The following is a 288,358-nucleotide window of genomic DNA, read 5'->3' on the forward strand; positions in this document are numbered from 1 at the left end:
TCTGGCTCTGTGTAAACCTGTTCCAGGCCAACGATAACCAGAAAAAGATGTCTTTCTTGAAAAAGGCACTTCCATCTGTGGATGTATACTTACCCCAGGCCTCAGAGGAGCATAACTTCCTACACAAGCATGCCCTAGCTATCATTCACTGCCCTTGTCAAATAGCTAAAGAGTAGTATGTCCATAACTATCCCTGCTAGACCTCCCTCTGGCCACACTCCCCCATGTCCTTGTTGTACTCTGCATGCCTGCAAGGAGCTCCTCTGCTTGAGACAAATATGGTGTGGGAACACAGTGGACATTTGGGTCCCATTGGCACAGCCCTGGAGTCTTTGCACGCCCCTATAGCTCCTTAGCAGGGCTACAGAGAAGGTGAGGATCTTGCTCAGTCCTTAATCTATTAAGCTTTTCCAAAGTCTTCCTGGACAAAGAGTAAACCCAGAGGTTTTCTTACCCTATTGCTCAATGAGGAAAAGACAGGAAAGTTAAGAGCCTGAAGCCTTCAACCAAAAGCAATCCAAACTACAATTTAACTCTCACATTTTACACTTACAGTACAACCTGACCTGAATGGTGACTCCATTTCAAAGCGATAAGTATGCCATCATAGATCTCATCAACACTTCATTTTTCTTGTTTAGCCCGTATCTGAAACACCAAGGAGTGCCAACCATGAGAAAAGATTCATTAACTGTTCCAGATGAATTGCTAAGCAAAGATTTTGCTTTTATTACCCTGTCCAACAGTAACCCTCAGCCTGGCTCTGCTACCCACACGCATGTAAACACTGGGAGGGGTACCATGTAAAGTAGACTTTCAAAGCAAACACAAGAAAAGTTTGGAGAAAAAAGACAGTCAAATTCAACAAAGTAGGTAGAAGACACTCAAGAAAGGGTGCAAAAGGAATGAGAGAAACTGTATTAGGAAGATTAAGCAAATGGAGGAAGTGAGGTTATGCATAAAAAAAGAAAAAGCTATAAAATGTAAGCGCTTTAGGAGTCTTTGAAGGTAAGAAAGGCTGCAGTAAAATGTGTGTTGTACTCCTCCAACAAAGTTTGGTAGCAAACAATGAATTCATTAGCAAAATTGATATAATCAATAAAATGAATACCAGCTTTGAAAGATGAGCACAGTGACCCACTAAACCAGTGCCAATCTGATGCCTTTCACTGCTAACAGAGGACGAGGTGCGGTGACTGTTGGCCCTGTCTCAATGCTGCTGAGAATGTGAACAAACTCTGGTGTGTCTCCTCTTTTCTTGACTTCTAGAAATCCCTTAGGCAACACCGATGAGCCACACTGGTTCACATAAACAGCTGCAACCTAATGGTAATAAGTAGATTACAAGATCTTCTAAAAGGTCTCTATGTGCTATAAATAAGTTTTGCTACACACTGTTAACTCTCATGGGTTCAGCTGAATTTATATTATTTGCTTGCTGCAAAGGCAAGGTTTGCATGTACCAATCTAGGAGTAAAATGCACTTTCCAGCAAGCAGTATTATCTCAAGGCTGGGTCTTTTGGAGCGGTGGTGTCCTATCAGGGAGACCACACTGTGGAGCTGTGGAGGTGAGGTCCTTGTGATTCTACACAGGAGTAGGTAGTGTTGTAGAACTGGGGTTGTATGGGTCACTCCTTCCTCTTCTGCTGCTTTTTTTCTTTTTCCTTGGTGAATGTGGTCTATTTTAAGGCAGGATTTATTGAGAACATGCATCTCTACTTGATGGAGGCAAGAGCAGAGGTCCTTCCCTGGCCTGCAGGCTAGTTTTCTTACAGTCAGTTTGGTTTTCTGCCATTCTTTCAGGCAGTCTGAAGGCTGGAAGAAAAGGAGGGTAGTTATGTAAAACTCATTTGAAAATTATGCACTTGCGGAACTGATTTGCTTCTGTTGCCATGGCCCTTTTGTTCAAAATCTTCCCTTTCACTAGGACAAAACCCTCCCTTGATTCAGAAAGTACTTGACAGCAAAAGCTCCATATAGTCTTTGGAAACTTGTTCCTTATTTTTCATTTTTTTTCTCTTCCTATTATTTTTCCTGTTTCTGGTGGATGCAGGAGGCAGTTGATCTCATCTCTGTGATAGTACAGTGTAATTCTTCCTCTTTGGGATTCATTTGCTCTCAGCTCTGTATGTGATCAACTGATCTCATGACCTTGAGATTTCCTTCGGTATATTCCAGCATGTTATGAAGTTTTGTTGCCCCAGCAGGTAATGAATAAAGATTGCAATGTGTAGCCATTAAAGAGACGAATTTTCCAGGTAAAGATGTTGTTTATCACAATAAAGACTACAAAAAAGACCCACAAAATAAAACTTTCATCTTCAGAGCCCCTGAGTGTGTCCTAGGAGTTTCCAACTCCCATTAAATCAGTTTCGTCATTTCTGATTTCAGTGAAAAAAGCAGCGATGTCAGCTTGGTGTTAGCAATGGCTTAAAAATGACCCAAGAAATGCAAAAGTCAACGCCATGCCAGGGCTTACTGTATTTTGAGATGATGAATATTTCTAACCAGCTGGCCAGGTTACTTTCTTTTGCCTGAATTACTTTGATTAGATAAATTTGAGGTACTTTTACTATATACACAATAAATGGAAGTCAAGGGCTCTAAAACAATATTCACTAGCAAATACTGTTTCTTGACATAACTATAAGCATTTAATATGGTGTAAACAATAAATCAGCCGCCTCGAATACTGACCAGAAATGAATGCTTCAAGTGGAAAATGGAGATTGCACAGTCTATTTTTTACCTTATGTATACCAGCATTGGAAACAGGGCAGCAGGTAGTCATTACAGTGCTTAAGTACTGTAGCTGGAGATGCAAAAAAATGATGGCAACGTTGCTGGTTTTTATACACAGCTTTCCATCTGTAGATCTCAAATCTTTTGTATATTGCAATTTTGTGCAATTTCCTGACTTAACCTGCCCTAACAAAATCGACAAACTCTGAAATAATATTTTACTTTATAGAAAAGAACCTGCATATTTTTGCAATAAAATGTTTGCAGAAGAATTAATTATGTGTGATCTATTCTGCTTACTTCATCATAATAACAAAACAAATTATTTTCTTATAAGCAAGCAAGCAAGAATGCTCCTTTTAAACTGCCTGACCTCTTTCACAGCATTGAAGATATCAAATATTCTCCAAATGCAACATTCAGCTAAACTGCCTGTCAATGCAGCTCCCTTCAGAAGTCATTCAGCCTTCCTTCTACTTGTTTCTATTTGAAGAAATGGTTTCTATTGTACAACCAATGTCAACTCAACTTGACTGTGAAAGAGATGTGAGACAAGACTCTTTTGCTGTCCTCCCTAGATCACAATAGCTTGACAAGTAATAGAAACTGAGGGGTAGTTCCCTGTAGCTGATGAATAAGCTGATCATTTTTTTGAGTTAAAAGGTGCATGACTCTGAATGCCTCCTCTTCCAGGATGAGATTTTTGCATTGTAAGATGCACTAATGGTTCCAAGCTCTTCAGGAGCAGTAATTTTCAAACCTTACTTGTATTTCACTGAATATTTAATGTAACAGTTCTGCCAGAAGTCTCTGAAAATAGGGAGAGTTAAAACCCAGCAGCTGTTTCTCAGCAGAAAGGAGGTTGATGATTTTAAAAGTGTTCCTTTACCGTATTTCAAAGCATGACCTTGAGGAATGCTGTCAGATATGTCCTTGCGGTTGCTGTAGATGATGGTTTATAAGTCATGGCCAGTGATACCTCAGCAATGCTGCAATAATCTGTCAGAAATTACAGTCCTCTTTACCAACCTGAATCCTAGATGATAGTCAAAGGGCTAAGAAATTGATTATTTGTATGCATTTATGCTTTTTTAACCCCGGTTTAATAAGTTCTTTGCAAACATGAACAGAAGTTAATGAAGAAGACAAGAATATGAGGCACCATCACTTGGCAAATGTTCTCAGCTCAGCTTTGATGGAAATGTTTGTCACTCTGCTTTTGAGAAAGACTCAAGAATGCATACATTTACGCTCTAACTCCACTGATTTGAGCTGGAAGATGAAGTCATAGTGCAAAATGCAATTGGTGTTGAATTTGGGGGAAAACTGGGAATGGGAAACACCCTGTAATTCTACCCTTTGAAGAACTGTTTTGTACATACGTACAATATTTTGTAAATACGTTCTGTACATCTCCTACCTGTCCAAATCAACCCAGTAGAAATAAATTTCAATAGTTTTCACCTCCAGCAGTAACTGTTTCCAAGACTGTAGAAGTGTCAGGGTAAATATTTGCCAAAGGGATGTTTTCAGATTTGGGAAGATCTGTCAGGCTGCCCAATTGCACAGAGCTTTAAAATTCAGTAATTTAATTTTTCACGTCTCTTGTGTTTTTAAACAAACCAATGGACTATCACATTAAATTCAAATAAACCTTTGTAAGAGGTCTTTGAGATTTCAAGATGAGGTAAAAGCATGACCACGTGCCATCACACTGGAGAGTTTTGCTTTTTATCTTCAGTGCTTTTTACCTGCTTTTACACAACCCACAGCATTTTATTGCACAGTTGATTACAAAAATATTTATCCGTCCAAGAGCTCTTTCTGAAATACCATCGAAGCATTTAATATAGAGGCAAAAGTGATCAAGGCTCTTCACACATGTGGTTCATTTTCTTTTTAAGAGGAAAACACCGGCCATCAAGGGTTTTTAAATGCAGTGGGCACAAGAAATCCAGAAACCAACAACTGAAAGCTAAAGCCAAGACAAATCCAAATGAGGAGATTGTAATAGCGAGTCAGTCATGCAGAGACAAGATGATTTGCCAGCTCTTGGTATCTTTAGAGAGAGCGTGGGCCTTTCTAGAAAATGTGCCCTAGTAAAACGCAGCACAGTTTATGCAAAATTGGTTTTATTGTGCAAAGTGTAATGGTCTGTAATATAAAAGCCAGATCAGAGGATGTGCCTAATGGTCCTTTGCCTTCAGTTTAGTGAGGTTTATGTCAAATGGGTATTTCTTTTTCTTTTCATATTTTTTTTTTAGCTCTTACACAGGCTAGGTCCAAGAGTTTTAATTCCACTCCTTACAGATTTCTACCTTGGGAAATGAAGCCAATGAGTAAAGAAAAAGTACCAACACCAACTGAGAAGTGATAACTGTGTGCAGTTAGTGCTCAGCCACTGGGAACTAATGCACTCATTCACAAACTGCAAAGCTGCCGTCAGGCGAAATTTTTTTGTCACTATCAAACAGATTGAGCTTAGATCCATTGACAAAGGTGAATGGTTTGATAGTCATAATTTAATCCTCTGTTACCAATACAGTAAGACAGTTGCTGAAACACACAGTTCATTTTTTTCAAGGTTATCTTGCAGTTAAAAACAAAAGCATCGGCACAACATTTGAAAACACATGTTGCTAGACATTTGTTACAGCACATTTCCTACCTCTGTATGTTTATAGTGCATATATCCTCTCTGTTGTGTGTGTATATTAAATTATATGCATATGTACATTTGCATGCACTTATATATGGAATTAACGAAGATAAGAATAAATAGAACATGAATGTGTGCACACATCTGCATTCAGGAATATCCATGTCCAAGGAGCCACTGCCTTGTGGCTCCCCTCATGCAGACTCATCACCTTAACATATCTGCAGAAAAAAAAACATAGAAAAGCAAATAGAGCGTGCCCTGCTACTAGATGACACCTTTAGAAAGCTCATTTCCCCCATTGGTTATGAGAGGAAAAACGCAATAGCTATACAGACCTTCAGTTTACTAACTTCAGACAGTTATTCACTAAATTCAGAGCACCTGAATTTGGAAGACCTGGACATTAGTTTTCCTTTGGGTCATTACATGATCATGTATAAATTATTTCTCTGAATCCATACTTACGTACAGACTGATGCTATTGCTGACCAAGCCCAGCTTCTCCTAGCACTCACATATTCACGTCTTCACATAGGAGGAAATTTCAGAAAAGCCATGTGGGTTGATTATTACCTCTGTAAATAGAAACTAATGGATCTGTTTTGACTTATGAAAGCAGAGACAGCAATCAGAAGTTTTTCTTCATGCACATTTTAAAGTAGAGTATCGCACACATCCCTATTCAACTCCTAGTTTCTTTATTAAAGCAACCCAGATAGTACTGCATGTTCTTAACCCTCACCAGGAATGGTTAAAAAGATCCTACAACATAGGGCCATTATTTCAGGGAATGGGGTAACCTCTGCAGCATCAGAAAGTCTTCATTTTCTTCTTGCTGCTGTTGTAAATGCTGCCTTCTTAAATGTCCAGTTCCTGCCAGGAAAAGAGTTCCAAATGTATTCAATTTTGGGGGGTGGGAAAAATGAAAAGGAAAAGGAAAAAAGAGGGGAAAGGCAAAAGGAAGAGGAAAAGAAAGTAAAAAAGAAAATGGAAAAGGAAAAGGATGTAACGCTTACTGTTAAGAATATCTGAGCTGATTTCAATGTTTTCTGAGAAGCTGCAGATATGCCTATGTTCTGTCCTCCCTGCACAGCTGAGCAAAGTCAGTTCTCAGCTGATGGGGAAAGGATACAATCTGTCTAACAGTACACATCATTTCTAAACAAAAAACCTAGGGTGCACAGCCAGCTTCCTAATGCTGGAGAGGAACACCCTGCAGCCATTAATTATCTGAAGGAATATGATGTTGTGTGTGCTGATTACAGCCTGTAGTCATGGCCGTGTATCCCACAGCCAGGGTCAAGTCTCACCTGTCCATTTTATGTTCTGTGAAAGCCACGGCTTTATTCAGGCCCTGGCATTCAGCTTCTGGCAGCACAGTCTTTTTTCAAGGAGTTGGGCAGCAGCTGACAGAGCACAACACAACACAGCTTATATTGTTTCTGCCCACAAAACAGCCACTGAGCATTGATTAGGAGCCACTAGCATCCAATGTAAATTCTAGAAGAACTCATTGTTTTTACAAAGATCACATGTAATTTGTTGCCAAGCAGCCCACACAAATATTTGAAGCCTGCCTCTTTCTGCATACAATTTAAAAAAACAAAACAAAAAAAAAAAAAAAAACAACAACAAACCAAAATAACAAGAGATTTTACTTTGTGCCACTGAAGTTGGGAAGGAATTAACCCTGTCCTGTACAGAACCTAGCCACAAGGATGATGGGATCACTGTGATGCACATTTACTTCATGGGGACAGTGCTGGAGAGGATTTGATTTGGAGGATGGCTACGTATTTAGTGCCTTGGGTTAGGCAGTCTTAGACCATCACACTTTTTGCCAATGCCTTGTGGGTGTTTCAAATTCTCTCTCCTCCAGAGAAGTGGTCTTTTCTGGCTAATCCTCATGCAATTACTGGGTTTCTAATTGCCACCATCATGAGACTCTTCCAATGTTTTGGCCCATTTAGAAAGATCTTACTTTTGAATATGTTTTTCTTCCTCATTCCCTGCTATCATTCATATCTGAGAACATGCGTAGCTGCCGTGCTGAATCGTCAGACAGGAACAATGTCCAGCCTGATAAATGAGACAAGTGTGCCAGCTCTAGATTTTTTGAGTATAAAGCTGGAAACAGAGACAGTTTTAAAAATACTAGTAATCATTTTTATTCCTAGTAGATTTCAGTTTCACCGGTATGAATGATCACGCTAGGTTTTTGCGTCTCTGGAAACAGTCTCCAGGCACAGGGCTGTCCAATCATTCAAGAATTATCATCAGTATCACAGAGGATAGACCTTTGAGGAAAAATAGACTAAGCATAAATATAAACAATGGCTCAAATCCCAGCTGCATTTTTTTTCATAGAAGCAAGCCTTCATATCATGTGTACCTCTGTGTTTGCAACTGCAGTTCTCAGAAGGAGTTATTTCACAGCCAAATGATGGGCTGATGCCCTGGACCAGTGACCCCAGGGTCTGATTGCAAGGAGACATTTATGATCTGTGAGAAGTGAGGATTATGAAGGTAATGAGGATGGCCCTGAGAACTGCCTTGAAAGTTCACCATTTGTATCCTCTGCATATGTCAAGTAAATCGCTAGAAAGACTGTTTTCAGGACATTTTCTAACTGTCACTTTCATATTTGATTTCTTAGGTTCAGTTATTATTCTGCTTTTTGAAACTAAATATTCATGCTCAGAGCAGTCACATAAATATGACCAGAGTTCCCAGAGACTGTACTTTATATGATACATCTCATACTAGTTTCAAATCTGTTCCCTCAAACTTATTTCAGAACCACTTGGAACCAGACTGCAAATGCCATTTTGGGTGGCTTGAGCTACATTTGCCAAACAAATATTAAAAGCTGTTGGAAAGCATCCTCATTTTAGCAGTGAAATTGTTATTTATAACCAGGTCTTGATCCTACAGTATCTATTAGTTAATTTCCATCAAAATATCATTCATCCACACATTTATAAGGATATAATATCCTTCAGCTTGCACAGTGGAGGTAGAACTGAAATATCTTCTGTTTCTATTCAATTACCTACAGCAGATGTGCCATGATGTGATTATCATGGTGGTAATGACCAGGATCAAGATATTAGTGAGTAAAAACTATATTTATCAGCTGTGATTTTGTTGTTTAGTTTTGTTTAGTTTTGTTTTTTCCTTCTTCAGTAAGTGAAGGAAGGATGGGCTAATAGGTTCTTCTTTTGTTTGCACTGTTTCTCCTGTGGTTCTTGTGCTTATGACATCTGCGGTGCAGCAAAATGAAAGGGATTACCTAAACTCACAAAAAAGCAGCTGAAAGAAACAACAAACACTGTTTTAAGAAAGCATACATGGCAGCTTTTTTCCCTGAGGAAAATGGGAGGTTGGAGTCTTTCAGATTGGGTTCATCAAGAAGGCACATTGTCCAGCATCCTCTCCTGGAGCTCAGATCAGCACCAGGAGAATCAAAAGGCCCATGAACGTCTTGCTAAACTGATGTGCTTAAGTCTGACCCTGTGCTGGACGCCTTCCTGGCTTGTTACACAGAGTCGGTGTAGAAGCTGATGCATGATCTCGAAGCGATGCGTAGGCACAGGCGGCTCGGGGAGGTGGTGGAGTCACTGCCCCTGGTGGCGTTCAAGAAATGTGGAGATGTGGCACTGAGGGACGTGATTAGTGGGCATGGCGGTGGTGGGTTGGTGGTTGGACTGCATGATCGCAGTGGTCTTTCCAAACCTTTTGCAAATCCTCCCGCCGCCATTTGGGGCCCGGCCCGGCTGCGCCCAGCGCCGTGCGGCCGTGGCGGCGCTGCCCTCTGCTGGCGGCGCCGCGAACTGCGCTGCGGCTGCGGCCCTCGTGGGCACAACGCGGCCGAATGAAAGCGGCCCACGCGGGTACTCGGGGCTCACAGCTACCTGGGGCCCCCACCTCCTCCCTGCGGGTGCAGCCCGCACGTGCCGTGGCACCCGGAGCCTTCCTCCCCTCTCTGAGGAGCTCGCTGAATGGGAGAGCTCTGTCATTAGTCAGAACTTCTAATTTGGGGATGATGTAAAGCGTTCTCTCATTTCTGTAGTGAACCCGAAAGCCCTGAGACATGCACTGCCAGTCTCGGCAGAAAACTAATCGTGTGCTGCGCGCTGCAGTGCTCTGCTGAGACCCTGGGGAGAACGGTCAGCCCGGGAGCGAGTTGGCACACATGGGGCCTTGTTCCTGCACCGAGCAGCAGCTGTGAGGCCGTGACGCAGCACGGAGCTCTGCTGCCGTCTGTACGAGCGGTGGGGAACTTGCCGGCACTGCGCCGGACCCCTCCGCTTCAGCTTCTGAAGCCGAGTTCTGGTTTTAACCATGTCCTGCTTTCAGGGGGCTCGTGAGGATGTGGGAATGTCACATAGCCACAAAAAGCCAGACAAGTTCAGTTTTTCAGCCACGTCCATCCTCACGGCTCCTGCTCAGGGCAGCTTTACCTTCCAAAGTGGAGAATAAAACATGGAGAAAGGAAAATCATCTTCACAGCGCTCTGGGAGAAGTGGGACTGCAGGTACAGTGCATCAGGTGGGGAAAATCCCTGAGCGTGGCACGCTGCTCCGTGAGAGCAACCCGCAGCCCTGACAGATTGAATGGCGAAAAAAATGTTCACCTTTCTCTGTGTTTTTGTTCTCCTTCACGTGGCTGGAGGAGGAAAAGAAAAATAGCCTTCTTAGGTACGATTCCAGGGCTTTAATTTCTGTTTCAAAGAATCCAATTTATTAGGCAGCAATACCTGAGATTACCCTCACCGAGCGAACTCTCAAAGGAAACCTCACCATCTAGGTGTATTTTTCATTATACAATAAACTCTGAACTCCACCAAAGGTGTTTTCTCGTAACGTTAAACTCAGTGCCTGACAATTATTGTCCAGCTCCATTTGGTGCCAGAAGTGCATTCAGTGGAGAAGTAATAAATCCTTTCATGCTGTTTAATAAAACAAGAAAATGTGTTGCTCACACTTGGATGCTAGACTTTATTACACAAACACAGCTAAAAAAATAAATGGAGTATTTCCTGTTTAGAAGTGCCTACAAGTCACATGATGTTGATTTTCTCCAGGTGTTGCCATTCTAAATGAAATTTTCACTTGGGTTTTTCTGAAAGAAGTGAGTGAGTTGTTTCAAAATGCAATAATCAACATGTTGTTAAAGGTGCAAAACCATTGTAAAAAAAAAAAAAAAAGGCATTAAGCATTCAGTGTACAGCAGTGAAATTAGATGTGGAATGTAGTGTTTGCCAAAATATACAAGATATTTGTGAGACACTTTGCCACTCACTTGAGTGCTTTTCTGAGTTTCCACCCAGGAAAGAAAAAAAAAAAAAAAAAAAAAAAAAAAAAGAAAAAGTCCTACAAGGTCTTAGAAACCCTTTCAATTGATTTTATCTCTTTGTAGGGAGATGGAATTATTTTCAACTCGGGTGGCCTGGTCTTGGTTAAAGGTGTCACCCCTATTGTAAAATAAATGCCTGATAAAACTAGATGTCTTTAGTGAGGTCCTCAACACTAAGTGGAAACAGGACCTCAGGCAGGATTATCTGTTGCTCCATTTCCACTAGCTTAAATGAATGAGAAAGTCAACCAGTCATTTAGTCCCTTAATAGATAAACATTCTGGATTTGGGTCTGTCCTGCACTACTTGCGCTTGCACCATCTCTGTGAACCTCATCCACTGATGCTTCATTCCTCCTCTCATCTGCTTTTCATTGGCAGACTTGCGTGTACTGCAGCCACCCCTTTGGGGAATACGTGAGGCATTTCAAGTTGCCCAATGGTCTGTAATTCTGTGGGAGACAGCAAGGTAAAAATGTGTCCCTTACATTTGGAGCAAGAAGCATTAGGAAGGGCCTTACATCATCCTGGAGTTTCTCCCAGAGTTCCTGGATGATCACCAGTGTTGGGACTTCTGCCCAGAGCAGCACTACCTGCACACTAAAAACTCTATTTGGCTGAAATGGACGGCTCTCACCCCAAAACTACAGAGATGTCTTAGTGAGCTCTGGGCCCCAACCATCTCTTCTATCCATTGTAATTTTCAGATATACATCATATGAACTTGGTACCATCTCTTTTGGAATCAACAGCTGAAGATCAATCTCTCTTCTGTTAACTTCTTGTCTTTTTCCAGTTTGCAGTGGTTGAGCACAATTATGCTAGTGGATTTAATGGTTCCTGTTGATTTTTTTTCTTGGGAAAAGTTAGGAGATCTCTACCATCAAGTGGCTCACATCTTTTCTGCAGAGACTAACTGTAGCTTCCATAGCCATAGGGAAGCACCGATGCAGTGAATCTTGAAGAACACCATCTCCTCAAATATTCTCCAGAAATTTTCCTCTACCTGAAAGAATGACTCAAAGATCCATAATTTCATATACAATGCATCACATCAGAAATGACTGTTGGGGTAAGAAACCTTTCAAGTGAGTTGAACTTTGGAACAGGACATCAGGGCCTCCTTAGCAGCTTGACTGACTGAAAGCTGTGCGATCACTGGAAGTGAGAACACTCCTATCTCCACACCCCTCTCTGTCTTATGCATGGCTGTATATTTATACAAATCGGAGAAACACATCCTTTTGAAAACCATCAGCTTATTTTTGTAGGATTATTTTTCATCCAGATCTGTTTGCTGATTTGGTTGGTGCAACAGCGAAGTGACTGCTGTGTTGGGAAAGCATGGCAGGGGCAAGGGGTGCAAGGTGCCTTTTGAATAACGGCACAGTCATCAGATGACTGAAAGTGCTTGTGAAACCTGCTCAGAGGGTTCTGCAAGCCTAGAACTGTGTGCTTCTCCCTGCATACTTTTTTCCCCGAGGTCTCACTTCAGCATGGCATTTAAATGACTGAATTTTGAGCTCATACTTTCCAGGGTAATTCATATTTAATTTGAATTTAATTATGTTTTTTACTTCATTTAATAATAAGCATAGATTTACTTGCATGTGCAGGGTTAGGTATGTGTTCACGTTCTTTGCTGAAATGAGAATATTTCTCATGAGGAATATCATAATTGCATGTATGGAAAGGAATTGATTTTTCCTAATGGGTGAGTGGATAAGAATGCAGCTTCCAGTTATGAATTTATTTGTCTTATTAGTTGAGAGGTGATTTATTAGTCCTTTCTCATTACTGACAGTAGCAGGTTTCCTCCCACCTCGATGTAACCCCAAGACTCAGATCTCTCCAGCTAACTCAGACTGCAGATTTAGCGAAACCCTTCCTTATCAGAGTTGGTTTTACAAAGAGATTGATGTGCTTAAAATGTTTGAAATTCGGCAGACTCAGATTTAGACTCTGTCTTTGAGATCCTTTGGTCTCTTCCAACTCAAACGATTCTATGATTCTGATACATTTCAGGGATGAGATCCTCACATTACTTCCAGTGAGACAGAAAAAAGTGAAGTCACACAGCTGTGAGGTGCAGAAAGGCACAAGCACATCTCTCGACATGTCTTCCTCTCCATTCAGCATGACACAGAGAACGTGCCTCTGTCCTGGAAGGGTTTGATGAGCACAAGTGACACGGGCAATGGTGATAATAATAGAAAAAGAAAGGTGAAAAGACTTGAGATTTAAGAGGGATTTCAAAGACACTCCAGGAATACTAAATATTGGGTATTACACAATTAAGTGAAACCTTCTGCTGGTATAAAGTATATTAAAAAAAATAGGTCTGTCTTGAGTAGAAGTGTGATGCCATGCTGCTTCCATTATATATGAATAGTAATTGGAAACAGGACATCTGCAGAAATTAACCATTAACTGTTGAGCACTAAAATCTTTAATTGAGTTTGTAAGCCCTTAATGGCACAGTTAACCTTAAACATAGCTCAGTGCACGCACTACCTGGTTAACACTGGTTAATAACTCTAACAGCTGATAATATTTCACACCCATGAGAGCTCCAGATTAGCAAGAGACTCAGTGGAATGAGCTCAGCTCACCACTCTTTTGGACCACAGACATAACAGCTTAACCTTTTTGCTGTAATGGGTCTTTTCAGGTTTTCCTCTTCCCAGAACTGCATGTGATGAGAGCACCCCTACATGCCTGGCTTTGCAAACTGCAGACACCATGTCCTCAGAGCACTTTGTGGCATAGCAGCAGATGGAAACTGTGTGGGCAGTGATGGATGAATACGCATCAGCTGGTGTGACAGCTGGAAGAGGTGGCTGGAAGTTGCAGTTTCCTTGGCAAAGAGTGATGCTGTGAATAACTAGAGGAGAGCAGATCTACCCCAAGATATCAAAGGGAGTTGGAGGGATCTAGGCTACAAGGAACAGCCTGCTGGGCTAAAGAATAACTCAGAAATCTTAAAAAAAAACATTCTTGACCATTGAGCTGTATGCCAAGCAAATTCCAGGACTATTGCAGCCTAGGAAGTCTTGTTCAGGACATCAGATTTCAGGAATGTAGGCTGTTTAGACAGACTGGTGCAAGAAATAGAGGTAAGAAACAGGTGGTAGCAGAGCTGCTGAAAAAACACATCTTTGCCAGCAGTTCCAAGTAAAACATGACAAGGGGTTTCAGAGGCATCGCTCAGTGGTATCAGAGCTATGTTTCCTAGTTAAGAGACTTGTAAAACCAGCTTTGTTCATAGTGACTTCTAACATGTTTCTAAGGTAGTTAAATTAGTTTATTCCAGAAGTATAAATGATTAAAAAAAAAACTCTTTGCATAAGTAGAATGATATTTTTGATGAGACTCAAAATCTCAGTGCATTAAGAAATATTTTTCACCATCTAAATAATCAGTGTTGTGACTGACTTCAGCTAGTTCCTGGAGGCTACCGCTGTTATTCTGTGCAGGGAGTTCTCTGAGATGCTCACAGCTGTTAGGACATGCTGCTGAGATGCCAGCATGGACTTCTTCCTTTACACTCTTCCTGGCAGTACTTTGCCTTTCCCATGCACAGCGTACAGCCTGAGGATTCACCTCATGACTGTGCTTCTGTGGCCATGACCTACAGCACACAACGACAGAAAGTGAAAACCACCTTCCTTCTCAACTTGCTTGTTTTCCTTAATGCTGTACCAAAAAAAAAAAAAGAAGTGTATTTCTGTGAATTCCTACTTGTCATTTTCGTCACCAGTTCTGAACATCACAATAAATGTGACATTAAATAATTGCCCATTTTTCTGTCTGCTCTTACAGTTCACAAAATCTCATAGTATGCTGGTACAGGTCAAATCCTAGGAGCCAGCAGATGTCTCCGAAACTACTTTTCTTGTCTTCATACCCTAGGAATCCTCTAACCAATTTTGGCATCTCCTGAGATATTTTGCTGACCACAATAAATAAAGCACAGATTGCTGCTCGGTGCAAGGTGTGGGTTTGAATTTAATGCAAACCTCTCTGACGTGGAGATTGAGTCCCTCCGAGTCCTCCGTTTTGTCACCTTTTACAGATTCGTCTCCTAGGCACCCTCAATCTTTACTGCCTCTGACTTTGCTTCCTGTGGGCTTGCAGTACCTGCCAGCATCAATTGCTTTGCAGCCATTATTCCTTTCTTATTTTCCCATGTGTTTTTATGGCAATTTGTGCTGATTTTCTAGACTAGCTGGGGTATCTGGGGCTGCTTTGTGCCTTTGTTGGATGTTTTGTTTTTCTTTCTTTTTCCCTAATGGCAATGACTTTATTACATCCCAGCCTGTGTCTCCAGGCCTTATGCTCTGGGATTCCTGTTTGGTTTTCTCATGGAGCAGCCCTTTTCCCTTACCATTTCCCTGTTGCCTTGTATTGCGTTTTTATTACAGCAGAGGCTGTGCCTACAGGTCCTTCAGGCTATTTGTTCTGAGACTTTTATTGGATTCTCAATATATATGTTTGCCATTGGGGGTCCTTAGCTGGTTTCCTTACCTATTTTATTGAAGCTGTGGTTCCAGACAAAACGTTAACCAGCTATTTCAACAGCAATCTGGTTTCTCTTCTGAGCCCTTGCACGGTTTCTTACATGTTTGCATTGGCTGAGTTACACCTCCTGCTTTTTTTGATGTTTCCCTCACCTTCAGAACCTTTTGTGGAGTCAGTCTGGGTGCTTTTCTTCATCTGTCTCCATTTGGCTTGGTAGCACAACCAAACCTTTGTGGCAAGTGGCAGGCGGAATAGAAAAGGCTCAGGATCCTCTGCAAAATGAAAAAATCCATGGTTTTAGCTAGAAAGAGAAATGCAGATCATGTGCCTGTAAAAAGTTGTTTCTCAATAAATTGTTTTTTTACTTGGGATTGTCCATGCTCCACTGGGATCCACGGGGAATGAAGAGAGATGGACTCATTGTCTCACAGACTGATGAGATTGTCATCCTGGGGAGAATTAGCTGGGGAAGCCATGGTGTGATGTTACAGGTGCATCAACTGATGAACTGATGCTTCAGGTTTGCAGTTCCTTTTTCCTCCCCAAATACAATACTTGCACCTATGAACAAGTCTTCATACAACAGGGTGATGGTTGAATGCCTTGGTGCTCACTCCCACTGCTGAGCCAGCGCGCTGCCCAGCACCCTGCGGGCATGCAGAGGACAGTCAGCAAGAAGCTGATGCTTAATGCTTCAGATGAGAACAAGCCTGTCTCCAGCCTAATCCTGATCTCTTAAAGTCATTTTTGGATATTTCATTGGTTTTCTATTTTTATCTTGGATAAAAAGGCTTATGGGATCACATGTGTTTCTGTGTGCGTTTGCATGTCAGTCTACTCTTCCCTTTGGAACAAATGGACCGGTTTCAATCAAATCTGATGGAGGAATGAGAATCACAACAATCAAATCTCCTACAACTTCTGTGTTAAAGAAGCAGACAGGTAGAGGAGAGAGATGCTATTAACAGCTCAGGAAGGGAAATCACACAGCATGAGGTCAACTATGTAAGACATCAGAGAATCCACACAGGAAGGAGACACTCTAAAATCGTTGGCTACAGGAAAAGTTTAGATCATGGTTAATGCTTTATTAGACGTAAAAATCCACCCATCATTCAAATTGTCTTTCCTAAATGAAGTACATATCCTGTGTGCAATAAAAGGTAATTCCGATGGAACGTTTTCTGGGCTAAGGGCATTCATAAAGCCCTCTCTCACCTCTCAGAAATGCATACTGCAGCTTCAGTCTAACTCAGTTAAGAAAAAAAAAAAAAAAAGGCAACAAAACCAATGTCAGTACAGATACACCTGAAAGAATAAAGGAAGGATCTGCCAGGAGTTTCCGAGTGATCTGACTGAGCCTTACCCAAAAGCAAGACTCAAAGGGTCACACAGGAATCACAGCCTCTAGACAAAACTATTGGCTCCCGTGTGCCTTTTTCCCTTTAGCATGAGCTGCACATCTCCCCAGGGCAAGGCAGGTTCAAGAATGGTTTTCTGGGCCCAGGAATATCTCTCCCATCCTCACAGCTGAATTTTTCATGAAGGACCCATCATGCCATCTTAGTTATCACAAGGCTCTGAGCTGCTGGGTAATTCTAGGCAAGGCACAAGATCACTCTTTGCAACTTTGTGAGGTAGATGAACCTTGAAGGAGATCTTCTCTTATTTATTTCTTATTTCCTGCATCACAGTGAGGTAGGTATAGGTCACCTCAGTTCTTGTAAAAGAATTACCTGGTCCTATCTGCAACCAGAAGATAAAGGGACCTTGATCGTGCCAAAGCCAAGGTATTTGCTGTTGAAGTGGACAACCTTCATTTGTCTAGTCTCTTGAGCAACAGCTTGGAATTCTTTTAAAGCATGCTCAGATGCTGCCCTTATCTATGTGCCAAGAGGATGGGTGGGAGAAAAGATCCATCAACATCAGCTTGGTGACATTAGGCTTCTTTCTTAGGCCAAGAAAATCTGAAGTATCTAAAGCTAGTACACGGAGGACAGTAGAGTTTGGGAAAAACACAAAGTGACAAGGATAATGTGCCTTCCTTCAGATTGCAAAGTCCATTAATACTCCTGGTGTGAATGTGGGATACTGAATATATCAGCACAGCTGGGAAGGTTATCCTAACTGACAGGCTCTAACAAGAAACATATTTCTGAAAATATCAAAACTACTTTCCGTATTTCTGAGACTTCTTGTTGCAAACCCTTTTTCTCCTTCATTCTTTTGCTGCAAACACGCAGTTGAAAGTTGTATCACACATCGATGGTTTTTCATCTGCTAAGGGACTGAAATTTCTGAATGCTTTATAATAAGAATAACCATCACCACTACCACCCCCTGTGTTATTATCTTTGACTAAAATGTGGGACAAAATAACAATAGCAGTTTTAATTTATCTTAAATGAAAGCAGGTGGCTATATTCTTAAGGGCACAACTCCCATTTATGAGTTTTGACTAAACGAAAGGCTCGCTCTCTATGCCAGAAATAGTGGATATTTTTTTCTGCTCTTAACAAAATTATAATCCTTTCTTACTGTGGTACCTATTGTATTTCAAAGCAAAGCACTCAAATCCAGGTTTAGGTATCAGAGACCAGTGTACATACCTGGACCTGGGATTCTAAACTGTGTCTACAGCACTTCTTTCTGCATCACCCATTCCTGCTGCTTGGTTGTCCATTTGAGGAGACTGTTGGGATGGCCCACAGTCTGGGTGCTGAGTAACACAGCCCCAGGCAACTGCTAGGAACAGCTCAGGAGTGAGGGCTAGCCAGGAATGACCCCACAGGCACTGAGTTGCAGCCACCTGGTTTCACACTAGGTCATGGCATTCCTCTCAGTTCTAGGGATTTGTTTTGCAGACATTTAATTTACTTGTACAGACATAGTCAAAATGCTGAGCATGTTCAACTTTGAAATACAAGCATAAGTCCTTTTGGGAATGATGGCTTCTGGTGTTTGTTTCCATTGTTGTTTATCAAGAACTATCTTTACATGACTTAAGTCTAAACTTACTCCCTGTCAGATACCAAGGTTTTGTGATATATAGGTAATGCAGTGATACAGCCATCTATTTGACTACTTTAAAATTCTTCAGGCCCACTTTGATAAATACTTCCAACTTTTTGTTTTTCCCAAAGTCTGATTTTCTTTTAACTCCTGATTTCTTGAAAAAGACACTTCAGGTGGTGTGAATTAGCCTAGCTCTGGAGATGGTTGGTCTCAAGATGTATTATTTTGTGCCTTTGTGACCTGCATGAAATCGATGGCAAACCTCAGATGTATTTTAGTGGGAGAAGTAGCAAGTCCAACACTTCCATCCCTGGGGAACAGGAAGGCGATGCTGAAAGAACCCAAAGTATTGCTTACTGAAATACATTTGACATGAACTACTGAATAGGCAGAGTCCCATGACTAAAGGCATCCTGAAATGTGATAAAGCAGTCAGAAGAGAACTTACTGCTTTTCAAAAGAGAACACTGGAACTATACAAGCACAAAATGTATTACTTGATAATGGATATGTTTTTGGCAGCAGTATCATGTGCGTCTACAAGGTCATTTATGTCCTGCAATAGTTGCTTTATAATGAAAGGCAAAAAAACGCCCACAGTAATTAGATCCCCCTGCATCAGGAAGGCAACAGATCCCTCTTTACTTGACAGATTTCAGATTCCTTTATCCTCCTGTGAGTCTCCAAAATCCTCACATTTCTGTTATGTTAAGATTCTTCTCATCCCTTCCTCCTTTATTCCTACATGGAAAGTGCACATCAAACCTTTATGTCTTTCTATTTGAGCCAAGCATCTTGATTTCACTCTTCTGCAGCACCACAGCTGTGCATGATACTGCGTGGCTTTGGAGTGCATGGAAAATGAGGAGTCCATCCCACAGATTATCTGTGACACTCTCAAGAATTTAAGTAAATGCTGCTATTTCAAACAAGAGATGAAGTAGCAGCTGGTTTTGGCTGGCTGAATCAGCAGAGGTTTTACAGGATGTGATGGAATTTAAACACAAGTGTCACAGGCCTCGGTAAAGGAGCAGTGGAAGTGGAGCCTGTCCTGTTCTCTGGGTGAGCATGCACGACCTTGTGTGTACCCACACATGTGCCCTAAAGAGCTCCCTGTAGCAATGGTACAAGCTAGAGGTACAAAAAGGGAGCCTGTCTACATGCAAAGTCAGCATGTGGGCCCCTCCAAGGAGGTCTGACCAGCTAAAGCCTCAAAAAAATAAATAAAGCAATGGTGTCTGTGGCATTATGCTGGCTGGGACACAGCCTGACCACCCTCTGGTGAAGAATCTTTTCCTAACACCCAACCTGACCCTCCTCTAGCACAGCTCCATGCCATTCCCTCAGACTCTGTCGCTGTCAACAGAAAACAGATATAAACCATGATCTGTCATCAGAGGTTTTGCCAGCGTTGCATAATCTTGATCTAAAACTCACAATAGGCACTATGATGCTGTTGGAGGTATTTTGTCTGCTATGTGCGTGAAGGCATAAGAGAAATGCAGTCTGTAGCCACATCGTCCTTAATGGGCTGCTATGCTCGTGCTGAAGGTAGCTGTGCAGTGGTAGTAGTGGCATTAGGCAATGTCAGCCTCAGCAGCCTCTGGGCCTCTCTGTATGTTGATGGAGAGCACAGGATCCCCTCAGGAGCTGTGGACTGGGCTGCTGGACTTGTTCTTGGCATTCCCACCCCACTTCCCAGCTGATGCCCCTTGGCGCTTCATGAGCGAGATGCAGCAAGTAGGCTTACAGCCTTTGGAAGAGGAGAAAGAAGGAGGAAGTGGTTATGCTGACTCGGGAGAAAGATATTTTTTGAGAACCCCATTGCCTGGTGCAAAGCATGAAGCTTTTCAGTGGGTGCCAACAATATGGTCAATACACACAGGCAGGGTCTACTAGTTCTAATTGCCAGAACCTCTCCACGTGCAAAAGGCCCAGCTTCCCCTTCTCTTCCAGCTTATCTCCAGCAGCATTTCTTCCAAGCTAAACAAAATCAGGGGCTTTTAGGAACTTAGAAATGTCTGTTTAGCTTCAGCTTCGATAAGCTCCTGCTTCAACTCATTCTTAATGTATCAAAATTAAATGTTTAAACATATTTATCTGGTTGCTATGGTTTTGCCTGATGCGTCAGACAGTTTATCCATCAACTATGACAATTGAATAATATTTTTATTTTTAGATATGGATCGCAGATCCATCTCTACATATTGGTCCCGTCCTCCCCTCGGACTCAAGTTTTGAACTCACTGGAAAATCTGTTCCATAATACAGTCAGTAAATGAATTACAGTCACAGATGGCCCCTGGAGATTTCATACATGCTGCAATTCATTTGAAAGGAATGGAAAAAAAAAGACCCTGTCTTGTGAGGGTATTATCAGAGACAGCAGATCAGACGCCATAATGCTGCCTTGCACTCTGGATTCTCCCCATTTCCTAAGCTTTTATGACTCTGCATTTGCTATTCCTGGATTTGAAATTTTTTAAATGGAAAGTCAAACTCCAGAATGAAAATGATTGAATGCAAGGGACTGCAGCATTTATAAATTAGGATTTGTTTTTACAGGCCTGAGAGAAACTATTGTGCGCTATTGCAGAGAGATGCTCAAGAACAGCAATGTTCTGTTTGGGCAGAAGTAATTATCAGAAGGGACTTAATTCACAGAAGACTGTTGGGAATTAGTCAGACTCTCAGACCACCTCAAGTGGAAGAAAATGCTAGAAAAATAACAAAAAAAATACAGTATATAATTTTACTGCTTGTGTACCTTGTTCAGTGTAGCCATGAAGCCTCCTTGCAAGCCAGCACAGGGGTCAGTAATCACTCTGCCTCTGAATGGAGGAAGGAATGGAATGTCTGATGTATCAGGCAATGGGGAAACCTTCCTTCTGCAACCACCACAGAGCATTCAGCTCCCGAGTGAATATGACAAACCTCTTTTTGTTTATGCAGTGATATATAAATTAATACAGAGTAGAATGTAGTGTGCTTATTTAACTGTCCAGACTGACACAGTGTCACCCTCTTGCACAGCCTGATTGAGAGAAGCAATACTTCTTCTGAACAGCCTTTTCAGAGTGACTTTTCCTACCTTACATTGCATCCTACTATTTGGCCTCATGGACAGCACAGTCTGATGGACAGCTGTGGGAAATTGAGCGAAGAAGGTGTTTTTCCCAATCTCATACACAGCAGCTGATGCTGAGAAGTAGCTGAGAGGCCCCACTCCGTGATGGGGCTCATTTTGGAATCCAAAGAAAAGCACCTGAAGCCTTTAGCTCACATTTCTGTAAGTGGCTGTGACCCCAGGGAGGGTTCTGCCCCCCTGCAGACCCTGTGCCAGGGCTGAATGCGGCAGCATGGGCACACATTACTCACATGTTGCTCACAATTAGTCCTGCAGCTTGAGGTTACGATGCTCTGGTAACCCTCACATAAAGCTGAGTGAGTTAAGCCTGTGGCCGTGCAGCTCAGCGCATCACTCCGGATATGTGCATGGCGACCTGGGCAGGGTGCTGTGGAAGGGCAGGGGTGCAGATTGCTGCTGTGCTTTCAGCAGCCCCATCATTGTGCAGCTGACAGCAGTCAGCGTCTGCTCCCTGTCTCTGTTTGCACTTCATCGAGTTATCTCCTTGCAAGCGAAGAACTCCCAGCTGATTGAACAGCGCGTTCATCATCTGGATTGCCCTGGTATCTCTTTAAGCATTAATGGTGCCATAAAAAGCCCACCAAAAAAAGCAGAGGGAGATCTGCTCTATTTTCCACTAAAAGCTTTTGCAGAGCCAGATTAAGATCCAAAGTGAAAAAAAAAAAAACCCACCAACACAGAACACACCAAAATACACAGAACTCTAACTTTTTCCCCATTCAAACACTGATCAAGGAACATTAAACAAACAGATTAGTTCTGCTCTTATTTGTTTGTAAAACAAAAAGCATGAAATATTTAGCAGCATTGTAATGCAAACCAGATGGGAATAATGCGGGCTTTCAAGGCTGCCTATAGCCGCCCCTTTCATGCTGCTGCAGCGGCGGATGGTGCAGGCAGCCCATTAGGACAATTTATGAACAGGACCGCCACAGAGGGAGTTCTAGCGAGAGGTCCACAGCTCATACAGAGCAACCCCGATAACATCTGTTAGGGTTATTCACTGAAGAGGATTATATTACAATCCTTCTTAATACCACGAGTGCTACAGTAAAACCGGATGAAACTTCAGTTTCATTTGCTCCAGCAACGTGCGTTTATCCGGGAGTTCTTCTGCAGTTGGAAGCAGAGGCTGCGTTCGTGGTATGTCAGGGAATGAAACTTAGAAAGACTGAAATATTAACCTGGGAAACCCCTGCACTGCTTTTAATCTCTCATGGCCACGAAGCTTGGCTTTGGCACGCCATCAGCCCTTGTCCATGGAAAGCCACTCTCTGTTAGCTCTCCAGGGCTGAGATTGATTTTATTTAAATAGTTCTCATTCGGTAACCTTGCTCCATCCTCCTTTATTTAAGTCTTTGTTAATGATGTACTTTTTCCCTTAATTTACCTAATCTCATAATGAATGCTCACATCCAACATGACCTCATTACTCTGGCAAAGACTTTTGTGTGCGTACAATTAAGGGCACAGGCGTACAGCAGAGGAGAGCTCTCTAAATGAAGAGGTTTTAAGCATTCGCTAAGATTCTCACTGACTAAAAGCCAGATTCTTACTCCTGCATATTGATTTATTTCCAACAGTTTCAATGCAGCTGGGCTGATTTACTCCACTTTAAGGTCTTTCCTAATATTGTTATTTATTGAACTTGCCACTGTTTGCTGCTGCAACCTAAACAGATATTTCCATCCTCCGAGTAGCGTTGCTGCCTGAAACAGGTAACCCAGTAATTATGACTTACGAGATTTAAACCTGCTCAAGAGTATTTTGGTGTTCTGAAATGTTTATAGTAATTCTCATTGGCTGTACTGGTCCCACTGAGTTGTTTGCAGAGTTGTCTGCAGTCTACACTTGATCAACAAAATGCCCATCCACCAGAAAAATGTGAGCTGTCTAATCTACTTCTAGGCCTGTTTCTTTGTCTGAGACAAAACCAAGTAATCCCAAATTTCCTAGCTTGTTCCAGAGGACCTGGCCTCTGGCTGCACAAAAAAAGAAACTACAAGAGGAAAATATGTTTTTCAAAAGTAAAATAAAATAAAATAGATTTATTTCATGCACTGGCTGCAGCCCTCAGAGCAGTGCATCTGCCTCCCTTCATAGCTTTCACTTGTTTTACACTTCTGGGAGGGATTTGAGCTGCTGTTCTGATCTTGACACAGCTATGGTCAGCCAAAATATTTGCATTTGTGCTTCTGGGGCCTTAGCAGGAGACAGCTTATGGGCAGGCACAGAGCCACATCACACGCATCTTGAGAAAAGTCACAAAGGCCTGGCTAAAGATCAACGTGTTCATAAACCCAACCTATGGGTTAACCTAAAATCACAGTGGTTTCCCACTCCTCCAGAAGGAACTGCCTTTATGCCAGAGACCTTGGCAGGCTGTGTCTCATAAGAACTCAGGAAAGAAAACAGCAGTGACTTGGCTGCTAATGAGAGCTGTGCATCCCCACATGTGTGCTGTGATCATCAGTCTTTAGAGATGCCAGCAGCAGCTACAGCAGCAAACTGCTCACTTACTGCACGGGGCTGAAGGCAACCTCAGGTCTGAGGATCTGACAAAATCCGCATTTGTCTCAGTAGGTTTAGGAGTGAGGGAAGCAACAGAAAGAGGTGTGTTAGAGCCTAACCACAATAAATGATATTGAATTGTAATGTGATTTAGCAAATGCACATTTTCTTTGTGTTTCAAAGAATTCTATTCAAATAGTGGCACAGTGTTACAGAAAAGCTGGCATTTTCTTTTGAACCTCACAGGGTCAGAATGGAGCATTCTGCAAAACCGTCCTCCAGCAGCAGCAATTTTATCTTTGCTTCACTTGCTCCGGGTGTTTCCAGGTCAGCCCAAATGCTCTGATGATGAGAAATAAACACAGTGAAAATGTGAATCACCCCCCAGAACAATTTAAAAGTCTTTAAAAAGAAATACTTATGTGTTTATTTACTGCATTATAACTGCAACACCAAATACATATTTTTTTCATTACAGAAAAGGGTACATGCAGTGAAATACTCTGACTTTATAACTTGAGGCAACACAGTTCATTGGTAAGAGTGAAGCATCAGCACAGTCACAAGGCTGGGGCTAAGGGTTAGGAACTTCCAGTCTCTTTATCCTGCTTGCCAACAGCAAAGCCACATCATATTTCATTTGTCATTAAAGGATAAACTTTCAGAACAATGTGGCCTGATCACAGAACAACCCACTGCCCTTTACTCCTGGAAAAGTCATACGGAATCAGATTTTTTTACTTGAGAAAATACACTTTTGGCAATGCTGATGAACAAGCAGTAATTTTGCAGGCAGACAGTAGAATTCCTGCCATGCTCCACCATGACCACAGCACACACTGTGGGTCTCCACTACACAGGTGCCCCCACTGCTGCTCTGAAGAACGAAATCAGGCCATTTTCCACAAGATTGCACTGCAGATATCTATTGCATTGGGTGCTTAATCCACTATTTCAGCTGCAGAAGGAGCAGGTTCGCAGTGCAAAAGGGAATGAAAATGCTGTCCTGAGGCACTGAGAATATAACTTCTTCCCCAGCTAAAAAGTCTCATTCTTTATTATAAAAGGGCCCGAGTCTGGCACTGCTATTCATCTATCAGAGGCTCTTATTTGTAATCTGTCCTGTGAAATTTCACGGGACTGTGTGAAATAAGTTCCTAAACAGTGTGAATAAATTCCAGAATCAGGCCCCAAGCTGGCACCATTTCCAGCATAAACTCTCTTGATTTTCAGTCAAGACTTTTTAGTAAGTGCTACATAACACAGCCCAGACTTGCAAAAAAATGACCTGATTTCTTTCCGCACATCTTGTGTAAAATAACACTAAGGACAACTTAACTTCGGCAATTTAAATGAAAAATAAAGTCAGTCTTTCTATGCAGTTCTATTTTTACATGATTTCATAGAGACATTGTACAGAAGCTTACAGCTCCTGGAGATAATTCTAGCAAACAGGAGGACATATACGAAAACAAAGATCTTCAAAACTACATGGAAATCTGTAGAATAAAATATATATTTATATATTATTTTCCAACAGGCAATAGGCAGTTTAGAAAAATATGAGTGTTACAGTCCTTCTGAATCAATAGTCATACAAAGAAAGGTTTTAAAAAATAAGTTTATCTTTTCAAAAAGCCACTTTTATAAGAAAATAGACTGGTCCACATTTCCCTGAATAAGCCAGAAAGGTTAAGGAAAGGTCTGGGCAAGACAAGAAGTCTGCCTTGGACTTGATATCAGCTGTGATAACATGCACATGTACAGAGGCAGCTGCTTGGCTCTGGTATTGTTTACCTTAGGAATGAGCCTAATTTATCACAAACGTATTTTAAAATCATAAATAACACGACAAAAGCGGCACTGGTCCCTATAATGCAAATAATTATTCATACAAGCAAAAAGTGACATCAATCCAGTTATTGTGACACTTGAAAAGTATTTTGTACCCAGTGGTCACATTGAACAGCACATGTATAAACACTGATTATTATTACAGACTCTCCTATCAGCTACTATACACAAACAAGAAGAGATGTTCACACTGTAATTGCTCCTAACATTTCTGCTCTACTTAAGTATTAGCACTCAGGAGAAGCTGGGCTGATGGAGGGGGGGCGCTGAGCTCAAGGCAGGATTTCAACATGCAGAGGGTATGGGGTTCTGCTCCTCCCCACTGCCAGCTCTGGCCCCTCAGAGGAGCTCTAAAGAATTAAAACTGTTAACAATGTGTGCTCCTGTTGTGAACAGACCTAGGTTTACTTGGTGCCCAGAAGCAGGTGATCTAACATGGGGCACACAGGTGGAACTGAGATCCATATCAGTAAACTTCTAATTCTGGAGAGTTCTCATTTTCATTCAATGCAACTTATAAAAGAATACCTTGATATTTGCTAACTTTCATATTAAAAGTAGAGAGTGGATTGATTATAGAAAACTTTGCCTTGGTTTGTTCTTGACAACTTTTAAATACATTATTTAGAAGCTCTTATTGATTTTGTTCAAAACAGGAGTAGATTCCTTCTATTCTTTTTGTGAACCATATGGGATATCTATGCATTCTAGAAGGGAGTTTCAGCACATTTCTTTACATTTTCTTCTTGCTTAAAACTAAACAAAAGCACAAAAATAGGTGGAAGTAAGATTGATGGCGTGCTGGTGAGGGGACCCAAGGCAGTTTATAATCCAGCCTTGTTCATTAACTTGGGCCCGAGACAGCCAGCTGTTTTGAGAAGTGAGGACAAGTCCTCTGCAGAAGCACTGCAAGTCAGTTATATTGCTAGCAAGCAATAATGCAATTTCAGGGTCTCCTGCTACATTTAACATCAGTGCAGCGTTACGTATTACAACAGACAATGACAGAAGAATGCGACACCAGTGGTATTTCTCATAAAGATGTTTCACAGTGGTCCAGCATGCTGCAAGAGATGAGAAAAAGGTAAGAGGGCAGCCTGGAGGCTGAGAAGGTGGAGGACACTCTCCTGGAATCAGTGATAAACTGGGTTAACACAAATTAGAAGGAAAAAATGGAAATAATGACAGTGATCAAAAGCAATGCATTCACTGAGACAAAACCAATGAGGGTTTCAAAGAAGCATTGCTGACTTCCAGTCAACCAAATGTACGGAGCAGAAACTGCTGTTTGAGAATGGACACATGCTGAAAACATGCAGCACCCAAATACCTTCAGAAATAGCTGGTGCTCAGCCTGTGCTTCCCAGGTTAAACTCTTACAGGATCTGATCTAGGAAGGTAATGGGAAATAATCCTGGATGCTTTTCAACCTCAGAGGCCAAAGCCCTGACTCAAAGTTAAAGCTCATTAAACACATACCTCTAAACATTCTCAGCTTCCTTTTAAGACATAATTTCTTCTAAAAGCTGCACTTGAAAGTTACATTGAAGTGGAATGTCCTCTTTCTTTAAGTAGAACAATAATTACACACCCCATTACATGTACGAAGGTTGCTCCAAAAGTAATGCCTCCTATTTCTTTCCATGGAAACAATCACAGATGCAAAAGGCACAATAACAGTATTTGATGGAGCAAATTTTCAGCTACAAAATGCTATTTTTCAACATAGTCACCACCATTAGCTATGTATTTTTGCCAGCACTGAATAAGAGCCTGCGTGCTGCGCTGGTAAAAACCTACATCAGTGGAGGTGACCCACTGTTGCTGTCACCACTGCTGAAATGCACCACCCACTGCCTCACTGTGCACACATTCACCACTTGGTCTCCCAGGACATCCTCCAAGAATCAATGGATGTCAGTGGGTACCATTTTTTTCCACATGGAGGAATTCAATGACAAGATTTTGCTTCATCCGTGCTTCCATGTCAGATGTCAGTTTGTCAGAGTGCCCGTCTTCTGTCATCTGTCACAGAGCAACAAAACGGAACAGAATATTGGTGGGAAGGTTCAGCCCCTACTACCATACCACCAACATCTGCCTCTGACATCATGGGCCAACATAATAACATAGGAGGCATTAATTTCAGAGCAGTGTCCATATATAGAGACACATATATCTTTCTTAGCCATGGAAATTACCATACAGAAGTATTGATATCTGTAGTGAAACCAAGCTTGTGGTGTTCAATGCTTATTCTTGACAACAACAACAACAAAAAAAAGCAAACAAAAAAAATCTGGTTTTGAAAGCAGGGGCATTTAGGAGCAGTAACAGCTCCAGGCCCTGACTGAAGGCCTCATGCAAAGCATGGGAGTCAGCCGGCAGGCTGCAGCCTTTCTTTGGTTTTCAGCTGCCCCAAACTCCCCTTTCTTTTTAAACATATATCTTTAGATCAAATCAAACTGATAAAATAGTTTGTTAGGGAGCTTAATGAAACTACCTTGATAAAATTGATAACTTTTTTTCCTAACGAAACAGAAAATAAACAAAGAGATCCTAGCTTATGATGATGTGTAACAGGACATTCAGCCATTCCAGGCAGCTCAAGGTCACAGTGCACCGAGGAGACAGTCCAGCTCAGAGGCACATGATAGCATTTACGTAGGCAGTAACAGCCAAGGGTAGTAAGAGCTGAAACTGAAACTCTGCCCCTCCTTGCCAAATAATGGGCAATTTTTTTGTGCAAAGATTGGATTAGCAATCAAAACCTGCTTAGAGAGAAGAGAAAAAGCACCTAGGCAGGCTATGAACAATACTAATGATAGGGCTTTCATCACCAATAATGGTTTGTTAGCAGTTCTTTGGACGCCAAGGTGCAGATGTGAATATTGAGGACAGTCTCTGAGCTCAGAAGGCGGATAGGGCAGAAGGCAGATGGGGGCAAGACCTGGTCAGGAGGCACAGGAGAGATGGTGGCAGGGACCAGAGCCCCTTGGATGGCTTCAAAGACTGTTCTGGTACAGGCGGAAATGGGAAAAGGCAGAGCATCTGCAGGAGGAACTGCAAGTGGGGGAGAAGACAGGGCAGGCCACCAGACTTGGATTAGGATGTTCAGTTGGGAGAGAACACAGGACTGGGTGTGGGCAAGGAATGGGATTAGCTGGGATTTGTTTTGCAACTCTGTTGAGAAAAGGCCACAATACAAATTTAAAGGGTGGGCTAATCTGTGCTGTGTAAGAGAATGGTGACAGAAATGGTCAAGTGCATGGCTGACTTTCAACATAATAAATGGCAGAGAAGACTGGGTTCACTTTAATAAGGAAACAAAGTAGACAAGATGTGATAAAAGAAAGAGGATAAATGATCTGGAGAGGGTAACACTGGTCTTCCTGTTTCCTTGCATTCAACATTCAGGGGCCAGAAGAAGAAAGTCAAACAATTCCCACCAATGCAAAGTCAGCTCATTGGAATCCCTTTTTCACACAGCTTGTAGGGAGGACGTGGAACTCATTGCGTAGGAGCCAGAAAGCCACTAGCATAAATAAGGTACCAAATAAGCTCACCCCCCAAATCCAGGAGACTGAAGGCCACATTTAGCATTTACTTGGAAATGAATTCCTATTTCAGTTTCATAATGAACCTCTAATTCCTATCGATTGAACAGAGACCTCTATGATTATCTTTCTATCTACAATAGCATTTCCTGTACCTTTTCCTGGAGCATCAGCGCCTACCACCTACAATTAATCTGTCACTGAGCTGTTTGAATCAGCAGTTTATTCTGCATTTATTAAGAGAAAAAAATCCTTGAAGCTCAAATTTTACCTACAGTGAAACTGCCTAAGGAAACCTCTTTCGACAGTCAGCAAGGTGAACCTGGACGATGGCCATGGTGAAAATTTTGTCAGGCAGACAAGAAGGCCAAAGCTTGTTCTTGTGTCATTAGTTCTGGGTTGCTCTTGTTAAGTCAATCCTACATGTTCATCTCTGGCATCGAGATACCAGGTTGCCTTTTGATGTCTCCTGCCACTGAGATGTTGTATCTTCAGTGATGCAGTTTCATCTCCTACATAGTTTAATAGGAAGGCGGATGGCTCACTGATGCTACTACCTAACATCTGGCAATTCCTGAGGTAGGTTAAGTAACAGGTGTCATGCAGGCTACTGCTTGATTCGGTATATTTATAACATTTATTTCTTTGTTTTCCATATCTACTGATAACTCTCTGGTAGACACATTGATATTTTAAATTCCATAGATAAGAAAATATATTTTTTTAAATGCTATATTCATGCATCTTTGCTTTGTTTTACCTTTGAGCAAGTGCAAAATAAACCGTAATTCTTAGACATATTTGTGCCAGTCAAAAAGTGACAAAAACATGCCACACAGTTTCCCAACACCTATGACTAATTTGATTTTAACCCACTATAACCTATTGTATAATTATGTTTAAATATGGCAAAAATAGTACAATTGCTTTCTGAATGAATCATGATGTCTGCACCAACAATGTTATCCTTAGCATTTTAATAAACTGGCTTCTGAGAGCCAGTTTTTATTTATTTTTTTCTTAAGGAAAGAAGACAATGCACCTTCCTGTCAATACAAGTTAAAGGAATTCCCATATATGAAATCTTCAAACCTTCTTAGTGTTAATGAGATATGTATGCACACACATCAAAGTAAAACATTTCCTACTTGATACTGGAGAAGAGATCAGACAGGGCAAACTCCTGAGGCCGTGGAGTAGTTTAACAGAACATAACACTGACATGTTAGAGACTACCATATGACTGTCTTGTGATGGCATTTTTCTTGGAGACATTTGTTATTTCCGAGGCCTTTGATTATTCTAATGGAAATGGAAAGTCATTGTAAAGCTCTGCAAATTATCCAGCAATTATCAGCTGTTTCCATTAGGTTATTGTCTCAGTCCGGACAAATAAGCCAGTATTTTGGAATAAATGATTATCACTCTGGAAATCCATTCTGTGCTAACAGGGGAATATGATGTTTTTAATGCATTTGAAGAACTGAACAAGTTTTTCATAAAAAGATTTTTTGAGAGTGCATATAAAATAGTATTTAATACAATCTAAATTGCTAGTAGGAATTAGAGAAAGGGCCACGTGGCACAATAACAATTTTCTACCTCACAATATTGCAGTCATGGAAAATTCAGTTGAAAGTGTCTGGCTACAAAATCAATTACAATTTATAAAGTAGGTTTGCTTTCACTCCAAAGACTGGGTTTGAACCATGCCCTTGGGGCTGTGCAGAAGTCTTGCTTTAATGCATTGGCACCAGAGTATAGGATTTTGCCTTCAACACTGAAGAGTCATTAATGTGGTCAATCAACTACCGGATCCAATAGGGCAGACAAGAGAGCTTGGACAGAAACATGAGAAATCTGCTCTGTGAACAGGCTTGGTGTCTACACACAGTGTGGGCTATGTGGCCTGAGCCAGATGCACAAACAGTCTACAAGTTTGAACATGATCTATCTTATAGGGCTTTGGCAGCCTGACTGGCTAGATTTGTGTTAAAGTAGTGGAAACATTCAGGTATGGATGCTTATCTGTTTTGTACATCCCAGATTTTGGAAGGGGATGTTTTAAGACAGGGACCCCAATCTGAAGCTGAGTTACAAAACATCTCAGTTATGTACATATGTCAGAGATCCATGAGCTGAGGGTTTTATAGGCACAAAAGCAAGGCTATAATCCCCAAATAACCTGTGAGCAAAGATTCAGACGTTAAGAACAGTGCTCAAGATTTCAAGGATGGATTTGGAAATAATGTGAGTTAGTTTGTGCTTTTGGGAATCTGAACTTAGCTTAGTTTCCTGGAAGTTGAAGTGCCTTTTGTTTTCATAGTTTTTTCTATTGATGTGATTAATATTTATGCACACTTCCAGCTATCAGTACCTTTAACTTTTCAGAAAAAAAAAAAAGGGGAATAAAAAAGAAGACAAACTTGGATTTACATCTCAAGTTTACTTTTGTGATATCTAGAATTTCTTCTTAGAAAAACAAAGGGCCTAATTTTCATCTCACACCCACATTGGAAAGTGAGGCCAATGGCATTATAAAGATGTGAATTTATTATAAGTGCTATGAAAATCAAAGTCATGTGCTTTGATTAGCTTCCATTGCAAAGATGTAGAAAGATTCATCACTTATGTGAGATTACTCAAGTTAGTGAGAATAGATTTACTGAGATTTAAAGTAAAAATTCCAAGATTATAGACAGAGGATTTACAGAATGCAAAACCAGCAGCAACAGTGCTTTTGTCACATTTTTTTTTTCCCCAAGTGTCACAACACTGAAACATCAAGGTTCTTGTTCTGTTGTGGTCCTTTCTTCAAAATACTTTTACCCAGTGGCATACTCCTGGGGTATCAAATTCATTTGTCAACCTATAAAAGTCATCCAGATCAGAAAGGCAGGGCGAAAAGAAGTCTGATGTGAGAGTTTGTGGAAAACTTGTGCATCTCCCTGCTGATTTCCCCTGTAGCCATACTTTTCCTCATTATTTTTAATTTCTTTTTCATCACTTTTAGTTTCCTCACATGGAAAGGCAAAAAAATAAGGAAAAAAAAAAGGGAAGGCAATGTGGCTATGCCAGAGAACAGCGCACACATACACAGAACCACATAGCGCAGGTTCTGTTACTGCCCCTCTTCCCCCACACTTCTCTTTTGTCAGAGCATTTCATTTGAAATGGAGATGTGGATGATGATTAGCTCCTTGCTGTGGAGCTACAGGGTTCTTCCCCTGGGGCTGGCAGCAATATTTAGGGAAGCACTGCGGGAATGTGCATGATTCTTGAACAGCTAATGAGGGGAGAGAAGGAGGCATGACCTCCGCCTCCAGAAGGAACATTTGCAAAGAAGGAATTCATTCACTCCACTCTCTGATGACTTATAGCTCTCCATCTGGCTTCTCTGTGGCCGAAATCACAGACTCTGCCTTTCCTCACTCTCTGCTTAGATAGGAATGCATTTAGTTATTGCTCAGCATCGCTCCTCACCTCCCTGTTTCCGTCCACACTCTGCATCTCTCCTGCTGCCTCCTGACACTTGCACCAGTTCAGATCCAGTGAAGACATTCCCCTTGTGCTCTACCCAAATATCTTTCTTCCTATCTTTTCTCTTTGCTATATACTCATTTACTCTCTTGGCAGAAATTTGACATTTTTATGCAACTCTAGAAAAAGCAGTGCAGTTGGAAGCATTATGGGGAAGCAGAGAAAGAGAGCTGATGGCAGAAGAGTCTCCCCAGGACACTGAGGAAAGGCCCTGTTGAAAACTCTTACTGAAGAAAAGGTGTTTAACATGTGATAGCTTCGGTACTTGTGCAGGGAGAGGGAATAAAAAACATTCAGAAACCTTTCCTGCTTAGAGCCTTATTATTTTTCAAGAGACTTTCTAGACTTTATAAATTCCTCCTTCTCTGTCTTTATCTATTTTTCACATCTGCTTTTTCTCAACTCCCTTCTTAGCCCCCCAGCTACTAAATATTTTACCTGTTCAAGATTTAATATTATTTGGAAGCTTATTTGGAAAACACCAAATACCACCTGCTGGTACTGACAAGACAAGCTTCTCCTACAGGAAAGCCAGGGTGGGAAAAAATAAGTGTTTCTTCTGTTAAATTTTTCTCTTTTCCTTCTATTTATTTTCCTCCTGGCTCAAATGCAAGGAAATTAAGATGTAGCTCTCAGAAATGGTAAAAAAAATTCAGAAATTTAGAATTCCCTCTTCTCTCAGGAATCAATGAACCAATGAGGTAAAACACCATCAAGAATGGTTTCATCACAGTAAAGCTGAGGTTTGCTTTTCCATTAAAGCCCCATGTTAAAATGTACATTTAAAATTTTTATAAATCAGGCATGAAGCTAGAAAATAAATGGCAAATTGTCATCATCTCAAGCCTTTAGAATGTAGATAAATCTATATTTTGATACATTAAGTTTACACAGTTTAACAAACCATTATGTAAAAACACCCTAGAAATGAATCTTGTTTCCAGGATGGTGTTATTAAAGTACTTCTGACTTTTGTAATGCTGACATTGAAGCAGGCTGTATCACACTGTTCAGGCTTTATGATCCATTCCCGAATGCCTCTGCGTAAAGTAAAAAACCAAAACAAACCAAAACAAACAAAACAAAACTCTCCACTGCTTTTTGGAGACAAAATCACTGATATGAACTTCCATTCAGTGCTCAGGAATTTGTTCAGAAAATTATGGCCTTATTTTAAAGGTTCTCTGCAGAGATGTATCATAAAAAGTCATTTTTTTTCCAGCTTTCCTCCCACTGTATTCTACCTCTCCTGATTCAGGTGGGTTGGAGAACACAGTAATTGGTAAAAAACGAGAACAAGAGAAGGCCCACCCCCACTCCTGTTGAACTCAGAGGAAAAATTTCCATTACCTTCTGCAATACCTGCATCTGAATACTGAAAAAACAGATCAAGATTTTAAATAGAATTGTCCCATTTTTCCTCGGCTAAATGTCAGCCTCAGTAAATCGTTCATTCTCTTATTTGCATTCTGGTGCATGCCCAGATCTTTGCGTACATGCTGACTTTTTTGTAAATAACAAAAAGCTGATTTTAAGTAACACCCAAAATAACAACAGCAAAACCATCATTCAGTGGCCCTTGTTGAAACACAGTAAAAAGAGAAACACTGCAGGATTGCCCTCAAACAGTGGATGAGTGGATGGTGAATGTTTGTATGGCCACAGTTGTGCATTTATATATATATTTATATGTATATATATATACATATATATATATATATACACTCATACACAATCTCTATATACACATTATAAACATAATAACAAAACACTGTAAAAATATTAATTTTGCTCATATGCTTGAACAATGTGGACTGTTTTTATGATGCATTTTTGTGATATATCCCGTTGATAAAACAGCCTTGTTAGAAGCTCTAAATCTACAATACTTGCAATTACTAAAAAAATGAGTCTGTACTTTTGTGAGTCACCTCTTGCCGTGACAAGCAGTTAGGTTGGAGGTGGGCCCTCGTATCTCAGCATCAGGTTGAAGGACCGGGCAAAGTTGTTGGCCAGTGTGCAGCTGTGCGTCTTCTCTGCCAGGGGCAGGAGGAAGGCCAGGAGCAGGAGGAACAAGAGGAGCAGTTGCAACGGTAGCGATGCCCAGCATACTCGATGCAAGAAGGAGCACATGCCTCCAGAGCGCCTCTGAAAGACACAAATCAAAGAGCTACTCAGAAAAATAAAGAACTGAGGAGGTACATGTCAAGTACATCAAACTACAAGGCAGAGGGGCAGAACAACCCACACTGCCCACAGCAAAACAGATCTTAGCGTCCAGCTGACTGACACTGGTGCTTCAACCATTTCTTTTAGTGACTATGTCACTATTTTAAAGAGTTCACTGCTGAAAATTTTGTTCTAGCATGAAAACACTGCTGACTTCCTAAGAGAGGAAAATGATTGCCTCCAAGTCCTTTTCCAAATCAGAAAGTGTCAGTAAAATACAGGTGCTGGTGCCTAGAAGAGGGGACCCAGCCTTCTGCTCTCTGACAGCAGATGGAGCCTCATTTGCAGCATGTGCAGCTGGTTACCCTCTCTCCAGCTGCCATGTGCTCCTTGAATCTTGACTTGGGGTGTAAGAAGCTGGTGGCAAGAGAAATGGCCCTGTACTGCTGTCTGCCTCAGTTCCTCTTACACTTTCATCGGATGTGAAAGAATGACAGACAACAATACACTGACCCTGGGAAGGACATTAAGGTCACATTTATTGCTGAGTAGCCACCAAAGAGGCACAAAGAAGTCATGTTATTTCTCCTGATGCTAACTCAGAGCGGCTCTCTTAACCTCATGAATTCAATCTGGATGAACACAACCATGAGAGAACATATTTAGAGCTAAAAAAAAATCAGGAAAAATTAATTAAGAAGTGAGATTTTCACCAGCAGCATTCTTGCATATTTCCTGCCAACGGACTGAACTGTGCAAGCTTCATTAAATATCAGCAACCTGTAAGGGCCTCCAGAAAAACAGGGCTCAGTAATCCACTTTTAATTTCATCAAATATGGATTTATAGTCAGAAAGTAGAATTAATGTTTCATGCTGCTCCAGTAGTAGGTATCAACCTACATCATGAATATCCACTCAGAATATCCACTGAAGTGAGATCCATGTTTTTCACAGAAGGAAGTTAACTCAGATGAGCTTGGGTTGTGTTCAATCCACGGGGAATGTCAGTACTACAATAAAATGGGGACTTCTGGCTAGATATATGGTTTAATGGGCAGCTGACAGCTTCCATTTTCACTGACCATTATTTGTTTTTTAATTCTCCATTACATCCACAATATGCAGCAATATCATGTATATTTATTATAGTACGCCATCTATGAGGAAAAAGGCCTTTATCAGGTTCCAGAAGACATGGGTAGGTTTATTTATTAACTAGTGATTTATTAATCACTAGTTCTAGTGATGGAAGAGAGATGGAGTTACCTCTGCACTGGGACAATTCAAACCATGCTCCTTCTACCACTGAGATGTGATAGGATTTAATGCTGATGTTATTAAAGGCAAGGATCCTGACATGCAATTAACTGCTCAACAGTTCATTATGGCTGAGAGTCACAAGATGTTCCTTACAAATTCCAGATGGGAATTAGAAGTCCATCTGTCTTTGACACTCGGCTGTGGCAAGGACTGCCAGACTTTGTAGCACCACCTAAAACATGATTTATAGCTATTCATCTTTCAGTGTTTAATTTGAAAGCTACCTAAATCAGCTGCAACGCCCATCCTCCTGCCTGTGAGCTGGTAGGAAATAGTGGGCTTTTTCAGTTGTGCCTCATCCCTGCTCCTGTTACAACCCAGGAAGCAGGTGCCCTTTGGTCACTCAGTTTGTCTTTGATTTCCTATTATGACCCCACTGCCAACGTCAAACACACATTATTCCTACCCCAAATCAATAGTGATTCAACATTTCATTCAGAGCACATCACTGACTCCAAAGCAAAGACTATTAATGCAGCTCTAAGAAATAAGATGAAATTCAAACGCTGTTCATCAAGTGCATTGTTTTTAGATCTACGGGAAGGAGCTGTAAAAGGGTACTACCTTTTAAAGCAAATTGACCAGAAAGAATTAATTAGAAATGGCCTTATCAACAAGCTACTGTTTTTGCTTCTTGGAGCTTTCTGTAGGGTAAGATGCTGAAGCTAACCGCAGAAGTTCCTAGCATTAGAATAATCTGTTGAGGAAATTTTGCATGGGGGTAGAATTTCAGAGAAGGATAAATATTTTGTTTTTATCTGCTGCTTCTCTCCTGCTGTCTTGCTAGGGTTATAGGCATTTGTGTTTGATGAACTTCTGTCTTTGCTGCCTAGCTTTTCTGTTTTGTTTGACCACACAGCAAGGTCAGAATCTTACATTTTTGAATCCATTTGTTGCCATGGAAATGACTCTCCTCTCACAACCACAGCATTATGATATCTCTGCAGGATGGAAGATGAGGCACACAAGAGCTGTGAGAGTTTGGTGCTTTCAGCAAATTTGCAATGATAAGTCCTCATTATATGAGGGCCCCAACCTGCACACACTGAAATCCATGGGAGATTTACCAATAACTACAGTGTTTGCAGCAGGATTATGCAGAGATACAACTAAATAGAGTCTGTATAGAGAAATACTTATTCATGGAGTTCAACTGATACCCTTACAAATGAATTCATTACTTAGATGTAGTGCTGGTAGTCTTGTGTACATAAATTCTACATTAATTTTGTTGTTTTGGAACAATTTGTGACAGGATTTTGTGTGTGCATGTGCTAGCACTGCTAGAGGTGCAACAGTTTAAGGGTAGAAAATAGGTGAGTTACACAGCTGAAAAAGTGTGGAAGTCTTGGAACAAGTATGAACAAAGAAGCACGTCAGTTTTACTAAGGATACATCAAGATATTTTTTCTGTACTGCAAGAGAGATACTTTCACAGTCTGCAGTCACCTGTGAATACAGACTGACTGTAAGGGAATTCTTGAGGCCAAGGTTAAAACCTCTGCTGCGCTGGGCTAGGGGTGATCAAGGCTGTACAAGTGTACTGGGATTCAAGACCACACTCCCAACAATTTAGCACATCATTCTGGGTTAGAAAAGGACAGTCTGACGTGGTTCCACCTTTGCAAAAGACAGTTTGTACATTCCATTTCCATGTGAGATCAAAGGTGGGAACCACAAACCTCACTATACGGTGGAATTCCTTTTTTCCAATCACTGCAGCTACTGGCACCAGTACAGCTACTACCCATCACCCACAGTGTCTGCAGTGTGTGTCAGATCCAGGCTTCACAAAATACTCTGAAACCAGATCCCTCTCTGAGAAAAACTGGCAATGCTCCACCGAAGTCAACAGAACTTTAATTTCCACCATCTTAGAATAACAGTTAGAATACTTGGGTATTGAGCCAAAGTGTCAGAGACATTTTTGAAACACACACAGAAAAGGAATAGGTTGATATTTAAAATGAAAATATACATTTAAAGTTCACCATCAAGGATAAATGCCTGTTCCCTACCCTTTGTCCCTCAAAGTATCAGGAGAAGCACGGATTGTCAAGAGGTAGACAGCTGTGTTTTGTGTAATGCTAAATGCACGCTTGTTACCAAATGAATTGTATTGGCTGTGAACATTCATATTTGCACTTGATTCATGTTAGGGAGTTTGAATGACAAGCATTGGTTTAGACCTAGAAGTCCTTGGTTACTTAAATCTGTTTGCAGTTAATAACTCCTTACCCAATGCACTGTGAAAATCACTTGGACAGGGAACAGCGGAAAAGCACTTTAGAACTCACTACCTAATATTCCTGTATATTTTGTTGAAGTGCTTTCTAAAAATCACTGCACCCCCTGGTTTGCTGCTGACCACATTTCTGGATGTGTGAAAAATTGTTAATCTAACTACATGAGGAAGCAAAGGAGTACAGCATCTAATATCATTCTCATTAATGCTTTTTTTTGATGTTTTTGTATGTCACCAACATGTCTGATAGAAGTCACACCTGTACCACCGAATCAATAATTCAGTAGAGAAAAAAGATCGCATCTGGATTAATTCATTTTATCTTGGAGCATTTCACTGACAGACTATCCCAGGAAGAACACTCCTGTTCTTCCCATGCATAAGGGGAACTACTCCTTAATATTCTCAGCCTGCAGTTGCTTTCAGCTCTGAGTATGTCCTCAATCTGATGCAGCTTGTCTATCTAGTTAACACTCAATAAATCTTTCCTCTTTGTACTTATCCAGTTTCCCCTTGAATCTACGCAAACCTCAGTCTATGCATAAGCCCTCAATATCATTTAACAAGGAGTTCTACAGGTCAAGTAATGGTGGCATGAAGAAGAAAACTCCTTGTGTTAGCCTTGAACCTAACCCCCAGTTCTTGTGGAAAGTCTATCCCTAACTGTACTCTGCACTATTCATGAAAACTCTTGAGTTAAAAGCTTAGACAGGATGAATCCTGGCTTGTATCTCCTCAGTGGACAAATCATAACATAATGGGCTTAAACTACAGCAAGAGAGAGGAAAAACATTTGGAAGGGACCTTGGAAGGGATCACCTACATGGGTGTGAATTTTACTACTTCATTATTCCTCTGAGAATAAACAGAGCTGCCAAGAAGGCAGTAACAATAGTTTATCATTCTTCTAAATAGAAGTATGCCACTGTCATGTACCATAAACTTTTTTATGGTCAGACAGTTGCCTTTATCAGTAATATTTTGCCTCTGAGAGGCCCTAGATTTCTGCCACTTGAAATGCCACTAGAAACTAATTCAGCTGCTGCTTATAGAGGCCAGTACTGACAATTGACTAAGACCAGCGGAGATTGCTCTCACAAAACGAAGTGAGTTGGACTTCTATCCCTATGTGAGACTAGTTGGAACTCCTCAGTAGTTCCCAGGAAGGAGTCATGAGCATCCCTCTCAGATGCACAACATATTGCAAATCACAGTTGGCATTTTCAAGAGTGAAGGAATTTTTTACTTGCTGATGTCCTAATTGAGGAGCTGGTTGCCACTGACTCCACAGAGCTGAGCAAGCAGCATGCTCTGGGACAAAGCAGTGGCTCATTCCCATACACCACAGCAGAAACTAAGAACTGGATACCATTGACCAGAGGTTTTCTGGCCTCTGCAAAAGGAAAATGAGCCACTTGGTTCAGAACCATACTTGCCTAAATGCAAACACTGCACAGGTTAGGTAACCAGCAGTGAGGAATAAGTGAACATGGCTAAGTCCTGCACTAATCTTTCTGTATCTCACAGAGGGCTACAAGAATCTATGTGCTGAAAGGAGGTTAACTGAGGTCTCACAAGCAATTTTAGCTCTGACATTTTCTATCTTCAGATTGCTTGACTTTGTAACCTTAATGTTCTTTTAAATTTTAAAAAGAATAAATGTATATACATAAATAAGTAAGTGTATAGGCAAATTGCAAGCTTTGTTTTCTCCCTTACGGAGATCCTGGAGTACCTCAACAGAGCCAGATGATGAACTAGAATCTTTGATGAAGGGTTGATTTAAAAGAAATGGAAAACATGGAAAAGCCAGCAGTTTGCATCTGAGGTTACAGCAGCCACATATGGCGGATATTTCAGATATTCTGCTGCAAAGTCTCTTAAAACTAAGTACTGTGCCATATGCTACTGTGACACAAACAGATTTATAAAGGTTAGCTTCTGCGTGCATAAACAACATGACATGCTTTCAGGATAAGCATGCCACAGGACAAGAGCTACAGCCTGATCCTTTAAAGCAGCACTCATTTCTGTAATTTTCCAGGCAAACACAAAAAGTCCCATTTTTTCCCACCTTCTGCACATGAATTGAAGTGGAAACTGATTTCTCTTTATCCATAAAGTGCTTGATGTGGGATAAAAGTTAGAAAGCACTGTGGAACACTGGTAAGGCAGAATGTAGGATGGGTCGCTAAAACGTTCTTAATTTGATGTTATAAGAATAAGGAAGGGCAAACTGCCAGAAGGGTAATTTTGAAGGATTTCTTCACACACAACAGCAATGGAGTGAGTTACGTTTTCCCCCTTAAACATCATAAATGAAGTATTTGGAAAAGTTTCAGAACAGAGTAAGAAGTTTTTAAATCAGTACTATTCAAATACGTAATCTGGAAATCCAGTTGGTATCAAAGGATAGCAGTTCTTTGATTTCAATCCCTGATAAAAATATACTGTAGAACAATGATATTTAAAGGATATTTAAATAAAGACTTTTAGCTTGCTATTAAAAATCTCAGCTAAGGTAACTTTTTAAAATCAGCTAACAAGACACTTCAGGTACTCAATGTAAAGTTTTTCACAGAATCACAGAATTGTAGGGGTTGGAAGGGACCTCCAGAGATCATCGAGTCCAACCCCACTGCCAAAGCAGGTTCCCTACAGCAGGTCGCACAGGTAGGCATCCAGGCAGGTCTTGAACATCTCCAGAGAAGGAGACTCCACCACCTCCCTGGGCAGCCTGTTCCAGTGCTCCGTCACCTCACTGTAAAGAAGTTCTTGCACACGTTTGTGCAGAACTTCCTATGCTGCAGTTTCCAGCCGTTTCCCCTTGTCCTGTCTCCACTCACCACTGAAAACAGTCTGCCCTGCCATTCTGCCCCCCACACCTTAGATATTTATAGACCTGGATCAGGTCCCCTCTCAGTCTTCTTTTCTCAAGGCTGAATAGACCCAGTTCACTCAGCCTTTCTTCATAGGGGAGATGCTCCAGGCCCTTCACCATCTTCATGGCCCTCCGCTGGACTCTTTCCAAGAGATCCCTGTCTTTTTTGTACTGGGGAGCTCAGAACTGGACACAGTACTCCAGATGAGGTCTTACCAGGGCAGAGTAGAGGGGGAGGATCACCTCCCTCGACCTGCTGGCCACGCTCTTTTTAATGCACCCCAGTAAGCCATTGGCCCTCTTGGCCACAAGGGCACACTGGTGGCTCATGGCCAACCTGTCGTCCACCAGGACACCCAGGTCCCTCTCTGCAGGGCTCCCCTCCAGCAGGTCATCCCCCAGTCTGTACTGGTGCATGCAATTATTCCTCCCCAGATGCAAGACTCTACACTTGCTTTTGTTAAACCTCATCCGGTTTTTTTTTTGCCCAGCTCTCCAGCCTGTCCAGGTCTTGCTGAATGGCAACACAGTCTTCAGGCGTGTCAGCCAAATTTTTTTTATGGCAAGTTACTCCCATTTTGCTAAATAACACTGATTCTTAGTGATTACTTACCTATATGATAAATTTATTGGCAACGAAATGTGTCTACGTAATACTTAGATACAGTCAAAGAGTTTTAATTTTGACATATAAAGATGTATGAAAATGGTGGTTCAATAGAAGAAGTTGAATAAATGATTTGTGTCAAAGAAATAATGAAGGGAAATATGAACAAATGAAAACACAGACATCACTAGTTTTAAATATATTTTTAAGAAATATAACATATCCAAGCACACTTTGTATTTAAACTCAATGCTCTACCACTTCACTCAGAAGAGCCACTGGAAGCTAGTAAACCAGATGCCTTTAGTCAGTATATGAGATGTTAACAGCACGTAAGGACGATGTGTCCTGACAAGCAAGATATCTTCTCCATCTTGCAACAGCACTGCTTTAGAGGGAGAGCACCAGCAAAACACAGAAGTGGCAGAACCAGGTAAAAGACACATGAAGAGTCCCTGTGTGATATACCAGCAGGATTTCAGGAAAATAAATGGGCCACACATTTCAGCATAAATGCACCTCTAACACAAACATGTTGTGCATTCTGTAATACAGTTTTCTGACTTGAAGAATTCTTGCCCCCTCTGTGCTTGGACAAAGCAGAACTGCTTTCTTCCTGGCAAGCTGTGGCAACTCCTGCTCTACAGAGCTTCCTGAATGGCTGCTGTAATGTGATTGACTCCAGATCAATTATGTTTCTAAATAAGATTAAGTTACACGCTCCTTCTGTCTCCATGTTACAGGAGATTATTCTTTGCAGAATCTCAAAAGAAGCAATTAGCTGACCACTGATGTAATGAATGCTAATTATTTTGTTTGTACAAACAATAAAGCCAGAATCATTTGTATAGCAAGGAAGTGTAATTGCTCTGAGCACTTGAGAAAAGAAACCGAACAGTGCTACTCAGACTATAAATAATGACCTTCCGACTTCCTATTTATGCTAAGAATGCTCATGGAGTATTATAGTTAGCTGAGAACCAGGTTTTGAATGTAACTTTTATCATATTTATTACTGAGCTTTTGCTCAAGTGCATCCTTGCATGTGCTAGGTGTCCTGCAGAAATATCCATCAACATTGCCCCATCACTGGCACCTGCTAAAAATTCACTGTAGCCAGTGCAATTTCCTGCAACTGTTTTCTGTTAATCAACAAGAAGCTGCTCACTTCAGAATCATTAGCCCCATAATGTTCCTAACGGCACCAATGGCTTAAGGCATGTTCTCAGTGAAGGACTAATCAGAAAAAAGCATATTAATAAATGTGGAGTAGGTTCTATTCTGGCCAACACTGCGAAATGCAGACAAGTAATGGAATAATAACAGAATGCAATAGATTGAGACTGCCTGCAGCTGTGTTCTCCCATTTGCCAGGTTGATCTGCAATATATTTATGACTCAAACATGAGAGAAAGCAGAGCCACTAGGGATCTCATGTTGCAGAAGCAGAGATCAGACCAAAATGCCTAAAAATTTACCACCTCTGCAGATTCTGTGCGACCCAGAAACACGGGGGAGCTGAGAAGTTACAGGTAACCTGATCCCTAAGCAGGGATCCACAAACCTCCCAGTGCATGCAAACCACTGGATGTAGCAAGTACAGCGACGCTGCCCCAACCATGGATAGTTTCTGCAGGAATGAACTCCCAGGATCAGCCATTCTAAGTGGTATTTTTCTCCATGGTTTTGAAATGATATTCAAAACATACAAAAATATTTTGTCTAATCTTTCTTTCATTTCTAGTCACACATTGTTGAATCTGAATTTAAAATAAACTTCACAGATTCTAATTCTATAGTTGGTTTGCTTTTCCTCTCAGCCTGAATAGCAGTGCACCCAAACTGGGTCAACATTGTTTTCCATTTCAAGTGGTGCTCAATCAAATTATGCTCACATTCTGATAAAAGCCTCAGCATGAATGAAAAAAAAGACACCTCACTTATGTTACTTGAATTCCAACTATAGACATGGTATACAGAGACTGAAAATTCTGAAGTAGGCAGAATCTCACTTCAGTGAGCAAGGTTAGGTTTGGACATTTGTACTGGCTTGTGAGGAAACTACAAATAACTTGTTGGTGGAATGGAAACCATTTCCTTTCTTCATATGAAGTATTTCAGTTCTTCCCACACCAAATTGTTCTCTTTGCTTGTGTTCAGTAGCTATCAAAAACACAGAGAATGCTTTTTTGTCCTTTTGCTATGGGCCCAATTGACAAATGTTTGCTGCCCACCACTACATTATTGCAGTTTCCTCGAAGATTAACAGAAGACTTCAATCTCTTTTGGAGAAGTTGAGGAATAAATGCCACGTATCCTGAGTCATGAGAAATAGATGAATTAAAAATTGATATCTAATTGCTCAGTGAAGATGTCTCAAGGTGATGCTTCAAGATTGTATATACATATATATATACACACACACACACACACACACACATTTTTTTAATGTTTTTTTCCCCACTCTACAGAAAAAAACTCTATCTAACTGAATTCCACAGTCAGTCTTCTGAACTGCCTCCTCTAGCAGAAAGCAGCTCTGCTATACTTTTGGCTGCCACTGCACCAAGTATTAAAATGTTGGATTTTTTCCAACCAGATAAATTCTACTACTCTTTTCATCTTACCAACAATGAACAATTCATGCTGAGTCAGAAAGGCAAGAATGGAAACTCTTTGAGCCAAATGTGGCCAAAACTATGCAGGAGGTGTGTGATCTACCATGGATAGATCAGTACTTCACTGGGGAAAAATATGGGAGATGCTACACCATTTGAGCACCAGAGAAATATCTCATCCTGAAAGGGGAAGTCTTAACTTCTGACCATACTAGAAGTATGGTCACTGTATTTTACCCTTCAAATATTGGTCTCATTCTAAAGAGATATTTTTTGCAACTAAAGAAATCAAGAGCTTGGTTTATCTTAAGATGACTTATGTGATCATGTTATCATGTTCATGCAAAATGCTGCTTATCCAATTTATGTTCTGTTGAGCAAATAGAGCCTTCTTTCCTTGTGAAAATGGGAGGAAAGGGAAATAATAGTGAAAGTAGAAGCTAACTGCCTGTAAAGAAAGTAAGCCCTGACTTTATGAAAAAGGCATCATTAAAGCTTCTTGGATTAAATAAGAAGTTGGCAGTATTTTGTTTTCTTTAAGCTTGTCCTTATCTTTTAGGCTACTGCTTCTGTTTCTTATGTCATCACTTCCAGAAGAAACTCCTTCACAGGAGAAATTCTGCTTCTTATAGCAAGGATTTAGTCTAATAACATTAAGTAAATCTCTACTTTCTCTGTTTTTCTGCATTAGTAAGAGAATGGGCTGAATGATCCAAAGCAATTTTCCAGAAGTTTCAAAAGGAATCAGAAGGCATTTTTCAAGGTTATTTTAATAGGAACTTGGTCTCTAAATTCTTTTGAGAGAGACTTCAACCCTTCCTTAGTTTCCTTAGAAAAAATGAATTAAGTTCAAATAGCATAGCATATGGATATTCCTCTTTTAGGGATATAGCTCAAGAGCAAAAACTTCTAAAAATAATAAAGGAGAAAAGAAAGGATCTTAATGATAGAATGATCTCAAGAATCTTAAAAAATTCTAATTCCGAATAATTATCTGTGAAATGTTGGATAAAATATTTTTTAGCTTAATGACAGGAAAATTTCATACCTTTCTAAATCTGTCTGGTTTTTCTGAAGATCCAGTAATCTGTTAAAGAAAAAAAAAAAAAAAAGGTGAAAAAAGCATGAATTTAAGATCCCCGTGGAACCTATAAATGAGTATTCACCTCATAAGGGACGTTTCTTTAAATTCATGGTCATCTGGATAGAGTGAACTAGCAGGTGATATATTTTTAATGAGCTTTTTAACACACATCAGACAGAAATTTAAAATGTTTTCAGGCTCTCAGCTATTTGAATCAGATGAAGAATTTTAGCAATAGCCTTGATTTTACTGACACCTATCGACTACATTTATGCTTACACAAGGTTTTGATGAAACATGATTACAATCAGTGGAAAACAAAACTAAAAAATATGCTCTTTATTAGCAGAGGGTATGCTTACCTTCTGAACCCTTTGAGGAATTTGTGTTTTAAGTAAGCTTTGGTTTTGATGGCTTCCTAAAGCAGAAAATTTTCTAGGGCTTCAAACTTTAGGTGCTCAATTTCTGATTCCTTAATTCTATATCGAAAGTGCCAAATGCATAACTGAAAAGTCTAGTCCTACAGTTAACGTATCTTGAACAGTTAACATAAGTACTTGAAAATTTTTTAGTAATAATTACATAAGTTTATGCTAAGAACACAGAAATATCTTTAGCATGGCCTGGAATATTTCATACATGCAGGTGAATTCTGCCATCCTTAGTATATCATTAGACAAATTCTTTACTCATTTGGTTCACACATTAAAATACCCTGCAGAGAAATATTCTGAACATTGTTTATAAAGGGAAAAAATAGCTCATATCTTTTGTTTTAATACAAGGAGGTTTGTGCTTATATTCATAAAGCTATAGTTTCATTTGCTCTGTTTTTCATTTTGTTTACTAAGGGAGGTTTCAATTAAGCACATATAAATGTATCGCTGAATTGAGACTAGCAATTTGAAGCAACCTAAAAGAGCAGTGGCAGAGATCAGCAACTGCAAATTGAGTGCTGTCACCTACCGGTGAAATCGTGGATTCTTTCAGTTTAGATTTGTAAAGCATCCAGCGGTAACGCAGGTCTTCCAGATCTTCAGAATTTCCAATGACAGGATGAAAACGAAGAAGGTCTTCAAAGCGACGCTGACCATCAGGCACACGAGCCTGCAGCTCCTGCAGCCAAAGCAAGGTCACTAACAACTTGGAATTCAGGAGGGTTTCATTTTTTTAAAAGCTACCACTAAATGAACAGTTGTATTAAATAAAACTACTGGATATTCAGGGTTAGTTGCTCTTTTGGCCTGAAATGGTCCACTCATCTGTAGAATCCCTGTGGCTTTGGATATTTCTGTTTGCTTCATTTCTTACAGCATCCATTGTTATGGCATTCAAATGAAACCAAAGGAGTAATTCTAAATAGCAAGTAGATATTTTAATCACCTTAACAAATATATTTGATACAGTATGCTGAAACTGTCCAGTCCAGCACCTACAGGACATGCTTCTCTTTTCACTTCTACAACTTTGGCTCTGGCAGATCTTTCTAGGAGTGAAATACTTGTCTTAATTTCCTAAGCTTACTAGTTCCTCTTTAGCTCTGGAGTCTCCTAACACAGAGAATATAAGAGTTTTTTTGCCTTTGTTTTTTGATTCTGAAAGAATCTGCACTTATTGCAATCTTTGTCTCTCTCTTCACCTCTGGAAAACTAACCTCCAATTCTTTGTGGCGTGTCTTGATTTCCTCTATGGAAGACAAATTCACAGCAAGAATTTTGGAGAGTTTGGTGTTTTCTCCTTGTAACCACTCTTCAAAGTCAAGCAGGAGCTTAATGTGGTTGCTTGTCCTTTGCCCTTCTGCTGTCTTCTCCTAGATTACAGGACAACAGCAACAAATAACAAGCCGTTACTGTTAAGTCAGATATTTCTTCTGAAGGCCTGACTGTGAGATCTTTATCTTCAAGCATACAACTCATAGTATCAAATGAAGCCAATAAAATTGTTCTTGTGAAGCTGATGATAAAGGCAGACTCAAAGTTCCTCTCTCACCTGCTTATGGTTGAGATCTAAACAATGGAAGACTGGTCCAGAAATGTGTCTGCTATCTTCAAATGCTATTTTCTTCTTATCAGCCATTGGTATGTTTAACTGCCACCTTTTGAGAAGACTGTAAAACACAAAATCAGACATCAGAACGGTGAGACACCTGGTGGTGAGATGCCCACATTTTGATCAAGACTATGCGGGACACCTCTGCTGGTGAAATAGCACTATTGTCACTTATTACTATTATTATTAATTCCAATATCTTTTTAACTAAAATTAAAAAAAAAAAAAAAAGGCAGGACTTCTTCAAAGCAGCACTGTTCTCTAGTCCTAATATTTCTATTTCTAATATTTTCATTGAAGTTTTTTTGTTGTTGTTGTTTGTTTATGTTTGTTTTTTCTTTTTTTTTTCCATTACTGGGTAGAGTGAGCATAGAAAAAAGACATGTACGAACACTTACCCAGTTGCCATTTCTTTCAGTGATCTCCAAGACTCCTTCAGCTGATCCAGCTCTGCCTGAACATGGGCAGTCTCCTCTGGGGAAGAATTCTCCATGACCAGCTGGCCATGAGCTTCCACAAGGTGCAGCTGGATCTCCTTATCTGGAAACTCAGCTAGCCATCTCTGAAACGTACAGTCCTTAAAGTTACTTCTAGGTATCCTGGGTAAAGCAGAGGCTATGTCAGACTGAAGGCCATGTTCAGTCCAGGCTATGCTGCTTCTGTTGGCACTAGCTAGAAAATACCTAGCGAGAAAAAAAATATGCTGTGGATTCTTGCAAAGAGCCAACATATATCAAAGAGTAGATGGCAAATCTTAAAGGCCCTAAGCTGTCGGTGCATCTCTTCTGTGGCATTCCTTAGAGATACCTTGGTTTCCCATATGAAAGCAAAAGCTGTCAGCTGAAATGACCTACCAGAGTGAATCTAGCCTGCAAAATACTACTGCATAGGAAAAAGCCAGAAGCTCTGGTAGTGCTTACTTCAAATACAGGATAAGGCTAGCTAAAACAGGGTAATGTTCAATGTGCTTGTATGTATGCATGAATAAAGAGAGTTTATCATTTTAAAACTTGTGATAACACTTTCTCATTTCAACAGTTTTTAGCTCTTTTCTCACTGTTGTTTTTTACCTAGTTCCATATACCACAGCATGGGGCAAAGCAGGAAGGCAGCAGCAAACAAAAGTTGTCTCAGCAGGAACAAACCTTTACAGTTCTTCTCAGTCTGGAGCCCCTTGCTATAAAACCCTTTCTCTTAAGGTCTAAATGCTGCAGAATGAATAATTAACATATTGCATTAAGATGTTATTCTCACCTCAAGGTCTGCCACCCTGCTCTCATTGCTCTGCTTCACATCAACACCCTGGTAGGAGCCAATCTTCTCAGTGGTTGCAGTGATCCACTGCTGGAGGTCAGACAGTTTGTCATTAAATGCCCAGTGCTTCTGAACATGCTCTTCAGACTGCTGTATCATAATCTACAAATGATAAAAATGTCAGCAACCAAACACAGAGAAGCACTTTAATTACTGAATCTTATACTGTGACTACTGACTCAAAATCTCATGGGTAGAAAATAAAAATGAAGCTGCTAAGGAGATACAAAAAGCTTTATCTTTTAGCATCCATGGCATAGAAGACACCTAGAGACTCTTGCAGGCCTGAATTTAACCACATGAGGGGGCATTAAGCATGAGAATAGCTACCTTCTGTTTCAGCTGAAACAAAAAAAAAGGGCATGATTTTTTCACATCCCTGTAAATATTAAAGACATCCTATACTCACTGAATCAGAAGTCGGTGTGACAATTTTATTTTTTGCAAAATTCCAGTTCAGTGATGAATAAGATTACTGAGATTGAAACAAGAATTCCACAGAGTCTATTAGAGTAACATTTTATTACATGTAACCCCATGGTGACCTGCAAAACTAAGGTCATCTTATAAGCTCTTCCTGTGAGTCTGTTTTGGAAGATCATTTTATAGTTATATTTACAAGCTACGGAAAGTCTCAGGTCAAAACTAATACTTATAAAATTGCAACACTTTTCTGCTGTTAACTAGAATCACAAAGCTATACAAGAACAATCCTGTTCTTTTGATTGTTGGTTTGGTACTATTGCACAGTCCAGGAATCTGTGAACAAGTCTAAGGTACTGTGTAATCATGTAACTATGCAGTCTTTTTCTCAGAAATAACAGGTCCACTCCATAAATAATCCATACAGCTAAAAACAAACAAACAAACAAAACCACCCAATAATCTGTGTGGAGGGACACCCATCTCGAAGGGATAGCGTACTACAGATAACCAGAGAATCCTGGAAGAGCTACCAAAGTTATAAGAATCACAGAATCACAGGACTGTAGGGGTTGGAAAGACCTCTAGAGATCATGGTGTCCAACCCCTTAGTTCAGTACCTTCTTCACCTGAAATGAAAATATCTGTCATTCACAGCATATAATCTCCTATGCTCAGATAATTATTTTACCTTACTTTCAGATAGTAATAACTGGTAACTCATCAGGCAACTAAGAACTCTTATGTTACCTCCAGTGATCTCTTCAGGGCCTGAATGTCAGACAGAAGTTGGTTCATTTCATGTCTATGTGTTGCATTTGACTGAACAAGCTTCTCTACCTCTTCCATTTGAATTGCAAGCTCTGCCAAGTCATCTTGGATCATCTGCAGTGGAAATAACAGCATGCATATGGGTAGTATCAAAGACATGGCAAGGCCCTTTATAAGACTTTCACTAAAGGCATTTCCAGTTGAGAGTGTGAGGGCATTATTAAAAAAAAAAAAGAACAACCACTGTCATTAAGAATATTAATGGCTCGATGTCTAGAAAGCAATGGCAGGATGTTGATGTTCTTACGTGTCATTAGTTGATAACAAAGAAAACAAGCTGCTAGAAGGTGCTAGAGGAGACACAATACAATCAGGTAAATACTGACATCTTTGCACCAATAGTGAAATGGCTTAACATACCTGAATCACATCAACTCATCACAGCCACAAGAAAGAGTTATATCCTCTCTCTTCCTGTTTTGCTCTTCTCTCCCTTTTTCCCAGCTATCTAGGTTCACTTCATGACTTAAGCAGGCTCTAATGCATATTGAACCCTTTGCTGAAGCAATGCAATATCATGGTCAACCACTATTGTAATGTACCTGGAATCTCTGGAGTTGTGTCTTTTTACCCAAAAGGTTAGGCTGTGGTTCATTCTCCAAGTCTAATTTGGATTTGATGGCAAACAATTTCTTCTGCAAAGGTGCAAAAGCAGCATCAAAATCCTTATGCTGCAGTATCAAATTCTAGGTAGGGAAACAAGAAAAAAAGCATTCAACATATACTCCCTTGACCTTATTTTTAGTCTATCCAGTACTCAGAGCAAATACTAAGCCAACCACACAACAGGCCATAAATTTATATGCGTATTTGATCAGCCCAGGAAAACAAATTGAGCACAACTGGTTAATGCTAAATTTGATTCTATGAAACTGGCTTAGAAAAAGATTAACTGTCATCTTTGTTACAGTTTAAGTCTGCATACAGGCTTTGAAGCTCACCTGGAGTTTGCTTTTTCTTTGCAGTAGACTTTTGTGTAGAATTTCTCTCTCCTTTGAAGCTTCAGCTACTTCCTCCAGGAAGGATTTTGCTTTTTCCTCTCCAAGGATATTGTTCAGCAAATCTTTCTTCAGCTGTAATGTCATCAGCTTCTCTTTGAACTGTGAACTTTCAGCTAGAGCAGCCTAAAGGAAAAAAAATATTCTTCCTGTAAAATCATAACCAAGTAATAATAATAACCACATAACTGTATTATTCTCACACAAGTCACACGACCAAAGCAGTATGACAAACTCAGGTAAGAACAGCATGCTGGGCTGACAAGGGGTAACGAAAGGTACCTGGACAGTGCCCAGTTAAAGGAAAAGTCTTCCTGACAATGTTAGAAGCATCAGGGCTGCATCCATTTTGTGAACAGAAATAGAGGAAAGCTGTACTATGGAAAGAGTTGTCTGTGCAGAGGCCTAAACAACCAACAGAAAGGACAGCTTGAATGCTCATCCCAAGGACAAACTCCATCCCTGTTCACAGACACATTTATTCTGGAGATTAAAAGGGTGACAAACTAACAAATGCCTTCCTGGACACATGCAGAAATCACTCCACAACTATATTTCTACAGTCTTATTAACAGAATCCACAGAATTTCCATCAAAGGGAATTTGAGCCACAGATAAACAGCATTATCACCACTGTTAAATATAGCATATAGCTCATTCAGACTATTCAGTTGACAACTCCAGTTAACCAAAGGAAGGGCACAAAATAAGATGTTCTGCTACAGCTAGAGTTGAACTCTGTGCAGTGGAGTTTCATATCATATGGGAAAGGGCCTTCTAGCTGTTGCTTTTGGCAGCTGTATGCAGTCAGTCACTGGTGTTGCTTGGACAAATGCAAACCAAGTATCAGTTTCTGAGCTTAGGAACAGGTTTGCTACCTCAATCTGATCCAACGCTGGCTCTGGAGTCTCCAGGAGCATCTGGACAGTTAGCTTCCATTGTTCAAAACTTTGCAGGGGATTTTGGAAAAGTCTGCTCAGTTGAGTTTCTGTATCAGTGCTCATTTTAGATGTCTTTCCTTTAACACTGCAAGGATAAAGTGGCAGCTGAGAAAAGAATTACAAGGAAAACCAACTCCAAATATCCTATTCATCAGGCCATGAGTTAACATAATACTCGTGTGTAAACCACATCCAACACAAAAGCCTCAGTCTTTTACTGTCAGAGACTGCTCTTGCATACTCACAGCTGTTCTGTCTGTCAGAGATGTCTGACAAAAGTTTGTTTAGGCGCCCTAAGACACATTTTTCTCTTGTGCAACCATGTATCAGGAGCTTCGCTGTATTTAGCAGGAAGCCATTTCCTCTCCTGTGTCATTTTTCTTGGCTGCTGTCACCAGCATGATTTACAAATAGTATTATCAGAGCAGTCTCATTGAGTTTTAGGAAAAACAAGGCAAGGTTGTACAGAATTTAACCATGGTTATCTGTAGTATTTTATGTAAAGAAAAGAAAAAGTATATTTGATCACACTAAGTTACCTATAAAAGAAAAGGAAAAAAAATTTTTTTTCTCCTCAGATCTAGGTCTTTAAATTTTTTTGCCAAATTATATTTGCTGAATTTCTTGTATTTATATATGTTTTTATATATAATGTGTGTGTATGATTCTGAAAAACAATCATTTATATATATATAAATATAATATATATATAAATATATATAATTTTATATATATATTTATATATATAATATTATAATATAATATATATATATATTATTTTATATATTTATGCACATAACTATGTGAGTATATATCTACATAAATATAGATCAGCACACATTCATTAAGTATCCAGGCATCTCTTCTAAAGGCTTATCCAAAACACAGCTGAGAAACAAGGCCCACTAGGGACACACCCCAAGCAGCTGTCTCCTGTCTTTCTGAGCTTTCCTGACTTCCCAGTTCGCTGAATCCTATTAGATATGGCAGAGTGTAGCCCAAATTGTGTATTCGTATGGGAACAGCCTCCTGAAAATTCACAGGATAAGCAGGCAAGAGCAATGCCACAGACTTCCAAGGTAAACATGATTTGTTCTATCTTTCTATAAAAATAGCAAGAATAATCTTACCTGAGTCACTGGGGACATTACATAGCTAAGCAAAGACAAGTTTGCAGCTCCACAAATGTAAAGTACTGACGGCACATGTCCTTTGCCATTTGCTCTGCTGCCCCTGCTAGGCTCAGTGTGACACTGCCAGACTTTGCGAAGAAAGTCTGCGGAGAAGCTGGCAAAAGAGCAGCTGCCATTTTCTACTCAGAGGCAAGTTCTCCTGCTTTCTCTGCTTCTCTTACAACACCGTCTACTCACTAGTTTTTAAACTGAAATCCTTTTCCATAATGACCCATAACCCTCCCATTTCGGCAGCATACTGTGCACTGGATAGAAAAAAGTAAGCTTGGATATAATAAAAAGAACTGACCTTTCTTTTTCCTCTAAAAAATGATCCTTTCTTCTAATTTGCAAAATTTGCTGCCAGCTCCTTTACTTCCTGATTCCAGACAGCCTGGAAACGGAAACACTGAAGTCTAGGGAGAGGCTAAACTCTCAGAGTTTCCAAACTAAGGCAAGTTGAAAACAGGAATCATGCATGCATGCAGTCAGGAGAGAGGAATAAGCTCTGCCAAGTAATTGCTAAGGTTGATGAGTCATCACAGCAGACTCAATAAGGAAGGGGCATAATTCTTCCGAACCATTTACTACTTCAGCTTCTGCCCTGATTTTCTAGCTGCTGTCATGAAAAGCAAAAGGGTAGATAAATTATTATTACATAAGGCTAAGAAAATCAAATTAGCTGCCAACAATCTAATTTTCTTAAAACCATGCACAACATTAATGATGCATGATTACTGCATGAAAATGGCCAGCAACCTACAACTCCTAGCAAACAGCTAACATCAGAGGTTTATTGAATTGTGAAGGTGGAAAGAAAAAACACTTTTTTTCTACCTGCCACCTAGAATCACATGGCTTATTGCTTTCTTCTTAGGTGTCTGTCAATCCATTCAGAGTCTAAGATATTTCCACCCCACCCCAGCCCCTTTATAGACTTCCCACTACCTTTGATATTCCCGTATTGCAGAGATGACGCTGTCAGCGTGTGGCTGCACATCCTGGGAAAACCGCAGCAGTTCCTTTAGCTGAGCCTTCAGCCTCTCAACCTTTGACTCTTCTGCAGCCAGAACTGCTCTTGTTGCCTTAATCATAAAAAGAACAAACAGGTCACACCATATGTAGCGTCTGGCACATGAAATGATGTGCTAAGGCCATCTCAAGGTATTCACACTGCCAACTCCAAGTCCCCTTTCTGATGCCTTTTTTCCTGGCTAAATATGGATTTTGATAAGGTAGAATATATTCTCAGGAACTGTTCTCTTCATGCAGGTGCTCTCTGCTCTTCTCACTCTGCCTACCCTCTGCATCTGATCTGTGGGGTTTACAGTTTGAATGAATCACAGCTAGTCCCAGTTTCAGCTCAGTGGTTGCAGTGTATAATGAGATTCATGTCTTAACCACTTTTGTATGCAGGAACAAATCTTCTGAAACACCTATGTACGGAATGTTAATTCTATGCTGATGTAAGGTAACAAAACAAGCAAAAACCATTCTGATGTTATACAATTGAATCAGTCTGTATTTTGTGGATTTTTCTAATTAATCTATTTTTCTAATTAATTAATCTAAACTAGGTGGCACCTAATTTTGCCACCTAGTCTTGCTGAGTTCCAAACATACAAACAGCAATGAAAAATATTTTGAATAGCGATAATAAATGCAAAGACCACACTCGGGAGGAAATGGGTGGTAAAGACTCTTACCTACTTTATGTGTGAAAAACTTTCCAGCAGATTGATTTTACTGTAAATACTGGATTATTACAAACTTAGGAATTCTTTTGTAAGTACAAATATGTCTTTGATGGTAGCAGAAGGAGGCTGTAATGTAGATATACTCTCAAAGTATGTGTCTTTCTATGAACGCAATTGTATGTAGATGAATATATGTTTGTACATACACTAAGACATTGTTTTTCCTGCTCCACCATAAGTGCAGAAAATTATGTTGTTTGCTCTGTACTGTTCTCTTGCTGAATATGGTTCCTCTGAACCTAAGACAAACTCCAAATCATCCTCTAGCCGTCTCCTTACTGTGCAGAACAAGATAAGCTTAGAAATAGTTGACTTCGTTGTTGCTATTTACATTTCTGTTTCATATACATGACTACTACTCTTTCCTTTTCACCTTTAAACAATGGGCCAGGCATCTGCTAAATGTGGCTATGTGTGTTCAATCTGTGACTACACTTAACTTCTTTTTTTCTTTTTCTTTCTTTCTTTTTTTTTTTAGGCATATGGAGTGCAACAACTTACATTGCATTTTCTCCACTGAGCTACAAACTCATCTTCAGTCTTTTCCCTTTCTCCAGGGTCCAAATCATTTTCTAGTTTCTGTAGACCTTTTCTGAATTCCTGGATATCTGCTTCTAATTGTCTGGCTTGGGACTTGTAGGCACTTTCTGACTGCTGAATCTTGAGCAATCTCTGTTCCTCCTCATTGCTCAGCAGTTTCAACTTCTCCAAGGCTTTTCTCAGCTCATAGAGTTCATCCTTCAATCTCTCAGCTCCCAGTGGGCAGGTATTTTGAATCACATCTGCACACTGATTTTCAAGGTGCTTCAATTTCTTTGCACCGCTCCTAATATTCTTGGCAATTTCCTGCAGAAAGAAGTTACATATATTAGTTGTGGGAATGGGAAACTGGGGAAAAGGTGAAAGCAGACAGAAAAGAAGACCACCTCTCCTAGTTGTACATATATTCTTTTCCACTTTTTGAAGTTTGATATGCTTTTTTTTCAAATGACCAGAAGTCAGAGTCACTTGACAGCCATCTGTATAATACTAACTGCTATGATTTTGAAAATATTGGCTCAGAAATGGTTATCACCTGAGGTCCCTGGTGAAGAAAAAAGGAGCTTCAGGCAGTGAAAAGTACCAATAAACAGATCTATGAGATTTAAAACTGAACAGCTTAAGGCATGGTACCACAATATTATAAACTGATCAAAAACAGTTTAGGTGTTTAGATATTGTTACTGAAAGACATGGTTTAGAGGGAAATATTAGTTATAGGTGGGCAGTTGGACTGGATGATCTTAGAGATCTTTTCCAACCTTTGTGATTCTATGATTCTGTGATTTAAAACTGATATTTTGATCACTCATTCTAAGTGCTCAATGTTTGTGAGCCTGCAGGCTCTATTTGGATCATATTTACCAAATGTCATTCCTTTAGAAAGTTTAAAAGGGCAAGATGCTTAAAGAACCACGATCAGGCTTTAAGAAGGGAAAAAAGTACAAAAAAATCAATCAAAACCAAAACTCAAAGTAGGCTATCCTGCAACCCCTGGTAAAACTGAGAGAGCTTTGTATGCTACTGATTTTCAGACCTGTGATGACTCTTTATCCATAAACCCATGTTACAACAACCATCACCTTACTTTGTTTGTAATAATTCTTTTCTCAAGCACACCCTTGTGTGGTTTGAGAAACGCATACAGGCATGGAAAACACATAATCCTGCTTCTTTGCCAAAATTGTATCAATTAAGGACCTTCAGTGCCATTAGTCTGTCCTCCACTGAAGACTTGGTTGTTTCTCCAATGCAGCAGTTTAATCTTTCCGTCACACCATTCAGCCACGATTGAAACTGGTTGATGTTAGTGCTGTATTTCTTGTGCTCTTCAGTTATCTTTTCAAGCAATTTCACTCTGCTCTGTAACAGGAGAGATCAGAAGCAATGAGGACTGTGCTTATCTGGCTCTTTCTCCTTTATACCATAACCCAGAATGTACAAACAGGAATCCCTTTCCTTGAGCCCCAACAGCTCTTTGCTTACACAAGAAGCAGCACAAAAGATTGCATAAGCACTTATGCCTGTTGTGCTGCAGGGTCTCAGTGGGTAGTTTAGTTCCCAGAGAGACAAACTTCAGGGTCCTATCAGGCAAATTTCTAGCCTCTCCTCTCCAAAATTTCTCAATCTCTCATTAGAAAAGGATAAGAGACAGAAGTCCATTTCTGGTTTGGACTTCACAGGATAAACAGATCAGAAATGATCCTCGTGAGGGTTAAAAATAAAGATGAGCACACCACAGATTTACTTTACTTAGATATAACAATGAAAAAAGGAGAAACTGTGCCACAGGCACATATTGTTTCCATGGTTATTATTTAAACAGCTGGTAAAGAAAATAACTGTCATCTTCATAATGCAACTGAAAAGTTTTTCAATTTGCAGATCACAAAGCATGTTCTGGTGCTAGTTCAGAGCTTGGGAGCAAATTTAAATCTACGTGATGCATGCTTGATTTTCTCTGTGCATCCAGAAAACAATAATGCCTGTACTTATGTGGGCCTGCACTTGGTGAATTGCTCCTTGCAGATCCAGTCTGGAATCACTCGAGATGAAATCATTCTGCTCAGTCTACCCTTATTTGTCACCTGAAGTTCAGTCCTTGCTGAAGGATGTGAATCACAAGGAATTCTGTTCTGTTGTTTCATTAGTATAATACCCAACCAAATGCTATTTCCTACAAATCAGGCTGATTTTTTCTTGCCCTTCACCGGTTGGCATGGAAAGCAATTGAGTTACACTACGGTTACCTTAGGAAAAAAGCCTGCCCCTTGTGGAATGCTCTTAGTGCATGCAGCACCCTTGAAAGGCTGTGCTGTAACTAAAACAAATTGAGTTTGTTCTGTGTGAGTGAGCCTAGGATCTCCCTTGTGCTGCAGCTGGGACTTTGCCCTTCACCTTGGGACAGGTTATCCCTGTGGTGCAAAACAAACCCACCATCTTCCGGTGGCACCATGCCAGCCTTTTTCCACATTGACATTCTTATCTCTGCTCAGTTGTGCAAACCAAAAGTAGAGGTATAATTGGAGCTCTCTGTGGCCAATCAAGATTTATCCAACAAAAACCACTTAACTCATCTCCTATGCCCCCTTGCCTTGATTCTGAAATCTGCAAAGGTTAAAAATAATTTGCACTTGGACCTCAAGTTAGGTATTTGGGGAATGCAACCTTTATAGTGGTGTAAACAGTCCAAGCACTGAACTAAAACAATCAGTCCAAGTTTATTTGATTCCAGAAATTAGGCTAATTTATTGCACTTATAGAAGCTCCAAAGGGAGCAAACAAGAATAACAAAACAGAGTTATTATTAAACACGAAGGTTTTATGATAATATATAGAGCATTAAAAAGGAAGTAGAAATGATCCACCCTTGCATAGTCTATTGAGTCAAAACAAAGCATCATGCAGCTTGAATAGTCCTGCCTGATCCATTATGTCAGGGGAGAGATTAGATGTAAACAGACAGGCTGCAATAGCTGTAAAGCATAAGGCCAGCAAGAACCTGAGTGCCCCCACCAAGAGGTTAGGCAGTGAAATTTTCTTAACGTTGGGAAAAACGATATTGATTGCTTCTGCTAGGATAGCTGTTTGGGGAACAGAACATTGTTAAACTCCATCTCCACGTGCACTGGGTTAACGTGAGGAGATTCAGCAAGGTTGTGGCCCTAAAAGAAGAAGAATTGGTTCAGTATGGGCTGCAGAGGAAGAAATGTGTCTGGGCAGGATCTGCCCAGCCCTAGGTAGTCACAGAGGTAGATGGAGGCATAGCAAACACTCTCTCTTAAAGTTCACTTAGAGTCAGCAGAGGCAAATCAGCCTCATCTGGAAGGCAATTTAAAGCACATCAAGGAAGTTCCTGCTTTAAATCCTTCTGTGGCATCTCAGAGTGCAGAAAGCTCCCATAGCCTCTCCTGGTGCTTTCAGACCTGGCACAAGAGGCTTGGCTTTATGAATATCTAGGCTTGAATTGACAGAGACAACTCGGATTAAAATAAATGTGCTCAGGCATATTTGATAAATTTGATTAACTATCGACATACAATATACCGTAACTTTTCTTACCATCACCAGTCATAATTTATGCTTTAACACACAACCTTCTACATCTGCATATTGCTATTTTGCTTCTGCTATTTGCTATCAGATGAGGGAAAGCGTTTGTGAAATACCACCACATATAAAAATACCCCTGCTGATGTAATTAACAGAAATTGACATTTCTTTAAAACTTGGAAATTATAAGGGCACATGTGAATACTACAAGGAAGGAAAAAAAGTTTGTTCGTACCACAGAAGCAATGTAAAACAAACAAACAAACAAACAAAAACATTTCAGAATCTGCATCCAAAAGTTTGCCCTTCTGACAGAGATGGACAACAGCACAGTCTCTAAAAATGCTCTTCAACACAAGTGTAATCTACAAACACCAGGAACCCACCCCAGCAGGCAGCTCAGGCATTCAGCTGGCATCTGCAATTCAGATTTCGTCTAGCCTCTTATCACTCATGGGGCCAAAGCAAACCTCCTGCAACTCCTGTGTCTCTTTCATTCATTCCTCTCTGCCATTGGAAGAGGTGGAAGGGATTTTTTTTAACTACTACTGTGCCTTCCAATATGAGTCCTACAGTGCCTGTAGCCTTTGCATTACCTAATGAGTTTCACATTTACTTCAGCTGCAAAAGCCAAGGCTTCTCAATCCCCCTTCTTTATTCCATACCTCCTGAAAGAGATTTCTAAACTGGATTCTCTCACCTCATCTTTCTGTGAAATGTGGTATTTGTAGCCCGTGCCAAAGGAAAGCTTTCCTGGCACCTCAGTTGGCTGGAGATATAAAGACATATTTTACCTAAGTACTATGAGTCACTTCCTGATCTCATTTACACCAGCACATATCCAACTCAGCCAGAGAAATCACACCGCATAAAACCAGTCTCAGAGAGGTCACATTCAGACCCCAACTATTTAAATTACTTGTTTGAAAGAACTGCCTTATTAAAATGTCTAATGACTGTCTCCTGCTTCAAAACCAAAAATAAACATTGGTTAGAAGGGACTGAATGAAAATTTGAAATTGCAATCTAGATACAGAACACTTAAATTCCAAGGACTATTATTATTTATAAAACCAGTTGCTTAATCGTGAAGAGAACCTTTAAGAATAAAAAATCAATGTTGAGTTGCTGGTCTGTGGGTGGCTCTACAGCCTATCTGCTACAGTTCTGCAATTTCTGCAGCACTTCTGTTTCTGAATTTCTCTGTTTTTTGAAGATAATTATCATTAGTAGTTTTAACTTTCTTTTTACTAAAAAATATCTGAATGCCATGTTCACAAAAGCTGATAGCTGTTTTTTGTTGTTGTTTTGTGGAGTTTGTTTTGCTTCAAATTCTTTGAATAGAAAAAGAGCAAGCATAGCAGTGACACGAGTATCCCAAAGTTGCTTCCTCAGTGTGACCTGAAGTTAGCTATTGTTACAACAGTGCTCAGGGAGGGATAGCACATGTTTCAGCTCTGGACTAAGATGTAACATGGGAACAAATGTAAGGCAATATTAATAGAGAGATAGAGAGCAGAGCCGGTGTAATAAAAATTGTTTGTGTTTGTATTAGGTAATTCCAGCATACACAATTCTTGGAAGTCACTACGAGACACAGATTTTAAGAACCTCTATATGCTGTGTGTATTGACATATATCTTGAATATTTGGGTACTCTTCTTGAGTACTTTGTGTATTTCTACTGATACGGGCTAATAAGAAACTGAATTCTTCTCCCTATATGTGAATCTCTGCCCTTTAGCCATGCCACAGAGTTCAATCTTATTTTTACCTGAGTTTCTTTACCTGGGAGCAGGGAGGCTCAAAGGAAATCACTGGCACTGAAAGATAAACTAGAATGTCTTATATGAGCCGATCTAACAGCTGGCTAGACTGGAAGATTAGCAGCAAGCATGAGTTAGTATCTGTGTCCAGTGGCAATCCCTCAGATTCTGGAACCAGCCAGCTGACTTCAGTGTTGGGCTGCACCTGACTTATCTCAGTGCTTCCCAGTTCTGTAGCTCTGGATCTGAACTAATGTGACATCCTCCAACTACTGTGCAAGCTTGGCCACGTGAATAGATACTTTGCACCTGACTACACAAAGATCACTGATGCACCAAAAGGTGACAAATGATTCACACTAGATCATATCAAGTAGCCTGCAGTCACTTTACAACATGCTATAAAGTACATTATGAGAGCATCCCAATTAACAGCTTGAGACACAAAGACTTGCAAACAGTCTGCTGGCTGAAAGAACAGAGGTCTCTTGGCTCTGTTTCTTTTTGCAGTCCTACCAAGGAACCCCCATCACTCAAGAAACACGGAGAGTAAACAATACTGTGTGCTAATGAAATCTAAACACTTCCCATTATTACCTGGGCTTCTTCCCTGATGCTTTCATATTCTGCCTTCATTTTCTTCTGAGCGTCCTCATCAACGCTGGGGTCACCTATCCTGTTGAACAAGGAAGAAGCCTCCTCTAGCAGTGTTTCCAGAAGGACCGACTGATTTAAGACATCATTCAACAGAACCTGAGCGTGGCTCAGCTGCCACTGCTTCTCCTTTAAGCCAAGCTGCAACTCAATGTCAGGCTCCAAGGTCACCCTCATGTTGTGAATCCATATGTAAAACTCATCTTGAGCTTTCAGGTACTCACTCCAGTGCAGCCAGACCCACTCAATACGGCTGTGAGGGAGAGCAAGAGAGATGAGTTAGGTGAAATCATGATGGGATCAGTGCAGATTGACAAGCTCAAAAGGCATTCAAGGAAAAGGACAAAGCTCAGCATTTTTAAGTTGCACTGATTATAGAAAGTCACATTTCACATCTCAGGTCCTGCCTGCTCTGAGGAGGAAATATTCTGTAAAAGGTATTTTTGCCTAGCAAAACTCATCATTCAAGCCCATGAGATGGACTTGGTTGGACTAGATGATCTCAGTGGTCTTTTCCAGCCTTAGTGACTCTACCATTATATAGATAGGCTGGCTATGAAGGGGGAGTGAGATGAGGTCCCACCATCTTTCCCAGTTCTACTCCATTTCCCCAAGATCGCCCATACTGCCAGGCAGAAAACACTTCATGAAATCACTAAAGAGACAAATACTTCAAAGAGCAGTGTTGTGCTTGTCTTACCTGTGACAGTGAGTAATGTAAATGGCTGTCTCTTCCCACAAGGCTTTAATGTGTCTCAGCTTAGACAGTACTTCGTGTTTCTTATCCTCACTGATACAGTGAAGAGCAGCATCTGCCTTTGCGAGGATCAAGTCCATTTTCAAGGTGCCTTCTGGTTCCAGATCACGTATTTTCTGTGAAAAAAGATTAAATGAGAATGAAAACTTGAAAAAGAAGCAAGCATAACTGATGAAATTTTATCTTAGTTTTTTTCCAGGAATTCTTAAGCCCCTGCTGCAAAGCTTCACCTGAGTGGAAAATAAGAACTTTCCCTTAACCATCTAGACTTTGTTCTTTATCATTAAACATTTTAACCATTAAACTTTATTTTTAACCATCCTACAGTGTTGAATTGAACTGAAAACCATATAGCAGTTGAAAAACATTTTCTTAGCTAAAAAAAAAAAAAAAAAAAGCCATCTCCACATCTCCATTTCAAAGTCATGAAACATATTTAAAGATCTCCTATTGCAAATAAAAGTTGCCACAGAAAACAAGCCAAGAAAAACTAATTAGTGGAATTTTGTCTGCTACCACATTTTACTCTGACCCTAAATTGTTAAATTATGAATTAGAGAAAACATGTATCTTGAACTAATCAGAAAGCCAAGAACCTCAGTTAAGCTATGTTATCTGAAGCAAACTTTCTTTCTTTAGCCAAAGACAGAAAATTAGCACAATTTCTGTAAAATATTACAGAATAACTATGTCCAGATTAGGGTGTAGCTTTCAGCATCGCTTTATGCAAACTTCTGATCTAATAAGATTGGTTTTTCTTGCTGTTCTTCCACAAATTCCTGGCTTGCTGCAGCCCCTCCAGTTGCAAGAAAAGTCTTCTATAATGAAAACATGGAGAAGTTTAAAACTAGCAGCTACTTACAGAAATATCAGGCCCACAGGATGTGTGTCAATAAAATAAAATAAAACTGAAAAAGTCAAGTGGTTGTACAAGCATTCTACTTCTTCAGATCTGCTTAAATGATTGCTATCACTGGTGGACATTTTCATCAATAAATTAACAGAAAAAAAATCACAGGAAGGAAGCATGAAAAAACAAACAAACAAACAAAAAAAAAAACAACCAAAACAAAACAAAACAAAAAAACCCTGCAAGCCAGATGCAGAAAAAAGAAACTGAAAATTATGACTGGATTTAAAAACAGCCAATAGATAAGGTGGTGAGCACACCATGAGGGAAGGAGAAGTCTGACAAAGAAGTCAGGACAAGGGAACAGAAGGTGGGTAAGGTAAAACAGAAAGAGAAAACAGACACTTGTTTCTCTTTAGAATCATGAATTTCTAAAATCTAAAATGAAGATCTCTCTATCATGATTTTTGGTGTATTACAGATATCTTCCAAAGCCCACAAAATTCAACATACTTCAGTTCAGCTATATGAAATCACCACAGATCTCTAAAACTTGTACCTCTGCCATGGCTGCACTCCCTTTGCCAAACAACCACTCTCCTTATTCAAGTTCCCAGACTTTCTGACTGTCTTTGGAAACTGCATATATCAGTTCTCCAGACGAAAAGAAAAGATGAAAATTAGGTAAGCACAGAAATAAATCCATAGTCCATGAGGAAATACTCTAGGTTCAAGCCAGTCCATGAACAGACTTTATATTAGGCCAGAAGCCAGTCGCAGCTATGGAAGAAAAAAAGACATTGCTGCACCATTATGTAAAGCACCTTGCTTTCCATGTAAACCTGCAATTTTTTCTCAGAGCTGTTAAACTTTTTCAGAAGAAGCAGGCCAAACTTCAGTAGACACAAAACTACATACTGTAAATTTACTGGGTAAATTACAACAGAAAATGTACGTTTGATTGATTTAAAGAACAGATTAGTTAGAATTGATGGTAATACAAGTATAAAAAATAGTTTCAGTGTTCATCACAGAAACATAACCACTCCCTGTAATCACGAATGGTATAGGTTGGAGAAAACGAAGCGTATCATTTTCTGAGATAATAAGAGCAAGATAACATCTAATGAAACTGAAGTTAATAAATGCAACATCACAGTAAGACAGCATGATCTGCAATGGGATCTCTGCGAGAGAGTTATACAAGAGATTAAGTCAGAACAACAAAAAATGAAAATATTCACCTTTTAATTAGGTGGATTAGAAAGGGGAGCTGTAAAGCTTCTTATCACGTCTTATGAAAAAGGACAAGTGGATTACTCTAGACCAGCCATTACTAGGACACTTGAAATCTTTCTCTCTCAGTGCCAGCCCTCAAAGGGACAGAACACTGAAGTCCAACTCTCTCATGTAATATACTGGACTTTGGCAAATCAGTATCTGGTAATTACAAATTGCAACTCAGTCTCTTTCAGGTTTGAGCACGCTCATAGGAGCATGAAAACACTTTAACCTGCCAAACCTGCTGCTCATCTTCCAAATCAATGAGAATATCTTGGAAGCCAGTAGTCAAATTTTTCTCCTCTTTTTCTGCTGCACAGTTTTGCAGACAGAAAACTTAGAAATAAGAATGAGGCAATCCCATCCACACAGGACCAATATTCCAGCAGCCATGTGTAGTTGGTAGCTTCTTAACAGAAAACTCCAGAGCTCACAGCAATAAGTGCAACTGTTGGCAGTGACAGCCACTTTTGAACCATCACATCATTCTTCCCTTACCTCTGTCTCTCTCAGCCTGGCTTCTAGGGCAGATCGTGGTCCCTTGGTGTTGTCATTGATGCTCAGTCTCTCTTGGATGGCCTTCATCCAAGCTTCTGCATTCTCCACGCTGCTGTCAAATTCATCCTGTAGCTGCTGAGTCATTGCATTCAAAGAAACTGAAAGGATAAGAAGAAAGGTAAGCTTTTAGGTTAAATAGGAATGCATTCAAGGAAAGCTAAAGGAGTATGCATAGGGGGATAACGATGTTGTGGCTTTCCTTCTTAATGACAATACAAAAAGCTTCACCCATATAGCATTTAGCAGAGCACAGAGAAGATGCCTGCACTGCAGCTTTCCCAAATGAAAATCTACAAGGAAACAGAAAGAAGGTAGGGAGCAGTGGGAGGCTTCAGCACAATAAACAGATTTAATTCATAGTTTCCAGATGAGATTAATTTGGTGTCTGTTGTGTATTCCAGATTGGCTACATAAATCACAAACATATTCTGTCTCTGCCCAAAGTCTAGTCAGGACAAAACACTCCTTGTGCCCTTCCAAACTCATGTACAGAACGTGACACCAGACTTGCACAACAATTGGCATATGCTTAACTTAGAGTTCTATAAGCCCTTTAAAGCTGGTGAGATCAGCATCAGATTGCTTAGGCCCTCAGTTAACTTGTTCTGCTGAGACCATGGAGAGGTCTGAAGGCACGTGCAGTGAATCTGAGAGAAACTGATGCAGTGAGAACTGGCCAGCAGCTGCCCAGACAAAGCACTAGAAGGTATCACATAGGAATATCAGCACTTCTACATTTCTTCTTTTGATATTTCTTTTATTTCGTGCCAGGCTCTTGTGTGCTACACCAAGCTTTTTATTTTTCCCTCCCTCTGAGTGAATGTGACGGCTGTTTGCTCTGTTAATATGTTCTTGTGCCTTCTCTAGTCAGGCTGCAGACCCTCTGCTGCCCAGATGGTAACAGTGACCCTGCCATAGGGGAGAGGCATCCTCTGTCAGCCAACAGGCTGAACTTGACTAATCAGGGTTAATCATAGTGAAGCCCCTGAACATCAGCTCTACTGAAGTGAACAGAAAGCCACCAACATTAAATGGTTTTGGATCACATCCTACAGCTACTGGCAGCCAAGCAGCTAATGTTCCCTGTAAATTCAAATATTCTTACTCTTTGTTATTCATAATGGAAATATTTTCTCAGCACAAAGCGTGACGACTAATTATTGAGCCTGAGTTTGTTGCACAGAATTCCATGCTGTAGCAGAACCCTCCATTTCCATGGGACAATTCACATGGGTGAAGCTGCTCAGTGCACAAGGCAGAACATGGCTTTTAGTGAAGCTGGACTAAGGGGGTTTTGTAACCATTTTAACTGTCAGCAACTTCATCTTTATACAAGGAACAGCCATCCTGTGCCTGCCCAGCGGCAGAAAGCTTCTCGCCATCCTGACAGTGCTCTTGTCAGTGATGCACAAGGATTCATGCCATATAGGATGTTCCTCCCTCTACTCCTGGTGCATTTTGTTCCATGTCAGCTCAGGAGGAACACCACATTTGTGTACGCAATACTTGCAATAAAAACAGTCTAAGTTGTTGCTCCTCAGGCTTCAGCAGGCTTGATGCTCAACAGCCCCATTCCAGAGAGAAAACTGCATCTACAGATCAGCAGTTATCCTGCCCCCAAGAATAGGTCCACCCTCATTGTGCAGGCACAGGGAGCTGCGTTTGCACAGAGGGGAGTGGGAGATGGCAGATGAGGTAAAACTCAAAGCTCCAACTGTCAGAACAAGAGGTTAATTTTGAAGAGTGACTTCACCCTGAAGAAATTAAAGAATAGAACAGAATATAGTAGATTTAGTAAGGGTGATGTGGTATGGAGTGGCTACCAGACATACAATAGGATATATAATTAAAGCTAAAATGACTTGAATTAGAAGAATCCTGAGGATGAAGCCAGTTCAAGGAGTAAAGTTACTTTCAGGTAACTGTGTCCTTCAGTAACTGGTGCAGAACTGCCATTTCCTGGCTATAATAATCTAAGTCGTAGAGAACACACAGCTCTACAGCTGACTGATGGGCTCCATTTCACATTAACATTACAGGTAGCCATACAGTCTGTCCCCTAACTCCTTGCACACTGCATATGTACATTTCTGGGCAAATGGTATCTGAAAGCATGAGTGTAAGCCGATTCCAGTTATGCTCTTGTGAAATTAAAACTCAGGGTACATTTGCCGGATAGACTCAGATGAGGAGTGACATTCATTTCCTAGGAGAGGTTTCTATTCCTGGTAACATCCATATCATATTTAAAATTGGCTTTAGAACTCTAGTTATGAACTAGATCATAGAGACCATTGTGTTATTTCAGTCTCACTTCTTATAGAAAGCACAGGACAACCAAATAGGGCTAAGAAACACAGGAAAACCTACTTCCATCTTTCATAGAGAAACCCCACTTATGCTGCTGTCCTCTGAGAGTGAGGATTTTCTGTCTTAAAACTAGAGGCAGGGTCCCCCATGCCACACACAGGCATTCCCTGCAGGCAGCCAACAGGAAGCATGAAAATGTTATTCCAATGTTAAGATCACCAGTTTGCCAGAAAAGCTTACCAGAAGAAAAAGAAACACCTTGTTACTCCAACTGCCCGCATAACATCATTTACTGATTTTTATTAAGTAATTAATGCAATCTAGCATCATAAAGATGATTAAATGTAACATGAACTCTGACCCAGCCCCAGGCAGATTCCTGGGCTGCAAGCTGCAATAGGTGGCAGCTGGCTCTGCCTGGTGGGGCTGTCCTCCCTCTTTCCCAGCACCAGGCAATCAGATCCCAGCAAAGCTCTTAGCAATAGAGTCCTCAGATCTTCTATTTTCAAAGACCTCACAAGCCTTAAAGGCACAGTTTGGCGTTTTTATGACTTTCTGCCTGCTTGGGAAGAATAGCTGTCAAAACTACTTGAAATTTTACAGTAGATGTAATACAGTTTTTTTGTTTGTTTGTTTGCTTGTTTTTTTTTGCAAGCAATCCTAAGGCTAGGATAAATGATGACTGGATAAGCATTATGAATCAAGAGTATTTACCAAATTCCTGCTGCATCATTGGGACTAAATGATTGAGCAGTACTGGAGACGAAATGCAGGGCTCTGATCAGTACAGAAAATACAAAGCAGATATGACAGCCCCTGAAGCAGGCCAGAGCTGTTGTGTGGTGCAGAAGCAGCACTCACGGACCAACCTGCAACAGGTGCAGGCCACTGGGGCCACCTGCAACACAGTGCTCCTGTCCCAGGGCATGGGCACTAGGACCTGCTATGCCGGGGGAAGGCTTCCCCTTCAAGACAGGTGCAATCCTCTGAGCAGTTTGTACCAAATTATTTTTATCACACTCATTTTCAGATAGCACGTAGGTATTTGAAACAACATTTCTTTTTAATGCCACTTGAATGGTGTATTAGTTCATGCTGTGAAAGGCTTATTTATACTGCACGAAGCATTTAACATCTCTGTACATATGTTACTAAATGAGGGTAATAACCAACCGTAAAAAATTCTGGCATAGATAACGGGACACTCAGCATAACCCAGTGTTATTTCTCCAAGTGAAATAATGCAGTCACTTAGTGCAGATAAGGAGGAAGCATAATTCAAGGTGCTAAGCATAACTGGCCCAGGAGAACTCCTGCAGCATACATAGATGTTATAAAAAGTATGCTTACATTTCACATGCAGGAAAATACAAGGCACAAATCAGCTCCAGAACTTTTGAGCTGAACATCAACCCACAGTACTGGGCTTTCCATTATCTCTGATTCATCCCCGCTGGCCCCAAAACACTTCTGGAAGCACACTGCAGAAGGCACAATGGCTCAGCCCAGGGATCCCAAGGCAACAGCATGATGCAGATCAGCTCAGTCCCTCATGCAACTCAGCCAGCATTCCTGGGGCCGCATTTCTGAGCACTTCCCAGTTAAGTGTATCTACTCCAGCATTCTCCCTAGTGCATCTAATAGCTCTCACTAGAGTATCATGAAATGTAATATTTGTAACACAGTACTGGGAGCTTGTAAAGTTATTTTGCAAGTGTGGTGTCTTTTTGGTAGGATTATCCTATTATTTTTGCAATGTTTCCTAATGTACTTTTTTCCTCTCTGCCAAGTCACACAGCTTTTTTTTTTTTTTTTTCCTTAAACTTCTTAAGACATTTCTTGCAATCACTCCAACTTTAAACACTCTTTTCAAACTGACACCTATAAAACACAGGCTTTTACATAGTTTCAGTATGTTTTGGCTTCCTGCATTCATGTACTACTTGACTAGTTTCCAGAACCAAGTTCTTACAAAAATAAAAGGAAAGTACAAAAATACTGCAGGAAATTCAAATCACTCACAATGAGGGAGGCTGTTTTTCAATAATTGAAATACTTCAAACTTTAACCCTTTCCATTTGGTTCTGGGATTGCACATGAAAAAGATTCACAAAAACCCTACTGGAGCGTGCCAAGTTTTACACAAATGCATGAATTCGGAAGCAATTGTGATTCTGGGAATTGTTTGGTTCCTGGAATAATTTAATAACTCTTCGGTTTCCCTGGATGCCGTAAAAGAAGCCGAGCAAAGACACAGAGCTCCAAATGCTGCAGGCTGGAGAGGAGGAGCGCTCATGGAGGGAATTGTTCATGGTCAGCTCTATGAGAACCACATTTCCAGCAGCAGATGCTTTGTCATCACGGGACTGAAAGCCTCCAGCAAAGCCTCAGCTAGGCACAGCAGAATTAAACTGGCTGAGTAGGTGCAGAAGAGCTTAAGGTTGCAAATTTAAGATGTAATTATTTCCAGTATGGTTTAGAGGTTCAAAACATTAGTCCCATTACCTTGCCCATCTTCCAGCACGGCCTTTTCCTGTGTTATTTGCTGTTATTTGTTGTTCATGACAGTTAGTAATTGCTTGCCCTAATGAATGAGCTCGAGAGTAAATAAGATGCTTCTTTGTTATATCTATTTAAATAAACACATCCATAACCAAGTTACAAGCATCCCTTTCAGTTGAGGAATGCTAACATCATGAGTACTACAGCAGTCACACCATAACCACCTCCTTTCCCCTACAAAAGAATCTGTGGAAGCCTACAGCTAATGCAAGACATCCAGTTACAACATGATCACACCAGATCCTTTCTATCAATTTGATACAAAAACACCACAAAAACTGTTTATCAGCCATATTCTGTGCCAGGCTAACTTAAAAATCCTGACTTTTTCAACTGATTTTTTAAAGATTAATTTCAGACTTTATTGAAAGGCAGCACAAATGGGATACTGTTTTGTTTTATATCACTCATCTGCAAATAACAAAATTCCCAGGTCTAGGAACTCACTTCCTAAAAGGAATAGATTTTAAAAGAGATTCAAAATATTAAACTAGTTCAATTTCTGAATGGAATCATCATGTGCAAGCAAGGTGGAGACAGGTTCTGGGGTTGTTCTCTCTGTCAGAAACAAGCAGATCAAAACTAAAAGTTCAAATTAAATTTGTATTTTAGATGTTAGGCCAGTGGTGTAAACACTGCAGGGAGTGATTTTAACCTTTTATAATACATACTCCAGAAGTTCCCCAATAAACATGCAGACATCTGTCTGATGATTTCAAAGATACTAACAACAGGCTTGCTTTCCTGGTCACCTTTCATAGACTCTTTAGTCTGGGAAATCACAGGTTAAGCACTCTGCTCTAAAACCACAGCAGAGATTTTTCATATCTAGGGTGTCTGCTTCTGAAATTTCCTCTCAAGGGAACCTGCTGCCTACCAGCAATCTCCACTTGGTGAACTCCTCCCCAGCTGCTGGAATACGCTTGGTTTCAGCTTTGCTCAGCACCCAAAGAGTTTTACCATCAGTCAGCAAAAGAAAAAGCATTACAAGTCAACAGTATTAATCTCATGATCTCTGAAGGCTGGAATTTATGTTTTTAATTATTTCCCACTTGTTCTCTACAGCCTCCGTGATCCCACAGCACTGGGTGCCAGTCACACCACTGATATATTGACTAATAAACTCCTGTGCCACCTGAATCTTGGCTGGAGATCAGTGAACAATTCAGAACAAGTAATATATCTAATAAACTGCTCCACTTTTGTTGTTCATATATTGTGTACTGACAATACAGTTTCCTCAGAGGGAGAGTTATTCTTTACCATTTGCCAAACAAATTCTGCAAATTAGGTTGTTACATAAACTATAACCAAATAACTCTTGCAGGAGATTCTTCATATCCCATTTCTGGTTCCCCATCAGTACCCAATAAAGGCATTGTCTGCCTTCCCTGTCTGGCTAGCAGTGGCCCATCTCTTCTACATACAGTCTACCACATCGTAACTCTCAGGGGCAGGGCCGCTTTCATCATCGTGACCAACCCCAGCATGGTGGCCACATACAAACTATGCCCTTCCATAGCACCCTGCAGTAGCCAGAAGTGCTCCTTAGGGTAACACCTGTCCTGAGATTACAGACTGTGTGTTAGAAAAGTTTCAGCGGTGAAAATAGAGCATCAGCAATTATTTAGGGACACAGAGCATTGGACAGAAAAAGGGACAATTGGAGATTACCACTGCATTTCCCGTCCTCCATGCAAGCTCCTGTGGTGCTGCCCATGTCCTCAGCCCACCCCTTAGAGCAAGAGGCACTCAGAGATCCTCCTTCTGGCCCTGAAGGCACTAGTGAGAGGACTCAGACAGTGGCCTCACAGCAGAAAGGACTCATTGCACCAAGCCTCAGCCCATCTGTGGGACACTTAAAACCAGTGTGAGAAAGGAGCACCTCCAAGCAGGGATCCAGGCAGTGGTGGGACAACTTTCTTCTGCAGCAAGCCCCATGGCCTGATGAAGCCTTTAGTCATGATGAGGGTGCTCAGAGCAATGGGATATCAGCCTGTCTCCAAGTCTGTCTTTTTTTTCTTCTGCATCTTTCCTTCTTGCACATAACTGTCTCCACATTTGTTTCTAGGGGTTTTATGACTATAATTGCACCCCACATCCCACTTCACAAAAAAAAAACAGTCTTAAATCTTAATTGACCATCAGTCAACTACCTTCACCTCTGAGGGACCAGCTGTGTCCAACCTGGGAGCACTAAGCACACAGCCTTTAAACTAAATACTTGCTGTACAAGGTTGGTTATCAGCAATGTTTGTTATAAAGTCATTTGTAAATACTAAAATACATTCTAAGGATACAGTGCCTTTTTTTCCCTTCAGAAGAACAGACTAACTCTACAAAACTCCAAATTTTTCACATCTATCTTTCAAATCATTCTTATTAGGATAATGCTATTGGGACATAAACATGGAAAATAGGGAACTGGGTAGCCTGGAGAAGATCTTGTCACTCTCTACAGCTCCTTGAAAGGAGGCTGTGCTGAGGTGGGGGTTGGCTTCTTCTCTCAGGTAAGAGCAATAGGTTGAGAGGGAATAGCCTCAAGTTGCACAAGGGAGGTTCCGGTTAGATATTAGAAAAAAATTATTCTCAGAAGGAGAAAGCCATTGGCACAGGCTGCCCAGGAATTCAAGGAATTCAAGGAATGTGGAAATGTGGCACAGAGGGACATGATTAGTGGGCATGGCAGTGATGGATTGATGGTTGGACTAAATCATCTTATTAGTCTTTTCCAACCTCATGGTTGTTCTCTATGATTCTATGAACAAGTGAGACTCATTGGAGTTATAACAAAAAAGTAGCTTAAGTAGTTAGGACGTTCATAATTTTAAATATTGAAGTTGTTGATTAAAGTAAATGTGTGATTTCCATAGGATCAAAACCAATTACAATGGAGAAATCTGCTGAACCTGTACCAAACAGTAAGATCTGTTCAAATGAAGAAAGAGAAAAATGATCACTGCTAAAGCTAAACTATTGAAATGCTGTCAAAAGGATATATCAGGGTAAGCAAAGTCAGATCCAGCCAGCCAGCATTTGGACATAATTTAAAGTAACATTTGTACTAAGCTGATAATGCCAGGCTGTATACTGCAAAAAGGCAGTGGTTTGTGTTCAGACAAAGCTAGGCTGTGGAGCAAACAAGGACTTCTTATGTCCTAAACAATACATTTTTGGAGCTGCCAGCAACCTTATCCCCCAAAAATCTCAACTCAGAAACAAAGCAGACCGCTGCAAAATTGCAGCTCTAAATTAATTTTGAGTGGTTTGAGAACATTTCTGGAACTGACTAAAGGAGGCTGTTTTCCTGTGACTCATTTTTGCCTGAACTCTTGCAGTTTCCACATCTTCATCACCCTCCTCCCTACGCTCGTTCGTCAGGCTCTGTGGGTTAAGGACCAGGAATGCATCTCTGTCTACAGCTGCAGAGTTTGCTCCCAGCAGCACGGGAGCTTGCTCCTGCAGTGAGAGCAACAACTCAGCAACACATACAGCCCAGCACTGCACAACAGGGAGGACATATGTCTTGTGGATGAAGCAGCACTGTCTTTTTAGTCATCACTTTAGCCTGAATGTGGACTGGAGCCTCATGGTTTATAAGACTAAAGTGTAATTCAACCTCCTCCTCCTGAGGTTAATTAAAAACACAGTTGAGCATAAAGCTGTGACAGCACTCAGCTGCAAGTTGTGTTTGTCAGCAGTCCACATCTAGCAAGAGGGACCTAAGAGTTATTTAAGCCTATGATTGCAGGTAATTACCTTGCCAAGCAGCCAGAGAAAAGCTGATGCTTATCATTCTCACTCTTGCATCATCCAATCTTAATCACCTTTTTAAAAAATGAGTATTGTAAGAAAGCAAGGCTCTTCCCCCCCCCCCCCCCCCCCCCCGTGAACTGCTGAAAAGATTCGGCAGCTCTGCTCTATTTAGCTTCCATTGGGAACATAGGGCCTACTTCCTCAGAGCAACTGTAAAAATCCCACCCAAAGTATGACAAAGCACATCCCAAGGGCCACCAGCTGCCAAAGGGCTAATGCAGATACATGCCCAGGGCAAACGATCACCATCGGCAGTGGATCTGCATGCATACACTGGTGCATTTGACAAACATTTCCTGAGTGACGTGTCATTGCTCTGGTGGTTCTCAGACATTAAGATCAGGAAGAAGCAGAAAGGTAGATATTTTTATAATGCAAGTAATATGTAATTCTTCTACAAGGAGTAGCATACATCGTGGCACAAACTTAATTTTGATCTAAGAAAAATAATCTTTTCTCAGTGATCTCCACAGCCATCTTTTAAAGGTATTATATTTTAAATGCATTTCATGTCAGTTGAATCCTCCTACTGTATTTCCCCTTTGAATTCATAGTTCAGGGCTCAGTGGAAATCTTGCTAAAGGCTGATTCAGAGAACAAAGGAATCAGGTTATCACCTTTCCAAAGGAAAGAGAATCCTTGTGATGTGTGCTGCACTGCAGCCCAACCGAGCTCCAACAGCTGGACAGTTTTCACAGAAGCCACAACAGGCACATCATGCATGACAAAGCGAGATGCAAATTATGCTCCCCTCTTAAAACCTAGTATGGAATTTCTTTTATCTTGTCTTAATTTATTGCAAATACCGAAATTATGTTTCAACAGTGGTACATGGAAAGTTAAAACTACACTATTAGAGAAATTTCAGGAAAATAATTACAGTAGTCCCAGTTTGGCTTGAGGCTGTGAAAGCTGATATGCCCTCCAAACTCTAACAGACACTGTTAACCTCACTGGCTGCCCCTTATCTCCAGCCACAGCCTTGTGGTGAGTACTATGGCTAGGATAGCTTCACTACATTTTCCCATTTTACATGAAGGTGTTCTCCATTCTGGCCTTATACATTCTGCTGCTCAAAGAACAGTTTATCTGTCCTTATTTCATCACATAATGCCCTTGGCCTCTGCTCTTACCCTTCTAATGAGCAGACGATGCATGGGCTTTCCCCAGAGAGAAGCAAGCAAACTGACAGGCAGCACCCACTTGCTTGTTTATAACACACATAGGCTGCCTGCTCCACTAGCAGAGCGCTTATTTCTGTCTCCTTTCCAATGTAATCCAAATTTATGACACTTCAAGGAACTTAATGTCCTCAAGGTTTTTATCTCTCCAGTAATTTAAATGGGAAATTGGAAAAAGTTCAAGAAGTTATCAGGAGCTGAAAGAAAAACACAGGCAGCATGGTCTCGACTATCTCACTTCCTTATGAAAGAAAAGGAGTAAATCCCACAGAAACCTTACCAAAATCCTGGGAGTTCTGGAAGAATGACTGCTAAAAGCCTGCAGGGATCTGCCTGGTGTTCCCTTGGGTGTGCAGCACCACAAGGCTATGGGGATCTGGATGCTAGAGTGCAGCTCAGCGGGATTGGCATCAGCAGCATGCGGTGTGAAGAGAAACCTAGGGCTTCCTCCTCACCAGTGCCAAGGCAGTGCAGGATTTCCTCTCTGCTGCTTGCTGCATGGTAGCAGGGAGGCAGGGAGATAGAAGTGTAAAGATATGGGAGACCAGAAAAATAAAAATAACAAAGAAATCTATCAGTGTGCTGCCTCTGTTTGAAAGGAAAGATTTAAATAGAAATAATCCCCAGAAACTACCAAGAGTTCAGGTCATCAACTAACAAGCAGGTTAATTCCTAAGGATTAATGCTTGAAATTATCATGCCTGACAAATGTTTGCTGAACAGGAACGAGTCCAGAATACTCAGCATGAAAGCAAGTGAGAAGTAGTAGTGCAGACAGATACATGTCAGAGATGAGAATTTTAAAAATTGTCAGCTCAACTGCTACCATAATTATAATTTCCTCTCTACCCACTTTATCTTCTCCTTTTTCATTTCCAGATCTTCAGCGGGAGATTCCCTTTGCAGGCTGACACACTAATCTAGATTCCACCCTCACTTAAAGCTGTGCCATGCAAAGTGGAGGTCAGCTGGTATTTGCAGGCAATATAACTGTAGGCCCTGCTTGGCTGACTGGAATACATTTTGCATCCATTAACCATCTCCCACGATGGAAAGCGTGATTAACTCTATTCCTGATTCCCTGAAACTGCTGGAAAATATCAAGCAGCATTTTCCCTCAGTTAATGATAATTCCTTTGAGTACTCCTGCTGTTAGGCATTCTATGAATTAAAATCCACTGGTTTGGTCAACCCATTCATTGCCATTGGAAGCATCCAAACAGTGTAAATCCAGTTAATGTATTCCAGGGCCAAACTATATTGCACGCACACTCAAACTAGTGTACATCCCAAGTGAGTCCAAGTGGACAACAAACATTTCTAGTTTTACAGTTGGTGCGCATCAGATTTGTGCTACATGAGCAACATCCATAAGAGTACAATGAACGTAAGGAAGAAAGGTGGAGAAAACAGGGAAAAGGAAATATGGAAGAAAAAAGTTGGTTCAGATTCCACTTCCAAATTAGAAGTTAAACAGGGAGAAAACAATGTCCTCTCTTTAAATTTCAGCAAGCAGAACCAAGCAGTACACGCAAACAAGCATGGGAAAAGATGAAGAGAGGAGAAGGGATGGAAGGAAAATCTAAATGGAAGATCAACAATGGGATAGAAACTCTATATTGGGCTAACACTGTGGAGTTTCTAGTTTAACTGAAGACCAGCAGTTCAAGATCAGCTGCAAACCCTATTTGAGACAGGGACCCCAACAGAGCCAACTGAGCACGGAAATTTGTACCACCAGTAGTGAAAAATGACAACAAGCAGAAAAGGAGTTAGTCATGGTGTCAGGGCACTTCAGGGAGGGAACTGATAAACCATCTATTTTCCAACTATCTTGTTAGGCTTTTGCTAACCTGATTAATCCTCAGAAATGATGCAAAGTACATCAGCTGGCAGGCTAACAATGAAAGCAAAGGAGCCCAGCAGCTACCCCAGTGACTTCAAATAGCCACAGCCCAAAGGCAGAAAAGGATTAATCTAGCAATCAGGAACGCAGCATTCCCCATAAAACTTTCTGCCATTTAGATCAAAGCAAAACATATTTTAAAAGGAAACTGTAGTTTCAGAAAAGCATGGCAGATGTTCCTACCACAGCTAACCTGCCATCTCCTTACTTCTCTATGAAGAATACTACTGACAGTTGATCAAGGAATTCAAGTATTTTTCTCACCCCTCAGACCTTCTACTGTTTCTTTTGTGTTAGGAGACAGCATTTCAGTGGCATGTTCTTTAGCCAGACCTGTCTTAAAAAACAGATTCAATGATTCTGTAAGAAAACCAGCTGGATGACTTCAGATTCCCTGACAGTCTGTAGCAATGCAAGGTAAACACTTCTGCAAACACAGGAACCAACACCTACACCAAATATTCAAGTTGTCCCCAGTACTGGGCCTGGATGTACTGGCAGTGGTACAGCTAGGTGTCAGGCTTTTTGTCTTTCTGGTACAGCTGCACTCTGCAAACAATGAATCATTAGGTACAGCCTAATGATTTAGGTATATCAACTCCAAGCTGAGCACCTGTAAAACGAGGCTAAGGCAGGCAGTCATTATGCTCTGCCCCACTTGAGAAGAAAAAAAGTATTTTGACTTTACTTCTTGGCATTGAAACAAACAAACAAACAGAAAACAAACAAAAAAAAACCCACACAAATCCAAACAATGATAAATGTTAAATCTGGTTTGAGGGAGATATGGATTAGATTTTAGTATAGTTGCTTAACTGAAAAATCATCTTACAAATCCCCAAACTAAGATGAAGCTTGCAAGAGCTTCACAAATACCACAGTGATAGACAACATAGGAAAAGGCCACTACGAAAAATAATTACCTGTGGAGCACTGAAGCAGGTTATTAATGTTTGGGTAAATTCCAAAGTACTGACTAACTACAAATTTTCAACACTAGCAAGGCTTACATTAAAAAAAAAAAAAAAAAAATCTGTGACATCTAAAGTATTGGGATTAAGTGATTAAATGTGTCCACGTAATTACTCACAAGAATGTTTTTAAAGCACCTTCAGCTCTTTCATCAGGCAACAAGGGCTACTTTGCTTGACTGTGGAAAAAAACAAACACAAACAGCTCTCCTTCATAATTAAGTATTCTCACTACACCCCACAGGTAGACAGGTAAGCAGCTGAGGCAAGAAACAAAATACTGATGAAAGCAAGACCTTTGGGGTTGCTGATAGACCCCATCCCAGGCAGCCTTAGGTAAGTGCCACTGGATGGTTGAGGCTTACAAGCACAACCAGGGGTGCCTGTAGGGGGAATATTTGGAGAAGTACTTTGCAAAAGGACAGGTGTTTTTACTTTTTTTCTTTGGTATTGGAGTTGGTACCTGGTGCTGCAGGCAGTACGGGGACACGAGCAGCAAAGTCTGTGCTGATAGAAAGGTTGCAAAAGCTGACCACGCGAGGGCAGCCAGAGATGGCATAGCTGTGGTTGCACTACAAAATCTTGCAGGTGACCACAGCTTGCCAGGCATTGCCTGCAACATACTCCTGCTCCCGGCCCCCCTTGGAATAACTCCTCATTGTCACTTCACAGAATCACAACAGCACAGAATATTCCAAAGTAGAAGGAAACCAGGCCAATCACCAAATCCAACTCCTGGCTCCATACAGCACTACCCAAAATTCAAATCCTCTGAGAGTGTTGTCCAAACACTGCTTGAACTCCAGCAGTTGAGACCTGCACCAACTGCCCTGGGGAGCCTGTTCCTTTGCCCACCACCCTCTGGTGAAGAACCTTTTCCTAATTACCCAGCCTGACTCTGTGCTGTCACAGCTCCATGCCATTCCCTCAAGTCCAATCACCATTAACAGAGTCTACATCTCCATTATTCTCTTTATTTCTTCTTCTTTGTCTCCCTTACCACTTATTTACTGATTCTACACGAATACATTAACTTCTCCTCAGACAGTGAAACATCATCCTGGGGACCTCCAACACGGGACCATTTGTCTGACAAGGACCTGCAGTGCAGTTATCATGAGTTTGGATCCAGTGGATTTTCTCACTGAAATCCTTCAGAGGAGAAGCTGTTATGCCTGGAATCAGATTTGAAAAGCCAGATATTCTGGGTAAAAAAATTATTTCTATACTAAAAGTGTTTTAAAAAGAATAAAGCAATAACTAAGGTCCAAGGACACGAGAAGAGAGGTAAAGATTCTACAACAATTTTAAGCTTATACACATAAGGAAAAAAAAAAAGAACCAGAAAGGCTCAAACTTATTTTCCCTTCTGTTAAGTTGAAGGTATTCTCTGTGGATTTGGGTCTCACACCAATATGCACCCACTGCCAAAACAGCTAATTTAGGAATAGGTCTATAATTTGAGAATACAAGGGAAAATCCAAATCTCTGCCAAAGCCAATGGCAACAGCGTCACAGAATCATAGAATGGCTTGTGTTGGAAGGGACCTCAAGGATCATCAAGTTCCAAACCCCCCGCAACAGGCAGGGCCACCAACCACCATATCTAATACTAGACCAGGCTGCCCAGGGCCCCATCCAACCTAGCCTTGAATACCTCCAGAGACAGGACATCCACAGCTTCTCTGGGCAGCCTCTTCCAGCACCTCACCACTCTTTTGGTAAGGAACTTCCCCCTGACATCCAACCTAAATCTTCCCTCCTTCCACTTCAAACCATTTCCCCTTGTCCTGCTATTATCTACCCTTACGAAGAGTTGGCTCCTCTCCTGTTTGTAGGCTCCCTTTAGGTACTGGAAGGCTGCAATGAGGTCACCCTGCAGCTTTCTCTTATCCAGGCTGAACAAGCCCAGCTCCCTCAGCCTGTCTTCTTGTCATGCTTCAGTTTGCAAAGCTATCCCACAGGTACAACGCTACCCACCTGCCTGAAAGGAGCCCAAAGATTTGTGGGTCTGACTGCTCTTCTACTAAAGCCAGTGGCTCTTTTTAATGACTATTAACTGCAGAGGTAGAAGCATACGTGAGTCTAGGATTTACTGGTGACAGCCACTGTATCTGAACAACAGATACTAATGCTAAGTATAACAAGAAATCTCCTGGCACATGCCATTCCACATGGGCCTCTCACTCATCCTGTGCTCCCAAGTATTACTGCCATAGTTACGAGAAGGCTTTCAGCATAGCACATCAGTAAAAATGGCTATTCTATCTTTTTAATACAAATGAACAAGCACCAATTAAGAATAAAACAAGCAACCTGAAACTTGGTATCTGATTTCCAAGCAAATTACAACATCATGGATGTAATTTCTTCTTGTGATTTCCCTCACTGTCCACTAGTACATTACTTCATGCATTTGTTCCATGAGATTTCAAGGCTGAGGTGGCAACTTAATCCTCATCGTACTACAGCCAAAACATGAATTCCCATGAAATCCCTTGCTATGAAGAGCTTCCTGTCAGGCCCAAGTCTTCTGGTAGGCATAACATAGATAAGATCCTTGTATTCACACACATGACAAGTCAGTCCTGCCAAAAGGAAACTAACAGGCCCAGATCATATTAAAAATAACCCTAATCTTCCTCAGAATACAAGCACTGTATTAGAAATCAGAACAGTCTAAGCTTTCTGTTCAGACAGATAGAGACATCGAAGATTGCTTATTAACCTTATATAAAGTGTCAATGAAAATGCCCTTCTCTGTCAAACAAGTTTACTACCTTATTTTGACATTGAGGTGTGGCGATTTCAGATAGTATGAATGGCCAGAGTTCACAACTCTATGAGTTATTCAGTTGTAAGTCAGCATGCTGCTGAGTCATCAATTTTCATAGAAGGATATCACCTACTTATAACACGTGTGTATACAAATATTACTATATAATTAGCCACTGACACAGCTGCCCAGAGAAGCTATGAATGCCCCACCCCTGGAGGCATTCAGGGCCAGGTTGGATGGGGCTCTGGGTTCTTATCTGGTGGGGGGCAACTTCAACTATGGCAGGGAGTCAGAACTAGGTGGGTTTTGAGGCCCAACTCAAGCCATTCTGTGATTCTATGATTAAGTGACAACAAGCACCTTATTTGCAATAGAAGCTGTAGTAAAAGATGAAAGATAGCTATCCTTCTTGAAGCTGTGATGCAGGTGGTAGGCTTGGAGCATCTACCTATATCACACAGGTATGTATGGAAGTACAGCTGCATCCTGAGCCCAAGCATTCAGAGATGTTTTTCAGGATGATGTGAGAGCTACAAAGAACTGGAGGAAACAAAAATGGCTTACCCAAAAGGAAAGGCAAGACGTTCTTGTCAGTCAGGCCAGTGTATGAAAGTCAGAGAGGACACATGCATTGGGAATGGTTCACAGATGTGGAAAACTTGTGACCAGGATGGGAGGAAGAGAAGAAACTGAAGTACATAACAGAAGAAAAGAATCAAAACCAACACAGGAAGGGACAAACATGCAGCACCGCACCCTAAGAGGCTAAATTCTATCTTCTTTGGGAGTTCAAGGGCTCGGGATCTGTTGATTCACAAAGAACATGGGAACAACACTGCATGTAGAGAAGAACTGTTTTATAGAGAGCCCATCAGCTGTGTCAAGTTCCACTTCCTGGCAGTTAGTTTGGAGGGAACAATGCTCCCATGACTCACTACGAGTTTGCTTCTTGAAATAAAAGTTGCCAGGGGACTGCAGCGGGTTACATTTCCTTACTTTCTTTACACACTTGGCAACCACAGAGGCCATGCCAAGCCAACACACATTTCAACTGCCCACAAATTTGAGACACTTTTAGAAAATGAAGCAGAACGTTTGAAAGGCAACCAATCAGCTTGTAAAGTTTTGCTGCGTTTTTCAAATTCCTTCTTCAAAAAATTGCCACTGCGTACAGAGGCTTTCAGATGACCCACGGAGGGCTTAAAAGTGGCATCCAAAAGCAGTAGTAGTAAGGAGCTGGTCTGATCAGCACAGTGATATTATTTTTCATTAGTGATAGAAGATAGCAGACAACAGAGAAGGGAAGCAATGCACTGCTTTAACAAACTGTAGAAGCATAATCTTGCAACCCTCATTTTTACAATTAATCACTGACTTCTGCAGGTTTCACTCTATAAATGTATTTGAGGAAAGCTATTTCTAGGAATGAAGTTTCCCAGAACTAAGACTTAAGTTCACACAAGTCAAACCGATAAGCACATGGAAATAAACACAGCGGCAGAAAAGGACATGGGAGAAGCCAAAACCTTACTGCGCATCGAGTGGGGGTGTAAAGGTGAGGGCAAACCGGGACCCTCCTCGCTACTCGGGACAGTGTTGCGTTAGAAGCCGGGGGAAGAGGATAAGAACGGGAACAGAAAGCGTGGGCACAGAGCGCCGCAGGAACGTGACAGCCACGGCGAGCAGCCGGTTGGCAGCGACAGCCCGACACCTGGGTAAGAAAAGTTGCAAGCCGCTGCTCGCGCTCTTACCGAGCTGCTCCTCGTGGAGAGATGAGGTTATTTTCTTGTTTAACCGAAAGGCATTAAATAAGATCCCGCTTGCTCCACTGGGGAGAGGCGCTGCAGGGCCCGCAGCCGCACCGTCAGCCAGAAGCTGCGCCGCGGGGACACCGTTAGAGCCGCACGGCAGGTTGCCGCAGCCGCCCGGGCGCAGGGTTGTCCTTGCCGCTCTGCGCTGTCAGAGAGCCTCGTCCACCCCCGCCGGGACGGGACGGGACGCGGGGGCTCTCCCGCAAAGCCCCGCCTCACCGTTACTCCCCGCAGCGCGAGCAGGCAGGCCCGCGCCCCACTCACCGCCGCGGCACCCGCCGCCGAACGTCCCTCCGGGGCCGCGGCGCTTCTCTCTCCGCTGCTCCCGCTTCGCTCTCCTTCGCTCGCTCACCCTCGGCGGGCCGCCCGGCACCGGCCCCGCCACTCAGGGCTGCGTGGAGTGCCCGCCCTCGGCCCTCCCCGCTGCGTCGCCGCCCGGCCCGGCGGGAGGCGTTATGCAACGCGGCGGTGCGGAGCGGACGGCAGGGCCGGGCCCTGGGCTGACAGCTCTGGAAGGGACTGGGTGGGTCTGGGGGCACAGGTGAGCTGAGCGTCGGCAATTGTGAAAGAAAAAAAAAGCCGAATTTCTCACAGAATCCTATTTGGGGACTTAAAGCTCTGCGAAGCACCCAGCGCTGTTAGATTCGTGACACAAACATGAATGTTCCCCAGACGTGCAGGTGGGCGCAGAAATCCACACCGACCCACGGACAACAGCAGCATGGCAGCTTCCCACCAGCTGTACGTGAAGGAAACTGCCCCAGGGCTCTGCAGTTGTTTGTTTGGGCGCATGGAGAGTTCAAACCGAAAGTTGGAAAGCAAAACAAAACCTAGCAAGCCAAAACCGTTGTTTGAATTAGGCGGTTCTTCTACAACCAGTCCAAGCGAGAAGTCGACAATATACGTCCTAGTTATTGTGGAAAGATCAGCTAAGAAAGAAAAAGAACAGAAGAGGCAGTGAGCAGGCAGGCGCGGAGCGGGCTCTCCTGGCAGCCAGAGGCCGGAGCCACGGACGCCTGGTGCTCACCTGCAGCAAGAGAAAGTTCTCATCGCGTGGAAATGGCCCCAGGGAGGGAAGAACGAACAGTCGTATTTGAGCAATAATACAATGTAAACAAACAGTAAGTTTGTGGAGCTTTTCTGTATTTCTCAAGGCACAAAAATGTTCTTTGTGAGAGGTTGTGTTGCTGCCTTCAGCCGCTGCAAACTGCTGCTCTCATCTGCATAGCGAGCAGAAAAACCGGGCGCTTCTGATAGAAGTCTCAGCCATATATAACAGTCCTAAGGCCAAGAGCCTCAGGGCACATCATCCAGAAGTGAAAACAGAACGTGCTCTGGGACTCAGTGAGAAGCAGAGGACAAGGGCTGTCCAGTGATGCCATCTCTCAGTGCAGGCTGGCACACACCACTGATGTCTCCTGGCCACATCTGCAAGCGTGGCCTCTGAGGACTGGCTTCTGTCCACAGCTTGGATTCAAGATGGTGCTAATGCAGCTCCACCTGGAATAGCTCAGTACCTAAATTGCTTCCAGGTCATGAGGAATTGACACCTCTCACTCACAGTGGAAAAGGATAATGCGAATTTGTGAGAATTATTTAATGGTAAGACACATGCATTTTTATAGTTAGTTAGTATAGTTAGTTCTGGCCTTGAGACACCGAACACCTGAGGTGGGACCTTAATTACCCCAAAGTGTGCCACTATGATCTATTTAAATTGTCACTGAGAGGGGAACTGGACACTGTATACCTCCTATGTTTGTGGACAAGGTAGTCACCCAACTTGGGAAATCTGATTTACTCCCTAGCATGGTTTTGACTTACTTGAAGTTCATATTAACAGCACAAAATAGCACCTACACCTATGCAACTGCTTGTGCCTCACAGTAAACTCAGAGTTGGTTATCTCTTAATCTTTGGAATATTGAGAGAAACCGCAAACATTCCAGAGAAGTTGAACTCCACAAGCATGCATGTAGAAGAGGTAGATGATAAAGAATAGAAAATCTGATCTTACAAATTTTCACTGGGAAAACTGGCTCAGACATTTAGGTACTTAAACAGTCCTTACTGGCAGTGATTAATTTGTAACAAAAACATTCCCTAAGACTTTGTACAACTAGATGTTTTAAGTCCAAAATGAAAACAGCCCCTTGCATTCAGAGAGCTTGCTGGTGGTAGGCAGTGCATTGTTATTTTTAAAAATCACTTGCATTAAGTTCCCCTTCTGTATTTCCCCACATGGCAGCTTGCACGGCTCTGATTTTACTACCTCCAACAGCTTTGTACATTCTTAGTTAGAAATATACACAGGCAAACAGCAGGCATTAAGTAAATGAACATTCAGTGCATTATCTAAACAATATAAAACTGCACACACACCACACCTAAATAACAACGGAGAGGTCAGAACAACTGAAATTAGAGTGAAAGGGTGGGGAAGCCTCTGAAAATGACAGAACAGAAGCTTAACCCTCTTTCATTGGAAGAAAGGAACATATATTTAGAAGCCATTTGCTCAGCCTCTAAACCAAACCACAAGTGGTTGTCAGTGAACACGCAGCATTTTCAGACATTTCCTGTGATGCGCAGAATACCCAGTGGACTGGGTGGGAAGCACCAAATAGTGCTACTGACACGCATATGTGTTGGCAGGGTTTACTGCACAGGACTGACAACCCACCACAGGAAGAACTGCAGTAGAAAAGCACTTATAATGCTGCAGGGTAACTGCTCTCTGTTATTAGCATAACACACCCATTTACCACACTCGTAAACGATGACAAACAAGTACTACAAGATATTAAGATGTTTCCCTTTTTGCTTGCTTGGGTACAGCAATGTCAAGTTGTTATTCATAATGAGTCATTTGGCAGTCCTACGGTGGGAGGAATAGCATTTATTGGAATAGTAACATTGGTGTGCAGTGTACCACTGACATATGTCTTGTCTTTAACATAACAGGTTTTGACACTTGGACTTCTCAGGGTTTGTTGTTTCTTTTTTTTTTTTGGTTATGAGAAGTTGTTGCACATGGCTTGATAGAAAGCTGCAGCAGGCGATGGTAGCAGTTGCTATAGAACACCTCTTCCTGAGTGGGTGAGGAACGAAGTGTCATAAAAAGCTCTAAAGCAACAAACTTCAGGAACAGCAGAGGAAGGTAGCAAGGAAGGTAGCAAGGAAGGTAGCATCAATTAGACAAGCTAATTGGTTCTGCATTCATACAGAGATCATACAGTCTTGGCATTTCACATTCTCCCTACTACACATTTTGACGTTTACCTTCTGTATAGATAGTCCCCACATCCTGGGCAGACAGACCACTTGTAGAAGGAAGTGGGACCTTGTGATGGAGGATCAGATGCCTTTGCAGTGCCTTGAGAGTGTTTAATGCTGAAGGGTAATAATATAACTAAAAATGCTTGCTAAGCATACTTATCTGGAGTCAGCAGGTCAGCAGCTACATACCACAAGTTCTTCCTCACACAATTCCTGTAACACAGGAATTACTGTACAGAACATCAAAATCCCCAGGAGAAGAACCCCAAGCACTTATTCTCTTGTGGTCATCAGTAGGCTATGAATGCTGACACTATGGGATCTCTGTGCCCCCCACTCCCAGCAGTGACTGTTTTCCCTAAAAGCTGTAACATTTAGGCATCAACAAGGTTACCACCTAAGCAGGAAATAAAGTTTCTAAGATGTCTACATTTTTTTCTTCCCGAATTCAAGATTGAATACCATAGAATGGCTTGGAAAAGGACCTTAAAGCCTACCTAGCCCCAACTACTTCCATGGGCAGGTTTGCTAGGTCCAGCTGCCCAGGGCTCCATCCAAACCGGTGTTGAAGATCTCCAGGGATGGAGCCCCCGCAACTTCTCTGTGCAACCTGTACCAATGTCTCACCACTCTGAGTAAAGCACTTCATCCTAACATCTCATCTAAGTTCCTCTTTTAATTCAGCCCCTTTATTTCCTCCTGTCATATCAACTGCAGCACTCAGCTTGGTGTTGTCTGCAAATTTGCTGAAGGTGCACCGAATTCCTCAAGCCTCAAACCCCCTCAAGCCCCAAGACAGCCCCCTGGGGCGCACGACTTGTCACAGATCTCAACCTGGACACAGAGCTGCTAACCACAACCCTCTGTATGCAGTCATTCAGCCAACTCCTTGTCCACCCTTCAAATCCATCCCTCTCCAGTTTAGAGTTAAGGATATACCCATTTCATTGAGAATTTTTCACTACTTTCTTCTGCTTTGTTTGCAATATATTTTGAAGCATACATGCAGGGTTTTTTTCCTACTTCCTTCCCCTCAGTATCTTTACAGTCCTTGTTGACCTATTTAAGCTAGGGAAAGATGTTAACATGGAAACAGGAGACTGTAAACTGGAGAATTTAAAAATATTTTTGAGAAAAGGAAAAAAAAATACTGCTTCTTCACTTGAAAATAGAAATAGAGAAGCTTGCTCATCTCACATCTTTTCAGATGAGATCAGACAGTGGGAGGAAGGTAGAAATGGATGTAGCCAGAGGTTATTGCATATGAGCAAAACTGTAGGGTTGCTTAAACCTGTATAGTTTGGAGTGCTGCACTTAGGAAGCACACACCATTTGTGAGTTGCATGGAATTCTCCAAATCATGAAAAAGGTGATCTCACAAAAATGTCACACAAATGAAAGCCAGTACTTTGAAACTGAAAATCATTTCTTACCTGTAGAACTTCATGTTCTTCTTTTAAGAAAATTTAATTAACTGATTTGAGCCAGCAGTGTGCCCTGTCAGCCAAGAGGGCAAACTGCATTTTGGTGTGCATTCAACACAGCACAGCCAGCCAGTTAAGTGGTCATTCCCTGCTATACTTTGTATTGATGCAGCCTCACCTAAAGAACTGCATATAGGAGACTCGGAGTGATTTTATCAATGTGTATAAATACCTGAAGGAAAGATGGAGAGAGGATGGAGCCAGGCTCTTCCTCTTCTCAGTAGTGTCCTGTGCTGGGCTGCTAACATAGGAGGTTCTGTCTGAACATCAGGAAACTCTTCTGAGCGCTGGCATACGCTGCCAAGAGAAACCATGGAGATTCTTCCTTGGAGATGTTCAGAAGCCACCTGGGCACCCTGCACTGGGACTGACTAGCTGACTCCAGACATCCCTTTCAATCTCAGCCAATCTGTGATTTTTATATTTCTTAAGTCGCAATTTTTATACAACTATTAATTTATGCTTTTAACTCTCTGCAGACCAAAAAAAGTTTGATGACTGTATTACAGTTGTAACCAGAGGCCAACTGTAGCCAGGTGCCTAGTATGCTAAGGAGTCTGAGCACCTAGAAGCCTACATGCTCTGGAGAAGCAACAACATAACCACACAAGAAAGCAGATGAGGAAGGGGATATGTTGACCTCTGCTTGAAAATGTGGAGGAAACAAAACCAAAATGGAAGGTTATGTTTAGGGGCATGCAGTATTAACTTCTACTAGCTAACAGCAGTGCCCCTGTTGAAGTCAGTAGGAGATAAGCCAGCGGAAAGACAAGACCTGTTGCAGGTTCCACAGGACCTGAAGCCAAATATCCTCAGTCCAATTCCAGCATGTTAGATTTTTTCTCTTCTCCTCTCCACACACCTTGTATTTTTCCAAGACAAATGCCAGAAGTTAGCTTTAAAAATATTCTCTGGAGTCCACAGGCTAAAACAGCAAAGACAACTGTTGAAATACAACATTCCACAAGCATTCTACTTTTATCACAATGAATTACATTTGGCTCTCCTTGCTCCCATTCACACTACAAACACCATTTTGCTATTTTTGTCTGTGAGACTCAGTCTGCAGTTATACTTTCATCTACTCTAGTCTCTCTGCCTCTAGAAATGCCAGCTCTGTGAAGCAACTTACTTGTTTGTATCTAGTCTTTTAAGGGACAAGAAACACAACCTAGAAAAAATGTCTCTTGTATGCCAGCATTTAAAAGAGGATGCAGTTCTAGGAAAAGTCCTTAATTTTATTTTCCTCCCTCCCCAGCACGCGGACCTTAAATCATTCATCATAGTGAATTCACCACCATAGCCTAGCACAGAACTACAAAAGAATGCAGATCAACTTTCTTCAGTCAAGTGCCTCAAACTGAAGCACAGTGATAGAAACCAGCTGCACCTCTGTCTCTTAATGACTCCCTCTACTAGCATCAAAACAAATCTGTAGACAAAGATAAAAGTCTACTGCTGGGGGAGAGAGCATAAGGATGATTCCAACATATCTGCTCTACTGTACTCTACAGTGCCCCATTAACAAAAAGAGATTATTTGAAGTCTGAGCTTTTCCCCAGGCTTCTGTTCATAGGATGCAAATACTTTTATTATTATTATTTTTTTTAATAATTAAAAGAAACTGCATAAAACAGGTCTCTGTATGAGACAAGCCAGTGCTACAATTAAACCTCACATCTTTTCAATACAAGTTTTTTTTTTTCTTTCATCTTGCAATTAAGTAGCTGCTGTACAATTTCAGATGTCAGAGGAAAAAACAAATTAAAACAAAGCAAGGGAGTTAAGCTACTACAAACTTCAGAGGATGAGCATGGAACACTGCAGCACTGAAACCCATACAAAAAAAAAATGTAAGCAAGCGAGAGGAGGGTGACTTTATTCTGCACAATTCTTCATATAATAGTAGGACTATAAACATCTTTTTGTAAGGATATACTGATCGTAACTGTTAATTTCAGTTTAGCTTCTCACTTAAACCTCACTTTCTTCTTCCTGATGTCACTTTATAGTGCTTTATATATGAAGTTTATAGCTAGAAATTAGTCTCAACATTTCCACATACAGTTGAGAATGACTCTCAATATTTGTACAGAAGAACTTATTTATGCCATACCCAATATAAAAATCACATTGATAATAACTGAAGACTCTCCAGAACAACTTCAGTTGTCAACTATACACACTTCTTGGAAAGAAAAAAAAAGGCTAAACTATTTGTAATGAAAACCACAAATCTTTATTGAAACACTACAGTACCATGTTTATACTGCTAAAATAAACTTATACTTAAGGTACATCATAACAATTCTGTCTACTTCACAAATATGCTGTTGTGTGCAAAATGCTTCAATTCAAAATGCTTTACTTGGAGAAACTTTTAATACAGTTGAAATCCACATGCGATGACATGCTTGGTAGTATCTGTCTTGTTCCATGGAGCACATGATATGGCCAGTGATGTTTATTAACATTCTGGTGATGTTTTTCCAACAGGTGTGACATTTCTCAAAATGTACATTCTTAATTAAAAAAAAAACAAAAACAAAACAAAACAAAACAAAAACCAAAACACACAACAGACTTATAGAAGAAGGCCACTAAGATGATCAGAGGGCTGGAGCCCCTCTCATATGTGGAAAGGCATGAGGGAACTGGGATTGTTTAGCTTGGAGAAGAGAAGGCTCTGGGGATACCTCATAGTGGCCTTCCAATACTTGAAGTGTATAAACAGCAGGGGGAACTGCTCTTTACAAGGGTGGATAGTGATAGGACAAGGGGAATAGTTCTAAACTGAGACAGAGGAGGTTTAGGTCAGATATTGGGAGTTTTTCACTCAGAGTGATGACACACTGGAACAGGTTGTCCAAGGATCCAAGGAGGTTGTGGATGCCCCATCCCTGGAGGTGTTCAAAGCCAGGCTGGATGTGGATCTGGGCAGCCTGGTCTGGTGGTTGGCAAGCCTGCACATAGTTGGGGGGGGGGGAGGGCGGGGCTGAAACTAGATGATTTTTGAGGTTCTTTTCAACCCAGGCCATTCTATGATTCTATGATTACTTATGGAGGATTTTCCCGGTAATAGCAATTATTATCTCAAGCGATTGTTGCACTATAAGATAAGGGAATTCAAAAGATCTAACCATCCTCGATGACAGCAAGAGTTCAGTTACTGCAGCCTGCCATTTTAGTGAAGTGTCTCAGCCAGGGACCCTCAGCAGGCACCTCTGAGCTGTCAGAGCCCTCTTGTGGACACTAAATACAAGCTTTTCTTGCCTCGCTGCAACTGAACAGTTTTCAAACATACTATCTTTAGCTTTTGTTTGTTCAGTACTTGACCCAATAATAGTATACTTGTGTTTAGCAGATAAATTTTACTTTCTCAGCTTTGTGCAATGTTTTTTTTTTTTTTTTTTTTTTTTTTTTAGACCGGTGAAAAATTCTGCCATTCTTAACTCCCAGTCAAAAAGAAGCCAAGAGATGCACAAAGCATACTCAGAGGTAACACTCCTCAACTTAGTATGAAAACTAGCATATACAAAGTTATACTTCCTTTGTAATAGTGAAAGACTCAAGGATTGCTATCACCTGCAAATAAGCAACAAAGGTCTGAAAGTCTCTGCTCAGGAAACAAAGTTGCAAGAAGCTTGCTTACACTGAACAGCAATTATACTCTATTCCGAAGTACACACCGCATGGTTCTTGTCACAGGACAGCTTCACAATTCCCAAAGCAGACTTAGTACACTCATCATACTGGGACTAATTACTTGGTACTAACTTGTACTATTGTATTAATTACTTTGACATCTAAAAAGTGTCTAATTTAAAGGTCTGCTCTCTAGGTTGAACATTTTACATTCTATTCCCTCAGTACAGGACTCAAAACACTTCTACTTTTATCATTAGCATGACTTCCCCCCATTAAAGGATCCAAATCCAACAACTGGCTCAGATCACCAGTTAGGTAAAATTACTATAAAAGTTTCACAGCTTCTTCTTCAGCATTCAAAATGTATGTATGCCACACAGATTTTAGCTGTGCAGTCCAGAACTGTAGGTACACTGAGCATTCTAACTGGTCTCAAAGGACAAGTTGATGTTGCCAGATGTTGCCCTGATGATACACCTCATATTATTCACCTGGCACGCTGAACAGGAGCTTCAAAAAAGCTTCAAGAGACAATAAAACACTTAAGTAGAGCTCAACTGTTATTGCATATAATAACGTTTCATTTTCAGGCTCTGCAACAAGTACGGAAGACATATCTGACTCGGACACAAAGAGAAGTCCTGCCCTGATAAGCTGAAACAAGCCTTTTCTTCTGATCTTTTCAACCAGCTGCCTCCCCTTCACCCCTGCCACACACACCCACATTTTTTTTTTTATTTTTCCTCCAAAGGGAAAAGCCTCCGTGACAGTATCATTCTTAGACACCTTTGTTCTTGTGTACGTATAAGAAACTCAAACCATCAATTCATAACCACTAATTTTGCTCAGCTGCAGAAGGTCTGGAAATGATTGAGTTTAAACTCCACAGTTTGAATAGGCTTTTGTTACTGTTTTCAAAATTGAACTGATAACAGTTCTTCTAACAGGAAGAAGAGCAAAACATCAGAAATCCCATGGGAGTTCCATTAATACTTCTCATGAACGGGTGATTTAAATCATTGTCTGGAAAATAAAATATAAGTAGTTTCAGTTTAGTCTAAAAGTACACTGGACAAGACTGCAAATATTTTTAATTGTGTTGCTATAAAAAATTGTAGTGGGCTAGCTGTTTTAAATCTTACCAGCAGTGAAAAGAATTTATCTACTAAAAGAGTGCTGCATACTTTAAAATACAAAAACATTTGACCAAACTAATCATTTCCTTTAAAATGCTTTCTGCCAAGCTTAGAATTACCTCACAAAGCCAATCTCACAACACTGCAACAAATAACTGAATTCAGGTACTTCCTTTTAACCCATTACTCAGGCTTCGAAGAAGCTTTCCAACATTTATAGCAGTTTTTAAGTGTTCAGCAGATATTACTCTATTTGCTAAACAATATCAGACTGCAAAATTGCTCTTACTGTTGATGGATCAATAATGACATGGGATAAGTCATTATCTCCGTGGCAACAGGATTGTAACTGTTAGAGGAACATTGCGCATGTTGCTGCTGCTGCTCTAACAGGCATGCCTCGGCTTCCTCGCACTGCTGCTCTCTCTGTAAGCCTGGTATGCCCAGAGTACCACCAACCAAGGGCATCTCTTTGACTACAGAGGATTCCACTGCAGCTGAGGTTATGCTGTTCCTGAAGGAGCTTACCCCCACAAGGATTTATGACCCTTCAATGTGATGTCTCCATTTCGCTTCTCTTTTCTTATTAACCATATCCTTGTGGAAATAGCTGGAATTAGACATGGGATTCCAAATACAATCAAGTTTCCATCACAACCTAATGTGTGTCTATTAATTTTTAATTGAGAATTCTAGTTCAGCATGGTAACATCTTTGCCTTTTTAATTAAATTTCACTTAATTCCCTTCCTGAATCTCCAGAACATTAAAGCAACAGGCATCTTTCTGGTAGATCAGAAGTGCCAAACTGGGCCACTTAGCCTCTTCTACATAAGACTCAGGGAGCTTCTTCATAACACATCAGTTTGACAAAGAAACAAAAATATAAAAGACATACATTTTGCAAAGATTAAACAAGCGTTATCCACTATGAATTGTTGCACATGCAGTGAACAACCTTGCTCTTTAATCATAACGCATAAATCACAGAAAACAAGAACTCTTCTATGTCTTGATCACAAGATGGGTTGGTTTCCGAAAGTAACACAGATGGCCGTTACTACTACCAAACGTTCAGACGCCATCCCCACAAAGCAGGGAATACGCTCAGATTTGTTACTTGCGGGACGCACTGCTTTTGTTCTTTAGCCCCACACACGCTCCCTCTTACCGCACGTCCCTCGCTGCTGCCAGCTTCCGCGCTCCGCTCAGCGCTCGCCAGGAGCCCGGGGGCTGCCGAGGAGCTCCAGCGGGGCGGGCTGCGCGCACGGGGCAGCCCCTAAAGAGCCTCTGCGCCCACCCCTCCATCTTGTACTCCCGGGCTCCGCTTTTATGCTTCGGCAGAACCGCCGCAGGACTGCCCTCTCGGCGAACAAAGCCGCTCCCGACCACGCTGCGGCGCTGAGCTCAGCAGGCCCCTACCCTGCCTCCCCTTCGCGCTGTAAAATAAAGGAAGGCGGCCACCACCCGGAAGCGGAAGAAAGGAGGCACGAGTCGATGACGCGCCCACACGGCTTCCCGGGATAAAGCAGCGCACCGGGAAAAAGCCTGACCGGTAGCGGCTAGGGAGAGGGCGGGGAGGCAGCAGCACCCCTCCCCCCCCCCCCCCCCCGCCATCCGATCTGCCTGGATTGACAGGTGCTTCTTCCAATATCGCTGCAATAACGCCGTTCCCTCCGCAAATAGGAAAGAGAGTGCTGATGGGAGGGACAAATATCACAGTACTTTCATGCAATTGGCTGTCGGTGGTGATCGGCGTCTCGTTGCACCTATGCAAAGGAGAAGTTCCTCGCGACCTTTCGAGCCCTCGGCCAATAGGATTGTAGTGCAGGCTCAGGTCCGGCGGTGCGGGGTGGGAACTGGCAGTGGACGCAGTCGGGTGGCCGGGGCAGGATGAGTGGGTCTTTGCGTGCGGCCCTGCGCCTGGGTGCCTGGGCAGCGCGGGGCCGACCCGGGCGGCGACACCTGAGCGAGGCGGCTGGAGGCAGCGGTGGGGCCGATGGCGGCGGCGGCGGCGGCGGCTCGGGGTCGCGGGAAGCAGTGGAACGACTGGTGCGGGAGCACCCGGTGGTGGTGTTTATGAAGGGCAGCCCGGCGCAGCCCCTCTGCGGCTTCAGCAACGCCGTCGTGCAGATCCTGCGGCTGCACGGCGTGGAGGACTACCGTGCCCACGACGTGCTGCAGGACCCCGACCTCCGGCAAGGTCAGCGGGCCGGGGTCACCTCCAGGCGCCCCTCCGGGCTGCGCACCGCCGGCACGATGGGGCTCGCTGCTCCGTGCTGGGTGTTGTTTGTTTTGCTTCGGCTTGTGAGCGGCTTGTACCCAGAGCCTGGGGCTGTGCATCGCAAAGACGAGCTCACGGGACGGAGCCTGCGGGTCGGGGTTCCGTGCCACGTCGCTTTCCCTGGTTCATAGACACGGAGGTCTGGAGCACTTCAAAGAAAGGTTGAGGGAACTGGGGCTGTTCAGCTTGGAGAAGAGAAGGCTTCGGGGAGACCTCATTGCAGCCTTCCAGTACTCGAGGGGAGCTTATAAACAGGAGGGAGAGAGAGTTTTTACGTGATCTAATAATGATAGAACAAGGGGAATTGCTTCAAGATAAAAGAGGGGTGATGCGGGTTTGGTGTTAGGAGAAAAATCTTTGCTCAGGAGGTTGTTAGGCACTGGCACTGCTGCCCAGAGAGCTATGGATGCACCATCTCTGGTGGTGTTCCAAAGCCAAATTTGATGGGGCCCTGGGCAGCCTGAGCAGGTGAGGGGTGACCGTAACCATGGCAGGCAGGGAACTGAGTGAGCTTATGGTCCCTCCCAAGCCAAACCATTCTACAGTTATCAGATGCGTTCTTTTCACTGTGAACAGTGTTGTGAAACCTCATGAATGGTTTGGACTTGGACCACTTTGTTCTCTGCCAGTTGGGGTTCTTTGCTGCTTTTGATGAAGTAAGATGCTATGTTTTGTTATGATAATTGTTTGCACAATAAATATTTGCATACTGTGCAAACGGTAGGAGCTATTCTATATGTGTTGTGGTTGTTTGTTTTACTTGTAGAAAGCCTATACTCAGTTCTTATGGCTTCCATTTTTCCCCTTTCCCTCTGATATATGAGGTTGACTTGAGGTTTTATGTGGCTAGTATTGCAGGTGAGTATTGTTAATTCTTCTAGTCCAAACTACACCAAATTGTGATTTAAATTTGCATGCTGTTATGCATCAAGTGACCTCAAGTGATTTGGTATCAGGCTGTGTGGACAACCAGCTTGCTGTAATACCAGCACTGTTGAGTTTGCAGGCTTGCCTGGCTCATTGCACTGTGGGATGAGCCAGTGCCAGAGGTGGAGCCTTGAAGTGCAGAATTACCTGAGGACACCCTTACTTTTGAGGCCAATTGCTTCCTGAAGCAATTCCTTTTATCCTGAAAAGCCGCTGTATGTTCACTTTAGTGAATGGCAGCTTGTAGCAGAGGGGAGAGATTCTGGAAGCTGTAGCTCTGTAGCTTCCCAAATGGGATTCACCAGTGACTGAAGCTCTTTGTCCCTTTTGGTCTCAGGTGCTGAAAAGTCAGATACCCTAAACATGGCACTTTCCTAAACCCTCTTCACGAACGTATTCTTTACTGATATGTATGTATGGGGATAGTGAAAAGATGTTAAATTTTTATCAAATATCTAACTAACACTTCTGCTCAGCTTAAGCATTGACATATAAACTGGGTGCCAGCGAGGAATGTAAGTATTTGCATATTTGTATACTTGTAGCACTTGTAATAAGAGTTTGCTTTTAGCAGAGGTGATACTTCAGGCACATTTGACTAGTTTCTTCCCTGTACCTACGCCACATTTTGAGGTTGTTATTTTTCATCTGTCCTATAAACTGATGTACCGAAGCTTTACCTTTGCTGAAATAAGGCAGGCTGTAAAAACATCTCCCCGCCTCTGCTTATCATCTGAAAGCACTCTCAGGTCTACAAAACTATTTACTAGTACTTATGTTGAATGATTTATATGAACTTGAGCTGAGGAATGTGTTTCCCTGACACAAATCCTTCATTTTGAAAGAGAACTCCATGCTCTCTCTTAGGCTATGGTTCCATAACAATTTATGTTTCTTCAAGTTGACTTTGCCACAGGTGATTCTAATTTGGCAGATCAAATACTGTGAGGCTAGTTCAGATCAGTGTGGTGACAGAAGCTTGGGGTTGTGTACTGGAGAAATAGTGGTTTAAACTGGTTTGAACTGCTGCAATTCACCCTCAGATTGTTTCCATTGTTTCTTTACATTATTTAAGTACTGGATGCTGTCACAGATCTTGATATTTCTTCCCACCTTTGGGCTAGTTCTTCTACCACTACTAATGATCTTTGTGGAAAGGTGATGCTTTTGTGGAGAGTGTGGTGAGAGTGGTTGCTTGACTCAGTTCTTTGATATGCTTCAGCATTTGTTAGTGCTAATGCTGGTTGAGATTTGGTGATGGAGTTCTCCGGGCACCTGTAAGCAGGGAGGTTCTGTAGCAGTTTGCACAGATGATGGTTTTGCAGTCACTGCAGTGTACTAGTTCAACTGTCAAGCTTTAAACCTGATCTGTGGAGTGTGGTTTTACAAGACAGTGTTTCAAAGGTACAGCTTCTGAAGCACAGAAGGAAGTACTTACCTGCAGGGAGTGGGAAGAAGCTCCCTGCAGTGTCTGTCCGTACTGCTGAAAGGTTAATAGCACAAGTGCATCCTGAGTTCAGCAAGCATAGTCTGGGCTGGCTTGCTTCAGTGCTGCTAAAGTAGTGTTGGTAAATGCCATATTAAACTAGGGACTGCTGAACAGGTTGAGGAAGTGTTTTGTTTGTAATCTGGTTGAGCCTGAATACACAGGTTTTGCCCAATGCACGGAGTGTGGCATGTGATGTTCATGTTGTCATCTAAAGTTGAATAGATCTTTAAAAGACCTATCAGTGCTTGTCTGCATATGCTGTTGGGTCTTAGTAGAAAATATTTCTGTGGAAGAAAAATTGGTTTGCAGTGCTTGCTGGCATTAAATTGATATGTGGTGCCCTTGGTTTAGCATTACAGTATCTTAACAAAAACCACCCTTATTTCATATCTGACTTCTTTGAGAAGGGATATCCTTAAATTTGCCTTTGTGTATGGACTCAATTCTTCATTGCAGTTGTTATGAGTTAAAAGGATTTTAGTATAAAAAGATTTGCTTCTTAAACACTGTTCACATCACAAGTTCACATCAAAGCTTAAAATTTCAGCGAACTTCCTATAAACAGCCAAGAAAGGGTTTAATGAAATGCTAAGGAAGAAATTGCAAGCGGTGATGCTGAAGATAGGAGCTGATGTTGCACTTTATAGTTATAGTATAGTATATATACTATAGTGTGTAGTACAAAAGGTTTTTTTAGATCACAGTTATCGTAGTAGATTTTATTTTAAACACTGGTGTTTGATTTCTGAATTGATGGTTTTGTGTGGAAAGTCATTTGGCAAATTAGATTCACTGATTTTTCTGTATGGTATTTTTCCTGGTGTCTCTAAATGCATTTTGGGATGCAATTTATGCCATTTGGTCAGTCAGTATTTTTGGATGGCTTTGTTTATTTTTTTATGAAGTATAATTTTTAATTTAATGCCGTACTTCATAATTGTGACTCTAGCTTCATTTGATGCAGTCAGCTCCTCTAAGAGACTTCATTCTTTGTGCCCCTCCCTTGAGCTGTAAGGTCTGGCAGTGAAAGATAAAGCAATTTGAAATTCATAAGGCACTTAAAGGAGCAAATATATGTTGTAATTGAAATTGCAGTAGTATGTCTTTTACTGAATTCACACAGCTATAATGTATTTTAAAGTCCCTTAGGGAAATATAAATGGCAGTGGGATCCAAACTGTTCTCGGTGGTTTTCAAGATTTCCCATTTCTTAACATATTTGTTTCCAGGACAGGGAAAGGCATGCTGCATTTTTTCCAGCACATGTGAAGTTGTTGCAGCAGCTGAGCTGACTGCATATCTTTCAAACCACATCCAGAGTTGGAGCGAGAGCCAAACCTACTGGCATAATTTTTCTTTCAGTGTTCCTGTTAGATAGAAAAATTATTACCTCAGTGGGGAAGAAATGAAAATATCAGTTGACTGATTGAAGCAATTGTATCTATTTAAAGTCCTATTCTATTTGTAGAGCTGGGGAAAACATTTAACAATTTTGTTTTCCTTTTTGTAGGAATAAAAAACTACTCCAACTGGCCTACCATCCCACAAGTATACCTCAATGGTGAATTCGTTGGTGGCTGTGATATCCTCCTCCAGATGCATCAGAATGGAGATCTTGTAGAAGAGCTAAAGAAGTTAGGAATCCGCTCAGCACTTCTGGATGCAGAAAAAGACCAAGAAAAAAAGTAAAATGAGGAAAAGAAAAAGATGCCTTGATGGGAAGAAATGAAATCTTTGATAAGAACTTGTAACCAGTAAAGCCTTATGTACTTCAGTTCAAAGAAGGCATCTTTTTACACTGACATTAAGATTTATCAGTGGATGTCTGTTAGCTCATGGTAAATGTAGTGATGTCAGTATTTTGATTTATGGATATTGTGAAAATTTGATTATAACCACTGTACTATAAAGCATACACATGTGGAAATTGTTTTTAAAAAAAGTGCACTTCTAAAAGGATTCTTTTGATTGATGCAGGAGTAAACCAAAAGAACTAATAATAATGCTATTTTTATTGATTTTGAGTGTTTCTTTGTTACACAAGCTTGTGCAAACAGTGTTTGCATTCCCTTGCTCTTGAAAAAGTGCTAAGTAGTGCTTGTGCATCTGTGGGTTTTCTTGGTTTTTTTTTTTTTTTTTTTTTTTTTTTTTTTTTTTTATAACTCCTGATGATAAGAATTCCCAAGAGCCTGTAAAGTTTCTGCTATCTCACATGATATAGGGGAAAATAGCCCTCAAACAGTGCATAAGAAATCACGGTATGAGAGTGCATGAAATACACTTTTGTTCCAAAGGGTAAAAATAAACACACTAGTACAAATACATGTATAGTGGTCATTTATTACTTTGTATCTTCCCATTAGCTTTTAAAGGACTGCTATGAATTGTGCCTGAAGATTTTTATAAAACCTTTTCTACCTCTTGCAGAGTGGCTTTTCCCTGTTTATATACTTGGTGTACTGCAGTTTCTCTGTCAGTTCTAGAATGTAGGAATTGTTAAGGCTTCAGTATTCTTGTTTGCAGTAGTACAGGAGAATACTTCAGTAGTTACTGTATTATTTGCTAGTTACTAAGTTATCTGTTTAGATCTGTTGTGTTTCCAAGTATTGTCTCTGCACAGCTGTGGTTCCTGCACTATGGTCTTCAGACAGGGGTTAAACAGTTTAAAGTTTCATTGGAGACGAGATCAAAAAGTACAGCAGAAGGGCTACTGAAAATAGCCAAAGTGTTTCTTTGTTGGAAGCTCTGGGAAGTCTTCAAGCAAGTATCTAACCTTGTTTTCCTGTGTGCAAATAAATAATCTTAAAACAGTGTGGCTTCACCTGGACAGTAATACTGCTAAGGATAAAAATTAATCACACTGTTTTTTAATGCCATTTACCTTTATGAATGCAGACCAAGGAATGGTTTGCGTGTGAGCTAAGCAAGTGATTGGAAATAAAGCGTTTCATGTAGATTGTCTGCAAAAGTTCCTTTTTATTTTAAATTACTATAATGAAACTGATGTTGCTTTTAATGTGAAATCTAAAACGTAAGGAAGAAAAAAAGAAACCTCACTGGAAGAGGAGCTCAGAACTGTAACTGGTAGAATGGGGGTTTTAATGCAAGTTTCAATTTTCTCTCTTTCGTGTCCACCAGAGCAAGCTGTCTAGTAGAGAAACTATGTCTGTGCAGCTTGAACAGAATTTGCAAAATGTGTACTGGTTACACTATATTGTATAGTTTACTGTTTAGTTCAAATGCAGTCAGTATATATTTATGTTTAAATAGCATCTCAGCTTAAACAGCCACTCAGCTTCACTACCAGTAGAAGTGACTTAAGCGTGAATGCTGATTATGAATAGGCTGTGCTCAGAGGCAGTCAGTTGTGATTATTAGTAATGTAGGTATAAGCACATGATTATTATTTTTTTTTTCATACACCATATCACATGAAATGCAAAGCTCTAGTTCAGTTTAACTTCTTGAAATTCTGATTAAATGAGTTTTCTTACAGCTAATCTTTGAGTGGTTCTTGCCATTCTAAATGTATGATGAGGTTTGGAAAAATAAATAAATTTCAAAGTTTTTGGTTATTTGTGTCAAAAGACCAACTGAGATGGTTGTATACTGTAAACAAAGATAAGGTAACTTGAAGAGAAGCTAATCATTTTCTACTTCAGTGTTTAATTCTTAGTCTGGCTACTACATCTACTTAAACAGCTGTTTCATGGTGCTTTATTCTTTTGTGAATGTTGAATATATTTCAATATTATTATCTGCTGCTGCTTTAACATAAAGGTGACTTTAGCATTGTCAGATCCTCTTTCTCTGAGCAACGTTTTTTTCTCCCTGCACAAACTCCTGCTGTTACTAGAACTATGAACAGTTTTTCTACTTTCTCTGTCTCTCTTAAAAAAGCAAAAGTTAAAATTTTGTACAGTATGTAGTGCTGTTTATATAAATCCTTGGCTTAATTAGAATATCGTAAGTGAAGAAGTGAAAAGGAAGAATGACGCCAAAAAGCCATAGGAACAGGAGCATAAAATTTGATTTCTGCCTGCATTCCTGGAGGAGATGTATCTTTCCAGGCTCTGTGCACGTGAGCTGTTGTTTTACTCGTTAACCCTGCGTAGATGCTCATACTATTGTCACTGCAATGTAAAAAAAAAAATCCTCTACTTAAGTGATAAAACTTTGGTTGCCTACAAAGAGGTTTATTTTGAGTGTTAATTGAGAATTTCCCCACAATTTAATTCTCTGGTTGATTGTTTTAGAAAACTGGTGCTACTCTTTTAAGGGAAAAAGAAAAAAAGGTAGTTGATGAATGATTTGCACCTGCTTTTCTCATACTCTGTGTAAAAGAGAGAACAGCTGCCAATGGTGGTGTCTGGAGTGTCTGGTGTCAGTTAATGGATATACCAAGCAAATTCTCAGGGATGTAAGCTTGAAGAGTCTGCGGTCTGGAGGATGTGAAGGGTTGGAAGGGAGAAAGGATGACTGCCCACAGTAGGAAATGTCAGGAAGCAGCAAGGGAAGGAATTATGCGGGAAGTGTTGGGAAAACCCCTGGGTAGTGCTGCTTGTATTCCTCTCATACAATAAAATAGTGCTCAGAAACACAGCTTGGGAAGGCTGGAGATACCAAGGAGGATGACTGAGAGCCAGCACAGAGCTCGCCTCGCTCTCTGTCTCTGAAGAACGAAGCAAAGCTACATGCTCCTGAAGTTTGCCATTGTACAAATACATCTCTATACAACAAGAATCAAGGCTGATAACGAGCATTGCCACCTGCACAGCTTCTGATCAATGTTGGGCACATCATGAATCCTCTGAATCCCACCCAATATTGCACTCTTCAGTTCTCATATGCCACCTTGGACATGTATTCCAGCTGGCTGTGCCTCCAGCAAGTTGCTTGTGGACTTGTTTGGGCTGTGTTGCGCTGCTGAGGGATTGCAATGAGAGGAATGTGTGTAAATCATTAACTGTTATTCTACTGCTTTAGGATGTAGTCCGAACATTTACCAAACTGGAAAGTTTCCTACTATTATTGTAACTTATACACTGAAACTGATATTTTCAGAGTATTCCTTTGGTGATGTCGCTGTGGTAAAAGGCTGAACTGAATGGACCACGTGCTCACATAAATTAAGGTAATCCTTTGCATCTGGTAGCACTTCTCACCTGTCACATATAAAACGAGGTGGTTTGATTTAAGCAAATGGAATCCTTTATGGAGTATGTGCAAGCTGTTTCCTCATCACTTAAACCTTCAGCGAAAAGGGGTGGGCTTCCTTGATCTTACTGAGTTAGTCAGAGGCAGAAGGAAGTAGGCTGCAACTGTCCGTTGTGTTGCTAGTTTTCATTTAGGGGAATTCAAATCAATTAAACTGAAAACTACTTCCTAGAAAAGTTGTTACCAGCTCCCAGCATCCTAATGGATTACAGGGTGTAGCGGAAATGCTGAGTCATGGCCTGAACCACTGATTGAGCACCTGGTGGGAAGGCAGTGCCAACCCAGCGGAGCGCAGGTGCAGGCAATGCAGCTGAGTGACTGGAAGGGTTGGAACCAGGATCCACCCCTTCCCAGACCTCATTTAAAGGTTGGCAGTGGAGGTGAGAGTGTCCTACTCAAGATCTTTGTAAGCCTGAGGTTTTCTGAGGTTAGTAGCTTCCTCCCCTCTCCCTTTCTGTTCTCACAGCTATTGCATTTGAACAAATCCTGCCTTGACACAGTCTAGGGCCTTGTTGCTGTGCTTTTTAGGAGTCCCTTGGGACTAATGAAGTGTGAAGGAAATAAAGTGTGGGGGAGTGTGAAAGTATTGTACCAACAAAAGCCTCTCTAAGCTGCCTGAACCTAGCTGAGGCCTTTTCAGTGCCCGCCTCTAAGAAGGGTGGTATCAAAATGCAAACTGCTGTTTGAGCAATAAGTCTCTGTCTAATTCAGTTTGTGTAGATGCAAAACTTAGCTCACAACAGGTATTTCAACATCAACGTTACAGGGTTGTGCGAGGAGAAAATGTTTATTTGTTATGAGGCAAGCACTGATTCCTCAAGTCTCTGAGAGCAAAAGTGGGAAGATGATGGATTAGAGGGTTTGAAGCTTTTGGGTTGTTCACGGTGTTGGCTGATGCATCCACTTCCCTTTTCATCTGAAAGAGTGATCATCCAGTTTCTCACTGTTGTTTCATTTTTTTGGAAGTGAAGGTGGTTTTAGCTGGGCTGTTGTATAAAATTTGTGATTGCTGTAGAGTGAGCCTGAGAAGAAAGGAGTGGTGTTGCATATAAGAAATTGAATATATTCATAGTTTCTATGATCCCTTTGATGAACCAGACATCAGAAATGCTGGCAGGGCAGCAGACTGCTGGCTTATCCTTCCTCCCAACAATAAAGAAAACCTTTTAAGGGCAGCTTTTATTCTTAAATTATTTAAATGTTTTAAGGCCTTTCAGGACAGAATAAATAAGCACACTAGACTTTTTAATAGAGGAAGTCACTTAAAGGTTGCTTCTTGAGCTGTTGAAGTATGTACCATAACTTCTGAAGTACTTTATTATCTTCAATATTCATTCAGAAACATCTTTATTAGTTAGACAAATTAATCCTCATGCGTGATGGAGAAATAGTATTTTTTTTTATTAATTGCAATCATTCTACATGTGAAACTATGTCAGTGCTCCTATGCATAGTGAGATATTTGCATTTGTGCGTATGTTTCTGTAGCACTCCGCTGTCTTTCTTGATGTTAAGCTTCCACAGGAGGTTGGTTCAACATTTTTTAAAGATGAGCTCCTGTAAAATTTTACTTTGTGTTTAATAGTAAGATGAATCAAAAGGGCTTTGCAGTATCGAGTTTAGAGGAAACATTAAATCACTCTTCCTTGTTATGAGTCCATTCTTCAAGGTCCAAAGGATTTTTTTTTGTACAGTTCAGCTTCAAAACCATGAAATAGAGCACCCATGTGTTCATTTTACAGGCCACAGTACACTGAAGCACAGATAAGTGATTTGCTAGTCATACTATAAATGCTACAAAGCTGAGAAAAAAGTTTTGGAGTCTTTTGTCTTAAGCCTATGATGCAGTAAGTGAAATGTGTTTTTTTTTTTTTAAAAGAGTATATCAGTGAGCATTTTTGAGTTCTCATGTCAGATCCACACTACAGTTTGTATTCTTAAAATACTACTTATCAGCCAAGAACTCCCTGCTGAACAGCCATACCATGAAAGCCAGTGTTTCTAGTCTCTGCTGCAGCACTCTGAGCCTGGCTCAGGGCTGGATCCTGCTGCCGAACCACCCAGGAGATGGTGCTCTTGAACCGGAGATAAGCGCACTGCTGACCCAGAAGCATCCCCAAACGCAGCCCTCCCTGTTTTTCCTTTGTGTTGCATGCTCTTTTTGGGGGTTCCCATTTCCTCTGGGGAGGAGAATGTGAAGATGTTGTGTACGGAGCATATTCCCATCTGATCCATAATGTGATTTCCAGCCTGGTGATCCTACACCCTGCCTGAAATGACGCTAGTGCTTGTAGGAGGTGTTTTTCTCTGGACTGTGAGACTAGTGAGATGCTGAAGCTGAGCACGGAACAGATTCGCAGCTGATTGCCCTCATTGGAGCCTGGGACGTGCTGTGCCCAAGCCAAGCATCTGAGGGGTGCCAACTCCATTGCTGCCAAGGTTCGGAAATCCATGCTCGTGTTTGGGGCTCCCTGTGGCCTCCTCACTGGGACAGCCTATAACCATTGACACGTGTCTCAGAGGTAAGGGCGGTTCCGTGTTGGTGGGGGTCCTGAGTTTGGCCCTATGGTGCTATTAGGCTACTGTCCCCTGGGATGTGTGGCGCACAAGGGGTTGAGGTGCCACTTGGGCACACAGCTTGGAGATACCCTCACCTTGGATTGCTGAGGTTGGAAGGGGGAATTTGGATGTGGTTTGGAGCACAGTGTCTGAGCAGGGGAGTGGCAAGAAGTCAGGTGGCTGCAGTGGAATTTTCTGCTGATTTGCCATCTTGTTGGTTTCAGGGGCTTTGAATTGGGTTGGAAAGGACCAAAAGTAGCCAGATCTGAGCAGCCAGTGCTCGAGTGGGCCTTGGCAAAACGGGAAATAGAAAAACTTCTTAGCAGTGTCTTTCCTCAATTGCCAGAGAAGTTATGACTTTTTTTTTTTGCAAATGTATCCAATGAGTGAGGTTTTATTTTATATAAATCCACTAAGTCTTTTACCTGTTTTCTATTTGAGCTGGCACCACCAAAGCAGATCTTTAAGTACTGAAGCAGAGGCAGGCAGCAGAGAATACTGCTGCTGTTGTGGTGGCTTATAGGGCCTGGGTATATAAACTGCACCCTGCCTCAGAAGCTTGACAAGCTCAGTTCTGCTGCTCTGTGGCTACAGATACTGTGTGGTGGGTGCAGGATAGCAGAGCCACTGCTTACAGCCCTGCTGGGGCCAATCCATAATGCCAGAGTTACCCTCGATGTGTTGTGTGTCTTCTCTTCCTGAGTAGTTAACGATAAATCAATGCTTAGCTTTACCAGTGGCAGACAGAGCAGTATTAATTCTTGCTGTTATTTCTATGGCCAGAGGTAATTTTTTTTAGTTCTTTTCTCCCCAATTATTTACTGCTAATGAATGATTTAAAGCTCTGCCAGTGCATCTTGAGGTCTTCTCCTGCTTGAGTAATCACCTGGCAGCTCAAAGAGGGGGAGCTGGGCAGGGATGGTGGGGCAGCTCTGTTGCTTGCTGCTAATGAGGCCTTGTCAGTGAGAGGGAATTAAAGAAAAATTAAAAAAAAAAGCTTCTACCTATTTAGTAATAAGTAAAACAGAATGAAATAGCCTGAAGCAAGTCTGCTCAGACACCTTTACTTTTTGCAGAGATATGATGTATGATTTAGCCAGCCCTGCTGAAAAGCTGTTCAGTTCTGTGGGGCAAGTGAAGCCTGACCTCAGCCACCAATGACTGAGAGCTATGAACAGGAGAAGATCTAGGACTCACATGGTGACTTCAGCTCAATCAACACAATTCTGCACAATTCTGTCTAAGAAAAATAACTTCTTCCTATATTTGAAAGGGGTATCTGGGCTGGCACCAGGCTGTAGCAAATATACTTTTCTTTTAGGGGCTCTACTCTATTTTGCACTAAAATCTCTTGGACAAAACAAAGCACTAAGAATCAGACTAATGACTCAAACCTGGGTGACCTGTCTCCTCTGAGACCCCAAGCCATCAAGAGTTAATCCTTCGCATTGCCATTCTTCCTGAACTGGGAACTCTGCTCCAACAAGAGGGAGAGTGTGTGCCTCTTCTTGATAGTTGTCACCCCAACTTGTGGCTGGGTGCTTCCTGTAAGTTGGGCTGTGTTGGTTGGGCCTCTCTTGTGTTCAGCCTTGCTGTGTCCAAATGCAAGTAAGGCAGCTTCTGTCAGCCGGTTGTTTCTGGTGTAGGTGATGTGCTCCAGGTTGGCTACTTGCTGCCTGGTTTCTACTTCTGGCAAGTCTAAACAAGGTATATGTACCTGTCTATTCAGCCTGAATCAGAGTCAATGTAGGTATGGGATTTCAGATCAAGGTTACCTGTTTTACGTGTTAACATCCTGATAGTTGGCTCTTGATCCTAAACAATGTGCAGGAAGGAATTCAAGACAATCGTTGCGTCTGAAGCTGCTTTAACATAATATGGTCCTGTAGTTTGGTGTGAGAGGAAGTACTGGAAGTGATTGTGAAATCTGAACTTCAGAGCGAGCAGGTTTCAGTAACGTAGGGTTAATCAAGAAAACTCCTGAAGGAGAAATATAAAAAGTATCTATAAAGATAACATAGATTGAAGTGAAGAATGGATAATAGAATCTGGAGGGCATATATGTTGCTGAAGAAAATGATATTGGGCAGGAAAAGAGTAAACCAGTACAACTGAATGGCAGCTTTGAGAGGTTTGTTGGGTTTTCTCTCTCTCTTTTTTTTTTTTTTTAATCTAAAGGAAATCATTCCCAACTTTAAGCTTTCCTATACAATGGTGCATTAATTAGTGTAAGGGCTCAATGTGAGAGGGAATTAAAAGGAAATGTAGTAGACTGCAAGTATCTAGAGGGATAAAATAAAAATGCTTTAGGTTTATTCATATTCTGTCAAATGATAACTGGTAGTTCAGAAAGTGGACCACTAAAGATTAAAGCTAGAAATTAAAGATGATAAAACATTACGGAGAATCTAAATGATTTCCTTGCATCAGTCTTCAGCACTGAGAGTATTAGAGCCGTACCTACTGGGACTTGTTCTTTTCTAGTAATCAAGATGTGCCAGAAGAAGAGCTGGAACAAATCAATAACTTAAAAATCAGTAAGTCACCAGCTCCAGATGATACTTTAAAGAGTTCTGGAGGAACTTGGTATGAGATAGCTGAACTGCAGCAAAAATGCGCTTTCCATAATTTTCAATAGCTATTCTGTTGGAGAAATGGAGAAACAACAATTACACCTGTAATTTAAAAACAGGATTGTGATGGTCTGTGGAAGCATACCGTTTACCAAGCCATACATTTATGCTTTATAAGCTGTTTGGAAAGGGAACCGAACATGTCAGGATCTAAAGGGTAAGACTTTTGCGTCTTACAATTAGTCCTCACCTTTGTTGTTATTCCAGCTGAGCTAATTGAGTTATGGACAAGAAGAGGCAATTACTCTAATTTAGCTAAACATCAAAGTACCTTTGACCTGTGTAGGATATTGTAAATCAAAGAGAGGGGAGCTTATTGCATAGATCTTGGCTTATGGGACCAGGCTAGGCTGAATGTTCACAAAGGCCTGACTATCCTTGTCACTTCCATGCTGCATTGGACCTGTGGCTTTACTTCTCTGGGATGGTGTGATCCCACTCAGGTGACACTAAGACCCACTTCCAGATGCCCAGAGAAGTGAGAAACTAAGAATGGGAGGGTTATCAATTTCAAGCCTCCGAGACAGATGCAGGAATTCTGCTAATCTAAGTTGGGGTAGGGGTCAGAAAAGGTGAATATTGGTAAGAAAGCTGACATGCAGAGGTTCTTCTGAGGAACTGAAAAGGAATTGAGATCCAAATGGGGAATTGTTAAGTCAGTGGAAAGAAAGGCTCTTTTTACAGCATAGAAATGTGCTGCTGCTTTAGGATGATGTGGAATGATTTTTTTTTTTTTTTTTTTTTTTCCAAACTATTGGAAGAAATCACTGCAGTTTTTCACAACTTCAGCCAGTGTGGGTGTAGCTTTTAGTAAATCTCAGGACTACTACTTTCTTATTTCTGCTACTTATTCTTTTGTTTTTGCCTTTGCAAATCCTCCTACTGTTTCTTCTCATTTCTATTTCCATGTATTCTAAGATCTCCCTTCCCTCTCTCTCAGATGTGTGAGGATGCTGCTCCTCACATCACTGCCAGCCAGCTCACAGCTGTATTGACTCTGGTGCAGAGCCACTCAATTAGGCCAGCACTGCTAATTAGAAAGCATAGGATGCAATGTCTTGGTTTAGAAATCTGTATGTCTCAATATGCATTGTACTCTGCTGATTGGGAAATGCTGATTTATAGCAATGTTAAGAGATGCAATCTAAAAAACACAAACAGATTTACAGGCTTCTGAAATAGCCCTGCTGCCTTTTTCTGCACTGTTCTGTACAATTATTCTCACATCAGTAGGTTCTAGTCTCAGCGTTTCTAGTGTTTCACTGGGCATTTTGTAGGGAGCAGTGTCAACCACAAGATGCCGGGAGAAGTGCTATATTATGGATGATAAATGAGAATGTAGATTTTTAAGAAATCTGTTTCACAATTGCATTTAAATTTTCTGTGCAGTCATAGAAAGGAGGAAATGATGGTGTGCATGTGTCCGGAGCACCTTTCAAATCAGCTGATTTAGATGCTAACTTGGTCTGCCCTGTGCTGCCATGGCTAGAGCTGCCTGATTCTGATACTCTGCTTCCTGAATCCCCAGGGTCCGGCTGCTCAGCTGTCTCAGAGGTCCTTCATGGGAAAGGTCTCCCTTCCATGAGCACAGTAGTTGTGGCTTATATTGTAGGACGAGGGGAAATGGTTTTAAGTTGAGGGAGGGGAGATTCAGGTTGGACGTCGGGGAAGTTCTTTACAGAGAGAGTGGTGAGGTACTGGAACAGGCAGCCCAGAGAGGTTGTGGATGCCCTGACCCTGGAGGTGTTCAAGGCCAGACTGGATGGGGCCCTGGGCAGCCTGGTCTAGCATTAAATGGGGAGGTTGGTGGCCCTGCATGTGGCAGGGGATTGGAGATTCATGATCCTTGAGGTCCCTTCCAACCCTGGCCGTTCTGTGATATTGTCACAGTAATTCAGCAGCTTGGAATGACAATTTGGAAAGGTGTAGACTTGTGAGTGTTCTCCAGATTCAAATGGAGGCAAATTGCTAATCCTTCAGGCTTGTTAGGTTTGTGTCCCACCTTCCCATTTATGAAAGCACCTGGTAACTGTGTTTGTTGTGAGTGCAACAGAACTAAGACCTTATAGATATTATGAATCACGTGTACATAAATACCTCCATCAGATGCTTCTCTAGAGCTTGTTTCCATGCCTGAGACTCAGACCAACACAAGGTGATTGTGTTTCCTCTGCATCAGCAAAACAGCAGGCAGCTCTGACATCTCTTCCCACATCCAAAGCTCCTCTGAGCTGGGTAAAGCAATAAAGCATTGGAACTGTTGTTGATTGAGCAATTATCAATTTCTCAAAGCTGCTTTACTCATTTTTACTCATGGAAAACCTTCCTTCTTAATAGGAAGGCCTTGGAGTGGGGAGTAGTGATTATAAGCACAGGTTTGAGGAGGCCTTTGTTTTTGTTAGATTATCAATAACATCAGCTGAACTCCCTTAGACATCTTAAGTTGTAAATGTTTGGCTTGGTTCCTGCTGGCAGAAGAACTGTTTTGTGATCATATTTGTCCAAACAAGGCAAATGGTATCCATACAGTTGGTGGTTTTCTGACCTCTCAATACCCACAGTTGAAGGCTGGGATTCTGAGCTTGTGGTCAAATTACATTTTTGTTTTGCTTTACCTTCCAAAAACTGTAAGAGTGAAATGTCAGGTCTGAGAGAAACAGTTCTGGTCATTTATTCTAGTTTTTCTACTTGGTGATGCCAAAGTTGAAGGTAGACTACAGTCAATTATTTGTTGTTTGTTTTTTTTTTTTTTCCCAAGAGTTGCATTATTTTGCATGGTCAGTCTGAATTTCCAGAGTTGCTGATTTCAGCTGGAACTGTATGTGCTTGGTTGATTTAAAAATCAGACCTAGGGTTTCTAAAGCCAGGCAAAGAGCCACAATGGCTTAGACAGTAATTCTGGCACTGATGGAATGGCTGTTCTTCCTTTTACAGGGATCCTCTCATTTCAATGGCTTTAAGGATTAAAAATACTAGAACTTTGCTGTTTAAAATCCTTTCCAATTTGAAGCAAGCTAAACTCCATCAAGAAGTGCCCAAGATCAACATGAAACACTACAGCTCCCAAATAGAATGTCCAGCAGGCATCTCAGCTCCTCTATGCAGATCATTATTTGACACTTTTTTTTTTTTTTGTGAAGATCATAAACAATGCATGATGGAGTGCTGAAACATCCTATGTAAGGAGAAGTGGGAACTAATATTCTGAGTGTGTGGCAGGAACTTACTAATTTGAGTATTACTAAGAAGGCAAATCCTCATTTCATGGTGTCAGTAGTTGGGTTAATGCTATAATCTGTTCACTGTCACTTTCTCATTTGCCATCTTGTGTTTTCAGTCTGGATATCTCCACTTAGATCTTCTGAAAACATGTTTACCTTGTTTTGGTATGCAAAGCAGTTCTAGCAAGTCGTGGAGACTTTTGGGGACTTACTTGACTTTGAATTCAAATCCTGGAGGATGGAGATATAGAACTATAATTGGTTTCTCAGTGTTGATTTTCTCCTCCTATTAGTTGACTTGCTGCTCAGTGATTCACTCAGTTAACTTTAGATTGGCTCAAGAGATTGAAAAGCCCTTTCATGCGCTCATATTTTAAATGTCTCCTTCTATTCTTTTACAAGCAGACAATTGAATGATAATGACTTTGAATCCAAAGCACTATTTGCTTTACCATAGCAAAATGTAACTGAAACCATCCGAAGTTTTGAGTAGTTGTTAAGAAAATGATCTACTGTTTTTCAAACTATGCTGCTGCTTTGGATGATACGCCTCACTGCAGATAAACAAATATGTATTACTTTTATTACCATAATAATACAAGTCTGTGTGCTTTGAAATTCGGATGTGCTTCCTTTTTTCCTGATTGTAATTAGGGCAGCAAGTAGTTCAGAAGGAGACACCTTTTACAGCAGCTCATGCTGGGGCTCTGGTCATGATGTTAAGCAAGAATCAAAGAGACCCTATAGGCTTTTACAGGTTCTACAGGTGATACAACTTTGAGCTCCAAGACTCAGACTCTGTTTTCTGATAAATCAATGGACTAATACCGCTTAACTGAGTAGGATTTGTCCTTGACCCTGTTTTGTCCACTGAGCAGTTGTTAGGAGTGACCAGTGATATCTGACTTGCTTCTGCTGTCTCTGCGTCCTCCTTGGGAAAGCAGTCTGTTTTTGGAGGAATTAGTTTTGTTGTTGAACTTCTACATTGCAACTGGCAATGGTTCTCTGGGTGATGACTCTAATGTGAGAGCTGAGCAAATGTTTATTTGTATGGAGATGTCTATGTGGAAAACAGCTGTCTGTGCTTTGATTATAGTCACTTATGATTGATCTGTGCATCTGTTGGTGTCCAAAGAGGTATGCAGGCATGAGGGCTCAGTTCAGTTACTTAAGCATAGCTGATAGGTGCTGTTTGGGATACCTTGGAGTAAATAAGATGCCCATAGTGTTGCAGGTTTGGCACAGGACTTCTGTTGTCAATCAAGCCCAGGTTGACTGGGCCAAGAAGACTTTCTGTCTTCTTGACAGAAAGTTGAATTGCTCTCAATTGCCTGTATGCTGTATTAGTAAAATCTTTCAGCAGTGGGAATCTGGACTCATCACTCATTTGTAGACAACTGGATGAAGACATCTTCACCTACAAATGAATCCAGTCTGTTATGGCTAAATATACAGATATAGCTCCTGGAGATAGCCTAAAGATAAATATCCAGGTAAGGAGCTTCAGAGGGCAATGTATTTGGACTATTTTTTTAACACCTGTTATAGGATGAAATGGATTGTCTTTGGAAAGTGCCTTTCATCAAACTGGCTACAAAAAAACTAATCATATTAGCTGTTTAAATTTCAGGTGGCTAAAAGGAAGAGTAGTACCCCTTCTTTTGTTCAAATGTAATCCTTTTAACTCCACTGACCCAGAAATGGCTTTCTTTAGAAAAAGGCTGCAGAGACTGTGTGGGAGACTCATTAATAATATTCTGAACCCCAAGGAGAGTCTTAAGTATTTCTAACTTTGCAAACTTAATTTGACTTAAAGTTGGTTGGAACCAAGTTAAGCATTTAATAAAGGCTTACTGTTTTTCCTTCTCCAGATAAAATATCAAAACCTTACAGCACACATACACACAAGAAAAATCTATGGATATGAGAATACTCCTTTGTTCTAATCCTCTGGACAATTCCAGTCTTTGCAGATCTGGGTAGCAGTATCTCTTCCTCTTGCCTTCCTTCCTTCCAAAAAATAAAAATCCCACTAAGGTTGGTTTGGGAGATGTACAAACCATGAGGGCTGCTGTGGGATTGACTGGGGAAATTTAGTGTGGGAGTAATGATGTTTTCAAATTAAGGCTGTCTGACCCAATCCTCTTTATAGACTTATCTCATTTAGAAGCTTAAGTGAATCGTATGGTCAAACTTTTGAAAAAAGTTGAGAAGGGAAAAACTAGGACGACTGAAAAAGTGCAAGAAAAATAAATGTCTGAAAAGTGCCACATCTACAACGTAAATTCACAATTCACTGATTGCTCTGGGGACATGGGGAAGTTACAGCAGCAAATACATTAATACTTGGTGTCTGTGAACTGAGTTAACTCCAGTGGGATTAATTTTGCTTGTACTAATGAGAATCCAGTTCTCACTAGTGTGGGATGATGGCTCTTCTGAGATAGTGATGGTGTCAACTTGATACTTCATTAAACAATATTATTTTCCTTCAGTAATCAGAATATAACCTTTTTCAGGTGCTTTGATTAGTTTAGCTTTTTTGTCTGTGTATAGACCATAAGAATGCCCAGAATTCAAACTGATCCAAATAATTTATTCCTGATTTACATATACATAGGAAAATGTGCATTTATTTATCAAGTAGCATGGATAGATCTATTGGGATGAATGAGCCAAGCAGATCCCGGCAGCCAGAAGTTTCTTGATCATCACTATTGTGCACTTAGATCCATGCAGTGGGACATGTATGTCTGTACAGACTTCTAGGAAAACTGAGCAACATACTGCTACTAACTTGACGTTTGTATTCCAGTTATGCCTTGCTTATAAAGGCCCTAACTGATCTTACAGATTGTAATGAAATGATCACCATGACAACATGATGCCAGCAACAATGCCAGGCTCTTGAAGCCCATCTCTGGTAGAGGATTCCTACTGCAGCTCTCCAGCAAAATCAAGAACTGAGTCCAGATTCCTTGGTTACAATTCTATGCTAGAAAGACAAGGCTGTCTGCAATAATTCTGCATGTGCATGGAACTAGATAGTCATCAGGGCAGGTTTTCCCCTACGCTTTCATTGTAGTCAGTGCTGTCCCCTAAAACTATTGCCAACGCTTGTTCTGTGCAAATACTGTTCTGCCATCACTCCCTGTTTCTGTGGAGATCTGCCAAGTTGTTGAAAATGAGTTCACAATAGTTAGTGAGGGCACCAACTACAAGGACCCTATTGTTTGTGCCATCATCGCTCCCACTGGTTGCTTTCCTGATGGGCTTTGATATTCTTTGCAGTCTTGCTGACCTTCCTCTGGACTCATTGTACAGCTATGCCAAGCAAATTTTTTAATATTCTCTTGAATGTTAAATTTTCTGCTGTTTAATTCCAATCTCCTGCAGGAAGGTGACCTTAATTTTACTTTTTTCCTTCTTTGAGTGTTATTAGATGTAAGTAAGCATGTCAGTCCTATCAGTTATTTAACCTTTCATTTAGTTCTCTACAGATTTTTAAGGTGCCTTCCCTCCTTTGTCCAATCTTCTTGATATTAATTCTTCAGTGTACTGTGACACAAACATGTTACATTAAATTACAATAATGAGTTGAACGGTGTTCCCATGGCAGTAGGATTTAGAACAAGTTCTGCATCTGGAAAAAAAGCCCAACAGATTAAAGCATTGATGTTTGTCTTAAAACATGTTTAATTACTGCAGGTACTTTCAATTTTCAAAGTTTTATTTCACTTCTTCAGATGATTAGGGTCCATGCTGCCTTTGCCTGTGGGCTGTGATGTCATTGTCTGCAGTGTGTGACAAGCCTGGGGCAGAGAAGATGTATTCTAGGGCATGGACTGTGCTGGTCTTATCTTGTCTGCAGGAACACGTCCCATCCTGAAGAAGCTGATTAAAGTAAGCAGAGGGATGATGACACTGATACTTTAGCTTCTTTAGGAAGCAAGAAGAGAAAATCTATAAAATTTTCAGTTGCACTGTGCAACCTGATCACATCTTGAAATTTCTGACGAATCCATTCTGGTGGTTTTCCTTTCTGACCCTCCATGTTTGTGCTGTCCTCAGCTCAGCCCTCAGTGCATTTTCTTGGTTTTTAAACAAGTACTAATATCTCTTGCAGATTTCCATAGGAAGAATTAGATGGAAGATGCCCAGAAAAAAGCACCCCCACTTTCATTGTTTCTTGCAATTCTTAGAGTTGACTTTACCTCCCTCTTCCAGGTGCTGCCACACCATTCAGGCATTAGCACAAAGTTTGGACAGCCTCATCCATCAGGTGTGGGTTCCTCATGAGTGATGCTGGCTGGGGGGGAGGTTTCCCTCTTTTGAGGCTGATGGGAAGAGCAACTGATGCTCACAGTGGAATTGAAAGAAAATCATGGTCCTGTGTACACAGAGGATGGCTAGCTCTGTCACTAAAAACATAATCCTTCTTTTGGAACAATGCTTCTGACAAGTGAACTCATCTTCATTATTAGTTTGGGTCATGACAGAAAAATAAACTCTCCTATCCAGAAGATACTGCTTGTCCTTCGCTTATGTAAGTTAGGGAGGGCTGTGCCTCTGGGCTCTCACTGAACATTGAAAGTATTCTCTTTTCTGTACTTTTCCAGCTCATTTGATAGAGGTATTTTGGTAGATTTAAAAAAAAAAAAAAAAAAAAAAAAAAAAAAAAAACCCAAAACTTTTATTTAACAAAAAAGTCTTAATTACACAAATGCTTGGTGTGGACAGGAAGGCTCATGTCAAAAGGTTTAAGCCTTGGGTTCAATTTGGATGAATGCCTGAAATTTAGTTCTGAACTAGTGGCAGCCTTTGAATTTGTAAATATTAATGTCCATCTGAGATTCCAGTCCGAAGAAAAAGTAAGATTTTATTCCGTTCAGGTTTCTGATTCTCTGCTTGTCACTGTAGCAAATGAGCCCTCTCCAGGCAAGCAGTGAGTGGCCTGACTAACAATCAAGTAGCATTTATCCTTTCTTCCCACTGGTTTTGGGGAGAATAGCAAACGTCTATCCATTCAGGTCAATGACTTTAAAAGACATTAGGTATTTTTGAGGACATCTGTGAAATTCCAGCTTATCTTTAGGATTTGCATGCTGCTGGGATGCCTGTTAATGAAATGCAACGTGCAATTTCAGTATCCATTCACTTCCCTAAGGCAGAGGGGAATGTCCAGCTATATCAAAGCATTTATCCAAAGCCAATGACTAGGATTCAAAGTTCTCAGATCAGATGAACTAGTCTGAAAACAGCTGAAGACGTGACATCAGCACTGGAATGATACATTTGTTATGACAAAATTATGGGAAAGCTAATGTATTTTAGAATTCAGAACTTGTTTTCTTTCCATCTCAGTACAAAAACATTATATGTTTTATCATTTCTGAATCCTAAGCGTAACACTGGATTTCAGGCTGCATGAGTGATAATGCCTGGAAACTCAAAGGGGATCTTTTGCGTGAATATTTGTTAGGATTCTAGGTAGAGGTATCTGTGCCATGTGCTGCTTAAACAGGTATGTCCTTTCCATCTGCTGCTCACTGTATGCACGTTAATGTGTATTTGCCAATTGCTATTTGCCAACTCATATAAAAATATGCTGAAGTCTCTTGGTAGTAGGCTGTCATTGTGGATTTGGGAATTTTCAACTTGTGTTAAGGCTGAAAATCCCACCAGGACAGGGTGTTTGGTGCTAGTTTGAGATTCCTGTTTCCAATCTCATGAAAGTCAAGGGAGATAAAATGTTACCTGATTCCTTTATGCATTTGGCTTGGGCCTGAGTAAAGGATTGGCTGGCATTCAGCAGTATTTTATGCTGAAGGAACTCTAGTTTTCTATTCAAAAAGGTGAGCAGAATTAGGAGCTGCTTCTTCACCACCTAGGATTGAATACTATTGGTATTTTATACTGTGTTCAATATCAGATAATTGCTAAAGTGCACTAAACTACTGTCTCAATGTATCCACAAGCAATTAACAGTATTGATCACCCTACATTGACCTTGTGAGCAAATAACTGCTTTTTTCTCTTTCCCTTGATGAATTGTGCTTTCTAAATGCCAACATATATAGTTTTGTCAAGTTGTCAATTTGCAGGGGCTACAGGCACTGAAATTTACCCTAGTGCTTGCTGGTACGGCTACTTTTTAGGATCAATAGAAATATTTGTACCCATGCTGAGGAATAAAATGTCCTTTTTAATGAAGTTTGATGCAGGGGAAGCTTTTGAAACACTTTGAAATCTGCATAGATTTCTGTACCACTCTTGGGAGGTAGGAGGGATCCAAAAGTCACCTTATAGAGTTAAAATGGGCCAGAGCCATCTTGCTCAAGTGTGACGTTAAACTTACTTTTAAACTGGGACTTATTTTCTTCATCTAATAATTACATTTTTGCCAGTCTTCTCAATCTTATCAAAAACCTTGGATAGGACACCAAATAGACAGATAATTGGAACAACTATCTTCTCATCCAGGGGGAATGTTGAGGCCTTCTTGCTGTAGGTATTCTAGACAGTACTGTACTTCAAAATGAAATAATTTAGTTCTTGTTACCTTTTATTTGTAGTCTGCCCTGTTTACCTAATCCTCATCTTGTTAACATTATCTTCATAATGAATAAACAATGATGTTCTAGTTTTGTATGACATTTTTCTCTTAAATTTCTGTGGCACTATGTATCTGTATGCTCATGTGCAACCTTCTACAATGAAATTATCTGTTGATATCCCTGCCGGAATAATCACAATGACTGCAGAGGTGGGAAACACATTATTTGCTGAATTTTCTCCTGTCAAAATCTCTGAAATGTTCTCTGCAGCAGAGAATAAAAAAAATAATCTGAAACGTCTTGGAGTGGCACTGCCAGCCTAGTGACTAGCATCACTACAAAAAGCGTTGCAGAGCTGCATTATCTAAAAGACAAAGAGTAAGGGAGTTTTGGGGAAGAAATACCTCTTCAGTTTTCTTACATCAGCATTGAAGTCCATTGGCAGAGCAGTATGTGGGGAAAAACTTGTTGATAATTTCACTGCTCTCTTCATACAGGAAATGGGGCGTATTGTTGTGTGATAACAACCACCAGCACTGCTCTCCATCACTGACTTGACGCCCCCATAAATGCTTGTATCCAGGCTCCTCCCCTTGGACAACTGGCATCATCTTAAGACTTCTTATCTTTGTAAAAAGCATCTTGACAAACCATTCAAACACTCTCTTCCCTGCCGTTGTACTTGTTTATTCCAAACTCATTGTGTCTTTAGCTAAAGCAGGTTATTGAAAATCTATTTAAAAAGCAGAGCAGTTTTATACTGAAAGATATCTAGAGGGCAGCAAATCCAGAGGGAAATCTCATCCTTCAGTGCAAACAAAACCTCTTCTATTTTATTTCTGGAAAAAATCAAGCACAGTTATGTAAAACCTTTTATTTCTCTACACAAAGCAGCGATGGTAAGATATCTCTATAAGGCTGAGCTATGAACATACCTAGGAGTAAACTTGTAAGGTGATTAATGGTTACTGTGGTGGGCAAGGATTCTGAAGTTCAGGTATGAGTTATTAAGAAATTGCTCTGCCATCTAAAATCGCATCTGAAAGCAAATGTATTTTTAGCATAGCACTGTGTGGTGTGGAATGTTACTGAGTTATTTGTTCATAATCATAGTGATTGTGGAGGATATATTTAATAGTAATTTGATATTTAATTCAATACTAGACTGTGCTTCTGGTTGCAGTTCTGTTATTTGTGTTTTGTTCAAGTTGTATCTGGCTAAACTGTAGCTGGCATTCATTAACTATTAGCAATTAAGTCAAGCCGTCAGTCCATCTTGCCTTTATCTGTGGCACTCTTCAGCATGTTTTGAAACGCTTTAAGAAGCATTTATATGACTACACTTACTGAGTTCCATCGCCAACATTTAGTGCACGTAGTAACAGAGCTGTTAGAAAGTCTTTCTTGCTTTCCTTGTGTCTTGTGTTTGGTTTGTATTTAGTTGCAAATCACAGAACGGGTTGCACTGTAAGGGAACGCTGTCCAGTTCCAATCCCCCTACTGTGATCACATTTGCCACCCACAGGTGCCCAAGGCCCTATTCAACCTGGGATGGGGCTCTCATGGCTTCTCTGGGCTGCCTGTGCCAGGGCCCCACCGCTCTCACACAGTAGATAACCAGAAGAAATTCTTTGCTATCTCCTCTCTGCTAGTCTTAAACTGTTACTGTCTTGTCATATCTCCATATGCTCCTTATCTCTCCTGTTGTTCCCTTTTGGATACTGGAAGGCAGCAGTGAAGTCTCCTTGGACCCCTCTCTTCTGCAGGTGAAACAATCTTAACTATGTGTCAACAATTTACGGGCTGGTTTGGCCCAGTTCCATTACCAGTGGGGATGAGGGATTTTGCAGAATCTGTGCCTCCAGAAAAAGGGAACTGGGGACCCCAAAATAATTAAAAACAGCAGCACCAATCTGAGGAGAAACAAACTAATTTACTAAATATAGCATTGGAATGCAAAATAACACACTATAATACAATATAATCAGAATTGAAGTTAATAAAAAAAATATAACGAGAGAGAGAATGTTCAAAAGGTGGATAGGCTTCACCACAAAGCTGAGGTGAAATGTGCAGTTCAGTTGAGCAGCAGGGAGAAGGGAGGAGAGCTGATGACAAGCAGATGAGAAAGAGCCCATCAGGTGACCTTGCCAGGATGTACATCTCCTCTCTGTGACTGCAAGGTCCCCAGGGGGAATGTAGTTCTTCTCTTCTGGGCAGGTACCCAGGACTTGAGCATTAACAGTTAAACTCTCAGTGCCCCACATGATGTTATAATGTGGAATACTGAAAACCAAAAATCACAAAACCATGACTCTATGTCTTCATAGGAGAACAATCATGAAGTTATTAGAATGCTTAAACAAGACTTTAAAATATCCATGCAACTGACTTTGGTTCTTATCGTGTGCAGATTTTCACTTTAATTGTGGTTGGCAAATTGGCATTTACACATTGAGAGGTCCAAGCAGAGGGCAACGTTGTGTTGATGCTGACAGTAACCAGAAGGAAAACCAGATGAGTTCCTCCAAACACACTTGTAAATGCTTGTGCCTGGGCAGGAAAGCCTCACAGACTACCTGAGCTTTGTTCCCTCATATATCTGCGTTATCTCAAGCTGGTTGAAGTGGGAGGGAGACCTCTGGAGGTCACCCAGTCCAACCTCCATGCTTAGGGAGATCTACTAGAGCACATTGCCCAGAACTGTGTCCAGATGGTTTTAGAGTACCTGCAGGGAAGGAGACTCCACAACCTCTCTGGGCAACCTGTAAACAGTTCTTTCTTACTCCTCCAGCCAATTTTTTTTCCCCTCAATTTGAGAGTGGAATTGTCTGGGTTGTGAGCACAGAGATTGCTCCAGGTCTAAGGGACCCAGAGAAGCACTGCAGAGCTGTGAAGCCCTGTTTGTGTTCCAGGATGCTGGAAGGCCTTGGGGAACTCTCCCTTGCCTTGGTTTCTGAAGCTACAAAACGGGGTTGGTGAACTGTATCTGATGTGTGCTTTTACATTTCATCTACTGATGAAAAATGTGATATGAGATCTGTGGGGAATCATTATTACCAAGGGGAAATAAATTTGCATTGAAATAGGATGGAATGCATGCAAGAGAAAGGAGGACTGGGTCTGCATAATGAGATTTTAGCTGGAAACTGTGACTGAAATGGGAAGCATTTGGGGGTACTCTGTAAGCATCTGTGGCAAAGGCTACACCAGAGCACAGGTAATTTCCTTCTAATTGTGTTTCTTTTGATGTGCAAACTCCTCTTCCTGTTTTATCCACCTGGTGATTTTTGCACAGTTAGCATTATGATACACTGAAAATTATTTTTGTCACTGAAGTAGTTGTTACTGAATGTGCAAAAAGCAGTAACTTCCTTAACGATTTCTATCTCTGAATGTCCAGATTTTTCTTCAGAAAGAGGATGTTCCCTTTCTTCCTTTAGCTTTACTACGGTTTTCCTTCTGTATCAGAAATCTGTTCACACTGTGACTGCTCAGTGATTTTCCAGTGTGGCTGCAGGGAGAGAAGTGCTGGTTCAGAACGAAGCACTGCGGGAACTGACTGTCCTGCCACTATCTAATGATTATAGAAGGACTTTCTAATTTCTTTTTTTCCTTCTTGGAAGAGAGAAATCTGGAATCAGAACAGCATTTCTGTGCCTAAGACATGCTACATGTGATGCAGGTGCTGACTCAAGTCCCTGTAGTCAGGAGGCTTTCAGGGTGCACCAGTCAGGGTGATAAAAGGCCTGTGTGCCTCCCACCCACAGGTACATCTGCACCCAGGGAGGTTTTTCTGTTCTGGGCTCCCATTATGTTTGCTTGAAAACCTTGCAGTGCTTTGGGCTTCATAGATTAAATATAAGCACCATTTGCAACTGCTTAAATCTGAACTGAACTTGAAATTTATGTTCAGTCCAGTAATGACTGTAGCTGCTGTTAAATTGCTCCATTAACTATAAAGCAAAGTTTAAACTACTGCGTTTCACTTTCATGAAGTGCTTCTAAGCACTAGTAATGTTCCCTTCATCGAGTTCCTGCAACTTTATAGGAAGCTGAAAGCTTTATCCTGAAAAGAAGGAAAGATCTTAAAATTAAAGCCCCTGTGAAACCAATGAAAAGATGAGGTGGAGAGAGAGAGAAGAAAGGATTAATATTACTAGGAGGAGTTGGAAGGAAATGGAGCATCTTGCTACTTTGCCTTTTCCAAATACCTGGTGTGTTCAAAGAGGTCTACTAAGCTGATTGCCTCAAGCACTCATGGAAAAGAGAGCAAGTGCAATTCCAAAAGGCAACTGCTGCTTTGTTCTGATAAAATTTTTCAGTTTATAGTGTGGAGTTAATTACCTGTTTTTTTTCTCCCTTTTTTTCTTGTAATATTTCTTCAAGTGGGTTTGTTATCTTTCAGGGTGGTTGCTCCATCCATACAGCAATTGCCAGATGATTACCTCTTTAATGTTTTCACCGAGTACTTTGCTGGTTAACCTCCTTAACTGGAGAGCTGCTTATTGATATTTATGTCTTGTCAGCACAGAGGTTCATTAAGCATTGGTAAATGACATGTTTTCATATCTGCTGACACTAGAAATGCAATATGATCAATTGCAAATTGACTTTAGTGCAGTAATAGAGTGCATTTTCCACACTTCAGTGGATCATTCATATAAGCAGAGCTAGAATTGTTATGGCTGTTTATGTCTGCCTAATATCCCAGTATAAATTCTTCCAAGCCAAGGAATTCTCAATGCAAGCAAGGCACATATCTCAGGTCAGCTCCTGATTAGCAGTTTTTAAATGTCAGGAGGGGGGAAGGTGGCAAAAAGGCCCTGGTTGCCAGACTTCTACAAGGAGGAGTCTTTTGCGGGTGGCTGCTTGGCTTCTCTCCCTGACATGGCATCTCTCTGGGTCTCTCTTCACCTCCCTTTTTCCACCCGGCCTTTCTCCACCAGGAATGCAGCACAATTGTGCCTACAACTTAGGCTGGGAGTAGTGAGCTCCAACTCCTGTACCAAAGGCCAGCAAAACAGTGACTGTGTCCCCAAAGGGTGCTTTGTGGTTGCGGGTAAGAGTTTTGTTGAATGTCCTGACTTTGAGTAAAAGCCCTCATCAGAAAATACCACGGGGTTCCAATTTAACAGAGCACTATAAAAAGAAAGGTGTGAATGCAGAAAGTAGCCTGGTAACATTCAGTGTTGATTTCCTGTCATCCATAGAGGTAGATCTATTAATTTTTAAATTTTGTGCTACAAATTGTGGCATGTCTGAGATTTCTCACCTGGAACAGACTAAAAGCAGAGAGGATTGACATGCATTAAGTTCATTTTCTGGTGTACTGAGGGAGAAAGTTAATGGTTTGTGTTAGTCTTTTCTTCGAAAGAAAGTAAGAGCTTTCCATTGTTTTAACAGAGAAGATTAGGTTATCAAAAGAGTATACAAAACCTGAAACTTCTTAATGTTCACCTAAAGCAACCTGACTCTTAACTTCAGCTTAGCTTCTGATGGAATACCTGGAATTTACTCTGTATTTTATGCTGCATGTCACTTTTTTTCTATGAAAATGAGCAGATTGCCTCTTCTGTACAGAGAAGTACGAGCTTCTGATCTAACCTGTTTTGTTGGTGATCTGAAGAAATCTGAGAACTGTAGTCTTCTTGACTATAATCACTCTTACTGAATGTACGGAATGTTCTCTTATTTGCAATTTATCTGCTGCATGTACCTGCCTGCTCTCTGCGGGTCAAACCCTGTGAAATAGCATTGTTTCAGCACTGTGAAGAACAGAATGGTAAATTAATATTATAGCTCCATAATGAAATAGTTCTCACGTAAGATTCCAATATCTGTATTTTACAGTGATGCAATAGTATTGATTTATCATTGATATCCATAATGCTGAACGAATAGTGATGGACTTCCTAGGAGTGGAGTGATGGGGCTCGTGCTGAAGCACAGAGTCAGACAGCTGAAGGCAAATACCATCTCAAGTTTAAGATTATTAGGTTTAGCAGGTGGCAGAGACAGTGATTTCAGTGTGAGTCATAAACACACTGAATATTCCTGCACCTTGCTTGCCTCTTCATTTTTATTTTTTTTTTAGCTCAGTGGAAGGCTAAATCCTGCCCTGTGGCAAGCTAAAGTGCTCTGACAGCATGGTTTGTGGTCTGTTCATCAGCTTGGCATTGAAGATGGCACAGGGAGAGCTGCAGCTAGGGCTGGCTGAACAAAGGTCTTTGCTCTGGAGCACCTCTTAACTCAGTGTCTCCCAACTGATTTATTTAACCCAGGATGGTGTAATTCATCAGGATTGTGACTCTCTCCAGTTAGCATTTATGTAAATGGGAGCAAGTTCAAATCAGGTGTGTGGTCAGCATTATCACCAGCAGACCTGTTCTCCAGCATTGCAGCACTGGCACCATCACCAACTTCACTGAGGCTTGCTGTATGCAGCCCTCATTTTTTGAGGCTTCATAGCATTGTTATAAAACATCACACAACAGTGCAATTGATTGTGACTGCTTTTTCCTCAAAGATGTTTCAGTTATACTCTGACAATAGTAAACTTCCTGAATAAAAGACGGAGGGAGAGGTGAGCAGCTTTTCCAATTGGAGTTGGTGGGATCGCTCTGTCAAGGCCAGACGCTCTCAGAGAGACCACAAATTCAGTATCTGCTGTCTCTGGCCATCCGAATAGCAGGGCCCCTGCCAGGCTGTAACATAAGGATGTCCCTTTCCTCCAGCTGCCTCTGAGCAGCCACCCATGTGATGCGGTGTGGAAACAACAGCTAAGGGTGGGAGCCAAAGATGTGTCACATGAACTCCATCCCTGGCTTGGTGTGCGTATTGACAGGATGCTGCCAGTCCCCAGACAGAGTCTGGGTGGGGTAAGACTGCTGCTCCAGACATATGCAGGATGGCTCTGGTCAAGAGGCTGCAGTTCTGTTCATTACAGCTCCTCTGCCTTTATGAACTGAATTTTGAATTTCAAATCTACATATAGCTACCAGGATGGGGGGAAGGGGGTAAGTGACCAGAAATACCAAAATGGCTGTTTTTTCATGAAGTATGGAGTTATTGCCTGTCTAGACTGGAGAAAGTTTTTTGTATTCACACTTTAAAAGTTTTAATTAAGTTAAAGGTTTGCACTCGTGCTGTCTAGCCATTCCCTGGTTAGTTCTATGAAAACATTCGCCTTGACATTTTGACAACTTTTTTTTCCTTTCATTTAATCTCTCATTTAAAATTGTTTTCATTGTCTGTGGTTTAGCAACTCCCTTGGTCTCTTTACACAGGCGAGGCCCTTTGGAGATCAGCAGCTCAGTGTGCCCCGCAGCAGCTCCCGACACCACCTTGAACTCTCAGTCCGAGTTGAGATCTTGCCTTAGATACTGTGCCAACTTGCCACCAGGTTTTGCAGGCAGCAATGCAAAACTTGCCTTCAGACTTCCACAACGTGCTTGTGGGAACATGCTGATGCCTTTCTAGCTTGCAGCTCGAGGCAGCAGGTAGAGGATGTGGAGTCTTCACTGACTGTGGTGCCCAGGGTATGCTGCTCTTGTTGTACCTCTTGCTACATACACGCATGAGCACTTTTCCTCTCCAAAAGATGCTCTCAGCTCCAACACTGGGAGCCCTAGACAGTTTCCTGTGCTGGGACAAAACTGTAGAGCATGAGGATGCTCTGGTCATTCCATGCATTGGCTTGCAGTCTGAGTTTGGTGTCACCATAGAAGAGAAATGCCCCAAATCATTGAATCAGTACAAGACTTAACCTCTCACCTTCAGTTTTCTGAAGGTATTTAGGCAGAAACATTTGCAATTGATTTAGGTTATAAGGATGCAGTCAGTGCTGCAGAAGTTGTGCTGGTACCTTTCCACAGCTCGAAACTCAAATAATTCTTGAAAATCTGAGCCTTTGTGTCTTACCAATCTATTTCGGCTCAAGTGGTTTTCTCTGCAGAGCTTTATTGATTCATCGGAGTGCACAAGGTAGTGAGGCCGGGCATTAGGGTGGCAATGGCAGCACTATGATAGACAAGCAGAGAGAGAAACTGTAAATGTGTTTCCAGGGAGCCATGACTCTGCTGGTGTCTGGAGAAAAAATCCTCACTTCTTTATCCTTCTACAACCTGCCTTAGGACTGCATTATGTCGAAGAATTGCTGTTCCAGTCCTACAGATTGCATGAAACTGGTCTTAGGATTTTTTTTTTTTTTTTTTTTTTTTTTTTTTTTTTGGGGAAGAGGGGAAGTGAAGGGTCGTGTTCTGTGGGAAAGCAGAGAAAAAGCTGCAATGTTCCTACAGACCAGACCCCCACGGGCAATTGCAAGTCTTGTCACTTCTTCCAAGCACTGTCCAGCACATGAAGTGTTGGGTGATGAGAATGAACCACTTGGTTTCAGTTTTGGGAAGTCAGAACGGAAGTGAAGGCTCGCTCCCTCTGGCCAAAGTTGTCTTTCTATCTTAGCATGAACCAGAAACTGAGAACAGTGGTGAAATTTTACAAGTGAAGGCTATCCAAAAATATAAAGGTTCTGCCTCATTTAAGACTGAGGGGAAAAGAAGGTTGGGACTGAATTTTTAATATTGTTTTGGAATCCAGGTCCCTCAGACAGGCAGTGTGCATCCTTGTGAGCATGAAGGAGCACTGGGGACAGTGCGTGACCTGGTGTCGCTGGCTCCCTTCTCTCACTGGTGACAATGTGTTTATAAATGGAACACAGCCCTAGTCCTGGGGTGGGAAAAGGCAGTTGGGGACCTGAGGACCAAACAGGCATCAGTTCTGAAAACTTTTCTCTGAATGGCAAGTGTCTCTATCTCTTTTTATTTTCTGTTTGTATAAGGTGAACTGCTGAGGATTAATCAAATAATAGCAAATATGAGGATCTGGTATAGGAATTAGGACTTAAAGAAATCTGATGAAGCAAGTAGCATATAGGGCTTGCTTGAGATGAGCATGACAAAGAAATTGGAGATTAGGGAGAGACCCTTGGGAATCCTCCAACAGAAGTTCTGCCATTGATTTCTTCTCACACTGAGAAAGAGAAAGCCAGGTCAAGAGACTGACAAGCAGTGTGTGCAGGGAAAAGTAAGTTGCAGTCAGGCTATAATCCCAAATCAAAAAGAGTTCAGAAGAAACAGAAGTGCTTAGGCTTGTTTATTTGTAACTGAATTCCATAAGTATGGACGTTATTCTCTGAGGACACAGCTATATTGATATTTCCAACAGTAAAAGCTAGAAGGAAAACAACAGAAGAGAAGAACAGGTCACACCGAGGTATCAATAAATTATTTGCTTTGCCATGCAAAAGAAGCAAAAAACTGTCCATAAACATCTTGATAAATTCTGCAGCACTCTGAAGCACAGCTCTTTCATTTTCTTTTTTAAATTTCTCTGAATGTTGGTGATAGGGATTTACTGCTACCAGTAGCTGTTTATTAATATTATGGAAATTGAATATTTTCTTGTATTAGTTCTTTTTCTATATTAAACTGCAAAATTTAGCCAGCAAACTTCCCTTTTCAACATATTTTTTTTTCCATTGATAAGAACATTGACCTTATTTTAAAGGACCTGGATTGGCATTTAAGTTTCTGGTATCCAATTCCTGTTCCTGCCACAAAATTCGTATTTGATCTATTTGAATAGACGACTTAATTTGCTGTGCCTTGTCTGTTTGTGAAAGATGACTTTTGGGAACATTGTCTCACAAAATTTAATTGTCTTAATTATTAAAATCCATTTTCTAGTTTTCAGAATGAATGTGTTTGCAGCAGAAGCTGCTGTATAATTCTGTTTTAATAAGAAACACCCTTGTTATGCAGGAAAATGCTTAACCCACTGCTGGTTGTGGAGCAACCTGACTGCGTTACTCCACCCCAGACCCCCAGCCCCTCTGCCTCTTGCAGATGTAAGAATAATGTAGAAGGATTTGGGTTGGATGGGGCATTTAAGATCATACAGTTGCAACCGCCCTGCTATAGGCAGGGGTGCTTCCCTCTACACCAGGCTGCTCAAAGCCTCATTCAGCCTGAGTCTGAGTGCTTCCAGGGAGGGGGCACCCACAGCTTCTCTGGGCAACCTGTTGCAGTGTCTCATATCCTTCATGGTAAGAATTTAACTGATGAACTGTTTTTTAATTACAAAAGATAATGGCAACAAGCATGTGCAGACTTCCTTTGTGCAAAATTGTTTCTGTAGAAGGTGTTCTGTTATGATTGCTGCTCATATTAATGCCATGTGTTATTCCCTGAAGGTATTATAAGGACAAGGCTTTCATGTAAGCTATTCCCTTCTTGCTGTGCATGGATTTTACTTAACTATTGCAAATAAAATATATTTACTCTTATTGTTCTTGAACAGATGTGCTTTAGAGTTTGTTTTTAAGCTGTATCCCTCCTCTCTGAAGTATTGCATTTCTTTCTAGTGCCAAGGTTGCAGCCGAAAGGTGTCTCCGATGAAGATGTGACTGTGCAACTGGCAAGCTGCTCATGAAGAGAGTTTTAAATGAAACAGGTCAGTGATATTTACATAATTCTGTTCTTCTGACTTAGGGGGCTTTTTTTCTTAATTGTGAGATAGTACGGAGTTCAGTTTCTTAAGTTATTTACAGAAAATCTTTTCTAAAGTTTTCCTGAAGTTGGCAAGAGCAAAGCTGGATCCAAGTGTTCTTTAAGCTTGAACAAAATGTTATGTGGAATACGTTGTCTGGTTTTCTGATAACGTTAGAGGTATCTAAGGCTTTTTTAAAATTTTGAAATATTTAAAGCCCACTTGCAAACCAGTTGCTGATTTTTTCTCTAGGTTTTAACATATCTCTGTGCATCTCACCTCCGTTAGAGCAACTAGATCTAGTCTGAGCTGCATGTGTAGATCAACAGGATGGCTTGAGGATGTTGCAATGCTAATAGATTGCAAATACCTGTGAATATCTCAGTGTTTTAAGGAAGCTTTCTGGGCTGGCATTTTGCTGCCAGGAGATGCAGACTCAAGCATAGTTGAAAAGATGCGTGGTTTCTACTTCAGATGCCTTAGTGCCTTTTTTAATCAATGTAGCCATGCAACAAAAGTGGCACTGAAAACATGCATGGTAGAATGATGTGAATGCTGTATTACATTCCTGCTGTTTTCATCCTATTTGTTTTCAATAGTAGGAAAAAAAAATTGCATGTACTTCATGTCCCGTATTAGAACTAGGTCTGACAGATTCCCATGGGAGTTAGTATCAGGCCTATATGTGTGTGAGGACAAACCATGTTTTAGACCCATTGGAGTTAGTGGAATTGAGATAAGATGTATGTGTGTGCATATATATACATATTTTAACCTTGCTTTAAAGTCTCTGGCATAAAAAATGTTAGTTTCAAGAAAATGAGAATTTAATCGGCTTATTGATTAATGCCTTGCAAGTGAAATTTCTTTCTCTTGGTGTTCTTTTTCAGGAGTACATTATTACTATTACTCTCATTTATAACCAGATCAATTTTAAGTGTTTAAAGAAAGATGTATGTTTATACTTAAGAACTAATAAACAACAAACAAATCCAAAACATGAGATAAGGCTCTGCCTTCTGGATTCTGCTGGGCTCCCAAGTGTCTAGTGCCAGCATGTATAACTGCAGGATCCTACTTTCTGATCAAAACGAGCATAACACAGAACATTGCCCTCAAATAAGAGTGCTATTCCCCTGTAGCAGTACCTTATAGGAATTAATCTGCTAGGCTCTCTTCTCACCCCATCAGCTCTTTCTTCTCCCTCTAACGGATGAAGTTCAGAAGAGCTGATCCTAAATAGCAGTTGCAAATACAAATGGTTAGGCTTTTTTGTGAGTGTGTGTGTGTGTGTGTCTTCCTTTTTTCCAGAAACTTCTCCGCACAAAGTCAAAACTGAGGCCAAATTCTCTATGTAAAAAGCAGCTATCCAAAGTCTTGGGCCACTGCTTATCTTGCTTCCAGGCCAAGCCATTTTTTGCTATTGAATTATTTACTTAGGATGAGAGTCATCTATAATTATCACAGAAGCATTAGAATCCAACAGGACTTTGAATACATATTTAAAATGTTTACTAGTGTGTGAGCATATTCATTTAATGCCTTGAGAGACTTAGCTTTTCATTACAACTCCACATGAGGTTTACCCTCACTGGTTTTAACTTTCCAGACTGTAAGATGCTTGTCTCGGCTTTTTATTCTGTCTGTTCTTTTGTTTTGTGCTTCAGGACTTGGCAATGAGATGTGAGATTCCCTTATGTGCACATACTGTGTGTAGTGTTTCAGGTTCTAATTTACACAAGAGACCATGGACTTTCCACGAAAGACTATGATTTGACGTATGCAATGGCATTGTGTGATGTTTGTTGTTAGCTTTTACCCTGTTTCTTTTCTCATTTGTGTGGATTGTACCTTACTATGCATGAAAAGCATTTAATAGCATTGTGCTGGATGTCTTGCTCATTAAATCCCTTTCGTAATTGCCGCACCCCTGTTGCAGTCAAAGCTAAACTGCACTAACATTTCCTTGTAGCTGTTAGATTTTGAAAAGCTTACTTTAAATAATTTTTTTTTTTCATTTGTTTTCAGCATTTTGAGCCTTTTTTTTTTTTTTTTTTTTTTTTTTTTTTTGTGGATTACTTCTCAGAATGAAAGACAATGAAATATTTAGTAAGCTTGCTGGAAAAACTCTGGAGGCAGGATTTATTAATAGAGAAAATTCATTATTGATGCTGTTCTCAATTGGTGGGCAGTTTTATTCCTGCTTACTTTTATTTTTTTTATTTTGAAGATGGCTTAGCTGGTGGCTACTCACTGTGAAAAATCGTTCCCTGTCTCCTGAGCTGACAGGTGACTTCATCCTATGTGTTTGAAAGCTGAACCTCATGACTTGTGCCTATCAACTCAGTCCCACTTACATCAGCTAAGGCAAACAGTTTTGTGTTCCGGCTTTTCACGTGTTTCTCCCAAGGTTACTTCAGACTGTTCAAAACTGACTTCTCTTTTGATGGCTGCTCTCTTTGTACCAAAGCTGCACAGATGTATTTCCATCACCTCTGCCCTGACAATGACTTCTATTTCTCCCAATACTGTGGTCTGTGGTCCAGCACTTCCATTGCTCCATGACAAGGCTGCAGCTGGGGATTCTGGGGTGGAAGTAGACATTTTCTTCTATTTCTCTAGTGATAGAGTTCCACGTACATACGTTGCTTGGATTTCTAGGTGTTTCTGCATTATGCCTTCTGAATCATTTCCAAGGGTTTTCTAAGCTACTAATCTTAACTTCACATTCTTAACACACACCTAAAGCATATGTGGCTGAAGTGATTGTTTTAGCAGTGAAGTGATACAAACCCAGTACTCTGTGATGGTTAGGAGCACAAAGTGCTGCTTTTAAATCTATTTCTCTGGGCTGTGTGGCTCAGGGCATCACACCATGATGTCACAGGGATTAAGATATTCATATGGGACATTCTAGTTTTTGATAAATAACAGTCCTTAAATGTACTGGTTTTCTATTCTTTGCCACCACTGACTATCCTATGTGTTTGATCTTGTTATTTGTAAATACTACAAGTAAATTCCATATGAAAAACTCAATACTCTGAATTTTAAGTGCTTTAAATCAGTGTTCTCAAAACCCCTCCCTCCCAGCGCTCTTTCCAGAATGCAGTCTGAGCAGTCTACTTCTTCATACTCTGCAGAAGGGCAGGGGAGCAAGTGCAGATTTGAAATCTACCTATATCTTCTGGAAAATTGAAGCAGCACAGCATATATACTATTACAGTGTCCCAACTCTCTTTTTTTTGCTTCTTCCTGTCCCTCTCTTTAATAATCAATGCTTCTTCATCCCAGCAAGGAGCACAGGACCCCTTTAGAAAACCTAGAAATCACATCCTTTTGGGCTCTGAGATGTACTCTAATGAAATTTCCTCCTTAGCCCAGACTTTTCCATCCTGGGTGAGTTGGTATTATGTACCTGACAACTACAGACATTAAGACACAACCCACTGAGCAGAGAGATTGGAGTTCTGGTGCAGATAGCTATTGTGCCTTGCTGTCCAGCTTGGTGTGGGAAATTACTTGTTAAAACAAGTTGTTCTCATATGCACCTGAATGGATAATGGATTTTAAGCAAAACTACAGTTGACCTGTTTGAGAAAGCACTTGTTGTACTAGTGGAACTTGTATTCTAGGTCCTTAATTTGTACTAATGTTTGCTAACTTTAAATCATTACACCTCTGAAAATCTTATGGCTGATTCAACTCTGGAGGTCACTGCCCTCCTCCTATGCTTTGGGAAGGGAATGAACCATCCCTTAGTAATTTCTTCTGAAATTGTAAAAGACCAAAATCTATTTCTCATTAAATTCTAGATCTGCTCTGACCTATTTTCTCATTTTATATTTAATAAGAAGTTTATAGAAAATAGACCTTTTCAGCTGTAGTAACCATACTGGTATAATGTTTTAGCCTTCCCATGAAATGCTGCTGCTCCTCATTTGGTAGTGGCTCTTGCTGCAGCAAGTCTCATTCCCTGTGCAAACAAATAGCTCTGAAAATATTTTCATACCAAATGTGCACAAAATTATAAAGAGTTTAGTTAAATTCACAATAAGACGTTCCTGCAGCGTTTCTGGACATAACTCATTGGCAAGCTTAGCTGGCACTTGGAGCCCAGAGAGCTCCTTCCACCCACGTCTGTGCTTCAGCTGGAGCACCGAGGAGCCGGCACCGTATAGCGGCTATCTCTGCTTGTTGAGCTGACATGAGGCAAGCTATTATCATATAAATGAGATAAGGTCTCCGACAACTGCGGGTTGAAAGTAAAACTGAACCAGATTGCTCATGGCTGGAAATTTTAAGTGTACCTTTCTGTCTTGAATTTTTTTTCTTTAAAGTCTGTATACTTTTTCATTCTATGCATTAGCCTACTCTCTAACCGATATAAAGAGCCCCTATGCTTTCCATTAGGCTAGCAGTTGTGAATCCATTTTTAAGGCTAGGACTTTACTGGTGCGTTTTGTTTTCCCCATGTTGGCTATTATGAAATCGGGATGCAAAAGTAATAAAACTGAGAATAAATTTGCTTTGAAGAAAACATGGATGTCGATCAATGTTACAATACAGCACAATTTCTTCATTTAATTTTTAGAGAGTTTAGGAGGCTCTCCTGGGGCTGAACTCCTCCTTTGGGGATTAAGAGCTAACCTGTGTTCTTCTGGTGAATGATCATGTACTTATCTAATCATCTTTGTGGCCTTGTTGGTCATGTAGAATCAGTTTATGTATATAGTTGGCTGATCTTTTTTTCCATAGCCCAGCATTTCCCTTAGAATTAGACAAGTGTTTATGAGAGTGTCTTGGGCTTCCAGGCTTTGTAGCAGAGGGAGTGAGAAGGAAGTGGTGGTGTTATGTATTGCCTTAGATATCTCACCTTGGTTCAACTGTATGTGTTTAGTTTCAAGTAATGGCTGCAGCTATTGTTAATATTAGTTGCATATTTAAGGGAGAAAAAAAATTCTGATAGTAATTAGTAAGTTATGGAATATTATTCTGAATAGAATAATATATAGAAGAATATCCCAGAAACTCCTTTTCCTGCCTCACTCAAACCTGTAATAAATACGTGGAATAACACATATGTGATGTATCAAAGGGCCGTGGTGTGTTGCATCTATTGGCTCTGCATTACTAAGTATAATTGGCTCTGAGGGTCCTTCTGGAGGCCACTGCTGTTTTATCAGACAAGTGTCTGGGTCTTTAACTTAGCTACTGAAAGTTTTTCCTTTCATTACTTCAAGTGTGAATTTTTTCTACATAGTGTCTCCTTGGGTGGTTTTGAAGACCTCTGCACATTAGTATACTAAAGCTAGAAATGAGTTTATAACCCTTTGATTAAACCAAATGGATAATATAAAACCACAGTGAGAAAAGTTTTTATGCTACATACATAACAACTCCATGCACAGATTTGCCTTTAATATATAAATAACTAAATTAAAGCTCAACTTGAATGCCACTAAATTCTTGGGATATAATAAAAACTCTTACAAAATATTGCCTCCTTTAAGTAGTATCTTTCTTCATTTACTGTGCTACAGTCCAGTATTTCTGTTTATGCTTGCTACTATTTCACAGTGTCCTTCACTTCAATTTGCCCTCAGCAAGGGAGTTGCTGAAGGGCTGATTTTCCTTTTTTCTTTTTTCCTTTTTTTTTTTTTTTTTTTTTTTTTTTGGTGACTTGGCAGAATGGCTAGAGAAATATCAAGCCCAAAGAGAAATGAAAAAGCTACACTTTGATTATCTACGTTCCCTACAGTATTATGAACTTTAATATAAGTTTTTAAACTTGAAGAAGAAATTTTTGGAAGGTGGATCAGATACTTCAAAGAAAACTGGCTCCATCTAAAGAATAAGGAATCTGTTCATCTGGAACACAGTGTATCCTCTTGGATATACGGATATCCAGGCATGTGAGTCATCCTATAGATGTGTTGCTGTCCAGAGGATACTGAAGCGCAGAGAGAGAGAACATCTGATGGCTTAAGAAGAAACATCAAAAAATAAAGGCAGAGTGAGTGAATAACGAATGTTAAGATTAATATTTCAGCAACTTATTTAAAGCTATCTAGTTGCAGTGCTTGAAGCATTAAATTTGCTTGGGTGACCAGTGTGGAAAATCAGTTTATTTAAAACGTTTTGCAATCTTGGAGAACTCAAAGTTTTTGGCCAGCCTAATTCATTATTGCATATATTGCACAGAAAAAGTATAAATCCTATGCATAGCAAAAATTGATGGAGAAGTAGGAAATCTTGGACCTGAAAAGTGTGAAGAACATTTAAGGAGATGGAATCTGTACTTTCTGTTGTCGTGACAGTTCTTTCTTTGCAAATAGGAATACATTGGAAATTTCATCATAAGATTTCTAAGGTCATTCAGACCATATTTTTTGCACTGACTAAAGTTAATGTGCAAGGCAAAAGTTAAACCATCAACCCACAGGAAGCCAAAAGTAGCTCAGTGATTCCAGTCTGTTATTGATAAATGTCAAAGTGTACATCATGACTTCTGAAATGGAGGAAGAGTGCTAATGCCCCCTGCATGGAGTTGCCTGCTGTGGGTTCTCAGCTGGAAGAGAATAGACTTGTGAAGGCATCGTCATATAAGCCTTTAGGTTGGACAAGATAAACTATCAAGTCCAGCCCTAAACTAGTTTGCCCCAGGTCCAGTACAAATTGCTCTCCCATCTTCCTTGTTCCCATTGTGAGAGGACCTGGGAGGGGCAATCCTTGAAATGCAGCCTTATCTAAATTCTTCGAAGGGTTTATTTATGTTTCAGAGAGGACTGGAGCATAGAACTCTGATATATTTGTTAAACACGGAAACAACTTCTCGATATTGCTACAAACTGATTCTTAATGATGAACCAAAAGGAATTAGTCTCCATCTTATTAGTTATCATGCAATGGCAAGCTTTTACATTTCCAGCCTCCAGGCTGTTTTGCATATGCATAGAACACTATGGTTTTTGTGATGTCGCAACAGAAGACCTTGGGTTTTAATGATTCCCTCTCCTTTTCTCTTCCACCCCTCTGGATGATAGAATAAAGCTTTTCTGATTGCAGCTAAATAGAACAGCATCCCCAAAGGCAGGCTAACAGATAGCTAAAGCTGAAGTATATAACTGATGCAGGGTTTTATATCCTCTGGAAAAAACTTTTGCCTTGCGAAAGTTTAACATTAAGCTATTTGCAGTGTGTACACTAGAGGCTTAAGTTTGATTGCTAGGTATCAGAGCTGAAAAGTAATAGAGGAAAAAAATCCATATTGTATTATTGAAGACCATGAATGTATCTGATGTTAAGGAATCTTCAGTGCAGCAGAGGATGTGTGCTGTAAGCCTTTAGATAACTCTATTTTAATTCCTTCCTGGTGTAAACAATACAGTGAATTCTGTCACAGACGTGGCTTTGAGCTCACTTGAATGTTTTCCTTCTACCTTCCTTGTTGGCATCTTTGTAGTATGAAAGGGGACATGGAAAGGAAAGAAAAAAAATGTTTGCTGCGAATGGAAGCATTGGTAACTCTCTATAAGCACTGAGTTCAGCAAGGAGAGGTTAAGAAACCTCTGCCTGTACAAATACCTCTGCAGCAGGCAGCAGATGCTTTTCTAGTGTTGCTGAGTTGGTGCCTGGAGGCCCACGTCAGCTCCAAGCTGCATGGGAGGACTCTGGTGGCAGCAGGCAGAGCCCTGATGCATTCCGCCATGACAGCTGCCTCCTTCATGTTGCAAGATCTTACCCTGCTGGGAAATGGTGCAGGCAGCTGAAAACAAATCCTTCACAGATTGGCATCAAGTTAGAGTATTTGTCAGCCAGGCTCTGTATTTATGGCAAGTTTGCTTGAGGAAAGCTTGAAATATTCACTGCCTTAGTAGTAATGTGCCATAATGAGGTGTTTTCAGGTTTTCCAATCAGCACACATGTTGCTCTGTTGACCAGATGTCCCTTTGAAACTATCTCATCTGAATTATACCTCCTTACTGTCAGCACTCACTTTTTCTGAACGTCTTAAATACAGCCCTAGAGTCATATTCAACCTTTAAATCCTGAACAGAGTGTAGTTATTATTCACCTTACAGTTAATTCTCTGACAGAATTTCTGCAGGGTATGAATTTTTTTTGAGTCTTCCTTATGGAGTTCTTCAAAGCTTACGAATAATCTTTATTTCTTTCTGCACTGGGGAACTTTGTTTCACAAACTTGTTAAGGTCTGACTGCGGAACAAATCATTAGTAGCGTAGATACTGAGCTACTAAGTCTTTGTAGCCTAATTAAAAGCAAGCTCCAACTGGAGCCTGTTTAGGTCAAATACCCTGTGTGATCTCACAGCAAAAACAACTGCTTCATTAGCAAATGACTGGAGAGTCACACTAAGCAGGACTTGTTTCAGTGCCACAGTAGATGAGATTGTCCCATCTTTGATCAGCCGACATAAAGTCAGCATGGGGATTGCTGTTGGGATGAGTTGGTATGTGGGTGATTTTTCCATCTCTCCACCAAACTAATGTGCAGAATATTGCAAGGGCATGCATCTGGGGGGTCAGATCAGCAAATAAGCCTTTCTCACACTGAAGCTATCTTATCGTTTCTTTTCACTGTGTGCTTAATGCCTTTTGTTAGAATAAAACTCGTAATTCCATTAGTATTTAGATTGTGCTAGTACCCAATTCTGAACACTTCAAAACACTTGACACTTCAAAAGTATTTAAGAGTTCTGAAATATTCATAAAGCTTCCTTTCTTGCCTTTAGCCATCTTTTTATCTAATTTGTACTCCTTGGTGTAATGATGCAAAGACTTGGGACAGTGTATAAGTCCGGAATAGAGGTTTTTACTGTTCCTCTGATGTGTTTGCCGCTTGCAGAAACTGCATCCTCAATTAAGACAACAGCAAAATTGTTGAATGTGATAGGTCTGGTACAGTCTTGGCATCTACAAAGAGTTGTATGTTGCCTCTTGAATTGAGCCATGTATCCCCATTGGTGCCTCTTACGCAATCTCTGCTCTCAGTTGAAGACTCCAGGTTTAGAACACAAAACAAACAGGCAAAAATAAATAATCATAACCAACAAAATAAAACCAAACTCACAATGCAAAGAGGTTGCGAAAATGCCTGAACATACCATCCTAAATGTTTGTTTCACACTTGTGCTAATTGAGATTTCTTCTCTGGTAGGTCATTGGTATAAAAGGGTTAAAGTTTGCAGGGAAAAGTGATGGCAAAAATAAAAGTAAAGTTATCTATGTGTACAGATATACGGTTTCTAAGGTTTTACACAGCCAGTTCACCTCAGATTTTCTATAAGTATATTCCTTTCAACCATTTACATAGTACCTATGGCATTGGACTTTTGACCCTAGTTTGTGTAGTTCATTATGTACTCTGAAAACTTTCTGTGGTATCTGCATTCATTTCAATGTTTCAAGAGGGTTAAAAATCCAGGGTAATGTTTTTTTTTCCTTGTCTATTAAGTTCTTTGTTTTAATAAAAGGAGGTTTAAGTGACAACCTTGATAAAATGACAAGAGTTATGTAAGAGGTAGCAAGGCTAGGCTTTTATGAGTACTAAATGGAATCTATAGCAGGGTACAAGCACATACTACTTATGCTTACAGTAGAATTAAATCTGAACAAAATGCACTGGAATTAAATAACATAAAAGTAATGAAATGATGTTCATTCCAAAAATTCTCCAAATATATTTGATGTTTATACTGTAATGTTGTATTTTGACAAATAAGAAAAAGCTTAGAGGATATCTAGATCATGAAAGACTACTTAAAAAATACTAGGCAACTGCAACTTTATGTATCAATAAATACTTAGGCTTTTAAGAGACTTTAAAAGGTATTGTTGGCTATGAAATCATCAGTTGCTGTCTAGAAGAACAATATTTGCAGCACTTATTCAGTAAAATGTGTAGCATAAAACCCTCAGAGTAATAAACAACATAATAAAAACTGTCAGTGGCTTAATTGTTTAAAAGGTGCCTTCGAGCCTGAAACCAAGACCACATAGTTAGAATAATGACTTAAGATGTTATAAATTTATGTTCAGTTATTTGCCTGGCTGTGGATGTTTTCTTCATGACCTGTGGCCTGTCTGTTTGTAGCTCTGCATGCTGGTGTGGATATGCAGCTGCATCTCTGCTCTGCAAAGCAGATCCTTGCTTACAAACTGCATGCACACTTCTCGCTTTACTCTTGTGGATAATTAGCCATATCAGCTCCAGCTAAAGCACTCGTGATTTATCTATTTTATTTTACACGTGTGATGGGTGAAGTCAGTGCTTGCAGCTCTGCTGATAAATGGGACCTTGTTAAATAATGATATCTCAGCTGGATCCCAAAGCAGGGATGATATTTCCTCTCCATTTCCCACTGCAAAATACTTGAAGTGCCATATTACACCAGGGAAAAATGTTTTTGGTGGTTCTGGATAAGGATTTGTTTTCCTATTGAAATAACACTTATTCATGTAGAATATCTTCTTACTCAGGTTCAGCTAGCTATTAGTCCCCTTTCCATGTAGCTCTCTGCCTAAATATTTGTTTTACCAGAACAAAATGAACTAAAGCAAGTCTACATCCTACATTTTAGGACCCTCTTCTGAAGGAGGAGTCTTTTCCCTGGTGCCATGCACAGATGGGCTGCACTCAGGGCACTTACTGTAACTGAGGGCTGGTAGATGCCAGTCCTGATTTGGTCTGGGTGCAAGCTAAGGGGTTAATCCTTTCACGTTTTTGTATGTGTGTCTCACTGTCACTTGAGGTTGCCAAGCTGATGCCAGCATGCATAAGAGATTGCCACCCAGCAAGTCTCAACAGGCTAAAACTCAGTGTGACCTGAGTGACAGACTAACATTCAGTTCAGTGTGAATATATGAAGGGTAAGATGAAACTGGTAGACCTAGTTTTTAACTATCTAGATGAAAGGATTCTGGAATAGTGTTATATTTTTGGAATGCAAGTGTTGTATTTTATTCTACTTATCTACACTGTTGCTTCTTATCAGCACTGTTGGAGGGAGGATGTGGCTGACAAGTTAAATTATTTATGTATGAAAGTGGAGTTTCTTGATTCAGAGCTCTGCCTGGCCAGTGTTTGAGACGGCCCAACTGCCAGCTAAATCCTATCCTTCACTGCTGCCAGACATGTCCCAGAGAAAGGATTAGATGTATCTGAGGGATGTGAACAGAGAAATATGTGAACTTGTAGGGCATCCTGCTCTAAATTAAGTTGTAGTAATTGGTTTAGTTTTTTTATTTTTTTTTAATTGTTCTTTTCTGCAAGCCATGGGAAAGATCAGTCAGTAGGGAACTACAGTGTGTTCTTCTGAACGCTTGCCTTTTTCCTCAAATGTTCAAACTAAGGACCCCGTTCAATCATCTGTAGGTCCTTCACACACTTCACTGTCCCTGGATGCTACCATTGTCATTGTCTGACTTTAGAATTTTCCGTCCATCCACCGCTGTCTGCATCCCTCCACCTGTTAGTGAAGTGACACAGCGCAGATCTGAAAATGTGATAGACTAATGATATGTCTTTGTATACTTGAAGGATGTAGGTTTATTATTTTGAAAGGGTCTTTGTCAGGATTGTTGAGTTGATGTGCACAAAAAACAGAGGTAGTGAGTCCAGAATATTATTTCCGATGTAACCCACCTCCTATAGCATTTTCTGCCCAAATAATGAGATATTTGAGCCTTCAGTTCAGATATTAGCTTTTGGTCAAAAACGCTTATGGGTCTCCCTTGTGTTATTCCAGAATACTAATAGAATATGGAGTACAAGAGAAAGAAAAAGCATTAGCCTTTACTTGATTCTCTGTATCTTCACTACTGTTTAACACTTACCCAGCATTGGATCAGCCCTTGCTTAGGGCCCTTCCACTTCAGCGACCTTGTAGCACGATGCCTCGTGCAATGGAAATGTCTGGGCAATTGGCACTGAGCCAGCGTGCTTCCTCACCAGAGCTGTCGTGATCCTATCTGTTTATGTATTGCTATGGGGACACCACTTATTTTTCTTTGGATATGTATCTGAGCAATACGTGGTGTAAGCAGGTGTAGCTTCAGATGGTTGATATTTAAACTGATTATAAAGCTTTCATTTTCCCTGTTCGGCAATCTAAAGCATTATTTATAATTCTATTATAAAAGCTCCTGGCAAAAACTGTCTAGGATTGTGGCTTCAAAACCTAGAGACTAAACAATTACTTCAGGAAAGATTTCAGTGTGCCATCTGACACGCTGCAAATTGCCCAGCGTATATAATCCTACTAATGGAAGTGGAGAGATGAGGTCCTTTTATGCTCAGAATCAACAAACGCTGCAGACTAAATCTTGCTTATCTCGAACAGCGAACTAAATAGCAATGAGAACTGAATCTGACGGTTGGCTCCCTGACTCACCAAGTAAACACAAATAATGCCACATACTCTGAAATTGCCAGTGAAATCCTGCTGCTGCCTTTCATCAAAGAATCACTAAAATCTAGTTGTTTCCTTTCCACAAACCCAGGCCTGCTTGCATTTTTTTTTTTTCATGCTAAATTTTTGTTTGTGCTTCAGTATTAGCAACAGTATTCCATTTGCCCAATTCATATAAATGCTTCCACTTCTGTTTTCAATCTCTACGTAAAAGAGACTCTTCTCTGTCATGAGCTCTGTTACTTTTCAGGAAATAATATTCAAATATTCCTTTGAGAAATTATGTATTACAAAAAAATACTAATGAGGTCCCAATGTCAGACCTTCAGAATTTAAGAAACAAAAACTATCGAGGCCCAATGCAGTCTCTGTTAAGCACAACTGTGCGCTTTTGCTGCTATCAAGTTTTCATTTAATTTTGCACTAAGAAAAAAAAGAACTTTGTTTTTCTCATTTAATAAGGGTTTTTGTGTATTACTTACAGATTTTGAAATTATCAATTTCTTATTTTGTAATTGTATGATTATTTTCCATTTTTGCTAAGGGAGTTATGGTTAGAAATGCAAAGTTGCCTGTGGACAAGCCTCAGAATGAAATGGCACACATTGCTGCTTGGAGACTGAAAAGAATCAGTGAGAGATGGAGATTATGACTTCTGCCTCCAACAGGCATGGGCACTGATGTTCTCACCCTGTCTTATCAGCTATGTTCTCATTTCCTTGGCCTGAGCTTTTCATCCTCTTTCAGTCACTGATCCCAAATCTGCCTCCCTTCTATACCAATCCAGAGCTTCTAAAGCATTTTTAGGGAGATTTTTTTATGCTGTGTCCCCCTGACTTCACACAATTTCTGGTGTTAGTGTTTTGTAATTGATATTTACAGGTGTCAGAAGTCAAAATGAATGTTTGGACTCATTCTCTATTTAGTGCTGTTGTCATCTTCTAGGAAGTAAGCACTTGCAGAAGTTAAACTGAGCTACTTTTACCATTTCTACTTTAAAATCAAAGTAAAACAAAAACAATATGGGTGGTACACTTGGTTCTTATCTTAGATGTTTGATAAGGCAGATGGTGTCTCTCTCACTAGGGAACATACAGATAATCATGGTTTGGGTTCAAAAGAACCTCCAGAAGTCGTCCACTCTAATCCTCTGTGCAAAGTAGATCTGTCTAGAACAGGTTGCTCGAGGTTGTGCCCGGTCATGATCCTGCATGCATTAAAGCCTGTGGATTGCTCCAGAATCTCTTGGACACTCCAGATTTTCTGAAGAGTTATCTGCTCTCCTCTGTTTTGGTGGGGTGTAACAGTTTGCCTTAATGGGTTTAGTGAAGATACAGGGGGACAGACAAATGCAGGAAAAGCTATACTGCAATTTGCTTTTGGAGGAAAAAAAAAACAAATAAATCCTAAATAAATGAAAAAAAGCCTCGTTTCCATCCCCACTTTTGTTTTTGTGTGTATATGTTTTTGGTTTGTTTTTTTTTTTTTTTGGTAGGTGATGTGTGTTTTAAAGTGCTGAGCTTGTAGAATGTGGAAGTGAACTCAATAGGTCACAAATAATTGCCAAGGAATTTCATACCCTTCTCAGAAAACTTCCCTGTGAGCTGCTACTGCACACCACACACCGTGGGTATTTATTCTGAAGAGAACCCACAGTGTTTCTAATGCCTTTTGTTGCATGTGCTGTGCATCTCCCGTCGTGTGATGTAATGCAACATGGCATGTGGTGTTATAAATAGAACGATGAGATCTTGCAAAAACCTGCCTAGCAGGCAAATACAATCTCTTTTTTTTTTTTTTCTTCTTTTTTTTCCTTTTTTCCTGCAAGGTGTGCTTTCTTCTCTTGCACCTTCCTTCTCTGGTTCCTGATGAGTGGCTGGGTTAGAATAGCTTTTCCTCCCAAATTCCTTTTATTTTTCAGCAGCACTGCAAAGCATTCATGAGGGCAGTGTCTTCTGTTAGCTCCTGTCTCTCCTATCATCTGTGTCCATGCATTTCTAATTTGCTCAGTGCTACGGGCAAGATGTTAATTTTAGTAACCTTGTGTAATTACTCTGAAGTCAGTGGAGTTAATGCTTGTGTACAACACTTCTCCAATCAGAATCTGGCTTTATGTTGTCTCAGTGTATTGAATGTAACAAAACCAAACCTTCCAGTAAATTCAGTCCTTAACCTCTGTGGCTTTTGCAGCAATGCCACTGGTGGAATAATATTAAGACCATGTTTTAAAATAGACTATAGCATCAGAGTTACCGACGTGGCTACGTTTGAGCAGTTCCCTGGGCTTTCTGGCAGTGATACTGCTCTGCAATTTCATGGTCCCCAGCTTGTTCTGTTCTCTCTGCAAGAGTGCTGTGTTACTATATTTATACTCAACAGTTAAGAATACTGCTTCACCAGCATTTTTGTCTAGAACTGTTTGGGTTTCCAGGCAAGCTTCTTCTCTGAGTCCCGAACCAAGAATAGTGCCTTCTAGCTGTATCTTGTATGAGTTGAAGGCAATATATCAATTGCCTGCTGATAGGCGTTAGTCTAAAACATCAGCTGTAAAGCTGGATTAATTGGAACTCTCTCTTGTATTTGTCTACTGAAAAAAAAATAAATATGTATAACTAAAGTATTTTATAGGGGAGAGGCTGTGCCATACTTCACTTTGTTCCTGAAGTGTGAAGAGGAACAGTCAAATGTAACCAAAAAATAGTAGGCTTATTTAAACCTTCCAACTGTTAGTGAGTCAATACAGAAGAAAACATTAACCAGGGAAAATGTTAGCACATGAACGCTGCATTGAGTTGAAACTCCACACATTGTGTTTGGCTCAGTAATTTAAGCAAAACAAAACAGATTCTGCCTGAAGCAACACAGCCCTTGTTAGATTTCACAACTCATGAAACATTTGCAATGCTATAGTGTTACAAATTAAAAGCATGTTTATATGCATGATTAGATGCATATCAAGGAATAGTAAAATCTTTTTTTCTTTACTCTTTATCTTTCAGTTATGCTGAAAATGATCTTTTATTAAACCTTATCTTCTGTTGTGTCATTTTTTCCTTAAGTTTTGAGTATTCCACATCCCCATTTAGATCTGCTGCACATGTCATTTTCTTTTTGTCTTCTTTAAGTGTTGTTCTTTGCACCAGGATTTCTTCTCTCTTAATTTGTTCTCATCCACTTGCAAGAATTTATTTTTATCCGTAGTAGAGAAAAGTAGTTTGACAAAGTAATGAAAACAAATGCTGCTCTTTCTTCTATTGGAGAATATTTCTCTTCTAAACTAGTGTGCTTCTACATACAGACCCTGTGCTCCTCATCAGACACACATGAATATACTATGGGCTGCAATTCAAAACATAGAAATTCAGGACTTTTTAGCTGCTAAGTAGGAAGTAAGATAAGTTCACGGCTCTCCACTGCTTCCTGAGGAGCAGAACAAAGTGTTACAATGCTTGAACTCTTTGGTCTCTAATTTTCTTTCTTGGAAACCAAAGTATCTGATAAAAAATAACCATAAGAAAGTGCAGTTGCTTATAAAACCTACGTAAGAGCTCTTAATTGCTGACATCTTGTCTCAAGAATATCCATATTCTTGATGGATAAACATAAAGAGGTGACTAAATAATCTAAGTACGTGCTTAGGGCATTCTTGTACATTAAATGTTTAGTTGAATTATATATTTGCCACTACATTAAAGACTGTGCTCAGCAATACAATGAAATCTGAAGCTAAGCATGGCTTTAATAATCTCCTGGGGTTAAGGAATGACTTGTAGTAAATTGAATAAGTTTTCTAAAACTACCTAAAGTTTTGTTCTGGTAATTGTCTTGTAATAGGACATACAGAACAACAGAAACTCTTACTGGAGTGATGAGGAGAACCTGAACTCCTTACTTCTGACCTAATCCACTGGTGGAAAGTGCCTGAGATGTCTTAAGGTATCTCCAGGTTTTCCAGTGCTATTATCTCTGCTACTAATTGCCTGTAATCATGCAGTAAGCTGGTACTGCAAAGAAAATATGCATCTGCAGTTAGTACCATGTTTTTGTGTCAGTCAACTATCCTGTAAAACATTGTTTAAGGCAATGAAACAGCTTTTTACATCTTTTATCAAATCTGATGTTTTTATAGGTTTGCTTTTCCACTATACTCATGAGAGATTCCCGCATACTGAAAATACAAGCACAGACTTGCTTTTCTGGGGCAGCGGGAGAGTGGTTATTCCTTATGCTACATTTGTTCACATCTCATATCATCTGGCTGGCTGTAGTGTGAGCTTACTGTGAAGTGTCTCCATGACCCCTCTGAGAGTACTAAAGAGCTGGAATTGGAGAGTGCTAAAGAAAGGAATTACCTGAAAATCAAATGACAGTGATGACATGGGACAATGCAAACTTGAGTAATCCATTCCCAGACTTCTATGTTGGCAGAGACTCTCCAATACATAGATTTTCCTGGAGGCAAAGCAACTAAGTAGTGATAGAAAGTAAGCTAAGGAACTCAAGGCTGCTGATGTGCAGTGGCTATTTCATGGTTTTACTTCTGAGCTGCTGAAACAGTCAGAAGTTGTTGTTGTTGTTGTTGTTATTGTTATTATTATTATTATTATTGCAAAGAAAAGCATTATGGAAAGTGGAGTACAAGACTATATAGAAGAGCAGTCTCCTGCCAAATGCTGGCAGTAAATCATTGACTTCTTGTTTCTAGACAGAATCTTTGGCAGCCTTAGAGCTGCTGCAGGGGAATGGGATGTGCTTTGGTCACACAGTGGCAAAAGTGATGGTAACTGCAGCAGGAACTCTGCATATTTGTGTTTTAGTGAGCCAGTTTGACAGGCTGGTTTCCTCTGTCTTTGTGGCAAATGCCTATGGCGCAGTTGTGCCATAGTTGTTTTGCTTTTTTTTTTCTTTTCATTTTTTCCCCATCCTAATAATAGAGCTCATAAAAGAAATAATAATAGTAATAAATCCATGCTTAATAAGACTATGATCAAATGAAAAACGTTAAGGGACATGTTCCATACCTCATAGCAGCGTATATGGTCAGCATCTTTTAAAGTAAGTGATGAACCAGAAACTTCTCCATTTATTAAGCCTCAGAGCACATCACAGCTGCGCATTGATTTTTTTTCCTCTTGAAGCTTGTTTGAATTTGTGTCCATTTCTTTCCCAATTGCGTTTCAGGTTAATGATTTTACACCTGAACTCAGCATGTAGTAGACTTTTCTTCACCATGCTTGTCTTGAATACTGGAACAGATGAAATGTCAGGCCAGCAGTGTTCAAAGTTATTCTGATGTCAGACTAACTTTTCTATCATGATTGTTAAGTTCAGCTGAACTAAATACAAATTACCTTCTTTTATTTTTTGTATTCTCTTGAACTTTTCAAGCTTGTTACTAAATAAAGAGTCAGTTTATCATCCTATAGATTTCTACCGGAAATAATTATCTTCTCTCACCTCTGAGAATCAATGCAATAAACTATTCTTGAGATCTATCCTACCAAAATAGGTGTTTAAAAATGTTCTCTGAATGAGTAATTTTTTTCTGTGTTATCTGAAGGGAGAAATAGATTTACATTCCAGAAACAATTGCTATCTGCTAAAATTGGCCACTTTCACAAAAGCCAATTAATTTTTTTCCTGTTTTCCCAGTAAGAGTTCAATCTTGATATGGAAACTATCTTGAATCAGAGTGATACAGGGTCAAACTTATCAGAATATATTTTCTGGTCATTCATCATTGTGCTGTGTGGGTCTTGACTTCATTGTCCCTTGCTTCCCCTCACTAGGAACGTGTCATGCTTGCTTATTTTCTTTTTGATTATTATTATGTTACTATTTCCTTTTGCTATAGCTTTCACACCAAATTTGAGTGCAAGTTCTTTAATCTTCTCATCTTTTCCTCTCAGAGTAGGTTTTTCCCATGTCTGAAATCTCCTCTTATGCCTGGCTGTGATGTTTTGAGATACTGGGATTTTGGTGGAAATCAGGGGATTATGGTTTTCATTTGATCAAAAAGCCAGTAAACTTCGTGGAGGATCTGTATCAGATTTGCCTCATTAGTAATGGTCAGCAGAATAGTTAATCTGAATAACAATGTTTGATCCTGGTAAAAAAATGGTCTGGTTCTTGTGCTCATCACCGGAGTTGCTGGGACTGGGTCTCCCTTGTTTTCAAGAAAGGGAGAATGCACTGTGTGGTAAGTAAATGTAGTTTATGTTTATTCAAAGGGAGACCATATTACCTTAATGGAAAGCTCATTTTGTGTCAATAAACCTGGTCATTATAAATAACTTTGAAAAGCATGGTTAAATGCTTGGAATCACAGAACGGTGCAACAGAAGTTTAAATAGCTTCTTTGTCTCTTATATGTAAGAAAAGACTAACTTCAAGCCTTTCTCGTGTAAGAAGGAAGAGTGTATAAACAGTAGGGAAGAACATAGTACTCCTATGTTCTTAAGCTCTTTATAAACCCAGCAGAGAAAAAATGAAGCATTAACTTCAAGGACACAGTGGGCTGGGGGTAGCTGGGGGTAAAGCCATAAAAATAGCTGTCATGAGAGATACTTTATCAACAAAGCAATGAAGTCTGCTGCTCCCGTGTTTGTAACTGTGTACTTTTTGACAGATGAAACCTTTTGCAATAAATAAATGAAGTGCATACACATCCATAAATATAAATGCCAGATAATTTGTGTGTGGCAAAATAGAAGTGTTTTTTAGTCAACCTTTTCTGTTTTCAGTAAATATTTGCCTCCTGAAATGTTTGCCATGACATTTAATAATTTAAAGCTATTATAACTATGCTGAGCTTACTCTCCAAAAAGCCAAGGTAGACTTAATAAAACCAGGCAGAGAATAGATAAATGATACAAATGAATTCCTGTTTGAAGTACAGCCTGTGCCAGGAAAAGAGTAGAGCGTTCTTCTAGAGTCTTTATTTCTGCTTCATTAACTGCTGAGAGAGTAGCTTTCATATGTGCAAGCCAGGGATTTTCTTCTAGATATCTCAAGTAAAAATTGTAGGGCTCTTTTGTGCTTCAATTGTGTTTAAGGCATACATGTTAAATGTGGTCAGATGCTGTTTTACATACTTCACTCTGAAAGTAATGCCTCCTATTTTTTCAACGGAAACTACAACATATACAAAGAGCACAGTAGCACTATTTGATAGAGTGAATTCTCAGCTACAAAATGCTATTTTTCAACATAGTCACCACTATGCATTTTCACCAGCAGTGAACATGCTGTGCTCATAGAAATCTGTGCCAATGGAGGTGACCCACCATTTTACAGTTGCTATGGTGGTGTCATTGCTATGAAAATGTTGTCCACACAGTCCATCTTTCATCAACCCAAACAGGTGGAAGTCAGAAAGCACAAATCCGGACAATGCAGTGAGTGGAGTAGGACAATACAGCCAAGATTGGCAATATGCTCCATGATCTTCAAACTAGCATGGGGCATGGCTCTGTCATGTCACAAGAGAAAGTTTCTCTTCTCTTGAAGAGGGCAGCACTGACTTCTGTGGAGAGGGCAATATACCAATTGGACTTAATAAATTGTTTTTGTAAAATACTTCACCCAGTTTTTTTATTTAATTGTCCTTAGTATTCTTCTAACATGTGTGGACACGTGGAATTCAGCTGGCAGAATACAATTGCTCTAATATTTTTTCTACTTTTAATATATACACCACTTCTGTGAAGAAAGTGGTGAATCTGGCTAAATTTAAGTGACTAAAAAGATCTGTGTGTGTACTGTCTTATTATAGACAGAAGTTTAGGGAGCAGTCTAGAGAATTGTGTTGAATTTGAAGTTTAGGGAATTCTGGGAAAATTTAATTTAAAAAATCTTCTTCTGTAAGGTGGAATTATTAAATGATAGCTCTTCTAGTCTCCAGTTATTAAATTAATTTTTGCAGGCTCCAGTGTATGGTGAAATAAACCATGTGAATATTAGGAAATAAATTACTGATCTGTTCACAGTATCTCCCTCTTCCAAAATCCTGGAATACTGTGCTTGCACATCTTTGATTACTATGTGATTTATCACTTATTCTTTCAGATAGTAAAAAAAAACATATACACAGACACACTCATGAAAGTAAGTAAAACCACTACATAAATCCAAAAAAGATAATATCTACCTGAATGAACTTGCTTACAGAAGTAACTAAGGACAGAAACTATCAGTTATTAGCCAGGAAGCACTCACTTCTGAAGTGCAAACATAGACTAACAAATATGGTAATATTTGCTCTATGAAGCATTCTTTTATTGTTAACTTATGAAGTTCTGAAGAATTGGTTCTTTTGTGTCTTAGCTGTTATCTCCTGTACTACATATTATCTGTGCCATAGGTGCTCAACCTTTGGCTTGCATGGGCCACACTGAGTGAAGAGGAATTTTCTTGGGCTGTGTATACATAGGTTACTTTGAAATTAATGCTTCCTGTGTCTTTAAATTCCACACCTTTTCTTCATTTGCACTTCCATGTCAGACAGCATTCTGTCAGATGGTCTCTCTGCTGACATCTGTCACAAGGCAACAAAATGGAATGGAATGGTGTTGGGAAGGTTCAACCTCCACTACCATACCACCAACATCTGTCTCTGATGTTGCAGGCCAATAATAAAATAGGAGTCATTGCTTTTGGAACAGAACTCACAAAATATGTAAAATAGATCGTGTTTGTAAGTAACAAAATTTATTTTGAAATATTAAATATTTTTATTGAGACAAAAAAAAAAGAAGTAGCAAAAGGATGAAGGTAGTGGGATGTGACCATATTTCTGTGCAAGTACAGCATCAGTCTGGATCAATGGAATTAGCTGCAACAACATACCTTCTTTTCTAAGCTGGCATGTAAATTCTTAGCAAAAAGTTTATTATTAGTTGCTTAAATAGAAATTAATTTGTGACTTAACTATGAATTGCAAAGGTAGCATTTGATTGTAACTTGTTCTGTCAAATTAATAGATAGCAATATTCAGTAGTTCATGATAGATTAGTGGCTGTTCATTGTCTATGGTGAATAACAAAGGTTCTGACACCTGCTAAAGACCCACTGATTTATTTCAACTTATGGTTAGCTACACAGGTATTACTCAGTGTACAGAAGTTGGTCTGTGATCCCAGTATTAAGGGATCAATGTCAAGATTAGGGTTGTCCTCTATTTTCATGCTAGCTGTGATGTAACTGTCCTCTCATCAGCAGAACTTGGCTTCTATCACCTCATCCAAATACTTTCACAATTTTTTTCTTTGTCAGTGGTCTTTGAGAGACATCGTTGAGGAAACTGTGTATGTGGAAAATCTCTGGATCACATATGTTTTATAAATCCTCAAACTCACTTCATGAAACTTGGACTTCATTATATATTGAATTTATTATCAAGTTTTGAACGCATGCCAATTACCACTTAAATGTTGATTTCTGAAGTGGTCGTTAAATCTTATATGACCTTTGGGTGGTGAGAACTTCCAAGTATACGATGCTTTCAATATATTCTCTGATTTATCCAGTCTCACAGTCCTAATTTTTTAATTCAGTGCAAAGCTAATATTTGAAGCTTTACTGTAAGGTATGAAGAGTCTGCAAGTCAAAACAAATCAACACCTGTTGAATACACCCAGCTCTTGCTGACAGTTTTGCTGGTGCTGAACTTGTCATATGAATATGAACGTGTGAATTGATATGGTATGCCAGAAATTACTTTTTTTTTTTTTTTTCTTTTGGTTCACAAAGAACATTCCTCTGGGGCTTTCATGCCTGTCTGGTTTCATCAGGTCCAGGGGATATGTAAGTATCTCAGCTGTTATGCCACTTACAACACTAGCTGATTTATACTAGAAGTATAGGTTCTGATACTGGGGATAAGTGATACTCATGATACTTCTGATACTCATGGGATAAGAGCTGAGTGTAAAGCTTAAAAGTATTCACCAAAGGTGGGATTCTAACTTTAAATCTATATTTCAGTGACGTTACAGTAATGAAATTATTAAAAAAATACAGGAACTATAAACTTTCTCTAACCCTGAAATGTTGCAGACTAAAAGTTTGTTTTCAAGGATGTTCAGTAAGATATATATATGTATATGTATATATATATATATATACATATATAAGATAAAACATGAATCTTGAAGGCTTTTTATACATGCATATTTTTTATACATACCTCAAATTCTGAAGTCGCTAAGACTAATTCAATTTTTTATATAGACTTCTAGAGCTATTGTAGACTGAGAAATTTGACTGGTCTTAATGGAGCATATGAAATATTCCTGGGGAAGTTTATCATTCAGTGTTGAGTTTTGGGGAAGCCTACATGATTAGTCTCTAAAAATAAAATGCAATCCATCCTAAATATTTTTCTCTGGCCAAACTCAAGCCTTGCACAATCCCTTATAATGGGGAGTGAGGGGGATTTATTCCAAGGCAAGGACTCCCATTCTTTGCAGCACTGTGGGATCAAAAGCATTGTTGGGGTTGGATAGTGGAGAGGACCAGTGCTTCACAGAATCACCAAAGTTGGAAAAGACCCATGATATCACCCAGTCCACCATTCACCCATCACCGATAGTTCTCACTAAAGCATGTCCCTCAACACAGTGTCCAAATGTTCCTTGAACACCTCCAGGGTCAGTGACTCTACCACCTCCCTCCTCACATCTTGGCCATATTTCAGACTTGGTGTCTAAAGTACTCATGCAGCGATGAGTCTGCACAGCAGCTGTCTGATACCAGGTGGTGGCCAGACGAGATGGAGTGAATCGTGATAGAAGTCAGACATATTGCACACAGGTAGACAAGTAATTGAAAAGTTTTACAATAATCCTTTGTCTGTTTTCAGCTTCTGTTATAAAGCTTCAAATGCTTTTGAAAGGAATTAGAGAAGCTGTGGAGAAAAGTATCAAATTACCAGTACGAGGGATGATTATGTTAATACATTGCTGATCTTCTAAGTGTACCCTGTGGGATATAGATGTTTACAAAACCCTGAGCAAGATTTTTCTCAGCTAGGTACTCATGTACTCAAAAAAAAAAAAAAAAACCCACAAAAAACCAAACCAAATCAAAACAAAAAAACCCAACTTCTCTGAACCAACAATTCTCAGTGCTTGCTAACAGCACCAAAGGGGAAATTTCTGGGGATACTTGATCACTTAAGAGATCTGCATCAATACTTGCTCTCTCAGTCAAAAGTCAGTGAATTTTCCTACCCTCAGAAATAAACAAACGAAAAAACTCCACCAAAGAAACCTAGGCAAGCGCACACACGTGCACACACACACATGCACAAACAAAAGCATTGAAAGAAATTTCCCTATTTCTTCTGGCTTCTTCAGTCCAACTCTTTTTCCTAGTTTCAGATGCATGTATTATAAGCTACACCTTAGCTGATTGCCCAAAGATTTCTGCAGTACACGGGATCAAGCCTTTGCCCATCTGCCTATAGGTGAGATGAGCTGTGTCCTAGCACCACTTGTTTCCCATTCTTGACTATAGTGGAAGCCAAGATGTCCATCATCTTTATCCCTGTTGGAAGAACAAACCCTGATTTGGAAAGCTTAGTTATCTGACCCAGTTAAAGTCGTCCTTGTAGATTGGTACATATCTGTGTTAAAACAATGTCATAGACTAATATTTTGTAAACTTTCCTTCAACTTCTTTTCAATTCTATACATGATCTAAGCCACAGATTCCTTTTTTTGTTATCTTAATACCACAAAGATCTTGTGATGTACTAATAAACAGCTCTAATTCCTGCTAGGCACAAACTTACTTGTTCTGTACTGCTTTAAAGTCACTGCTGGAGGCATGGCAATAAGCAATGGTGTTCATATTGCCACTTTCTTAGATTAAATACCTTCCTTTTTTAGGCAAAAGGCTGCATCCTGAATGCCTGCAGGAACTCTGCCAGTTTTACAAGTGACCCTGAACAGCTGGTGGGGTAGATTTCGGCAGAAGCTCTGCTCTTCTTTTGTGGCTCTGGGCTGGGAATGCTCAGTCCAGATGGAATCTGCAAACCACTCAGATGCCAAGCTCAAATCACCTTTTAGTGTGCACGTGTAAAATAGGAATTCTTTTAGATTTGGAAACTGGAAATTTTTGGCAGCTTTTCCTGGAAACAGAAGAATTCAATACCCCTCCAAAATCATGCTGTTTCTCAAAAGTGAGCAGGGCTTTATTTGAAAAATGAGATATTCTGATTGTGTCACCTTGAAGGAGTGCACTTGTTTTGCTGTGCTTTTTTAAAAAAAAAATGGAAAAAAAAATGCATCAGAACAGCCATATGATTTTCAGGACACTTTCCAAAATTCAGGTCAAGGCAGACACCTATCAGAAGAAGTTCTGATGGCCCTAATAGGTGTACAAAATAGTTTCTGCAGAGGGACATTAAGAGAGATAGGCAGTACAACAAACACTGCTTATACAGTGTTGATAGTGCTTCTGAAGATCCATGGATCATCAGTTGGAACATTTACAGTGAATAAGAGTCATGTTTGTGTCTCTCTGCAAGATGCAAGTTCATATCCAGGAAATGGGGCTTTTACAATGCACATGCACTGCTGGGGACCTTCATGCCCTGCTTAAATGAATAAGCTCTCCCATTGGGGTCTTCCAAACGAATCCTGATCATTTGAAAATGCACAAGCTCTAAATGCATACAGGAATACCCCTAAAAGGACAACCTTTAATAGATCTTGAGGCAGCTGGTATTAGTAAATATTTTATGTGCCTCAATGTACTGATGCAGACCGGATCTTTGCATGCAACGTGGAGCTGGATGTGAAAGCTACTCATGTAATTAGTTGTGTTGTCATCTCGGGTTAGAAAGATGAGCAGTCCTTTGCCATTGTACTGTGGATTGCACCTATGTGTGGTGAGAACCCATTGCAAAGGAGTCATCTTGGACTTGGATTGGGATCTGGGCAGCCAAAGGACACACACTCTGTTGTATGTCTTCTGAGGTGCTTGCTCTCCACAGAAACTACTAGCATAGTAGATCTGTAGCTAATAGATCTGTGACTATGAGGACTCCGCAGTTAGTTGGCCCAACATAAGGGTATTTGTGGGTGGCAGTGATGCTAAGGACAATTTGGAAATGAGATGAAGTTCTTTGGTTAGGCTAGAGTGGGAGATTTCTGAGGATGTTTCTCTGGGAACAAGATAAACACTTGGTCTGAACATTCATCCATTTAGGATTCATTGTAGCTGAAAACTGAGATTTCTGAGCATCTCTGTAGGGACGTGTGCTTACAAATAAGGAATAGGGAGATTTTGTCTCTTAAGTGTCTATTATCCCTTTTCTGCCATAAAAAGTGCTTCATGAAGCAAAATATATGCTATAAATATCTTCTGTGGCTGTATTTCTTACCTCCTATTTTTCGTTTTCACATAAAATTGTACCAGTTCCCTGCACTCAGGGAACAGTGATCTGCCTGAAAATTACTTGGCTGCTCAGAAGAACCAGTCAGACTCTCTGGTGTAGAAATAACACTGATGTCCACGAGAAAAGGGTATGCTCTGCTAATCCATATAATTATCAAATCAAGCTTTTAGCACAAGTAGTAACAACCAAAGCAGAGGTCTGCAAATCCAAGCAGCCACTGACCCATCTGCACTGGTATAGGAACTGCAGGCGTGCCTGGTGATGCTGTGTACTTGGGAGCCCTGCTTCAGTGACTCCCAAGGCTGCTCTTACAAATCTTTGGCATTCAGTCTTGAAGCATATCTTGAGGGCCTCCCTTGCATCCTGTGCAGACAGGATGCTCTCAAATCATTTATTCATTGATTCCTTGCTGCCCTCAATGATTCATTTATTTTTGCTGGAGTTATTTCCTTATTTATTTATTTTTATTAACCTAAAAGCAGATCAGTCTTTATGTATAGTTTGGATGCTTCCAGGGTGGCATTGGCACCTGAGTGTAAACAATCTTGCTTATCCTGGGGGCAGGACTGTGGTATATGTCACCCTGTTAAACAGTCTCCAACAAGACTAGAAATTTTAAAAAGGCAATTGTAACTCGAAGCAAATATCAGCCTAATTATTTGTGATAACATCTGTCGTGTATTTAAGGCAAGCCCCTGGAACAAGACAGAGTTTGATTATTTCCACACCCCCCCCACCCCCCTCTTTTTTTTTCTCCTCCTTTTCTCATACTGTTCTGATATTCTTGAATCAGTGAAGACACTAAAATCCCATGAGAAACATGGAAAGAAAGGTGAAGTTACAATTTCCTGTTATCACTGAGATTTTTCTGTACACTGACTTTTAAAGAGGATTCCCTTAGGCTGATAAAGCTCAGGTTTTGTGGTAAATCTCACCTGGATGGGTTCATCTCCATGCACACACTGAAGCATTGGCTAGAAGTGGTGTTTTTGGAACCTTTTTATAATGAAGAGGAGGCCATGCAGTTTTATTGCCACTACCCAGCGAAGCGTAGTTCCATCAGAGCCTTTTATTGGGAGTTTACAAGTGCAGCGTTACAAATGAGTTTGCTGGCAGGGAGCTGACCCCTTGCTGTGGAAAGGAGAAACTAGTTGTATAATTCAAAACATTGACGTCTGACCTGCTGGGATTTCCACCTGAAAAAAGGCTCTGTCTGAAAAGGGCTTGGATCAGATAACAGTGGTACATGCATAATGGCAAACACTGCCTGTCAAGCAAAGCTCTGTAAACACTCAGAGCATCCAGACCGTCACAACATACTTGGAAGTTTTACCAATAAGCTCTGCTTTTCAGAGAGAACTTGCTAATCATTTAAAAGTCAGCACAGAGTGCTTGCCATCTGGGGACTTGAACTGGCATAGATGTGTTTGTGCCACAGACAGCCGCTGTCTCTGCCAGCACTGATAAGTCCTGCTCAAAACAGGAGCTTGGTAGCTCTGCACAGTGGGGCTGAGCTTGTCCAGAACTTTGCTGGCTCAGAAACAAACAGAGAAGTTTGAGAAGGTCAAAATGAAATGTGTTGACTCTTAAAATGTTTGTCCTTTACTTTTAAAGCAAGACATTTGAGGAGACAAGTTGAATTTAAGCATTCTGGGGATGTTACTAGCATGATCTTTTGGTAGAAAAAATATTGGAGTGAACAGCATCACCACCTCTGATACAGAATTGTAAGAAGAAGGGGAAACCTAGGAACTAGAGGGAAAGTGGGACAGCAAATATATTTCTGGGACAGAATAAAGAAAGAGGAAAATTTAAATCCAGGCAGCGTGAGTGAAAATGGTAGCACAAGATGGAGCTAGCTGTTGGTAGTAATGCAAACTGAGGGAAATGACTACACCAATTCTACCTTTCAATAACTTTGTGCTGACATAAAGGACTACAACTTACAGGAAAACTGAGAATTGAATCCTTCACAGGTAATCGAGTTCACACGAAATCTGTTTGTCTTCAGGGTACGTACAAGTAAGCTACAGTAAGATACAAGGAATTGGGGGCAAGATTTTATCTTACGAGAGGCAGAGAATGCTCCTCTATTGCCCACACAGAAGAGCAAGCCCTCAGCATTTCAAAGTTTCATCACAAACAAGTAAAACTTAGCTAATAGTTCCCAAGAATAGCTGATGCAATACTTCAGTGTTCCTGGTCCTTTCCACATGCTACCACATCAAGGCTCTGATAAATTACTGTGACTGATTGGCAAAGTAACTCCTGCCTGCTCAAAGCCAACCTGTGGATGAAGGCTCTCTGTGCCTTCCCCATACCTGTCCTTTGGCTCCGGCGCAATGGCAGATACTGATGGCTGGTATCAGAAACCAACCTTTCAAGTTTTCTCGCTGAAAAAGGGCATGTGGCTCTTGGAGAGTATCACAGAATCATAGAATAGCTTGGACTGGAACAGGCCTTGCAGATCATCTGGTTCCAGCCCCCCCTGCTATGGGTCCTTGCCAACCGCTAAATTAAGCATTAAATTATGACAACATCAAGTTATAATTATTTATTTTCAACTGTAAGTAGCTTTGTTTTAACATTGAGAGGTTTGGGTTTTGTTTTGTTTTTGTTTTTTGAGTAACTATTGGTTTAATTAATTTATTTATCTACTTAATTTTTTTTGCAAAGTCTATTCTGAGCCAGCACAAGGTGCAAGTGTCTTAAAAGAACATTAAAAAAAATGGAAGGAATATGAAAAACTTTTTAAAAAAATTGTATATTTTTTTAAAGTCTTCCAAAGGTAGTTCTTATTTTTGTCTACATTCAGAGACTTCTGTGTCTGCATGTCTCTACATTTCTATATGCTGAACAGTATGTGTGAAGCAAGCCTGAGTGTGGCACTGCTGTCTGACTAGCAATGTCTGTATAATTGCCCTTATGGACAAGGAGGGATTTCTCATTTCATACATCAGTAGAAATGCTGCTGTAAATCTGTGAGTACAGATAAACATATCCCAACTTTTATGTTCATTAGCTCAGAGAATTTGGATGTTGTCAAGTTTAGCTTTCAAAAGTTTATTCCCCAGTTGTGTGTGATATAAAACATTTCTTGCATATGTATTCATGATGGGAGCAGCTTCGGATACAACCAAGGCGTTTGCTCATGTTGTTGTTTGTAGACAGAAAGCAGCTCTCAGAGCCTCTGAGGCAGTTCTGTCTTTAATGAGCATGCTGGGATGGGAGTTGAGCAAAGAATTTGTTTTTGTTAATCGCGTAGAAATTGGATCCTCATTAACATCATTTTGTTTTACAAAATCTAATCTTGCAGCAGATCTTATTCACAGCACCTTTTAGACCACACCATGTGTTGTACATGTGGCCAACATGAATCATCTGCTCTTCCCCAACTTTTGGAGCCTGGTGATGCTTTACATTATAATATCTCACTGGCAGGTGACATTTGGCAGGTTTTCTGCTTCTAGAAGCAAATACCTGTTTTATTCTTTTTGGTATTGTCAGCGGAGATGTTCCAGGACAGGGACATCTATCTGCTGATTGGAAAAGGTCACAAAGTTAGTTTCCTGTTCTGCAGGATAGATCTGGGTCAGAAGCAGTCTGAGCAGTCTATGATTCTATGATTCTATGATATTCTGATTGTTCTTAACTCATGATTTTTTTTTTTTTTATAGTGAAATGATGGTTTTCCCCCCATTTTTAAATGGAGATAAACACTACTAATACTTTAATCTGAGTTGCCTCTCTATCAGGCCATCCTCTGCCATGGCTTGAGACTAAGGAATCCCCTTAATTCTTTCTAACTATCTCTGACTTCAGCAATACCAACAGGTATTGCCACAGACTGGCTTCTTAATAGTTCTTTCCTGGGGAACACACAGCTCCTAGCTCCAAATAAATTAATTTGCCACACTGATTTGACTTTTGAGGTGTTTCTCCTCAGAAACATCACTTTTTTTTCTCCTGGAAATCCAGTTCTGCATTGGTCAGTTCATCTCCAACTTCCATTGAGATATCTTAGCTTTCGATAAAAGGGAGTAGGGGAGGAGTAAGAAGGGATTCATTCATGCTGGGGGATGTGTTGTTGGAACCTTATGGGACGTGTTTAGCAAGATGGTTAATTGTTTTCAGTCCAAGAGGACAGGGCAATCATTCACACCGAGGTGTGCAGAGGGGTGCTCTGCACACTTTTCCATGGATCCAATATAAAATGCTGCAAGAAGGGACCATAGAGAGGATGTGGTGTCTTTCTTTAGGAACTGACAAATAAGATTGTGCCCTAATGAATAGCTGGGGCAGATAAGAATTCAATACTTCACTTCTGTGTTCATTCCTGGGATGCTTTAACTGCTAATACTTGTCTAACTAGGCAGAGATACCTTCTAATATTACTTAGATTTACCCAACCTCATGAAAGTATCTTCTGTTCTCTGCTTGTTTCTTACTGTCTCATCTGTACAGTCATAAGCTTAAATGACAGTGTGATCTTGAAACCTTCTGCATTTTCAAGGGTCACATAAACATTTGATTATCAAGCAAAATGGATCTCAACTAATGAAACTGGATGCTTTTAAATAAATTCTTTCTGGGGGGAGGAAAAAGCTAAGGGAACACTTCAGCTGTTTTTTATTTTCTTTTGAAGTGTACTTGAAACTTTTATCATGCTAAAGTAAGCTGCTTCAATTACTTAGTTTTTTTCTAAGAATGTCAGGTTATTTTCTTGCTTTAAAATGGGAGATACACAAGCAATAGTCTAGAGAATTACACAGTTCTTCAAAACTTGCATCTGCTACGTCAATTTGGATGAAGTATCTTATGCTTCAGTTTCCCCTACCTATAATCTGAGTGACTATTTGCCTTAATTAAAAAAACAAAAAACCTAAAAACTTTAAGATCAGAATCTTAAATCAAGATCATATTATTGCTTATTGCAAATCAAGTTAATGCACTTAAAAGGAATCATATGCATGCAAGAGATTACAATAGGACTGCTCACATCATTCAAATGAAACACATTAAAAATAGATATCTACTTTTCCCAGTAGTGTGGTAGAATGCAGAGGCATTTGCAGTACTTTATAGTGAAAATTACACTGGAATTAAAACAAACTTTATATTCTTATAGCTGGAAGGTTTTCACTCTGCTACAGATGATATGGTTCCAAAGGACACCAGACATTTTGTGTGTCTGTTAAAAGCTAAATTACTAAAAGGAATGACAAGAGAATGCATTGTTATTACCTGGAAGAGAACCAAGAGCTCACATGATGCCTTGCAATTAGCAAAAAAGCCAAACTCCTGCCCTTGAGATCATGCAATATGGTAAATCTGTAGCATGTGGGACATCAGTTCAAACAGAAAGAGGAGAGAGGACTTCTATCAGGAAAGTGGGCAGAGCTCTGCTGAACAACAGAAATGAGCTCCAAAGATTTCAGGAAAAGAGATGATGTGTCTGAGGGAAAGAAAAAAATGCAGTAGGTTTTGAATGGGAAAGGGAAATTGAAGATGGTCATTAGGGAAGACCTTTAAATGCAAAAATAATGAAGAAGGTGGCTGAGCACAACAGAGTCTCCATCTCTGGAGAACTTCAGGTACCAAGTAGACAAACTGTTGTTTGTTTTAATCTAATAGCTGTACTACATCCTGCCCTTGCGTGTTCTTGGCAACCTCTTGAGGCCTTTGCCTGCCAACTTTTTTTGACCATATAAAATGTGAGTGCCTGCTTCATGCACACTTCTGGCTTTACTCTTCCCTGATTCTATGAAGATTTTGTGCTGCTTTTCCTTGCACTTCAAGAGACAGTGTTCAGATTCGTGCACCTGCAAAAATTTCAGGTTGATGGTGTCTTCAGAGCTCAGCAGGACTTTAAGCACTGTCTGACCATCAAAAAAAACTGCATCACTAAAGTGAGTGATATTTGGCTTTAGAGGTAGACTATAAAGCTGCTTTAGTGAAGATTTACAATTTTTATAATAGAAAAAATAATGTTTGTTTGTGGTGCTGTATGATCTTTGGCTAACAAGAGACAAGGAGAATGCAAGCTCTTGGTGCAAGCTGCTCTGTTTTATTGTACCACAAAGGAGGGTTTCCTGTACAGTAGTTGATGCCAAATAATTTACTTCAGTTTGTTGGCAAATAACAACACACAGCAACTGCACTCCAGCCTCTCCAGAGGTTCAGCTGCTCCCACCTCACCCAGATTCCCATCCGTACTGAACTTCATTTTACAGATGTTCTTATGTAAGTGACATTAACTCAGTAACAAGGCAACAAGAGCTCAATTCTAGGGCCAATCCTATTTCATGTTTTTATTAGTGATCTGGATGTATAATTGGAATTAATTTGCTGATGACACTAAACTTGGAGAAGCATTTGACTCCGTGGAGGGAGGAGAGAACTTGAAGAGACCTAGAAACATTTAAGCATTGAACAATAATCAATAGCTTGAAAAGTGACCAAAAAAAACCCAAACAGGTTTGTACCTGGGATAGAGTAATGCTGGACACAGGCACAGCTGGGAGAGGAGTGGCTGGAGAGAAGGAAGGGATTTGAGGGTGCTCAGACAGCAGCTCAGCATTGAGTCATCAGTGTGCCCTGGCAGGCAAGGGGCGCACTGTATTGTGAGATGTACTAAACACAGAACAGCCAGGTGGTCAAAAGAAGTGATTCTCCTGCTATCTTTAGTTCTGGTGAGACCTAACCTTGAGTACTGTATGAAGTTCTGTATGCTGAATTGTGCTGTACAGATTTAGAATATGACTTAAATTTTCATTCCTTTTCTTTTGTGTTTGGGTTGTTCTTTGTGGTGTTTTTCTTTTTTTTTTTTTTTAATTTTGTTTTGTAATTTTAGGCTGTTGGATAAAAATTATTTCTTTCAAGTGTATTTTCCTACTAATAACAGCATTTTGAGTTGTGTGTGTTATTTCAGGCTTGATTTGGCATAACAGTTAAATAATAAATCCCGCTGGAAAAAAAAAGAAAAAAAAAAAAAAAAAAAAAAAAAAGGAGATCATTTTAGAAAAGGCTGCCATAAATAGTGGTAATGAGAAAAGTGACATTAATGGGAATTTACTGAATACTGTGTCTGAAGCAGTCATCTAATGTTTCCATGAAACTGTGATGAATCTCTTCTGTCAGAGTTTACCATTTAAAAGTTTTTTCTCTGTTCTGTATCTCAGCCACTTTCACTGGTTACTCTTGTTCATATCTTGTTTTATGCTGATGAAAGGCTGGAATTTCTCGTACTTTCATTACTGAGTAAAATTTTTATTTTTATTATTATTATTATTTTTAATATATGATTTTGGCTCAATCTTGCTCTAACTGAGATTTTAATCGTATTAAATTTTCTTTTTCAGTTTTGAAGTTCTTTTCCTTCTAAAATTTTTGTCAGTGTTCACATCCATTCCTAACATTCTGTATATTGTTTAATAGTTCTGAGGATTAGTATTCTGGATTGAGACCTACTGCACAGAAAATAGATAAAATTAAATATTCTTAGTTCACCACTAGAATAATATTCTAGTTCTGCTCCAAATAACTTCTAATTTTTTTTTTGTTTTAGGCACTCACATGCATCAATGTGATTAACTGGGGAAGTTACTGTAATATAAATGCCTTTATATTCAGGCACAGCCATTCTAGAATAGCTCTGTTAACACTTTTATTGTGTGCTTGTGGAAAACATTCCATAGTAGCCACTGTGCTGTGCTCCCATCTCCTCCTTTAATCTGGATTAATCGTTTCTCATACAACAGTCGTAAGTAGTTTGGGTATTCAGGTTGAATTTTATTGGTTCCTTTGACTTCTATGCGAACTGATACTGTATGAGAAACTTTGAAATATTTCCTTGTAGTTCTAATTGCAAATAGTATGGAAGCAAACCAAGGACTTCAGTTGGAAAGTTCAGATCTTCAGGAATCTGATTTTTTAAACTCCAATGCAATTCAGCAAACAAATTTCAAAATTTCTTCTTCATTTCTTATGAAGTGAAGCAGAACACTCTAAGGCTCTCTGGTCAGCACTTTAGCTATATAAATGAGCTATGAGCTAGAAAACTAAATATCTACATTGTATGCTGGGCTTCCTCCCAAAAATCCTGTGACAGCAAACCGCTTTGGTATTTCTCTAATGCAATAGCCCCGACTTGATGAAAGAGGAAAATCTGAGTGGTCATAATTGTGCTTCTTTGTCTTGTCTGGTTCTCTAGCTCAGCTGGCTGTTGCAAACCCTGACTTCTTCAGTTTGGCTTTTGAGATGTGTGCCTGCAAGTGTTTTGCAAGTCCTGAGCACGTTGGTTTCTACAACAGTTTGGAGATAGGTGGCCATTTTACATTGATCTTAGTGACAGAAGAGATGTAAATGTACCTCATCTCAAAAATGCAAAGAATTTCATCTCTCTGTTTTTTGCTATGTTCCCTCCAAAACAAAACAAACAAACAAGTAAATAAACAAAAAAAACATGGAAACCAAAAGCAACAAAACAGTTGGACCAAAAGCATTTGTGCTTTATCATTAAAGAGGATAAAAGCCTGCCCAAACAAACTATAAAGGTTCCAGATCATGAATAAAGGACAAAGGTCTGTGATATATATTAAAGCAACATAGCTTTATACTGGCCAGTTAATGCACAAAGGTGTACAGGTCTTAAGCCAAGTTCAGTATTATTGACAAGAATGCCAAAGACAGCCTGATTTCAAAGCTGACATCTCGATTTAAAGTCAACTTAAGCATGCTTAAAGCCCCTCTTGATAGTACTGCCAGGAGGAAGGCAAATCCTGGAGCAATTCTAAATGTCAGCCTTGTATACTTGGGTTGCTTCAGCTGCCAAAAACTTGATGGCCACTTGGAAAATTGACATGATAGAAAACACAGGAAAGGATACAACTGCAGCTCAATTAAAACGACCAAATCTTTCCTGACGTGATTGCCATCTTCCTTTGTGCTAATACAAAAAAAAAAAAAAAAAAAAAAAGGGGAGGAAGGGAGGGAAGGGGAAAAGGGGAGTGGAAGCCCTGGATTTTGTATTCACTAAACTACTGGTTCATCTGTAACATCGGAAATAATCCAAGAAGGCATGGCAGCAGGGATTTTCTGTTCTCAAAAACAAATTATCCGTGAAAAACTTTCAGATTACTTCTATTTTTCCCCCTGCTTTTTCTCCTCCCACTTATAAATTACTAAGTTTTTTTTCATCTCTTAACTATCATAGTGTAGATATCAGTTTATTTTACTTTTTCTCTCCCTCTTTCCTATGTTCTCTTCTACTCAGAAAGTTCCTTTGGTACAATTTGTACTTCTCAATCACTTTCAGTCAGAATTAAATACACAGCTTTGTACAGCTAATTTCTCTGGTACAAACACCTTGTGCACTTGTCAGAGGGGATTCACTCCTTTGTCAGCTGCATTTATAGAACCAGCCTTGACTCATGCTGCAAGGTTTTACCGGATTTTTACCCTTCAGCAGGAAATGACATGAAGTTCTGGTTGAAGCACTTTATCCTACATCACAGGGTTATGCGTACATCTGCATGCTAGAAAGCTGGATTGGTAGACAAATTCCCACTCCAAAAAAATGAAAATTCTTTTGAAGTATGGCAAAGAGAGTGCTTCTGAGGTTGCTTCCCTTAGTGCCTGTGCCCCTACACTGGCCCAGTCCTTGCAGAGATTTTGGCTCTATGCTCAGACTCCTCCACACAACATTAGACCTTCTGGGAGGCAGAAAGAAAGACAAATGCAGTACAAATTAACCCCACCTCCAGTAGTTATGATGCATTCTATATTAGACATGAGTATTTATTGTAACATTTATACTTGTCTCTTTCTATTTCCTTGTATAAAGCTATACCTACAGGGTAATTTTAAAAACAATATTTTGCAGAACCAATCTTGAGTGATTCAAAAAAATTGAGTGGTCCTCCTTTGGAAGATTATCTCCAATCACACCTTTTCTTTGTAAGTAGGAAACTTCCTAATCCAATTAAGATAAATCTGAGTCTTACATTTTCCTGCACTGTAAATCTAGTGATGTCTGTATGTACTGAATCAATCTTCCCAGACAGTTGGATATAGTTTTTAACTTCTGGAGTAATACCGTGGCATGCAGGAATTGTAAACTGACCCAGTAAGTGGAACAAGGAGACTACAAAAACCTGAAGTCAATTATCAGTTTTTAGCACTATTATCAGTTGTCAGGGTCAGTTATATGGCTACTCTTGTAAATTCACAATGTAAATATATTAAGATCTTAGGAAGTAAAAACATATACCTAGCTATGGGAAAGAGGACCTGATGCACAGAAATACACATACACAGAAAACAACTGGAGAACCTAGAATTTGCTGAAAGTCTTTACTGTTTTTTTCTGTATTTGCTGAACAGTTGTCTGTGCACAAAAAGTGGAAATAAACGTGTTCTTATGACATTTGTCATTTTAAGGTAATAAATACTAAATGGGATATGCTAATTCTAGAAATAAATGAAATATTTAGATAGCTGCTCACTGTGCTTTGACTTGGCGACAGAGGAGTTGTTCAAACAACCCCTTGTTTTCAAAATCTCTTGGATCAAGTTTGGCTAGAATAGAACTAACATGTTTTTGAGGTGACTTAATTCTTACAACGTTAACGTATTCTTGTTGATTTTTATCCAGTCTGTCACCAGTGTGATTATAACTTGTGATTGCTCAGTGTGCTGCTGGAAACTGTTTTGCATCCAGTGTGAATTCCAGAGCAGATAATCTCTTAAAACATTAATGAGAAGTGGTCTACACTTACTTTTTACTTCTGCAGAAATTAAACACCAACATTTTCAGAAAAATCACAAAGACTTTCAGGCACTGAGGTTCAGAAAGGACCATTTGATTATCTAATGGTCATCTGAACACAGTAGTGCAAATACCCTTAGTAGACCTGCATGTTACAGTTGGCCTGAGCTGTTTCTGTCTTATGTGGACTAATCAATAGAAAAAACAATCTTTTACAGGGAACAGAAGCCCAAATGATATCACAAAATGAGATGTGCTGAGATAATCTTGATGAGAACCAGGGTAGAAATGAAGGAGTTGGCTCCTTTGTAGCCCCAAAGCTTGGTTCCTTTGTAGCCCCAAATATGATGGCTACAAAAAAAGACTATGTGAGCTGAATCTTCTTCCCCCAAAAAAATTCAAGAACGGATTTTTTACTGCAGCATGTTTCTGATTTAGTCATGAATTATTGTGAAATAATTGAAATCTGTTGTGGTCTATTAGTTCATGTAACAAGGACTGTGTTAGGCTGTTTCAGGCATTTCAAATATATTTATCTGTGCCTCTACGTTGTTGCCACGGATTACTGGTTATCTCCACAATTTATCATGTAGTCTAGAAGTTATTCCAACAATGTGTTGCAAGGTCATGACTCAAGTTGAACCTGACTTGGAGTATAACTCAACTTTGGAGTACAACTTTGAGTTAGCTGTCTACTTTTAGAAGGAAAATGGGAATGAGGGACAAAGCCTCAAAATAGTCTGAAGAATTAATGTTAACTGGTGTGTTTCTACTGTGTATTAGTGCAAATTCACAGTCATAAAAGGTGAAATATATGTCATTGAAAGAGACTGCAAAGAGTTTTCTTTAAGTATATTTATTCCTTAAAACAGATGAAAGTTTATATTCATGATCTGAAAATAATTAGTAATCTCCTGCTAAAAATGCATAAGAGAACAACAATGTTTTGTAGCAATGATGTGCAAGCTGCAAAGGAAAGATTTGCTTCTAACAAATGCAGTGCATTTAGTATCGTTCTGCTATGTCTCTTGCACTCACGTATCCTGTAGCCCCATCGTGCTACACTTTCTTATTCTGTACTGCTGTCCTATCCGTCTGCTTCTACTCTATGCAAAGTGGTGTTCCCATTCACTATTTGGTGATTCCATTACACAGAGCGATGTTCCCATTTACTATATGTGATTCTAAGATCATATGGAGTGGCTATTTGCAGGATTGTCAGCCTAGTCAGCCTAGGCTTTTGGTGCAAATGCAGTGTTTATGGAAGTTGTTTACTTACTGATATATACATTTAAGACTGAACATTCTCCATAGTATATATTTTCTCTGCATCTGTGATTTAATATGCCAATTATTTTGGAAGGAGGAATGAAAAATATATTTTTGTTTAGTTTAATCTGTGACTCAACATGGACTTCAGTAGTGCTGTGGTAGGGACTAATAACCTAAATAGCCTGACTGCTTCCTTGGAGTCCTCAGATGCTGCAGTTGTGCCTTTTCCTCCTTTTGTAATCTACAGAGCAGCAGATGTAGATAAATCATTCAGGATTCTCAAGTAACTTATTTAAAGCCTTACCTAAGGGATTGGAACCCATTATATATTTGTTACATGCCATTTTCCTAAAGGTGTGATCATCTTTTCTTGAGAGACAGCCTTCTCTCAGGCAAAATTACTCTGCCCTTTAGCTGTATCAGCAGTCGTCTGCACTCTTTCTTACATACTGGGAAGACTCACTGGGATGGGAGAATCAGGGGGCAGTGAAAAGACACTCTTCTCCCTGCTTTTCTACCACACAGAAGCCAGGAAAGTGCAGCCAGTTCAGCATTAGCAATAGAATATAATTAATCTGAAAGTCTTTCATCTCTCAGTCAAGAAGCTTCTCTTATTGTTTCCTGTCTTCCACTTCTTCAACGCTGCCACTGAAATCCCCTATGACAGGGTTGTCTCTTCAAATAAGAATCATTCTGCATAGTCTGTTTTTCCAAATGAAACTGGATTAAACATAGACTTTCCAAAGGATACTCTCACTGACAATTCCTCATACTACAACTGCTGATTCTGTCTGGTTTGCCATAAAAGTAATTACATTTAATCCTGGAAACTTGACGGCTGGTGTCCTTATGGCTAAAACAATTTGTGGTGTTCAGTCAGACTCATGCAGCACCCACCTGGTCTCCTGTTTCAGCTCACTGCCTTCTTCAGGGTCACATTTAAAGTACATGGCTGATTTTGTTTCTCATGCACTGCAGCAAGAAGCTTGGTAGCTAAGGTCTGGTGGCCCAATTATAGGGCATAGGAGACTACAATACAGTGCAGTTAGCTGTGATCTTAGAGTGATCAAGTCTGGATACAACTAGCTTTGCGTGAATTAGTGAGGAGTCTTGGGTAAAGCACACCATAATCATACTGATTTTGGTTGGTCAGAGCAGGGATGGGAAAAGGTCACCTTCACTTACAGTGCAAAGTGTGACAAACCTATAATCACTGCAACATTTAGTTCTTGCAGTGCTGAACTGCAGTACGTCTTGCACCTAGCTCCTCTGCAAAAAGAACTTTTCTATTGCACACTTCTTCAGAAATGCAACAACCAGCATACACATTCCTCTTTTCCTATGAATGAGTTTGATGTGTATTCCAAAGACAAAACTGGTGCTACATTCCAGTGTTATTTATTTCCAACCTTAAAATTTTACGAGTGTACATTGGTAGTCTTCATAATGAAGAAGAATTAATGTAATATTACATCAAGTACACCATGCATTCCAACAACCATTAAAGTGTTAGAGCATCTATCTATTATGCTGACTGTTAACCAGTTACAACCATTAAAGCAACAATGTTAAATAGATGGCCTTTTTCAATGGGTTTGTCTCATCGCCACTTACAAGCAGATGATCCTTAATTGACTTGTAAACACAATTTTAGGTTGTTAGGTTGTTTGTTTCCTATCTGACAGAAAAAGATTTCTGAGTACCTGAAAAGAGCTGCTAAATTGGAACTTAGAGGGCTAAGTGTTTCTTGGTAGTGAAAGTTAGGCTGAAGCTGGACTTCTTGAATGTCCGTGGATGTAAATTCAGACTGGCTAGAGTCAGAGTCTGGCCTTCATTTTGGTTAATTGCATTTTAGCACTGCTTCACTGTCCTGTGGAAATATAAATAAATGTGAATTGAGTGACCATCCAAGTCATTTTTTCAAGATTTTTGTGAATTAGAACCCTGGTATTTTTCTGGCAGCCTTGCTCTCACTTTTGTAGATCCTTAAATCCAGGTAGGGAAATGTCATGCTTACTTGTGGAGTTCATTGCTACACTGTTATACTAAAGTGCTACTCTTTCTAATACCTATTCACCTACAGCTTTGGAGATGTACCTGCTCCTGAAATGTTGCCTTATTTGTTGAGTTTACGCTTTCTATACTTTTATCTAAAGCCTCTTGATAAAAGAATAGCTTTTTGAAAATCCCATTCCTGAATTCAAGAGTCTCAGTGTCCATAAATAAAAGAGGAAGAATGTGGTATATAGAGTCTGGGGGGAACTAAGTATGAAAATAAGTTCTAAAGTGTTTGCTTTCTGAGCCTTTTCCATGAATCTGAGTGGGTTGAGTTAGCAGTGCCTGTCATTCAGAAATTGAGCTGAAACACAGCTCAGGTATTACATATAATAGCGTAAGTGAAATTAATCAGTCTTACCATACCTTTGTAGAGCTTAGGAGTACAGAAAAAACATACAAAAGCTACATGCTGTTATCATATTAAGGGATTACCTCGCATCAGCAGAATCACAGAGCATACCAATGTCCTCTTCCTGGCCTGAGGCAGTTGTAAAACATGCGGTGGGTATATGCTGATCAAAGTTGGTGCACTTTGGTTCACAGTTGGGATGCACACATGATCACCCACACATCCAGATGCAAGCCCAAATGACAAGTGGTAAGGCATGAAGCCATTAAAGCAGATTTCATTTGCAGTTGGGGTGAATAAGGCATACTCAGAAGTGCAGTTACCAAGATTTGCTAATGCATTAAGTACCTGTTAGAAAGTAGTAACATGATTGCTTGTGATTACTGTCTGTAATTGTAAACAGTAGGTATCTATCACCCCTGACCTTAAGTATGCAGCTTTAATCAAGAAGGGCAGCACATTCTTTCCAACCAAACCAAACTTGAACTTATTTTTGTCTTAAATTTTTCTGTTAGTAATGAAGGAAATAAAGACATCTTGAGCAGTACCATATTCAGTCTTTATTTTATTTTATTTTATTTTTTTTCTCCGTTATTGCTGCTGTTACAAATTTTTATTGAGATCTGCAGGAAAACATTTTTATCTTCTACCCTTCAAAAATTTTCAGAAATACGAAATATATGGTCAGTAGCCTTTGGAAATATTCAATAGAAATTCAGGTCTTAGCTTCATTCTCTAAGTGCCTGTAACAAAGCTTGGTGTTTTCCCAAAAAATATGTATGCCTTAATTCTCAGATCCTTGAGTTTGCTGGCAATGGAAAATGCCTACCAGTCTACATTCATGGTTCAGGAAACAGGACTTAAAGCCATAAGGTATGTCTTGAAATGCAACAGCAAGCACAATGTTACTCAAAGCCTCAGCAAAGTAAAGGCGTAAACATGATGACTCTGGCTTTCTTCTACAATATTTTTGGAGCTAATTTGAAATTGTGCATTCCCAATGCAACCAAAGGCTACAAGATCTTAGCCAGCATATTTTAAATGAGGTTCTTCCAATTGAGATAGTCCCAGTGTTGCACTGAACTGCAAAATGATTGACTATATTTACATCATTAACTTGCAGAGAGCTCAGATGGCCAACTTAATAAATGTAGTTCAAAATTCTTGCTACTCTTCTGATCATTTTATCCCATTGGGGTCATTCCTTATTACTCTGGTTTTCTTAATATGAGTTAGGCCAGTACTAGGGCAGTATGTGTGTCCAAAGAACAGAATGGTGTCCATTTTGGATGGGATTTGTTGATCTTTCTGGGCTGTGACTTGGATTTTTGTTTGTTTGGTTTTGTGTTTTTTTTTTTTCTTTCTTCTTTGTCATTTTGCTTCCAGCTTTGAGTGTATTTGACATAAAGACAAAGTTGGCTTTTTTGTTTATCTCTTTTTCTTTTATCTATATATTTATTTCATGTGTCTAGCACTGTAACATGAGAGATGCTCACCTGAACAGTTCCTGGTGCGGTGTGAACAGCTGCTATCCCTTCTTCAGCTTTTGATCCCGTTGTTCCAAAATATTAGGTGAAGACAGAGAAGGAAGATGGAGTTATTTTTACTTTGAAAATTTTATAAAAAATCCTGAAATACTTTAAGAATGGCTGCAGCTTGTCAAACGCATGTTGAAGCCCAAAGTTTGTGCATTACCTACCCTTGGGGGCAGTGTCAAAGTACCTGGCGGTTCGAAGTTGGAAAGTGGCTGAATGACTCTTCAGGATGGAGAGACCACAGCTAAGCACAGTCCTCTTTACTCTCCCTATAGGAATCCATCCCTGGAGTGAAATAGTCCTAAAATCACACTTGAGTTTTGTCTTGGGAGTTAATTATTTGGTTCACTTCAAAAGAGAAACCTGGAGTAAATTAATAGAATGCAGCATTCTATTAATTCTTTATATCTGGTATTTCTATGTCTATTATTCTCTATTCTTAAAGATAGTATATGCTGTTTATCTGTCTTTCCCTCTCTCATTCCAGCAGTAAGTAAAATCCAAGGAATTATATCAGCTAATTATTTCCACATGGTTATCTGGAAATTATTTATGCTACGTGGAAAATCAACTCAAAAGATGAATGTTTTGTTTTTTTGCTTACTTGGGAATAGGGTGATATTTTAAATTACCTTTAGCTTTTTTTTTTTTTTTTTTAGGCATTGTCCTAGCAGCACAATGCAATTTACCTAGTAGATTGCCTGCATTACATACTTGTGTCTTTTGTTCTTGCATTCCAGTAGATGCAGAACAGCAACTGTGGACTGTCACTTCACCCTGAGCTCCATAAATCTCAAAGGAGACTTTATGAATGATTGATTCTAGTGTCCTGATGCATCAGGGAGAGTAAGATGTCAAATTTAGGATATCACTTCTACTTCAGCATGTCAGTTTTACTATCACTCTAGCTTTGTTTTCCAGATACATTCCAAAATGCAGTTATTTTTTTATTACTGTGAATTACAAGCAAATCTGTCTCTGAGAGAATTGCTGTTTTTTCTTTTTTCTTTTTAAGTTTCATATACATCTTCAATTAAAGTGGATAATATAAAATTACCTATTTTTCTACTGTCTAAAATGATGCTAGAGGCACTGAATATTGCGTACCGTTTGTTAATGAAATAATCAGCTGTAGTTACACATGAAAACAAGCACTCAGGAAGCTGTAGGGAAGGGAAAGCTGAAAGTGATGGAAGGCATGCCTCAGGATGCAGCACACTATCAGCTTTTGCTTTCTGACTGCGGGTAGTGAACATGATGTGTACATAGTAAAATTTGTGGCAATTGTGGGTAGGGCAGCTGTCTTCTAAGCTCACCATCTGCAATTGGATTTGACATCAAGGGTTGGTTACTGCTTAGTGTTACTTGTGGAGAATGTAAGAAGGTGAAGTGTGGAGATCATGATTGAAAAAAATAAAAGGGAAGAGGAAAAATTAAATAAGAAGATACAAAATAAAAGGTGAAAGAGGAGGCAGTGAAGGTACTAGGAGATGTTGGGCTCTCTGTTGAGCTAGGCAGAAATGGGTGCTCTGTAAGCTACAAGTTCATTAGGCTCCCACTCTGTCTCTGGCAGCAAGAATCTGCTCCACACTGCCAATGCAAGGGAGGCTGGGAAAATACTTATTTAATTCATGGCCTCAGTAGGTACACATTTTTTGGATGAGGGAATTAATGCAGGGTGAGATCCCAGTTCTCTCTTAATGCAGGTGCTGATATCTGTTTCTATGGTTACAGCTGCAAATCAGAGCTCTCTGCTTTTAAGTTGTTTGTAAGTATATTAAACTATCATCTTGGGAACAGAAATTTCCTGCACTTGATACCTTCCCTTTCCTTTAAGAACTGTTTTGAAATATAGCTTGGAAAAGTTGGGGAAAGTATGATTTTCTGACCTGCTGAGTAGGAGTATTTGATATAAATGAGACATAATGCAGACAAACAGAAGGGTGTGAATGGGAGATTTGTTTGTTTGAATATTGGATGTACCTTCTTTTCTCAGGAGTATTTCTTAGTCAGAATCCTTTGGTCTCACTCTTACTGTCAATCCTATTCACCTCCAAGCGAGGTGCCATGGTGTGTCTGTGCCGTTCCCTTCTATGCAAAGAATGGAATAGAGACATGCTAGATACATATGTGAGTGAATAATTCCTTTTCAGATTTCAAAAAAAGAAGAAAACATAAAGTGTGAATATTACTAACAACTGACAAAGTGATGAAGGCAAACCACAGAGCCTGGCTTGGTTATCCAGTGTTTTGAGAATTACACTTTTTCTCTCCAAATAATTGGGGCCTTTTAAATAAAATTAATAGGCTCTTCTGTCCTGTAAAGTTTTCCAAATAAAACTGGTTTCCACAAGGAATTCTGATTCTTTTCAGAGACTTTCTCTGAATGTTTACTTAGAAGTCAGTCACTGGCCTTGGGGTTAGGCAATGCCTGCCAACAAGCACAAAAGTTGAAATAACATTTTCTCTCTAAAGCAGATTTGAGTGGAAAGTGATAGTACACTAAGGCAATGTGATTTGGAGAAAACTTTTCTGATGGACAAATATACCTTGATATGTGTCTCCAAGTTCCAAAATGACTTACATGTCTCTATGTTTCCACTGAATCACAGTACATGATTTTCTGACATACTCTTTTATACAGCTTTCATCAAAGTCAAATCAACTTGCGTAACAATGTGTTTTTATTTCTGGAATATAAGACAAATCATGATATGGCTTCCTAAAGACATGAGGTCATACAAAATACATTTCCTTTACCCTGCTTTCAAATCTAAAATGTGAATCTGTCATCACTGGAAAGTGATGTGACCTTCTGTCACGATCCTAACAAGGGCTGTTTGGAATAATTGCAAATTTTGTGCTTCTAATATTTAAACTTAGCAAACAGACACATACATACACAACTTCTGCTTAAGTGTTTATTGAGTAGCTACTCCATCTATGTAGTGTATATATTAATATGAAAAGGTGTACAGGAGAATTTCTTTGAATTCGTAGTCAGAAAAGATGTGAAAAATCCCAAGATATATAGTAGTGTGCAGAAGTGCTGAGGTGGGGGGAAATGGACAAAGAATAGCAAGGAATCCATAAGGAGGAGTAATGATATGTTTTCTTTCAAAACCATTCATCAGTGACTTAATTTTTTAACTTCTGCATCTGAATCCTTCTCTCCTTTGGTACTCCCTGAAGTTTTGAGAGCCACCTGAAGTTTCAGATATGTTCTGCTCCAAGAGTAGAACTCTTTGGGAGCAGGAGCTTTTAATTGCTGCCTGTACACCCAGGCTCTTTGATTTCTGCATATCAGTGCATGCTAAAGCAAGCAATAAAAATGCTTTCTGGGAGCCTCAGTTCTTTTCTGTTCAGTGGAGAGGAGAAGACTGGAGCCCAGAACTTTAAGAAAAAGCTTTATTGAGATCTTTAAAAAAAATTACAAAATATATCAGTGTATGTGACATTTACTGATTGTGTTACCAATTTATTTCAGTGAACTTGCAAGAGGAAAAGGAGAGGTCATTTTAGGTGCAGTCTCATTCTCCTGTTTTCCAGAGTCTTTGGGACTTTGAAAACATTCTTTTTCTTTCAAGTTTCTGTTTTTCATTATGAAGTGGAAGAGAAAAAAAACATATTTATTGACCTTTCCTGTTTTGTTATGTATTTTGGAAGCTATTTTCATGTTGGCTTCCTTTACTTACGTCTGTATCCATTATGTATATGTGAGGGAAACATCATTCATGTATATCTGGAAGTATATCTGGAATCCAATACTAGAAATTTGCCCTTGCTGTTAATGAATGTCACTTATATTAAACTTCTGTTAAAAAAAAAAAAAAATCTGTCAGAGTTCATTGTAAATAAGCTCTAATGAAAACAAACTGAGTGATTATAGTTTAGATTTCCTTCAGAGTGATTTCTTACGTACAGGAAATAAATTCGAGTGTTTTCAAAAAAACCAGCTGCTTCCATTTGAGTAGAATGTATCATGATTTAATGGAGACAGCCATCTGCTCCTGAGCAAAATTCTAATTAAGCAACATATGAATCAGAACAAAATCAGCTATAAAGCAATTAGTATTTTGTAAGAGTTATGAGTAATATATAGGAGATACTGTGTAAAAAGTTGCTTCAAATATGGCTGGTTTTCATCATACTGTACTGTGTCGAGAGTTATAATAATTCTGTTCTCTGTAGATGACACATCTCCCTAGTAGAATTTCAGATTTTATACCAGGGTCTAAAGCACTGAATTGAGAAATGCTATGCCCGCTGTGTTTTAATAAATTATACTGCAATTCAAGCAGTAAAATTCAAGCAGAGAAAGACCTACAAATTTAACTTTACAAGTAAGCTGGACAAACAGAATGAGGTCAATTCAGGAAGAACTTGTGTGAACCTTTCAGCATTTTTTGAGTCCAATTCAATTGTGAAGCTGACACTTCATTAAGATGGGAAAGCTCCTCTTTTAGCTTTTATGGCATGAATGGGGATTCCTTATGTCAATATACTAAAGGACAGAAAGTTGGCTGAAAGTCTCTTAAAACTGAAGCTGAGGTCAGTGTAATGTATGGACTCCTATATCTCAGGAAACAAACTTCATACTGCACACAGCTGGCAAACTGAGCTTGAACTCTCAGGAAGCTTAGAGGAATAATAACTGTCCTATACTTAAAGGGAAATATTTGTAGGGTTTTTTTTTATTAAGTGTAAGGAAGGTAGGTAAAGTGTGGAGTCAGAGGCAACAGCTAAGGGCTGGATCTCTTGCACTTGGGATTCCTGTACCCCAGCCTTGCCAACGAGCCTGACATGCTGCCTGAAACTTGCAGAGGAATGAAGAGAAAAGTGAATTGATAGAATAGACAGGCAACACTCAGGTGCTCTGATCCACTGAGGCATAAAAGATCCTCATGTATTGTTTAATAAAAATAAAAAACTCTGTAAGCAGCAACACTGGGCATAAGCACAACTTTATCCTCTTTCTGACAAATTGCTTTCTTGCACATGTGATTTACTTCTTTGCACAGCTTTCAAAAATGAACAAAAGATGATCTACATAAACAGATACTTCAGTTTGCTTGGTATGATAAAAAATTTTAATGTGCAGGAGAGCTCTGTCTTGACTTTAAGTCAAAGTAAAAATCTGGATCAAATAAAAATGGAGTGATTTTTTATACTTGGAAATTTAGGTAGTCTGTTTACAGATCAGCTCCTTGCCTTTTTTCAGAAGCTACAAAGAAGACACAGACTAAAACCATGAGTCACACACTTCTCTTACTTTTTTTGGATGTTCAGAGCTGTGGTAGCATTTTTTTTTTTGTCTTATAGAATCACAGAATGTCAGGGATTGGAAGGGACCTTGAAAGATCATCTTGTGTCCATTCTGCTTCTGGATTGTTGTGGTTATCCGGATGTGGGAAATCTCATGCTGGAACAGCTTTGTACACCACCCAAGGGCTGCCTCAGGCTCACACGTCAGCCACCAGACCAGACTGGGCACAACGAGGGATCAGGACATATATACACCTTGTATTTTCTATTTTGCTATCAGAAGTACTTTATGACTCAAACTGAAATGACTTCAAATATAGTTTGCTCCTCATCTTCAAGAGATCTTCTGATTTTCTTTTGTAGGTGTCTTCTTTCCTCTGAGAAAGAAATCAGCTTCTTCTGCTTAGTCCTTGAATAAAATGTTCCAATGTTCAGCTGGATTACAGGCACTGCAGGGAAATGTTTTTCAAATCAGACATGAAGCTGTTCTCCTTTTTCCTTGCACTCTTCCAATTAAACTTTGTAAAACATTGGTGAGTTTTCTAATTTCAGACCTATCCTGTGCAACAGAACCTCTTTAAAATGAAATCCCCTGAAAAAAGTACTCTGTAGATATCCCCTGAATTTTCCACTATTCTGTCTCTAGAGAGCTGTTGCAATAAATCAAAGAAGTTCTCAATAACTCTCAGCTAAAATTGATTTGGTAGACAGATCCCCACCCTCTCTGGCTTGAGCACAGCAGTTTAGCTCTGAGAATTTTGGAAGGTATTCACACAACAGTCTGTTAGAGTTCAGCTGCAGCACAGGTCAGAAGCGCAGAGTTGCCCACACCACATTTCCCCTACATGTGCTGGAGGGCAGCAGCTTCTTGGGGGGGAGAGGTTTACAAGGCTCGAGATAACTGGACATGAATGTTTCCAATCGTGACTGTCTTCCTTTATCATTGCCATTGCAGTAATCTGCTCTGCTGCTGCAGGAACACAATTTCTATAAGATTTTTTCTCCTTTCTTGTCCTCAAAATAAGACACTGATGTGACCCCAGAATGCAGGTAGGCAGTGCAGCAGCAAACTGCACATGTGCAAACTGAAGCTCCAACTACACTGAAGTTTACCATTTTTCTGAAGAAATGAAACACTGTTAGACTGCAATGTATTGTCAGGAAATGTGGAGGCAGAGGTGCAAAGACAAGGTGTCTCTGGCCATAGCAAAATGACTGAACTGAATGGTCTCTGGGTGTCCTTTCTAACTCAAGACACACTATCAATCTGTGAACAGTACTCCAACCAGCACCAGCCCTTGCACACCCAGTGGGGCAACTACACTGTAAATGCTGGTGTTTCCCAGCAGTCACCTTAATCTGGATCTAGTCTTCTAAAGCTAATGGTGCTGTGTGAGTGGCCTCTTGCAGAGCTGGGAAGTGTCTTGGGCACTGCTGGCCCTCCTCTTCTTGGGATGCCCCCTGGATGAACAGCATCTGCCTCAGTCTGGAGTGGTGTTGCTGTGGCTGCAGTCCTGGGCAGGAGGTCACACTCCTGCCCCTTGCTCTGCCTTCCTGTGGTGGAGTTTCATTTTAGGTTGAATGGAATTGTAACTTGAGCAAGTCTTGGATCTTTGGGAAAATAGTCTGTTCAGATGTGGGGGAGCATTGCTATCAAGGGTGAGAGGTGCAGGAAAATGTGATTAGAGAAGACTGCTGCAGAAGTCAGTTATTGGTGAAAGCTGTGATAAGAATTTTGGAATTGATGCTTTAAAGTTGGATGTATTTTTCTTGGTTTTTTGCCCGCCATTCCCCTAATAGTATTCCTCTGGCAGTATGCTCTGTTTTCAGTGGGACTACTGGCAGGTATTGCTCCCGGCAAAATCTTAACCTCACAGCTGAGGTTTTGCATCAATGATTTCTCACTTGAACTTGTACAGATTAGTGATTATTCTAGCTCTTATCTATATGTGTTGCAATTATAGTACTCTACTAGAAACTGAATTTAAAAATTATAGGACTTATTTGCGTTAAGAATTTTTGGAAAGAGATATCGTTATAAGTGTAAGTCTTTTATTTGCAAATGGTGAAAAATTTTTGAGATATGAAAGACCATCTTAATTTAACACCCCTTTTTGCAGCTCAAAATATGAGGAAATGTACATTTATTAGGCAGTCATACCTACTATCTGCTGAACTGTGATTGATAATTTGTGCTGAGATCAATAGAAATGTCCTGTAATTTGGTGTCAGCTCTGGCTGCAGAACTGAAGACAGAAAATAAGTGCCTACATGTCACTCAACATTTTCTCATAAGTATTGCTGCTCCACTAGCTCACCTATCAAGCATGGTGAATTGCATTTCTTCTCATTGATTACTAGCTTTCTTGTGCAGCCAAAAGGATTGCCTGCTATTCCCCGACATGATGTAAAATCACTTGAATACTTTGGCAGGTATATTGTGTTAAGAAATTGTATTTTTAAAGTGCCATTAAGTGGATGATTTTAATGTAGATTTTTTCATCTCATCTCTCAAGTGGCAATATCTGTTTTAATATGTATGTATGCATCAAAGTAGATATCTCTCTACACCAACATTTTTCTGTACTGTAATGATATGCCTTTTTGAACTGTGTATTCATAAATGATTTTGAAAAGAGCTGGCTGAGAAAATGATTTTATTTATCACTGTCGCAAATCTTTAAAATTCATAGAGAAGGTGCGTCAGCCAATGGCACTGTAATTTTGAACACCTTTCTTGACCAGGCTTTGGAAACCACACTTCATCCCTGAATACCCTGAGGGTTACATATGCCCTTGTCAAAGTTGGCATAGTCATTATTCACTCATATAGTGCCAATAGTGTTCAGGGACTATAATGGTCTTGTAGTGATCCATGTTATTAGATTTCAGTGGTCTAACAACAATTTACCAAATGCCACTTCCGATATCAGGAAGGGCAAGCAAAAATAAGCTGTCTTGCCAGCCTCAACACAGCATGCACGCTTGCTTTCAGGAACATCTGAGGCATGAAAATCATCAGGACTGTTTCTGATTCACCTGTCTTTAAAATAAAAAATGTTATTCATGGAGAAATACTTTGTGCATTCATTGGTTCATCTGTATATCACACGCAGAGCTCTGTGTGGGACCCAGCTCATAAGGGACACAGGCCCAGCAATTCCCTTCTGTAGAGCATTTGAAGCATTTGCTGCGTGCTTGCTGGCTGATTCACTGAAGTGGTTGGACAGGTTGGTCTTCTGCAAGTGAGGGGCGCTGCTGCAAAGCTAGTTGGAACTGGGCAGTTGGTTGGAACTCTCAATGGCGAGCTGTGTAGCAAAGGGCCGGGTGCCCTCTCTTGGCCATCTTCACAATGGCATCCACACCTGAGACTGAAATAGCACGTGCGAATGAAACAGTGCGATTGCTTCAGAAATGGAAAGAGGGTTCAAAGCTTCTGACCCAAAGGAAAATGTTTATTTAAATGCTGGGCTAGGAGCTGCAGATCTGTATCCAAACCCACAGTGCCAGTCTACCTTTGAGTGAGGTAACTGACTTGCCTCTGTTGGTCAGTCCTAACAACAAGACTAATAAACCTCTCCAGTATTCCTTAAATATTGATAATAACTGCAGACGAAAATGTCATTGTTCCTTAGCCTGATGTTGCCATGGTCTTTCCTGTTTGGTTTGTGCCATTTATCACAGCTGTGTTTTGTCATGTAATTTACATTTTGATGAAATGCTGTGACTGCAGTTATTTCAACACAATTGCAGCTGGGTGGAACCTCAGCCTGAAGCCTTGCTCATGCATGCTGATGCCAATGCTTTGCCAGTGCAAACATCTGTAAACTTGTAAGGTTATTCACTTTATCAGCTACCTAACCTACTAGTTCTGAAACTATAGCATGGAAATCTAACAGCAGAGCATATTCTAGCAGTGAATATTGTTTTCTCTATCTGTAAGGTAAATGGTCAATGAAGCAGTATTTAACTTATGAATAAAAGTAGGATGATCAAATAAAAATAATATTTTATCAACCTTCTATTGCTCAGATAAGAATGCCTGTAATAACTAGCAAAGCTACAGGGAAGGAGACTTCCTCTACTGCAAGTAGGTATCACATTAATAAAAGAAGGCATTCTACAAAATACTTAAAAGATACTATAAGGCTGATTAAAAAAAAAGATTTTTTTAATTCATTTTTCTATTAACTAACTTGGCTATTGACTACTATTGATAGTAGAGATCAGCTGGTTCATACCTGCTGAGGATGTACCACTATTCTTTTCCTGAACCAGATTTCTTGGCAATTTACTAATGGATAAAAGCGAACATGGGCCAGAACAAAACAGGACCTGAGCACTGAACTTGCATCCTGCTCCTGTTCTAGGCAAGTTACCTCTCAGAGGGAGAGTAAGAAAGTTTGGAGGTTAAATATAAGTCCTCTCTTTCCAGCTCTGCTATGGGCTTGCTATGTAACTTTAAAGGTATCATTAAATCTCTTATCTAAGCTGTTATCTGAAAATAACAAATTCTCATGGGAAAGTTTTTTGTATCCATATGTAAGCAATGTTTTATGGAGTACCCTTAAATGCCTAGTGGAAGGCACAATTTTAATCTTTGTTATTGGTTTTCCGGTATACATTTGTTGTGTGATATCGTGTGTGATATAAACATACAGTATTTGCCATTGCAAGGTAGCTCATACTGGTGGGATGATGTTTGCATATGCGTGAGTATGTCTCATTCAATCTTTCACAGGAAAAACTTTGATGCTCTCAGTTAGGGATGGAACACAAAGGGATGGAACTTGAATTGAAATAAGTCTTATGAAGTGGTGTGTAAATTTGGGTAAATTTCTCCTGGTTGAGAAGACAGAAGGATTCAGAACAAGCAAGCTTCTAGCCCAACAGAGTGTATAGAGAGGCAGAGAGCAGATCTTACAGTTTTGAGAAGCCATGTGCCAGAGGACAAAGGACAAAGATGGCCACAGTGATAAAAGAGGAGGTCACAGCTGAGATATCTGAAAGGCTTGGAAAAAGTGGCTTGCCATGAATCAGAATTATTTGTGTTGCAATGCTCCATTTTTAGCATGAGCTTGAGTCAGAGCCTCTGACATCATTTGCATATTGTGTTGCAAGAGGATTAGTACATCTCGTTGCAAACCAGTTCTTTTTCTTACTAATTAAAAGCAGAATGCTTTGCAGTATTTCCAAAGGTAGAGTCAACATAGAGTTGACTTCTCTCAAGGCTATGATTCATTTATATAGTTACGGTATAGTTACCTATACTGTGCATCTATGTATCTCTGAGTGTTTTACACACAAATAAAAGATGGTAGTAAAGAAGGGAAGAGGGCTGAATTATTCACTTATGTGCACTACTGCTTGTGTAGTCATGTGTGCCATGATCAAGTGAATGTAAAAGACTATAAGCAAGGTTTGGAGCTGGTATAAATTAGCATAATCCCGTTGAAGTTGATGAATGTGTCCAGGGCAGCTTCTATGAAGGGTTAGTCCTGCTTTACACTCACTGCTTTGAATGACTGTGAAGAAGAATCAGGCCTGACGTCTCAGGTCTTGTTTATACATATTAAAAAGCCATAGGAAAGCAGGGGGAATGACCTGTAATTAAAGGTCTTCAAATATTATATTGAGAGGTAGAGATTTGCAGAGATACATGCAGGTAACTGGATTCACTGAAGCAGTCACATTTCAGATGACTGCTCTTGGAGAGAGCGGAAAATAAGAGGCACAGAAGGATTTCTGTTCCAAGCCATTAACTGCCTCTGTTTTCTGATTCTTTATAAAAAACCTAGATTTGGAATAAGAACCCTCGGTCTATTTGACAATTGCATAGGTTAGAACACAGTGCAAATTGTAGGAAAATACTGCATGGAAAATGAAGTGCAGCTTCTGAGTAATTAATTGCTCAGTACTGGTAAAGCAATGTAGCCATTTATTAAAATAGACAAGGCTTTTGTGCGATCCACAGCTGAATTGCCTGCTAATTAAGAAAGCTAATATTCATTTAGATAATAGTCTTGTCAATAATTGTGGAGAAAAGGAAGCAACAATTTATTAACTGAAAGAAAACGGGATGGGTGACTTCTGGATATTAAAATCAGAAAAAAGTACTGAGGTTGAGAGATATTGTTACTGAATGGTATCAGACATTTCCTGTCGAGTCATTTCGTTCTATTAGACACCTGCCAGTACACTTCTCTCTCATCACTCATCATTATAATCTGTTTTGGTTTCCTGTCTATCTAATAACATGCTCCAGGGAATACTTAAGTATATTGTGAGGGAGAAAAGAATATAGGAATAAAAATTGAAATGTTATTTGTTTACCTACTAAAAGAAGTTCCTGAGTCCTTAATGTGGTCTGTCTTGTTTTCAAAGAGTCAGTGATGGACAGTTCAGTTCCCAGATGAAATTTTAGCTACATCCACTTGAAGTGTGGGTGTGGCAGAACACACCTGCTGAGTGGTATGGACTGCAGAGTGGGATTCAGAGTGGTTTTACTAGGGGAGACAGGACAATGCAAAATGAAATAAAAGAGTTGGGATGCGCCACTCGTAACAGGAAGTGCAGGAACATTCTGGAATGTATCAACAACCTAATATTTTAATGACATTTGTGTCGTAAGGATGCTTAGAATCGTAGAATCCTTTGAGTTGGAAGTGACCCTTAAAGGTCATCTAGTCCAGATCCCTTACAGTTTACAGGGAACCAACACCCCAATCAGGTGCTCAGAGCCCGATCCGGCCTGACTTTGAATGTCTTCAGAGATGGAGGCATCCACCACCTCTCTGGGCGATGTGTTCTAATGCCTCACCATCCTTACTGTAAAATACTTTTTCCTTATATCCAATAAAAATCTCCCTAAATCTCCCCTTTTAGTTTGAAGCCATTTTTCCACTGTCATATTACAAAAGACCCTGCTCCTGTACTGAGGACTCCACATCTGAACACAGTACTCCAAGTGAGTCCTAGGGGAGATCTGCCTTTTTTTCCATTCTACAGGGGCTTCACCTGACTGCAATGACTGTTCAAATGTGCCAGCCAATTCCTTCAGAACTCAGACTTACCTGTTCACCATGACAAGGCACTTCATGTGGCTTTTTCTATAAGGATCAAGAGATCTATTTGCTAACATTTCTTCTCCCCACTGTTTCTTTGGCCTGATCCCTGACCCTGTTGCATCTTGGAGTCTCAATGAAATTGGGCTACTTACACCCCGGAAAGTTATGCTCCTGTGTATTACTTCTCTTTGTCACCTAAAAATTTGTCCCTGCTCTCAGGCTGGATTGGTGTTGCATTTAGACTGTATGGGCAGAACCTGCTTTCAAGAAGTTGGCTTTATTGATCTTGGTTGATTTATTTTTGCTGTCTCAGCTCCTTTTGTGACACTGTAGTGTGTACTCAGGAGGTTCCTTCAATGGCTTGAACTCCACCTGAAACAAAAATGACTGTGTGGTCTGTGACTATGACATTTGCCTTTCAGTGAAATCTAACAAGAATAGTGGATGATTATGCTAATTACAGCACCCGACTCTATTTATCAACCATAACCCCTCCAAAAAAATCAAAAGGAAGAAGTTTCCCAAAGAACTTTTCTCAAAACCAAACAGGTTTAAGAGGAGACCTGAGGGCTGACATTCTTTTTGCCTTCCTCACTTGTGAACTACTTGGCCCAGAGCTGACCAGAGTGTTATGATAATGCATACATAAATGTCTAACCTCTGTACAGAAACTGCAACTTTTATCTCCACTCTGCCTTAACTTTTTTTGGAAGGTGATAATGTGTTTGAAAGGTATGGGTGTTTTTATTTTGATTACCAAGAAACTTTTCCTCTCTTTCACATAAGAAGCAAAAATTAAAAACAACAAAAACTAGTCAAGCAATTATCACTCTCCTTCTCCTATCACCTTGATGTTTGCTATTCCAAAAAGGCTTTTTTCCCCACAATTTTGCCAGGCTGTTTGCCAGGTAGACTGGTAAAGAGACAAATGATGCTTAAAATATTATTTCTACAGAGTCTTGCACCTGTAGAAAATACTAAAAATTTCTTCTAAGCTACTTTACGTGATTAATGAAATTCTTTTTTTCACTGCAGCTATTTGAACTATAGTTAATCATGCTCTTTCTTAGTATCCACTTAGCCACAGCATCAAGACTTAACCAGGTTACATCATTATACTTCATTCTAACAGTTTTATCTTTATCTTTATCTTTCATCTTACTGTAGCTCAAATTTCCAACTAGGCTTCCCATAGCTACCTATTCCTTGTTCTTATGTCTCATGTCTGTTCGAAGAAGATAGTCTTCACTATTTGATTCCTTTCCTCTTTTCTCCTCTTATTTACATCCCATTGACTCCATTCTGGGCTGCCCTGCATCTGTCAGTACCCTATCCCTTAGCTGTCTGATCAGTTTGCTGTCTTTCATTGATTGCACCATCAGCTGATGTCTGATTTCAGTTCTCACCCATCTGTGACTTTTGATCAGCCTTTTGTTGATTAAAAATACACCGTTAATACTACATGCAAGTAATTCATCGTCATGACCATGGACGTTTCATGTCCAACTATTCTGCCATCACAGAAGTAGGAGGAGAAACTAAGCCTTTTGTTGTATTTGATGCTCATTGCATATACTCCCTTTATTAGCAAAATATAAGCTGTCATTGAGCGTACCTATAGAATATTTGCATTCTACTCATTACAGTAAATAAATAGCTACTGAATGCTGGAGCTTTGGTGATATTAGCATTGAAATAGGAGGCACAGGTTTTAGTTGTCACTGGTCAGAGCCATAATCCTGGATTCCTGTCCTCAGCAGCAGCAGCTGTTCTAGAGTGACAACAAGACACTGCTGAAATGGAGATGGTGAAATACTAAGATTGCTAAAGCACTACATGGACAGGAGTATGCAACTGGGAAATATCTGCTACCAAAGTACATTAGAAATCTGAGGAGTACATCGAAAGCCCAGCATGTAAGAAAATACATATGCATATTAACATGTAAGATGTCAACAGTGAAGCACTATGGCAGCATGGACACTGAGGGACAAGAGTGCAACAGGTGTGACACAGGAGATATCAGTTGCCAAAAGGTATTATGTCACTGAACGCTCTGAAACCTGTCTCTTGATCTAGATAGTAGATCACAACATCGTAACTGGGAAGTGAAATGCCAAAAGACGGTGCCTGGAGAGTTTCTGCTTTTGCAAACTGGCTTAATCCCCATCAGAGTCTGTTTTTGACTCGTCTAGGCACTGTTATCATGGAAAGGAGGCAAGAGTTGGGTCTTTTGTGTCACTCCAGTGATGAAGGTCTGAGAGCAGCGACTGGCTGGCCCTCAACCTCTTCTTTCCTCTCATCTTCCTCTTGCTGCTAGATGGAGACTGTCATGAAAGCAAACTGATCATCTTCCTTCAAATTAGTGACATTCATGCATGTCTGAATTCCAAGATGGTGGTTTGAGAAATCTCTTAATTTTTTCATCATTTTCTGCAATGAGTACAGGAAGGTAGCAATGTTCTAGTAAAACCACCACCATTTTTTTGTGAACAATCTAACTGGCAGTGACTTTACTCTCAGCCTTTTAAAGAGAGATGCCCAAAGCATAATAAACAGACTGAAATTACAAAACTGTTGCTATCACAGTTTACAAATTCTTAGTTAAGCTCTTTGTGCTTTGCCGATTGTTTTAATTCTTCATAGCAGCGTGTAATTAAAATATTCATATGTAGATTACAGACCATTTAGATTTGAATCCCAGTTAGATGCTGAGCAAAATTTTGATAGTGCTGAGATACCTAAGCTGCCAAGGAAGCAAGAGGAGGCTCAGAGTGGTTTTAGTTGCGCAGCATCTGGCAGAATGCCCTAACATTGATTTGTTTTTATGTTGGGATAAAACTGGCAAAAAATAAGGAAGCAGTTTAGGGCTCAATTAACAAACAGCCTTTAAAAAATGTATTTCACTTTCTGCCTTAGGCTTTGCCTAGGGCTAGCCCTGTTCACAGTGCTAGGACTTGAAAGAGCAAAACTGCTCATATACATAATATCCTGTAAACAGTCATTTCATATAAAATATGAGGAAGTCAAAACATCTAAGAGACAGCAATTAATATCACAAACACCTTTGGAAAGGTAACAAATCAGGCTGCTGCTGGGTCAAATTACTCAGTGCGACATCAGAGATCAAGTTTTTATCTTTATAAAATGTTTAGACATTTTACATTTTGGACTTGAGCACGAAGTAGGTGGGATGAAGGTGTCTTATGGCTTTTTTCTAAGACATTATGAGACTCTTTCTTTGTCCTAGGTGGGTAGAATTTTGTATGTGAAGGAGTGTTGCAGAGATCAGAGCTCTCCTGCAGTTGGAGCATACATTAGATCCATCTATTAATTATGATAATGGTTATTCTTTCCTATTGCACTTTACAAAGGTCCAGAGGGCCTATGCTATATATTATATATTTGATTAATTCTCTAATGTATTCTTACCAAAGATTATGTTATGGACAAAAAGAAATAATTTTTGAAATTTCTTCTTGAAGAAGCAATAGAAGTCATCTCTGCAGAATGATGGTGGTTGGGACAGTGTTCCTATGATCCTGCTTCTACGAGGTGCTAATGCCTAGGGAGAGGATTCTCTCACTCCTCCCTCCCTATCCGCAAATCATCTAGGAGGTTGGGGAATTGAGACACTTCAGCACTTACAATCCTTGTACTCCCTTATTAGGGCCAACCACTATACAACCTTTTTGTCTGAGTTTTTCTGAGTTTTTATGAAGATACAGAAGATAAACTTAAATCAATAAAAGGACAAGACACACATTCGTCTGCTCTATTTTACTAAATTTATTTCTGATTATCTGACATTTTAAGACCTTTTGCCTCTCCTTCCATTCGAGATAATTTCGGCTGGTGTCAATAGAGAATAAATCCTGCCAAAGCAAAGTGATTCACTTTGCGTCTACATTCAGTTTGTCTATGCAGACTCCCTAATTTATTATGAGTGCCAAAACAGGAGATCTACGTAACATTTTTGTGCTACCCCGCACAAACTTTGTGCCCTCTGGAGAAAGTTATCATGTAACCTTCCTAAACAGTTGGTTCAAAGTTTCTCAATGCTATAAGCAAAAACTGAATTTTGCTGTAGCAAAGATTGCTATCGGCAGCTATTCTTCTTTTGGTAGAAATTTCATTTCAGTAAGAACAAACTGACAATTAAAACTTAAGTATGTATGCTGTTTTTATAAACCACGAGGCCCTATGAAAATCGAAGAAAGTTAATTGATTGTAAGCTTCTGAATGGTATGCGTCTTTTATGAAATGGTCAGTAATGACTGAAAGCAAGCCCAGGGTAACTTAAACATATCCAAAGGGTAGTAACAGACATAAGTACATAAAATGCTATAATTCTAGTATGAGTGACAGATTTTTAAAGCAAATTTCTTTTGTGATCATAGTTTTTCTTTTCATCAGTAATCCATGCTGGGAGTGCAGTTGTTATCTCGATTATGTAAATTCAGTTTTCCACTGGAAATATGTTTTATTTGTTTGTTTGTTTGTTTGTTTGTTTAAGGATGTGTAGTAATAAAAAGTGCCATGGTGTTTCAATTTTCTGTTTGAGAAGCAGTTAAAGTTTTAAGGAAGAATCATATTACTTTCAGTTAAAGATGAATAGTAATTTTTTCATCTTTTGAATTCTCTGTATACTATGAAAACAGAGTTCTTGGTTTTCTTACGATGATATATTTTGATGCAGCACCTACTGCTTGTCTTGGTAGAATGATTCATAATTTACTTTTACACACAGATTTAATAACAAGGGCATTGGCTGATTTTCTTTTGCTCAGTTTTGTTTCATTGTCTACCCATATCATTTATATCTTAAACAAATCAAGCATGAAATTGTCTACTAATTTGCTTGAGCAATGCCAGGTAGGCTTGAATTCAAGCAGGATCTCTTTGTATTATGTCCGTCACAAATAACCGTTCATATTGCATCAGCAAGAACAACTCTACCAAATTTGTACTGAATTTTCAAACACTCTCACTTGATACAGCCCTTTCAATCATAGATGGTCTACCTTAGACCTCCTAAATCTTCTCAGCTCCATTCTTTTTTCTTTCATTCTGTCATTTTATCCACTCTCAAGCAAGTAGTGTACTGTTTTCTATGGCATTTTCAACAAATTCTAAGTGGGCAGCATTACTTATTCAACTGGACCTTGTGCAACTGGACAAAATTCAGATTGGATATACTGCTGTTGACTGTGGCATAGATTAGGACAGAACTAGTTTGTTAATAGTGTAGAGCGTCCAAAAAAATATGTCACGAAAATGAAAGGCTGTCTCCCAGTTTTCTTGCAGAAGTTCCAGCAAATTATTTCCAGTTCCAATCAGAATTACTTCAATGACATCTCCCTGGTGCTTTTATATTTCCAAATGCTGTCTCATTTGGAAACCAGAAGACAAAGATACTTGTAAATGAGCTCGTGGCTTATAAAAAAAAGAATAATTGCAACCCATCTCCTCCTCTGGAAATGATGGCTGCTATATGTGTGTAGTGATGTGCTTACAGTCATAGAAAAAGCAGAGTTTGCAGTCATACCCTGTGATTCTTTTCTATCTGCATGGCAAAATTCTTGCAAATCACTTCATTTCTTTTCCCACCTTTTGTGCCTGTAGAAAAGGAAGAAGTGCAACTACCTTACCTTACAAAGGTAATTATGAGGCACGTCTTTGTTTCTCCTGCAAAGCAGCTTAAGATCTATTTGTTGGGAACCACTTTGAGATTCATGGACTGAAGGCATCACTTTTCTTTTTTGTTTTTTTCTCCTTCCTATGCAAAATATGTGCACCTCCTGACCCCTCTTTCATCCACTTCATGTTCTAGTTGCTTGTCTTAATATAAATAGTCTCTGAGCTGGCAACATTTCTTGCGGGGGCACTGCACTATCTTCAGCTTCTCTGCAATTAATTTTCTGTCCTGTCTGTTAAGCCCAGCTCTGTGTTTCTAATGTCAGGCTGGCTTTGTTTAATATGACCAGCAAGGCAGCATATGTTTCCAAGCTAAGTCCCACTGCCATTTCTGGAGGTATCTCCCATTAATCAAGAAGGCTACTTTGTCATAGTGCAGCTAATGTTATCACCAAACTTTAAGTACAAAGGAGGAATAATAATGGGTCCTTTTTCACTAAAAGGGGAACACAGCTGAATAGCTTCCCTGATGGTTTATTAGTTTTTCAGAACATTGACTGATTTGTTTTTATTACCAAGAAAGCTTTTGTCTTATGAAAATGACTTGGGACCACAGGTCAATGTTTTTCATGTCACATCTCTATAAGAAATGCAATGCCTCATTATACTTTGCATTCTGCCGCTGCAACATGCATGTCACTTAAATATATTTGTCATTATACCACTGCCAGGCTGCCATTAACTTGTGAAGGGATATTCAGGAAATGTTTTTGCAGCAACCTTTAGAGGAAGATATATGGAAATGGACTATATCTGTTAATTAACTTTTTGATATGTGAACCATTCAAAGTGTAAGGCTTTGTATGGATTACTACACGTGACGTGATGTTTACGCATTTTTCTGCAAGACAGAAGCAAAAACATGCTCCAAATTTTAATTACCTATTTATTTATTTAAATTAAGAGGTTAAAGAGGTTAAAGAACAGAAGTGAAGTCCATAAGAAGACCACAATAAAAATCTCTCTTCTGTCCCTGCCCAGTGTCTCAAAAAATAAAATGATCTGTGTTGTCAGCTTACCTGGAAGATTGCAGAAAACAAACACACAATCTAAGAGACACAAGGAAAAGTACAAAAAAATAAATAAATCCTGATCAGTTTTCACCTTATGGAGATCTCATGTCTTGGACACAGCGTCCTCCTGTTTGGAGAAGGATCTGTCAGAACACAGGTCACTGGCTTTGAGCTAATGAGGTGTTATAGTTCTCAGATATGTCTTGAAATCAGACTGCGGTCTGGGAGCTGGAGGCTTTCCTGATTCAGAGACTGTGTTTTCTAACAAGTGTGCCTTTTATGCAAGTCTGCATCTTACTACAGTGTAGTTCAATATTCAAAATTACATTTCTGGAAAAGTTCTACCTACTGAATTTGCTGCTTTTTTTGCAGTTGCTCTTTGGCAATATTGCTTATAAGCTTAGTGCGATTCAGTGATTCACAAAATGCTTTTCTAAAGCCAGTTTGCTCTACAGTTCTACATGTGGACGCCCACCAGTTTTGCTTGAATTTTAGGGTAGCAGTAAATGTCTATCTAAACTGCTTAACCATTTACAGTTGTCACAAGGCTTCAGTGAAATAAAACACACTGTAACGTAGACATAGAAGAAGAAAAATTGCTTTAAGGAATATTCCAGTGCAGTTCACTAACCATTAAGTATCGTTCTACTTTTGTGAGCTTAAATCTCTACTGACATGAATCTTTTATGTCCTGCAGTGCAAGTAGTAATAGTTGATTAACTAATGCAGTTAGAGTAGTTTTCATTAAACCTCGGAAAGTTTGGAATTGCTCATTATCTTTGAGCAACTGCGTTCACATTTTCTTATTGAAAAGTTTTGTTGTTGTTGTTGTTGTTGTTTTTAAATAAACAAGCATTCTTGATTGCATCCCTGAACTACATTTTAGACATCATTGTTTAAAAAATAAAATTGAGGTCATTTGAGATGAGTTTTTGAGCACAGTAACGCATAGCTTAATTTCCTGTGAAGTAGTATTCATTGTTTCTGACCCTTTTTGAATCTGATTTTCTCACTGTAAGTTTGTTAGGTTGAGAATTAACAGTAATGATATTACATAAGATGAACAGACAATGGCAGAGAAATAAAGAACTAAAATTGCATAGACAGTTATAGCAAAGTCATGTCCTTGGATCTTCTACATATAGAATCCTGTGCCAAATTCAGGAACTGCTTATGGAAATAATGTATACAGAAATAATGACACATTTCTCTGGAGAAGAGCAAAAATGTTGAACTTTTTGCTTTCTTAAAAAACAAAAAACCTGTGATTATTCTTAAACTAACCTTTTTTTTAGGCCCAAAATGGACTGCAAAACTATATGGTTTATTTTGCTTAGTACTCTAAGTGGATATCACTCTCTTTCTGCTAGCCTCCATAATTTAAGCTTCCTTCATAATTTCAGCTTCAGATTGCTTTTCGCCTTTTCCAAAATCATGCATTTATACTCTTATTTCATTACCTCTCCTTGTTTTATTTTCTTGTACTCTCATTTTTTTTGCATTTTAGTGAACAACTGGGTTCTTCCTAAGCCAGGTGATACTTCTGTTCTACTCTGTGAATAGGCTCTCCTGTTAAAAATACCTTAAAATACCATCTTCTCTAGTCTTTTTTCCTCTTCTTCTTCTTTTTCCTCAGAAATGGATGGATTTGAAAAGAGAGAATATTCTGAAAGAGAAAACTGAAGTGCAAACAATCTGTTTGATAAAACTAAAATCAAACAAACAAGGTTATTACCAGAAGGTTATTACACAGGGCCACAGTCTTTAGCTAAAGTGTATTTCTGAGTCAGTGTTTTTTATTCATTAGTTTGCTCTGTTCCCACTGCCCAGGGTGAATCAGCATCATGTTATCAGGCAGCGATAAACCTTAAGCTGTAGACATCTGATAGGATTCTACAGGCTATCAGTTTGGGAAATGTTTGCTTCAGACCTCTAGATGATTCAACGTTTGTGTAATTCAGACTCATTCTTCATATGATAATATGTAGCTAAATAATTTTATGACCATGTTCATTCTAATTCAGACATTATGTGAACTGTTTACTAATGCAAATTGTCTCTAGTAATTAGGTAATAAAAAATGAAAGTATATGTCAACTATAAAAATGTGCTTAAAATGTACATGAAAATTTGTGTGCCGCTTACAGTCTACTGAAGGAATCCTTGCTGCAGTAACACAGCTTTTACATAGGAATTGTAATATTTATAGATTTGGGTTATTTTTTAAGTAGGATAATTTGATTTAAGTTTGCGAAACACTTAAGATCCCATTACACTGGGATTTATGAGAAGATTCAGCTATTCCTGTTTAGTAATCTAAATGATGTGGAAAATTCTACATTGACAAATACTCATTTGTTGTTATATTGTCCTGACCAACTTGAATATTTCAAGCAAAGACAAATCTTAGTAGCTGGCCTTTTATTTTTCTGAGCTGCTCTGCCTGTTTTTAATTCTCACTGTGCTACTTCAGAATGAGAGATGTTATGTAAATGCTAATGTAGTACAAGGGGGAAAATAATTTGACTAATATAGGTTGAAAGGTCTTATGAATAGAAACTAAAACAACTGTAGAGAAGTCACTTAAGTCACTGCTGAGATGCATCAATCTCCGGCAATACATAAAAGCTAATTAACATTGCAGTGAACTGGAGGCAATTTAGAAGAAAACATTAGATGAGGAAGTACAAAAGACAATAAAATGTCTTTTGTCTTACTGATGAGGAATAGGTAAACATCTACAAACTTCCAGAAGAGACCTTGGCAGTGAGGAAGAAGACTTTATCTGGAGATGTCCCCAGGGGTGCTTAGTCTGTAGGAGTAATAGGAGTTGTCATGGTTTTATGTTTTTGTTTTTTGCTTTTCTTGTTTTTGGATTTCAGTATTCCACATCAAAACATCATGTAGTGTACGGGGCATTAAAGTGTCACTGCCCCAATCCCAGCTACCTATCCCTGTACATTACAGCAGTCACGGGATCTGGCCCTTCCGGGTGGGGGGGGGGCGCTCTCTTGCTGCTTGGCAGTGGGTGCTGGAGGGTGCTTTCCTAGCCGTTCCAAGCTTTTCAGGTTTGAATCGGTCCCGGGAACTCTCTCTCTCATCTTGTCTGATTCATTCATCTCAATTTCAATTAAATTGTATATATTGTGTTATTTTGTATTCCAATATTATAGTAAAATAAGTTTTTCCTCCATAGATTGTTGCCGCTGCTCTTTTCCTCCCTTCCTTCCTTCCCATTTTTTGTGGGACCGGGGTGGGGGGGGGGAGGGCAGAGGCCTGTCGCCCCTGTCACGGACATAGATTGATCTGGTCAACTCTGTGACAGATTTTGGCGCCCGAACAGGGAATATGGTTGTAAAAGTGCGCCATGTAGATGCTCATGTGCCCAAGAGTCGGGCTACTGAAGAACAGCAAAATAACCATCAAGTAGACCGAGCTGCGAGAATTGAGGTGGCTCAAATAGACCTGGACTGGCAGAACAAGGGTGAATTATTTCTGGCTCGGTGGGCCCATGAGACCTCAGGTCATCAAGGGAGAGATGCAACATACAAATGGGCTAGAGACCGAGGGGTGGACTTAACTATGGATGCCATTGCACAGGTTATTCATAACTGTGAAACATGTGCCATCATCAAACAAGCCAAGAGGATGAAACCTCTGTGGGAGGAAGGGCGATGGCAAAAGTACAAATATGGGGAGGCATGGCAGGTTGATTATATCACCTTGCCACGATCTCGCAATGGTAAGCATTATGTGCTTACTATGGTGGAGGCAACCACTGGGTGGCTTGAAACATTTGCAGTACCCCATGCTACTGCCCGAAACACCATACTGGGTCTCGAGAAACAAGTCCTGTGGCGACATGGCACCCCAGAAAGGATTGAGTCAGATAATGGGACTCATTTCAAAAATTCTCTTGTAAATACTTGGGCCAAAGATCATGGCATTGAGTGGATTTACCATATCCCCTACCATGCACCAGCCTCTGGTAAAATTGAACGATACAATGGATTGTTAAAAACGATGCTAAAAGCACTGGGTGGTGGAACATTTAAGCACTGGGAGAAGCATTTGGCAGAAGCCACCTGGTTAGTCAATACCAGAGGATCTATCAATCGTGATGGTCCCAACCAATCCAGTTCCCTACATACCGTAGAGGGAGATAAAGTCCCTGTTGTACATGTAAAGAACATGTTAGGAAAGGCAGTTTGGGTTCTTCCAGCTTCTGGAAAGGGCAAACCTCTCCGTGGTACAGTTTTTGCCCAGGGACCAGGATCCACTTGGTGGGTAATGCAGAAGAATGGGGATGTCCAATGTGTACCACAAGGAAACTTGATGCCGGGGGAGTGCAGTTACTAATTCTATGTATATGTATATAGCCATGTATGCATTTTAATCATTTTTTGTTTGTTTGTATATATGTATATATATTTTAAGCATGATGTAACGATGTAGAATAAGGGGTGGAATGTCATGGTTTTATGTTTTTGTTTTTTGCTTTTCTTGTTTTTGGATTTCAGTATTCCACATCAAAACATCATGTAGTGTACGGGCCATTAAAGTGTCACTGCCCCAATCCCAGCTACCTATCCCTGTACATTACAGCAGTCACGGGATCTGGCCCTTCCGGGTGGGGGGGGGCGCTCTCTTGCTGCTTGGCAGTGGGTGCTGGAGGGTGCTTTCCTAGCCGTTCCAAGCTTTTCAGGTTTGAATCGGTCCCGGGAACTCTCTCTCTCATCTTGTCTGATTTATTCATCTCAATTTCAATTAAATTGTATATATTGTGTTATTTTGTATTCCAATATTATAGTAAAATAAGTTTTTCCTCCATAGATTGTTGCCGCTGCTCTTTTCCTCCCTTCCTTCCTTCCCATTTTTTGTGGGACCGGGGTGGGGGGGGGGGAGGGCAGAGGCCTGTCGCTCCTGTCACGGACATAGATTGATCTGGTCAACTCTGTGACAGATTTTGGCGCCCGAACAGGGAATATGGTTGTAAAAGTGCGCCATGTAGATGCTCATGTGCCCAAGAGTCGGGCTACTGAAGAACAGCAAAATAACCATCAAGTAGACCGAGCTGCCAGAATTGAGGTGGCTCAAATAGACCTGGACTGGCAGAACAAGGGTGAATTATTTCTGGCTCGGTGGGCCCATGAGACCTCAGGTCATCAAGGGAGAGATGCAACATACAAATGGGCTAGAGACCGAGGGGTGGACTTAACTATGGATGCCATTGCACAGGTTATTCATAACTGTGAAACATGTGCCATCATCAAACAAGCCAAGAGGATGAAACCTCTGTGGGAGGAAGGGCGATGGCAAAAGTACAAATATGGGGAGGCATGGCAGGTTGATTATATCACCTTGCCACGATCTCGCAATGGTAAGCATTATGTGCTTACTATGGTGGAGGCAACCACTGGGTGGCTTGAAACATTTGCAGTACCCCATGCTACTGCCCGAAACACCATACTGGGTCTCGAGAAACAAGTCCTGTGGCGACATGGCACCCCAGAAAGGATTGAGTCAGATAATGGGACTCATTTCAAAAATTCTCTTGTAAATACTTGGGCCAAAGATCATGGCATTGAGTGGATTTACCATATCCCCTACCATGCACCAGCCTCTGGTAAAATTGAACGATACAATGGATTGTTAAAAACGATGCTAAAAGCACTGGGTGGTGGAACATTTAAGCACTGGGAGAAGCATTTGGCAGAAGCCACCTGGTTAGTCAATACCAGAGGATCTATCAATCGTGATGGTCCCAACCAATCCAGTTCCCTACATACCGTAGAGGGAGATAAAGTCCCTGTTGTACATGTAAAGAACATGTTAGGAAAGGCAGTTTGGGTTCTTCCAGCTTCTGGAAAGGGCAAACCTCTCCGTGGTACAGTTTTTGCCCAGGGACCAGGATCCACTTGGTGGGTAATGCAGAAGAATGGGGATGTTCAATGTGTACCACAAGGAAACTTGATGCCGGGGGAGTGCAGTTACTAATTCTATGTATATGTATATAGCCATGTATGCATTTTAATCATTTTTTGTTTGTTTGTATATATGTATATATATTTTAAGCATGATGTAACGATGTAGAATAAGGGGTGGAATGTCATGGTTTTATGTTTTTGTTTTTTGCTTTTCTTGTTTTTGGATTTCAGTATTCCACATCAAAACATCATGTAGTGTACGGGCCATTAAAGTGTCACTGCCCCAATCCCAGCTACCTATCCCTGTACATTACAGCAGTCACGGGATCTGGCCCTTCCGGGTGGGGGGGGGCGCTCTCTTGCTGCTTGGCAGTGGGTGCTGGAGGGTGCTTTCCTAGCCGTTCCAAGCTTTTCAGGTTTGAATCGGTCCCGGGAACTCTCTCTCTCATCTTGTCTGATTCATTCATCTCAATTTCAATTAAATTGTATATATTGTGTTATTTTGTATTCCAATATTATAGTAAAATAAGTTTTTCCTCCATAGATTGTTGCCGCTGCTCTTTTCCTCCCTTCCTTCCTTCCCATTTTTTGTGGGACCGGGGTGGGGGGGGGGGGAGGGCAGAGGCCTGTCGCTCCTGTCACGGACATAGATTGATCTGGTCAACTCTGTGACAGATTTTGGCGCCCGAACAGGGAATATGGTTGTAAAAGTGCGCCATGTAGATGCTCATGTGCCCAAGAGTCGGGCTACTGAAGAACAGCAAAATAACCATCAAGTAGACCGAGCTGCCAGAATTGAGGTGGCTCAAATAGACCTGGACTGGCAGAACAAGGGTGAATTATTTCTGGCTCGGTGGGCCCATGAGACCTCAGGTCATCAAGGGAGAGATGCAACATACAAATGGGCTAGAGACCGAGGGGTGGACTTAACTATGGATGCCATTGCACAGGTTATTCATAACTGTGAAACATGTGCCATCATCAAACAAGCCAAGAGGATGAAACCTCTGTGGGAGGAAGGGCGATGGCAAAAGTACAAATATGGGGAGGCATGGCAAGTTGATTATATCACCTTGCCACGATCTCGCAATGGTAAGCATTATGTGCTTACTATGGTGGAGGCAACCACTGGGTGGCTTGAAACATTTGCAGTACCCCATGCTACTGCCCGAAACACCATACTGGGTCTCGAGAAACAAGTCCTGTGGCGACATGGCACCCCAGAAAGGATTGAGTCAGATAATGGGACTCATTTCAAAAATTCTCTTGTAAATACTTGGGCCAAAGATCATGGCATTGAGTGGATTTACCATATCCCCTACCATGCACCAGCCTCTGGTAAAATTGAACGATACAATGGATTGTTAAAAACGATGCTAAAAGCACTGGGTGGTGGAACATTTAAGCACTGGGAGAAGCATTTGGCAGAAGCCACCTGGTTAGTCAATACCAGAGGATCTATCAATCGTGATGGTCCCAACCAATCCAGTTCCCTACATACCGTAGAGGGAGATAAAGTCCCTGTTGTACATGTAAAGAACATGTTAGGAAAGGCAGTTTGGGTTCTTCCAGCTTCTGGAAAGGGCAAACCTCTCCGTGGTACAGTTTTTGCCCAGGGACCAGGATCCACTTGGTGGGTAATGCAGAAGAATGGGGATGTTCAATGTGTACCACAAGGAAACTTGATGCCGGGGGAGTGCAGTTACTAATTCTATGTATATGTATATAGCCATGTATGCATTTTAATCATTTTTTGTTTGTTTGTATATATGTATATATATTTTAAGCATGATGTAACGATGTAGAATAAGGGGTGGAATGTCATGGTTTTATGTTTTTGTTTTTTGCTTTTCTTGTTTTTGGATTTCAGTATTCCACATCAAAACATCATGTAGTGTACGGGCCATTAAAGTGTCACTGCCCCAATCCCAGCTACCTATCCCTGTACATTACAGCAGTCACGGGATCTGGCCCTTCCGGGTGGGGGGGGGCGCTCTCTTGCTGCTTGGCAGTGGGTGCTGGAGGGTGCTTTCCTAGCCGTTCCAAGCTTTTCAGGTTTGAATCGGTCCCGGGAACTCTCTCTCTCATCTTGTCTGATTCATTCATCTCAATTTCAATTAAATTGTATATATTGTATTATTTTGTATTCCAATATTATAGTAAAATAAGTTTTTCCTCCATAGATTGTTGCCGCTGCTCTTTTCCTCCCTTCCTTCCTTCCCATTTTTTGTGGGACCGGGGTGGGGGGGGGGGAGGGCAGAGGCCTGTCGCCCCTGTCACGGACATAGATTGATCTGGTCAACTCTGTGACAGGAGTGAAGAACAGGAGGTCAGGTTGCTATGTAAAAGATTAAGGCTTTTTCTGGGCCAGTAACTGGCAGCTCTTGAGGCTGCAGTTTTACTGATTGAGTATTCATACTCTCATACCCAGTTAATATAAGGTGTTATTATTCTGTTGTATCTATAGAACCTGTAAGTGGAGAGTAGCAAAAGTCACAAAATACTAAGTTCAGTCTTGAAAAGCAAAGAATTGGAAAAAAAAAAAATTATGAAATTAGAGCTAAGCTATAAAATGTTGCTTACAGTATCTTAAGAACAGTCATCCTCTGACAAGTCGTGCCCTTAATTCTCTTAACAATTATCTTTCAGATTATATTTCTTGTTGTGGGATGATATAGTTTCCTAGTGCCAGGCCTAGGCTGGGCTATCTCAAAAATGTTATTCATTTTATATATTCATTTGTTGTTTTCGTTCTGAGGTTTGCTTTCTAGGGACATTTGAACAGAGAATGTTCTGTGGAAAATAAGCATTCACTCTGTTACTTCTCCTAATAGTTGAATTGTCCTTTTCTGAAATTTTTCACCAATATTTAAGTAGGTTTCTTTATTGAATTCTAACATTTGCAGGCTTCTACTGATGTGATAAAGAAGAACTAAAATGCAGGATAAGCTTCAAATGTCCCTTGCTTGCATGGCTTTTTGACACCTCTTTCTTCCCTTCTAGATTTTTCTGCTTTCTCCTTGTAAGTTCTACATTCATATTATATGCATTCTTAAATCTATATCAGAAAAACGAGACTTACTGTGTTGAATTTATTCCTTCTACTCAAATGATAAAATGAAATGGATTTGTCTGTGTCTTTCTTCAAGTTAGCATAGTTATTATTGTGGAGAATTTTTTCTCTTCCATCTATAATTGATCACTTCCAGGAGCTCAGTTTCTCAGTTGATATCGACAAACAAAGGTTTAATAGGGCTCCACCTAATTTTGAATAGTATTGGTGAAACTCTGTAATTAGTCAACTTATCAAACTGTGTTATTTTTTAAAAAGATTGTAAAGATATGGTCTTCCTCTTTGTTGTTCAAACCGAACATAAGCCTGCTGTGTGCCTTAATGATTAACCTGCTATTTGAAGAGTTCACAAACATGAGCTCTAGCTTATAGGTGCCCATCAGCAATACCAGAACAACAACAACAAAATTCACAACTTTTCAGCCTGTTTCCATGAGCAACTTTCGACAAGTTGATGTTTGAATGAGTGCCTGAGCTCTGCAGATGAGGTCCAGTACAATTCCTGGTGAAGTAAGCTCTATTGTAGGCAGAAGGAAAGCTAAAGTAGATGGATACTTTCACAGAGCCAGCGCTATGGTCTGCGTGAGCTGGCACAAGTAGTTGAAAAAAGCAGATAAATATGTCTTTAAAATATTTCTGTTCATGTGATTGAGATGTATCTTCTAGTTATACTGGAATAAATAATAATAAATCGCTATAATAAAGAATAAGAAAAAGGAGAGTACAAGAGGAAGATAATATCAGAATAGCAATTTGAGATATTGTCATAAAGATTTACTACACATAGTACCACATAATACATGAGTTAGTAATAAAAAATTCAATAAAAATAACATCTTGTATGAAACTCTGTGCTTTAGAAAGTTAGATTGGTAAATTAAGGACAGATGAAACTGTCTTTGTGAGAATTAAAAGAACTTGGTGGAATTCACCCACTCAGTGAAATTAGCTTTTAATGGTTGATATATTTTTCTTAGAAAGTTGGCCCTCCTGAAAGTGAAGTTGGCAGAGCAGTCTCAGACATAGGGTGTACAAATAGAATCATAGAATCCTTTGAGTTGGAAGGGACTCTTAAATTCATCTTGTCAAATTCCCTTGCATTGAACAGGGACACCTACAGTTATGTCAGATGCTCAGACCCCCATTTAGGCTGACCTTGAACATCTCCAAGAGCAGGTCTTCCACCACCTCTCTGGGCAACCTGTGCCAGAGTTCCATCCATTATTGTAAAAACCTTTTTGTTTATATCCAATCTAAATCTCTCCTCTTTTAATTTGCAACCATTTTCCCTTGTAATATTACAGCAGACCCTACCAGAGAGTCTGTCCCTTCTTTCTTATATTCCCTTTAAATACTGAAAAGCTGCAATCAGGTCTTGCTGGAGACTTCTCCAGACTGAAAAGCCCCAGCTTTTTCACCCTGTATACTTTTGCACCATATGTTGGTCCTTCCACAGTTCGCCTTCATTGGGGAAGTACTTCTGGTGCATGAGGCTGCACTTTTCCTGGACTTTGCAGCAGTATGACAGATTATCAGCACATCTGTGACACTAAAGATAGACCTAAAGATGGATCAGTGACGTTTTTCCCTTCAGCTGAGTGACGTGTCTTATCCATCCTCTCTTGAAAAGCTGAGACTTGATGTTGATATGAGTTAAGATGAAGTCAAGGGTTCTAAATACTGATATATATGCCCTTGAAATTAATTTGACCACCTTATACCAAAATCTAAGTTATTTTCTTATCATCTCCCAGCCATTAAATTCCTGAGGTCGGGCTGCATAAATGTTTTACATAAAGGCAGTTTCTGGCCACTAGGGGATATATTGCAGAAAATTTGCCTTTCAAGCTTGGTTATGTAATGTCCACTTATTTTAATTAGAATTTTGCTCTCAAAGTCCCCTGTTAATTACGTGGTAAGATCCTTGGAATGCAGTGGAGATCTCTAATAACCTGTGCAATCTATCTGTTTCCCTCAGCAGGGAGTTGGCCTTTGGTGTTATGTCTCTCAGACATGTGAGTCCCCAGTAGCAACTTGCAGTGTTGTTTATTATTCGCGCTTACTCAGAACAGGTCTTGTTCCTCTGCTATCAGAACTGCAAGAAATGTATGTGTAAGCACAGCATATCTTTAATTCTCCTGTAGAGAAGTGGCCCCCTGGGAGGAAAATCAAATAAAAAGCGGCCTTAACTGTACTCCAGATAGCTGGAAACCAAGAATGGGACAATGGCCCAATTATTCACAAGATGATGCTGATGTTAGTCTTTTCTCAGGAAGGAAAAACAAGCAGAACATTTTTTTTTTTTTCCCTTCAAGTAAGTAAATTCCAACTAATTAAAAGTTTTCCTTTTTTTTTCATGGCAAGCATGCAAAAAGTGTTGTGGTTTAACCTCTCCACACCTACAACCAAATGCCTCATCTTCTTGTGTCTTCCATAACACAGAACACAGAAACTCATTTGGGCAGGCACTGAATGAATTTCAGTATGCAACCACAAAAGAAAGCCAAACTGTACATATGTTATATATTAAAATGGCAATTTTCATAAACAGGTGACAACAACCCCTTTTCACTATTTGATCCAGCATTCTTTCAGTTCTATCTGAACAAACCAAGGAATTTATTTCCACGTAACTGTGTTAAGCCTACATGCACCTGAAATTCCTGATAACTGTGCTATGCTTTGTTGCAATGACAAATTACAGGGTATGTTTCTGCTCTGCTCATTAGTCTTCCCTTGCAGTCCTAGCCCACATGTGCCCTAAGATAAATTCGGTATTGACCCTGAAAGGCAGTGTTCTTGAGAACTGTATTCTTTTAGAGAAACTTAAAAAAATAATAAAAAAAGTAGTTGCCTTTTAACACCAGCTACTCTTTTGACTCTGAAAACAGGAGATACAGTTTTTTTCTCACACTATTTTAGAGATTGAAAACAAACAAACAAACAAACAAAAAACAACAAAAGCAGGAAATAATATCAAGAATAAATGCCTCATCAAAAACAAACAAACAAACACCAAAAAAACAAATGATCTCGAATATAGACACTGAGAACAGTTTTGGAAGAGAGAGAAAACAGTTTTGGAGCAAAATTGAAATGTTTTCTCTGCCTGGAGAGGAGAGAGATCTCTGAAAAACACTTGGGATTATATGGATCGGAAGGTAAATTTGGACAAGCTTATTTAGGGAAAGAAGGTGAACAAGTTTATAACGAAGTGAACATTTGCAGCATTTTATGAACATTTGCAGCAGTTTATTTTTCTGAGCAATTGTTTACTTCTCAGAGCAGTCACTGCAGTCAAGCAAGAAAAAAAGATGCAATCAAGTGTCTGCAGTGCATCTTCTTTCTCTTGATGGACACTACAGGTTTTGCCAGACATGGCAGGCTCACAAGATGCAGGATGGGAAGAAGCTCAAAAACCTTACTAATTTGTCTAGGAGAATTGAATCTAATAGAATAGCTAACCACTTAATGAATAAATTTCTTTGCAAATATACCCGTGTAAACCTGCCTCCATAATCACATGTACTGTGGTCAATACCCACAAAAAGACTCTGATAGTAAAGTTAGGAGGTCACTAAACCACTTGGGTAATAACTTTATCTGAAGATCTATAGGGAATTTGGTTTAGGAAGATGATCTTTTCCATATTAGATAATTGATAAAAACTACTATTTTTTGCTTTAATTATCTTTTAAGCAAAGACAACTTCCGTTTTATTTTTCTCTTCTTTTTTTTTTCTTTGTCAAATATGGACTGATGTTGTTCTGTCTGGATGCAGTGCCTCAGATCTCAAGGGTCCCTCATGAGTCTTGTCATTTCGTTGCCTGAAGACTCTTCATTTTGTTGCCAATATTCTTTTTCATTCTTCCATAAGTGGAAGATTGGCGGCCAGGGAGATTTAGCTTGGATGTTAGGAAATACTACTTTTCTGAAAGAGTGGTCAGTCACAGGAATGGGCTGCCCGGGAAGATAATGGAGTCACTGATCCTAGAGGTGTTCAAGGAACATTTGGATTTTGTTTTGAGGGACATGGCTTAAGTGAGTGCTATTAGTGATAGATGGATGGTTGGACTGGATGATCTCCAAGGTCTTTTCCAACCTTGGTGATTCTGTGATTCTGTGATTCTGTGATTCTGTCAGCGCCAAAGTGTCTGAATATATCTGAATGATTAAGGGTTACTTACAAACTCCATCTGTGCTCTGAGTTAGTGGAGCACAAGTATAAGTTAGTAGAGTTAACTAGAGCAGTGTATCCAAATTTGCCATCTACTAAGCCTGAACGAAGAAGCCGACATGATTTTTTAGCTCAAATACTATCTTGCAATAATGCATTGGGATGGCTTTCAAATGAGAGCTGATATGAAATGTGGAGTGAGTTAACTCATGATTGTCTAAAGGTGACCATATAGGTAGAGGATAGGAAGACCTCATAGAGGAATCAGGACAGGCTAGATCAGTGGGCTGAGGCCAATGGGATGAAGTTCAACAAGACTAGGTGCCAGGAACTGTGCTTCAGTCACAACTCCAAGTAACACTACCGTCTTGGGACAGAGTGTCTGGAAAGCTGCATCACAGAAATAGATCTGGGGTTTTAGTTGACAGTTGGCTGGACATGAGCCAGCAGTGAGATCAGGTGACCAAGAAGGACAACAACAGCTTGGCTTGTATCAGAAATAGTGCTGTCAGTAGGAGGAGGAAGGTGATTGTCCCCCTGTACTTGGCACCGGTGAAGCCACATCTTGAGTGCTATGTTCACTTTTGGGCCACTCACTACAAGAAAGACAAAAAGGCCCTAGAGTTTGTCTAGAAAAGGGCAACAAAGCTGGTAAAAGGTATGGAACACAAGCCTTATGGGGAGCAGCCGAGGAAAAGGGATTGTTTAGTTTGGAGAAGGGGAGGCTCAGGGGGATATTATTGCTCCCTACAAGTACCTGAAAGGAGGTTGTAGCAAGGTGGGAGTTGGCCTCTTCTACCAGGTAACAGCAATAGAATGAGAGGGAATGGCCTTAAGTTGTGTCAGGGTAGGTTCAGGTCAGATGTTAGGAAAAATTTATTCTCAGAAAGAGAGGTGAGGTATTGGAACAGATTGCCCAAGGAGATGTGGAGTCGCTGTCCCTGCAGGTGTTCAAGAAACATAGCACTGAGGGACACAATTTAGTGAGCGCGGTGGTGATGGTTTGATGATTGGAGTAAATGATCTTAGGGGTCTTTTCCAATCTTAATGATTCTATGATTATATCCTATGATATCCTTCAAAATGACTCTAAAGCCCTGAAATCACTCTTCTGTAACCCTTTTGAAAAGTATTTACTGGTGCTTTCTGCTTGGCCAGTTCTGGAGACAGCAGATGCAATGTATTCTTGTACTCTTGAGGGATATATATGAATGAGCTTCTGATGTGTTTTCTCTGGTTTGTGTCCTCTTCAATTACAGAGTAGAAACCATCATAAGCCACTTCTTACCAGTGTTGCATATACTATGGCAGTAACATTGCCTTTCCAGCTAAAACTTCTGTTTAAGTTTCTAAATTCCAGGCATTCAACTGTCATCTGAAATATCTAAATTTGTTATGCCTGCATGTAGGAGCCTATCTGTGGGCTATAGGCTTTCTGCAGTCACCTCCATGCAAAGAACTATGTTATTTCAGATGCCTTAGGGTATGCATGACATCCTGATGGGCCTAGGAGACCCACTGTCAGTGGGAGGACAGCAGGTTACTCTGTCTCATCACAAATGTCACTGCCTCCCTCTGTGTAGGCCCTTATTAGAGTCAATAGAGGTCTAGCATGGAGTCACTGGAGCTGAGCGAGTGACTCAGCTAAGGAGCTGCTGGTTCTCTAAGCTAGGGTAAATTGAATCATTCTCTGGGTCGCATAGGATAGCATCTGCTATCTGCAGAGTATGGCAGAAAGTGTGAACAACTTGTGCGTACAGGGACACCTACTTTCAGACAACTGCATTGTTGTTTAAGCTGACAAGCAGCTGAACACCACACAGACTTTCTCTTGCTCCCTGCTGCCCAGTGGGATGGAGAAGAGAATCAGGAAAAAAAAAAAAAAAGATTGGACTTATGGGTTGAGATAGAAACTATTTACTGGAACAGAAAAGAAAGAGAAAAATGACAGTAATAATTTTTGTGTATATATATATATATATATACACAAAACAAGTGATGCATAAAACAATTGTTCACCACCCAAGAATCGAGGAAAGGCTGAGAGACCTGTGACTGTTAAGCCTGGCAAAGAGAAAACTGAGGAAGGACATTATATTATCAGTGATTATGAATATCTGATGGGAGGGAGTCAAGTGGATGAGTCCTCTTTTCAACTGTACCCAGCGACAGAACAAGAGGCAAGGGGCACAGACTGGAATGTAGAAAGTTCCATACAAATGAGGAAAAACTTCTTTACTTTGAGGAGAACAGTGCAATGGAATAGGTTGCCAAGGGAGGTTGTGGAGCCTCCTTCTCCAGCAATATTCAAATTCTGCCTGGATGCTTTCCTGTGTGACCTACAATAGGGAAGCTTCTTTAGCAGGGGGTTAGACTTGATGATCTCCAGATGTCCCTTCCAATCCCTACAGTTCTGTGATTCAGTGAAAAGGTGCACTTTTTCTTTCAATAATAAATTTTCAGAGACTAAACGGCTGAGATTTATATCCTGCTTCTGTGCTACAGGGCTGGCCTTATTACACTGAAGACTGAGGTGCAGTAGCACTCACGTGTATGAAATTTAATTACACTGATTTATCAACCAATTATTTTCCTACTAGTTTTATCCAACTGTCAGAGATCACATCCTTTCTTTGAGCAAAATGAGTGCATTTGCTCTAGGAATCAATTTGCCATTCACAGATGAATTCTCTTTAATAGCCACTTTGCCTTTATTTTTCATTTCCAAATGAAATTACATTCCCAATTTGTTAGTAAATTTTAGTTGTTAATTTGTTAACGTATAAGAACGCCGTATTCTTAACTATGAAATGACACAGCTTCTTCAGAAAGGCTATTCCCAGCCTTTCGACCATAATGTTAAGCTATGCTGGTGAAAGATATAAATTTTGAGTTTGAAACAGCAAGCTGGAGGTTTTTTTATTCAGAGTTTCTGCATCCTGGATGAAAGCACTAAGCTCCTAATCTATAACATAAATTACAGTGACCATTCCCTTTTTTTCATCCATTTCAATGAATGAACAAGTCTTCTGTTTCCAAAATAGATTATGTAAATGCTGACTTCCAGGAGACAGTTGGTAAGTGCATAAATTTTGTGCACAGTGTCAGTGAAGGGGCTACTCGTTTTCCTGCTGAAACTTCCCACGATTAGCTGTATTTACTGATAGTTGCCCCCTCCCCCCCTCCTCCCCCTCGAGAAGCATCAAACTCTTCCTTGTATCATGGGGATGGATTGTTCATGTTTCCTTTGTTAGTGGTTTCTTCTTATGGATTAGATCAGAATAAGGATCTTTTTATCTTTTCAGATAAGAATAAGAGATCTTTATTTTGAAAAATTAGCCTGAATAGGGAGATGGGCTAGAATGTGACAGCATCCCCCATGGAGCCATGGAAGCCAGTTCTTTCAGTTTTCACCTTCATTTTCTGTCTTTCTATGTGTACTGAATGTTTTCCAGTATTTTCTTCATTTTACTTTTAACGCTGCTCCATTGTCAACTTCTAGTTTTGGTGTTTTATAATTTCATAATATTTATTCTATTGCACTAAGTTGATGTTTATAACTCCAAATTTATTGTTCTCCTTTTTTACCAGATCTACTTGTTTTTACATTACTTTATATGTGCTGACATCTTACAAAGCAGGTAACTTTACTTTCACTGGTTCCCTTTCCCACATTCTGAGAGCAGAAAACAGCCTAATTTTCATTAGAAAAATAATCCACTTGGAACAAAAATAGTTAGGGCACAGCTGAAAAACATCCATGTGGACCTGAACTGGAGAGAAAATGCTAGTTATGTGTTTTTTTCTTTTTTTCTTTCATTCTTGAATGCTTCCGAGTTTTCACTTGGCTGATCTGTAATAAATGTGTTCTGCAATCTACAATTCACAGAATCACAGGAGACTGAGGTTGGAAGGGCTTTCTGGAGATGGTGTTGTCCAAGCCTTTGGTCAAAGCAGGACTGGGTACAGTTGGTTGCTCAGGGTTTTGAATATCTCCACGGATGGAAAGTCCCTAACATCTCTGGGGAATGCATTGCAACATTCAGACAGCACAATACAATACAACAATAATGCAATGTTCTGCAGTATTGTATTGTGTTTCAATTTGAGCCAACTACTTCTTGTCCTTTCAGGGACTCATGTTTAGTATTGTGGTACAAAGCTGTGAAAGAAAGATTCAGTAGTATCTTCAATAGCATACTGAGAAAATGTCGAGCAGATATTTATCTGTTCATAGTGTTAGAAATGCTAGGGCCAGAAGAAGCCATTAGAACCATGTAATCTAATTTCTGCCTAGAAGAAAAAACGTAAATCTTGGTCAGCAATTTCTGCATAAGTGCAAATAATTATATGTTGCAAGACAGACTATTTCATAGGAACAACTCTTATCTTCAAGTAGAAGTAATTGAAAATCAAACATATCTATTGCTGGTAAGTATTTTCTTTTAAACAAAAGTGTATAGCATACAAGTGATAGATTCACAGAAAATAAATCAGGAAGGGACTCAGGATACTATACTTCTTATCTGAAGCTATGTCATTTTTGTCTAAGCCACATTTTAGATACACTTGCCTAACTTCTTCCTTGATAAACTACAATGATGGAAGCTGAGCTGCTGTTTTGGGCTGTTGCTGTTGTTCTAATGTTTTTGCAGTGCCTGACTTTAAATTTCCCTTGTTGGTATTTAAATGTGCAATTTCTTGTTTTGACCCCAGTGGCCACAGACAATTGCTTAGTCTCTACCTTACAGCAACTTTTTGTACAGCTGAAAACTTTTAAATCTCCTTTCAGATTTCTTTCCTTTAGATTAAATGACCCCTTCAAACTTTCCTAAATGAAGTAGTCATGAGTTCTATCATTCCTACTGAACTTCTTCCAGGTGGCCTAGTTTTTTCTTGAGGAATAATGCTTGTAAATGACAGTGTACTCTACCAGTGAATACTGCACCAGCCCTTGCAGACAGCCTTTCGTTTAGGCAGGATGTAATTGGCACATGCTCAGATTTGATCTGCTTTAATCCTCAAACCTTTTACAGCAGAGCAGTTCTGTCATTCCCTACTCTCTGTCTGTGTAGTGTAATCCAAGTCTGTAATGTGACTTTACATTTCCTTCCCCCACAAAATGAATCCTATTTCTTCAGGGAAGTTTCTCAAGTTTATTGGTGTTGTAGTCCCAACCCTAACAGTGCTTGAAACTTCTCCTGTGTTGGTAAGATCTTCATAATTAATAAATCTATCTATACCATCATGCAAGATATTTACAAAAATACAGTATTATAACAGACCTAGAGCCCATTTCTTTGGAATTTTATTTAAATATCCTTCATTTTTTGAATGGAATGTTCAATATAGATTTAGATACAGCTTCCATCATGGAAAATCATTAAGCTGTGTTCTTCTCCAAGTCAGGACAGCCTACCACAGGAAATAGTGAATCATTATCATATATTTTAAAGTTCTTCCCTGGCATCTAATAGTGAATACTGTCAGAGAAAGGGTACTCATCTGAGTGAAGTTTAATTTTATCCTCTTATGGATATTTTTGTCTACTAATTTTCCACTGTTGCATCATATAGTATAGTGTATCATATAGTACAGTTCTAATCATTTTCTTAAAAATAAATAAATAAAAAAATTAGATCTATTTGATATGATTTGTTCTCAAAAGTCCTGTGTAGGCACTTGCCTTGTATCATTGCTGTTTCTTGGTGTTTGTGAATTATTTTTGACTATTACTGGATTTCTACAGAACTCAAATTAAGCTAAGTGCCTTTTTCTCCTCTTTAACATCTCTCTCCTCTTTTTTTTTTTTTTTTTTTTTATGTAGATGTGGGATTTTATTTTTCCTGATGATGCGGAGCTTTATTTATTTAGAACAAATTTTCAAAAATGTAATCATTTATCATCCCTGAGATAAAAAGCTGGCAAAGGTAAAATGCCCACAGAGTTTTCATGGAGGTTGAATTCCAAAAAAACCTCTAATTTGCCTATTTTCCAATCTGTTTGTCACTGCTTTTTTTTTATTACTCATCTCTCTGTCCCAGGTGCTATGCTGACATTTTCATGAATTCATATCGTTAACACTGTAACCTTCTGAAGACTCCTGTTGAGGAATAGACCAACATTTGTCTTAATCTCCTGCAACTAGAGAAAAACAGAGCATTTTCTCATGCATTTTATTACTTCACAAGTTATATTTTGCCTTTCTGATTTTATCCCTGGAATACTGATACTCTACTTCAGGATAATTTGTGCCCATGAGTTGTCTTATTATTTTTTAAACAGTAAGAGCTCTCCCCAGTTCCTTTTCTTATTTTTGGTGACATCGTATAAAAATCAGGACTTCCACCTCCTGATCTCATTGCACTCTGCTGTCCATGATTTATGGTATTTCTGTTCTCCTTTTTAACTGAGTATAGTCAATTCTGACATCTGCCTCATGGTCACTCACTGCAAGTTACTTTTCATCCGTACATTCTCAACCAGTTCTTTCATAGTTTCTACAAGGACACCCAGAAGATGTCTTCGTTTATTTGCTTTATTTACCTTTTATAGAAACAGAAATGTCACAAGAACATTTCAAGATTTTGCCATTGATGATTTCCTGCTGCCTTCCTTTCCCTGTGGCTGTCTTGGTGACAAAAGAATTCCATTACAAAGCAAGTCTGTCCTCTGCTCTTCAGGTTATTGCTGGTTTCCAGAAAGTGCTTCATCAACCTTGTCTTTGCCCAGACCCAAAACACAACAGCATTGTTTTCTATTTACTTCAACATTTGAGCAGGTTTCTATTCCTCCTGGGGCACAGAAGAATATCAATATGCCCTTGGTAAACAGGGTTTTGTTGTTTTTGTTTTTGTTTTGCTTTTCAGTGAGAGCTGAACGAGATGTATACTTATTCTGCTAAGTAGTTGGTCAGTATTACAGCATTTGAATTCTGATACCTTCTGAGTCAAAGTGTTTGTTGTTATCACTCCAATGACTTCAATACAATTTTTCCAGCAGAAGATATGATCTATTGTTTCCCTTGAAAAGGAGGAAAATTAGGTGAAAATGATATTCAAAATAGCATATACACATGGTTGTATTGAAACTGTATATGCAGTAGTAATACTGTCACTGACTAAATTTTGGCTTTTTAATCTGCCATCTTAAAAATATTTTATGGAAACCATTTGATAGAATGAGCACTGGGTACATCACCGAAAATGCTTAGCAAAGAATAATATTATTATCTAAAACTAATTGCAGACTAAAATGCATGCTTTTACAAGGAAATGAACCCATCCAGACCAAAGGAACTTTAAGATCTTTGTTTTCATGAGAGATGATATTTTCTTCACAGAATGTAAGATCTTTTCCATCCAATATTTGTTATTTTAAGATAGATGAAAATTCATATGCCAGAATGGAAACAGGATGGTTTTTTTAAGGGATGTAACTTTTAAAAATTGTATCCCCTAATACAAAATAATTCCAAGTTTATGAAACTCATTTATATTTCCAGTAGGTCTAGCTATGTGTCTGTAAAACAAATCCTTTAAAAAGGATTTGATGTGACAACACACATACACCAAGACAAGCACCCAAGCCCCCTATCACAGCAGTGAGCATCAGAGCAGAGCTACCTGAAATGAGGAGTCCCTGCCTAGGGGCTGCCAGGGGCAGTCAGTGTACGGATGTGAAACTGGATGATGCTCTCCGGTGTCTTTGCTGAGCTAAGTCTTTCCAAAACCTTCAATCCAAGCATTCATAGAATCTTGGCTTTAGTATTTCTTATAAATTTCATTCTTATGACTGCATTACAAGGTAATGCATTAGCTCCACTTATATTTTGAAGCAGCTGAAAGTACCCAGCCTTTGACTGTTGTCCTTGTCAAAATACTTGAGTTTTACTGTAATCAACTAAAAACACATTGTCTATTAGAACTTTTCTGTTAAATACAAAGAAATTAGTCTTTCTTTCCCCCTGTTAAGAATATGGGAGTAGATTCTAACAAGAGACCTAAAAGAAATTATTTATCATCGTTTGTACGAGAAATGTAAAAATGAAAAATAAATTACGTAGTTAGATACAGAATTTAGAAAAAATGCTTTGTCCACACAAGAATTTGTACTTTTCACATCTTATGGAAAATAGAAAAGCTTGAGTTTTTATGATTCCTTTGAAACCAGTTGCTAAAGTACTTTGCAAAATTTAACTATTTAGGAATGTTCGGAATTTAAACAATCCCTTAGTAAAACTGAAATTTAAGATCCAGTGTAGGTAGAGAAAAACATATTATTTAATTCTCTGGAAAGTATTTGATGTATTTAGAGGGTGGATTCTACAAGCTATAGACTAAACAGCAGTAGACTCTGTAGTAATAAAAAAGACTAAAGCATATGAATGACACTCTAGAAGCAGACTGAAAAGGTAAAATTTTCTTATGCATATTATTTTTTACTTTAGACAGTGCATTTTACTAATTGTAATAAAGCATCACAATATCTCTTTCACAATATCTCTTTGTGGAAAATATCTAGTTTGCATATGGGTAATGATGATAATACTAGCTCTCAGTTTTCAAATACTGCTCTCAAGTGCTCCCTTCAAAAGCTGCAAGCTGAAATGAAATTGAGTTATGATGATGAAAAGGAGGTAAAAATAGCAGGGATTTTGTAGAGAAGTCCTTTTAACCTTTCTGGATTGTTTCTAACATGACAGGAACAGGAGTGTGTTTACATAGAATGCTCACTGTCTAGTTCAGACGTGTGATATACTCTTTATTTTTATACGTAGATTGGCTGATATATGATGGTTCTTCTATTTTAATGAGTTACTTTAGATGCAAATGTACTTCTTTTTTTTGTTTTAACTTTTTCAAATGCGTTACCACGTGTGCTGTGTAAAAGTGCTGAAGACAGGGTTGTGGTCACAGGATGTCCATAATGTATATGTTGTGATGAATGGACTGAGTATTTTACATGCCATCTCTTTATTGCAAACCCTCAACATCTTTCCTATGAAATGCATATCAAACAACTAATGATACAAAATATCTGCAAGTTTCTTACCTGTGGTTTAAAAAGCAATACAGCATATGGTGAGAATGGTTATCATACATTCATATTTAAGCACTGTCTTTTCCTGAAGATACAAAGTGGAGAAAAAATTGAAAAGAAAGAGCAATAAAATTTATCACATCTGTTCAAGACACGTATATTAACAAAAGACTGTTCATACAGCTATGCTTGAGAGAAACCTGGGTGTTGCGGGCATGCAGGCAAAACCAAATCATAGCTGATGGTTGACTAGATGAACTCCTGAGGACCAACTATGAGTGTAAATTGCCATTCTCGTAATCTGAGAAATGATATATCCCCATAAGAGTATATCTAATCCATGGTGATGTGATACAAAACGGCTAACCTTACATTGTTCTTTTGATGGCTTCTTGGTGGTGACTTTTAATTTATGAGTAGTGTGGAAAGTGTGGAGCAGTATTTTCTGAAATTGTTCCAACTGGATTTGAAAGAACACACCTTTGTCTGCAATGTTCAAATCCCAGGAACCTTTATATCACATAGCAAACACTTAAGAACTGAAATAGATGCTTTCAGAGAAATTCTTCAATCAAATCTCAGTCCCGAAAAGTTTTCTAGGATTGTTTAAAAAGACAGATGACTAAATAAGATAATGCTTACCTTTTTTCAGTTGTCATCAGTGGTTCCTGGAGAGTGAATTGGCAGATAATTTCATCCAAGAAGTTAAATCCACAGCATGATCAATTTGCAGTTTGGGCAATTTTCTTCCCTCGTACCCAATTCCTTACAGCTCCTGCCAGGACTCTAGGCTATTCGCTACACACCTTTGTCCTTTTCCATGTGTTTCAATGCTGTCAGGTTTTACCCTCCTCATGAATACCTTCTTCTTGCTTTTTTTTTTCTCTTACATTTCTGTTTCTTCTTTGCCCGAAGCCTTTCCAACAATACTTTAATCCCTGACCTGGCCCTTAACAGTTTCTTCTTTCTCTGTCTATCTGCATTTTGAAGTTTATCTTTTATCTTTAGGGGCTAAGAGGTGATAGAGCACTTTAGAGTTATTTCAAGAGCTGATTGACCTAGCTCATTTCTGAATGTGATTCATGCTTGGACCTTACAGAGTTCATAAAAGCCTGAGCAAAAATATGCCTTTATGTCCAAGTATCCTGATGTCTTATTACAGTGAACCTCCATTAATCAAAAAGCCTGATGGCTGCAGCAAATGTGTTGCAGCCTTCTCTTAAAGAAGCTGTGGGATCAGAGTCATTTTCCTTTGGTGACGGTGATGTAGGGCAGCTTCTGACTCTTGCTGGTCAAGAAAAATGCTGTCCCTTTTTCAAGATTGTCTTAGATGTTGGGGCACTTTCATAGTGTAAGCACAGGACTATCCAGTTTTTTTGCCAGTTTAGACTGATGTTTGTACTTGCATCGGCATGATCTAGCTGTGTTCATGTACACGGTCTGCTCTCTTTGCAGGGAACGTGATCTACTTTAATCTCCAGGTGACTACCTGAAGGTAGTCCAATGGCAGCTCTGTAGCATTAGAACTGATTTTTTATATCTGACATAGTGGAATTATTTCAGCAGACAGGCAAACTTAATTAAAACCAAACACAGTTCCTGAATTTCTTTCTGCTCTTGGTACAGTTAGAAGTAATCATAAATAGTTGTTTTAAAGTACATCTGAACTTCAGCCAAAGCCAAATCCTAGGTGTACTGATGCTCCTTCTTATGTATAGGAAATGATTAAACATAAAAGTAGTATAAACATTAAAGACATGGATTTTCACCCCTCCTTTACTCTATGTGTTCCAGATTTATTATTTCTTCTTTCAAAACTGTAGCCCATGGACAGTGTTAACTTTTAGTAGTTATGCTTTTTTTTTTAGCATTTTATTCTAGGTTTTGGGACCGTTTTGTCATTTGATTAAATTTCACCAAGGAAATTGGGCAGGATGTATTATTTAGTGCAAATAACTTGCCAAGATGCATGGAGAGAATTGCTTTGGCTGCGATTCTCTGAACTGGATTCAAGGAAAAAGTATATTTGAAGGTCTCTGGTGCTCAGTAAGATGCATGTAATATTTAAAATGAATTTATCTTCATCTGTCAAAGCAGGGTTTTTTTGTGTGTGTGTTAGAATTGTATGTGTGAAAACCTAAATAACAATGTAACACTATAATGTGCTTGCTAGGATCCTGTCTTTCTGAGGAGCTGTGTTCAGTTCCTCAGTACTTTCAAGGGGAACTGAAGATGCTCAGAGTCCTTCCCAGGACACATTGACTGTCACAGGATTAGTGATACCCGTTAGAGATACCCATAAGCTCTCTGCAAGGATAATATCACCTTCTCATGCAAAAATGACCTTTGGAACAAATTCCATTTTTTGCAGTCTGGAGCTGAAATGCCATATTGCACAGAACATTGTAGATCCTGCAGTGTTATTCATATCCTAAGCTTTTGAACATAAACACACTGACCTCTATTCCTAAAATGTATCTGTGAGTGTTGGGAGTATTTTGTGCCATATAAAAGATATTTTTTCTTCAAGCTGCAAAATATCAGGCAAGTATTTTTATACAAGGAGTGTTGGACTTTATGGAAGAGGGGTAATTCAGACATTCAAAATAATTTCTAGAGGCAGATCTGCTTTGTAGTGGCTAAACATTAAATTTTTTGATGCTCAAGACGATAGTGACAAATTTCATGGCCACTTTTTATTTCTGACAGCAGTTACTGATATCTGGTCTCTTTTTTTCTTTCTCCTACTGCCCACTGTTAAATCTGTCCAGCCTTTCAGTAGTCCAAGATGTCCATCCATTTAAAACAAGACATCTTCAAATATTTCTCATACGAGGAACCCCAAATGGGCATGCTAAAAATGTAGAGACCTTGAAGAACATATTTAAAAATTAGATATGAGCTGAAAACAGGATGGACATTGAGAATTCTTCCATGTAACACAACAAACTCTGTTGCAGCAACAGCGCAGGGAGTGGTAACAGTCTACTACACTGGAAGATATATATATGTCGGTGGTGGCAACTTTTGGTATAGAAATGTTGCACTTTATTTTCATATAAATGATGGTGCAATGGTGTTAGTGTTTTTTTTTCTATCATAGGGTAATGTGTGTGATGCATTTTTAGTAGTTTGGCTGGAGGGGAGCTCTTTGCTAGTGGAAAGGCTCCTGAAAGGAGCAGTAACCTAGCCAGACTGCAATTCACACAAGAGGGAGATTTTCGTATGGACCTAGAAGTAGAGCTGATCCAAATCAGGATGTCACAGAAAGTTGCTGAACTGAATAATAGGCTAGCGTTTCCTCTATAATGCTTAGCACCCTGTTACCACTCTCTACCTGAGGCTTTTACAGAGGGAGTGGGGCTGCTGAGTGTCCAGAAAGAGAACTTACCTTTCCACCTGGGCATAAGAGACAGAGGGAATTGTCAGCATATCTGGTGCTTATGGACATAGGAGCAAATTCTTCCCCTACACAGAATCAGCAGCTAAAGCATCATCAGAGGGCGGAGTATTTTCCATGCACATACTTGAATTGCAGCAAAATGCAGAATAGTGAATATGGCAAAGGAAGGAGTACACAAATTAAGCTTAGTGGTACAGATTTTTCAGGCAGAGCCCTGAGCTATCCAGAGGCTCCTTCTTAGCCAAGGATTTGCTGTACTTTGTCTGTGTTTCAAATGTGAAATATAGTGGGTTGATTTTTTTTTCCCCCATGTTTCATATTGTCAGTATACAGTACAGATGCACACTGGCTTCAACCTCCCTAACAACTGGACTAAAGGAAAATTTGGTTTACTTTTTTTTTTTTTTTCCAGAATGTTATATTTTCACTGACTGAAAAGAGCTAGATCAAGCTTTGCTGCAGTGATGTTAATAACTGGGAAGTTTTAAATTCAAGAACTCTGTGTCATGCAAGATTTGGTGGCATTGCAGGTGGTCAGTATAAAAGATGACAGCTGGACTTTAAATTTTTGCAGCTGGGGAATTTCTTTGTATTATGCTTGACTAACACATGGCTGAGTGGCATTTTGGTCTGTGACTGGACTCATCATACAAATAAGTGGGATGTTTTCTTTTTGGCCCTGAAGGGAACAAGCACGTGTCTGTGTGACATACATTATCTGAGCAAATTCAGAGCCAGAATTACACTGGTATGCCTGTGAGTTACAGGTCACAACAGGCTTTCAACCAGCTCATTCTGAGATATTTTTGGTGACTTTGTGGTCTCTCTGCGTAGTGATGCCCAGAGAGACAGAAGCCAGCTGGCAAAAGCCCTCATCAGCAGCCTCCAGAATCTATTTTCATGGGCTTCAGTGGGATTTGAATTAGGCATTTTAGGCTGAAGTTGCCATCACTTGGTGTCACTAATTGGTTCAGCTATTAAAAAATAGTCACTTGCAATTCTTGTAACAGCCTTCATAGTCATATTTTCCAAAGTTCAAAGCCCACGTGTGCTTTGGCTAATGAAAGAGCACTCCTGAATATGTTTATTTCTATCTATGGGATGCCGCATTATTAAATGATCATTCTCCACATATGCCCCCTGATAATACTGGTAATGATAGAATGCTCTGTGATGCTGGTAAATGCAGCTTTCACATCCATATCTTTGGGAGATTTTGGGCCTCTCTAACGCATTTCTAGGGGGAGCAGAAATAATTATGGTATATATATATATACTGAATTTTCTTTCCCTACCTGCTACAAATCAGCAGAAAGCTCCTAATTTCCTTTGCTTTCTGGCATGCTAGAAATTAACAGAGGAAGAACACACGCTGTTTTACTTTGCTAGAGACTGGCTTATACAACAGATTTTTACTCTGTAAGACAGATTTTGCTGTATTTGTGCTTTTTTCATCTCCCCCTGAGGAGTATTAACTCAGAGCAATCACAGGACACCCATTCTTGACTGCTGCTTCTTGAACTGTTATATCTTCTTCTTTGCTTCTTCCTTCCCTATTTGAAGTTTTTTTATATTAATAGGAAAAAGCGACAACCAAAAACAAGTCTTACAGCTATCTCTTTTCCAAAAATCTTAACTACTAAATGTGAGAAAGCTGGAATATTTTAAACTCTTTTATTCCTGTAGAATTTGCTTTCAAAAACTGCATCCTTCCACTGAAATGAAGAAAGGTAGAATTCTCTTCAAAGTGCAATATTGAAATAGGAAGGCATATCCCCACTTGGAAAGTGCTGATCTACTGGGAAGCTGCAGCATGTTTACGGACTCGGCTTTCTGAGCAATCTCCAGAGCTTGAAGAGATTACAGTGATATTTTAACAAGGCTGCTGGCATCCATCACCGGCTTTTACTTACTGAGAAGGCTGAAAGATGGAAGAATGCAATTATTTCCAAGTTAGCTAAATATTAGTGGCAGATTGTCACAAGAACTTTGGTGCTTTCAACTTCTTCATCTCCTGCCAGGCACACAGGTAAGTGTAAGGGCATCTCCGGCAGCTAATGCTTTGGGAAGGGAATGGGGGTCACAAGGGACTGGTGTTAAAGGCAAATGTATCTGATCATAAGACAAACTGTATTTCTTAAATGTTAAATATGCAGTACTGCACCTTTTCATTTCCTATCAGTCAGGTTACAGAGCCACTACTTACAGGGGAAATATTTCTGTGAAGATATTATTGCTTTCTGCAGCCAAGATCTGCCTGTCATTTCAAACTAATCTGTAACATATGGGATTTTTGTATTCATTTATATACATCTGAACAAGGACGTGTAGATAAATGATCCCTACCTAGTGAAGTATCTATGTCTAAACCTCTTTCTGTCACCCTAAAATTGCTTCTGGATTGATTACTGTGGTTAAAACAACGTTATCCCATATGACAGACGTGATATTATGCATAGTAGTAACTTTCTAAAGATGATTTTCATTAAAGAGGTTTTCCCTGAAAACACTATTTTCGAGATGAGATCTTTGAGCACACTATGTTTCAGATAAGTTTGCAGCACGGTAGAAATACAGTGATAAACAAGAGGTTTCAGAGTTCACAAGTGGGAATCTAATGGCATCAGAAATAGATATTTCTTTCTCTTTCACCCTTGAAAGAACAGTTATTCTCTTTGAGTAATGGCACTGCTATGCCTCTAGAGGTGAGGCTTCCTATTTGCAAACTTTTAATATAAAATAGCTGATCGACATTCAGAAAAAAAATAAATAAATAAATAAATAAAAGACCCTCTGACTATAAATAGATTTTGTCTTAATGAAGCTTTTCTTTTCTTTTCTTTTTCTTTTTTTTTTTTTTTTGCTATCCTGTGAGAATATTCAACCTTCTTTAGGAATTATTATTATTATGGAAAAACAAAGCTATTACATGTTCTTCTACTAGTTTTATTTGTTTGTTTGAATGGCTATAAGAGAGGAGAGTATTTGGGGCTAAAATATATTCAATTTTTGTTTTAAAATATGGTTGATTACAGAAAACAATTAATTCAAGCTGTATTTCCAATCTGGCTGTGATAAATGAAACAAGGCCTGCTGGAAGACAGAATTCTAAATAAATTTCGAAGAATAATTAGATGTGTAATTAACAGAAGTCTGAATTATTATCACTTTCTCCTCTGTATAATAATTCTGCATAAAAACATGAGAAATGGCTCTCATTAAAATCTCACAGCATATCAATCTGCAAAAGGGAGTGAAACATTAACATGAAGCATTCAAGATGTGCAAATACTGTGATTAATTAATTAAAAGGATACCAGAACCAAAAATAGTCTGAAGTCAGAGGGATTATTTAAGAAATAAACATACCTTAAAAGGTAAGTTTGTTCTTCCTTTTTTAAATGGCTTTTCAAAGTCCCGGAGGATCTGTGTTTTTATATTCTGCTTTTATCTATTTGCACTGAAGAATCATTCTAAATAGCTGTGCTTTATTCCTCTGTATTCATCTCAGTGGAGTAAGTGATAACTTGGACGGATTCAGGAAGCTACGGCAGAGCAAGGCTGATGGGGTTTGCTTTTGTCCAGTTTTAAGGTGCTTTATGTCAAAGTATAGGGACTTTCAGCCAAAGGTACCTCTACTGACAGCAAACAGAAGCAAAACAAGAAGCTGAAAACTCTTTTGTGAAAGCCAAAATAAACAGGCTCTACCAGCAAAGCTTCCCGGTTCTGGGATTCTGGCGAACAAATAATAGAACAGAAATGCCAGGAGTTACTAAAATCCTGGCTTGTATCAAATTCCTCAAAATGCATTTATTCAAGCACTGTGCAGTATCATGCCAATACTCACATTCTGCCTTTTTAGAGTATTTGATAATATTTAAGGGCTACTTTGGCTGCTGTGCAGTATTCAGTCCAGTTTGGTCCTGTGTGCAGTGCAGTACATAAGATCCAGGTGTGAATCCTATGAATATTCAGGTTGCATTACTTTTATTAATGCTTGGAATTTAACACAGGGAGGGAAATCTCCACTTCATGTTCAAAATACAGCTTTAAAAAAACAAAGAGTGAGAGAAATTTTTGTTGTACATTATGAAATAGTAATGTAATACACGCCCAAGAGCTTAACAAAACTGTAGTAAGACTAATTTAGCCAGTGCCTGTCTAATCCTTCATTAGCATACTATTATATTTTCTGCCCAGTGGGTATATTGCATGTTGAGAAATTATGTGAATATCCAGCAGTAAGAAGTGTTGCTGCTTAAGTTACTCTAGAGCTTTTTTTTTTTTTTTTTCCTTTTTGTTTTTACTGTGGGTGAGCATGCTTATTGAGAGAAGGATTTCTGGCAGATGATCACCCTTGGGATTCAATGAATTCATGCATTGCATGTCCTATTTGCACGCGGCTGTACAGCAAGATTACTGTTTTTCTAACAAGATACCTGTTTGAATAGAGACACTATTCAGTTCCACTGCCTCTCGGAAGACCTTACCTGTCTTTCAGGGCAATTAAATGTACACACGGATACGACTTATTTAAGCGGAATTCCAGGCACAGGTCTGTATGCATTCGGTGCAACAGGCTGAGTGGTTTGTAGGTTGTGCTAGTGTTCTCAGCACAGATCTGGTCCTCTTTCCATAGAAAACCCATGGGCTTTGCTACCCATGTTAGAGGAAGGAGGACCAGGCCATTTGCTATTGTGTGTAATCTGGGTTCAGTATTGATGACCGCACCAAAAGATGTAATAGGTACCACTGTTTCTTGCTCTCAATCCCCCTCTCCCCCCCATATTTTAGGTCAAGATATCACTTTTTATATCTGTTGAGATTACTTATTTGAATTCCACTTGGGTGGTAAGAAATTCATTTCAAAACAGGTTTTTCTTTTTCTAAAGAACAAAAGGATATTTGTTGTGTGTATTTCCTGCAGTGAATATGGCTGTGCTACTTGCTAGGAATCCACATTTAGGGGCATGCATTTTTGATACAGATACATTGAAATGCTATTTTTAGTCCTAAGGTGACGTAAGGAAGGGAGTGTGACACTACTAGTACGTGGTGAATTTAAACAGCAGCTAACTCTGCAACGGGGAGTTATTGCTGTGTATCCACTGCTACTAGCTGTGCTGATGGAAAATATAATCCAAATCAGCAAACGTAGGATGTTTACTTTTCTGTTAGTGAAAGTAGAATCACATAATTGTTAAGGTGGGAAAGGGCACTAAGATCACCTAGTCCAATCACAGACTAACCAATAGAATTAGATCCACTAAAATTTATTTCCAAATAACTTGTGAATGTATGAGCAAACCTAACAATTGGTGACCACAGTCTGTGGCCTTCTATCTTCCGTTATTCTGTTTGAGGTTAAATTGGAGTAAAATGGCATTCATTTAAAAAGGAAGAAGAACAGATTCAAATGTTTTGTATTTTACTGACTGTGCTTACCATTGGCTGTACCATTTTCTTACTGATACAAGTTTTGCCAGCTATGACATCCTAGTCAGATTTGCACAGATGAGAAGTACAGAAAAATGAGATCAGTTGCATATAAGATATTAAAAATGATTGTAGTAATCAAGTAATGATAAAATGATAATTGTAATATCATATTGAATGGATGTTTGAAAGATTTTTTAGGAATGCTATGTATAATATAAATAAATAGAACCGTATGCCTGTTTTGTCATGTATCTGGGGACTAGTTTTGAAATAAGGTATTCTCCTTTTGACTAGATTAATTAATTGCTGATAATGATCTGAAATTGCATTCACAGAAGCTCAAATTCTCATGCATGCATTATATGATATTTAAACTAAAAAGGCAAGAAATCAATTCCATTGTTTGTGTTGCAATTGACTGAATAGTAATTGAGACACAGGAAATTGAAAGGAAATTGAAGAAAAATTTCCAGAAAATTTATTAGCAAGTCATCTTCATGAGCTCTTAATTAAAATTTAGAACATAATTGAATTATGCTTTTTATTTCATACTCAATAATTTCCAAAATCTGCTAATATCTTTGCAATTATGTTAAAATTACTGTATCCTTTATAGACAGCATTGCTTTTAAAATTGTATTTCCATTCTCAGATGGCTGCTACTGGAGAAGGTGCAACTTGTAATCAGCAAAGGAATGGTTTATATCAAGTATTTGATTGGGATGAAGGCCAGTGTTTTGGTAAAAGTGCTCTTTCACTTGCTTCCAGTGGCAGCATCTGAGTGAACTGGGGAGGAGGCTTCCCCTGTCACTCAGCTGAGAGCCCATAGGATGGCCTGCAAGACTGCCCCCAAGAAGCAGCTCCCAGGGGTGACTGGGTCCTGGCTTGCTCTCTTTGATTATTAGGCTCATAGGACACTCATTTTCACAGAGGGTAACAGTACAGTTGAAAGGATAGAAAAGTGGGAAAAAGATAAGTAGAGAATGGAATAGGGACTTAACATATGCATTAGTCAAACTTTTAAATGCATAATAAAAGCACTTATATGAGATGAAACTCAAGGTTTGTATAAGTGAAAGAGATGTTGTACTTGTTTTCTGTAATGCACTGAATTTTATCTCAACAACTTTGCATTTTATAAACAGTAACATAAAAACAATTACACAAATGTTTACACCCCCAAGCCCCCCTCTGCCAACATTTCTGTTACTAATCTGATGCCAGTTTGCTTTTGTTTTGAAATCAGCAGTTATTGACTAATTTCCTATCTCTGGTTGTTTGATATTATTGCTTTGTCCTTCAGTTGCCCTTGCCTAGCACCTTTAATGAAATGTACTCCAGTACAGTACTTTAGCACTGTTTGGTATTCCTCCTTACAAAAATTAAGTACAAAACAAGGTACATTAAGGTATTAATAATTTGTTTTCAGAGTTTTTAAAGATTTCATGGATGAGGATAAAAGGGGCACTAATATGAATGATGGTAAATGGGGAAAAGAAGAAACAATCACAGCTTATGTTCAAATAAATCTGTCTTTGCTACGTATATGGTGAAAAAATGTTTATGTAAACACAATTTCTTTGTAAGAATTTGGGAAATCTCTCCAGCTTTCTCTGTTGACTGAGTCAAAACATTCAGAACTTTTCCAGGCTTGCAACCTTGCTGAGCATATGCTCTCCTTGAATCTCTTCTCTATGCATTTCTCCATTTCTCAGGTATTGCCTACCTGAGATCTTGTGCTAACTTCTCTTTTCTAATATTTCATAAATGATTAAATAAATTCAAATGAATAAGTCTCTTTATTTTTTCTTGTTCTTTTAAGTGATCTTCTTCCCCAAATTGGAAGGATCTGTCTGTCCTGTCAGGTATACGATCCATGAAGGTATTTCACCTTCTCTGTTCTGTAACCCCATTTTGGCCAGAAAAGGAAAAAGGAGCACTGAGACAGTTTGTAATCCTACCACAGGAGCCAGATGAAACAGTTCCCCCTTGTTTCTACACCATACAACTCAGTTCCTGAACCAAACAATCTAACTTCGGTTCCTTTTCATTTTACAGGCATTTACATTCAAGCCTATAAACAAATAATTTTATACTTACTGTCCAGTTGTCAGTATGTGACAAAGTACTCCCTACAAAGAGAGACAGATGAGTAAAAGCAGATTGAAGTTTTTAATCTAGAAAGGGAAGAGACTGAGAAGAGATAGTGAATTTTAAATACATAAAAACTAGTTGCCAGGTGGAATTGATCTTTGCAAATAGGACAAGAAATATTGTGTTTAACTTTGCAGCAATGGAGCTTAGAAATACTCTTTTTATAGTTACAGTAGCAAGGCACTGGAATAAATTGCCTTTCAAAACCATGGAGATTCCAGAATGAGACTTGTAAGCACTGGTTTGAAAGTCATTTCCTAAGACTAATACGTGGTTAATGGATCCTGTGGTGAGACAGAGATGGGTTAGCTCTCTCTCAAGCCCTCCTTTTTGCTATTCCTTCGTTGCAGGCATGTAAACTTATGGGCTAAAGGGAGCAATGTCAGATACGAGCAGTGACGCATAACAAAATACATTATTTACATCAACCATTGCTATGGGAAACCTTTCTGGATTTATTCCTACCCAGCAACAAAGAGACGTTACTATGAGAGATGGTCAGAAGTAATGTCCAAAGTATTAGAGGTGATTAAAAGGCAGTGAATGAAGCCAAAATAATTGCTTAAATCAGTGATCATATAAATCAGGAACAGTCTGTGTTTATTATGTTAACTCAGTGTTTTTAACCTGTGTTAGTATGCTGTGGTAATGTAGAAGAAGAAGTATTTACATCATGGAATCACAGAATCAGAATCACAGAATTACATGGGTGTAGGTGAACTATAGGATCTTTTCCTTACCCTTCTGTATCTTCTTGCTAGAAGACTGAATGACCTTCATTTACTAAATCAATACTGAAATTCCCATATTTCTCTGTAAGCTGTGCCAGGGAGGATGAAATGAATACTTGCGTACGTAGACATATTGAATAAACTCAAAATGTTCTGTGATCTGCATCATATAGCAGCTCTGCTAACTGATCTAATGGCCTTTTCTGAGGTTTGAATATTCAAGAAAACATCTTGTACTTCTGAGAAAATGCAGCAAAACTATAGATCTCGCTTTATAACATATGAAAGTAATATGAAAGCAGCATGGTGGGGTTAAACTACTATCAGAAATGTTACTCTTTTGCCTGAGATAACTTGTTCCCCTTTCACCAAGACCCAGTTATTGCCATTTGGATAGCACACAAGATGCAGGTTGAGTTTTTCAAGGGGAGAGTCATCTATTTATGTGACTGCCAGCTAAGACATTTCTCAGGACCTTGCCCTTTAGCTTGTCCTATCACTATAACTGAAATAAAGAGCTGATGTAGCTCAGTTCTTTGACAGTAATCACACTTGAGTAGTTTGGCCAGGATCTGATGTTACACTTAGTACCAAATCCCAGGGAGAGAAATTTTGAGGTCTTTTCATTTCTTACATCTTACTTGGTCAATGAGAAGACAGCTTAGTTGGTGCTGAGCAAATGCCATGATCTGTCTAAGGATTTATCCAATATGAAAGCACAAGAGCAATGGCTTGCTTTGGAAACTGTTGTTTCAGAGATTTTTTTCAGACTCTCAAGCACAGCAGTAAGCTGAAACCCTGCCACAAACTGCAGTGGTCAGGATCTGTCTACTTGGCATTGCAGGAATTCTTTAGAGCTCTAAGAGGAGTCCCTCAGAGCCAGCACCTGTTATTCTGTCTCTTTTGTAGGACAAAACTAAATGATGTCATTGCTACTTTTCTCTCCTATGAGCAAATTAAGCACAACATCAGAGAAAGCAGTGGAAAATGTTGTGTCAGAGAGCTCCATTTCGCAGCCTCAGAGACGCACATCCAGGCAATTCCTCTGGATAGCAGCTCTGGCTTAACCTGTACCCTTTTGGTCACAGGAACATCTGCTCTGTCTGAAGACAAAATGCTAAAGAGGTCAGAAAGAGTAGCACGTTCGCCCTGCTGTCACAGTGCTTATGCGGGCGTTGTTAGACCCATCCACTGGCACAACTCTGGGAGCCGTTCACTGTAATTCCATCTCCGCCTGGAGAACCAGAGGGTTAACCAGCGTCGCTTTCCAGCAGGGAAGCACCGCCCGCTCCAGCTGTGCCGGGGGTTCCCAGGGCTGCCCCGGCCCGGCTCGGGTCTGCGCAAGGCGGGGACAGCCACCCTCTGCTCCCTGCTGCATTAGCGGGTTTCGCCCTCTCCTAGCAGAGCGTCCCCGGGGGGCGGCTGGGAGATTCCTGAGGAGAGCAAAGTGCCCGGAGGGAGCGGCAGGAGGAGGCGGGCGAGGAGAGCATCCCCTCTCCTGCCGCCGCTGACGCCGTGCAGAGCTGTCGGTGTGGCTCCCCAGAGTTAGTTGCTCAGCAACAAGGATCAATTAATATGCTTTGCAGAAAGTGCAGGGGAAGCCCGAGCTGCTGTCAGCGAGAAGGCAGGAGGCTGAGGGTAATTCAGGATCCCACCCGAGTCTGACACCCCTTCACTGCCACCTCATCCCCTTCAACCTTCCGTTAGCTACTGTTATTTATTTATTTATTTATTTATTTATTTATTTTTGGCTTAGTGTGTGTGTTCCCAAATCTTTCAGGCAAAGCAGCTCCTTGCTTCAGAACTCCACTGCTTCGAGGGTTTTGCCTTTAGATCTCATCTGTATTATGGGGTTATTTGTCAGTCTTTTTCCAGCGCTCTTCTAGTTTAACATTTGTGCTTGTTGGGGAGGGAAAGGGACAGATGATGCTTTAGTCAGATGGTTAAAATGATTCTTCTGGATGAGGAGGGTTGCTTGGTAACACACAGTTGAGTGGTGGTATTGAAAAGGCATCATGTGTGAATTGGGAAAGTTTTCGTCTCTCCTTTATTACAGGTAATCAGCACTGCATATCTGAGACTGAGGAGATAGTACTGGTGGTTGTGAAACACGTAGACAATAGAATAAATGAGGAGCTGGTCTTTTTTTCCTTTTTCAGCATAGCAATTTCAGGACTTCAATAAGGTATTCTTTTCTTTTTTCTTTTTCTTTCTTTCTTTCTTTATTTGATTGTCTTTGGAGTCCCTCTGATGACGCCACGAATCTGGGAATGAAGAACTTCTTCAAGCTGATTGGAAATGGCATTGCGGAGCTGAAACTTAACTGGAGGAAATATATCTCCCGAAGAAGGAAATATAATGCACTTTAAAGATCTGACTTCTGGTGAAAAATTCAAGCCTAGAGAAAACTTGTCTGCTTTGTTTGGAAGAATGGGTTGGACAATTTTCTTCAGTTCCACAGGATATCTGAGTGCCATGCTGAGCTTGATCTCTGCAGCATGCTCTGTGCTTCTCATCTCTTCCTGATGCACTGCATGGTAAGGCCTTTTTTTTTTCCTTAATAATAATATTTCTGCAATGGTGAGAGCTGAAAATGCCACCAATAACCAAATGAAAATTGAAAAAATATAAAAACCTAACAAAAGAAGGTTTATTAGTGTGGTTGTTTTCCAGGAGCAAGTGTCCTGATTACTGCAGTAGCTTTGTAAGATCATTTCTGTCATTTTTCTTGCTTTTTGGCTCTGTGTGTTTGCGTGTGCGTGTTTGTGCATACCTATGTTATCAGCTGCACTTGCACTGGAGCACTGGTATATTTCCAGGCTAAAGGGGATGTTTTGGAATTTGCTCTGATATTTCTCTTTTCCTCCCTCTATTCCCCTTCTTCTGCCTCCCCTTCCTCTCTGTCTCTGTCTCTCTGGGGTTATGGTGCTACACTTTCCCTGCACCTCAGTTGTGTACTGACTGCTAGAAGGGAAAAATAGGGAAAACAGGTCCTGTAGAAACACAGAAACATTAATGAATCTATATTATCTGGGTAAGAAGCTATAGAAGGCTTTACAATGTCTGCTACCTAAGGTGAGATCTGCAGGTACAAAATACTTACCCTCTGTGGGAAACAGGTATCAGATGCAGAATTGGATGCTGTTTTAAATACACAGGGAGGAAAATCCTTTTACACATCAGAACGCCAAAAAAATGACCAATATGAATTTTGACAATGTTACTTTTGATGACCTAAGTTACAGTAAAAGTAAGAAAACCTACTGTGATGTGGTCTTGTATCAGGTAATTTCTGTCATTTACTAGCTTGTGTATTGGGAATAATTATGAATTCAGTGAATGTGGTAAGATTTTGCTTGTAATGTGGATGAGAGGTGGTAAGTAAGTGCAAAGTGATAGTATTAACTAAATACTCAACTCACTATAACTTATGGCCATTATCTGGAAATTGCCAAGCAGATCAGGAATTATAAAGTGAGTATACTGAGGCAGAAGAACATCTTAGCTTTCAAGAAAGCCTAGTTTCTTTGGATTCCTGTTTCAAAAGCGTAGGATAGAATGAAAAATAAAAGAGTGTTGATGGTAAATATATGTATATTTTCTTCTCTGTTTTGGTTGATCAGTGAGTTTGAAGAGGGGTGGCTGCCCCTTGAGGAGCAAACCAAGGTGAAGGCCTGCCCCTGCCCTGAGGGTGATCTCCATCAAGTCCTACTGGATTTGACAGGAGATGAAATGCTGAGGAGCAGGTTTGAGTGGCAGTTGTCATGGGCTCCCCAGCTGTGGAAAGAGGTGAGGAAGTCCTGACTGCAGGTTCAGAGAGTGGGAGAGGTGCAAAGAGCCAAAGCAAAACTCTGAGACCGGCCAGCCCAAACCAGCTCCAATGGACTTAGTATAAGAGCTTAAATTCTATTCAAAAATTGAGTTTTGTCTAAGATACTGATACTTCCCTCATAGTGAAGGGACCTCATGAGGTAATTTCTAAAGAAAGAATGGAAATGCAGTCTTTTCATGTCACCACAGCAAGAGAAAACTGAGATGATGCAAATATGCTCCTATAGTGTGGCCGTTTTCAGGCAGCATTCAGAAAAGCTAGACTTGTTTTTAAGAATAAGGGTTCTTATATATAATAAGAATAAGGGTATGTATATAAACACATACAATAAATTAGAATTTTTTCTATATTGTGCTATTTAAAGTGCACAGATATTATAAGAACCAATAAGAAAAACTGAGGAAGGATAACATAACTTGTAGATGTCATCTTCCAATCCTCCCTTGTGGAAGAAGCTCTTACTTGTGGAAATGGTCTCCCAGCTTTTTATGTGAACAAGGACTGCATACTAAACTCAAATTTCCTATTGCAAATCTCCCCTCACATCAGCAGGTCTACTTCAATCAATGGGACAACTCATATGAGTAAGAACTACTCATGTGAATAAATTAGGAAAGATTTTGTAAGACCAGTCTCTTTGATTGCCATGGCAACAGATTTATTAGGCTTCAGGCACAGTTTGTATTTCTCTTCTAAACAAAATCATTTTTTGTTTTACCCATGTGTATCCTTTCATCTTGCAATTAGGACAAGAAAAATAGGTCAATTACATTCTTGAAGATCATACAACTGTACAGACACATGGTTAGGGAAGAATTATCAGAGTATGCAAAGTTTACTTTTATTTGTGGTCTCTAAATCCAAGATGAGTGTATTTTTACTAGAAACATTCATTGCCTTATTTATTTATGCGACTCTGTTAATGTTATTAGGTATTCTAGTCAACAACTCTGGAAACTCACCAAAAACAAACATCATTTAAATTATGACTGAACATAAAGAAGCATTCACTATTATTAAGTACAAGGAGACTTACCAAACTACCTAATACATTACATATTTTCATTCTTTTAGTAATACATCATGTTCAGCTCTTTACTAGATCCAGAAACATGTTTATCTTCAGGGTATAGAAGCAAGATGAAGTGATAATTATAACAAACTTCCTAGAGAATATAGATATATATTGTCACAGGAGACATTAGAACTTGTGAGTTTTATTACACCATGCAATATTTTCTGCTTATAAATGTCTATATTATTAGGATATGTGTTACATAAGAAGTAATATTTCCTTCATTGAACATTATAAAGAACAGTCCATTTTTAGAATACAATGTACAAGATTTTTTTTTTTTTTTTTTTTTTTTTTTTTTTTTTTTTTTTTTTTTGCACTAGCTTGTGCATTATGGAAGAAATGAAAATATTAGAAAATGTGAGAATAATAACCTTTAGTATGTATCCAGTACTCTAAAGCAGCAAAAGGTTTGTTTCATTAATCCCCAAAATAACAACACATACATAGTGTGAAGATTTGATTCTTTTCTAAGGGGGGTGTAGCTTTGAGAAAGAGGCTTTTGTTCATGATGATCATTGTTTTTAGCAGACATTTCTATCAATGATGTACTGGGACAGAGCTCTTTCTTTAGTGCCATTTCTCATCGTTTACTTTAAACAGTCATATAACAGCTTTAATTAGTTGTCTGTGAATTCTAAAGGAAGTGAACGTAATTTCCCTTCCTTTTAGATTACTATTCAATAGGGCTCTGATGTTGAAAACATATGTATTTAATTTCAATCCACGGAACTCTTTCATTAGATAAAGTATGTGAATTAGAGCTTGAAGTGTCTACATTATCAGAGCAGTTACGCTGAGTAATGGAAATACTTTCCATATTTGCAACAACTATTCCTAGTTGAGAAAAAAGTACTTAAAAATAGAACACATAAGAAGTTCCTGTACCTGCAATGCCTTGAGTGTTTTTGATTCAAGAACCAGGAAAAAATCCGAGGTTTTGCTAGGCACACAAAAATAATTTAAAAATCTGAATCTTAAGGTTTTACTGTTTAAACATAAACACGGGAAGAATACATACATCTAACGAGAAATTTCAATTGATCAGCATCGTTCTTTTCCAGAAACCAGGATAAGAAATTGAAAAGGCAAAGGTATTAAAAAAAAACCCTGAAAACTCATTTGTGTAAAAATATGACACATTTCATTTCAGCATTGTTATTCAGACTCTTTCATATTTTTAATAGGAAATTCCAAAACTGTTTTTCTCAGTGATGAATTGCAGTATTTAATTTTTTTTTTTTTTTCCTTCAGGGAAATATATATATATATATTTAATACTAGATTTGTCATAGCTGTCCCAATATTTATTGTCTCTTACAGGTCAGCTCTTTAATTGCAAGCTCCCTGAAAGGCCAACTTCAGCACTACCCATTCATAGCCCTATATTGTTGATACTGAACAGCAGTTCCTACCAGCTCTATGGTAGATGTAAGTTCTGATTGCAATTCCCTGTTTTAACTATTTTTGTGTCTTCAGAAAAAAACAGGCCTCTATTATGCTGAGGTTTACAGATACAGAGGAGGTAGTTTCTACTACAAAAGGCTTTGAGAGGCCTTCCAAGTGCACGCAGGCAAGGAGTTGAATTAGTCAAGTATTAATATCTTTATTAAATAGATAAGGAACTGAGGAACAAAAGACTGCCGAGGGCTACACTGTCAGGGAAGAGTTCTCAACTGAACCCAAATGTCCTCATTCTCAGTTCATCACTGTCCCTGCAAGGTTGTTCTTCATTTTCTTCATTTTTTGCTTAATGACTTGCGTTTGGACTTTTAAGTTAATACTAGTTGAAGTATCAAATCTGAAAGGGATTTACTGATGCATACTTCCTTTCCAGTGTGAGACAGTTGTCCTAAAAAATTCTTTTTTTCTCCTGAGCTGTTCTGTTTGAATGTAACCTTTAATTATGTAATTGGTTTACTACTTGGGGGAAATGCATCCTAGATTAAACAGCAAATTCTAAATAGTAATGTCCTAAATGCCCCATGTATACCAAGGTGTGTATATGTGTGTGTATTTGTTTATGCTGCCTGGATTTAATGATAGCTTTGAGGACTATTGGTAAATGAATGAGATTGAAATACAGGGCAGCCAGGAGGAGCACCTGCATTCCCTTATCATCAGCAGCAAAGGTCCACAGGGTCATCCCCAGCCAACCTTAGCTCTCATTCTTATCTGCAGATACAATAAAAGAGATTCTGAAAGGCGCTCCCATTCAGGACAGAAATGTTTTGCATTTTGATTTGGATATTGAACTGTATAAACGTGTTTTAACTTCAAACACACAGATCTTAAAGAACTTTTCATATGTACCATAATTCTTTTTTAAATGACAGAGGATCCAAATACTTGTTAGGATGTAAGCATGGTGTTTACAGTGTTTACACATTTCCTGCAATATTAATAGATGAGGAAAATAAATCTAATGATTATGATAAGGTACTTTTTTGAACATTGACAGGAAAGGTGGATTTTAGCTGGCTAAGAAACATTGGAGATGCACATATATACAATTTTTATTCAAAATAAGATCCTCAAGAAGAAGAGGCTTTGTGAGAAAAGTTGATTAGCTAAAGGGATCAGTAGATATTGATGCAATTTGATTGCAAATTGAATCAAGAATGTCTATTGCAGCTCTTTCTGAGAAAAAGAATGGGGCAGTGCCTGTCCCTTCCTTATTTAAGCTAGACAGCAAGCAGTGGTGTGACTAGAAAACAGTCTTTGCATAGTCTGTTACTTGTTCAATATGGAAATTATTGAAGTGCATATCTTCAACCTCTGACTTCTAAAAGTTTGGGACTTATCACTTTACAATAAATAACATAGGATATTGAAAATCATCTCATTCTACTTCAGGTAATGCTGTGTTGTAGTTAAGAGAAATAAGGACTTCACTTTGACATGTGCCAAAATCTAACAATACTTTGCAAAGAGAGGTGATACAGAAATATGTTAAGAGGATCAGAAAGTTCCTTTAGGGAAGGCCAATTCAATGCTTTAAAACCAAGTCATTTAAGCTGTTCAATTCAGAAAATAGATGACAAGGCTTTTTGTTGAATTCTGTGGCCTGTGTATTGTTGGGATTTGTTTTTTACTTTACATCAAAAGCAAAAATTGGTTGAAAAGTTTTGGTTCAGATATTCATAGCAAAACAACAACAAAAAAAAAAACCTGACTATAGAATCAGTAAAATACTTGGTAACAGACAGGATTTTGGAAGAGATTTTAAAGTATTTGTAAAAGTTCTTTTTAATGGATGACCTCTATGACACTTAGCATATACTGTTTCTGTGCTGTATATCTGTATTTATCAAAGCTGGAATTCCAAGATTTCCCTTGGAAGAACCATTCATTCTGCCAATGTCATTTCTGTTTATGCTGGGTTCCTGTATTTTGATTAAGTAGCAGTTGGTTTTTGTTACATCAAGGTGCTCTGGAGTTTAGCATAGCTGGATGTTTTCTCTGATTCCTCAAAACACTGTTATGAAAATGTGCAACAATCTATATTATGCTGGAGCCACCCCAAGGTATTGTTAACTCAATGCATATTATAAAGGGAACAGTGTTTCTGACATGACTTCCTGCAATGCTCAGGGTGTTTTAATGTGTCATATCACTGAGAGCATCCCGAGTGTGGAAAAATCCGATGTTCCTTCCTTTTTATTATGGTTTTAATAGCACTATTATATATGAGTCTGCTGAGGAAAGGTTGGTCCATTATTTTGACTCATGACTGTGATTCCTCAGGTCTTGCATCTTTCCTTGCACTTTCTTAATGAATTGTAAGGGATTGCTGGAATCTTTGGCTCTAGTGGTTTCTCAACTCCAGCCCCAAAATCAGTGCAAAAGATGTTTAATGCACAAAGACCCATCTGCTCCATCCGTGCATGCTCAACACAAAATAATTCCAATCCTACTCATTGAATTTTAGAAAGCTAGTAAAAGACCAGAATTTACATATGCAATGTTTCTGCAGAAGAGATAGATGAAAAGCATCACTAAAGCTTCATGCTCTTATAAGCAATAGTAATATTAATAAAGCGGACATGACAGATATTATAAAGAAGACCCTACAATCAGATTCCTTTCCAGTTTCTAACCTGGATTTCAGTGTATATATGAGTATGCGCAGAAGGCACATCAGTTGGATACCAGAGAGATTTTAGCATCAGAAACTGCACTGCACTCTGCTTTGCTCCTCATTCCCACCCATTGCCCTTCTCTGGAGCCTCACCTGGAGATGCAGTTCACCTGCAGAAATCAAGTTTTGCATGAAGAGAGAAAGAGTCTTTCTTGATCCCTGCAGGTTAAGCAAGGGATTAGTAGCTGATGCAAATAGAATCAATAAGCAATTTCCTTTGTAAGACAAGGGCAACCTTCTTGACATCAGTTCTTTAGTGGTAAATGCCAGGTGTTTTTATAAAGTTGCATGGGTTACCATGTATCTTAAGAATCCAATAGCATACACTCCTTGCTCACACATCCTCATCAGGAGCCTGTCCAGACTCATCCTCCATTGGCCCTTCCTGTGTCTACCTCAGCCCATGCAGGCACGTATCCCTAATACCCATGACAGTGTATCTGGGTACATCTGTCCATTGCAAGTATGTATGAGCTGAGCCTCTCTCTCTTGTGGTCATGCATCCATCCCACCTGCAAGTTCAGCACAACTGTGATTATGTTGTCTGTTGTGCTCCCCTAAGATCCTGATCATTGCTCCCCTGTGATTTACAGTGGAGTATTCCTCAGCCTTGGGTGGCACTGCTAAGAACAGGTCCCTCAACTGTATAAGTGATGTGTGCAAATATGATGTCTCCTGGGAGGCTAAATAAAATAGACAGTGCTCCTTGCCAGCCACTGCCATGTCTCACTTTCTGCCTTGGTATACAAGGTCTGCCAGTATGGTTTTGAAGCCTGTATCTGTTATAGATCCTCTCTACTCCCCACTGCTAAGTCCAAGATCTGTGCATAGGACTCAACTTTCACATGAGCATTAGCACAGGATAGCTGCTTCTGCACTGAGAAATAGAAACTACTGTCATGCAATGAGGTAAGATGCTATGGATAGTTGATTTCATAAGAGATTTGCAACAAGATAGGACTTTTCCACAGTGCATTGCACACAAGCATGTGTCCAACCTGCTGGGGTGAGCACTACCATCCTACTGGGTACTGTCACAGCTGGAGTGAATTTAGGAGCCAGAAAATCTGCTCTTCAGATTGTCGCCCAGTTCTCTGCAGACACACATGGCTGGACTGATGCTGCTATCTGCTTCACACCTATGTCTCCCCAGTCTGGAAGTGCAATATCTCATCCCTTATTCTGCTTATATAACATGTAAAGATGCTGAGTTCTCCCAGAAATCAGGTTACAATCACTGTGTGATTCAGCTTCCAGATCTGTTCAGCGAGGCCACTGAACCTTGCTTGTGTGTCCCAAGGTGAGGATTAATCTGTTAATGTTTGTAAAAAGCTATGTAAATGCTCTGTATCATACTGACAGGTCAAGCACTGCATTGCTCACTGACTGCTTCTCCTGGCAGTGTAAGATATATGTCAAACAATGTCTGTGCTTTCAACTGATGTTCGCTGATCTATCTTGACTGGCTCAACCCTCTCAGGATTTGGCCCTCCTTAGCCTGCTGATAGGTGATACAGCACAAATATGCAAGGCTGCTGCTTTTCCAAATAAATTTGAATGCAGTAAATACATCATTGTATGCTTCTGCATGACCTTAACACTCAGGACACTTTAGTTCTCCTAAAGAACACAAGGAAAGTGAGGAAGGAAGCTGGAGCTCAGTCCCCTGTTTAGCTGTGGGCAGGAAGGTAGCAGTAATAATTTCTTTTAACTGTAGGCAAGGATCAGTAGCTCATTTCACTGGTTAAATTACCAGGTACTGGATCCTCGTTATTAGTGTTACACATGGATTTTTATGTTGATTTTTTTGTATGAATGCATAATACTTTGATCATCTTTCATGATTTTTTGCAGTGAAGGTCATTTGCCACTGATCTTTGCTGATGTCTTTATGGGTATATTTAAGTTTTCCCAGTCTATGAGGGCTGCTCCAAAAGTAATGACTCCTTGTTTCATTATGTTTGCCCACAATATCAGAGGTGGATATTGGTGATATGAAAGTAAAGGCTGAACATTCTCACCAATATTCTGTTCCATTTTTTTTTTGCCATACAATAGATGGCAGCAAAGGGGCAATCTGACAAAGTGTCATCTGACATGGAAGTGTATATCAGGCAAAGATGTGGAATTTACCTCCATGCTCCATGCAGAAAAAAATAGTACCATCGACATTTGCTGACACTTGCTGAATGTTTATGGAGACCAAACAGTGAATGCAAGCAGTGAGGTGGTTGGTGTTGCGTTTCAACAGTTTCAACAGCAACTTGAAAGACAAGCAACAAGTGTGAAATGCAGGGTCTTGTTCATTCCCAGTGAAAATGCATAGCTAATGGTGGTGACTATGTTGAAAGATAATGTGTTTTAGTTGAGAATTTGCTCTATTAAATACTGTTATTATGATCTTTGTATCTGTTGTAGTTTCCATTAAAATAAATAGAAAGCATTACTTTCAGAGCAAGTATATAGATAACAATGCTGCTGAATAGTTTAGGAGCTGTTATCAGCACAAGTTGTTACTGGGTGAAATCAGGATATCTAAAAGGAAAATACTTTCTGTGAATCTTTGTTGCTTTGTGATCCTCTTAGGCTACTAGAGCTAGAATCTCAATGTGTGGGTCATTTTCTGGGACTAACGTAGAGATATGGTGTTGAAATATTCAAAAGCAATTATGAAAAGTAGTTTTTTTTGTTTTTCTCAGTGTTGTTCGTGCAAGGAACTTTTGCTTTTAAGGCCTGATCCGATTCCTTTTGGAATTGGTGAGAAATGTGCGGCTGTTTTTTTCCACAACAGCTTTCACTCCAGCAAAGTCTACATGATTGCCTTAACAGCAAACATGAACAGGCTCTGGCTGTCTTTACTCAAAAATCTCTCTCTTTATTTGTTTTTTGTTTTATTGCTTTGGAGTAACAAAAGCCCACATAAATGCACACAGCCTGTATCAGTCCAGCGGTTTTAAATGACAAGTAGAGGAAAGATGGTAGGACGTGGCCTTTGGGTTGCATCTAAGAGGTGTTGCAGGATGGTGGCTGCTCCTCAGACAGATGCAGGCCCTTTGTACTCTCTGAGAGACTCTTGCTCTCACCTGGCTTTTCTGAAGCTAACTTGAGCACAGTTCAGTGTGCAGCAGTACTGTGACTGCAGCAGAGATGTAGCCCATGTCATTTATAAATGACTGCAAGTTGGAGTAGGAATAATTTATAAGCCAAGCTTGAGAGATTACCTTGTTTACGGCATTGTTAAAAAATAGAAGGTAAAACTATAATGAAACAATTAAGTCCAAGTAGATGTAAATGTCTCTTAGATAAGAAGCCTACTAATGTCCTAGCACTACAATATGGACCATAATATAACAAAGAACAACAAGAAAATATTAGCATTTACAAGAAATAAAGAATTAGGAAACAGAAGAAAGGCAACAGAGACTTTGCTAATGGAGGGATTATGGCTTTTGAGACCATGCAATGTGACACCTATGAGAAGCAGTCAATTTTGCAGATTTAGCAACTACCACGTGTCAGGAAGTGCATGTACAAAAGATGTTACTGCATGTGTGGCGTGGGAGAGTTTCTCCCTACCTGGCTGTGAAGCGTGTTGAGGGTGACATAGCCATCATGATGGCTGAGCACGGTGTGTGTGCAGATGTTTATGAGAAATCTATTCTGTTCTTCTTTACTTGCAGATACCTGCATGTGTCATAGTGCTGTGCATTTGTAAGTCGTGCACTTCTCCTCCTCAGTAATGCTTACTTTAGCCCCAGGGGAAGTGCAGCTGTGACCATAGTGGATGACTTCATCAGAGGAGGGGAGTTACCCAGCCTTACTGACAGATATTCATGAAGATTTTCCCAAGGCCAACCTCCAAATGCATTACTGCAGAGATACTTTTGACATTTGTAGTCCAAGAAGTGCTATTCAGAGTAAAACACTGCCAGTGGGTTTTCATAAAAAGCTTGTTTCTTGGATTGTCTGTGGGGGTTTGAATAGAGCTCTGAGTTGTAAAGCCCTAAGATTTCTCTTGAAATATCTACCAGTCTGTATCTGTCTTCCTTTCCTCTCCAGACACAGGGACCTTCAGCAGTGCTTTTTGCTCTGAAGTTACCTACAGCACCCCTGCCTGTGGCTAATTCCTACTCAGGCTTGCACTCTCCAAGCAATCCCCAGTGGACTGGGGAAGAAAGGAAAGAATTGGAATCAATTCAAAGAAAGACCTATGAACTATGGGCAAGAAAATATAAGCAAATGCAATTGAGATGCAGGCAGATTTTTTTTTCCCATAGACAGATTTTTGAATAATAAAATGAATATAAATATTGGACTTTTGGAAATAAAGTGCTTACTACTAAAATCAACCCACAAGCGTATACCGTGAGAAACCTTTCTTCTTTGACACAGCTGTCAACCCTTTGGAGATTTTAAGTTGGAATTTGTCTAGTGTAAATCTTAGTTTCTACTTAAAAAGAAATATCAAGAGCATTGAGCTTTTGTCTAGGGTTTTTAAAGCATGGGAAAACTAATATAATTTCTGTACTAACGTAGAGTTATAAAATTTCACATCTTCCAATTTTTGTCAAAAAATGGTTATGTCTTTTGATTCATGAGATATTTTACTATATAATACTGTCATACACTTTCTCTTAAGAAAAAAACAAACAAACAAACAACAATTCTCTCCTCTGGACTATTTGACATGGCTATTTCATTTGTAACTCAGTCCAGAGCTGGCTGTGTTTCAGTCACCAATGTCTTCACAGAGTTTCTACATGAATTATTGGGCTGTGTTTAGTATCTAGAAGTCTAAGGAGTTGAAAAGTATGGTTCTAATGTCTGACTGCAACTTGAAAGGTTCTTCAGATGCATAGCCAGGCGTAACAATGACCTGTTTGTGGTTGCAGCAAAGCAATGCCTATACTGAACTCAATAGAAATTAGTCTCTTGGTGACAAAAGGATATCTCCTGTCAGATCCAACACATGTGCAGCATGGCTTCCAGGTTCAACATGAAAGAGTGGTTTTAGAGGATGAGAAGAACAAGAGTCAGCTATGTTAACCATATCAGTGGCATTTGGGAGTAGCTTAGAACTGATAGGACATGCATAATTGGACATAGTTTGAATTCTTAAGTTATACAGGCTTGTACAAATGCTTTTAGCTAACTAGGAAGTCTTTGGAAAAAAATGGCTTCAAGCAAATGGGAATCTTTTGCAGGTTTCCTCTGTATTAAGAGGATTTTTTTTCTGAGTTGTGTTAGTTTATTTTCATTCAACACTGATATTGATTAACACTGCATTGACGTCTTCTTAATTAGCAAAATAATATGAATGATAACCAATAAAGGTTTTTTTTGTGTGTGCTCCTCCTTTATGTCTCCAGAGCTACAGATCAATTGCTAGTGTTTAGTGACTCCTGCTCAAAAGTGTAGGGCCTGTGGGTGGGTCTTCTTTTATGGCTGACACTTGTACAATGCATAATTTGAGATGACATTGACCCTGCCAGACTTATAGGAATAATATTTTCAGCAGGATAAATTGTTCCTGAATGGTTTCTTCAATGTACTGTGTTACATGCCCAAACATTTTTTTCATCATCTTGAGCATATGTCCCAAATTTCTTCTCTGCTCTTTTTATTGCATGGGTTTGACTGTAGCCAACAGCAAAGGTCAAAAGACATTTTACTGTTTCTATTTCTGTATTTCTGTTAAGATGAATTAAATTGTTGGTGCCGTAAAGTGACTTGTTAAAAAGCTTATGCTGCAAGACTTCAACTGGTATAAACTGAAGCTGAACTGCATCAGTTTGAACCAGATGGTCCAGAGAGACTATGTGGTCCAAAGGGTAGGGTATTGATTTAGAAACCAAGAAAGAGAGTTTGATTCCCTGAAGCCAGGGAAGCTCCAGGATTTTAAATAATGTGTTCACCTTTGTCTCAGCTTTTTTCCTGGATAAGTGGTGGAGTGGCTCTGTATTTGGAGGTATTTTGCACTCAGTTTTTCAACCAAGTGGTCTTATTTTCACATCTAACATTAGTCAGTAAAACTGCCTGTTCAATCTGTGTTATAGGCAGGTTCTGAAGTCTAGGAATGCTGTGGTACCACTGTACGGACAGTTATGTTTACCACTGTCCATGAGAGGTAGAATGCATAATTTCTCAGTCCATAATTGAACCAGCACTGTTTTGTACTTCAAGGAGGGCTCAATTTATTTCCTTCTTAGAGAAGGAAATCCAGCTTAATTTCTTACAGTACAAAAAAATTCAGATCACAAATTTCAGTTGAAAATAATATTTATTTCAGTACTTTAAATTAATTTTCAAATGACCTTTGGAGATATTTAACCCTCATTGTTTTATAGTTTTTTTCTTTGTTTGTCTGCTTTGGTTTTCTGTTTGGTTTTTTGTTTGTTTGTTTGTTTGCTTGCTCATATTGAGAGGAAGGTTGTTTTTAATGTTGTTATTGTATCATTTAGTTCCACATATGTAACTTTTGGAGTCTTGTACATCTTTTTCTATCCCTAGAACTTCTCTACACTGTGAGCAGGAAATATTTGAATGTACAATTAGTGTTCATATCCCAGTTTTGCTTTGTGAGTGAAAGTCCATCCTCCCACCAAAGCCTGAAGAATGTTGTTCCACAGCAGAGCTGCCAGCTTCCTTGGGTTTTAGCTGGTCTCTGGCCACAAGGTTTTTTTTTTTGCTGGCATGCTCATTGCTCCAGCCACCTTATCCCAGTACACATTGGCAGTTTTTTATAGTATGAAATGGGAAGAAATGTGGATAAACATCACCTTCCAGGACCATCTGGCTTTTAAAAATGAGTAGAGCCAAACAGATACATTACAAATGTTAGTAAAGTATCTTAACTGAGAAAGCATCAGTCCTATAGGTGTGGCATAACAGTTGTTAGAATAGAAAATAGTTCTGTGTGAACAAATAGAAGATTCTTCATTTTGAAATACTTGACTTTGAAAATTGAGATTTACCAAACCGCTGTTTCTTAGCTATGTTGCTCTTCATTTACTTATCACACCAGTTCAATGGGACTTAGAAGTCTCACTGTACTTTACATGGACTGTGGGACTTAACAATTGTTTCCAGTGACTAATTTTGTACAATTTGTACAATGTACTAGAAATATTTTACTGATTATTAGCAGCCTCTTTATTACAAGCAATGTCTTTAAGGATTCTATTAAATGTCAAAAAATAGGGCTAAACTTAGCTCTCAGTTCTAGGAACATAAATAAATATTATCTTTCCTCTTAAGAGTGATTTTACTTAAGGTTTTGTGAATAGAACTTGGCTTAGTGTCCACCAAAGAAAAATATATCAAAATATATGTTTATTTCCCTAAATCTTCAGGAGAGGTTACCAATATGCTACTGAATACACTGTTAGAGAGCAGTGAAATATTTTCAGTTTTATGCATGGCTGTGTTCTCAATTTTATTCACTTTTCATATGGTCATTGTTTTAAATTAGTGGCACTACATTAGAGGATGTCAGAATGCATCACATAAACAGATACAATTTACCATGACCTTGAGGCAACACGATGTGTATGCTGCATTATACTCGCTATCCAGACATGTTCCTTACATAGTACAGTATTGACTTCAGACATGGAAATAACACAGATGGTTATACATACTGTACAGAAGACATATGCAAATAATCTCTTCAAATCTATAGCCAGATCATTTATAACTTTTTAATACAAATAGGAATTAACTCAAGCAAAAAAATATATAACTAAAAAATACAGATGGCTTTGCTGCGTACACAAGGTGACATCCTTTGCTGAAAAATGGAAATCTCTGAATGTCAGGAAACATGTTTTTGCTATGGGGGCAATCAATCATTGACAGAGGTTGCCTCGAGAAGCTGTGGAGTCTCCGTTCTTGGAGACGTTCAAAAATCTTCAAGAATATAACCACACACAAAACTGAAAATATTTTACTGCTTTCTTGCATTAAGAATATTTGATTGCACATTGGTAATTCTTCTTAAGGATTTAGGGAGATAAATGTAATAATTTTGCTATGTTTTCCTTTGATGGACGTCAAGACAAATTTTATTTGAGCGTGGTCCTGAATAGCCACCTCTTGGTGTCCCTGCGTGAGCAGTAAGTTGGGACCAAATGACTCCAGGAATCCTTCCACATATCCGCCATGTTGTGGTGCTGGCCAAGCATTGGACAAGTTAATCATGACATTTTCTGTCCTGAATCTCACTTCTCTGCTGTGCTAGAGAGATGACCATGTGGAGATGAGCTTTCACCTTGCTTGTGTTTTCCCAGCTGTGCAGGGAGTTGCACAGCTACGAAATTTCCCCAGGATCTTAGTAGGCTAAGTATTCACCTCTCTTTCACACCATTCTCACTCTTCTTGCAAGACAAAGGGAGAGCTATTCCCACAGGTCAGTGCCTGGCCCTCCTGAGAATGTGTAGGTTGACTTTCAGCAAATTACTTCAACCTTCTGCTCTATTTCCCCCACCTTCCCATACATCGTTCTGTTATAATTTTGGAATCTGATTGGACTAAGGATCATTCTTGTTGTCTTTGTCTGGTTTCTAGCCCAGACGTCAGCAGGGGTTTCCGCATGCTGCTGCAATAAAAATGACTAATGATGATGATAAAAGGAGTGGGAGTTGGTTGCCTGGAGTGCTATCCTACTTTGCTAACTTTGTTTTAGAAAGTAGTTTCTTCTTCCAAGTACGTTATTTTATCAAAATTGATTCTAACATTTTAAAAGCAGCCAGGGATTTTCTGTTGCCTCACTTTTGGAATACCCATTCTAAAACTTGGAAAGAAGTTTTGAAATTTTCAGAGTTCAGATGGTGTCTGTTGTCACAGAGCCAATAGCCTGAATGGCAGGTTATTGGCACCTTCAAGTGTTAGCTCCAAATGTGTCCTAAAAGGGGCATTCAATAGAAAAGTGCTCTATTTTTAAATTAGGGCTGAGATAGGTAATAATAACACACAAAACACTATGTGAAAAGAACATTATCAAGGTTGCACAGCTCAGCACTTGAAACTAAGAAACACTGCAAGCAAAATTGTCCCAACTGCATTAATTTGCCACCTTGCACAGGTACATCAGTCAAAGGCTATTTTTGTGCAGGATTGGAGTCTTGCATGGTGTGCAGAATAGATGACACAGTTTGTGAGTTCAATACCTGATTTACTTTTTGCTGTTCAATGCATAGCTCAAATTCTGCTGTGAAGGCAAAACTATTTCCCGCTGGGGCATTCCATGGAATGTGGAACACATTGTAGGTCCTTGCTGTGTGCAAACACTGACTTAGCTACCTTTATAGTGTCTTAATAACAATTCTAGGTATCATTTTTCTCTTGTACATCTGTTAACCTATAGCAGAAAAGACAAGATTACAAGTATCTGTAATTGTAAGAGCCCAATTTTATTTTTGTTAGAGTACTAGCTGCACATACTGCATGAGGCCATGATTTTCCACTGCAATGGCCAGTGTTCTCTGTTGCAGATACTTAAGCCCTTGGGTGCAAGGTAGGCACATAGAAAATGAAGTGCACAGAGCTGATAACAGTGCAGTGTTATCAGTGGTATCAGGGAGTTGTCCCCTCCCTCAGGGCAGCATCTTACTCCTGTAGACAAAGGACTGCTGCACCTTTTTGCACTCTCCAGCCAACTCTATGTTCTTCATTAAAAATAATTAAGAATTCTGCAAACAATAGCCTTTTTCTCTCCTCTCCTATGGCAAATGCACAGTACACTGAATGAATTTGGCATTTGGTGAATAGTAAAGTGGTTAGTTAAAAACTGCTTGGCAATACACAAACACAAGGAGGCTGACTCCATGCTGGATCACCTTTAATTGTATCTTTTATGACTGATCTTTGCAAATTTATTACACAAATTATTTATTTTTGAAAAGCAAATGCAGCATTTTGCTATTCAAATTTTCTTGTCAACCATCAGTGTCATTTCAACTTTCATTTGAAACTCATTTCAAAAGTTCTGCACAGATCATTGAAGCAGAGAGATTAAATAAACAGGAAAAAATACAATAAATGTAATTTATTTTTTCCAACATATCAATTAAAACCAAGTACATTTTCAGATGCATAGCACCTTCTTCATTACTGATACCAGGCTATCTCAGTAGCAATAAAATCGCTAGCGTGCTCCTTGCCTAAAATCTGAAGATGTATTTCACAGATACACTCAGCAGATTTAAACGTGGCTAAAATAATTCTCAGTTTCCAAACATCATTTCTGTAACCAGGCAAGTTGGGTAATTTTTTCCAAAAAATATTTTCCCAGAGGCTAAAGCAACCTCAAACCAAAAAGTTACCATCTTAGGAAGTTATATGTATAAATACAAATAATACAACTTTCTTGAATGAGAGAATGTCAACTGGCTAGAGTTATTTCCAGTGTCCCTTAAAATAGCTGTACATAATTTCTGAATTAAACATAGCCTGAAGCAAAAATGGCGTAGACTTTGCAGACCCACAAACTAACAGCACTTTTCTGAGGGAGCTCATGTTTTATACTCCTCACGGTTTTGGATGCTCTTCCAATGCATGTTTGTTTTTTAAGGAGGAGACACTTCTGAGCTCCATTTTGAAGAACTAATCCTCAGGGTAGTTTGATCCATTGGAGGACAAATTATCTTCTGGTCTTGGCAGAATTTAGAGATAATGTATAGCCAAAGAAAGATAAATGTGCGTAATTTTTCCTCCTTGTAATATTTCTTAAATATCTTCTGAAGCAGCTCAGTTTCCATTCCAACACGCAGCGGCGTGAGGGCAGTTCTTCAAATTTCTTATGACAGAGGTTATGTGCCTTCTGGCAGGTGGGAGAGACCAGTCTTTCACTGATTTTTGAGTATTGTATCTTTCCTCAAACTCAACTTTTTTTCCTCTTAAAAGAGAACCCTGCAGGTTCCTTTGAAGTAGAAAATTTAAGTGCTGAGGTCTAAAATGATGGAAAGAGATCCTTTAACACATAATTCATCAAGCTGTTTCAGTTAATGACATTTTTATTCAGGCAAAGATTTTAAGATTTTTAACAGGTGTGGTGTTGTTTTTTTTGTTGGTTTTTTTTTTTTTTTTTTTTTTTCTCAGAATACACAATAATAAGAACGAGCACTGCCAAACATGACTATTCAAAGTTAGGAATCAAAGAGTCCTCTGACCTGGCCTGAATTGATACCCATAGCATATAACCTGACTGAGAGATCTGACTTCAAATCTTTATTCTGTGATAGTTTCAGGGATGCAGGAGGGACAGACGTTAACCTTCTTTGGTCTCCCATCCCTCCTGTGTTTTTTTCTTTTTTTTTTCTTTTTTTTTCTTTGAATGAAAAGTGTCCCCTCAACCAGATTTGGTCTATATAAATTATAAAATCTTTGGAGTAAGAACAACACATCTTCAGAGTACATAGCACAGAAGCTTCATGGTAATGAAAGAATCCATAGAATGGATTTTGTCTTCTGTTACTCAAAAACCCCTTAGCATGACTGCAGAATGCAAGAAAGATAACCAAAAGCACGGTATTGATTTTGTATGAGGAACAACTAGAATAGGATTTTTCAGCCTACCAAAAATATGACTACAGGGATATGGTAGGAGATTTACAGTATTCTAGGTGGCTTGCAATTTAAAATACAATTATGCATTGTCCCAGATTACATCATTAGGAATCAAGTGGCAGGTTAAATAATAAGTGAATAATTTTTCAGATGTTCCTTAATTAACTTTTGAGCTCATTACTAGAGGACATTGCATGGAAAACAAGAAGTTGATGTGAATTCAGAAAGTAATCAGACAAAATTAGAGAAAAAAATCCATGAAGGTGCATTAAATCCAAAGGTGTTCCCTCTGACGGAGGGAACCTGCAGATCTTTGGACTCTAGTTAGGTACAGAGGTAAGCATTACTGTATGCTTGTTTGCTGTCTATATTTGGTATCAGCTAATGGCAAGGAGACATCTTGTTAGCTGAGGTTAGGTCTGGCTATGATTTTTCTCACTTGTATCACAGCGAGTTTGGTCTGTACCAGAAATCCTATACGGCAGTCCTGAGAAGCGACCACTGAGGCTAGCTCAGTCCTGAGGATGGAGAAGAAGCTGGTTGTGAGACACCAAAGACCTGGTGGTGATTATGTTTGTCTTCTCTTCTCCTTCCCCACTGAAGCTACCTCTTCAGGGGAAGGAGCCCTTTGGGCTCTCAAAGACAGGGCTAAGCAGATGCTAGATGAATCTGGGACATGAAGGATCTGTTCTCCACCATGATATTCACAATATGCAACCTTTATGTTTCAACACTAAGTGCTCTGAGCTGTCCTGAAACACGGCACTTAGCTCCAGCTCCATGCTGCACCAGCAAGCTGAGTGCAGTTTTGCACCCACATGCCTCCAGGGACAAAGGCCTTCATAGTAGCTGTAAACAGCAGAGCAATAAATTGTTTGAAATTGGAGCACAAGCATTGTCAGTTGTCTTTTAGAACCAGTACATTTGCACACACTGTAGAAAGATTCATGTAAAAAAAACAAACAAACAAACAAAAAAAACATAATTCCCATCATTCTCCCATTCTTATTGCTAATAGAGGGTATCAGAGTTGACTACCAGAATAGTACAAGGGATGAAATACTCTTTTGACTCAAGAAATCTGAAAAGAAATACCCAGTATTTAAAGGATGAAAATGACAAATATGCTGTGGTATCAACTGAGAATGAAATGCTTCTGAGCATTAGCATTGAGCAACCAAGCACAGTGCTGTGCATCAGAAAAATGGATTGTGAACAAGAAATAAGCCACTCTAAATCAATGAGAATTATGCAGAAACTTAATCACAGCTTGGGCCAACCCAGAAAATTCATCATCTCTGGGTTTGTGAAATTTAGAATTTGAATCATATATGCTTCCACTTCTAATTTAAGTAGCTTGCTAGTTTTGATCAATAATCATTTGTTTTTAATAGGGCATCTTATATCAAAGGGAGAGGGCTTAGGTTGAAGGGTGGCCTTTGATCAGTTTTGTTTCTTTCACAAACTAGGACTCATGAAGCTTCATTAATCCTTGCTGCAGGTGGAGCTGAAGGCTATTTGTGAATCTGTGGTTAGAAGTCTCTACAAAGAGGCATTAAATGGGAGTCTGCAGCAGTAGCTTTGTGTTTAAGGATAATTATTCTGATATAAACTGTAGCTTCATTTCTGAGATAGAGATGCTTATATTCAAAATATCCAGTCTCTTTAATAATAGAGCTTAGATATCCTGAGTACCACAGGGTGATGCATGGTCTCAGACACAAATGAGAAGAAGAAAGGAGAGGCAAATCCTCCACCTCTCCTGAGTCCTTTAGCTGCCTGGGGAACAAAAACAGCTGCCAGAGCATCTATGGGACCTTACCCATGGTGGGGTCCAGGGTGAGCCCTGTAATACATTGCTGCTTTGAATTCTGCCCTCTCAGAAAAACCTCACTGTTGTGGAGTGCTTTCCGTTATCGGAGAGGAGGTCTGTCACTGCTGAGGCCCTTAGAGATATCGTGGCTATGAAGCTATAAATAGCATGTATTTCCCACTGCCTGAAACCTGCCAGCGCAGCAGCAGGATGACGTAGGTTTGCTTTCCTGCTGGAACACTACAGAAGTGCTTCTACTCTCTCCGCAGAGACGTCTGTTAGCTGTAGACACTGTTTCTGTGCTCACTGTTGGGGAGATGTTATTGAACTGAGCTCACATTTCTGCTTTTTCTGATCTTTTTTTTTCTCCACAAGAAACACCTCTCCCTGGGCACCTTTCCTTGCCTCCCCTCCCTCTTCTTTTGGACAGGTCCCTGCTTTTCTAAGGTATTCTGATTGCTTCTTGGTATTAGCTTCTGCTCGTCCCACTTTGATTCATCTGCTGTTATACATAATGCACTGTCTGTGCAGACTGCTCTGGCTGAAGGGACTTGTTTGAAGCTTTTTTCAATGGTCTGAGAGCTTCTCTCTTGCTTTTCCTTCTCTCAGCTTTATCTTGCATTCATATGATGTCTTTCAGTTCTGTGAAATCCAGCTTTGCAAATAAAAGCAGATGGTTGCTCCTGCAGCTGCTGATACCTCTCTGAGCAGTATCATGACTGGCAGCTAACAACATATTGTGTGAGTGAAAGTTAGGAGAGGACTGATCCAGTTCAAAATGTCACAAGGACTGTACATGGTTACAAAGTCATTACAGAAGTGGTAATACTTATTAGAAAAAGGATCCTAGGGCTGCTGATGATCACAAATGTTTCTGCTGGCTTTGCCTTCCTCCCACTGGCAGCAGTGCGGCACTCATTGGAATGCACTGCTCAGCATCCTGCCCAGTGGCTGTCCAGGATGGGAGCTGAGTTTGGATCTTAGTTGGATATCAAGGTGGATATTAGGAAAAATTTCTTCTCAGAAAGAGTGGTGAGAGGCTACTCAGGGAGATGGTTGAGTCACTGTCCCTGGAAGTGTTCAAAAAAAGATGTAGATGTGGCACTGAGGGACGTGCTGAGTGAGCAGGATGGAGATAGGCTGATAGTTGGAGTAGATGACATTAGTGGTCTTTTCCAACCTTTATTCTGTGAGCATGCAGCTTTCCCACATCTGTGCTTGGAGGAAAATGAGGTTAAAAGGACTTGGGAGAAAAGGAACAAAACTCCTCTTTGTGTGTTGCATAAGTGGCATTAAGCCTCTCCTCCACTGGTAACTGGAGTGCTTCTGTGTGCAATAAGAAAAGATGGCAGCTCCAGCAGCAGGTGAATTCACAGTCTGCTTTGTATGATTTCTGTGCCTCCTTCAGTTTGCTAATCAAAACAAGTTTCTGCTCTGTTTCTTATCCCCAGAGGGCGGAACTATGCCCAGAAAATTAAAGCTCTCTTATCTGTTAATGTGTCATCACAACTAATAGCCTGGGGACTATAAACAAGTTTAAATATCAGAACAGTTTGGCTGGTGATTGTCCGTGATTATGTATTAAGAATACAAAATTTGTGCCCAATGATATTCAAGCTAGACTGAAGATGAGAAGGCAGCTCCTCAGCTGCTGTAAATGGAGGTAGCGTGGCTGAGTGGAGAAGGGAGGCTGCTCAGCACCTGACCCTCAGAGCTTTGCAGAAGTTTCCATTCTTGTTTGTCAAGGCACTGGATCATACAGGTCAGCACAGGTCCAAGCAGACCCTTCTCTCCGTTCTAATATCTGGGAGCTGCGCTCCTCCCAGCTCACAGCCTCTTGGGCACTCTTTCAGTAGTGACCTACAAGCAAAGAGATTGCAGATTGCTAATCTTTGTCAAGAGCAAGTCAAGGAGCCAGCATGTTCAAAAGCTGTCAGATATGTCAGGCAGGTACCTCACAAGGAATGTGGTTTGTACCTTCAACTTGACAAACATACTGCAGTAAAATAACAAATATGCACTCACTCTCTGCCACCATTTCCAAAGCCCTGCTGCTGCCCCATCACTTTCAGCTCACTGACTGTTCATGCTGAGGGTGAGAAGGCAAGGAACAGTTATTTCCTCTTGTTAGAAATGCCGTGACTAGTCCATAGGTCTGCTTACAATGACATCAGCATGCAGTGAGACCTATGGTTTTGTGGAGATGGCAGTGTGAGTATCTTGTAACATAGTTGGATTTGAAATTGTTCATGTTAACATCTCCCTGTTCTGAAAGGCACTGCTGTTTCTATGAGTCATTTCCCAGGATAGACTGGGCTATTCTTGAAAGAATCCCACAGATTAGAAACTGAGGCAGAGAGAGATGTAGTGATATCCCCCAGATATGTACAAAGTCAATAGTTGTTCAAAGAGGTGGATATCAGAGAAGTGTTCTAACCTCTGATTGTCCTTGCCACTGTGCAAAGCAGAATACATGGAATAAATAACTTTTCATGTATATCTTTACAGACTATATATCTTCTTGAAAAGCTGATACCAGGTTAATGATGAATCTTGCAAAATGGTATAGGGAGCACATTCATTTTGATAAGGCAAGAGATCACTTACCTAATGAAGTACTACTTAATAAGAAGGATCATTATTAAAGAAATGGTATATCTAGTGCTTTTTACACCTTCTATATTAATCAGCATTTCTCGGCAAGGAAAAGGAGTGTTTCTGACAAGCATGAAGTTGCATAAGGAAAAACATAAAAGGAGCAGTGTGTCATAACAATTTTAAAACATGAAACAATGTCAAATAAATGAAATCAATTTCCAGAGGAGAATAACAAAGGCTGAAAAAGGTCCTAGAAAGCCAAAAGATTTTTATTTTCTTTTTCATTAATTAGGGACATTATATTAAAAATGTCGGGAACTGTTTTCCCTGTAACAAAAAACACCCACAAGATGCCAACCGAAATTCCTCTCTGAGCACAAGATCTGTGAAGGTTAAAGGCTTGAATCTGGCATCAGGAGAGCATTTCTTGTCTCCCAAGGTCACTCCATAAATGTGGAAAAGTAATTTTGATTCTGGTCTCCTTACGGTTCAAAGTCAAAGCTTACCTTGTTTCAACAGTTCTATATTTGGCAAAGTACTAATATAATTGTATTTGGTCCCAGTCTTGTCCTGCTGGAATATTAAGCACTCCTAATACCAAGCCCACTGTGGTCTCTCGTAGCGTAGGTGAGGCATGGAATAGCAAGTAGTGTATTCACACTGGAGCAATTCCTCCAAGGAAACTCGGTATCTCCTTGCTAATTATTAGAACATGCAATGAACAGAAAAATGATTGCATGACCTCAGCTTAGAGATTGTGCAGCCTGGTGACCCCTCTATTGTAGCTGCCAGCAGTGTGTACATGGGAAAAATTTTAATAAAAAGGCAAGGATCTGGTGGTACTTCCTCAGAATACTTTTGCAGCTTCAAAAAAAAAAAAAAAAAAAGAAAGAAATCACAACTCAAGGACTTCCTAAGCCAGAGGGCTTTTCTTTATATCTTATAGTCTTTGATATACTTTTTCTTTTGTGAATTATTTAGCTACTTTTAAGATTTATGTTAATTTTAGGATTTGCAGTGTCCTGCAGGAAAGAGTTTGACACTTTAATTGCATGCTGCACACTTTGAATTTATTAGAAAAGATGTGTTGCTCATAGTAGAGGTTTTGATGCCCTCCAGCTGCCTCTGCTCACATCAATCCCAGAAACAGAATTATTGAGCATGCATGGTGTAGATGCCATGACCAACCCATATTGGTCAGTTCAGGGTGTGTGGAAATCCACCCCAGCTGAGGTTGACTGGTTGACTCTGCCCAAACCATAGGATAAGGCAGACCTATGAATTAATCAGTGTATCTTCTCTGGCTTTTTTCAGAGCCTGAAGGGCTCACAGGATGCTTGGCTATCATTGTGTTTCTACAAGAGCTGGAGGTGCTGAATGAACAGTGCTCAGCTCAGTAGAACCTGTCTACAGAATTTCAGACACAGCACATGAATGCCTCTTCAAATCCTCTTGTTTGAGTCTTGGGATGTGTTCTGATCATATTTGTGATTCCACTTGATTTTTCAAACAAATAGTGAAATGCAGGTATTTGACTATAGAGACCACATCTTGGCTACTGAAAAGGGAGAGTGCTTGACTGTGGCACAGTTAGGGATGCGGGTTTGTGGTCTGCTGCCATGTGGACTCAATGCCTTGGGTTGTGAGGTTAGTGTAAATGGCTTTCATAGGAACTCTCCTGGTATTTCCCTGAGCCAGCTTTCCTGTCTGGGTATCACTGATTGTGCAGTGGCAATTCCATAGGCAGGGAAAGCACCTGCTAGTTGCAAAGCAGAACCAAGCAACAGGTGGGACACTTGGGCTCCTCCAGGAACTAGCTGAGGGCAAATATGGCAAGGACCATTTGCTGCTAGAGGATGTCCAACAGGAAGAGTTGCAATTGGGAGTGGCTGGAAGAATGTGGGGAGCAGTTTGTGAGGGCTGGAGTGGAACCAGGAGCCAGCATGCCCTGGGAGGTGCCCAGTGCCCCTGAAGCTTTGCCTGTCTGGGTCAGATTAGCAGCAGACCTGTGAGATGAGAGCATTCTTTTGTCTGGTGCAGCATCCCTCTAGGAGAAGTCACAGCTTTGCTGTGAGTACATCGAGGTTACCAACTGCCTCATTTTCTGCTGAATCACTTGGTGACACCAAGGCAAAGCACGTAAATGCTAATACAAGTGTTCATGTAAGGGCTGGTAGCACCTCCACAGACCCCGACTCCTGCCTTACTCACCGCTAATCACTTGTACATCATCAGTACCTGCTGAGATTCCAGTCCTCGCAAGGATGTCAGCAGAGGTTGCTGTCCTATATATGAACAACTGGCAGACAAAACAAACGCACTGTTTTGTCTGGACTCTCTTTTTTTTTTTGTCCTAGTCTCTCTTGAGAAAATTCTACTCTTCCAGACCTTTTCACCTTTTTGGTACTCTGCTGCGCTACATCTGCATGAACAAAGACTTTGCTCGGGCTGCACAACTGAGTTCCAAATTGTGATGCTGGGGGGATATTTGCCTGTTCTAAACAGTTCTCTTTTCTCTGCCTGCCCAAGCTGTGTAGATCCAGCAGCTTTGATCCATAGGTTAGCTGCTGGAGGAATAAGAGAAGAGGTTGCATCTCCTTTCTTCTCCAACTAACTCCCTCCTGTGTGCAGGAGCTGTTTGGGGAAGCTTTTGCTGCCTCCTGCCAGCAGCAGGAAGGTCACAGGATGTGGTGGGCAGTCACAGAGATAACAGTAGGACACAGCCCAAGCTCAGCTGTTGGCAGATCTGTATGCTTTGGGAAAACAGCCAGCCTGCTTCAGTTTTCTGGGTCAGTCTGGTTTTCTAGTTGTGTCTGAATTGCGTTAGATAGATGTAAGCACGGATGAATAGAATTTATCCATTTCTAATTTGAAGATCAAACATTTACCCAGGTCTCATTACCTGGCTGGCACACCAGGGGAGCTCCAGCAGTGCCCGAAGTCAGGGCTGGTCCCAGAACTGAAGGATTTTCTTTTTTGAGCAGTTCAGATGTTAGAGCTGCTGCTTAGGAAATGGCCGTATCCTCCCTGCAGGCAGATCAATACCTCTCAGCTCACGGCACTGCAAGGAACTTTTCATCGTACATTAAGAATGAGGAAAATAAAAGCCACGATGGATGTTATTCTGGTTTTGCTGTTATTTTGAATTATTTAGAGGCAAGTCACTGCTGTCTTCTTTCTTGTCAGAAGACAAAATATCTTTGTCTTTGATAGTTTTTCCTATAAAAAAGGAAAAAAGTTCTTCCCATTTTTGTTTCTCTCACTCACTCAGTCCTTGGTACCAACGTGTAAATTCAGGCTTTCTGCAACTTTCCAATGTCTCTTACATTCCTAATGCAAACCAAGTTCCCACTGACACAGGTGGAAGTCACATCTCAGTGGTACACTTCTAACCAGCTTCATAGCAATGTTGCAGATGAGTGATTAATGCTGTAAATGATGGCTAGTGGATAAGCAGAGGATATTTTGGAGGGTTATAAGAAATTTCCAGGCTAGCTGAACTATCACTTAATTAAGCATTTACTAAATAGCTAGAAAAAAATGTTAAACTTTAAAATGAATTTTTAATGCACAGTGTTAAGAGGCAAAAATCCTGCAGTTTTCTCCACCATTTATATAAGCTCAGAAAAACAACCTAAATAATGTGTTCTGGTATTTTTCTTCCTAATTCTAGATTATCCTGAAGGGGACGATAAAGAAACTGGCCACCAAGATGGTAATCACTAGTGGAAATGAAGAAGATAAAGGCAATCAAGAAAAGGAGAGCAAAGAAGAAACCATCTTGGCAATGCTTGGAATTATTGGGACAATTCTAAACCTCATTGTGATCATTTTTGTGTACATTTACACAACGTTGTAAACTAGCAGGCATGCAAATAGAGCAGATAAAACGGCCATTAAGAGTGACAACAAACATTACTGACTATTGACAAGTTGTTTAATCAGAATTGACTCTGTATTATATTAACACATCATAAAAGCACTGCCTGCAGGCAGCGAAGGCTGAAGCACAATTAATTTAACAAGACTTCTTCACGCAGTAACAAGCTAAACTCTTCTGTCCTGCCCTCTTCCTTTCGCTTTGGTTTTTGGTTTGGGGAAAACATGACTGCAATTATGTAAGTTGTAGCTTTGGAGAAATCCACCTGGGTTATGTTGTTTTAACACAATTTAAAAAAAAGAAGAAAAAAAGAAAAAAAAGAAAAAAATTAGAAACTGTACACTATATACAATTAAAAATGTATACTGTATACCTGCAAAGATGGAACTCTAAGATAGCTGCATAGCACAGATCACGTGTCCATTAGGTCAAATGTTATTTTCTCTCTTGGTTTATGCTTTTACTTACATCTAATCTGACAAGCTTTTTGTTTAGAATGAACATATGGTGCAATCATGAAAAAAAAACAAAACAATTCTATTGAGCATTGAGCAAGATCTGCCTAAAACTGATAAGATGTTTGGAGAAATACGGTATGTGGTTATTTTAACTTTCTCATTTGCTTAACATCTGTGTCTGTTCATACCAATGTTTATAAATATATATTTTTAATAAATGTGCTATATTTTTAGCATGAGCCAAACATTTGGTGACACTTGTATTCATGCAGCTAGATTTTGTTGGATGAAGTGCCCTTTTTGACAATGGATGATATTCTTCTCAGCAATTATACAGTAGTCTTGTTTGCAGCCCTCTCAGTGTAGTCTGCAGCAAGCTCACATCATGTTCATATGCATGACTTGAAGTTGGAATGTCAGCTGAAAAGCACTGCTGCCTAATACGGGAAATAGCAAAACATCGTAAGGTGACCTTTGGAGACTGGCTGCAGAAAGAAGGTTCTATTTATAGTTTGAAACAAAAAGTGAATGGAAGGAATTTTGAGGCATCTCTCAAGATATTACGAAGTTCACAGAATTTATGGCTTTCAGAATCTGGTCGCACTCTCTAAGGGCTTGTAGTGAAAGAGACAAACGCAGTTATGCAGTTGGAAAGAGAAATGTAAAGAGCCTGCAGAGAGGAGCTTATGAGAAATCTATTTTGTAAACACAGGGTGTATTTCAAATGTGAAGATGATTAACCCTTCACACACACTTCTCTGACTTGCAATTTAAATGATGTCAGTGCAGTGAAATTTTCTGATTTGTGGTTTTGGCAGGAAAATATAGGGGATGATCATCATTTTGCGTCAGAATTCAGTACCTATCAGCATATGAAGCACTAAAAATATGAGACCTCAACTCTGCCTCAAATTGCCTAAGTAGTTCCCCATTAACTCTGACATGTTTTCTGAAAAAAAGAAAAAAAAAAGTCAATTACTTGTTTGCTGACTTGTGACTTGAATTATGTCCTCAGATGAACAAGAGAGATTGCTGTTGAAGTCAGTTGGAGATGTTAAAAGTCTCCTCCTAAAGTCTCAGGAATTACAGTGATCAGCCCTGTGCCTCTGGAACCAGTAATGAGCCTCTCACTGGGTTCCAGGTGGCTGGGAATGATTTCACAAATACACAACTTCACTGTAAGATAAAATAAAAGCAAGCCTGGGAAAGCCTCAGGGAGACTCTCATAAAAGAGGTATTTAGACTCTGGTGTATCACACAGTCAATAACAAACCATCAGGAGAAGGGAAAAGGTCAGTGAGTAAATTAAAATGAAATCCAATATGAAGACTGAAGGAAGAAAGAGCAAAAATGATTTCATATTTGTGGGAAAAAAAAATGACAGTGAAAGAAGTGAGATTTGAAAAAGCAGAGAACAGTGCAGACAGAAGGTGCCAGGTGTAGGGCGGTAGAAGAAACTTTTGTTGTGGCTACACTCCGCAGGTAGAGCCAAGGGTATTGGGAAGAATGAGAAACTTTTAGTGGCACTGTTCAGTAGAAGTGAATTAGGCTGATATTTTTTGGGGGTGTTTTTTTGGCTTGTCTGTTTGTTTTTGTATGCTTTTTTCTTGTTTGGTTGGCTTTGTTGCTTTTTTTCTTTGTTGGTGTTGTCATTTTATTGGATAATTCTAGGGAATTAGAAAAATTCAGCATTTTGTATAGCCTGAATGAGAAGAAAATCACAAAAATACAGTGCTTCCATCTTGTAGCTTTCTTTTTTGAAGGTACTGCTGATCTCAGCATGGGGCAATGGCATTGTCCCCATTCCTCACAGCACAGCTGCACTTACTGCGAACACCTGGATATCTCCAGCTGCCCTTCACCTTGTGATGGTCCTCTGCAAATGTTTTGCTAAAGCCTCTCCTTCTCCAGCAATCACCACAGCAGTCCGAGTCTCATTCCCATCTTCTAGAGGTGAAGCTGGGAAAGGGCAGCATCAGGGTTGAGAGATGAGCTCTGCTGCCTGATACTTCTTTGCCTCTCCATGCATCAAGAGACAATCCCTATCATCTTGTGGACATGAAGATGCTTAAGAATAAATGTCCATTAATTTCTGCTATTAATATTAGAAATCAACCTCTAGTCTGCAAAACAACAAAAAACACTACTACACCTCAAACAGTAGAAATGTTCACTGTTCAATGCCTTGTTCTCCTCCAGACATAGTCCAGGACTTTCACCAAAGCAGTCACAGCAAACAGCCCAAACGTGCTTAAGCTGAACTGGTAGATCAAAAATCCTAAGGAAACAGTATTCACTCTTCCAGCAGAAGACCAGACAGGGGAGGAGTTTCCAGCTGTGGATGAGATGATCTTTGCCTTAAAGGATCTTGTATGCTTTACATCCGCTGAGCAACCAGGCACCTTCCAACAGCTATGTGCCACATGCCTTTCTGTGGTGCTTTTATTGCACACTACAGTAAGAAAAAAGCTTTATCCCCAACCATAAAATGTTTAACACTTAGTATTTTAATTTTACTGGTCTCTGTTCACAGATTTTTCTAGAAATATCCTGGGGCAAGTACTTTTTAAGTAGATTCATTAACTATTCATTTAAATAAAAATGAAGAGTTTCCCTTGAGGGCAATTCCTCTACCTTTTATTTGGCTCTCATGAACACTGATATGGGGAAAGTACGCTTTCAAGAATGACCGTGGAAAGGAAGCATTTTATATAAGAGCCTCAACATGTGTCTTCCCAGGCAGATGCACACAGGCCTGGTTTAGGCTAAATGCCAGCTGCAGACTAATTACCCTCATGCTTTTTTACATGAGTGGTTGTCAGCATGCACCTGTAAGAAATATTCAACTAGGTATCACATATATCACAGATTCCTTATTGTTGGTAACTGCAGTAACTGCTGAATAAAACTTTTCACAAGAGCTGAATGATAAATCTGCTTTGGCAAGGAAAAAGCCAATAGTCTCATTCCTGGCTTGACTTGCAGGCGATGCAAAGAGTTATCAAAGTCTTTTTACATTAAATATTACCACATTAGTGATGGAAATCTTTATGTTTCCATTTGAATAGAAGAAAATGAAAATTCAGTATCATAGTAGCATACCAGAACAACAATTTTTAGCTTATGTAAATTGAGGATACCTGTGTATATTTCTGTTGTACTATATAATCTAATAGTTTGCATTATGGAAATGAAGAATATTTTCCTGAGGTGACAGGAAGGTGTGTTTCTTTCTGCCAGTGCCTGGTATACTGTTAGCACAGCCAAGTGTGTACAGAAGAATTTGAGAAGGTAAAAAATCGTTCAAAGCCCATCATAGACATAGTGAAGTAAGGAGATGGAAGAATAGGCTGCTGCTCTCAACTGTAGCTCCTGTAGCTGCTTCTAAAAAAGTCACCATCTCAGGAGTATGCCTTCGCATATGTTATCTGCAAGGATGCTTCTTACCCCTTCCTTCGAGGTTTTAAGGCTGGGAGGCACCATGATTCTAGAAGCTGCTGTTCTGGTTTACTGGGTGTAGCAGAAATGCTGAGTCACAGCCTGAACCACTGATTGAGCACCTGGTGGGAAGGCAGGGCCAATGCTGGGGAGCTCAGGTGCATGCAATGCAGCTGAGTGACTGGAAGGGATGGAGCCAGGATCCACCCCTTCCCAGACCTCATTTAAGAGCTGGCAGTGGAGGTCAGGGTATCTTGCTGGAGATCTCTACCTGCCTGAGGTCTGCTGAAGGTAAGCTGCTGCTTTCCTTTACTGCGGTGCTCATAGCTGTTACATTTGAGCAAGCCCTGCCTTGATGCAGTCTAGGACCTTGCTGCTCTGCTTTCCATTCTGTTACAATTGTATATACAGATCTATTGTTGGGTGGTCTTACTGTTTTCGATGTAGTCAGTAATTCTATTTGCTTTAGTTCCTGGTAATTCAAAGGATTCTTATTTAAGTTCCCCTTCTTGCTCTCTATTCTGTTTCTCAAGTACAGTGTTGTTTCATTAGACATCCAAATACTAAGAAAACCTCCATCACATCATGACGAATACTTAGTGTGAGGCATTGATGAAGTCTAAGTGTCTTATACTTCCACTTAAACCATATCCTGAAGCTTGCCCCAAGGTCTCATCTATGCATGTCAGAAGGTGTCATCATTTCTAAGTGAGAACCTGACATTTCAGAGCATGCTGGGGGATGTTCAAGGAATGTGGCCCATAGCAAGGAATGGAGTTAAGGAGTAACTGGATTAAAACTCCAGTGAGGTAGCATAGCAATATTTTCTAATTAATTAGTCTTGAGGTTTGGCTGGATTACTTAATTTCTGACTACCTAGTATTTTTGAGGGGGTGTGAGTATGTGTGTGTATATATAGATATAAAAATAAAAAACTTTCTTGGAAAGTGTTTAGAAGAAACACATCAAAGTGAAATAAAGACGAACCTTATGCAGTGAGGTTCTAGCAGCAGCTTCCAGTAGCAGCCTTCCAAAGCAAACAAGACTGAGACAAGTGCTTCTGGTTCTCTTCCCAAGAGAAGACTTTAGCAGGCCAGGAGCATGCTGCATGAAGATGAAAGTGCCTCTTGTGCTTAGACAGTGTTGTCTTTAGAGCAGTACGCACAAGTTAATGAAGACTTACAAAGGTGTAAGGAATGGCACAAGCATTGTTCATCTCAATCACTAACCTGCTCTGCTCCCAGGTACATTTTTGAGGCTCTTATGAACTCAGTCCATCCTTCCCCACCAGTGATCTAAGAAACAAAACCTGTGCAGCACAGAAGCCTCACACCAGATTTAAGTAATATGTGCATCTGCATACATTTATCTTTGTTCAAACCATCTGGAAGCCCAGTAAGGTGCTCCTTGTCTTAATCATTAAGATTGCTTATTTGCATTTCACCTGGGGGAGCTCAGATGGTGAAAGGCAATTCGTAGAGCTGAAAGTACCCTAATGTTTCCAGCAATGAAACTTTACAGGATGTAGCTGTTATCTCAGAATGCTCCTTTTCACAATGAAATACATCATGTTCACATGACATACAATAGGTAGTTTCTCTCTAACTGATTGTACCTTACTGTTAGGTGCTCAGATTTTGTATTAGCTGATCACTACAGCAGGGTTTTATGGTAAAGTATGGATCCCAAGTCAAGTTCAGTAGCATGAGCTACTCTCTCATCGTGCTAGATTGCCTGCTAGTGAAACAAAAGAGAAATACAAGTCTATAGCTTGCTCTCTAGGTTCTCTGCAGGCTCACACAGTGATTAAACTTGGGCAACTTGTTTTATGATGGCTCTGATATACTCACACACCTCCAGAACCAGCCCTGAATCTGGCCTCAGTGCCTTGAAGGTCTCATGATGATACGATCCTCAACCAGTATCACTCTCCAACAGCAGTGATATGGACTGGCAGTAGCAGGGGATGCCAGCTGGGACACTCCATGAGCCAAAGCTTGTATAGGGGAGGCTAGCTGGTTTCCACAGGTACTTACCTTCTTGAGGATCAAGGGTGTTGTGGTGCATTGGTACTGGTGGTGAGCTATTGTAATAAAGTGACTGTATTCCAGGGGAGTGATTTCTCACCTTTATTTTCTACAAACGTAATTGAAAACATTTTATAATTCTGGCTTTGTCAATTTAAGATATGAATTAAAAAAAAAAGTTATGTTTTCATATTTCTAATTTGCTGCTTTTCTTCCCCTACCAATCAACTAAATTTCAGTTTTGCCATATACTGTTCTTCTTTCTGTAATAAAGATAGTTAATGCTTTGGTACTGGGTGAATAAGTTAAAAATGTAGGCAACATTGTCCGTGTTTCATTAATTCTTTATTTTGGGCGGAAAATATAGCCAGTGATTTTCTTCGCAACCATTGCTAGCGTTAATTTCATAATAAATTCATACCATCAATTCTAGAGCCTAAAGAAACTGTGAGACAAAGATTCGGCATTGGGAGCTGTGCATTTTCAAATGCTGTCAACAAACAGAAGCATATGGAATCTTTGCATTAAGATAAAAGAAAACAATGTTGTACACATACTTTTTTTTTTTTAATAGCTTCAAACTCAGAAGTGAGATAAAACTACTATCATTCTTACACTGTTGCTGACATTGCATAGTACTCAGTGGGACGTAGTTTAGATGCTTGCTCTTCTAACACTTGCATATGTGCTTAATTCTACCTAAGGGACGTGGTTCCTTTGCAGTCAATATGCATATGTAGATTTATTTACAGGTTTGGCTGACAGCTGATATAGCAACAATGTAATTAATCATGTAGGAAATTCCATGTTTTTGCCCTACACAGTGAGTTTATATCTAACTGTCTCACTGACCTTATTTTCTTCTGACCAATTTGAGTCTCTATGACGATAAACTGATAAAAACCTATATAATATAACCAATGAAAGAATGAAAACAGTGGAAAAATATTCAAACTGCATCTTCTATCAGATGCTTGGCATACAAATTTGTGCTTTGAAAAATTTCAGTGCTGAATGTTTTACATTTTCCTTTATATGGTTCACCATTAGTCCACACATATTAGTGGCTTTAAAGTCTCTATTTGATAGCAGTGTATACATACTCTTTCACTGAGCTGTGCAAACAGTAGCAAAATGGATTTTGCATCCTGTGTTGCTTTTTAAAATTTTGCAAACCTCTTGCCATCCTATACTGACCTCCTGGTTTTAAAGATTGACAATTCTGAAGAGTAGCATACAATTCTACAACCTTCACTACGATTTTAGGCAAAAAGGATGAGGTCTTTTATACCAAAAAAGGGTTTTGTTTCTCTTATTTCTCTGCTCATGTAGATAGCCTCAGGTGCCTCCTGTGCTGCTGTTCTGAGCATAACAGACCCACAGGATTGAGGTCTTTATTTTTTTTTTTTAATTTAATTTTATTTTATTTTATTTTATTTAGAAAGTTCAGTTGTCAAACCCCTTGAAGCAGTGTACTGCATGGTTGTTGCAACATAAGCAAGCAAAAAAAAGTTCCAATCATAGAACCACAGAATTGTTTGAGTTGGAAGGGAAGTTTAAAGGGCATCTACTCCAACTTCTCTGCAATCAACAGGGACATCTACAGCTCCATCAGGTGCTCAGAGTCCTGTCCGGAGTGACCCTGAGTGTAACAAGCAATTAACTTCCTAACTTTTAAAACAACACTGTTGTTCGTGTGCCTGCTTCCATGGGTGAAAAGATGCAAAACATCATCAGTATTATCGGTGTAGCAATGGCCAAACACTACTTGATTCAGTACAGAACTTCAGCTAATGTGTTTGTTAAAGCATCCAGCTTGGAGCTGTGACCTCCAGTTATCAGAAATGCTGAGAAAATGCTTTCCCTGAACATTGAATATTTATTCATTTTTAAAATGGTTTTCATCTCAGAAATTGAGATTTTTTTGATAGAATGGAATTTAGAAACAACTCTTGCAATGTAGTTTGGTATTTTTTTAACAGTGTTTTGTTCTGCCTGCTTTCTTAAGAGAATTAATTTCCAGCTGAAAAGTTATTTCAAATTCAAATCGAAACTCAGTTCCACAATGCTAAAACATTTTGCCTGCCACAGTCTGTTCTCAGCCTCCCTATCCTGCATTGTTCAGCCACACTGAGCCTCCCTGTAGATGCTCAGGAAAACAGCACTGCTGAGCACCAGGGAGTGCCTGGCTCATACAACTTACTATGCAATCCAAGGGCTTTCAGCAGTGAATACAAATGTGTTCTTGGTTTTATTTTTTACATACGTCAAACTTTCATAAACTGAGGCCACCACTCACTGCATAACTCTGTGAATCAGACTGCTGCTTCCATGAGGCCAGGAGCATTTGAGTGAGGTGAAGAAAGAGAGAGGCTGAGAGATACCTGCTGGCCATAAACAGCCTTGTAATAAGCCTTCACAGGCACAGAATTCAGCCTCGCAGTGCACACTGCCTCCTTGAACCTGGCTGCTGGCCACCTCATCCCTGGTGCTCTTAGGGGTAGTGAGGGGAGCACACATGTTTTCCCATCTTAATCATGTTACATGCTCAGTTGGCTTTGCTGCAGTAAAAGTGACTATGGCAAAGTATGGGACAGCAGGGGAGCAAGGCTGCTATTCCCGTGGGCTTGGAAAACTTTTTGCACACGGACAAAATCTAATGACATATTGGCTGGAAGGTTCATCTTCTACTGCCATATCACCAACATCCACTTCTGACACTGTGGGCCAACATAATGACATAGGAAGCATTGTTTTACGAGCAGATATTGTAAGTGCTGCAGCACTCCCACTGTTTGAAAGCACTATGAAAAATTAAAAGAATGTTCAGAATATAGAAGAGACTGGTCATCTAAGCTGATTGTTGCTTGTACTGAAAATCAAAGCTTCTACTCTAATGATAGAGTAGCTTTGATGTCACAAAACCTGAAGAGTATCAGAATCCCATGTTATTAAAATGCCATCATTCTGCTCACTTTGAAAAGTTAATCATTCTGTTTCTGAGACATCTCTACCAGTACCGAAATTTTATAGTTCATCATCTTGTTCCAAACTTGAATATAACAGGAGGTTTGAAAACAATGATCCTTACACTGGAATTGCATTGCCTGGAAACTAAACGAGAAATCAGAAAGCATGTAGATTGGTTCTCTGTCAGCCTGTGCTGGGTTTGCAGGAAGATGTACTGAAGTGTGTCTAACAGCAAAACAGTCTGACCGGTACATTCAAATATCCTTTCAGATCAGTAGTTTTTTATTTATAGTCCTGGTCCCCTGGATGGAAGATGGATATTTTTTCGTTCAACCAGATGGTTTCTTCCTTCTGTGTGTCTTTTTATTCATCAAGTCTTAGATGAGTACAGTGTTGCTGATATGTCACTGCAGAGGAATAGTGTTAAGAAAAGGAATGAAATAGTCCAGATGTAAAAATAAAATGTCACTTTGCGTCAATCAATTCAAGCCATACAGAACAAACCGTAGAGATCCCTGCAAGCAACACACACTTCTTAGAAACTATCATTTCTGAAAGAGTGGTAGAAGCAGAAGGATGTATTGTGTATGTCCGTGGGCTCTTTGAAAACTACTTTGGAAGATGTATTTTTGTTATGTAAAAGTTAAATATATTAATTCACTTGAGCGGTTTGCTTTCAGTAAGTAATTTTTTCTTTACCATTCTTACAATACACACAGTGCCAGCTGTCAGTCCAGCTTCTACTAAAGCCATTATCATGAGAAAAAGGCAACATCTGGCACCTAGATCTGAACATAGCCCTGCACTTAGGTTCATATTTCTCTCAAAGACAATGTGTGAACCTGTTAGCTCCCTGGCCTGCCCATAAGCTGGAAAGAAACTGTACTGAAAGTAACTTTGCTAGAGCTGGGCCACATCCTGCAGCTACGCTAACGCACAAAATCACAGAATTGTTGGTGTTGGAAGAGACCTCAAGAGATCATGAAGTCCAACCCCCCTGCTAAAGCAGGTACTCTACAATAGGTCACATAGGTAGGTGTCCAGCTGAGTCTTGAATATCTCCATAGAAGGAGACTCCACAACCTCTCTGGGCAGCCTGTTCCGGTTCTGTCTTTCTCATTGTATAGAATTTCTTCCTCATGTTTGTATGGAACTTCCTGTGTTCAAGTGTTAGATCATTGCTCTTTATCCTATTGCTACACAGCACCAAGAAGAGTCTGGTCTTATCTGCTTAACTCTTACTTCCTTTTAGACATTTATGAACACTGATCAAATCCCCAGTAACTCAGCCCACTTTGCTTTGCAGGAAGGTTAGTTTCACACATTTCACACAAATAAAAGGGAACAAACATCTCAGGGCAATCACTTATTTTCCTCTCAGCTTCTTTCCTTCTCCTGCTGCTCCTTCCTCCTGGTTTCCTGGCTTGTGACATCAGCACCATCACTTCCTTACAAGACATCACTACTAAACAGTCTTGCTTGACATTACTGTCTCTACATGTCTCAGATTTAAATCGAAAACCTCTTTCTTGCCCAGGGCCCTATTTTCTCTACTGATCTCTTTTCTGACCCCAGTGGCACCAGCTGTTGAGCATCATATTTTTCCCAAAGCCAAAAAGGCTGGAGGGTGTTTTCTGTTACATACTTGGTGTGATTGCCCTTTTTCCTATCAGCCCTTCTCCCTCCCTGAATTAATGCTTGCCAGAAATGCAGCTGCAACTTGCAATTGTACCTTTGCCAATCAGCAGGGTTTTGTGCTTTTCTGTGGTTTGTTTGTGGGGTTTTTTGTACTTCTGGTTGGAGACAAAAGATCTTGGGGAGGAAAAAGTCAGTATATCTCACAATGACACCTCTGAGGATTTTTGACAAAGCTGCTTAGAAAAAGCAAATATCTGGCTTACTGTATGGGCAAATCACGTTTTTCCTGCAATGTTCATCCTAAAGTTCAGAGCAAATGATGGTGATCAAGCTGGACCCATGCTTATGAGGTCACAGCTGGTCTAATTTGAATATTGCAGCATTCTGTAATGATGCTCTCTAATTATCCTGCCCATTTGTAATTCTGCATTTTTAAGCTGCTTTTTTTTTTTTTTTTTCCTCCTGTTGCTGCTGTTGTTTCAGGAGATTAAAAAATCCCTGGTTGACGCAGGTAGATCTGGTAAGGCATTCTGGTAACCTCACCTTTTACCATCATAGCAGATACACCTATTCTAGTTGTGAGATTCCTTTCTAGGGTAGTTGCCCTCAGTCTAGGCAGCACAGCTCTGTGAGCAGGCGCTCTCCTCACTATGACTAAGAGCAGGCTTGAAAGAAGTGTTGGAAGGAAAAAAAAAAAAAAAGCAAAAAAAAAGCAGGAAAATATGAGTCATCTCTAAAATGTCAGTTTGCATGCATCTTTAAGCAGCATATAATTATTTTTATATACATGTTTAATTGATTTTTCTTCATGTTTCATCTGGGTCTGCATTTGTTTGTCATTTTCCTTGCTGGGTATAGCATCAGGCTGCTACCATATCTGTAGCTGTTGTAGCAGAGGGAAGCCCTTGAAGGAAACAGCGATGAATTTGGCTGCCCTGAAAACCTCTCTAGGGTGTAGACTGCGGTCTAAGGGGTTTCTGCGGTGAAAATACATCACTTAGCACAGCTGCTTGCAGTGCCCATAACTGAAAATCCTCAGTGGGGCACAGCTTCAGCTTCAGCTGGACCTACAATGCCAATACCCACCTCTGGTTAGAAATCTTGTTGCCACCAGAAGCCATTGTAAAAACAAGAAGCAGGTGGTTAGGATTGCAATTTGCAGCTGAGAGTAATTGGAGGCGTCTGAGAAAAGGGCAAGGGTATTTTTCCTATTCCTCTATCTCAATGGGTAAGACAGAGGACTTTTTGAGCTTTGTAGGTTAGGAAGAAAGCAAAGCATTTTAGTTTGGAGAAGAAATCATAGAGTGTACTTTTGTGATCAGGAGGGAAGTTGTGCCTTAGAGTATTTTTATTTTTTAACCCTTTCTTCCACTTTACTGAAGGTACGAAGGCTCTCACTATTATGGAAAGGTAAGTTCTTAAAGGCATATGCTGAAGATGTAGTTTGCTTGTGAAGGGTAAGAGAAGTCTGTGGCTTCCCCTTGTAGCATTGTCTGAGCCATGCTGGAGAGAAGAGAGTTTCCTGCAGGAAATCGTGGCATTACTTTCAGCTATGAAAATATTTATTGCTGTTGCATGTGAGCTGAACTCACAAAAATCTGTGGCTTTTCCTCATCTATATGAGCACGTGTTATTGGAGACTCCTGCATCTGCTGCCACATGGTGGCAGGCAGATGGGAAGAATCCTCTCCCCTTGGGTTGGGACGCTGTAAATGTCAAACACACGAAGGTATCCTAGGCCAAGTGTGCAAAACCCTCTTATTTCACCTGCATGGATCTTGTGGCTGCTCACAGCTAACTGGTGTCTTTCATAATGTTTTCTGCCTGACATCTGTGATAAGGGTTTGCTTTTCTGAATTCTGGCATATGATTTAATTCTTTTAACAATTTGACTCCTAAGTGCTTTAATCTAGTGGCATAAAACTATCAAATCTAATAAAGTTGAGTAAATTAGGTAATATCAGCTCTCAGTCAGATGTTCAATGTTTTTTGAGAATGCTTCCCTTTACACTCAGTTGTAAAACCAAAATAACCTACTTCAGCACATTAGTGTCTCAAGGAATGAAGCTAACTTAAGCAGAAGAAAAATCCTGTCTGCTACTTGTTCTGGCATTTTCCTGTGACTTCTGAGCACTGCAGGCCCACCACTGGCCATCTCCCCTTCTCTCTGCCTTCTCATCAGCCCCATTTCAAGGTTTTCTTTCAGTTCTCAGACTTTTAAAGGCTAGTGTAGCCTTTCCTTTATAAGAAATTTGTTTTTGTTTCTTAGTAAATATTTTGCTTGGACATAACCCACGCACTTTGGAGCATTAATGTTTTCTTGTATTGTTTTCTCTTCTAACATGTTTTTGAAATTAGTAACTTTTGGTATTGTACCTCTCATTACCCATGATGTCTCTCCATTCTCTATGCCTGTCTCATAGTGGAGATTTGACCTTTTGTCATGTCCGTTCTAGCTTTTTACTTTCTGTATTTTTTAAAGATGTAAATAGTCCTTTTTCATTCTTGAATATTTCTAAAACTGAAAATGCCTTTTTCCTGTCTCTTGATGGAGTGGCAGAAGCATGGAGGAGTTCTGTCATTTAAATAGCTCTACTGACAGCTACAGAGTTCAGTTCTAGGTGCTGTATCACTTGTAAATTAAATACTTACACCCACTTCATAGTGACTGCAGATGGAACCTTGGGTTATTCTATGATTTCCATCTATTTGCAAGATGAATGATTTTCTTCCTGTTTACACAGAGTATCACAAGTTATGTCTTCATTTTTTCTGGAAGGAACTAAAAAGCCTATGGCAACCTATGCTCTGTGCAGAAAGAACCATACCCTCACTTACATGAAATTAAATCAGGAGTTTCAGAAACGTAGGATCCAGACGAGAAAAAATGGAAGAAGTCTTGAACTGCCAAGATAAAAAGGTGGAAAAAAAAAAATTCCATTGACTATGATCACATGAGAAATAATCAAATTAGTATTGGGAAAACTTCCTGACTGATCATATGTGTTAAGATATTAATTATGCAACTGTGTTTTCTTTGTACGTATATTTTATCTATTTAGAAAAAGAAAAAAAAGGATATATTTCTCTTTTTCAACACTCTTCAGAGTTTCCATTTCTGAAAGATGCTCTTACAGTGTATTAAGCACTGTAGACAATTCAGTACAGATTGGACACCATCATAGATCTGAGCTTGACATCTGTCTGAATCACCACAAATTGAGGGAAAGATAGTACCATTCTCCACAGAGGTGGCAAAATGATAGAAGGCTTGCTATGAAATCTAGTTACTATGTTTAATCAAAAATTTTGAACCTCATCTGACTCGGTTCTCCATACATTTAACCAAATGGGTAGAAATCATTATGTGGTTGCTAAAATATACTTGACCATGAAAGTCACACTGTTCAACCTGTGCATGTTTAACAAGGATAAGTTTGATTGGTCCTTCAGACTTTGCCTGTTTTGGCAGTAGTTAATTTAATTCAGATTAATACGTATGCTGGTGGCGATATGTTGAGCTCTGGCAAAGTGCAAGCCACTTGAAAATGTTGTATGGCCCTCCTGAGACCTGCTGCTTCTTCCTGTGATGTTGTTTCATATTACAGTGACACTGATGGTTCCTTTTTTGGCAAATAAGTATTTGCCAGGTGGTGGGATGGGTCAGGCCAACTGTATGATTCCTGTTCCTTGTCGCTTCTGTCTTCATTGCTGATCAGAATGTCTACTTTATGGAGACGTAGGAAAAAGGGAGAACTTGTAGGTTGACAGACTATGGGTCCATTGAGAGTATGCAGAACTGGAAATAAGTACTGTATTTCTCCTTTCTCTCCCTCCCACTTTGATTTGGGAGCTCATAGGTCATTGCTATGAGCTGTGAAAAACTGGACTCCTTACATCTACATTCTCCTCTGCAAACAGAAGACCCAGCAGAATCCATCCCAGCAGAGTTTATTGCAGAGTAAGATACCAACCAGACATAGAGTGCTTTCCCCCATGGCGTGAAATATTGTCTAAGGGAGAATCTGTGGAGGGTTCCTTGTCATCTAATTGCATTATTTTTCAACCACATGAGCAATAAATATTTAAAGTCTGGTTGTAGGCAATGTAACACTCTGTAAATATGTGGTTCTGAATGCAGAAGTGAGAGGCAGATATTTTTTTTAAGAGGAAACAAATACATCTGTTTGGCATAAACTGTCCTCCTCTCCATTCTGTAACGAAGAATATGCTGAGGCAATTTTGGATGAATGAAGGGGAAACTAAAGCGAAAAAGTATTACATATTGCTGAATATTTATTGCTACCTTCTGGCTATGCCCTGTTTTTTTCCATTTGTCAGATTGAAGTATTAACTTATAACCTACAAAGGAAAGACAGAGATTGAGAGCGGGAACTGAGAAAACCAAGAGCTTCACTCTTAGTACTTCTTGTTCTCTCCCTTCTTGTCACCACCATACTCACTTCCATGACAGAGAAACTATGGTCAGCAATAGAGATAGACAGCAATACAGGAGTTCCTGTCAGGTTCTCTGTTTTCTGTACAGCATCACTTGAACTTGCACCAGTCTGAGTATTTTGGTTTCACACAGATATTCATAACTGGTTTATGAAAACTGAGACTGACAGTTCTGCTGGTCTTGAAGATGTAGGGCCCATACCAGCAAGAGGTGAGAGGGGCAGCACTAGGGAAGAGGTTGAAATGTACTTCAAGTATCATTAGACTCTGGAAACAAGCAGTCTAAGTGTGAAAATAAATCCAAACCTTTTCTGATGCCTTTTGTTATGATCAAACTAGACTTATTGCCTTTGAAAGGAAAAAAGTACTTTGACATTGACCAAAGGAAGATCTGTTTTCCCAGCTGATTTAAGTGGAGCAGTGCAGAGCTATGAGAAGAGGATCTCATTTTGCATTTTGCTCTAACTAGCTTTCCTGTTGCTTTCAAAAAAATTGTCTGTATTTTTGGAAATGTTTTTATGAGGTGCCTTTAAAGTTGAAAACTAACTTGGTGATTTGACTCATGTGGTTTGTTTCTACTGTGAGATACAGTTAATAAGAAATGATTAGCAAAATATGATGTTGTGTACTTCATCTCACCACCCTGCTGGTTCTAAAATCCTCTTAGTGAACAAAAACCTTAGTGGTCCTCTCAGAACGAGCTATTATCAATCAAGTTCTATCTAAAAAGAGAAGTTTTCTTTTCAGAAAGCCCTAGTGAGGCATAGTGTAATATTTATTGTGTGGCTGGCAGTATACTTCTGCCTGAGGGATGGACTGCAATTACAGCATGGTAAATATTTCATTAGAACAAAGCAAAACTGCATAGGAAGTAGCCATCTCTTTATTTAAAACATTTATTAAAATACAACGTTAGAATCTACATGGGAATAATTCTTTCTGCCCAATCTACCACGTATGCTGCAGTTTTGGTCAGACATTTTGTTATTACAAAACCTTGAATATTAGAGCAATCTATCTTTCCCTCTGAGAAAGATGGCCCTCTTAAAACAGGCAGATTAAAATTAGTCTGCATCAGTGTTCATGACAAAATCCTGGCTGCATTAAGGAAGTAAGAATAGGACCTAGCACACTTACAAAGATCTTTCTCTTCAGAATAATGGTGTAAATGTAGTACAAGTACAAGACCTGAACATAAATAAGTGCAATCTGCATAAAAGAGTAGGAAGTCTTCAATTCTGCAAAATTATGTATGCATAGGATTGGAGAATTTTCTGTATTAAGTATCGTCTGACTTCCATCTCTTTCAAAGTTGCCCACTTCCCTGGGCGTTGAAAAATGACATAACCACCACTTTTTTGAGCATTCATTTGCCCTACTGCAATAATTTTCTTAGAAAACTGAGCAAATATAAAGAATGAGGTCCTGGTGAGCAGTAAAATAGAAGTATCTTTTTTTCAGTAAGAGTTGTTTTTCTGCCATATAATTTTTAACCTATAATAATCTTCTGTAAGGCTGTGGAGAGGTGCTAGGTCCTACAATGGTAACAGCTTTCTTACTACTTCTAAGACTAAAAGAAATAGATCATCTCCTTACTGCACCAGGCATAGGAAGATGAGGTCTAATTTTGTCTACTTCTTGTAATTATTGAGTGGTACTTCCTCCATTTCAGGCTTCCAGACAATGGAACACCTTTCCCATGGTATCTCTTCTTTCACTAGCAGAAGTTTGCTCAGTGTCTTTCTCTCACTGGGCTTCTGGTCAGTCATTCATTACTAGCAGCAAGAGCACCACCTACTTTGCTTTGAATTTGTAGGCTAGACTTGCAATATCAGAGTAGGGAACAACTGTCTCTCTGTTGTGTGCCATGGTCTTGTAGAACTGTGAAGCAGACTTCTCTGCTGAGCATTCCAAGCCAGCCTAGCCTCCCTCCTGTGGCAGAGGCTCTATTTCACTCTTGATGTCTTCCCTAGTACTTAACAAAGTTTCCAAGCTACTCGATATCTCTAGATGTACAAAACTGTTTCTCACAGTTAGTGTTAGATCAGTGCTAGCATGACTTCCCATCTGTGCCAGCTGCTTTCTCTGCCATTTTGCAGTGATCTTCTATGTGGAACTGTCAACTTACCTCTGGGTGTTGGCACGCCCATATGAGTGGTTATGAACTCTATAAGTTGTGATCTGAAAAGAAGTAGGATGACTTTCAATGGGAAGAGTGAACCAGTAAGATTTCTGGCTGAAGTTGGTCCAGGGTATTTCACTATCTTGTTCTCATAGTTTGTCTCAGCACCTTGAGCTCTGATAGGAACTTCAACAATACTGGAAAGCTGGCACTCTGCAAGAGTTAATGTATGGTGAAACCTGTCTCTAGACTAGAGTCCTTACCATTCTTGATGTTACAAGTGTACAGATCCTGAGAAGCTGTGTTTTCTTGTTTAAAGCCATGCCTGTTTGTTATTCTGACAAAGAAATGTTATGGTAGATCTGCTCTAAGGCATAAAATCACCATTCATTGCATATGGCAAAACTTCGGTCCTAAAGTGCAACATCAGCTACAACATCCAAAATGCATGTAGATTATATGCTGGTTTCCTTTGGGTGGCCTCCGAATGTTGAGGATGTGACTTTAAAGCATTCTGGTGAGAGCTGTAAAAATAAGCAAACCTATCTCAAGCGAGTCTCCAAAATGTACTCCTAAAGCTGTTTCTTTTCTGTGTGGCACAGGGGACTGAGCAAATACAGATAAGCCAAGATATTTCCATGGGACTGTGCTCTGGATCATCTTCGTACTTGACCCTAGTACATGTCAAGTTCATGTACAAATGGATTTGTCAGAGTTTGCGTGGAGTCCTGTGCCAGGAAACACTATAAAGCTCTGTCCTCCTACGTTGCTTTTTTCAATAAGAAATTGGAGCTGTGAAATTTCACAGAAATGCGTTAAAACAATTCTACTGTATTTAAAAGCAGTGATAGATAACTATGAATATGTAGTGATCAACAGCAAAATAACTGAAGTAGCGTTTTAGATTTAAGTTGGCACGGCATAGCAAAGACAAGAATGCTTAGGTCTTTTTTTGCTTCCTGGGAGGTTTATGAGGATGTACTAAACAGAAAGGGGACCCTGGAGTTGCATTCTTCACAGAGTGTTGTTTCGGTGGGACCATTGCCATATCTTCAGCAGCATCTCTTAATGTTGTCTTTCACATGTCGGGGGAAACTTTTCACTGAAAGGGTGGTGAGGCACTGGCATGGACTGTACAGGCAGGTTGTGGATGCCTCATTCCTGGAGGTATTCAAGGCCAGGCTGGATGGGACACTGAGCAGCCTGATCTGGTGGGTGGAAGCCAACCCATGCCAGGGGTTGGAACTGGATGATTTTTTTACATCATTTCCAACCCAAGCCACTCTGTGATAAGGATGCTAAGAATTCCGAAGACCTCTACAATTCAATTTGCAGCAGTGTTTAATGCTTTAAGTGGTTGTTGATCTAATTCATTTGTAACAATCGTGTGATGCAGCACTCCTAAATTTTGTAAGCTGAAATTGTTCCTGTAAAATAAAGCAGGTGAACAGCTGGCTTCTGGAACAGTGCCCTGGTTTGCCTTTTTGATTGTGAATTTTTGTCTTTGTGCTTGTCTGGATTTTGTTAGAAAAATTTTTACATTGAAACTCACATGAAAGTCATATGTCAACCAATTACCAGAGGTTATTCAAAGGTTATATCTGAAGTACTCATTTGAGATATGAATGGAGTGTTTCATTCATTGGTAATGGTTGTTGAATGAAGGCTTGAAAATCCTAAAGGAACCATCAGAATAAATTTGAAGTTCTGCACTATGGGAATAGCACTGCAGTTTCAAAGTGTGACCTTGACAGCAAGTGGTTGTATTCACACTTTCTGAAGTATGAGGGACACATTTCCATAATTCACTGACGGTGCTTTTCCTGTAGCTGGCAGGTTGACAGCAATTAATTACCTTAATATTTGCTTGGAGTTCTGAGGCTGCGCCAAGTGATTAAAGATACTTCTGGAAATTAGGGGATTTGTTTGCACTCCTTCCTCTAATTGTTTGCTAAATAATTTACCGTCATTGTGTTTCAAATCTCTGTGTAGTGCAAATAGTACTTAAATAATTTGGATGAATGGGAAGAGGGAAGTCAATGCTAATGTATAAAGAGTGTGTAGCAGAGGAAGAAATTGGCATCCCTGAGTTTTAGAGGCAGAAATTAAGATGAATGTAAACATCTTTGCAACTTAAATGGATGGTGATAGTATATACATGGTTGATGCAGAAGTCCTGTAATGCCTCAGACAGACCTGCAAGATCAAGCTTCATTATGTGGATGTTAAGTGGACTATTATGAACTTGAAAGTTGTAGCAACTTTTGCAACTGCTTGTATTTCTGAATATCAAATAGTATGCTAAATGAGGTCCATCTCTAGATGACCAATCTTTACACCTTCCCATCTGGTGCATCTTCCATCACACTTTTTTTTTTTTCCTGTGGCCATAATCTGAAACGTTCTTGGTGTCTTTCCATGTATTTTACAGCATTTTCTTGAAGGTTATCATAATGCCTGCAATATTCAGGGTGTAGTGTAAATGTGATAGATATCCTTTCAGCATGAATTTAATTCACCATATGCTTCACCTCTTAGTTCTTTGCCAATGGAATGACTCCAGTTTGAAAGCATTTCATGCATTGCTGCTATCTTTTCTATTGAGGGAAAAAAAAAATGTTATACTGAGGATATTTGAACAGAAACTGAAATTTTGAAAATGAAGTAATGATGAAAAAGTTCTAGCTTTGTGATTTCTGGTCTGATTTTAGAGTTGTGTGTTGGAGGGAAGCTGTGAGTCCCTTACTCTTCTGTCATCTTGCTTACTTCCCCCAGAACCTCAGTGACTGAGGTAACCTTGTGTGCTCAAAGGATGAGGCTGAACTCTTTCACACTCATCAGATCATCAAATTGTCTTATATGCAAGTGTCACATTTCGTAATCATTTTTCTTTCCCTTTCCATATACAGAGTGAAAGCCAGAACTTGATATTGAAAAACACACTGATAAAGTGTCATGTTAAAAACAGACCAGCATAGGCAGAACTGAGTTACCTAAAACAACACTGATTCATCTTCAAATGAAATGCATTTGAAGCATTGATAGCATTTCAAATGAAATGCTATCTTGAGCAAATTTCTTACCCTTTAAGCATACAAAGGCTGGTACATACCAGTGTTTGTGAAGCAATGCTTACTAATACTGCTTTCCCTCCAGTTACCTTTGAGGTGTCCTTGAAAGCCCTGTCATTCTCTTTTCCTTAACAGAGAACTAATCTGGCATCTCTGGCCTTATGAAAGCCAAATACTCAGGTGCTGTGTCCCTGATCAGTTGTGTATCTCTTCTTGCATATTCTGCTTCTACTCTTCCAATTGGCCTTTTCTCTCAAGCATCATTCCCAATAGCTGTGGTTATCTTCCAGCAACTTGTTTATGATGGACATTACAGAAAAGACACAATTACCTATATTTTGCTCCATAAATATTATAGCAGACAAATCCAAGCCAAGGTCTTGTAAGTTGTGTCACATATACTTATGCCTTCACACCAACATTGTTGCCCACCGCAGGACAAAGCAAACTGTACTTCTGTTTGCTGCAAATTTACCCTATTAACGTCAATAGAAACCTTTGTTCTGGTAGAAGTGCTCCTAGCTTTTGCAACTTTGTATGTGATATAGCAAACTCCCTCAATTCATAATGATTTAAATGCCTGAGGTAGTGATAATGCCCCAGGTGTAGTAAAAAATATGTCAGTATGTTCTGTGTTTGCGCAGGTAAAAATCAAAGGGCAAGCAGTTCATGACAATGTTTTTGCCTCAGATGATTTTCCTGTGTTATCTGAGCATAGGAAGATAATGCAACAATTTCAATTAAAAATATTTAGCTCCAATATTTGAAAAATTGTATAATTACATCCATACTCCTGTTATAAACCATGCTATCCAAACCTGAACAACCAGAAAAATGAAACAAACAAACAAAAAAAACAAAACAAAGCAAAAAAAACCAAAACACTGGTTTCAGCCAGATTAATACAGCCAGATTTTTCCAGTTGTTATTTGGCTGCTCTTAGTACTTGGCCATCATCTGTTCCCCTCTGCTGTGCACAGTGAGGCTGGCAGCTGGGGACAGGAGTTAAGGCTTCAGTTGTCCAAACAGAAAGAGAGAGATGGTAGTTAGGCTTCCAGACCCTAAAGGCTAATGGAATTTATAATTCCTGACTCCATTAAGGCAGAAAAATAATTCACACATAGGTAGCAGTGCCAACCATTGGAGACAGAAGTGCAGGACAAGTTCTCAACTCTGGTTGAATATCAAATAAATAAATAACATTCTGCTACAGAAATCTGCCAAATGGAAATATTACTATGCTATGCACAGACTTGTGCTTTCTATCCATGCGCTTACCCTTGGTCAAGGCAGAGCTATGCACAGTAGCGCGGTAATGGAAATAAAAGGCCACATGCTCTGCAACCTGATTATTGCCTCTATATTATAAACAAACATTGTATGTAGGCTTCTTGACTCACTTCAGATTCTGAATGCTCAGGAAATTTTGACAGACCCGAGGCCATATTCATTCTTGTTATGCCCAGAAAATAATGAAGTCCTGGAAGAACAAAATAGGCTTTTTATGGATGTTTGATTACAAACAGAATAGCAATATTCTGATTTCCTTGGGCAGAATTTGCTAAAGAAACTGCACTTATTTTTCTGTCCTTCTTTCCTTTGCCTCCAGCTGCTTTCTTCAGAACAGGGCTTTCACTCTGTTGTCTTGCCATTGCAAAAGCAGTCTTCAGAAGTATTTATGCAGAGTAGTACTGCTGCTATCTATTCATTGAAGGAAGTATCAGCTCTGCCTTGTTAATCATGAACACGGTTCTGCTTGTGTCCCTAATCTCATTTGTTTTCCCAAAGTCTAAATATTTAATCAGAATTTTTTATCTCACTTGTGCTGTGCATCCACCAGACTACCCACCCACGCTTTCTCTTTTCCCTATCCACAGCAACATGGAACAAGTAGTTGCAGGAACATTACAGTTTCTTATTTCGTGATGTGATTAGAACTAACTAATAAGATGTCAGTTCTGGCAGAAACACTGCTTGCAGCTGTGGTGTTAATAATGCCTCTCTCTCTCTCCCAAGGATTCCCTGAATTCTGCTGGGATTGGGGTCCTCCTACAGAGGGGACGCTCTTTCAGCACACTGTTCTTGTAAAGCTTGCTTTTATCATCTGTGCTGCATTTGGCTGTTTTGTTTGCCCATGGTCAGCCCATTGCCATTGTGGGACGGGGTACAGTAACATGTATTTACTGTAAACTCAGCTCCTCGTGTTGTTTTTTGAGGGAGGCATTCTGCCTGAGAATAAGAGCAAATTTTGGACCTCTGTGTACAAATCACTAAATTTTAATTAAAATTGAAAGACTTTATAAAGATTTGTTACTTGCTCATCAGGGTTCCCCAAGACTTTTTTTTCCTTTTGACATAAGGGGTTTTTTTGCCGTACTGCTTACTTTCACAGGCAAAGTTACTTGGCCAGTGCTTCTGAGATTTACACGTTGCTGTGTGTATTTTGCTATCTATGCATCTACCAGAGCAATTCCACAGTGAATGCCTTCCCCTAGAACAATTTCAGCTACTTGCTTAAGCTACATCTTTATTTATTTATTTATTTTGTCCTTTCAAAGAATTGAAAACAAGGATTGGGATACCAAATCAGCTGTATTATTAGAGCACAACAAATACGCCCGTGTCATTCCTTCATGGAGTGTGTATTGAGGACATGCTTAAAACATTTAAGAGATGTCATTTACAGTGTCTCATTGCTGAACTTACAACTGTCTGGGGATTTGCTACATGTCAAAATTAATACTAAACAGCAAATATTATATTTTGGAGTTATTGGAAAAGCCAGCTGACAGATTCTTATGTTCCAGCTATATTTGCACAATGTTACAAAATTTACTTGTTTAGATTTCTTTAGTAAATCGCCTTGATCTCATGTATGATACTCTTTTAAAATGGCACAAACTCACTCTGTGCTTTAAAACACCCATGCTGAAAGTTTTATACATCAGAGCTTCCCTTTAGCTTCTATAAATGCCATTACAGCACCCAAAGGAATAGTGTGGTCTGGAAGCACTTCTAAAAGCCTAACAGCACGAGAAACGTTAGATCTTGAAGAAGTAGGAACTGATGAAAGCATCCCATGTTCTCGCTTTCTATTTTGTTTTTTGAAAACTTTATCTATGGGACATGTGTTCTAACTGAGTCATATACCCATTTGATTCCTTATTCTCTTGGAGAACCAAGTGCTCAGTTTTATCTCTCAGAGTGAGCCTTGGTTAGTCAGGGGAAGTGCAGACATTGTTATCACAGGGAGTTGAATTACTCAACTAATTGTTGCCCGCATAAACAGGATGGGCATGTTATGAGAAGTGCATCCTCAGGCTATTCACATTTTGCTATTGAACAGTTTGTCACAGAGAAGAGAGCATGGAGCACCAAGTGACACCACTGATTCTGTTCGCTGGTCAGAATTTTCACAGGACTAAACCTGTCCTTCACTGCAAAATCCTTTGGCAGAAAATGATCTAGAAATTAAGATGATCATTTCAGAAAGTTCAATTGTACGATACTGTGTACTGTGATTTAATTCTAGATGTCTCCACTTGTATGCTGTTAAAGTAAAGGATTACTGTCTTTATAAGTTCTCATATGAACAAAGTTATTTTTTTTACTGCTAGATTCAGTGATCTAATGCATCCTTCACCTGTAAATGCTTTCATCTACAAATGCTAGATATAGCAATTCTGTGCCAGGAGTTTTCTAACTGTAAGTATTTTGGTGTGTACACAACAAAAATCTCTGCTAATAAAATTACAAACAATTTCATAATAAAGATTTATATTCACATGGTGTGCTAAATTACATCCAAATTTCAAAATGGATCTCAGTAGTTTTGTAATTTGTGTTAGGAATGAATTTTATCCTTGGTTTTGAAAGAAGGACTCTGAGGTAGGCTTTTAGAAAGTTCTCACACAGAGCAGATAAGTGAAGCAGAGAAATAGAGTATTCAATTGAACCATCCTGTGCTGAACATTGACTATTTCACAAAGCATTGTCACAACATTGAAATTAGTCAGCTTTTTTCAGAATCAGCTTTTCTGGTCTGAATGCTGGAGCCACTGTGCAGGCCAGTTAAAGGCAGCAGTTTCATTATTGTTAATTGTACTTGTTAATAGGGCACCAGGGCACTGACAAAGTACCTCTGACTGTCTGTGTCAGAAATTGCCTGAGACTCTCATGTCAGAATATTTTCCATATATTTTCCTATTCTAATATAAGTGACAAAAGCAGTGGTAGTAAGCTGTATACTGTAAATCCCAGAAAGCTACGTGCAACCTGTCTGCTTATACACATAGGAGATCCCAATTCTGTTACTGCTCTTGGAGAAGGAAGGAAGGAGGATACTGTTTGTATTTATGTCCATTCCAGAAACAGTGCTCAGACTGAACCAAGAAGCATGTTTTTTCTCATCAAGGTTCCATTCTGAATGGTGATTTCTTACATGGCAGGGACATCTGCTGGTGCTGAAGTAACCCTGCAGATCTGAGCAGCTTGTCCCAGAGCTATCCCAGTCTGTGGTCTAGGGGCACATGGGAGCCCTCACTGCAAGGCTGAAGCTCCACAAATGGGACCTTGGGCTCTCTATAAGGAGCAGTAAAGTTTTTAGAAAGGTAATTCAAAATGTTGGACTTGCTTTTGCAGAAATGTAGTTTAGTTGCACACTGCCTGATTTTACCCGCTTTTGTTACTTAAAGAGGTTGAATATGTATGAGAGGTTGAGAGAATTGCCTCAGATTGCGCCAGGGAAGGTTCAGGTTGGATATTAGGAAAAAAATCTCCAAAAGAGGGGTCAGGCACTGGCACAGGCTGGCCAGGGAGGTCGTGGAGCCTCCGTTCGTAGAAGTGTTCAAGAAGAGTCTAGATGTGGTACTTAAGGTCATGGAGGCCAGTATTGGTGATAGGATCTCAGAGGTCTTTTTCAACCTTAATGGAAAATTATCAGCCCCACTGAAATGAATGGTGAAGAAGGCAGGCTGTACACCTCAACAGGCTGTGACATTTCTCAAAGGAAAGGTGAGAGCTGATTAAGTCAATAAATGTCAATAAATGGAGAATGTGCAAATAGAATGCACCAGACAAAAGTGATTTGTTTCTCTTGAGTTAAGATCAGAGTTTTAAAAGCAAATCTTGTATGATGAAAATTGGTTAGGAATAATGGAAGATCTTTTTCTATATACAGGATTTTCCATGGAATAAATCAGAATTTCTAAGAGAAGATTGGTTTACAGTAACATTTCAGGTATACCAGGAATTCTCTTTGAAGTTAATTGTCCAATATTTGTGCAGTCATCTTTGACTACACAAATTGATGTATATTTTTAGATAAAATAAGATAGTGGTTCTCCAGGAGTGAACCTAAAGCACTCCAGCAGCTAATGGGCCCAGCTTGTCTACAGTTAATATGGTATGCACTTTATGTCTTCAGCATCAGCTAGTTCATTTGCAGATGCAGCCTCTAGAATTTCCTGATGAAGCTACAGATAATTAACTCTGTTAAGATTTTCATAGTGTCTGATATGTAGGTGAGAATTTGTGGCATTAAAACCCTTTGAAAGACAGCCCTTGTTCTACACGTTTTCCAAGACTCCTAAATTTATATGGCACAGTGGTATCCATTGGAAAGATGTCAGAGTGTTTGTTCTATGTTGGCAAACTTTTGTCCTTACAGTTTTTGTTATCCACAGCAGTTTTACCAGTGACTTCAGCAGAAAAAGTTTCAGGTCAAAGACTTTTGTGTTCCCTAATTCCATGGTACTTGTTTGGGTACTGAAACTTAAGATTCAGATTGGGGGTAAAAGAAAAAATTCCTAAGGCTGAGTTGCAGAACACAGACACCAATCCTCTCAACTGCACCGTCCGCCTGCAAAAGGCATAATAATAATAGTTTGGAGTACAATTTGTTCTATAGATTACCCCATATAAATACTACATGTGATATAATCCTGCTTGTTTTAGGCACCACCAAGATATAAATCATCTATTTACCCAGCTGCAGTGGATTATGCCATATGATTAAAATAGGCACTACGAAGTTCATGTATGGGTAGGACATAATTAAGCTGGGATTTCAAATTATAAGCAAAAGTAATTGCATTGATGTCTTCAGTAATTCAATTTCTTCCACAACAGAAGGGAAAAATTGGAACAAGGTTAGCATTCATGTGCCTGCAGAAGTCTCAAAAGAATGTGTTTGTCACTTGTGGTGAAGGTACCCAATCTGTTCCTCCAAGTACAGATTCTTTAATGTTCTTTGAGTATTTCCATACTGCTGAAGATAGCTGACTGTGGTACTGAGGTGGCTGAACTATCCTATCCTTTCTCTATCCCATCTTCATCCTCCAAATGTTATCATGCAGGCACACATTAAAAAATGGTAATGGCTGTTCAGTGTAGTTAGTCACAGCAGAGTGGGTTAGGTAAGGTTTATGTGAGCTTTGTAGTACTTAGGAGCAAGTCTGATAAACCTCACTGGGTTTGGAACTTATTACCAAAAAACCTTACTGACAGAGTGAGAAGACCATGCGCAGCCCTGTGTTCCTGTGTCTGGGATGAGAATCCCACTTACATTTTATTGTATTGAAAACCCTCCGTTGTAACAGTAATATTAATAATACCAACAATAACGATGCAGCTGGAAAAAAATTTCAGTGAAGGATATGAACAAGAACATGCTGGGTATGTTTAAGCCCAAAAAGCAGCAGAGGGCCTGTAGTTGTCGCCAGGGGGCAGAAGAAGCCCAGGGTTGGGGCTGCTGAGCTGTGGCTCTTTCCACTCGGGATTCCTGCTTATACAATCAAACTCATACAATCCTCTTTGACCAAAAATGTAAGCACAAGATTTGACGCAGTTATACCCAGCTGTGCTATTACCTCAGTCTTGAAATACGATGTTTGAAACGAGGGTTGTTTATAGCCTAATGGAGAGATTAGGTCTCTTTGGAAAAGAGATTAGCCGCCTTTTGGGAAGGAGGATCTCCAGGAAGCCAGGTGTTTAACACTGTCCTTAGGCATTCTTCTCTGCTCCTTTAAAAACCAGTCGTAAGACAAGCTCTGTTTCTTGGGGGAGAAGACATCAGCGTAAAACATAACTCTCTTCCCCCCTTCATCTTTGTACATTCCTCTTTTGATTCTGGCACCCAGCATGAATTGTTGTTCTGATACACAACAAGAAGTTGCTTGTGTGCATTCAGCACATAACACGTGTCCTTGTCATGGTTCTGTCAGTTCCTGTGAGGCCACAGAAAATCCAGAAACATGGGAGCAGCCTTTCAGTATCTAATGGGGGGATATAAGAAAGAAGGGGCAGACTCTTTAGAAGAGTCCGTTGTGATAGGACAAGAGGAAATTGTTTCAAAACAAAGAGATGAGATTGATATTGCATATAAGGAAGTTTTTTTTACAACAGGGAGGTGAGGCACTGCCTGAGGTTGCCTGGATTGATGGTGGATGCCTCATCCCTAGAGACACTCAAGGTCAGGCTGGATGGGGTTCTGAGCACCTGAATGAGCTGTTAGTGTCCCTTTTCACTGCAGAGGAGTTGGACTGGATGGCCTTTAAAGGTTCCTTCCACTTCAAACAGTGCTGTGATTTCAATGATTCTTTTCAGGATCACTGCCCAATACTAATTTTAAATTTTAACATGAAATTTTAACGATAATACCTGACCTTACAGAGGTGGCAAGCCTGGAAATCTCTATATTCACAGAAATTATCCCCAAAATTATTTCAAATGACCTCAAAGCATTGTGAGATAGGTATTTTAGCATGAAGTTATGTGAATTCTTGATTTTAAATCTAAAGTCCAAATCAGAGCCTGCTCCTTCCTGCCCACAGCTCTGGATCTAATGAACACATAGCATACCTGACTGCTTCCAACAGCTTAGAGGAGGAGCTGGCACAGCCACGTTGGATGGACCGCAGGATCTGAGCTGTTCCAAACTCATCCAGCAGTTCTGTTCTAGACAAGAATAACCCTTTAAATTGGAGCTCTGAGCATTGCCAAATAATTTAGCTAATGAATTATTCATTTGGATCAAAGCTTGTAATGATTATTTTTAGAAATTTTTCCACTTACAACTTAAGGAAGAGGACAGACAGACTCCCCAGAGAACTTAGCTAAATCCCCTGCCTAATGTAATACATGCCTAATAAATCTAATCTTTTCATTAACACAGAACTTAATTTAATGAGGAATGGAATATTATAATTAATAATATAGTAGTACAATATATATATATATAAAACATAGATAACAGCATCATTGGTGAACTTTAGAATGAATCATGTAATGAAAGGAGTTCAGCAATCAAAGCCTCTTTTTTGGTATAATTTGCAGGCTGCCTTGGTGTAAAGAGATATACTTCCCCACAGAATGGACTGGTGTAGCCTGAGATACCAGTGAACTTTGAGATAAACAGCTTCCTCCTGCAACAGTCCAAAGTGACACTGAATGCTCATCTGCATGAGCTTCATCACACTTCAGAGGTGACTTGAAATGAAATCTTGGTTCTTTTCAGGGATTCCAATCTATGATTCATCTTCAAAGCAATAAAGATAATGGTTTCCAGTTTCTACTGGTTAGTTCCTAGATTAAAATTGCAAATGTTACTAAACAAATAGAGACATCAAATTCTTTTGAGCATAAGAATAGAGTTCAAAATGTCCTTGACAAATTGCAAAAATGAGCTTAAAAATAGAGTGAAACTAAAAAGACACCAGAGTAAAACTTGAAATAAAGCCTAATATAGCCTAATAAATAATTTATGGGTGGGATTAATCATCATTGATGCAAAATAGGGAACAACTGGGAATCATTTCTGAAGAAAAGAATATGAGTTGGTATAGGCTATAAACTGGTCTCCTGTCAACCATGCCATGTCATTGGAAAAATAGTTAAAGTCATCCTGGGATGTATTACCAAAAATAAATTTTGCAAGTTGCATGAAACATTTCCTTCTAGTGTACCTTTCCTTAGTAAAGCTTCAGCTGGAATATATTATTTGCTTTTAAGTGCTGTCATCAGAGGAGTAGACCAGTAGGATCTGCTCAAATTAAAGATGAGAGGGTAAAGAATGTTGACTCCCTGGTGTAAGGTGACAAGGAGAAGAATTTGAAAAATTTGAGGAGCCCAAGCCTCAATGCTGGGCTTTTAAAACTGATAAAAGAAAAAAACATCATCTTAAAATCTTTAATCTTTTCAGTGGGAAAAAGGGAAGAATAATATGATAAATTAATAAAAATTATACAATGAAATTACTTAATAAATATGTAGGAATATAAAGATAGAAAGAAATGAAAAGTAAGCAAGTTAGAAAGTTTTAATCCGTACTTTAGATGGTACATTAGAGATGAAGACTTCATATTAAAGCTCCTGGGAAGACATAACTGCAGATGGCCTGTGAGGATATACTCAGCACTTGAAGGAATGTTGGTTTAGAGTTTCTTCCTGCTTACCATATCACTACTTAAAACTACTCTAGTTTATGAATAGCAAGTGGGTACAGTTATGTTGTTTACAATTAGGCTTACTTTACAAACTGTGCTTCTTGGAAGTTCCAGCTCATCTCTTGCTTCTGAAAAGTGTGTTTTGTTTTTTTAATCCTGCTGCTCTCCTTCTCATTAGCTTTACTTATGCTGGGGAGAGGCTTAGTGATCTGTAACTCTTAGTGCTTATGGTTTTCTAAAGGTATGCCTATGTTCCCATGGCTAGCCTCCCTTAAAATTCACTTTACTTACAGCCTAAGAAAATAAGATAATTTTAAGTCATGCTGATGTTTAAAAGCAGGCTGAACAGCCGTCTGTGAAAAGTGGTTGTGTTGTGGAGTAGGGGAAGAGGGGATGACTTCATGAGACCTCTTCCAATACTGTGATCTTGAGAGGCTGAAGGAATTAGTTGATCAGCGTCTTATAATGTGACTTTGTTCCAGGGGCAAAGCTATGATCTGGGACTTTATGTGAGTGATTTATCATGTTTTTGTGTTTCATGTTTTCCAGTGACCTATTCTGCATTAGGTCATGGGTTTTTTTTCATGGTTTGTTTGTTTTTTTTTCTATATTCTTTATTGTTTAAAACTAAGTTACCTGGAAACTATTACCCTTTTGTCCATCTGAAAGTTTTTTAGTGCAGTCCATGTCCATTCCAGTTTAGTTTTTACCGTATATAATCAACAACAATATCAGCTTTCATGAAGTGTTCAGCTTTGTTTGTTTTCTTGCTTAAAATTTCTGCTTTAGGGTTTTCCCTTTAAAATGTGCAATGCATTCATTTATGTTTTGTTTGTGCCATCAGCATATTTCCTGCTAACAAACAGACTGTTTCTGTGAGAGGTTATTTTCTGATTTTTTGCGTTTTTCCTCAGGTACAGACCTCATATATTAAATGTTCTCTGCTGACCTCTTTCTTTTGGGCTTTCTAAGCAAGCAGTTAATGAGCTTCAGTATTGCATTAAGGCCTTGTTGACTGCTCCCCGGAGAAGAGCACTCTTCTATGGATGGAGTAATAGCACACAGATATTAAAGTCTGTTCCCAAGACACTTAGACTGTGAGCTTTGAGAAGTAGGGGAGGAGATTTGTTCTTTGTGCCATGTTGCAATGGTAGATGTGGGAGCACTTAGCAGCTCCCTGCTCTGTCTCTGTGGAATCCCACCTCCAAAACGGGACAAACCTCACACATCCAGATACCACTTCCTTTCCTACACCTCATCTTTATATCCACAGTGAAAAAATATCCAGAGCACAGGGACTGGGAGTGTTCCCAGAGTGCACAACCAGAGAAACAGGAATGCTGAATCTGAGATGGGAAATAACAACCTGGACCTCATCAGTGCTATGACTGTACATATGAAACCAGTAACTCAGAGATTCCTTCATAGCTACATTTGTCTGAGAATTACATTCAAATTACAAAGAATACACAAGGCAAATAACAATGCAGTGCTGCATTAGGGACACTAAACTTCACAGGCCAGGAAATTTAGATGAACCATAAACTTTTCTGAAATAAGTTCAACTCTACCTCACATTTCCTGCCCTTTTCATAAACGCTCCAAAAGGTTTCTCAATACACTATCATGCAATCAAGATGACAATTTGCTTTAAGAAACAAGCTGAGATTGGGAAACAAGTATTACCATGCTCAAGAGGTGTGGCATGAAACCACAGCTGTGAGGTAGAAGGTTAATTTGGCACAGCTATAATAAACCAATAACCCTTTCCACCACCACTGCCTCTGGTCATGAAGAGAAAGTAGGCCACTGTATACGTATGTTACTATTAAGGAATGAAACCATATTATTGTAATAGGAAGGAAGGATGAAAGAAGGTGTTGCCTTGGTCTTTGTTTTATTTTCAAGTTCTCTTGGCTCTGCTTTTAAGCAGATTAAGAAACATTCAGATTTTCAGTTTCAATACTGATTTGCAAACTGCTGGTGTTCGGAAAGTTAAATGCTTCTATCTCTTGCTTTTTCTTTTGGAGGAAGCAGAATGTGTCAGGATTTGTTCCCTGAAGAATGAAGTATTCTTACTCCTTAGGCACTTCCTCTATTTCTGATCCCAAATACAGCTTGCTAAGATCCATGCATACAAAAATGAGAGAGAATCAGCATTAAGACCGCAGAAGTACCTTCAGTTGGCAGTATCACTCCCACTTTGCATTTTAGAATGGTACCTGGAAGGACTGAGACAAATATGAAACAGCTGCCTCAAATCCTGTAACTAATAACGTGTTAGGTCATACTAAACTGTTTCTTCAATGGAATTAATAGCTCTGGATGAAGCAGGAGAGTTACGTTTATTTGCTGCCAAGCTATTATTCTGATTATTCATGGGAAAAATCCAGAGCAAGTACCTTCCAGGGCAGGAAAGGTGCATGCTATTTTAAGACTAAGCACCTGACAGTGAAAAAAAAATCATACTTTCTGTGTCTCACGGAAAAATCAGATACGTAATCTGAATCATGTGGCTCCACGATGACTACTTAGTCACATAGCATGAGTATACATTTTTGTCAGATCTGACATTTTCCTACGCATACTATTTTTTCAAGGTGTAGAAATTCCTCTTAAGCTAAAATGTAGTTGCATACCTTCCTTAAATGTAGTTGCAGTAAGTAATATTCTAAATTGCAGCTAGTGAAATGTACAAGATGCAGTCATTTGACACAGCACATGAATCTTTAATTTGGATTCATAATAGTCTTTTAATACCCAGATGTACACTATTTGTGTATTGTGATTGTAGTCATCTAAAGAGCACTTCGAGGAAAGATAGCAAATAGAACAGGTTCTGACAGTGTGCACCTACACATCAGCTAAATCATGTGACATTTCCAAATGGCCTTCCCTACAGCAGTATTTGACAACTGATGAAACCTGGGTTGTTAAATCTGACAATCTCTCTGTTTGTATCTCCAGGATACTTGTAGTTAGAAGGTCCTCAGCTTTGTGTCTTCCTGAACAGAACTTCTGCAGTAATAACTGCACCAACATGTTGAAGTACACTTGTTTATAATAACTTATTTTTTAGAGGAGTCTTGCATTGAAAGATGTTTTTTTGAGGCACCCAAATAAAGTTGGAGAAAATGTTCCATCCCCTCTATTCTGGAATTGTGAGATCATCTCTAGATGGACTTGAAGGTCATCCCCAGGCTATTCGGTGTATAAAGAATTGGTTGGATGACATCCACAGGGTTGTCAGTGAATTTATATCCAGGTGGAGGCCAGTAGTGTACCCCAGGGGTCCATCTTGGGGCAAGTGTTCCTCATCAGTGACATAGACATTGGGAATGAATGTACCCTCATCAAATTTGCTGATGACACAAAGTTGAGTGGTACAGTTGATACAATAGAAGGGAGGGATGCCCTTCTAGAGGGACATGTACAGGCTGGAAAGTTGGCCCACACAAACCAAATGGTTCTGTATGGCAAGTGTAGGGTGTTGAACTTGGGTCAGGGCAATCTGAGATAAACATACAGTCTGAGAGAAGAACTCGTTGAGAGTAGCCCTATGGAGAAGGAATTTGGGGTTCTGGTGTGCAAAAAGCTGGACATGAGCCAGCAATGTGCATTTGCAGACTGGAAAGCCAACAGTATCCTGGGGTGCACCAAATGAAGGGTGGCCAGCTAGGAGAGGGAGATGATTGTATCTCTCTTCTCTTTAGGCCTCATCTGTAGTTCCAGGCCTAGGGCCTGGAAAGATGAGGATGCTGGAAAGAAAGATGAGAAGATGCTGGAGCAGGTTCAGAGAAGAGCCTTGAAGATCAAAAGTTCGTAGCACCTCTTCTGTGGAGAATGGTTGAGCTGGTTTAGATTGGAGAAAAGAACACTCTAGGGAGACGTCACTGTGGCCTTCCAGTACTTGAGAGCTTGTAAGTCTGAATCAGACTGATATTCTATGTAGTCTGGTAGTGAAAGGAAAAGGTGAAATGGTTTTAAACTAAAGAAAGGGAGATTTAGGTTAGATATTAGGCAGAAGTTTTAACTTTTTACTCAGAAGGTAGTGAGGCACTAGCACAGGCTGTCCAGAGAAGCTGTGTGTGCCCCATCCCTGGGGCAGATTGGATGGGGCTCTGAGCAGCCTGATCTGGGGAGTGGAAACCAACCCACAGTGGGAGGTAGAACTAGATGATCTTTAAGGTATCTTCCATCTTGGGCCCTTCTATGATCTCTGAAGTTCTACATTCAAAATAGGGCTTCGTAGTGCTAGAGACATGGATGTAATGAAGCAGAACAAGATCAACAAAGAGCTTCAGTGTGTTTTGAGATCATATAGTCATCAAGGTTGGAAAAGACTTCTAGGATCATCTAGTCCAACCACCCACCTACCACTAATGTTGCCCATTGTATTTGGATATATGAGGACAGGCTGAGAGACCCAGGGTTGTTCAGCTTGGAGAAGACAGGCTGACAACAACTATGTATGGGAAAACAATGCCTTTCTTCTCAATCACCATCTTCCATTTCAAGACCTGCCTGGATGCCTACCTGTGCAACCTGGTGTATGGAACCTGCTTTGGCAGGGGGGTTGGACTCAATGATCTCTGGAGGTCCCTTCCGACCCCTACAATTCTGTGATTCTGTGATCTTTCTTATGGGTGATATTTTCAAATGGAATGAAAAGCTCTTATCACTATGCACCAAAGTAAATAAGTTTTGCTTAAGATTATAGCAAAATACTAAATCTTGCAACAGGACAGCAAAGAAATTTAGTCCCTCATGGAGGTATCTTAAAACTCATTCAGTGTCTGATTTGATAGGCTATTTCTTTCGCTACACAGTCAGGGTATCTGATTTGATTAGGTCATGGTTTATTTGACATGATAGGTGCTATGTATTGGTCCATAAAAGATGCATCAGTTATGACAGGTGAGGTCTATGAAAAACATTGATACTTCCACGAGCTGTTCACATTTCACTTGGCAATGTACAGTTCAGGACAGCTTGTTAATGGGCCAAGTTCTTTAATAAAGAAAAGGTGTATTTGCTGTATTTAACCAAACATACTTTTTCCTAAATACTGATTATGAAGTCTCAAAACATTTTCCTTTTTTTTTCTTTTCTTTTTTTTTTTGTTTTGGTCGGTAGAGGAATACATAACATCCAGCAACAATGTCTGTTTTGTGTTGCTATTTTGCTTTTTAAAAACTTTCCTAATCCTGTTTGTTGTGGAAGTCATTCTGCCATTTATTTGTAAGCTCACTAGGAGAAACCTTCAATTACTTAATGCTGAGCAGGCTCAGATGACATATTCTCTTTTTGGATTTAAAAAAAAAACAAAAAACTTCATTATTTTAAGGGTTAAAATAAAGTTTAGTACTTGTAAGTCTGTAATTGATGTATAATATCCCATTTTAATCCTCATTATCACAAGCGATGCAGACTAATTAGAGGAAGTACAAAGTAGAGGAATAAGAAGTCAAGAAAATCTCACATGGCCTAGAGAGCATGAGGTGGGTAGAAAGATTGAAGTATCTGGGGTTTAGCTGCAGGAAGAGGAGAAATGAAAGCAAAATTATAGTAGTCTTTATATTTCTGAACGTTTGCATTTGAAAAAGAAGGCACTGAACTGCTTTCCATGTCAACTGAGAATGAGAGAAAAGTAATGGGTTTTAGCAGTACAAGGAGAGATTGTAGTAGTTAGTAGGGGAGTTAGCAGTTCTCTACCATGTGACCTTCTTACTGGATGTTTATAGGAGCCAATAATAGATTCCGCTTCAATGTGGGAAAATGGGCTTCATGGCCTCTTCAGGTCCTATTTAGTCTTTTCTGTGACTCTATTAATTCAAAAACAGCCACAGGAGATGTTTTTGAGACTCCTGGTGCATTGTAGCTTGTTGCTGCCACAGTGGCTGAGCTGGCACAAAAGTGAGCTAGAAATGATTTCTTCTTTCTCTGAAGGGTGAAGAACTAATTAGTGATATCTGTGAGTGTTTTGCATCTCAAAGCAAAGGGTGCTGTATGTTTTCAATTATTCTATTAATTATATGACTAACAGAGTTAGAGGCAGACTGAGCTATCCACAGATTTTCAAAACCATGGGAAATCAGACCAAACAGATTGATGTAGGAATACATCCTATGGGTTAGTGCTCCATCTATCAGCTCTTTAAGATTTTCCTTGTTTCTCTTCTCTGCTGCAAGCTTCAGTTTAGTTCTAAGATGTATAATTTTAAGACAGAGCCTCTCCTTCACACAGAAAACAGAAGAACCTGGGATGCTCTTAGCATAATCAAAGATAAAAGGAGCACTACTTTGAACATAGAGCACTGAAAACTGAGTATGGTCAAAAGATGCCTGACCACATTCTCTGCTGTTGGCTCCTTGCTCAATAAATTCATCTTCAGTGTGTATATCAAATACTACTGCTTTAACAGTGATTAATGTTAATAGTTATGACCGTTCTGCTTTAATTCTGTTGCAACTAGAGAGACAGCTTCATTTTCATAGATGTTTGGCAAGACAGGATTTATCACAGCACTTCTTAATTATTGGTGGATACGTACTCCTGATAAGAGGGTGTGCAGTAGGGAGACTCCAACTTAGTTTCCAGCATGGGATCATGTTTGTTAGCAGCAAAATTGCAAACATAAATTACTGTAAAAGAAAATTTAAAAACACATTTCTTTATGTTCAGAGTATAACTATATGAGATTTCAACTTGTTTGTCACCATTGTGCTCTTTTTTTCTTTTCCTTGACAAATAAAAAATTTCTGCAAATGTACAAGAAGGGAAAGGGCACTTATCAGTGGTCACATCAGTGGTTTACATGCTATTCTGTGATGGATGAATGAATACTTCACAAGTAGCATGGAAACAATCCAAGATCATCATTTATGTGCACATGCACCTTAGGAGCTGTTGTTATGATGTAATAGCAATTCCATATGTGTTTAAAAAGTCTGAGCAGATGGCCATACAATGTTCCTGTAAACAGGCAAGGATGTGAAGAATAGAGAGCACCAGAGTCCAGGGTTTTGTGCTGCTGGGGCCTCACCTGGATTACTGCATCCAGATGTGGAATCCTCAGTACAGGAGAGACATAGAACTGTTGGAGCATATCCAGGAAAGGGCCACAAAAATGATCCATGGAATGGAGCAGCTCTCCTACTAGTACAGGTTGAGAGAGCTGGGGCTTTTCAGCCTGGAGAAGAGAAGGCTGTGAGGTGACCTGATAACCGCCTTTCAGTATCTATAGAGGAGCTACAGGAAAGAAGGGGACAACCCACTCTAGTAGAGTCAGTGATTATAGGACAAGAGGAAAAGGTTTCAAGCTCAAAGTGGGTAGATTTAGGTCAGAAACAAGGAAAACTTCTTTTGCAGTAAGGGTGGTGAGGCACTGGAACAGCTCACCCAGAGATGTGATGGATGCCCATCCCT

At 39.7% G+C, this 288,358-nt stretch overlaps 2 protein-coding genes, 4 long non-coding RNA genes and 1 other non-coding gene across 18 annotated transcripts; 4 read left to right on the forward strand and 3 right to left on the reverse strand.

Moving 5' to 3' along the window:
* Positions 1 to 22,158: 22,158 nt before the first annotated feature.
* Positions 22,159 to 83,000, reverse strand: SYNE3 (spectrin repeat containing nuclear envelope family member 3). 9 transcript variants are annotated; one of them, XM_052692558.1, is made up of 20 exons: positions 78,142 to 79,533; positions 77,316 to 77,384; positions 65,217 to 65,374; positions 62,531 to 62,703; positions 61,774 to 62,083; positions 57,059 to 57,220; positions 55,820 to 56,164; positions 54,510 to 54,646; positions 52,327 to 52,474; positions 51,392 to 51,574; positions 50,993 to 51,136; positions 50,370 to 50,504; positions 49,137 to 49,298; positions 48,281 to 48,444; positions 47,823 to 47,940; positions 47,488 to 47,643; positions 46,800 to 46,949; positions 45,798 to 45,836; positions 34,840 to 35,056; positions 22,159 to 24,299 (listed from the first exon to the last, which is right to left on the reverse strand). In XM_052692558.1, the coding sequence occupies exons 2-19, from the start codon at positions 77,356 to 77,358 to the stop codon at positions 34,859 to 34,861; spliced, it is 2,925 nt and encodes a 974-aa protein (XP_052548518.1). In that variant the 5' UTR covers positions 77,359 to 77,384; positions 78,142 to 79,533; the 3' UTR covers positions 22,159 to 24,299; positions 34,840 to 34,858. The 9 variants fall into 9 exon arrangements, with proteins under 9 accessions (XP_052548518.1, XP_052548516.1, XP_052548513.1 ...); XM_052692556.1 differs by lacking the exon at positions 22,159 to 24,299 and adding an exon at positions 24,361 to 26,875; XM_052692553.1 differs by lacking the exon at positions 22,159 to 24,299 and adding an exon at positions 24,361 to 27,836.
* Positions 83,001 to 83,158: 158 nt separating this feature from the next.
* On the forward strand, positions 83,159 to 90,854 carry LOC128085361 (uncharacterized). Its single transcript, XR_008208934.1, has 2 exons — positions 83,159 to 84,214; positions 90,801 to 90,854. It is a non-coding gene; the product is annotated as an uncharacterized LOC128085361 (long non-coding RNA).
* On the reverse strand, positions 89,592 to 93,746 carry LOC128085360 (uncharacterized). Its single transcript, XR_008208933.1, has 2 exons — positions 92,688 to 93,746; positions 89,592 to 92,046 (listed from the first exon to the last, which is right to left on the reverse strand). It is a non-coding gene; the product is annotated as an uncharacterized LOC128085360 (long non-coding RNA).
* On the reverse strand, positions 92,372 to 92,644 carry LOC128087432 (small Cajal body-specific RNA 13). The gene has a single exon (XR_008209847.1). It is a non-coding gene; the product is annotated as a small Cajal body-specific RNA 13 (non-coding RNA).
* Positions 93,747 to 93,989: 243 nt separating the features above from the next.
* On the forward strand, positions 93,990 to 99,812 carry GLRX5 (glutaredoxin 5). Its single transcript, XM_052692563.1, has 2 exons — positions 93,990 to 94,361; positions 98,369 to 99,812. Exons 1-2 carry the CDS (start codon positions 94,052 to 94,054, stop codon positions 98,545 to 98,547), a joined length of 489 nt encoding a protein of 162 aa, XP_052548523.1. The 5' UTR covers positions 93,990 to 94,051; the 3' UTR covers positions 98,548 to 99,812.
* A 2,603-nt stretch (positions 99,813 to 102,415) lies between these two features.
* Positions 102,416 to 137,184, forward strand: LOC128086166 (uncharacterized). Of its 3 annotated transcripts, none has more exons than XR_008209272.1 (4): positions 102,416 to 102,502; positions 104,325 to 104,597; positions 127,469 to 127,557; positions 133,284 to 137,184. It is a non-coding gene; the product is annotated as an uncharacterized LOC128086166 (long non-coding RNA). The 3 variants fall into 3 exon arrangements; XR_008209271.1 differs by lacking the exon at positions 133,284 to 137,184 and adding an exon at positions 129,824 to 132,123; XR_008209270.1 differs by lacking the exons at positions 127,469 to 127,557; positions 133,284 to 137,184 and adding an exon at positions 110,202 to 112,499.
* Positions 137,185 to 223,426: 86,242 nt separating this feature from the next.
* On the forward strand, positions 223,427 to 251,640 carry LOC128086165 (uncharacterized). 2 transcript variants are annotated; one of them, XR_008209269.1, is made up of 4 exons: positions 223,427 to 224,039; positions 224,644 to 224,938; positions 228,632 to 228,739; positions 251,099 to 251,640. It is a non-coding gene; the product is annotated as an uncharacterized LOC128086165 (long non-coding RNA). The 2 variants fall into 2 exon arrangements; XR_008209268.1 differs by lacking the exon at positions 228,632 to 228,739 and having other exon boundaries at positions 223,677 to 224,039.
* Positions 251,641 to 288,358: the final 36,718 nt, after the last annotated feature.

Source organism: Tympanuchus pallidicinctus, unplaced genomic scaffold, assembly GCF_026119805.1.
Source record: "Tympanuchus pallidicinctus isolate F22 unplaced genomic scaffold, pur_lepc_1.0 scaffold3, whole genome shotgun sequence".
In the NCBI taxonomy this organism is placed as follows: domain Eukaryota; kingdom Metazoa; phylum Chordata; class Aves; order Galliformes; family Phasianidae; genus Tympanuchus; species Tympanuchus pallidicinctus.

What these genes read in the sequence shown, in the direction of transcription:
- SYNE3 (XM_052692558.1), bottom strand. Translation starts at nt 77,358, where the DNA reads ATGCTGTCTCCTAACACAAAAGAAACAGTAGAAGGTCTGAGGG. An exon ending in ACAGACTAATGGCACTGAAG is followed by an intron (nt 56,165 to 57,058) that starts GTCCTTAATTGA and finishes TTCTTTCTGCAG; the next exon opens with GAAATTGCCAAGAATATTAG. An exon ending in CTGAAAGAAATGGCAACTGG is followed by an intron (nt 47,941 to 48,280) that starts GTAAGTGTTCGT and finishes TGTGTTTTACAG; the next exon opens with TCTTCTCAAAAGGTGGCAGT.
- GLRX5 (XM_052692563.1), top strand. Translation starts at nt 94,052, where the DNA reads ATGAGTGGGTCTTTGCGTGCGGCCCTGCGCCTGGGTGCCTGGGCAGCG. An exon ending in GGACCCCGACCTCCGGCAAG is followed by an intron (nt 94,362 to 98,368) that starts GTCAGCGGGCCG and finishes TCCTTTTTGTAG; the next exon opens with GAATAAAAAACTACTCCAAC.